This window comes from Urocitellus parryii, chromosome 10, assembly GCF_045843805.1.
Source record: "Urocitellus parryii isolate mUroPar1 chromosome 10, mUroPar1.hap1, whole genome shotgun sequence".
Taxonomy (NCBI): domain Eukaryota; kingdom Metazoa; phylum Chordata; class Mammalia; order Rodentia; family Sciuridae; genus Urocitellus; species Urocitellus parryii.
The window spans coordinates 16872770-17161127 of NC_135540.1; the positions used below are offsets into that span (position 1 = coordinate 16872770).

At 40.1% G+C, this 288358-nt stretch overlaps 1 protein-coding gene across 1 annotated transcript; it reads right to left on the reverse strand.

Moving 5' to 3' along the window:
• Window positions 1–2727: 2727 nt before the first annotated feature.
• Window positions 2728–225428, reverse strand: Rnf150 (ring finger protein 150). The gene is made up of 7 exons (XM_026386172.2): window positions 223951–225428; window positions 91923–92173; window positions 76242–76313; window positions 74693–74775; window positions 56007–56103; window positions 49976–50186; window positions 2728–10780 (listed from the first exon to the last, which is right to left on the reverse strand). Exons 1-7 carry the CDS (start codon window positions 224438–224440, stop codon window positions 10662–10664), a joined length of 1323 nt encoding a protein of 440 aa, XP_026241957.1. The 5' UTR covers window positions 224441–225428; the 3' UTR covers window positions 2728–10661.
• Between the last annotated feature and the right edge of the window lie 62930 nt (window positions 225429–288358).

A 288358-nucleotide genomic window follows, 5' to 3' on the forward strand; every position in this document is an offset into this window, starting at 1 on the left:
GTTGGATCACTTGTAAGAATGGAGTTAATCTTTTAAAATAACTCATACATATAAAACCTGCCCATCCTCTGGGTTTCTCATGACCTGCACTCCTCTTCTGTGGATGGCAATGATCATGGTGCAAAAAGAATTCACAGCCTCCCCTGCCCTCTCTCCCACCCAGCCTCCCCGACGCTGGAGCACTGTGTGCCTCCACCAAGGCGAGGGGCTGAGTGGCGATTCTAACACTGGTTTGAAAGGAATTGCTGGGGAAACTAAACCCATTGGTGCTTTTAGAACTGCAGTTTAGTTTATAGTCCCTCCAAAAGTGGGGACTAGCGGAATAAGAGTTACAGAGTGCTGTGACACGTGACTAAGTCATCCAGGGTCACTCCAGGTGATTTGGGGGTTGGCACAAAATGACCACATGGAGGTAGAGAAAATACCTTTTTCTTGGGATTCTTCAGTGATGGTTCCTCTGCTCCAGCTCCCACAAGGAAGGCAGAAAAAAAGAGAGAGGACCTTCTGAAGCCCCCTTTTTGATTGAGTCTCTCAAGAAAGTTCCACCCCAATGGGTGGGGTCAGGTTTCAGGTTGCTGTCAGCAGACTGACTGACATCTTGGAAGGCCACACCCATCTCAAGTGCTGTGTGGGGATCATGGGCAAAGGGAGAGAAAAGGACACGTCTGTCGCCAGCCCAAACAGAGAGGCAACGTCAGTCTGGTCCACTCATCCACTCATGTGCTCATGCTCATGGCTCACACACACACAGCCATGACTGGCCCACGACAACAGGGCAAAACTCTGGGGAGTCTGAACCTTCCATTCTCACAGGACGACTCTGCTGCTTGACTTCTCCAAACGCCACCAAGCACAGTTTCTAGGTGGGGCGGGCCTCTCCTTCCCAGGGAACAGAGAGATACTTTGCCAAGTGACTGCCCACTGCTCCCTGGCCTGTGTGTGTCCTGGGCAGCATCCAGGGACCTGTCCTTAGCACACACTTGTTCAGGTGGAGCAAGGTCCAGGCTGACAATACCTGACCTTTCCCTAATGGACTCAGGAGCAGGGACAAGAGAGGCAAGGGTCTGTGGACTGTGTAATTAGACATATGGCAAACCGTAACCAGCAGCCCCTCCCACCCAGCTTGAATACCAACCTGTTCCACCCAATATGCAATGTCCAGTGCCATGCTGGAAGATATAATCCTTGCAAGAGCAGATTTTATCACTAATCAGACTCAGGAAGTGCTGTTATACAGTCCGAAATCGGTGGCATCATGAAGGTCTTTGTGAAAGTTTTAGTAGCTAATATGTATTGTAGGAAGACTGTTCTCACCTTAGTCCACCTTGGAACTCTGAGATTTCATCTTGAACACATACCAGCACGGGTCCCCTGGGAACCCCTATTTAGTGGAAAGACTGGAATTGGAGTCAGGAGCGGTGGTGTCTAGATCCCAGGTCACAGTGTCCTACCTACACGTCAGTGTCACAGCTGACCGTGGGTAACGTGTGGATGCAGGAGCAGAGGTCAAAGTGTGTTCCAATGTGGTAGACTTCTCACTGTCCCAAAGAACCTCAGACCCACCTCTCTATCTACAGACTAGGCATGGACCTCCCCAGGCAAAGCCTCCAGGGAGCCTGCGCTTTCTGTTATCCACTCGGCAGTGGAAGTGTTTTGAGTTTTTGCCAGTGGATTCTACATGATCCTGAGTTCCAGGTGTGGCGCCTGGCCAGGGGGAAGTCCCCCACACAGGCTGAGCTGCACTTGGCATGTCTAGCCCTGTGCTTCTGCAGGAGGACTTACCTGTCAGGGATCTTGGATGGGCCAGATTCAGGGGTCTAAGCCACCCCAGGAAGCATGCACATCTTGAGGAGGTGACACCAACAAATAGGGACACCATGGCCTTTGTCCTTTCCTGCCCCATCTTTCCACTCCAGTAGCCTCGTTTTAAAAATTTCCATCACTAATCCCTTGCTAATCCTAAGGGATGGCTGTTTGAAATCCTTTAGAAACATACAAGTGGATATAAAAAAGGATGTGGCTGTGCCAACCCACTGGATGTCCCCACAGTGTAACCCTGCTTAGGGACATAAACCTACCGGAGACGGTAACGCCCATTAGCGCTCAGTTCTCCCCAAATTGCACCCCCCAATTCAGCAGCCATTCTTATTCGGAATTGCTCAAAGGCTGTCAATCAATTCACCCAGAAGAGCAGAGCTCAGAGGAGGTGCGTGCCTGGCACTTGACTTACCTGAGAGAAATGAAGCAGTTATTGCCATCGTTTTTGGTCTTGTGATATACTCACAATTCAGCAGTAAAGAGATGTTTTGTAATCCATAGTGCTACTTCAGGAGCTTGAGGACAGGTGACAGTGTCAGGGGATACAGATGACACAACACAGGCATATGGTTCCATTTTATTAAAAAACAAAACCAAACAAAATTTTGCAGTGAAATTTCCTGCAATTCACAACCCTTGTGTTAAAACCTTTATAGTTGCAATATATATTTTTTAACCAGTACATAAGAACACGATTGTACTTATTTACATTGTAGTCTTCTATATAACAAAAATAGTCACGTGGTATGGTTGCAACCAACTATCATCCTCACTGTCTCCTCACTAGCCCAGCATGATACAAACTGTTGATGCTCTCCAAGCACACAGAGAATAGAATAAAGCAAAATAAAAATCTGTCTTCTAATAGAAGACCAATTCCTTCAAAGACAGTTTTTTTTTAAAAAAATCCAAATTTCTTTGTATATTAAGAGATAAAGTGCTTTGAAAAGAGTAGGGCAGGTGCCTGTGAAGGGGAAGAGGGAAGGAGATCTACACATAAAAAACGAACGACTGTATGCCTTAACCACCCTCTGAATATGCAGATGACTATGTACAGAAAACAGTGCTTGGGTGAGATGGCTATATAATCCACTACCACATTACTTCATCAATTAAGAGTTCACCAGAGTCCAAATTCAAAACTCCCCACGAAAAAGCCACTGGGAGTATTTTTGTGTTTGTGTGTGTGATTTTTGATTCGGATGGCAACAAAATCAAGGAAGATCTTGATCTGACTATGGCAAGGTGAGATGGGACTGAAGACCTCTGGAAGCCTAGCGAAATGCGAACTGCAACACGGTTCATTTTAAAACAGAGCAAACGGTGTTAAGAGGAAAAACTAAAACCAGTGGATTCCCCTCTTGCTAACAGGGAGGTGCTGGAGATTGATTTATGATGTCATGTCTGATTAGTTCATAATTGTAAAAATCATTCTTTGTAGCTTCTTTCTCCCAGTGGAAAATAATGATGTGCTATACAAAGGGCTCAAAAGAGTTGGAATGCCCCCACCCCTATTTTTAAACTGGCAATTGCTGGTTATGGTCTGGTCTGCTGTCTACAAAACTGGGTGTCTCACATGTACTGCTCGGGAGACTCCTGGAAATAAGAATCATCTTCCCCCAGCTCATGAACATTTGAAAGAATGGTACCTTTCAATTGTTTTCCCACAGGAAATGGCTGGAATGTAATTTTCACAAATACAAAATGACTTCAAGTTTTCTAAATATAAGGGACATCCCACTATAAAAATAACAGTCCCTCCCCACCCTCTCCCACCCCAGAATCTTTCTAATTATAAACTGGTACAACCATTTCAGATTACTAATGTAAAAGCAGGAAGTAAATATAGTATGTACAGGTACCAAACACATCAGCATTTCACACCGCTTGCGTTCACAGGAAAGAAGCTCTTTTATGGGTCTTCCTTCGAGATTTCACGAGAAGCGAGCTGGTAACCTACGGGTCAGGCAGATCTCTGCTCAGAGCTCCGGACGCATGGTCTAGCTAGAGGTGTCTTCTTTGCAAACAGAGCAAGAGTCCACGTCGACATTTTGCAGGAGAAAGGGCTGAAGATCTTCCAGGAGGTCTCAAAATTTTAACTTTTCAGAGTTTGTGACATTCTTTCCTCTTTTGATAAACGTAGACTGAATGTTCAACTAATGAGGAGGAAAACTGTGATGGAAGGCAAATAACAAATTGTGGGAGGAATGGTGACCCAAGCCAAATTAATTTGCTGAAAGAGTAGCAGTATTGTTCCAGCAGAGGGCACCCTGCCCCTTGCAATATCATCCTACAGAACAGTAGGTACCACTGAGGCCAGCACTAATTCAGACTGCTAAGTCCACGCGTCTTCCTTAGCTGCTCTGCTGACTATCAGTACGGGCAACAGTTTGTTACTGTCTTCAAAGAGCAGGATATACTGCCACGGGCTAGCTCTTACACATGAAAATTCTTTGGCTATTTAAAATCTTCACATTCTCAAAGAGAACAATATTCTGAGTTCAATAAAGCCCTAGATTTGTCTGAAGTTTTGCAGAAGAAGGGACCTAGCATTAGACTTTCCAGATGGTGTGGTACTCAGGCCACAAGTCATTTATGTTAGATTTCTAGATTCAGTAAGGTCAGTCAACAGCCTGCAAGAGAAAGCTCCTAAAGTTTCATCTAACAATGAACACCCCCTCCCTTTTCTTTGTGAGAACATTAGGAGAAAATTTAGTCAATGGAAGAAACATGTGTCCATTTGGATGGCGATCAGTCTTTGGTTTATATAGCACACATGGTCCTCACATTTCTGTGTCCCCAAGTCCCTCCCTTGAGTATGAAGGACAAGCCCACAGGCATTCTGCCCAGAATGGCTGGGTCACTCAGGCGGCGGAGTGCCCTACACCATGGATTTTCTCTCTTCCTGTGTTCAGAATGCAGCCTCTGAAGAGATGCATTCTCTAGCCTTATCATTATCATCAGTGAATACGTATCAGGTGCTCACAGAGCCAACAGCTCTGGAGTGAGTGCAAACATCGATAGTAGCACAGGATTAGACCAGCTCTGGTGACAGGGGCTCTTGGAAAAGCCACTTGACTATGAAGCACAGGAGGCAGGGAAGGAGATGTAACTGACCTCTTCAGGGTCTTGTAGAACAAGCAGGTTTTGCAATTAAAAGGTGCACAACCAGGATCTGGAGTCACTTTAGTTCTGGGATGGTAACTCAGTGCCATTAAAAGGCTCAACAGGGACGACTGGCTAAGGATCTCTCCCCGTTACCATTCCCATGACGAAGGGTCTGGGGTTGTGAGGTGGGAGGAAAGCAGGGAAAGGTAATGAGATCTCAAGAGACCCTCATACCTACTTCTCAGAATTCACTTATTTTTCAGGCTGTCTTAATCTTCACAATTATGAGGGTTTCAGCTCATGAATATTTAATTCCTTAAGCCCCGCCCCCCCACAAAGCTCAGACCAGCTCTTAGTGCAGGCCATGGGCATTTCTCATCGCAGAAGCTTCCAGCCCTGCTTCTACCAACTCTTGGCAGTCCCCGCTCCTGCCTTCCTGCAGGGTACGGGTCTGGTCCCATTGGAGCCTCATCATTGGCTGTGCTCATCAGTCCTGGCCATGGAACAGCATGGACAGGGGCTTCCGAGGCACACTGGACACTGCACAAGGAACCAGAGAGACCCCACTTTTTGAGGACAGTCTCTTTGGGCCTCTTTGTGAGTTTTAAGTAGCCCTCTGATCACTTATAAAGAGCAGCTGTTGTGCTACAATTTAAAAAGCAGGAGTGGGTCTCAGATACAGTACAACAATCCTGACCCTGGGGGCACCCGGTGAACTAGGAAGGTCAAATAGTCTAGAGGTGGAAGATCACAGATGTAGACAGCATTCTGGAATTTTCCATTATTTCTTAGGAAACTTTTCAGACAAGAAAATATGAAGAAAGAAAAAAAAAAGGTAAGGGTTGGAGCTTGAGACAAAATGGATATGAGAAGTGAAGGTGAGGCTCCCTGGTTTCAGGAGGAACTTAATTTGCCTCTAAAGTGACCTGGCTTTCCTATCAGAAGTAAGAATCACGGGTATGAGCGCACAATAAAAGAAGAAAAACTCCAGCACGAGTAACTCTGTGGCCATGGATTGTTTTTTTGTTTGTTTGTTTTTTTTGGTCTTGAAGGTTAGAGTTTCTTACAAGAAAAGTAAATAAGAAAAAATGGAACATGAGAAAAAAGAAAGGAGGAGGAAAGGGAATATGAGAAAAGACAGACAGACAGACACCCGGTGTGTGTGTTTTGTTGTACAGACAAACACATACACACAGAGAAGGAAAGATAAAGAAGTACAAGTAAGAGAATCGAAAAATGCTCCTGGACATAGCCTTAGTGGCCCAAGTACCACACAGGGGTGGGTGCTTGCTGCACATGGGAGTGACTCCATACCCCAGATTTTCTGGAAGAGTTTTGATTCTGTGAGATTTCTCTGCATTCAGTCAAGGTGATGCATTCAATGGACAACCACGTGCCATTTACTTCCTATGCTCTGTAAAAATGTTCTGCCCAAACAAAAGTCAGAAATAAGAAAGAATCCTATGTTAGAGTATCTGTCATCACGTTTGGTCCTGAAAGTATGGTGCCACAGGGATGTCAGGGAAGAAACTGAGATGGCCACTGGGCACTGTGTCTTTGGAGATGACCACACCCAGACCCATGAGCACCCACCCACATGTTCCACTGGGATGAGGAAGTGCTAACAGCAAAAGAAAACAGCATGAAAACCTCTTATGAAACATAGTCACAGTCACAAGGACTCCCCTGCCACGTGATACCAAATCAGCTCGGAGTCTTTGCTGCTTTTATCTTTCTACCTTCTCCAGACTTTCTACCTGTCCCCTTGGCTGGGTGACTACAGCTGACCTTCCAGGGTTGATCAAACCTTAGTGAACAATCAATACTCAAATGCCATATCTATGATCAGGGCTCAGCTCTTCCAAAAGGACTAGCCACACAAGAAGCAGCAATTCCTAAAGGCGACTCTAAATCATTCTCAGCGAATGCGAATGTTTTCTTCCCCACAGCCTTGGGGTTATGGGGAATGCTGATGTTGAGAGGAAAACTGGCTGCCGGAGGTGGTCACAAGCCACCAAGCAGAGGCTGATGTCACAAGACCCAAAGATTCTTTCTCAGTAAGGCCACACAAAGTCTTGTATGTAGAGTTACTATGTAATTTTTCACTCTTTCCTCCCAAATACATGAATACTAGCTGGAGCTTTAGGGTGAGGGTATAGACCTTCTGCCAACCACGAAGAAGAACTAGAGGATGAGAAACAGTTGGATGATTTCAGTCTGAAATTCTCTTTGGCTCCTAAGTACCACCTTTTAGCCTAAGGGTTTGTCACAGAAGTGAGGGATAGAATTTCTTTCAGCACCAAATCCACATGGTTTGTGTGACTTAAAAAAAAAAAAACTGGTCAGAGAAGTGACAGTCAATGATAACAGATATCAGTTGAGAGAAATTAAAGTAGAAATTTCAAAAAGGGCTGCTGAATCTTTATTCATTACAAAATCTGTGGATCTCTGGTCCTCTCGTTAGGCGACTTGGGTGGTGTGTGGTTCTCCCTGGAGGTAATTAAGGTTTTTACTTTAGTCTTCTTTAAGGGAGGGATACTGGAGGAGCTCTAGACTTATGCTGCCTAATCGGTCACCACTAGACAAGTGGCCATTAGTGCTTGACATTTGTCTAGTCCAAATTGAGATGTTCAGTGAGGGCAAAAGACACAATGGATTTAGAAGACTCAGTACAAAAAAAGAAGGGGACATCGTTCTTTGATGCTTTTTACACCAGTTACATGTAAACAAAAATACTGAGTCAAATAAAACATATTATAAAAATGACTTTACCTGTTTCGTTTTACTTCTTGAAATGTGGCTGGTAGAAAATTTAAAGTCATAGACTTTCATCATATTTCTACTGGATAATATTGGTCTACACCTTCTCTACAGAAAAATGCACATCTGCAAATACACATATAGATTGCATCACGGGTCATGTACCCTGTTGACCCTCATGTGAGGACCACTAGGTCCCCAGGTCAATCTCTTATTTGGGGGAGGCAGTAAAGAAGGCTACCAGCAAGGACTTTTGTCATTTCTTTTCAAAGACAAATTTTCTGGTTAAATTTTTTTTTTTTTTTTAATTACCAAGATCACAGGGAAAGCCCTTCAAAACCTTCTGGTAATTGGAAAATCTCACAGGCTTGGGATGTTTGCAGCAGAATCTCTTAGAGGTTGGACCCACAAGCCTTGGATGGGCTTCTGGGTTCCCATATCATCCACCCCTATTCTGTAGGGGTGGCTGTAGCCAGGAATTGCACATGCAACCAAATTTTGATTTACCTGATCATTGGTAGGAAGAGAAAATACTCATCAGAGGACTATACAGGCTAAGGGCATTTTCTCTCTGGGTATAGAATACAGTAATATTCCTATTGTTGTTGACCTACCCTAATTCCTCTATATTTAAGTTAATACCAAAGTTTTGCGGGCACAGCTTACTGAAAGAAGAACAGGTGATGCAAGTCGAAAAAGAAAAATAAACATCACTGAGATTGGGAATTCCACAGGAAGAATGAGGCTTCAAAGTATCCAGAGATTGAGGACTATGTGACTAACAATAGTTCCGGAACAAGGCAGAACAAACCAACTTCTACTTGGTTTTAAAACTTATACCATTTATATCTTTTTCTCAGCCACACAGGAGTACCCAATCTCAAAGGCTGTTATTACATGTGACAAGTCACTATGTCTTCCCTAGCTATAAAGCCCAGTTGCTAAAAGACATGGCTAAAAATGGATCCCACTGGCCAAGTACTCAATGGGATCCTAAAGCTGGAAGGAGCTTTGGGAATTATCCTGCAACACTCTTCACTCAACAGGTGGAGTAGCCAGGGCCTCACAAGGGGGTAGCTGGTCAAGGACTCCTGTCCCCTGAGTTGGCGCTCTCCTCATTTCTTCCTGCCTGCTTTCCCTACCCCTAGAGGCTGGCTTTTATAACAGGAAGTGTTGGGTTAAATAAAATATAGGGACATATGCCTGCCTGAAGGTGGGCATCATTTTCCCTGCTTGCTGCCTACTTAGAAACCACCAGATGGAAAATCATTAAAGGTGGTGGGAAAAGGAGAGCAGGTATTCCTCCACCTGCACTCCACACTGAAGCCGACAGCGAGGGTGGACAGCAGGACCACGCTCTGTGTTTCAGTGAGTGGTAGCACAATGAGGTGTAAAAGCTCTCATCAATATGAAAATACAGCTCAGTGAGAAAAAGCTCTCCTTTGTAGCTAGTCTAAGCAGCAGCATGGACCTTGTCAGTTGCTTAGAGATGATAAGGTGGCCCATCTGATTGTCTGGGGACACAGGTCACTGCCTGTCATCTCTGCATTATGGATAGTCTGAATACGTTACAAAATCACCCACTGGAAAAATAGCACATTTCTATCATAGTTACAAAAAAAAAAAAAAAGAAGCAAACATTTTAAAAACACAGGTGGATTTTAGAACTCATTGGATACCCCTTTTTTCTCTCCCATTTATTTGTCTTTCTTAATCAGGATTAGCTTGATTTAGCAAATTCCTATGCAGTACTTTTTTGGTTCAAATGATTTGTCAAGTGACACCTCATTCCTTACTTGGTATCTGCACGCTCTCAGGGGACCCCTGGGAAGGTTGTCTACTGAGGATTCTCCTCAATCCTTCCACGTGGTCTGGTGAGGTTAACAGAAGGGTATAGGCAGTAAGGTACAATCCAGGTGCTACTGCAGCCCCCCACTGTATTTACCACTGGGCTTAAAGATGATTGAGTTTTTTCTAAAGCTTCCATCCCCTGGAGAACCCACCTAAGGAGCTGACTGCTTGCTCTAACCTTGGGGAAACCAGTACAAAGGGCATTTTGGTTTCAATGGAAAGAATGCGTGGTCTTGGGTTTTCAATTTAGGTCTGCAGTCTCATAAGCAGCTGCCAAAGATTGGCATTTATGCCTTGGAGGGGACTTCTGATTTCAGAATTTCAGCCAAAGACCCTAAACACCTGGGTGTACCTCCATGGAGCCCCTTTCTCATGTGGCCTTTGGCAGAACCCAGAAAGTGGAGGCCACTGTGATGTTCCCTAAAATAGTGAGCAGCGACTTCAGCAGAGTTAGAACTTAGTGTTGGGGGTCTCTGGCAGCTGGGATTTTCAAGACCCACTTAAAAGAATTTAGATTCTTAAGAAAGCTGGCCTCCTGCTGTTTCCGGGTGCTGAGGCACTTCTCAAAGCCATGCACAGTTCATGCTGAGAGGTCGAGACCAGAAGTCTCAGGGATGTAATATCAACCAGTCCTAACAGGAACTGGTGCTTTCAAACCGGACTCTTCATGAGAGCTGGAGTGAATCAAAGGGAAAAAAACAACAAAACAAAACAAAACACCCGAGTAGATGTAAACTACACACAGTCTTTACACAGAAATCACCAAAGAAATCAATCTTTGAAAAACAAGGACAATAAGACTTGGAAAAATTGAATTAAAACTAAGAAACCCTAAAGGTTTCCTTTCGTTCTCTACTTTAGGAGCTTTTGAAGTGTACGCCTACAAGGACACGGGAGGGAAGAATCAGCCATCAACTTCCACACTGTCAATCAAGGACAAAGACTGTCCTGGAGATGCAGCAGCATCCTGATTAAGGAGACTTTGGGTATTGCTTTCGTTATCATTCTTGGACGGAGCAGAGCGTCCTGGGGTTGCCGAGTGTCTGAAGGTGTGTGCCCGGTCCACGTATCGGAGCACTCATCCCCTTAGGTCCTACTACCTCCTCTTTTCTATGTCCGCCATTTCAAGATTTCACCTCTTCGCAGTCTTGGTCGGTGGAAAGTTCTACATCGGACAGTCCCACCTCCATTGCCATAATCAAGGAGATGTCAGAGTCGCTGCTTCCAGCCGGCTCCTGCTCACCTACGAGAACAAGCAAAGTCCATGGTGAGCGCTGAGCTCTGCCTCCTCATGCTGCTTCTGTGAACAGAACCGCTTCTAAAAACATTTCTTTGGAGTCCAAGGGGAATAGTGATCATCCCTTAAACACTCGCATCTCACACTACACCCCCAAATAAATTCTAAATGGGTCAAAAATGTAAACAATGACAACAACCCAAACTTAGTAAGGTTGGAAGGAAACCAATCACCTGAGCATATTTCTAAGTAGGAAAATATATATCGACTGCATCTGCCAGGGAAAGAAAAGTAATTGAATAATTTGCAAAAGAAAAGATCGACAAATGTGCATACATTTTTAAAAAGGTTACCAACATATAAAATAAAATCCAAAGGCATATGTCAGACTGGTTGGCAAAAAATTTCTCAAAGGATTGTATTCTTAATGATACAAAGCTTTAAGTTCATTAGGAAAAGGGTACAACAGAAAAAATACTCAAAGGTAACATTCACAGAAAAGTGTCATATAAATGACAAATAAATTAAAGGTAAAAAAAATGATGAGCTCCTTTTTGCCTATGTAACCTTCACTCATTAGAAAGATGGTATTACATCGATGAGTACATTCATAGGTACGTTGGTACACTGATATAGAACTGTGGAATTTTCTTTATTATTTGAGGCATATTTGTACATTTTATGCGGTATATTATGGTAATTGAATATGTGTATACAATGTATATTAATCACATCAAGGCAATGAGCTTTTCTATCTCTTCAAATATGAATCATTAAATGACTAGAAGAGTCACTTTGAAACATATCATAGATCATTTTAGCCAATACTTATCCTACTGTGGTACAGAAAAATGAGAAGTAATTCCTCCATTGTGCTTTCTGCTGCCCCTTATTGAACTTCTTCCCAATCCCCCTTCTTTCCTGACCATCTGAGCCTCTAGTGACCACCATTCCATTCCATCCTTCTGCCAGACTGCCTGGTTAGAATTGTGAAATTTAACCTGGAGATTTCATTTCTAGAATGTATTATAAAAAATAAATGAAGATGCAAAACTATTCACTTAAGCATTTTTTTATAATAGCAAAAAAAAAAAGATACTTCAAAATCCAAGAACAGAAAATATCTGAACAATCTATGCTACTTCTAAAGGACAATGTTCTTCTTACAACCATTAAAGTGAAATTTCCAAAGAATTTGCAGTTACATGTGTAAATGCTTAACAGTATTTTCAGTACAACACTGTAGTGTTAAGTGAAAACAGAAGTACTCAAAGCTCTAAACGTAGTAGGGTTGATGGAGAACATTCACTAGAAGCAAGGAAACCAAAAAATGCTAATGTGAGTTGTCTCTAGTTTGGGTAGTTACATTCATTTTCTTTAAAAATTTATTTTGAAGTCTTACCTCCTAATATTCTGCAATGGACATATCTCATGCATTCACTCAGACATTTATTGAGTCCCTATGACAAGCTAAAGAAGGTGCTAGATGGTAGGGATGTGAGAGCAAGACGATCCCTGTCTTCAAGGAACCTACTGTCTGGTTGGCAGGCAGAGCACTAACAGGACAATTGCAACATGTGTGTCAAGCACTCGAATGGAAGACGTAGCAGATGCTGCAGGAGCAGGTGAGAGAGCTACATAACCACATGTCTGGTTGAAGAAGGTGTCCCACAGGGTACATTGCCTAAACTGAGTCACTCCAAATAATCTGCATTTTGGTGGGATGAATAAAAATGGAGTAATTTTTTAAGCAACAGTAGTAGCAAGCAGGGATGGCTGGAGGTGACTGGAAGCCCCGGGTATTTAAGTATGTATGACTGGAACGCAGAGTCAAGCTGGGAGTGTGCATGGGGGAGGCTGGCAAGCTGGGCTGCACAGAGGCAGCTTTAAACCCAGAAGGTTTTGTACATTCTGCTGCCCTGCAGAAGAAACATGCAATTAAAAGACCAACAGAAATGTCTAAGTGCTAAAGAATGATGGTAGTTTTAATATGTTTGCTTTGATAACCACTGATATTTTTTTCCATGTGGAGGCCCAGTTAAGGAAAATATATGAGTTTCATGAACGGCAGTGAATTCCTAAGATGCTTTAAAAGCAGACTAATCAAGAGACCTAACAAAGATTTATGGCCTGAAGACTCAGTTTTAGAGAAATGGAGTGTTTCACAGGGGAATACCAACTCAAAGACTAAGCTCTGATATTTTTCCAAGACCCCTAAGTGCACGAAGCTCCCAGGGACATAATAAGATGAACAGCTAGAATATAACCTTGGAAGCAGCTTTAGCTTCTTAGAGCTAAAGGATTTAGTATTTAGTATTTGAAAATGGTGGCATTCTACAAATACATTGAGTCATTTAGAAAAAAGTGAAGCTGTTTGCTTCACAATTCACAACGAAATACTTTCTAGGCCAGACACATGCACACACAAGCACAGAATAATGAAAACTAGAATCTTTTTTTCTCACATTTTTTTATTGGTGCATTATAGTTGTACATAATGATGGGATCTGTTGTATATCTGTACATGCACACTATATAACAATATAATTTGAACAAAAGAAAATTAAAATCTTATTCCTAGCGATAAAAATGAGGACTATATTCTGTAGGGAGTTTAATCTTTGTTTCTTCATCTTTCTGTGTATATGCACATTCACACACACACACACACACACACACACACACACTCACACACACACACACCTTGCTGTTGCTGAGGCTGATTTGAACTTTCTATCCTCCTGTCTCAGCCTCCGGAGGTGCTGGTATTAAAGACGGAGCCTCCACACCCAGCCATATATATTTTAATACACAAATCTTTCATCTTTATTCTTTGTCTTCAGAGCCAAATGGTGCTTTCAATCTCTGACCTTTGGGGAATTCCTGGTGCAAATTGAGAGGGTTCTCCTTCCCCACGGCTGCTTCCCCAGTAATCTCAGCACACGGTGGCTGGGTGGCCAAGGTGGAGGGCATGCCCTGGGCTGCTCCAGAGCGCGCCCTCCCTCTGCTGCCTGTGAGCAGTGGCCCTGGAGGGGCATGTCACAACCTACACGGCCAGACATAGAGGCTTGCTCCGTTTCTTGGCTCTACTGTGTCATTGGCTGCTCATCCCTTTTGTCCAATCTCCCAGACTTTGTTATTGTTGTTCATTTCCTTGTCCATGTTGCTCTCTGTTTTAAAAAAATAAAACCCTTTTACGAGGTTTTTGAGAGGTTTCAGCAGAGACTGGAAGTAGTTTTGTGTGTTTGATGGACTTTTTTTATTTAATGTTCTTCTTAAGGGTCATAATGAGAAATATATACATTATATATATAATATATATATGTAAATATATATATACATATTTATATATTTTGTTCTCAAATATATATAGGTTTCTGGTTCTCATAAATAGAATTTTAAGTATATATATAACTCTCTCTCTATATATATAGATATAGATATAGATATATATGCTTGAAATTCTATTTATGAGAACTGGGAACCTATCTTTAACTCTAGACCATCTTCTAGTCCCAGCCATTAGTAATTACATGTGTTACTTCATGAAAGTCACTTTTCTCCTATAGGACTGAAATTTGATTGTCTAGAAAAGGAGAATTTGAAACTGTATGTACAGAGTTCTTTCCAGTTGCTGTTTACATATGTGTGTGTTGATGCCATTCTAGTCCAGTGTCTCATATGTGGTGGATTCTTAATAAGTAATTATTGAATAGAATTACTATAAGAAACAAAGTTGTTAAATATTTCTCTTTTTTACAACTTTTCAAGTTGTTATTTTCATTAAAAGTTTTTTTTTTTTTTTTTTTTTTTTTTTTTTTTTTTACATCAAAACAAAGGCCTGCTTACTGTATTAATGTGTGTAAGCACACACTAACAGGAGAGTTTGATAGTTACAAAGATAATACAAACTAAAATCTTCTTCTTAAATCTTGAATCTTCATAAAAACGAGGACTGAACTCTGCAGGGAGGGCAGCCTTCATTTCTTCTCTCCTCCCTTGCTATGGTTTGGATCTGGAATGTCCCCAAGGCCCACATGTTAAGGTCTTGGTCCCAAGCTTGGTGCTAGTGGAAGGTGGTGGAAGCTTTAGGAAGTGGGGCCTAGTGGGCAAGGCCTTAGTTCATTTGGGGGCTGCCCTCAAAGTTGATAGTGGGATCTGGGTCTCTTTCTCTCAATTTTACATCAGCCGTGAGGTGACTCGGCCATCTCTGCTACACATTGCTGCCGGGACACACTGCGCCATGACAGATCTAAAGCAATGGGGCCAATGGCCATGGACTGAAACCTGCAAAATTGAGCCAAAATAAACATTTCTTCTTCATAAATTGATTTACCTCCAGTATTTACCTATAATAACAGAAAGCGATCTATCACATCTCTCCACCCTCCCCACCCCTTTCTCTCCTCTCCTTCCTCCTCTTCCTTCTCTTTCTCCTCCTTCTCCATGGCTCATCAACCAGTTCAACTTACAAGAAGGCAAACTTTCCAGCTTAACATTAAACTGGAAATCAGCCCAAGAGCTTATTATGATGGAGTGGTTTTACGACTTCCATATGGATCTAGTAAAATGGAAACACAGATGAGCAGCTGACTTAGTTGCAGTTCTACAGACACAGAGCTCATTGCTACGGGCAGTGGCAGCTTCTCACCTTCACTCTGGACTCTGCAGCCACCAGCCTCAGCAGATTTCATGGATTCCTTCTCACCTTGGTGTTTTCTAAATGGGAAGGTGCAAATTGGAAAAAAAGGGAGGAGGCCATAGGGTTTGCCATAACTATGGGCTGCTAAATTCACGGTGCTACTTTAGAAATTAAAACTGTCCTGCATAGCTTAAGAGAAAGTGAACTGAAATCAACAAAAAGATAGGTTTGCAAAAATATCTGTATGTTGTAAATTGTTCCGACTTCATTCTCATTTAAAAATCTTCTTTTAAAAATGATTCAAAGACATTTGAAGTTATTCTTTAACATATCCAATGTTTTTCATTGAACTTGGTTTGTTCCATAATTTCTAAAAACAACCTTTTATTCTTTAATCAAGATAGATGTTTTTACTTTGAAGCCACGATAATATGAATGAAAACTCTGTCACTTAAACATTTAGAAGGCTCTCTGTTGGTGGTACTCATTGGAGATTTTCAGTAGCTGTCAACAACACAATGTTCACTACATTTTTCCTCCTTCCCTGTAAAAACTAATATAAAACTAATGCAACAATAATATTTGCTTTCATTTAGTACAGCCCTTTGATGTAGGCATTAGTATACAGATGAAAAACACTTTTATTCCATTTGATCCAGTAGTGCAGCATCTACTTAATATACCTTCTTCTGTTTGTTTTTTTTTTTTTCATTGTAAAGACATTGAGAGATTTTTAAACAGGGAGTGATCTGACCTGCTTAATATTTTAAGAGCTCATTTATGCTGCTAAGTGAAAACAGAAAAAACAAATGAACACGGTGGCTTGTTGTGGCAATAGGGCTGGATGTAAGGGCACAGAATGAAGGATAATTTTGAATGTTAGAAAAGCTATGGGCTGGACAATGGTAGCAACAGAGTAGAAAGTGGAAAATAATTATGTTTCTTGAGCGACACAGGAACCATTTATGGAGCTAGAGAAACTGGAGGAGAAAATGTGCTAGAGATCGATCCAGAATTTAGCTTTGCATGTGCTTGAGTGTGGGATGCTTCTGAGACACCAGGGGAGACGTGGAGGTGGCAGCTAGACAGAGAAGTCTGGAGTTTAGAGGGAAGGCCGTACCATTAACAAATTTGGGAGACGGCAGTACAGAGAAGGCATTTTAAACCGTGGACACAGATGATGCTCTCTAGGAAGAGATCGTAGAGTGGGAAGATAACTCTGGGGGGGAGGTCTCTCAGCAACCCTAAAACTTATAGCCAAAGACTCAGACTGGTGCTGTCTGATGTTTTCTTTGGCCTTCATAATGTGTTTTTATTAAAAAAACATGAATTAGTCACCAATATTTAAAAGTCAGGATATTTTAAAATACAAATTTACATTTAATTTATCTTGGAAAAAGGAAGCTGTGGCAACATACACCTGATTGCCAGATGGCGGCTGAATGACTGCTGCTCTTTGGAGGCCGAGGCCCGTGGGTCTGCCCTGCCACCACCATCAACAGCCCATGGCATTGGTTCACTTTACTTGCCTGGCCTGTGTAGATGCTCACGTTGGAAATCTCACATTTATAGGGACGGCAGAGGACAGTGGAGGAGGTAAACTCCAGGGAGACTGGCAGGGATCAGGGTGGTAAGAGAAAAAGAAGAAAAGTATTGTGTCATTTTATTTTCTTCTTTTATCTTAAAACATACACCTTTTAATTTTTACCTCCTTCATAGGTTAAATCCATATGCAAGGAAATGAGATCCTGTACTAATGAGTTAGCTGGAGTGGCCTTAAAGACTGATCCTAAGTCATCTCATTTCAGTCTCAAATCTCTTTATCATCATGTTTTGTAACATTTGATTAGATGGAGCAGGAAATTCTCTATTTAAAATGAAACTTCATGACGTATTTGTTGACCTGTAGCTACTGCTTGAATAGATTTCCACATTTGTTTTTGAGTAAAATCCATCAATAGCCTTACTCGGGTCAACCAAAAAATCCTTCGTGGTGGGATTTATGAACTCCACTTTAGTCCACACATTATGAAGGTATTTGGTTTATGGAAATCTTTCCTCTTGAATACATAAAATGTCGCCTAAGGAGTCACAGGTTTCCTTTTGTGAAATCGGCTGAAGCTCTGGTTCTGCTGGGGGTTGTTGTAATTCTCTGCTAACAGTCACCCAAGTAACTGTTAAAGTTCTGTCCAACTGAGAATCTAAGATCCAAAGAGCTTCCCTATGCAGGACTGATATTATGGTTTGAATGTCTTCTCCAAAACTCACGTGGAGGTGCTGGGGTCATAGCCCCGTGGTAGAGAACTTGCCTAGCATGTGTAAGGCACTGTGTTCGATTCTCAGCACCACATATAAATATTCATTGAAAACTAAAAACAAACAAACAAAAAAACATGTTGAAATTGAATTCAGTGTTGAGAAGCAGGACCTTTGATTAGGCCACGAGGGCTCTGCCCTGGTCAATGGATTAATGCCATTAATGTGGGAGCAGGTTCCTCATAAAAAGGGCAAGTTCAGTTCAATTTTCTCCGAGTCATGCACAAGCTCCTTGGCCTTCCAATGCCATCTTAATAAGATGCAGCAAGAAGAAGGTCCTTGACAGAAGCGTCCCTCCAGTCGTGGGCTTCCCAGATCTGTAGCTGAAGACGTTTCTAGTATGATTTTTTCAACGTGTGACACTGTGTTTTAGTAGCAGAAACAGACTAAGATAGTTGGGCATATCTGGTTTGTCTCTTCCAGTTCCCTGGTTCAGGCAGTTTCAAAGACCTACCATGTTCTTCCCTAAATAAGAGGCCCTTGGTATAAGTGTTTGCAGAATTAAAACTGAATTTAAGTCACTCTCTGATTGTGCGGGGCTTGATTATTATTATTATTATCATTATTATTATTATTTTAGAATTTAACCTGTATTTATTTGTTTTTATGTGGTGCTGAGGATGGAACCCAGGGCCTCACCGGTCCTAGGCAAGCACTCTGTCACTGAGAGGCATAACCCCAGCCCAGGCCTGATTTTTTAAAAACTGCTTTTATTGTACTTTTTAAAATATCGAGTAACAATTTTAATAGTTACTGAGTTTCTGAGTACTTAGTACATGCCAGGACCATGATATAGACTTTAAATAGATTCTCTAATTTAATATTCATAATTAACCATGTTCGTGGAAAGTATGACTATTTCTGTTTTCAGAGAGAAAATCCAAACTGAACAAGGTTACAAATTCCCCAGGTTACCTGGCAGTTAAAGTTGGAGCCAAAATTCATACCCACTTCTGATTGACTCCAGAGTCTACAAATGTGACAGTTTAGATTATTCTAAACTGTGTTTGAGTTATGATTCTTAATCTAGAGATTAGTGGGGCATCCGGCATTTAAAATCATACAAACACTTTTGTGGCTACATACATATAGACATTTTTCTGGTGTCTTTCTCCAGATTTTCAAAGAGCCCCAAAAGGGTTTGGAGTGAAGAGAATATGCTTGCTTGCACAACTTAACTATAAGCAGCAGACCACCTGGGTCTATTATTTTTTAAAATGCATATTTTAGTTTACATTTCACTAGCTAAGTGTACCATGAACTTGACATAATAGTCATCACATTGTCACATGAAGTCACTCTTTTTGTACTTGTTTCTTCATGGTGACTGTTCAAAGCTATAGCAGAGAATTATCATTCCCAGGATGAGGTTTAACCTTTACTGTGCTGCCTGGCTTACGAAAGAAGCATAGAGTAATTGCAGATTGGAATAAGTTCTCCTCTGTTAGGAATTCACAAATACTGCCCTGAGAATAAGTGAGTGTTCTCTGTTTTGAGAGAAAAATAATACCGTGGTGACAGGATGCTCCAGAAGGTTTGGTGTGTACATCCTGGAAGCTGCTCTGTACCCATCAAAGCTTATTGTCCTTCATGCACTTGAAAAGTAAGGTTTCAAAGAAAAAAAAAAAAAAAACAGCATCTTTATGTCCACTGCAACTGATGCTGATCTTCTTGAATATAGGACATCATTTCCAATCAACGCCGCATTATACAAGAGCACTTGAGAGGAGACACTTTCAGCCAGGCTGGCTGAACCGTAACCTTGCAATCTTTCCATCTCATCTCAGGAGGTGGGGCTGCCTGATTCAGGCTGGAGCAGTGCCTGTACATTCTCTGTCTTCATCTTACGAGAAAAGTTAATTAGACTTTAACTGCAGCATATTTTCAATAAGAAAATGTGTTCCTTGCATGCTTTGGCTTAATGAGAATTTCTGAGAAGATAAACTACTTTCAATTTGGTTTAAATTTTCCTATTGATGAGTAACCTCTGCTGGGAGAACAACAGGCCTGGGGGCCACTTTCCCTTCGGATATGAACAGCCTCTGATATGCTCTGATATGAACAGTCATGGCAGGAATGCACCAGCTCCTTCCTGGGTGCCAGCCCCTGTGCTCTGTGATGATAGAGACTAGGTCTTGCAACAACTCTCTGAAGGAGGTGTGCAATTACCCTATGGGTGCTTGCCTCACATGTTATGTGTGAAGTCAACTTGTCCAATGTGGAACATATAGAAAGTGGCAGGAGCAGGATCTCAACCCGAGCCAACACTACTGACATCTGTTCTGATCTGGAACAGCCCAACTGCCAGATTTCTCTTTGGCCAAACCGTTCTCACAAACAAATGCTGGGCTGCCTTTGGGAACCGTGCATTCCTGGCTTATGGTACAAATTCGTTCACTTGGCCAAGGGATTCCTAGAATTGTTTAGACATAACTGGCCATTTTTGCCTTTGAAATTCCTGCTCCATAACTGCAAATATACACACACACAATGAGCCCACATCAGGAATATGCTTTCCTTCCTTTCATATGGGGAGGTTTAAAGCATTGTTTTGGTTTGGGCTTGGTGAAGGAGAATTCCCTTGAAGCCGTGTATTAAATCAGATCACATAGTTAAGATTTCACTTTGCTTTGATCTTTTCCCCATTGGTTTTCTTTTCCTGTGACACTTCACCCAGCAGGAGAAAGATTTTCTGCAATTGCTCACACTCTTTACTGATTTTCTTGGCAGTTCATTCATTGATTCATTCCCTACTCCATGCCAAAAGAAGGGGAAATGTGATTTCTGCATTAGTTTTACATTCAATTTTACAGGGCAGGAAGAAAAACATAGTGAACATTTATGTTGTCAGTAGCTACTTCAAACCTCCCCATTCGTACCACCTGTAGACAACTTTCTAAGGCATTAAGCATGATATGTGACAGACGGGAGACTCTTGCACAGAAGACTGGAATGTAAAGGGAAAGAGATATAGACACATAGGCAGAGATCATGCAGATTTATCCACCTTTGTAACTATATAAAATTATCTGTAGTCTCATTTGTTCAACCATCCATTTCTTTAATTCCCCATCATTCAATTGGTATTTATTGAACACTACTAAGTACAAGGCACTGTTGAGCAGACATACATCTATGTAAACTTAATACATGGTAACATATCATAAAAGAGGTATAAATAAAATGTGAAGGAAACAAAGGGGTGGGAGAAGTTTCACCTCCAACTGGGTAATCAAGAGGATTCATGAAGTGGGTAATGTGTGGACCAGCAGCATCGAGGATCTGATTAGCACTGGCAAGTAAGGTGATAAGGCAAAATGGCATTCCTTCAAGAGAACCAGCACGTAGGAGTCATCAGAGCCAATTTTCAGGGCATAGGGGTCATTTCAATTGGCTGTAGCTTAGTATTACGAAGACTGATAAGCTATGGGCCAGATGTAGTCCAGATGTCCAGGTACTTTGTCCCCTTTCTGTCCTGTGTTCTCTTCTGCTTCACAGGGGACCAGAAGGCTACATTTTCCAGACTCCCTTGGCCAACTTTCTCATAGCTTCTGCCAAGGAAATTAGAAGGCAGAAGGAACAGGGAAGCTGTTTTCACTTCCAGTTCAGGCAGGTCACTGTGACTCCAGAATCAGAGGGAGGAGGATCTGGGTTCCCACTCCAAGGCAGGGCTGGTGATTTCCTGAGCAGAAGCAACAGCAGCTCCAGCAACATCAGAATGGTGGATAAAGGATGCTGAGCTCTGGGCAACATCCTCTCCTCCTCCATTCTTCCAAAGGTGTTTATTTTTTCTAAGTTGCAAATTTCAAATCTCTATAATTGTGTAAGTCAACTCTATTGAAGCACAATTTAACTGCAATAAGTCACACCTATTTAGGTGCATGCTTTGATGAACTTTGATGGAAGCGGCAAGTGTATATACTTGTGCAACCCACATTAATGTCCCAATTTCTTTTTGAAAAAATTTTGAACATTTCTATTTCTTCCAAGAGTTTTCTCAGGCCACTCTCTTTCTCCTTGGTCTCATATGTTCTTTTTTTTTTTTAAAATAAATCTTTATCAGGATTTTTCAGTAGTATGATTGACATTTGGGGCTGGATAATTCTTTGTTGTGGGGCATATCTCCTCTGTGATGACAACCACAGACATCTTCATAGACTTTCCTGGGAGGCAAACTCCCTCTTCCCCCACCCGGTGGAGAACCATGGCTCTAGATTAAAGTATTTTCTAGAACTTTAATAGGATAGGCTATAGCACATGGCAGGATTCATTTCATTTTTAGGACTAAATAATTTGAAAATGGATGTATATACCACATTTTCTCTATCTATTCACCCATCAACAGACATTTAAGTGGCTTCCACCTCTTGGCTAATATGAATAATGCTTCCATGAGTATCGGTGAACACATGGCATTTCTTTGAGAACATGATTTCAATTTTTTTTTTGGATATACACCCAGAAGTGCGATTACTATATGGAAATTACTATATTAATTTTCCAATTATTTTTTTTGAGAAATCTCCATATTTTCCCCCCACAGTAGCTGTACCATTTAACATTTCCACCAACAGTGTACAAGGATTCCAATTTCTCTACATCCTAACTAATATTAATTACCTTTCTGTTTTTTTTTTTTTTAAACAATGGCCATCCTAACAGGTATGAGGAGATATTTCATTGTGGTTCTGATCTGCATAATGATCAATCATGGGCATTTGTTCATATGCCTGTTGACCATTTAGCATATCTACTGTCTAATCCACATGGTCATGGTGTATAATATTTTAATGTATGGCTAAATTTGATTTAATAGTATTTTGTTGGGGATTTTTGACTGAATATTTATCAAGGGGATTGATCTGTAGTGTTCTTTTCTTGCAGTATCTTTGGCTTTGGTATCAGGGTAATGCTGGCTTCATAAAATTGGTTTGGAAGTGTACTTTCCTCTTATATTGTTTGGAAGAGTTTGAAAACAACAGACATTAATCTTAAAATGCTTGGTAGAATTCCCTAGCAAAGCCATCTGGTCCTGGGTTTTTCTTTGTTGGGAGACTTTTGATTACTGATTCAATCTTCTTACTAGCCATAGATCTGTTTATGTCTCCTAATTCTTCATGATTTTATCTCTTTAGGTTGCATGTGTATATGAATTTATCCATTTCTTCTAGGTTATCAAATTCATTGGTATAGTCTTTTCTAATATTTTTTTTTATTTCCGTGATACTAGTTATTATGTTTCCTATCTAATTGACAACTTCAGTTATTTGAGTCTTTTCTCTTTTTAGTCTAGTTAATGCTTTGTCAATGTAGTGGATCTATAATAATACTCAAAATTTTTGTAGATTTATTTCTTTTGTTCTTCCATTCTCTACTACACTTATTTCTGCCTTAGTCTTTGCTATGTTTTATGGTTTGGGTATGAGGTGTCTCCCAGAAGCTCCTCCTAATGTAGGAATATTCAGAGGTGAAATGATTAGATTATGAGAACTGTAACCAAATTAGTCCATCCTAGTTTGAACACTAACCGGGTGGTAGTGGAGGCAGGTGGGGTGTGACTGGAGGGAGTGGGTCACTGAGGGCATGCTCTGGAAAAATGCATCTTCCCTGTGGTCCCTTACCCCCGCCACTCTCTGCTTTCTGACCCCACCTTGAGCTAAAAGGATAGTGAGACACAGCCCCTCTTCTCTCCTTGCCACGATGAGGTGAATAATTTTGACTCACTACATGCTCCTGACAGGATGTACTGCCTCTATCTGGAATTTCTTTTCTTGAAAGTAAATTACTGAATTGTACAAATATTATAGGAATATTTTCTCAATTCAATTCTTTTCTTGGTGGTGGGGGGACACCCGGGACTGAACTCAGGGCACTCGTCCACTGAGCCACATCCCCAGCCCTATTTTGTATTTTATTTAGAGACAGGGTCTCACTGAGTTGCTTAGCACCTTGTTGTTGCTAAGGCTGGCTTTGAACTTGTGATCTTCCTGCCTCGGGCTCCCAAGCCACTGGGATTACAGGTGTGTGCCACCCGCCCGGCTCTCCCTTCAATTCTGTACACGTTTACTTTGCATATATGTGTACTCTCATGTTAGTGAATATACAATTACTACACCTTCCTGGAGAATTGAATCTTTTATCATTATATAGTGACTACTTATTTTCTCACATGACAATTCTTGACTTAAAGTTGATATGTTTGGATACCCTGATGTCTGTTTAGTAAACATTGGCATGGAAGATCTTTTTTTTTTTTTCCATTCTGTTTAACCCAAATGTGTCCTAAGTCCAAAATGAATCTTTTGCAGCCTGCATGTAGTTGGATTTTGTTTTTTATTCATTAAGTCTTTTGATTGGAGGTTTAATCCATTTTCATTTAAAATGCTTACTCCAAGGGAAACTCTATTTTCCATCATATTATGTTCTGTGATAACTATTTTATCTCTCTTCTTCTTTTGATTTTTACATTTTATTTGTAGTGACTTACTTTGATTCCTTTCTTATGTTCTTCTGCTACCTCTATAGGTATTGTCTTTTGTATTCTAGTGTTTATATAAAACATTTCATAGCTACAACAATCTACTTTAAACTGATAACTTCAACCACAATATAAGAACTCTATAATCTTTCACATGCATCACATGCTTTAAGTTACTGGTGTTACAAATCATATCTTTTTTGGGGGGGTGGGGGAGGACTGGGGATTATATCCAGAAGTGCTTTACCACTGAGATACATTCCCAGCCCTTTTTTAATTTTGTATTTTGAGATACGGTCTAAGTTGCTTAGGGCCTTGCTAAATTGCTGAGGCTGGCCTTGAATTTGTGATCCTCTTGCCTCAGGCTTCTGAGTTGTTAAGGTTATACAAAAGTAGATTATACGCAAGCTCCATAAGCGCCGGGCACAAATTATATTCTTTCATATTATGTATCCATTAACATTTTTATCTTTCATCTTTTAGATTCTATATTAAAATAGAGTGATTTATTATAGTATTACAGAAGTCTCTATTTGTCTATGTATTTATTTTAGCCAGAGAGCTTTATGCTTTCATATGCTAATGTTGTTATCTGATGTTCTTTTGTTTCAACTAAAATGAATTCCTTGGCATTTCTTATAAGGCAGACCTATAATGATGATGAATTCCTTTAGCTTTTTTTAAAAAAAATAATTTGGGAAGTCTTCTTCAATTTTGCTGGATAGGTTTTGCAGGATACGGTATTGTTGATTAGCAGTCTTTTTTTTTTCTTTTAGTATTTTGAACATATCATTCCACTTCCTTGTGCCCTTTAAGGTTTCTGTTGAGAGTCGGTGATAATCTGAGAGCTCCCTTGTATGTGAAGGGTCATTTTTCTCTTGCTGCTTTTAATATTTCCCTTTGTCTTTGACTTCTAACAATTTGATTTATAATGTGTCTTGTGAGCCTCTTTGGAGTCATCACATTTAGAGTCCATTGAGTTTCTTGGATTTTAAAATACATTTCCTTTCTTTAGATTTCAGCTGTTTTCAACTTCAAATAAGTTCTCTGTTTCTCCTCCATCCAGAACTCCACTTGATGGAGTCCCATAAGTCCTTTGAGTTTTCTTTAGTTTTTCTTCATTCTTTTATCTTTTGTCTTCTCTAACTCTATAATTTCAAGTGACCTGTCCCTAAGTTCACTAATTTTTTTTCCTTCTGCTTACTCATGCCTGCTCTAGTAAAATTCTGAATTCAAATATTGTATTCTTCGATTACAGAGTTGTTTGGTTCTTCATATCGTCTCTTTGTTGATACTCCTATGTTATTCAGGTATCATTTTCCTGATTTTGTTTAGGTATCTATATGTTCTCTCCTTTGATTAACTGAACTTCTTTAGGACTGTTACTTTGAATTCTTTGTTTGAAAATTCATATATCTTCATTTCTTTAGGGTTGGTTTCTGGAGATTTCATTTGTTCCTGTAACCAGATCATGTTTCCTTATTTCTTTGAATGCCTGTTAAGTACTATTGGGACTTCAACCTTTGAAATATGAGAGGTCTGGGCTAGTCTTTGCAGACTGGTCTTATACAGGTACAGATAGTTGCCAATCTGTTTAGCTGCAAATTCTGGTGATTTCTAACCTTTCTCTGAGGTGTGTCCTTTCTGGGCTTGTGCATGTAACATAATGAAGAGGTTTACCAGTTTTGCTCAGGAGCGCCCCCTGGTGTCTGCATCACTATGGCTTTTCTGGGTGCTGTAGAAACTATACTAACAGAGCCCCACCCGCTGCGGGCGACTGTTCAGTATTCAGTGTTCAGTGTTCATTTTTGAGACTATGGTGTTCAACCAAGTCTGGTTAATTACCTCTTATCAGTCGCTCCCTACCTCTCCCTGTTCCTGTCTACCCTTAGATTCAGGCAAGATAGAAACCAGTTCCACAGACAGTTCCCCAAGAGTCCAAAAAATTGAACATACTGTTTTTTTTTCCTCTGCCCCAAAAGAAGTTTTGATTTAAGAGTTTTCTCCAATGGCTCCCTGCTTTGTAAAAACTAAAAGTTTTACAGTGTTAGTGTTTACTTTGAAATGTATGGCCTATTTCAGGTTAATTTTTAGGTATGGTACAAGGTAGGGGCTGATTTCCTTATTTATTTATTTATTTATTTATTTATTTTTACCAACTTTCACTTTCTTGATCTCCACTGTCTTCATTGGTTTTACTTGATATAGGCAATGCAATTAGAAAGGTTCTACTCAGACTGTGGAGGGATTTGAATGCCAGGCTGCACTTCCAGAACTTTATTTAACTTATATGGATGACATTATGCTGGTTCTCAAGAAGTGTTTATTTATGTAAAGTGCTGAAAAATGAACTTCCTTATCAGTGAAGTACTGGTAATGATATTTTTTTGTGGTCTGTAATGAGATTTTGTAAATATACACCGCACACAGAGTACTGCCCATTACGTCTGGCATATGCTGTGCACATATGTATCTAGTATTGCATCTGATAGGGACTGAGACCTGCTTTATGTTTTCCCTGTTCTGACTTCTGGCTGCCTTCTTTTCCCGCTGGTGTGCTGTGGACCAGGGACGCCCTTCCTTTTTCTGGCCACTATCCCACTGTTTCCGTAATGTTCTATTTCTTTGGTGGTGTTGGATGTGGGTCAATGCATCAACATCTCATAAAGAGATCATTTGTCATGTGACAGCCTTATCCCTATCGCTTTTACAAGTGTCACTCTGTTACAAGATAGTGTAGCAGGAGAGCCAGAAGAAACCAGAGAACAGAGCTCTGATGGAAACACAAGGTCTAGTTTAAAGGTCAAGTTGCAGAACGTAGCAAAGAAGGGAATCCTGTGCATTGCTCTGGGAGGAGCTGGGAGGAGAGGACAGAGGTGAGGACATACTTTCTTAGACAAGCATTTTATTTTCTTTTAAAATTTTTTTTTTTTGTAGTTGTACATGGTCAGCATACCTTTACTTTATTTGTTTATTTTTTTGTATGTGGTGCTAAGGATCGAACCCAGTACCTCACGCATGCTAGGCAATCACTCTGCCACTGAGCCCAACCCCAGCCCCTTAGACAAGCATTCTCAAAGAGAAAGAAATGTTTTCAATAGAGAAATCTGTGAAATATACAGTCTCCAGGAAGTCCATAAACAAACTATAAGGCTGATAGCTCAGCGCTAAACTGGAGATCCACATGAGCACATTTGGCTTTTCATATACAGGCATCATTTTACATCAACCTGTTCAGCTACCAAAGTCTATTTAGGGTTTTGAATATAGCTGTCATTTCTCACCATTTTGACCATCTGCTTCCTCCAGAAAGCATGTTGAAAAGCCTGTTTCAAGAGTTTTAAGGCTGCAGGTCATTTATTTAGAGGAATCCCTGGTTGCCTTCCCCTCCTTCAATAAATACTGTGTGATTCTCCCTTGGTTGGTTTGAAAGCAGGTCACACCTAGTGTACTGGGGGATGCAGTGGGATGAAGGTCTTGGAGAAGGAGGGTGAACAAATTCTCAAAAGCTGATAGACTCAAGTCTTCATTACAGAAATGAGGCCTGAGGTTTTGACCTAGTGCATGGGTTGATGTTCCAACAATAAGTGACTGAAATTCACTGAGGTGGATGTGTTTACATGCCTTCCTGGAAAACCTAATGGATAATAACTAAAACATACAATGTAGGAGCAATGGTCCAGTCATGCACGACATAACGTAACTCGACCCATTCTTCCAGCTCCAAGACTGTAACTTCCAGCTCTTTGTGTTTAGAAGCAAATGTGGAATTTATAATCGACGTTTGTCCTTGAGCTGGGTGTTCCTTGCTAAGGGATTAGGGTGAGAATAAAAAAAATGAGGCAAGCAGTTCAGAAGATGAAGGTACACAGAAAGGCAGAGGGAATAATGAGGGGCTTGAGGTGGGCCAGACATTCTCCCTCCATTTGGCCCCTTGGGGACAGAAACTCCTGTTCATCTAGTTTCTTGGTCTTCTGCTTTTTTTTTTTTTTTTCATCATCAAGCTGATAAGGCTGGAGCCTTAGAGATCACTTTACCATTCAGTCAATAAAATAAGAGGATGCACATGGGTCACTGAGCCCAGCTGACTGCTTCAGAAAAACCCTTAAGGAAAAGTTGGCTGATGGTGATAACAATGGAGCTGGAGCTGCGGGCTATGTGGTGGGTCACGGCTGGCCTGCCCACCAAGAGTGAGGAGGTAGACAAGGGACCCACCATTTTACAGGGGGCCCAAGGTCCAGCTTTACCATGTCAGGGTCAAGATGAGGCCTTCTCAGTCCCTAAACAACTCTTTTAACTTAAGATTTTTATAACTGAATATTTTCCCTCTGGTGCACATTTCCAAACCCTTTCAAACTGCCTACTGTGGGAAGGTTTGATACCTGGGTTCTTGCCCCTCTTGTCCTTGGAAATCACTGCTACCTTTTCTGAATCCCCACGTGTCAGGAAGACTCTATTAAACTTAAGCATTGGCATTTAAAACAAAAAAGATTAACTTTTGGTTGTTTTCCAGATATAAAACTACGTCAGCACGTTATGGGATGTTTTCCCAGACACATTCCTCTCTCACTCCAATGACTGGTTCAAAAGAGCAATCCCTTAAATACTTCGTCTGAATTTGGTACATCTTTAAAAATCTCATGGTACTCTGAAGCAGACTTTTTTTAAGGGAGGAGCTAGATATTACAAGTGCTCCAAAGTGCAGTGGACGGAGGGTAGAGTGAGTGACAATGACATGTCTCTCTTAATATTGCAGCTGCTCACTGACATTCAGGCCATTGCTCAACGTCACTTCCTTGGGCAGGACCTTCTTGGATGTCTGACCTAACAGCCCCTGGTGACATTATTTTATTCTGGCATTATTTATTTATCTGGCATTATTTTATTCTGATTATCTCTAGGTATATCTCAACATTAAATTCTCAGCTCTGTCCTGTTGGATAGAATGTAACCCCTGTGAGTTGAGGGGCTGCCTATGTCTCTAAGACTCCCTAGTACAGGACGAAGGCCTGAATCACAAGGCTCTGCATAAATACTCACTGGATGAATCCTATTATATTTAAACCTGTCTTTTTTAGTAATGCAAAATGAAAAACAAACAAAAACCCCATATTAGTTCTTTTTGTACCTTCTAGATTGAAATCTCCCTAGCGAAGCAATCACTGCTCTGATCTGATAGGAATCCCCATAGTACATTTTATACAAATGATGTGTACAAATGTGTGTGCTTCTATTTGTGGAGATAATAGATCCATGAACAAGTTGGGTCTGTTTTGTGTATTGATTTTTTTGTATTAATGAAAGCCCGCTTATGCTATTATGAAACATGTTTTTCTTTTAATCTTGTTTTTCAGATTTAATGTATGATTAAATTTAATCTCTGCAAACTGCTATTAACCAGCATGTCCATCTGAGAATATGCTATATTTTATTTGTCTTTTTCCAGATACTTAAGTTATTCACATTTAAATTGTTGTAACCACTTCTCCTGGCATGTGTGTTATTGTTGTGGTGTATGTATTATGTGCATGTCTTCCTAACTCATTCACTGAAACCCTACTTCTCAATGTGATGGTACTGGGGGGTGGGACCACTGGGAGGTGATTGGGTTTTGATGAGGTGCTGAGAGTGGGGCCCCTATAAGTATCCTTAAGGGAAATATAAAAGATTGGCGCACGTGTGTGCTCACTCTCCATTATGTCTGAACATAGCAAGGAAGAAGAAAGTTGCAAGCCAGAACTGAGACCACACTGCCACTCTGACCTTGGAGTCCACAGCCTCCAGATGATGAGAAATGATTAGCCGCAGTCAAAGACACCCGGTCTATGGTATCATTTGTCATAGCAGCCCAAGTAGACTAATACATTGTGTCTTTTGACAGGTTCTCTATGAATGTAAGTTTCCCTCTCCTTTCCTTGTTTTCAGAGCTAAATATATAAAATCACTTGCTTCTCCGGGGAAGGGACATTTTGAAGAGTTTAATAAAGCAGCTCCCAGATGCTATTGTTTGTTTTGGCTTTCCAGAAAATAAATGTCAAATTAATAAAAGAAATGAAGAGGTGGAAAGTACCATTTAAAATCACCGGTCCCTCAAGATTAATTATAATAGCTGGTCAGATGGCTGCATCTATTACTGTATCCCACACGTATGGCAGGGGACAATGCAGGTGGGAGGAGCAGGTGAGTTACCAGGAGAAAATGGCTCAGATTTGGCCCAGAATTGTTGTAATGCGCTTTTACACAACCACATCTACTTTTATTTGATCATCATCATCTGTCATTTTTACTTTACTTTATGGTGTCCTTTCACATATTTGAGACTGCTTTACAGTCGGCTCCCTAACTCTTGGACAGGCTAAGTCCCTCTCGAAGTCTCTGGAGGAACCAAGTGGCACAACTAGGAAGTGAACCCAGCTCTTCTGCCCTTCCTTGGTGGGCTTTGAGGTCCTCCATGAAGTCCTAGGGGTCTGCAGAGGTCCCCAGGGCTGCCAATGACAGTAACTGGAACAAGGACCACTCAGGTGGTCCCTTCCAATCCCATTCGTTCCCTGGTCCCTGGTCCCTCAGCCTGCAGGATAGCAAGCTCCAGAGGCAGATGACTAATTAATAGTGTAATGAGTCTTTGTTGGGACCGTTTGTTAAACCACTTCATTTACTTCACTAATCTGATCTTCATTTCCTTTGCTAATCTGATCTTTACTTCCTGGAAAGCCAAAACAAAACAAAATGAGCATGTGGTAGCTAAAATTAACTCGGCCAAATGCCTCTTCTTGAGGCGGTTCAATAGGAAGGGGGAAGGAAGGACCAGCACCTCACTAGACTCTGTGCTGAGCACTTTCCACATATTTATTAGCTTTTTTTTTTAAAGAGCCTAAATTTACCTTTTTACTACATGCAATTATATAAAATAGAGTTATTTCTTATTCATTGGGTGTAGTTCCTTGACTCTCCAAGGACACCAAGTTCCCTTAGCTAAAACGGTGTAGAATTTGCATATAATCTGAGCACACTCTTCCGTACACTTTGAATCATCTCTCAATTCCTTATTATCTGATATAATGTAAATGCTAGAAAATTACTATCCTGCATTGTTTAGGCACTAATAACAAGAAAAAAATATGTGCCTCCTGAGTGAGATGCACTTTTCTTTGCCAAGTATTTTCCGTCCACAGTTGGTTGAAAGCCATGTTGTGGGACCTGTGGAGATGAGGGTGATGATGGTACTGGGTTGGAAAGGATTTTGCCATAAAAAAAAATCAAATGAAGGAAGGGTTGCGGCCAACTTACGTCTTCCACAAGATGGCAGTTTGCATCAAGTGAGCTGGGTCTACTGAGTGGGCCAGGGTGGCTGGTCTCCTTACCTGGTAGGTTCCTTCCCACTGGGGATTCCTGCAGCTGGAAGAGTGCACCCTATGGTTCAAGGTCTAGGGGTGGCGCTGCCCCATGATCCTTCCTTTCTCTGAAGAATACATGGAATCTATGACTCTGGACACCTCATTAACAGCACTGCATTATTTTCATTATGTAAATATTCCAACACTGGATTTGTTTTCCTCCTTATTAGAGCAGAAGGTAGGAAATTATTTTATGCAGACAATCTCAAGACTCCATCCCCCAATGCTTACAAAAAAGAAATGTAACCCTAATAATACTTGAACATATTAAATAACTAAGTGGGAAAATTTGAAAAAAATGTGGTGATTAATGAGGGCTAAAACCCTGGGGAGGGGAACTTATACTCTTCTGATTTCTACTATATACAACACATCATTCCAAGGCATCAAGGCCAGTCTGTAGAAAGAGCCAAACCACACAGTAAGCCACAGGGTTTCATTTATGTGTACAGGCCAGGAAGCTGATTCCTGCTCTTTCCAACTCTTCCACCTTGCAAGGAACTTTCTGAGACCATTTTCTGGCTTTGCTTTTGTGATTTTTTTTATATTTTGGTTTCTCCTTAATCATTTCAGAATCATGCTCAGCACCTGCCTGAGAAAAGCCACCACAGGGTGTGGAATCCTATCTTTGTCACCAGCAGCAGTGGGGGTTGAGTGTATTGGTTGTTCAGCTTGTTAAGCTTAAAAGTAAAGAGGTGAGAATTTGCAAAGGTGCCATTTATAGCTGGGCTGTCATGATAAGCACGTGACAAACATAGACTTGGGTAAAAAGGACTCAAAAACTAGTAGTTTTCCAGCACCCGGAAAACTAAGAAAGAGACGTTTCATCCTAATATTTTCCAATATGTGTTCAAGAGCCCAAATCCCCTGCATGAGCACATTGGGAGCTCCTGGAATTTAATGTTAGGGCTAAGGTCTTATCATTTCCTCCACCAGCAGGAGAGTGGCCAATCTGCGATTTCTCCTTTTTAAACCAGGGCTGCACAAATCCCTCATGCAGACAAAGCCTTTGGCAGATCTGGCGAAAGAGACCAATTTTTAAGAAACGGAACTTGGCCAAGAAACTTCTATTTTGTCCACATCTGTTTTACATCTGTTAGAATCTGAATTCCTTCAGAAGAGGGGAAATTTCATCCTATCTCAAAATAGGCACTCATAAATATACTAAATCATTGACATCTTTGGCAAAATGTCTTTGCCTATTGTGAAAGAGACTTCCAGATTAACTTCCAGCACAGCGTTCTAGATATCTGCTGAGTGTTTTATAATTTCTTCTTTTCTTCCATATTCACATGTCTTATGACCTTCCCGTAACAAAAAGTCATTTCAGGAAGTGGCCCATGTTGATCCTGATTCTGATTTTTCAAAAAGTATCATGCTGCTGCTCTTTGGAATGATTACTGATGTTTATAGTGATTTCCTCCTTCCTTTTTTAACCCCAGAAATATTTAGGCCAGATTATTCTAAATATTTGTCCAGGATAAAGCTCTGCCTCACCCTTTGATTGCTGCATGCTGAGCTTGTGGTCCTGCCAAGGTTTCCCAGTAGTGCTCAATCAATGCCCATTTGCAGCTTGTTCCTTTTGAAAAACCAGCAGCCAAAACTACGGGCCACGTCCTAAGATTCAGGTACTTAACTGTGACTAGGTCTTACCATAGGGTCTTTGAGTTTTTGTTTTTTTACTGCTTGCAAATATTTCCCATTGCTTAATCGCAGAAGTCTAGCTGCCTTAGACCATGGCTAGCATTTCCTGAGATGTGGGATGCTTTGTCAATAACAATAAATATGGTGCAGAGTGGTTAAAAAGCCATAGATCCCAAATCACATATAAGTTGCCCATCTGGTTCTGAGCTGCCCGAGTCTCCATGGATACCAAGGGAGCATCCTCAATTCAGGGAACTTCTGTGGAAACCAGACTCCCTCACCCCCTGGGAATCTACAAGCCTGGCAGAAAGAACCCAGGGCCTTTGAGACCCACACCTTTGTGATCCTGTTCATTAGCTGACTGGAGATGGAGACCGGTTGTCTGGTTTTCTTCCACTGCCTCTAAGACAAAATATCCCATAGAAGCTCATGGGCCCAGCCAGCAAGAGACTGTGTGAACATTTTCCCCTCAAAACTTCCGCTGTAATCTCAGTTTTAGAGGGAAGGTGTGGCTTTTCATTTTACAGCCCCAGTTTTAGAGGAAGGGGCTGTTCAAGGGGAGGGGGCACGTTAGACACAGAGCCCACTCTGGCAATAGAGGGTGGGCATACCCTAAGCATGGGTACGCACTGATTAGAGTCAAAATCCCAACATATGCTTTGGAAGACAAAAACATTTCTGACTCTGCAAAAAATTAGCTATAGCAGGGCCTGTTGGCTCTCCCTGTAATCCCAGCAACTCAGAAGGCTGAGGCAGGAGGATGGCAAGTGCAGGGCCAGATTCAGCAACTTAGTGAGTCTCAAAATACAAAATAAAAAGGCCTGGGGATGCAGCTTGGTGGTAGAGTGCTCCTGAGTTCCATCCTAAGTCTCTCTCTCTCTCTCTCTCTCTCTCTCTCTCTCTCTCACACACACACACACACACACACACACACCCTACAAAGTATCTCTATGTATTATGAGAGTTAAGTCATGGTTTCATGGTTCTATAATTGTAATTATCCATCAAGACAGAAAGATAAAAACAAATAGTTTCTACCATTATTAATCCCTTTCAAGTAACAAACTCCCAGAGTATATTTTCTACCATATCGCTTTGGTGGAAGATAATGCTGTTTATCAGTTACAAATTAACTAGTACTATGTTGCAGTTCTTGGCTTCCAGGAGTCTAAAATGTAACATTGTTGTCTTAATTTTTTTTTCTTTTAAGTATTTAATTTTATGATACCAAAGAATTACTTCTTCGGTAAGTTATGTATCTGAGAAAACCAATTTTAAGTCTTTCAATCATCTTTCACTGTATAGGTTCAAGGAGTTATTTTAGTATTTCAGATGTTTAAAGTATTTTCTTTATAGAAAAATGTCTCCTTTTTTCCCAGTAGATAATTTGGGAGTTACTGCTCATGCTCAGAATGTACGTGGACATCTGCACTGTTACATTTGGGCCACACGTCAGGTCCACAACGTCTCACTTGCAAAGAAGTGATTATTATAGAAATGAGGCAGTGCCATTTTGCCCCATGTGCAATTTTGGCTCCTGTGATGAAACTTCTGTCAATATCACAAGCCTAGCATGGACAAAACGAACACCTACTTTTATGTTCTATCCTTATTCTTTTGGGATTTGGATCCATGTTTCAAAGAGCCACTGGTCACCTTCACTGCATGCCTGGATAGATATCATGGTTCCATTATGAGGAATCCAACCACAGGCAAAGAACACAATGTGGGTCTAACGTGTCCATTTGGGAAGTTCTCAAAGCCAAGTCAACAAGAAATAGGAGAAGTTGGTTTGCTTGAACAGAATGTTCTAGCTCTGATGCCCCTGATTAAAATAAGCATCTTGGTAAATATAAAAAAAAAAAATTAAATGAGCTGTAGGGACAAGAGAACACTTAGACTTTGTGAGTTGTCCTGGGTTCTGTTCTCCGTGTGCAGAACACTAGCCCTCTGGGGTAGGGGCATGAGTTTTCAGACTCTAGTTTAAAAAGAACTGCTTAGGAATCCCAGAGGTTCCAGAGGCTGAGGCAGGAGGATCTCAAGTTCAAAGTCAGTCTCAGAAACTTAGTGAGCCCCTAAGCAACTCAGCAAGACCTTGTCTCTAAATGAACTACAAAAAAGGGCTGGGGCTGGGGCTCAGTGGGTAAGTGCTTCTTAGGAAGTGTTAGGGCATGAGATTGTTTGTTGGCCAAAGATTCACGTATGGCAAGCTTCGTCCTCAGGGTGGTAGTATTGAGGGGGGCGGTGAAGCTTTTAAGAGAGTCTAGTGGGAAGCCCTTAGGTCAACTGGGGAGGGTGTGTCCTTGGGCAAAATTGTGAAACCCCATTCTCTGGCTCTCTGTTTAGAGATGTGATCTCTTCCTCTAAGCCATGCTCCTGCCATCTGCCATGAGGTAAGGCTGCCGATGGGGTCCTTGCCAGAGTCTAAGCCATGCTGTCTGAACTCTCAGGATCCTACATGTGAGCAAAATCAACCTCTTTTCTTGGCTAGGCTGCCTCAGGTGTTTCATTATAGTAGTGAGAAACTGACTAAGTAAGGAAACCTGATAACAACGACAATTCTCAGTCCACTCCTGGAAACTGCTGTTAAGTAGATCAGGGAGGCCCAGTGAGCTGGATTCTAATTATAGGCCAGGTGGGTGCTCAGACCACACTTGAGAAACTCTGGGGTACTAGAAAGAACCTGGGCTTTTGTAGAGAGTGACAAAAGAATCCTCATCCCAGCTCTGCCACTTCGTCCCTGTGTGATCTTTCACGTGGGTCCCAGGCTGCTCTCTAACTCAATATCTTATTTGTAAAAGAATGTTCATAATTATAAAGGTTAAAATATGTAAAACTCTTTGATAGATTCTTGGCACATGGTCTATACCTAATATGTATGAATCCCATCTACCTTTTCCACTATACAAAAATAACAATGGTAAACTTTTTTTTTTTAATGCATATTGTAGGCCAGGCACCTTTCTAAGGAATTTGTACTACATTTAATTCAATCTTCTTTTTTTATCTTCATTTTTCAGTTGATGAAGCAGAGGTACAGAGAGGTTGAGCTATTTGCCCAAAGTCACACAGATGGCCAGCAGTGAGACTGAGCCTTGTCATAGCTTTACCACCAAAAACTTTCATATTATTTTCAGAGCTATAGATAAGGGGCAGGAAATGTCAATTCTTCTCTCTTGTCCAACAAGGACCCACACTTCACCTTCCAGTGCCTTTACCATTTGATATTCTCTGATGCTTCACCAGGTAAAATACTCTGGCTCAGTATGGATGATCACCATTTAATTTTATTAAGCTGCAAAAGTGCTGCTCAGTCCTAAGATCTGATGATAGAAATACACTATCTAAAATTGGGGGTGTCTTATTCTTAGGTGAACATTTGGTTTTTGCAGATATTAAGCCTACTGAAGATACAAGTGATACTCAAATTTGTTTTGGGGGCTGTTCTCTCTCTGGTAAGATAAATTGGAACTAGTTTCATTTCCAGAGGCATGACTAGAAATTCCAATTGTCTTTGCTAATTATAGTTGATGGTAGTAAGTAATACGTAGGTGCAGCATCTATGTATGTTAGATACGCACACAAATACCTATGTCTGTATAAGTACTGCTTAGGAAGATGAGCAAGCCATGCATAAGATGCACATGCGAACACATGTATATATGCATGTATGTTTTGTGCATAGATAGGAGTGTTCACATTTCCATAAAAGTGTGCATACATGTGCTATGTATGTGCATATTTATGTATCCTACTGCATACATTTTATTCCACTTTAACATGCTTTTTAATATACTAAGTTCCTGCATAAAGCTTAATTTCTAAATCCAATTTCTAATTAACTCCTTATTTAAATAGCACTGGCAGTATTATTATAATATTTCTTTTTCTTAAAAATCTCACTCCAGCATTCGTATTGCACAGTGGGAGTTTAAGTGCAGCCAATACAGTTCTGATTAAGGCATAAGTCTTTATGTATAGGAATGAATGATGTGTTTGATAAAGAAAATTTCAATGGAATTTTGGTCTATAAATCTACTAATTGTTCCTCCCTGCTGTGAACATGAGTTGCCAGAGACAGGGCTGAGGGTATGCTATTGGCTAATAGGCACACACTGTTTTACTGTGCGATTTTACCAACAGGTTCTTTATTTTTAAAAATATTTCTGTGAGACTTACTAGGAAAACTCAAAACATTGATCTTCCATTGCCCTGCAACTCTCCATAAAATTTGGGGTTGCAAAGTGGCAGTGAACTGCAGAGGGCCCGTTTTGGAGTCAAGTGTCACTACAGGCCAACGGAGGCCCAGAACTGTGTCTTACAACTTTCCCAAATTGGAAATTCAGGTTTGTATGCAAAATCTTGCTGTATTTAAATGATGGCTTCTATGGGAACTTCATCAGAAGCATTCAGAGAACCAAACAATCCATCTGCCAGCAGGGGAGTCACATGTGGTACCCGTTTACCAAGTCTGCCTGAATCATCCCTGGAAATTCCTAGATAGCTAATGCCTAGTGACTTCAGGTGATGAGCTGAGAGCCTAGGTGAACCAAGTAGAGGGTGTCTCAGGCAAGAACAACCCAGCTGGGCTGTAGGCAGATGTAGGGAGGAGAGGCTGGCTAAACTACTTAACCACAGACATTTTCTTCTCTCCAGGAGTCATCCTTGTAAAGTTTTACCCCAAGGGGAGGAAGAACTGCAGTGAGGACCATGACAGAAGAAGCCAGTGAGTTAGGCATTTCTGTATTTTAAAAGGTCTCCCAGAGGTTTTCTCTGTGTGTGTGGTGTGGGGCGGGGGCTGGGGGTCTGGAGCAAACTTGGAAATGTGTCTAAGCCCATATTTATAAGTTTACGCTCCAAGTTGTAGCCTGAAGTTCAACTTTAGAAACACATGCAAAATTAAGGCTGAGCAAATCTGAGATACTACTCGTTTATCCATACATCAGTTGTCTGTAGGTCAGTAAGCTCAAAACACCACCTCAGATTATTGGTTGGGCCACTGTCTGTTGAATACAAGTGGAACATCACTAGGCCACAAATACACGAAATCCAAACTGCTGGAAGGTCTGAAACCTTCTCAGCACCCCACATGATGCCACAAGGAGACAATTCCACCTGCCCTCATGTGATGAGTTATCAAAATGCAAGCACACTAAAAGCACTGTATATTAGTGCCTCAGGCTATGTGTGGAAGGCATGTGAAACATAAATGGATTTCATATTCAGATTTGGGTCCCTTCCCCATGATATCTCATTATATATATATATATATATATATATATATATATATATATATATATGCAAATGGTATCCTCCAGTCTGAATAAAATCAGAAATCCAGGACACTTCTGGTCCCAAGCATTTCAGATGAGGGTCATTCAACCCGTATAACCAATGCAGAGCTGTGTGTAGAAAGGGTGTGATTCTGACTCTCTAGGAATCGACTCTAATGGGTTGTTGGGTGATTGATGGGCTGATTCATGATGATGCAGATACCCTCCTGAGCGGTTTCTCTGTAAATGGTGCTCTAAGGACAGTCATTATTTTATATGAGATCATCGTCATAAAGATTGCAGTTAATAACTCAGTTGTTCTCAAATGATCAATTAGTGAAAAAAGATAAATAACGCCAAGCAAGCAGGCAGTTCTGGCCCAGGCACTAATGTAATTCTGGTAATGGAAAAAGAGCAAGGTGAGGTCAGTTTTTGTTCCCACAAGCAGATGGTTTAGGATTTACCCTATAGCTATAAGGTTTTGGAAATGTCCCTTGGAACCTATTTGACAGAGATACTTTGCAGGCATTTTGTTTATATTTATATTTTAGTTGTAGTTGGACACAATACCTTTATTTCACTTCTTTATTTTTATGTGGTGCTGAGGATTGAACCCGGGGTCCTATATTTGCAAGGCAAGCGCTCTACCACTGAGCCACAACCCCAGCCCCTGCAGGCATTTTTAAATCAAAAAAATTTCAGTTGCACAAATAGATACTTGGGACATGCCTGCCCAATGTACATTCTCATGGGGAGGTGGTGTGTGGGGTGGGAACAGAAGTGACATTTATGATTTACTGAGCCAGAAACTTTACACTCAGTGACTCATTTCATTTTCACAATGAACCTGTGAGGCAGATTTGATGTTGATGATTTTAATGATGAGGAAACTGGAGCCCAGAGATGTTAAGAGAGTTGGGCTAGAGCTGGCAAGTCAGTGGCCAGCCTGGGATTGGAACTCAAATCTGCCTGATTTTCCCAGCCCTGAATGATCTCTCAGTATCATCTTCATTTCTCATGGATTTTTAAGATGAAACTTTTGCTGACAGCACAAAACAAAAATAAAAAGCATCCTATGAGCCTGTATTGGCTCCTGAATATTTGGTTTTATGGCACTGCCAGGGCTTTTGCAGAAATTTATGTGCAGTTAGGCATTGAGTCTGTCTGGAACACTCCCCCTTTGCTGCTGTTTCTGATACTTCATCTCTTTTCACCGCTTTCAATTCAATTTCTGCTGTGTAGTACAATATCAATAATGATAAATAATAAATCACTAGTTCATTTCTACAAGGCATTAGTCTCCCTCCTTCCTCATGATGGGGGACCAGCTTAACATTATGGTCCCCTGTCACATGGGGACAGGGTCACAGTGTCATCCCAGGGGGAATGGCTGTAGGGAGGCTTGGCTCAGCTTGAGTATCCTTGGAAGACCTATTTACCCTTTTCATTATCAAAGTACAAATACATATTATAATACAATCTCTCCACCTTTCAACTACCACTATTGTAATGTCCCTTGAAATTCACCTTATTCACTCATTCATCCAACTAATGATTATTGAATCTAACTGCATGTTTTGAAACAGAGGTGAAATGTCCAGTCCAAACCCATTGAGGACCTCTACGTTCAGGGAAGGTGACAGGTAATTTCTCATAAAGTTGTAACAGAGATAATGGTAGGAGGTTCTGCTTGGATTAACAGAGAAGACCTCTCTGAGACTCTGGCAGATGAGATGTGATTGAAGGACACACAGAGATTGGCAGGTGGAGGAAGAAGCATGAGGGACCATGTGTCTGAACCACAAGTGGCTCAGAAAAGTGAACAGAGGACAGGGCCAGACGGGGGAGGTAGAAAATCAGGGAGAGACATGCAGGGGCCAAAGCGTAATGATCTGGTAAGACTGGCCAATGGGAGATTTTAAACCACAGCTGATAAAACTGCTTTGAGCAAAACAGTGGCAAAATCAGCTCTCCTTGGATGAGGACAGCCTGGCGGAGGGCAGCAGAGGCAGGGAGAGGGAAGTGGCAGCAGGGGCAAAAGCCAAGGGAAGAGATGGTAAGGTGGGCATTACAGTGGTGTCCAGGGAAAGGGTGCCGGAGAGACACAAGACAGAAGGAACAGGGCTTGGAGATGATCTTACGACTGAGAATGGACGGAATATCAGGTACCCTCAAGTTACTGGATTGAGCACTAGGAAGGAATCTCACTGTAAAAATGGAAGTCACCAACTTATACAATAAACCAATACATGAGTATATGGTAAGTAGAATGCAAATGTAGCCTGTGGAAAGGAAATACTTAAAAATTCGGTATATGTTTTTCTGAAGTGAAAGGAGCCAAGCAAGGCTGTTTAAAAAAAAGCACATTTTTGCAGAGGAAGCTGATACAAGATGTGTGTTGAAGTCGTGGATTAATTCTTCACTGGCATGCCAACAGAGTTTTTTTTTTTTTTCTTTTGCTTTTCCTTATTTTTAAATTTAATTTTAAGTCAGACTTTTTTTTCCCCAATGTTGACTTCACACTGAGAACATGGTTTACCAAGACAAACAGTATTCTATCTTTTTATCTTTTAATCATTCTATGGCCATTTTTCAATTATACTGCATTTTTTCAGGAATTCTTTCTCCTTCTCTGGAGACTTTCCATGTCTCATGGCATCTGCTTCTTTTTCATGGATGCGTTCTTGTCTCATAACTTTGCAGTGATAGAATTTGAAGTTTAGAGAATTCTGTGTTGTGGATCATCTTGGTTTCTGTGGAGTTTCTTTTTCATTATTTGCAAGGTTCTCTCTCTTTCTTTCTCCCTCCTTCTATTTAATAGTTTTAAGGTTCTCTCTCTCTCTCTCTCTCTCTCTCTCTCTCTCTATATATATATATATATATATATATATATATATATATTTGGTAATCTTCCATGACTGCATATCGACCCCTGCTCTCCATTTTGATCAATGTGGCACACGGGTGGCCTTGCACCTGGAGAGGGACCTCAACACAGCACTACAACTACCCGGTGGTTCAGTGGGGCCTGATGGTCTCTAAATTTCTTGTCACTTTATCTATTGTCATCTTTTCCCAGATCTTAGTGTCCATGTAGGTTTATACCTTTTGTCAATCTTTGGGTAGATTTTGGGTAGGTAGCAGAGGTGAACCTGCCACACAGCCCAGAAATCCTGAGTGCATGCTAGATGGTTCCTTTGACAAGAAAACCAGTCCTGATGCCCTTGCATCTTAAATCACCCCATATGGTCATGTTTTTAATTAGGTTTTCAACTCTTCTGTATTAGTTGGAGACAAGAAAGCTTTTCTGGCATTTTTCCCCCCAGGAAACCAGTTAAGCCACATGGTCCAGTCTTGGAAAGACTTTTAGGCTAGAGCAGGAAACTGGATTTAGCTTCTCTGCTTTGATTTTCCCTTTTGTGATGGAAATTACTGTTTTTTTCTACTGTTGGAGAATGTTATGAAGACAGAACAAGATGTTATGGGTGAATTATGTTCTGAGATCTTGGAAAGAAAATTAAAGGTATTTCTTTCTGTCAGGGGAGAGTAAGCCTTGAGTCTCTGAAAGATGATATTCAGATTTCTTATTTTTGTGTTTCAATAATGGCTTGACATTCATGATTAAATTAATTGTTCTTTACAAAACATTTTTTTTTCTGCTTCATATTTCACAATGACAAAGCAAGAGAGAAACTTACTCTTTATCATCCACCTTGTTAACTAATTAACTAAATCCTTACTAAAACGTCTGGAGCTGAAATATTTTGGTGACAAGTAAAATAAGGCCTTAAAATACTTGCATGACCCAAAGCTATTCCTGGGTGATTAACACTAGTTTTCTATAAAATTACTGATACACAAATAGATTCACATAGCACAGACCACCCTGGAACTGGGGTCAGATGAGAGTTTTTTTTTTTCCTTTGACCTGGGACCAACAACTCTGAATGTTGTACTTATGTCTACTTACAAAATGAAGATTCCAAATGATGTCACAAGGATTTAAAAATTTTTTTCTACTTCCCTGAGAAATATGGTATTTACTATAAAAATACAAAGCATCATAAATATGCAAAAATCCTCAATATAGATATATTTAACATATCTACATTTATCTAATTATAGATGTGTTTAGTCCTAAGAGTACTAAATGAGGATGCAAGATCTTGAGCCTTTCCTACTTAGAACCCTGCCAAGACAGGGATTCTATCTTTAATCACAGAGTTATGGGGAGGATCTTGGAAATCATGGCTAGTTCAGCTGGCTAATAGACATGTAAAGGGGACAAATGACTTGCCCAAGGTGACACTGGTCATTGGAGGCCACAGCAAGCCCAAGGCCCCCACTTCCTGCCTTTTCTAGTCATGGCCCCACTATGACATCACACATCAAGGAGATCCAGCAGTGTTCTGGTAGCTTTGCTTTGTTTTTTGTTTTGTTTTGTTTGTTTTTTTCCTGAATCACTGGGTTTCTGTGATCCTGTGACTCTCAGATTCTGAACTGCCAAAGACAGTCCTTAGTTCAACCAGAAGGCATTTCAGCTGCCTCTGATTTCTTGATCTTTGAATGATGAAACTTCCTTGCAATTTGCTTTTAGAACTGAAATGCAAGAAGGAATGTCATCCTCCGGACACCCGATGCTGCTCAAAAACTGCAGAAGTGCTGGCTGCCACTTGTGCTTCCTGCTGCCGTCTGTGGCCTTGGCCTGGCTGGGGAGCTCCACCTGCAGCGTGTCAATGTTTGCTCCTTTTTCCAGCTCACTCTGGGAACAGCTGTTGAGCCTCGACACTTATCAAAACCAAGACCGCATTGTGAGCAATTCATCAAATTGGAGACGGCATTGTCAAGGAGTAGCAGGAGCATCTGAGACCAACACACAGCAAGGAACAGAGTCAAGCTGCAGGCGGAGTCATTTCATTTGGGGAAAGACAAGCTTCTTCCGAGTGGATGGTGTGTATCAGATCCAGGCTGAGGGCTGCAAGGCGGCAATGTATCTGTGGTTGAGATTGATTAATTCTCTCACAGGCTGTTGGTGAATCTGCAGGTCTTCAATCCTCCCTGTCAGAGGGACCTGACACACCAGACAGGAAAAGCCCTGCGAGTCTGGCTCTGGGTGGGCTTTCTTGGATTGGCAGGTGTTTTTAATCAAGAAGGAATGTTATCACGGAAAACCCTGTGGATTGTACATTGGATAGCTGTGCCTGCAGGCTGGATGACAGAGGCATTGCTGATTGCAAAGATCTTTGCTTTTCAGAACAGCTGTCCCTCTGCTGAGGCTGCCATTGAGCTGGAGAGCTAGAGGACTCAGAAACAAGGCGGTGATGTTGCTGCAGGGGCCTGGCACATGGGGAGACATGGAGATGATTGTTGGGAGCATTGTCACAATCTGCAAATGCTTCATTTTGAATAGAGATCGTCCACTGTGGCTTAGCTATTTCCTGAAGGGGAGATGGCAGTGGGGTCTAAGCTCTTAAAAGGGCCATCTGATTCCTTTGTCTGCCACAATGGAATATGCTCACAAATCAAAGCAATCATCTTTCCAGGGCTAATGTGAATCTTATGAGCACCAGGGGAAATTGCTCTCGTGGCTGGTTCCAGCTAGCATATTTATCCATAGTCAAGGGCAGATACTTTGCCATTTCTGGCTTTAATGCAAGTCAGAAAAGCAGATGTGGCAACTCACTCTTGCCGCTCCCTCGTAAACACAGGAATGCTTCATCTAGATATGTTTATTTCTGAATGCGCCCATATTTTTTATAGTCACGTAAAACCTTTGCAAACCTGTTTTGCAAATGCAGCAAAGTATAGTTGCAGATCTGAAGGGCAATGTGATGTTCATCCCACTCTCTCTCTTTCTCTCAGCTGTTTTGACTCTCAGAGGTTCAAGTTCAGAGTTTCCTGGAAAAATCCTGAACGCACATTCTTTCTGGTTTTCATGCTGAAGTTGAGGTCAGAGTAACTCGAGGAGCACTTACAACTTTTGAATATATATATATATATAATATATTCCTAATGCTTCTTCATCAGCTGTTCCCCAAATAAACTTAAAACCTATGAGCAAATGTCATTTGTGGTCTGATATGAAGACCATATGTCCTTAGGAGTGGAGAATCCCCAGGGAGCTTTTATTGAGTTCCCCGAATCACAGAAAGTGAATCACTCCATGGGCCAAGCACAAGTGTCTATATGAACACTTTGGAAGTTTTTTCCATAATTAGTTTGAAGTTTTTGTCCCTGGAGAGTCCTGGGTGGTTGCGGTGATAGCTGTTAGATCTGGCATGAAAGTGACTTTTTTTTTCTTTTCAATGCTACAATATCATCCTGCCTTAGCTATTATTTTTGTCTCATGAGTACATTTTGAAAAGTATGCGAATATATATGTGAAATCTCCTCCAGAAGGGCAGGTCTCTAGGGTCTTTTAAAAAAGACTGTAGTTTAGTGTGATATTTAGTGTGCTGAGGTCCTCAGGTGAAGATGATGAAAATATTCGGGAAATAATTCTTTTGTGCTCTCTGGGATTCTGCCTGCCTCAGTTTCTCCTGAAGAGGTGTGGAGAGCCAAGAAGCAGGAGACAGTCTGTACTGCTGTACCTACCCTTCTGCTGCCTGTACATCTTTCTGGATGTACAATGGACATGAAGGGAAGCTGTCCTATAATTCTTGACCCCCATAGAGGCAATACAAAGGAGAGCAAAGAAGAGGAGGGCTGGAGGATGGTATAGAGATGATCTATGGACAAAGTGTCATCAAGCAAATCCATTCCTCCAGCTAACGGGGTGGGAAGGGAACCCCCCAGCCCTAAGCCTGTGAGGGGCTGCTGCACAGGACTTTGAAGCATATTTCAGCCAAACTTCAGAAAAGATAGAACTGAGTATGGACTCCCGAGTCTTGTCTGCAATGTGAGGTTGGATGTTGGAGATGGCCACTGCTCGCCCCCCAGTGTGTGGTCAGGGCAGGTGGCATGTGAGTGTACCAATGTGGCCATGTGGGACAGTGAGCTGGACGAGGCTCCATGTGGACTCCAGGTAAAAGGAGCTCCTGGAGATGGGAGGGAACCTTAGGAGGCAGCAGCCATTTGGGCTGGTGGGGACTGCAGAAGGTCTTGCACATAAGCCACAGAGATCTGTGGAATTACAGGAGAAAGGGCCTGGTGGGAAAGCAAAGAACAGCAAAACCAAACCAAACAGCAGAACAAAACAAAACGAAACACTCTGTTTCTGTGTTTGGTCCGTAAAGGGACTCTGAGAACTGTCAGTTACCTAAGAGTTAACAGACAATTCCTAGGACTGTTGGGATCTGCATCAAGGGGCAAGGAACATTCCACCTACTCCATACACGTTAAACATTTGTGTGGCAAGAATAAAGATGTGATTTGAGACTCCACAAATCATGTGTGTTAATCACATTAGATGTTAGATGCACTGTTCTTTCCCCAAGGATCAGAGATGATAGGAAGTTAGAACAAAGATGTTTCCAGAGGAAACCCAAACTACCTTTCATTTCCATTGGCCAAGTTTTATGAGCATCCACACTAATTGGTGAGTGTTGCTTCTTTTTGTAAAGTTTGGACACCAGATCTCTTCTGGCCACAGGTGTCATGCCAAGGGCTTCTCAGAATGCCCTGGGGTAGATTTCTGATTTCTCCATTCTGTCCATCTCTACCCTCTACTCTTTAGGCTGAGGGTTGGTTCCTTCCAGGGTGAGGTGGGAGGATGGCAAGAGGGTAATGACTTGTAGGAAATCCCGTAGGACTTGTGGTGATTCAATAAGGAAGTCAAGGCATGGAAGGTGGAGTTAACAAGCTCTTTGACCTATAAAGGGAAGAGTTCAGGCCCTCCCGAGCAGATGCCAAGTGGTGCTGTGTTGGGAAGGAGTGATGAAGTCTTCTCCCTCAGTGTCTTTCTCTGGCTCCTCTCTGAGATCTCTAAACACACAGGGCTGTTTGTTTAGGTGTGTTTCCCTTTGCTCCTTAGAAACTTTTTTTCCCTGTGGAAGAAAACACAAGAGCCCGCAGCTGAAGCCTGGGGAGGGAGATGGCGGCGTGCAGTGGCACTAGCAGGCCTGCAGATAAGACTGGCGAGTGGCATAAGGACATCCTTGCACTAAGGTGGGGGAGCAAGACTGCCATGGGGACCTGCCCTGTGAGGTTGCAATAGGAGGACCTTTGGCAGCACTGGAGGTACATGGTAAAGAATGTCTCTCTCCCAGAGTCAGGCTTGCATCAAGCTTGGATTTCCTTGGTGCTGTAAATGCTTTTCTTGTTTCCTTTTCTAGGTGTTCACTCTAAAGCCAGTCTGCTCTACACCTGGCCCCCAGGAGTGCTAGAACGCCTTGACATGCTTTGGATCAGCTGCACATCAGCACGATTTGCCAGGAAAGGGAGAAAAGAGATAGGAATGAAGGTGGAGGAGCTAAGCAAATTATTGATCTTTTCAGAGATCTTTGAGAAAGCAGGAAATAAATAAGTCAACAAAGTGAGGAGTGTGTAGGCAACTGTGTTAGACCCCCCCCACTCCCGTTTTCATTATCTGAGTACATACAGCTCTGGAGCCAGCGGCCCTGTATGAATTCCAGCTCCACCTGTCACCAGCTAACCACCTCGGGTTGGCCACTTTGATCTGTGCCTCCCTTTCTGCATCAGTAAAGTGAGGATACAGATGATATTTACCTTGTAGGTGGTTGTGAACTAACAGATAAACAGGCTTAAAAGGTGCTTGGTACATATCTGGGACTATGTATTTGTTAGCTGCTATTATTTCTTTCTTTTCTGTAATTTCCTGGATCTGTGGAGATGTGAGGAGGGAAAAGAGAATTTGGAGAAAAGTCAAGTCCAACCTGTTTATTGGTGGTTTATAGCTATATGGTATCTTCATTTATATTTACGTCTCCATCTACATTATTTTTAGAAATAGTTAGAGAGTTGATTACACTAATGTTGATTAGAACTTGGATCTTTTCATTTATGTAGTGATATATTTGTGTTTGCTCATTTATTGATTAAATACTTACTTGACGAAGACACCAGGCAATTTAAAAATCTGTAGAGAATTTTCCCCTTAAAGAGTTTATAGCCATTTTGTTAATGGTTATGGCCATAAAATTCTGTGAAAGCCCAATAAATAAAATTAATCAGACATATATGGTCTAGGAAAATATTTTGTGAGATAAATTCCATTTCTGTGCTCAGAAATGGATCTTTCTAGCCACATTGCTATTTGCAATCAATCTTCGAACTAGATGTGATCTGGTTGCTCCCAACTCTTCATCTCACTTTTGCCAATACCTTCCTTTGAAATTACCTGGCATTTTTAATATGTGCTGCAAGCCTAGGTTGAACACTTTGACCTCAAGTTATTTACCAAAAGCCTGCTGTCACCCAAACGCCCTGACTCAAACACTTTGCACAAAGTAGTTTAGGGATTGTGAATTACATGGACACAGTCTATTTCATTTTTTAATGTATTTTACCCACAGTGTATTTACATCTATTTCACTTTAAATGTCATTTAACCCACATTAAATTAAAATGCTTTTTCATTTGCCATCTGGGCTTTGCTAAAACACAGGAAGTATGAAGCCACTTTCAAAATAAGGAATCTCACAGAGGACAAACTGTCTCTTGAAAATCAAATAATCATTCTTTGTAAGGATAATGATCCATTTTTTTGGTCTTTTATGGGCTTAAATATATTCTTGCTTTATATATTTTTGAACTGCTAGAATAATTCTATCAGGCCTTCCAATATTCTTCACTAAGCTCATCAGTGGTTATGAATCATGATTGAAGAAGATGTCTGATAAATGGTTTAACAATGAAACCACCTGATCCACTGAAAATTGAACTTACTCTTTGACCTGGGTCAGCCATTTACTCCTCTGGGCCATTGTTTTATTTTGTTAAAAATTTACAACTTTATCCTGGTAAAAGTCAAATAATCTTTCAGGTTCTTCATTTTCAGAGATTCCTGATCTATGTTCTCCGGTATGGTAGCCACTGGCTACATGTGATTACCGAGTTAGTAGAAACTAAAATGTCCTGAAATACATTCCAGATTTTAATGATCAAGGATACACACATAAAAAGTAAAATTGTTTTAGAAAAAAAAATTCCAAAAGTTTAGATTTTTGAAGTTAAAACTCTTATTTATCCCAAACAAATAAAACTTACCTGGAAGATATTTCCCACCAAATCCCTCTTTAAGTTACCTTGGGTGAAAGCTTGGTGAAATGCTAAGGTTACCATCCTCAAAATGAAAATTCTGTAACATCATCTCAACTCTTATCACCAAAGATGACCAGGAAATGGCCACATATTAAAAGCCACTATTGCTAGGTGGTGGTGTCTTGACTGAATTTTCATTCTTTTTTTATTCTTTATCTTTCAATCTTTCAACAGGATGATTTTTTTCTTTCTTCATCAGAAAAATGCATATCTTTAGAGTTTAGCATAATTTTTTTTTAAAAAAGAGGATGATGTAAAAGGAAATACACCAAGATGTTTCAATTTGCTTTTATCTATTTCCAAATTTTCTATAGCGAATAAATTACTTCTATCAAGAAAAATATGCTTTGTTTAAAAATTGTAACATCCACCTACTCTTTTAATGTTAAACCACAGTTAATTTGCATGCTGATTTTCTTAGAACTCCTAAGCTTTTATCTCTGCTACATTAGACTAAATAGTAGATACTTTAGATTTTAGTTTTGATCTTTGATGCCCATACAGATATTTGGGCACTGAGACAGAACAGAATCCAGTGACCGTCTATGCAGGAGATGAGGGGAAGATATTTAAACATGCAGGGCACCATTTTCAGGACTTTAGGCTATGCTGCAAAAATGCCCATCTCAAGGGGTACTCAAGCTGGACATGGTGACACCCTGGCTGTCCGGGAGGCTGATGTGGAGGATCTCTCGTGTCCAGGTGTTTGGGACCAGCCTGGACAACTTAGAAAGACCAGTCTCTTAAATAAAAATAAAAATAAAATACCTATATATCTGAGTCCTACAGCAATGGGTAAAGTGACCTTCTGCTCATAGTCCAAACTAGCTCATAAGCTACAGGCACACTCATGGAACTCAAATATGCACATATGTGCACCTCACGTTCACAAGTGGGCAGGACTGTGTCCTATTCAGTCATCCTGGGCACACCATGGGGCTGCTTCTCTCACCTGCTGTCCACCCTCAGAGGCAAGACCTATTCCCTACCTGACTCTGGACTTGGAGAACCTGTGGTGCTGCGGTGTGTGCCGCTGGTGTGAGTGTGGGTGTGCAGGGCCAGGTGTGCTGTCTGCCCTGCTGGCTCTGGAAAGATCTGGACTTCTTAGGGTCCAACAGGCATGACTGTTGAGACTGGCAATGATATACTCATTCAGTTTATACTTTTCTCCCTGGGCATAACTATGAGCCACTTGGGATTGGTAACAGCACCTTTAAGCACAGCAGAACTTACTGTTGGTGGTGAAGATGGCTTCTCCCTCCTGGGGCGTGGGGTCTGCATCCTGGACCACCTGCAGGGCTCCCACAGTCCGGACAGCAGGGTCCAAGGTGACTGAACTTTCGTTCACTGTTGTGTCGCTTGCGCCTGTGATCTGGTTGGTTGGTGGACCCCCCAGAGAGCCCTCAAAGTCAGTGGGTAGGTCGTCCATGCAGTCAGCATTGGGCTGGGGGAGGGAGGGAAAGATCTATTCTTAGAGTGGGTCATCAATTTAGAGATGCTATTATACACCCTAAATATTTTGACTCAAAGAAGTATTAACATTTTTTTTGTACTGTTTTCTTAAGCTAATTTTTTGGAAAACAGTCCACATTTGCATTAACATAAGAAGATCTTAACATGAGCATGAAAAGATCTTCCAAAATTCATTTTCAAAGTTTCCTCTTACATGTTGGTTTATAAAGTTTTAATTCCAGGAATATCAAGATCTCTACTTTTAAAGAATTAGTTATGGAGAATACATATATTTATTTATGGTGATAGAAGAGCCTTTAGACAATGTGCACATCCCACATAGAATAGATACTTATCCCCAAAGATTCCTTCACTGTTTACAAATATGCTAATACTCAAGTGTGAATGGGACAGAATTTGACTCATTTTGAATGGTTCCTTAAAGATATATATGTACACACAAATACAAGCAAAAATCAACTATAGAAAAATATCCTAAACTTCACATGGAACTGAACATACATTATTGGTCAAATCCTTTAAATTAAATCTTAGAATCAAAAAGCCAGGGTGAGACCATCTTATTCCATCACCCTTTCATTACAATATTTCTCCTCCCTAAAAACATTGCCTTCTCCCTTTGAATAGCAAAAGTTGCTCTCTGCCTTGGTAGGCAGGTTATGTTAGGTACCATCATTGGGCATCTCTGTTATTGGGCAAAATCTTACTCTTTTCAAGTCTCACTCTGATCTTAGTTCTGCTTTTTGAAGTAATAAAGAATATATTTCCCTCTTCCACAAAAAGCTTTAAAAATTACTTTCAGTTGTTGTGTCTTTACCGGAACTTATGAAAATCATTTTTTTAAAGGTGGTGGTGAAAAGATAGGGTCTTCAGTAATATTAGAATAGCTTTGGTCTGAACTTCACCTTTGTCTTCAAGGATGGTGATGACATGTCTTTCCACTCCCAGTGTTTATAGAATGTGAAAAGAATTTGGGGTTGACACTGAATTAGCCTCACAACGATAACACTGTATTCAAAGAGCCTTAAAAGGCAAAACCTACAACTCGTGGACTCATGGGGAGCACAGAGCAGATCCAAGTGCTGGACCCTTGCCCAAGCTTCCCCTCCATGGCTGTGTAAGGATGTGCCTTCAGGGACACCCCTGTGTTTCCAGTGATCAGCTGGAAGTCTCCATCACCCCACAAACTCCTCACAGTTACCTTATTCCTTTCTTCTATTCTTCCTTTTTCTTTCTCTGTATCTATTGGAAGTGAGTCATTCATTAAAACTCAATTTGTCAAAAATCAACTTACAGAATGACCATCAAATTTACTACATTTACTGGCTTTGAAGTTGGACACCAGCAGGTGTGTTTATGAACATGCCTCTCCATCCCCAATCATCTCCTTTGGGTCTCTTCAGTTCCCTTCAGTCTCATTCTCTCATCATGACATTTTTCGTTTTCCCAAAGGAAACACAGGTAGGATTCTTCTCTTCTCCCAGGGAGTGGATCACCAGCTCCTTAGCTTGCCGAAACAGATGCTCTGCAGCCGGATCCCACCTACTGTTCTACCTCACCCTTAGCCTTTGGCGGGGGAGCACCATACGTCCCCTGTCTCGGGGCTTCAGTTTACACTGTCCCTCTGCTCAGGATGACATTTGCCACAGTCACCCTCCCATTCCCATCCCAGGTCTCACATGATGTCTGGCAAATTCCTAACCACACTTTAAGTCTCAGGCCAATGCCACCTTCCCAGGGAGTTGTCCTGACGGATCCTGGAGCACTTCCTTGACACTTTTCCCACTATGGATGGTCATTTGCTAGTGTGTCTGCCTTCTGCTAGTCCACAAGCAGGGTAAAGAGAAGCAGCCATGGAATATTGATCTTGCATTTCAAGCTTCCACATAGTAACACTGATAATTATCAGGTGCTCAATAAATGTCGATTGGAACATTTTATTTGAATCTCAGATTTCTGCTCTGAAAACTTGGGCACATTAGTATCTGCCCAAGATTAATCAAGGGACAATTTGAGAAAATACTTTGAGAACTGTAAAGTTCTATGTGAAAGAAAAGGTACGCTATGTAAAGATGTTCATTAAACAGAAGTAACTGTGTGTGGGGTCCTGGGGCGGAAAGGATTTCATAAGGGGGACACGGTGCTGGGTGTTCATTCAGCCATGAAGTGCTGAAAGCCATCCCATGTAACAGCAACTGATAGGCTTTTTGAAATACTGATTATGGTTGCTGATACTGTTCTTTCATTTCATTTATTTCTTAATTTCCATGCCATGCATTTCTTTGCTTTTATTTTGTAGGCCAGTAAGAGAGGGTGCTAGATCCTCAACAGAGGAGACAGAAGAAGAGAAAAAGCTGATTAGCTGAGTGAGACTCAGTGGTGGCAGGCATGCATAATCTGGCTTGGACATAACATTTAATAGACCATCTTTCCAGAGCCTACCAGCTTTAATCCACTTTCCATGGTTCATCACACAGAATAATGTGTTGAAAAGAAACCAAATTTGTACCCTTCTAAGAAAAGTCTCAATCAGAATGTTTCCAAGAGAAGTCCAATGCTATCTGCAATTGAACACTGTTTAGGCGTTGAAATTCAGGTCAGCATGGGGAAACTCCTGGAAGACTTAACTGCTGACAAGCCTGGTGTGTAAACTTGTGGTCACAGAGGATGTTCTGCTCAGTGGTAGTTATCACGCTATTCATATCAGGATCACAGAGATAAGGGTGTGTATGCTGGCATATAAAAGACCCTTCCCAGTTCCAAGGGACCTTAGCACTGTTTTCCTATAAAGACAGACCTGCCCTTCACTGGGCTGCAAGGAGAACTAAGCACTCTAAGGTAGACAAAAGGGTGACGATCCTTCTGATAGTAAGGGACTTCTGCCCAGGTGTGGTGGGCACACCTGAAACGCCAGTGACCCTGGAGGCTGAGGCAGGAGGATGGCAAGTTCGAGGCTAGCCTGGGCAATTTAGCAAGACCTTATCTCAAAATAAAAAATAAAAAGGGCTGGGGATGTAGCTCAGTGGTAAATCACCCCTGGATGCAATCCCTGGTACCAAACAAACAAACAAAAAAACCCACACAAACTTTCTCCTGTTTTCAGTTCATTCTTATATTTCTTTTGGCAAAATATGATGGGAAAAGGCACTCGTCGAGATGGGACGTTCAGATCACTGAGGTGTGCTCTCATTCTGTGGTCCAACGTAGAGAATTCGATGATGAAAATTAAATGTCCCAGCTCTTGGTATTCAACTTATATTTATTTGCCTTATAGCATAGGCAGCCAAACGAACACTCAATCAAGACCAATAAAAATGAAAAACCACAAACAAAAATAAGATTCCATATGGATATGGACAATCTTATGAATCAGAATTACAACTAGTTGTTTGTGAGTTGACATCGTTTCAAGGGGAAACAGGATGTAATTCACAAATACAGGTCATGCACTGCCAGCCCACAATACTCTGGAGGGTTACAGTTCTACATATTTATTGAGCTCTTAGCATATATTAGGGATACAGCAATGGATTAACAGATGTCAATTATCAGAGTGTGACAGGCTCTATCCAATTTTCCTTACAGAAGAAATGGTGTATGAAGATACAGGAAAATTGTAAGACAGTGTCTATAAGTTGCATAAAAACGGTTTTAGATAGCACAGGAAGCATTTTCTAATTAAGGCTGTGCGCATATCCAATGATATGGGAAGCTATTAGAATGAACAGAAATCATATCATTGGTATATTTTAGGCATACTATTCCCCAAGGGTAGGGCAGAATGAAATGAAACCCCAAATTCCCGCTGGATTCTGACTTTATCATTCTCTTGGACAAAAACGAAGAGCCCCGGAGACAGGGAGGCTAACCATATGTCTTGGTGCTTCGTCAGAGTCGCACACACCACGGACCTTCTTCATGGAGGATGTTCTGTTCTGTGGGGCAGGCTCGGATGTGTGTCATGCTCTTGTTTGGGTGGCCTTTAAAATTCCTTGGCAAAATCCAAAAGATGCTACTGGTGTTTCTTTTTCTGGGAACCGAGTACGCTAAGCAAAATCCTATCCAGACAAGTGTCCAGGCCTCAAACCATGGCCAGAATATGCTCAATCGCTAAAAATTAAAATGTTATTACATTTGGAAATGAGCCCAAAGGCCACTTAATAATTCTGCTTGAGCAACAGTAAGAGTGATAATTCATAACTTCTTTATAAGTACCTTCTGGAGAAACTGTACCCATGTGGGAGTTATATTTGAAGCCAAATATTATTTAGTACAGAATTTAACTCAGAGGATTGTCACAAGGAGTGGTAGGACAAACACTTACAATCTTGAAAAATATCCTCAACAATAGGAACCAGATGAAAGGATGCAACTGTGTCCTTTAATTGTGAGGATTCTGAAGACTTCAGACATCAAGGACACACAGGCACATGCAAGCACACACATATGCACGTTCCCCTTCCATCAAACAACTGGTCACAGCTAGAGATGCCAAACTGTGAAAACTGCCAAAACTGGGTTTGATTTTTTTTTTTTTTTAAAGTCACCAGTTTTTGGTAGCGATGTTGGGTTTTCACTAACATTTCACATTCTCTGTAATTGATTTTCACCTTGAATGCACTACACATTAGCAACTCTGATCTGAAAATTTAATGCATTGCCTTTGAAATCGAGCTCAAAGCTCCAGCCACGTGAGTTGATTTGTGTTTTGTGTATTGATCGTGGAAACCAGCACACAGCTGGCATGGGGCAGCTGATGCAGGGCGAGAAACCCAGCCAGTGCATGTCCCCAGAATGCATCGGGGGTGTCTTCTCTAACAGTCACTCTGAAGTTCCTAATTAGCCCTTTGGCATTAAGAAAGACTTTGATATGTGATCTGATGCCTTGCTTTTTCAGTGGCATCTTGCGACTGTGAACATTCTCTTTGTTCTCTGCCGTTAGTAGTGAGAAGTGACAAACAGGCAGGTTGCAGCAAATACAGCGGGATGCGGGAGGCTGGCTCCGTGTGTTTGTGCGGCTTCTTTTAGACAGTGCCTTATGTTTTTGCACATCTCTGAGACTGGCTCATTTCCTACCCTCTTCTGCTTAGAGGGGATAACACACAGCAGCTGGTGCCTCACCAGCCACCACTTGTGGGGTTCACTTGATACCGTCCCAGGAAAGTCTTTCCCTGGAGCATCAAGCCAGCTGGCAGGTTCTCCTTGCATTGGAGAGAGCTTTTGAAAACACGTGACTGAGGGAAGCAGCTTAATAATAGTGCAAAACTTAAGTGTCTCTGGCTCTGCTTTCCTGTTTGCCCAAGCTCTTTGCAGAGATCTGGGTTAACAGAGGCCTGGAGCCTGGTTCTCAGCCGCTGTCCTGCCCTCCCTTAGCTGGAAGGCACTTGTTGCCTCCCAAAAGTAGGTGACCATGACCTGAAAGTGTGGCATGCAGATCTCTTCGATGGCTAGGCTGGGGTGATGACCACAGAGGTGGTCAATGTGCAGTGGCCCAGCATACCTCTGCTGGTGTCCCAGCTGCCCTTCAGAAAGACACCTGTGAGCTGCACCTGTGGCATCCTGACTCATGGATAAATTCAATGGATGTGGTGGAATGGGTGATGTCCTCAGACGGAGAAAAAGTGACAGGAGAAATGTTTTCAAACATGGAGTTCTCTTGGGGCCTCACTGGATGATATCATTGCTATGTGACTGAGAGGACATAGAAAATCCAGGTAAGAAGCTTTCTCACTGCTCTGGGGGTCAAGCAGAAAGACAGACATGACGATGGTGTAGGCTGTGCTGTGCTTACCGGGATCCCTAGGGCTTTAAGAATGTTCATCTTGCACATGGGGCAGGTGCGATGGTCTAGAAGCCAGGGGTCAACACAGGACTTGTGGAAAAGATGCCTGCAATGAGAACCATACATCTTAGAGCGGTGGTGGCGGCAGAGACTACCTGTTCCACTACAGACTAGCAGCCTGCCCGAGGTCCCTCAATTGCTGGATGGGTGGCAGGTCCAAGACTCGAAACTCGGTCACCTAGTTCCTGGGCCACTGGGTTTCCCACTATACCCTAGTCCAAAATCTGTGTGGATCCCGGGATTGACCTATCTGATTTACAATGGACTTTTCCATGCTTCAGACAGTATAGAGAATGCAGAAACTGAGGGATTTTTCTCTTCCTCAATACGAGGAACATTTAATGGTAAGAACACAAGTGGTGAAACCCGAATAGACCCTGCAGGATGACGTGGTAGAGGCTAGTTTTTTTTTTTAAATCCAAATTCCATTTCCCACAGTCAGAAGACGACTGCAAAGTAAAGGCTGACTTTCATGGATATTTGGGTCAAACATAAAGGGCGTAAGAGCTCCTGGGAGCATTTAATAACACAAATGACTTCCTCGTTGTCACGGCTGCTGTCGGGTCAGGAGACACGGTGAGGGGCTCTGTGGTTCCCCTGGGGGTGCCTGTGGCTGGCTGCACCTTGGTGTGCTCCACCAGGTGGACAATCTCATGTGCCAGTTGGGGCCTTCATATGATGGCAGAAGGTAGGCATGAGGAGGGTTTCCTAACAGAACTTTCTCTCAAGGACTCACAAAATCCCACACAGAGATATCAGGAGCTCCTAACTCACAAGACTCCAGACCATGCATAAAAGCAGTCAGAATTTCCTGCCTGAAGCAAGGAGAGAGAACATGGCCAGTTTTCAGGAGGAGAGCTTTCTAGGACATTCCATCCGGGCCTGCATCTGTCTGCTGCATAGAGCTCTATTCTTGAATCCTTCCATTCTGTTCTCTCATTTTTGTCTTCTTCTGTCCTAACAGTTCTGAAAAAAACCTCATTTGTTTTGTATGAAGGGGCTTTGGGCTCAAATGCTTAAAAGGTACCCCCATATGAGAGAAGAGTCTTGGAAATGCCAGGGTTTAGACAGAAATCCATAGGAACTCAAGTGCTGAGGACAGGATGAGGGATACCCAGGGTGGGATCAGACTGAGAACTAGAAAAGCAGAGGAGCCAAAGGCTGTGCTGTGGTATTTCCAGGTCACTGTCCAGAATGCCCTGCAGATCAACTGCTTGGAAAGCATATATCTCACTCATTCCTTCCTTTATCCATTTGTTTATTTAACAGGTAGTATATGCCAAGAACTGGGCTCAGTACCATGAATCAGCACAACAGTGACTTCGGGCCTTTCCTCAGAACAACGGGAAAGGCAGATATGAATAAAATAGGATTTGAATAGACTGCTTGGTGAAAATCATACCACTTTCGAAGGTCAGAAGGTTTGGAGGTGGGGCTTAAATTGTGAGATTTGTCCAAGTTCAGAGAACGTTGACTTGAGGAAGTGACACAGCCCCGAGCTGGGCACTGGAAGGCAGCCAGGCCACTGTGTGTGGGGGTGGGTGGGTGGGTAGGGGAACAGGGCCACCAGGAGAAGGGTGACTGGTACCTGGGGATGAAACCACTCCCTGCACCCCAGGAAGCAAGGCTGAGCTCCCTGGGTTAAGGTTCCATGATTACTCAGGAAACAAGGGCCTGACTCTTGGGGGAAAGGTCAGACATCCTGGTCCCATTGGAACGTTCCTGGGAGGCAGATGACTCATCTGTTTTCTGCAGGAGCGCAGGAATAAGGACGGTGACAGCACCCACCCTTAGGGCTTTAACATTTTGGCCTGCATTTATTCTCGAAGGCCCCTGGTGATTTCTGCACATCAGCTTTCTCTCCTCTCTGATGGCTGGTATTCCTGTGCCAACTCTCAGTGCTACTGTACCCAGCTGTTCAGTCAATACTAGCCCAGGTGTTGCTGTGAAGGTGCTTTGCAGATATGGATAGTATCTACAGCTGGTTGACTTTAAGGAAAGGAGATGATCCTCAGAAATCTGGGTGGGCCTTATCCAATCATTTGAAAGGTTTTCAGAGCAAAGCAAAGTTTTCCCTGAAAAGAAATCCTGCGAGACTGTAGCATCTGCTCCTGGCCCAAGAGTTTGCAGCCCTAGGCCTGCTCTGCAGACTTCAGACCTAACAGCCCCTTTCCCCATGCAAGTCAATTTCTGGAAACACCTCTGTATAGATTGGGCGCTTTCTCTCTCTCCCACTGTCCAGTTTTCCTGGAGAATTCTGAGACATCCTCTAGTTAGCATACAAGGTCAACAAGAGCAAAATCCACATTTGTTTGATTCCCTCTTGTATCCTGGCATCTTCATTAGTTTCTGGTACGCAGCTGATGCTCAGGGCACATTTGCCATGTGAGTGGATATTTACTTATCCAAGGACCCGCCCTCTCCCAGCCTCTGCTCACTCATCAGCTTTCATCCATGCACTCCTCCTGCACTCTTCCTGTCTTTGCCCATTCATGGCTTCTCTGCTCTCCTCGGTGGCTCCCTCACTCACCATTCCTTCATCTTTCTCCCTGTATTACTGCAGGAGCATCTTAGCTGTTCTCTGAGCTGCCAGGACTTTCCTGTTCTCTTCATCCCACTCGTTGTTGCCAGATTTATCTTCCTAAAATAGAGCCCCAGCTATGTCACCCTCTTGTTCCGTTCTGTTCTGTGCCAGGAGCTGGGTACAGGGATGAATAAGACAAGGCCTCTCCCTACAAGGCACAGCCCTCCAGCCTTGTCAACTAAAATGAAAAGACCAAGGAAAGTTTACAATCCTGGGTTCACTGTTATTTGTTATTTTCAGTCTTAGGCAATTCACCTTAGCTCTCTAAGACGCAGTATCTCATGGTGAAATTTCATCTTGTAGGTTTCAAGTTTGCAAGTGAATGACTGTGGTGGTGGTGGTTGGGGGTGGGTAGAAAACACTGCCCACAAAGCTTAAACACAATTCTTGGTACTCCTTCATAGTCAGCCATCATTCATCTTATTAATAGCACTGTACTGCACCTTAATTTCAGAAATTATGATTACTATGATTTCCATACTTCAGTAGAACCATTTTAACATAGAAAGCAAATAACTACAATTTTAAAAATTATGAACTAAGAGAAAAAAAAAGAAAAAGACATATAGGGCGGTCATGGTATGATGAACAAATACTTATTAATTTCTAGCACCATATTTCTTGTGCCAGTCACCAAATATGTAAACTATATCTTCATAATTAGGGTTGCAAAATAGTTTTCCCCTTCTAAATGGAAAGAAAAGTCACTAAAGGAATAGAGAAAGAATCTAGAGTTAAGTGAAACAGGTCGACAGTTCAGGAAACACCTCTAAGGTGCAATCTGAACCCATCTTATTTGTTCAGTTCACAGCAGAGCCCTGACCCTTCCCACATTGTAACAAGTGCTGCCTGCAAAGGACATAAAGGGGAACAGGAAGGACACATAGAGGAGCAATAGGTCATGACAGTCTGTCTCTTAACAGTCCTAACAAATTGGAAATATAACGGAAGGTTATGTAGGAGGAGGACTCAAACTTTTCCTCCTGTTCATCAAAGGGAGGCAAAGACTGTGGAAAGAGTTCAACACAGCTGGGCACAGTGACACATGCTGTAACCCAGCAGCTTGGAAGGCTGAGGCAGGAGGATTGCAAATTCAAGGCCAGCCTCGGTGACTTAGCGAGAGCCTCAGCAACTTGTCTCAAAAAATAAATAAAAAAGGCTGGGAATAGGACTCTGTGGAAAAGTGCCCCTGGGTTCAATCCCCAATCCCCCCACCCCCCCCCCCAAAAGGAAAAGAAACAAGAAGGAGTTCAACACCTACAAGTGCAAGTGAGGATGCTCACGGTTACAGGATGATGCTGAGATGATTACAAATAACAAGTTCCTACATTTTTAGCAATATGACAAACCAAGCTAAACTCATCTCCACATCTATTGATTCTGGTTTTCTGTTGTTCTTTCACCTAGTTGTGTGATTCCCTCCCCTATGAAGTGACATTTCTTCTCTGCCCAGAGAAGGAAGAGGTCTTTGTGTTTGTTCAGTCTCATCTCCTTTTATTGGTTTCTTCGACCCTGCCACCCTGCAGCTGAGATTAGGATTCTGTGGGTGTTGGTACCAATGCAAGCTGCTTCATTCTCCTTAATGAAAGCTTATTAAAGAATGTGAGTCACTCAGGTACCTGAGAATCCCATACTGCCAGGCAACATCGACTATTTAAAACAGATACCCAGAGCGTTGATGGGTAGCTGAAATGTTCCTTCAGAGCCTCTGTGTCTTATATGCAAAGTTGTCAATGAAACCAGGGTGAGTTTTAAATGGAAAAACCCCACCGACAGTGTCTGCCACCTACTGTGTCCCTATCATGTACCAGGCATGTGACACACAGAACTGATTCACAACTAGCCTTTGAGCTGAAAATTATTAGACTAGTTTTATGGAGGAGGAAGTTCAAGTTCATTAAAGAAAGTTACCTAAAGAGTTGGTAAGCTGTAGGAGGGAGGACTCAAACCCAGTCCTAACTTGTTATAAAGTCAGTGCTTTTACCAATTCTGTATTCCTTGAGTCTTCCTGCTATGACTTATGGGTAAGAGGGTAGATGAAAGTATTCATACTTTTATTTTATTTTTTTTTACAATGAACTTCTGTCCTCCAGCTTCAAGTGCTTGACCTCTCTGAGCTTTAGTTTCCTCATTTATAAGATGAAGATAATAATAGCATCCATCTGAGGCCCTCAATACTGTTCTTCCAATATGCCAGCTCTCCCTCTTCTAGGTACCCAGAAAGACCACAGGTTCTCCTAGCGGCAGCTGTAGTCATGTAAGTAATTCTATCCAATAAGCTACAAAGAAAATAATCAATTTTACTTTGGGATGTAGCACTTAATGATTGCTCTATCAATTAGCAATTGCTCTGTCAGTTAGCATTATAACTTGCAGGTTATAATGAAAGTTATGAGTGACTGCATCATCAGTCCAGCTGTGGTGAGCAGACTTTCCACTGATACATGACAGATATGGAGCACAGGAAGTTTCTGTCATGTTAAGCCATGGGCAGATTTTGTTACTGCAGTGAAACCTTGCCTATCCTGACTAATAAAATACCTACTAGGGTGGATGTAAGGATTAAGTATTTGTTTGGTAAGGGTTCCAAGGATTAGAGTGATGTTAGTTATTTTGAGTCATGTAGGTGCCACATACAAAGTGACAGGTCATTAATATATGCAAGTGAAACCACCTTGGGATTCAGGGAAAGGAGCTGCTACTTTATGAGGAAATTAAGAAGTTGTGTGATGTCATATGGCTTTTTACATAGTGCAAAGGATGGAAAGAACTTGGAAGTGGGATGATAGGAGGAGAACATGCCAGGGAGAAGGAATTTCAGGAGTCAAGGTAAAGAAGCAACATCATGGCAGGTGTGGGAAACTCAAATTGGCTGAAATGCATAAAGCAGAAAATAAAGTTGGAAAATAGGTGTCCACATTAGCCTTCTGAGATGGACCAAGCAGGGAGGAGGTCTGGGCCATGAGCAGAATGATGATGGGCCTCGTTCCCTGTGAAGATGGGCTGACTACCACGACATTACTTCCTTCTGTCTCATTTCACCTTTCCATGTCTCCTCTAGGGAAAGCCCTGTAACGAGGAGGCTGAAGTCACCACTTGGTACTTGGTATAGATCAGGACAGGAGAGCGGGTACCTGCCCTCCTACCATCAACGCCATCCCTGGCCCAGTGCTTACCATGGGCATAAATGCTGTTATTGGTCTTGGGCTTGATAGGAAATGGTTGGGCCAATTATGAGAAACCTGTTCTCCTGATTCTCCTGTTTAGGTTTATGCCGACTCATTTAAAAGAAAAAAAGGGGACAAGAGAGCAGGTACCCAGAACCACTACTAACCACATTCTGGACTAAACATAATGACTTTGTTTTGGCAAGCTGATCTGATGGCAATTTCATGTGATGGAGTGGCAGGATAGGGGGCAGAGATAGAGAAGGCAATAAATAAATTCCTGTGCACCTCACAACCACTGTTCTTCTATGAAAAAAAGGCTGCTCTGTTTCAGGCCCATGATAATCAGCTTGGAGAGTGAAACCGGACCATTTGCAGACAAAATCTTGATTTGGTTTTCTTGGGGTGTTTGGACATTTGACTTAGAGTCAGTTGGGGATGTTTAAGAATTTGAGCCAAAACTACAGCCCCAGGGAGATGTGTGTTTAGCAGTGCTGCCACACAGAGCAGGGATGAGGGAAGGCAAGGTGTCACCTGCACTGTCCCACTGTGAGGACACCTGGCTTGGCTCTGGGCCCTGAGACACCCTCCATCCCCTACCCTCTGCCGAGTTAGGATATTCTCTTGATAAAATCCAGAAGCTATGGTGGCACTTGCCCGACCTACATCACAGGCTGTTGAGATACAGATCAGACATTATATGTAAATGTGCTTTGTCAACTGTAGAGTGACTGTCACAGTTAAAAATGTTATAATGACCAACCATTTATTTCACCCAGCTCTCCATGGTATGGGGCTTAAATAGCATGAAAAGAAAACCTGACAACACTGAAATGAAAGGTATCAGAATGTCTTGGCACTAAACTCAGCTTCTGTTTGAACTACAGGGGAGGTTGTCCATATTTTGGGAATGCAAGTTAGGGGGGACTCACTTCCCAGGGAGCCTCACTCCTTGGGGTTCTGCCGAGGGAGGCTCTGTACTTAGAACTTGGCCCTGGTCTAATTATATCGCTGGGCTGGGCCAGTGAAGCTGGTTGGCATCACCCTATGTGTCTACTTGATGGATATGACTGAGGATCAGGACATTTGAAGTCAGAATGCCATATTTAACCAGGACACTGCAGCGCAAGACTTCTTTCCTAAGCCGGCCTTTGCTCTGCTCAAAGACAGCAGAAACAAACAGGTCAGATAACTTGGTCTTCCTGCATTGCCATCTTCTTTCATGTTTCCTTCCTTTAATCCCTGAATTAAATGATAGCTACGTAAGTAGTGCACACAAAAATCTGAAGTAATGGAAGAAAAATGGATAGAAAACACCATCAGCAAACTTTGAACTTCAATGTTATGCCATTTTGACTAAAGTATAAAGTCAACTGTTATTTTCTTTAAAATTCTACGGCTTCTTTGGTCCTTTTGCCCTCCATTACTTTAAATGAAGGTATGATATGCATTGAATGTATAAATTGTAAGCAAGCTTGGGGCTACTTAGGTGTGAGCATATTTATGTACATACCACCATGTGAAGAGGCCCACTTCTCCATCAGCCCAGAGACCCTCCTTGATCCTGGACTGTCTGTATCCTCTCCTGCCATGTGGCCACCACTCTGGCTTCTGTCAGCATAGGCTAATTTTGTTTGTTACTGAATTTCATATAAATAGAATCATAAAAATCATCCCTTTGTTCCTGGCTTCTTTTGCTCAAAATAATGTGAGGGTTTTTTTGTTTGTTTGTTTCAAATTCACTTGTATCCTGGGACATTGATTGATTGTTCCTTTTTGTGACTGAGTAGTATTCCATGGATTGGATATAATCCAATTTGTTTGCAGATTTTTTTTTCCTGTTATTACTGGGATATTTTCATTTTCTGATTACTGTGAATAGACATGATATGGCCACTCCTTTACAATTTTTTTTCTGTGAAAGTGTTCATTTATTTTTCTTGAGTAGGTATCCAAGAATGAAACAGTCATGTCACAGAATAGTGTGCATTTAATTTTGCCAGAAACTGTCAAACAAATTTCCAAAGTGGTTGTGCCATTCTAAACTTCCACCACTGGATGGCTTTTTATTTAGCCAAGAATGTGATACTATGTTCTCAAAAAGGATAAGTTAAAAAAAATCTTTTTTTTATAAACACCCACCATTGAGTGAGATATATCAGCATAAATTTTCAGATAAATTTTAAAAAGTTGTTAAACCAATAAACTAGATTATTTCTTGATAGGGAATTATTAAAATAAGGAGAGATAAAAACACAAATATAAGAATTCATCAATTTTATAACAAAACTACTTCATTCTGCTAATCAAAATATATCATTAAAAAAAAAAGCTGGGTATGGTGGTGCAAGACTTAATCCTAGTGACTCAGGAAGCTGAGGGAGGAGGATTGCAAGTTCAAGGCCAGTATGAGCAACTTAATGAGACTCCGTATCAAAATTTTAAAAGGGGCTGGGATGTAGTTCAGTGGTAGAGTGCATGTCCCCAGTATGAAAACAAACAAACAAAAATCCCAAGCAGCATTTACCCAAAATAAAAACTAAAATGTTAAAACTACTTAATACCTAATCACAGTTTATAAATTCTAGACTATACCATATCCCCCTAATTTTGACATATTTAAAATTAGGAAACATAATCAATGATAATTTACATCAGATATCATGTTATATAAAGAGATTATAATAGAAGTAATATTCCAGAAAAAAATTAAAGATATGGGAATTAAAACTATGCTAATATTTGACTATCAGATGACAAGATACTTTGAAATGTGCAATTTCGTGGCCCTGGAGGAGCACTAATGTAAGCACTGCTCATACTACTAGTGAGCTGTCAATCATTACCATCTTTATCAACAGCAATTGGTTAAACTTCTCCAGATCCTTCAAAATCACTTTTGACCCAGTACAAAAATTCACTTTTAGGATGCATTCTAGGGTTAAGTTCAGAAACAAAACAAAACTAAGGTCATAGTGATAAAAAAAAAAAACTGGTAGCAAATTAAATGCTGAAAAATAAGAGTGTGAAGTTCAATACATTCCCATCATTATTATTACACAATGATGAGATTATCTTAAAATAATTTTAAAGTAATGGAAAAATGCTTACTTTTTAATGTAAACTGAGATAGTAGAATAAAAATGGTATTAATGACTCTACAATGTTTAAAAATATACACGTATGGTGTTAATATATGCTTTATACAAACTAAATTTACCAATAATTGTCTTTTTGAATAGAGATTATTATCTTGGTTAACTTCTTTATGCTTCTCTCTGTTTTCAAAAATTTCCACAATTAGCAACGGAACCTTGAAAGCTGTTTTTAAAAACATGGCATATATAAACAGACAACTTTAAATAGAATGCCCCCAAACCTAATTTGCATAACATGGGAATGAAAGAGTAAGTTGAAGCTGATGAATACAGCCAATGATAATCATTCTTTTCAAAAAAAGAAAGAAAGAAAGAAAGAAAGAAAGAAAGAAAGGAACTCAGAAGAAATCTGTTCCTAATCGAGCATACCTAACAGGCCTGCTGGGTAAAATCAGGACAGGCACTTTCTGGCTAGAAAGTGCCCTTTGTTTTCCACTTCACCAGTTAGAGGGCTTGTAATCCAAATCCTGATCACATTACAGCATTTTACAAAATTCTTTTACTTACAGAGACCTTGGCATTTCTGTCCACAGAGACATTCAGTTCACTCATCTTAAAATCAGACTGATCTCTAGGTTTAAATCTCTTAAGGGGTGAGTGTCTATTTGTGAGGGTTTCAGTAAAACTTGATTGGGATTCTTTGAATTTTCATATATTAACATGGTATTCATGGATATATCATGATCTATACTTTATCGTATTGTGTTGTTTGCTATGATGGTGTGCTGGGCAGGGTGCACCAATGAGAGCCCCTCCTCCTCTCAAAAGGGAAGTTCATAAGTGAATATCTTTCCAACTTTGATTTTGCCTTTGGTTGCCATTAAGGATTCATGACACAACAACCACAAGACTCTTGAGAAAAGCAGGGGAGGTTCTGAACTGTCCAGGTGGGCTTGTTTGGAAGTATCCATTGAGGACAAGCATTTTTGAAGTGGATACCATGTTCTCAGCCACACTAGCTCAGTAAATCTCACTAATTTGATTCTAAGGGGGGACTTCTGGCAGCCAACCCGTCTTTGAGCCTTTGTATACTTGAATGTTCAGAAAGCTTTATTTAGGGCTCCTTCTACTATTCACCCATTACTCTACACTAGATGTCTCCCAAGCTGCTTCTCTGGGAGGGGAAAATACCACCTGTCCTTGGGGACAGGAGCTAATGGAATAAAGTATTTGAGAGGTCAATTAATAAGTAGATCTGTGTTAAAACCCTTATCAGTCACATCAACTGAGAAAGAGAAGCAGCTGACAGTCTGACAAGTTAGATGATTTATGAGCATCTTGTCAACTGCAGACACATAGGATGTGTGTAACAGACCTTTGAAGAAGCCACTGAAACTAGAACACTAAATACAGACAGTGACTTTTCAGCAGCCCTCAAAAAATTCCTTGTCCAAGTCTCCAGACCTAGACCTTTTAGGTTCAGTCTACCTCAGCCATTGCAATGTAATTAGGACTTTCTTCAAAAGTTAGGATATCTATTCCCCAATTAACACACACAAGCTTCATTTTTTTTTTTTAAATTTGGTACCAGGAATTGAAACCAGAAGCACTTAACCACTGAGCCACATCCCTAGTCCTTAAAAAAAAAAATTTACCTAGAGATAGAGTCTCTCTGAGTTGCTTAGTGCCTTCCTAAGTTGCTGAGGCTGGGTTTGAACTTGCGATCCTCCAGCCTCAGCCTTCTAAATTGGTGGGATTATAGACACACACCATGTATCCAGAACAAAAGTTTCATAGTCCCTTCACTATTACTCTGTGTTGTACTTTAACAGGAACCATTTTTTCCATTTTTTTAAAAAGTTTTTAGCCTGGTATATCAATGTGTTTAAATCTCCGTGTCATCTCTTTTAACACTAATGATGCTGTTAGTCATGTTCTGATGTTTATAAAAGTGTAGCCTCACATTTAACGAAGAGAACTGATAGAGAAATTTAGCCACATTTCTAAAAAGGAGAGAAGAGAATGGAAGGGTAACAGTTTTACACACAGAATTCAACAGCTATCTGTCCAAAATAGAGCTCTGTCTATATGACCCAGTGGTGGGAGTCTTGAGGGCTGGAAAACTCTCTAAACGAAGGTTTCTGAAGATAAGCCAAAGCTGGTCAAGTGTTCTTGTTGTTGTTTATATAATTTGCTTTGTTTGAGTATGATTTAAAAATCTGTTTTAGTGTCTGAAATCTGCTCCTTGTGCTATGGTTTTTGAGTGATAGTATAGAAGCTACTGGACTTTTTGCTATTTGAAATCTGAATGAAAAGACAGGATCATGTTTTATTTTATTTATTATATTTACTTTTTTGTGTGTGTGATGCTTGGGATGGTGCAGGGCCTCCCACACGCCAGGCATGCCACTGAGCTACCATCCCGGCCTAACATGACCATGTTTTAAATGGAAAGAAATACAGATGCAGCCATCAGTCACCAACCTGAGGAATGGACATCCATTCTGTGGTGGCTTATTCCTGGGTCTCTGGAATAAATAGATCCATGTCACCACATACCCACACAAATACATGAAATAGTCTCCTAACTGGTCTTCGGACTCCAGCTACATCCCCTGGAGCCACACTCCACTCTAGAGCCAGGGTGCTGGCTGTGACTCACGAACCACAAGGATCCCCAGCACTTGGCCACCATGCAGGCCCTGCAGCTGGGCACTACATCTTTATTTTTCTTTTTTGAATTTAAAACATGGTCATGTTAGGCTGGGGGTGGGTAGCTCAGTGGAAGAGTGCTTTGCTTGGGAGGGAGAAGGTCCTGTACCATTCCCAGCACCACAAAAAAATAAGTAAATCAATAAATTAAATTAAATGTGCTCATGTCTTTTCAATCAGGAGTGCACAACCTGGGCTGCTTCCCCTCATTTCTGTCATGGGTCTTCCACTCCAGCAGCTCCAGGTTCCCACTGTTGTCTCTCCTTGGAGTGTGCTTATCTCTAACTGACGGGACACAACTTTGCAGAATATAACAGTCAACCTGAATCATCACTTAGAAAGAAGGAAATAATGTGAAATTGTGAACTAAGATTTATACACAAAGCTATTTAGCACAGCCTGATTGGTAAACAGCAATAAGAAGTGTGTATGGGGAATAACTTAAACGTTCAAACAAAAGCAGATGAATTATGGTACAGGGGTGCTACAGTTTGGATTTAAATGTTACCCTAAGGTGGCCCGTCGGTTAAAGTGTGGTCCCCAACCTGGCACCAGTGGAGGTGAGGGAAACTAACTGGTGGGCTCTATTGGGAGGTCTTAGGACTCCAGGGCTGTACCCCTGAATGGGACAATGGCATCCCAGCCTCTACCTTGCAACTTGGCCGAGAGGTGAGTGGTTTTGCCAAGCGTTGTCGCACTATGTGCTGTCTCACCACACTATGTGCTGTCTCATCATGGGCCCAGAAGCACGAAACCAACAGAGTAGGGACTAAAATCTCCAGAAATGTAAGTCAAAATCAGCCTTTTTTTCTTTATAAATTGATTATCTCAGGGATTTGTTACACTGACAAAAAACTGAGTAACATACTTGGTATGGTATGTGGATTTAAAATGACGTTGCTTCAGGTTTTAAAGACATGGGACATATTTATTCTAGAAAGGTCTCTAGGTAACTTAGAAGGTGCAAATATTCAACAAGACACTGTAAGTGTCAAACAAGAAAGAAAAATGAAAATGGAGATCCAAAATGGAATCAGAAATGAGGGTAAAAATGCCTTTTGGGTATGCGTGAGATATAAATCTGGCTCTAAGCTCTCTATCAACACAAGAAATCTGGATATGGGCTGGCGATATAGATCAGTTGATAGAGTGCTTGCCTCACATGCATAAGTCTGTGGGTTTGATCCCCAGCACCACACACACACACACACACACACACACACACACACACCACACACAAATATGGATAGTGTCACAATTCAGTATCTACAAAATAAGAACATTTCCCTTGGTTGGGAAAAAGTTAATCTACAGGAGAAGTGCTCTGGTGGGTCCCCATGCAGAAGTCAAGGCACAAAATCTCCACAGCAAGTGCCCTGAGATTGCTTCCACAGTGAATGCTGGCAAAAGCTTTGGCGATCCTAGGGACCAGCTCACTTCTCCTCTGGGGAGCTAATAGGACAGTGCTTGTTCTTAGGTTCTTATGAATTTATAAAAGTACATTTTAGAAAAACGTAAGGACTGGATTACATTTCAATTAATTTTCCCAGAGAATATTTTTTTTCTTAGTCACAGTTTTGATATACTTGCCAAAAAAATTCCTGAGGTCTAGCTAATCTAGATTTTCATCTGACAATTAAAAATAGACTCATCTGAATAAATAATGAAGGGGCAAGACCCAAGCAGGAACTTCAGTGAGAGGTCAGGACAGATGTGATGGTGGTAACAATGCTAGTAATGATGTAATGTAATAGTATGAATGATAATGAGAACAATGATCATAGCAACGCTTACTCTTGATGTTGCAATAATAGCAATAACAATAATAATAGACATAAAATTATTATTCTTTGTCAGATTTTGGGTATATAAAATTTAATTTAGTCAACCAACTTTAATTGGTTCCTAAATCCAAATATTAGTTCCAGTTTCTTGTTAGTAAAAGTCAAACTGAAATTAAAAACAAAACACACACACACACACACGCAAAATTCATACTTAGGGCATGAAGAGTCATTGTTTAGTGAGTTCAGTGTTTCTGTTGGGGACCAAGAAGATGTTCTGGAGATGGGGCACAGCATTGGGAATCTACTTTACCTTGACTACATACCTGAAAATGGTCAAAAAAGTAAAATTCGTCATATATATTTTCCAAGCCCAGAAATCTACACCAGAGTTACATGCTTTAACAGAGGATCTTGCTCAGGCACACCTCAGATCCCACTGTGAAGAGCAAGGAGTCCAATAAACCCTGGGCCTGCAGGGCTGCTGACTTCGCTGTCAGAGCAGACATGGCCAAGGATGGCATCTCCATGCTGTTGGAAATCAGCTTCAATGTTTGGATGTGAAACATCAGGGGTGCACTTTCTGACTAGAAGGTTCCAGGTTAGGTGTTATTAGTTCTTTATTCAACAATCTCCGTGTGCCCTGCTATCAAGACCTCTTTCAATTCCATGCAGCATTGCCAATGCTGTTTCTTGGAGTACCAGCCAGGAAGCACTATTTACAAAAAAGTAACTAGAGGTCAGAGGTTGTGAACAAGGTGAGAATTGGGGACCATGTGCACAAGATAATAAATTCTGTTTGAGAGGATTTTACTTGTCATCCAACTTTGCTGATAACAACCCAGCAAGACACGGTGCCTCTGCAGGACACATCAGCCAATGATAGCATCAACCATGAGACACTGTTCTCTGTCTTCCATAGTGAGGTGGAAAGGTGAACTGTGAATAGCTCATCAGTGGATTATTAGGTAAGCTCAAGGGGGCCAGGACAAGTTCCTGTTTTCCCTCCGTGGAAAAGTCTGGCTGGGCCATGAAAAGACTTTCAAGAAAGGTTTCTGCAGAAGTACTGACATTCTAGGCTATGGGGTTGGTTTATGTAAGGAAGAGCTTGACTGGGTCTGGCTGCAGCTTCAGAGGTAAAAAAAAAAAAGGTCAAAACAGGGCACAGATAATCTAGGACTATTTCTAGTGAATTCTCTCAATGATAAGGGAAAAGAACAGGATATTAAATGATGTTGACAATAATATCTTGACCTTGCACAAATAGGCACAAGAAACAAAAGGAAAGAGATATGCAAAAATGTTAGCAGTAGTTACCTGCATGAGGGAGTCAGGCAGATATTCAATTATTTTATTCATTTTGCAAATTTTCTATAAATTTTTTTATTATAGTTGCACATATTATTCTGTATTCTGATTACTTATTGAAATTTTTTTCCCATTAGGCTATTTCCTTTAGAGCATGAACTATGCCATTTATCTTTTCATTTCTGGTACTTTCTACTACTCCTGAAATACAGCTGCTATAAAATATTTGTGGTTCCAAAGGAAGCATTTAGTTGCTACAAAGTTTTTCATAAAGATCTGCTTATTACTAGGCAGCTTTTAAGTATTTCTTCAATTGTGGAGGAGATTATTCCAGATCAAAGGGAAAGAATGTAGTAGAAACTAATATTTGCACAAATGAGTGATAATGATATATGATAAATTAGACACTGGAAAAAACATTTTGTAGATTGTTGGAAAGAAATGCAAATATTGCTTTGGTTTTCTTAAAACATGGCAAACATGAACTTTTGGTCTGCCCAAGGAATTCACATTCTTTTTCAGACACTGTGTGTTTGCAATTGGATAAATAGAAATGAATAATTATTGAAGAACAGTAGGAATACCATAAGATAAAAGCCATGGAAGGATCAGAGAGCTCAACTTATTCTCCAGACAAAGGAAGACAACAAAGCTTCAATAAAATGTTGTTAAAAACATAATCATGGATATTAACCCGTCACAAAAAAAAATCTAGCCTTAAAATCTAGCAAAAGCTTAATGATGGAGCAAACCAAAGTTTCTTGGAAAAATGCCTTAGCAGTGTGTTAGGATCAAATCCTAAGCACACAAGTTAGACCCGTGCCACCCAACATATTTGGTGTCCTGCTGTGGATCTGCACCTTACACTGCGCACACATGTCCAAGCTCACACCAAGGCACCTCCTCTTTTTGTATTTTTAAATATTTATTTTTTAGTTTAGTTGGACACAATACCTTTATTTTATCTATTTATTTTTATGTGGTGCTGAGGATGGAACCCAGAGCCTCGCATTTGCTGGGCGAGCGCACTACCACTGAGCCACAACCCCAGCCCAAGGAGACTCCTCTTTGAGTGCTTGAGAGGGACTGAAAGAAGGAAGAGTCAGCAGGAAGGAGCCATGGGTTTGCATGTGCACAGTGTAACTTTAATAACCACCAAGACCACAAATGAGGAGGAGAGGGCATTGGCTAATTATCATCATTTGTGCAAGGGTCTTGGAAAGAGATAAGAGAATGAGTTGGAAAATGCTGTGCAAAAGTGTGAACCTGGGTGATTTGGAAAAACGTCCTAATTGAGATGCACCCAGCATGTCAGGGGTTATGAGGCTATAGACAAAGTATGAGAGAAAGGACTAGATACATTGGGATATTTTTTGGAAACCATTTTTTACTCCAAAGAGATGCAAAGAATGCTGTGGATGAGTCAGCCTGGAAATAATAGGAAAGGGAGACCTTGGTGTTCATGGGAGCAAAGGTTTAATAACACCCCAGAGGAAATTATCTAGCAAAAACCAAATGTCTCCACATTTGTTTGATAACATCCATTAGTGCAAACCGTCTGGCAGGAACCAGCAACAGGCATAAAAATATTTTGATTTGAATATCAGCATGGAAAGAAATGCATGAGCTATTTAAAGAATACGTATGTGTGACTAGTGAAGCTCAAACAGTAATTAACTATAACCTGTGTTTGGTAATGAGGTGTATTTTGTTATTTAAAGCAGGATGCTCAATAAGGAAATAAAAAAAAATAGATGAGTGCTAAGGATCTTGAAGCAAAAAGAATTAAGGAATGAGCTGAGAACCAAAGAACCAGGTAAAAAGGAGGAGCCTAAAGCCAAACTGAAAAGGAAAAGAATGTAGAAGAAACTAATATTTGCACAAATATTCCTAGGGCGAGCGCCAGTGGGAATAAACTGAAATTTCCTGAAGTCCTTTTTCTTTGTGGAAAATATTAAATGTTACTTTTTCTTGATGAATATTTCCCAAAAAAGTACACTATAAAAGGAGGTCTGGAATAACATAAAAATCTAAATACCATTAAAGCAATGTAATTTGTCATAATTAGAAACTGAAACCAGTGAAATGTTCCCAAACTAGGTATGGTAAATTAAATTGTGGTACAACTCTGTGTTGGCTATTATGTAGCCTCCAGCAATTGCAGAGAGGAACATGAAATTCATGCATGACAGAGCTTTAAATGAATACATTATTTTATGCTGTATGACTGTACAGCTAAAGCAATGCAATATATGCATACATATAATTTTTAACACAGATTTTCTTAATTACAATTGTAAAGTTCTTAGGATTCTCAGTAAAAAGCAGCTGTTTAACTGGCTTGGGTTATTTTTTATTAGTAGTACCTCCATAGGGCTCTAAGTAGCCTCCTAGTAGGAAAGTCAAGAAAAGCATTGGACTTACTTATAACCACAGGGCTTTACAAATCCTTAATAAAATGCCGCAGAGATGAAAGACGTCACCCTGGGAGGTTTTCCATAGTTCAGTGTCATTCTTTGCCCTTGTTCCTGGAAGTCATCCAGTAGACATGAGGTGTAGCGTGAAGAAAGAATTTACATGGAGCAACCTCAGACAGAGGAACTACCAAGCTTCCATGTGTCCCTGTTTATGATTTTGTCCCCCAGGCAGACGGGCATCTATAAACAAAACCTGGGGCTCTGGATGGATTTTCCTAATGCCCATTTTCGTAATGATCAGTTTGCCTAAGAACATTTTGAGAAACATCTATTCCCTTTGGGAGTTTCTGCATCAGTTGGGGTATCCAGTCCTTTTGTGTTATTTTAAGATTATTTGACCAAATCCTCTAAAGCCATATTTTCTTTCTTTTGTATTTCCAATAAATAGCTCTTAAAATTTGCATTGTTTGAAGAACCAATGGATTGATGAATATCTTTGTGGTGTGTTTTTCTATGTTACTTACTTTTAAACTCACTAAGAATTAAAGTCATTCCTTTTAAGTGAAGAATTCCTCATCAAAGCATAATTCCATTTTTATTTTTAGGATGCTTGCATGGATGCAAAAATACTAAAAAGGATTTTCAATTAAGGAGGATGGCTTTTATGAAACCTTAAATTTCTTGATTTAATTAGAGTATTTAAACTGATTGGATTTTAACAATTTAAAAAGAATTCCAACACCTTCACAGTGAATTTCAATTAGGCAGAGGGACGAGGGTTACGTGAGGATTGCCTGGGGAGTGTTCCCAGCTCTACATGCCTGCTTCTTCTTCTAAATTCCAAAATTTGGGGAAAATTTGATTGTCATGTTCACTTTCTGTTAGTTAAAAAAAAAAAAAATAAGAGAAAAGGAATCTGCTTTTGGCTTTGTACTTACTCCTGACTGTATTCTGATGGCTGAGCCTTTATGATCTTCCACAAAACATTTTCAAGAATTATTTTAATTAAATTAGCAAAACTGATTCTGAGCAACAGAGAGCTGCTTTTTCTTTTTTTCAAGAAAACTCATACCTGGATTCATATCAGCAGGTCTGTGTCAAGAGAGTCCAGATCATAACGCTATCCTTCTTTTGATGCAAAGGGGATCAGGAAAATATATCTAATTCCATGAGCCAAAGCCTTGATTGATTGTACTGAGGATTGAACCCAGGGGGCCTTAACCACTGGGTCACATACCCAGTCCTTTAAAAAAATATTTTATTTTAGAGACAGGTTCTCACTGAGTTGCTTAACACCTTGCTTTTGGTAAGTCTGGCCTTTGAACTCACAATCCTCCTGCCTCAGCCTCCCAACCTGGTGGTATTACAGGTATGTGCCACTGTGCCCAGTAAGCCAAAGCCTTTCAAGGACTAAGGTTACCAGAAAAGAAGGCATGCTTGCCATGTGCAGCTGGCAACACGGAGGCCCACTGACATGGCCCAGCAAGGCCGGTGGGTCCAAGCCAGGGTGGCCAGCAGGCACTCTCCACACACCAGCCATCCAGGGCAGGCAGCCAGTCACTCACCGGCACGGCAGGATCCTGACCACGTCGTTGGGCTTGTATCCTTCAATACAAACTGCACAGTTGTCAAAATCCGGCTCTGTTTCCTGCAACAGGAGCAGTGCAGATGAGACCACCCTCCTGGCTTTGTGAGTAAATACCAAATAAACCAAAGGACAGCTTGCCTGGAGCCAGGCTTTCAACAGCCTTTGCTAGTTTTCTTCATCAATAATTTACCGGCTATCCGTGTAGCTGGCATTCTTTCCAACCCCCACTTTGTATTTCTAGGTGCCACTGCAAGTGCTTTTGTGAGGAAAACTATTTCCTCATGTACTTTTACTAATAATGCTATCAATTACAAGGAGAGGTGACATATCAGAATCTTGAGTATAACAAATAACATTTATGGAGAACTATCTGAATGATATTTAATCCACCGATTCCTCTGTAATCTAATACATAAACTAAACAGAAACACAAAAGAATGTTTTTAATTTTTTTCAAGGACATAAATTTCTTTTAATACCTCAAAAATTTATTACTATGTCATAGCCCTTGGACTTCTATTATTCTCTGATTGAAGGGGAAAAAGGAATGATCAAAATGGACTTCAAATTTAGGAATGCTTTTGAAAGAATTTTATCTTAATGCACCCACTAGTGTTTTCAGAGAGTTGAAAAGTAATAGCATATAATAGTAATAGCACATCAATCCTTCAGACTACAGTCGATAGCTGCTACACATGTGGAATTGTGGATCCCTTACAATGCTCCAAGGAGCCCCAGTCCTTCAAACTGTGTTATAATCCATTGATCTAAACATCTCCTGGGAGATCAAAGAGACCTTTAAAGGCCTGCAAGCCTGGACTGTACTCTTTTCTGTCCTTTCTGACGATGCTATGATTGCTTCTGGCTTTACTCCATGATTCTACAGTGAAGGAGACTGTTGCAATGATATTGGGGTGTCCTGAATACTAAATTTCATAGGAACTGATATACTTTTTGTGTTTAGACTCTAGACATGAGTGTAGAACAGAACTCTGCACATAGCTCTATCTTCCCTGCGAGGATTACTGGACAAACTTTTTCAGGTCAAAATACTGGGAATATCTCTCTTTTTTTTTTTATCTTGTGGGACACTGCAGTCAAATATCATTTGACTATTGAATTTTGTTTCCTTCTTTGCACTGGTTGCTGGAGAGCCCCGACCTAATTTAGTATCCATTTCCATTACCTGTTTCAGGTAATGCATTTGTGCAGTAATGTCATCCTGGCTTTATCCATTTTCTTGTACACTTACTTTTCTGTTTCTCATATTCTGTAGCAAATGGGTTTTTTTTGTCCTACTGAATGCATTTTATAAACTACTTTAAATAATATTTAATAGCATATAATAGTAATAGCACATCTATCCTTCAGACTAGAAAAAGGGCACATATCAGATGCTTACAGGATGACTTTAAGCACGTATTTCCCTTTTCCATCCTTCACTCTCTTCTACCCTGACTGTCAGAAAACCAAAGGAGAGCAACTACTTTGAATAGTTTCCCACCAAAAAGAAAAGAGGCTGTTACCTTGTCACCCTTCTTGATGGTCCTGACCTGGAGCTTGCTGATGGCTTTCTTTGCTGCATCTCCCAGTCGGCGCTGAAAACACCAAAAGCTACTTGTTAGTAATGAAGATGTGTAATTCTTGACTTTATTTCTGATGGCATTTAATAAATCAGGGCCACTGCCTCTGAAATCATGCACACCTGGCATGAACGTTAACAATGATGGCTGGAAGAGATGGCACAGTGGCATCTGTGCAGACAGGCTGTGCTGACCAGGTCTGTGAAAGAGAGTCTGGTTACACCTTGTGTTAGGCACACAGCAAACGATGCAGGAAGATCCTGCTCTTGAGTAAATTCAGTGCAGTTTGCAAGACAAAAAGTATTCAGTATTCGCCACCCTTAACTGCTCAGTCTGTAACACAATCTAGAGAGTTTAGAATAATCTTCATCTCCTATTTTTTACTATTGGGGCTATACTGTTTAATATTCCCTTCCATTTGCTCCTGCAGACCTAACCTAGGTTTAAATTCAGTCTGTTTGATCCTATTCCGTCAAATTTCATATGTCAATTTTACTTCCCTTTGTATGGGTGTTGAGAGTACATATTAAAAATACATAAAAAACAATGTTCAGGTTAGCAAATAATTACAAAGCAAAGATCTAGGTAAACCACTACCATCCATGTGAAGAAAGAATGTATTATGCCCCTTTAACATTTTTTTATTTTTAAATATTTTTTAGACCTTGATGGACTTTTATTTTATTCATTTATTTATATGTGGTGCTTAGAATCAAACCCAGTGCCGTACACATGCTAGGCAAGCACTCTGCCACTGAGCCACAACCCCAGCCCCCAAGCCTCCCCTTTTTTTTTTTAACAGAGTAATTACTTTCCTAATGAGCCCTGTAATAATGTAATAAGAGGGCAATGGAAGAGTGGGGGAGGAGAATTCAATTTTAATCTGTCAAGGAAGAAAATCGCTAGTTAGTGTGCCATTAGTTTTCTACATGTTTTCCCTCCATCTTGGGTATATGTACTTCTGCTTTATAATACATGAATATTTGTAGTAGTGAAACATATTTGAATGATTAGAATTAACAATGTCATCATTTAAACACTCAAACTTCTTTCTTTCTCTCTTATTTATTTTTTTTATGGTTTTTGGGGATTGAACCCAGGGCTTTATGCTTGCAGGGCAAGCCCTCTGCCACTGAGCCACATCCTAGGCCAATTCTTCTCTTAAAAACAGTGAACCGATATTGGTGAATGCTTAGTATATCCTAGGTACTTTGCTAAAACTTTATAAGTAATGTTGCCTTAATCCTTACTATAGCCTTAAGAAAAGAACTTTTTTTTTTAATATATAAAGAACGAAGACTTATAGAGCGTGGGCAAATTTTTCAATATTTTAGAGACAGAGAAAGTTTGAAACTGAATAAAATCAAGTCTGACTTTAACATTATAGCTAATCTACCACCTTCACCTTTATTCACTAAACAACCATCCAATCAATCAAACATCCAGTTAGCCAAACAAAAAACATCTGACTTCTAGTCAGCTAATCATCCAATTAGTTAGCCAACCAACCAACATCCAGTTAGCCAGTTAATCAGTCATCCATCCGCCCATTCACCCACCCACCCATCCATCCAAGCAACGAACCATCCAACCTAATGACCAACCAATTAAAGTCTATTTAAAGTATCATAAGGCACTTCCTTAGAACACAGCAAAGTGAATAAGCAGAAAAGGTGATGTTCTTTTTAATTCAGTTTCTCTTTGATTTTCATCCTTGATTTCTAAAATAACACTGGCATTTTTAATAGAAGACTAAGTTTTGGCTGTTTCCTAAAAGGAGGGCTAGATACACTTGAGATTTACACAAAAGTCCATGAGTAGCCAGCACACTAAGGTAGCCAGAAAACTTAGGAAGAGTCTGCAATGATAATTACCAAAGGTAGACATGAGAATGAGAGAGAGAAAGTAACTGAGGGGAAAGTAAACACGTGGCCTATTCTTCTCCTTGTCCTCTGGTTACTACCTTAGTCATCCTTACATCTTAGGTCATTCTTCATGGATCCCCCAGCAAGATCCCTCTACTCTAGACCCTCATTGCACATTTTCGACACACCTCTGCTTTGCAGCACTGTCACATTGGGTATTTGATATTTGTTTTTATGATCAATCTCTGTTATATTTCCCTCAAGTAAGCTCTTCAACAGGAGCTCTGTGTATATTCTTGCTTTTTACTATGTCCCCAGCTCATAGAATAAAGCTGCCTTCAATCAGTGGCACTTGATTATTTAACATGTATTTTTGATCTCTTATTCTATGCCAAGCACAGCTTTGCGTTTTAGAAAATTGGTAGTGGGGAAAAATAATGCAGACATTTTTGTCCTCTGTAGCTTATCATCTAGTAGAAATTCCATAAAATATGACTGAATAAAATATTAAGCCAATAGGTTATTTTAAGCATGGAAACAACCTGAGAAATTTAGCCAGTTCATGAAAAAATTTACAGATAAACTATAGGGATTTGTGTTGTATATAATCAAAGCCGAATTTCTAGCCCCAGCAAACCCAGCTTGTCTCAACTAGTAGGTGCCAACTATTGCAATCTGGGCCATGGATGAAAAGCACTGAGAAAGTGTTACTGGTCACTGGGAGAAAATGTCACAAACCTGCAGAATACTACATTAACATCAAGAAATCTGGGCCCTAAGTAAACAAATGTTGATTGCTTTTAAGCCAAGAACTCAGATATTTTTGTAACTGTTTAATTGGTATTCCATAATGTTTGTACCCAATTCAATTACTTAAATTGTTTTTGTTATCAAAGGATGAGCAGAATAATTAAGCAAAAAACAGTATTTTCAAACAGGGTCATAGGTTTATATTCAACTGAAGCCAAAGTATGTTTAAAGCAGGTGAACTAGAAATGATGTTTTCAAAATTTAATTTTCATTTAAAACAATTCTTTAGCAAATGAAAGATGTCTTCTTAAATGTGAACATATAATTTAATTTCAAGGAATGGGAGGAAGAGGAAGGAGAGGAATCACCACTACCACCCAAAGAGGTAAGTCCATTCAGGAAACTTAGAGTAAGCTAAAATTAATGTATCAAGGCTATGGCTAACAGGGAAGTTAATGGTTGTGGTATTAGAAAGATGAATTCCATTAGTGGCATTTGTATGACTGAGTCAAAGAGAGGTTAAGGTACTTAATGAAGAATAAAGTCCTTTAGGAGATAGGCTTCCCAAGTCAGCAGAGCTAAGACTTAGAGACTAGGGCAAAAGAGAAAGTCATGAGGTTCTCTTCAAAGTTTCTACAAGATCTTTCTCTTTGGGAGTCCTGAAAAAACTCACATGATTCACAAAGGCAGGAAGACATATTTTCCTTAACCATTGTGAAAAAGGGTACAACGGTGTCTTTTCCCTTTCATGCTCCTTGAAGGTCCTGGAGTCAAGCCTCATTCCATAGGTTATGGGTAGATGGCACCCATTTGCCTCCTTTGAGGAGCAGAAAGATGGAATTCTCCAGACTCATGGAGGCTATGAATGTCTGTCCTGTCGCTGGGGGAATACCCAGCTGCCTGAAGAAGATAAAATCACCTTCTGAGAAATACATGATCATGGGGCCAGATAGCATTGTTTATCCATTTATTTTTTGAAAGCGTTCTGGAATAGCAAAATAAGGGGAGAAGCCCCATAAAGTTTTCAAAAATGCCACATGTATTTGCATGTAGCCAAATATTGTCAGTATGTCTCAATTCTTCCTAAGTGACATTAAAATTATATGTAGGAAAAAAAGTCCCACTTTCAACATTTAAAACAAGTTTTGAACATTTAAAAGAAAGTTCTACTTCCAACAATTTTCACACTAGTGTTGGATTTCCAAAATGCAGATTAAAGAGATAATAAATGCAAACATAAATATTCTTAATGAAACGACCCAGATAAAGTAGTTGTTGCTTTTGTTGTTGACCTCTTCTTTTAGAGGATTGTTTTTTAACTGTGCCAAGAATAAAGGAGGAAGAAAACGACAGGCCCTGCTCAAACTGAGTCTTGCCCAGGGCCCAAGCAGAGAATCTAGGCATCAAACCTGAAGTCAATCATAAACAGAAGCTTTCCTTTGTGATTTCCAGAAATGCAGAATGGAAGAGTTAGGGACCACCTCAGGGGAATGGGGGAACACAGAAGGTTTGGGTCAGCGCTTTGTTTTGGGTGGGGATGTAGGGTTGTTCTCCAACCCAACCAAATCCAAATCAATGGTCAGGACTAGGCATCTTGGTAATCAGATTTAGCTATCAATTTGATCTAATTAGGTACAAGAAAATATTTTCCAAGGTTATTGGTTTCTGGACAATGGTGAAGATAAAATGCTTTATGGAAAACAAAAGCAGAACCACACATTAGCAGAAAAAGTCCTCCATAAGTACCCGTGAGGACGAAAAACCATGACAAACCGCAGTTCAACTTCAGACACATAAATTAGTGATCTTCCAAATGCTTAAGAAACTAAAAAGGAAGACAGTTTCCTCTTCATCTGCTCTGTTAGAAATTCAATGAAGGTTATTTAAAAAAAAAAATCAGGAACCAAAATACAGTTCTGGGACTCTGAAAATGATACCCCAGTGCCCTGCGCAGTACCTGGGACTAAAGGAAACTGGAGGCCTCGGGAGCAGCCTCAGGGCAAAGTCTCCTTCTGCCCTCTTGCCCTCCAATTTCTAGAAGTGAGTGGAAGAAAACAGTTTTCTATCTCCAAGGTGAGTCGTAGAAGCTAGAGCCCTCTCCTGAAGGAAGCCATGAAACCTGGGGTGGGGGGAGGTGCCCCTCTCAGTTTCCCTTGAGGGCTCTCATTCCAGAGTGTCCTGTCCCCTACCTGGGAGGAAGGAGTGTGCCCAGAAGATCCACAGAGGATCTGAACACTCCCACTGACCGCCCCACTGTGCATTCTGGCCTTTTGTCCAGTCGTCTTTCTCCGTGGCTGCTCATTCTTCCTTGTAGGGAGGAATAAAAATAAACCATGTCCCTTGGGTCTTGGGTCACCAGTTTCCAAGATTCCCACATCCCATTAAACTTTTCATTCATGAAACTGGTGACGCTCCTATCAGTGTCACATGGGCCCTATGATGGGGGAGGGGATTCACCGCACCTTTCCACCCATAGGACGGCATCAAAACTGAGCTCACCCTCCCCCTTCTCAGATGATGGGATAACTGGGTGTCGTATTCGCCCCAACAACTGTATTTTATGCTTATGTTAACCACCATCATCACCATCATGAAGGGGAAAAACAACTAAATGTTTTTATATTCTAGGTGAAGGGAGGCCACTATCAAAAAAAAACCAAAAACAAAACAGGTCCTGGTCATCTGGGAGTTCATGTGGTCATGTGACACAGACCTTTTCCTCATGGCTCTCCTACATAACAACAATCCTCCAGGACTGGCTAAGGTGACAGAAGTCTCATCAGTTCCCATGACATAGAACTAGATGATCAATGGCTATGATGGTCTCACAGAACGATGGCTTGGAGCTGTCAAGTGTGCTCCCAATGTGAGGTTAAGCCTCTTCTGTGTGAGCTGTAGCAGAGGAGAGGGCTCACTAAATGCTTCCTGGAGTCAGCATGTGTCCTTACCCCTGAGGGCTTGGTATGTTCTTCTGGAGCATTCTCAGGGATAATTTTAGTTTTTATTCTTTAGGAGATAGATGCTCCTCTGCCTCAAATCTCCCTTGGTGGCTGACACTTGGCATATTCCTTTTCTTTCTCTTTTCCTGTGAAGTTCAAATTTGTTTTAAATTCCATCACTTCTTTTATTCCAAGGTAACTTCACCAATATGAGCAAAAGGGACCACAGGGACGTGAGCCATGCAAAGGTGTCCCCCCGGGAGAGAGAAATCCTCCAAGAAAATTTTGCTCCATATCATTACCAGGCCTCACATAAAACAAAACAAACCAAAACAGGTCTGGTTTCCTTGGATCACCTTCAAAGGCAATATTGTCTAGGAAAATCAAAAAAGAGCCCCACTTAGTTGAGCTAATATGCCTGAATTTGAAATAGCTACCATGTTTGGGAGTTGTGTGATTTTCATGGCACAGACTAAGTCCTTGTGTCTGAGATGATAGTGAGACAATATTCTAGATCATGGTAAGAAGAGAGGCTTAGCTGGGCACAGTGGTGCACTCCAGTAATCCCAGTAGCTTGTAGGCTGAGGCAGGAATCACGAGTTCAAAGCTGGCCTCAGCAACTTAGTGAGGCCCTAAGCAACTTAGTGAGATCCTGATTGTAAATAAAATATAAAAAAGGGCTGGGGATGAGGTTCAGTGGTTAAGCACCCCTGGGTTCGATCCCTGGCATGAAAAACAGAAGATAGGCTTTTATGGCCACGGAGGAACACTGCTTGCTGGCTTCACTTTGCCATTCTGTAGGGTTTTCATAAGCAGGACAGGAAAGAGTGAAGGGCAGGAGGAATAAGACATCTGGGGAAAGAGATGCGCATGCCTCATCAACTTCCTGGAGGCAGCAGGGATTGTAGTGCACTCTGGTGTTCAGGATCAGGGAATCTGCTGAGAATCCGGCCTCCCCGCTTTCTTCAGTCAGCTTTTGCATCACTGTGACCAAAACACCCAACGATAACTTAGAGGAGGAAAAGTTTACTAGGGGCTTATGGTTTCAGTGGTCTCAGTCCACGGATGGCCAACTCCATTGCTCCGTGTCCAAGGTGAGGCGGCGCATCATAAGGGAAGATCTCAGAGGAGAGGAAAGGAAAAGGAGCCATAGGGAACACGCACCCTTTCACACTCTTGCACTCATACAGGAGATTTTTGTGGGACACCTCACACTCACACTATAACATACCTCCAAATTCAAGAACAGGTCACTAGATGTAGGTCATTAGGTGGGTAGAAGGGACACGAACCCCTGGCATCCTCCAAGAAGCCTCCTCATGGCTACATCTTCTCTGTGCCCCAATGCTATTGAGGTGGCTTGGTCTGATAGAAGTCACTTTGACTGGTTATGTGTCCTTGTTAAAACTAATTTATCAAAGTCATTGTCCCTTTAAGTTCCAAATCTATATCCTGAGACTTCAGTGAGCATTCTCAACAAGAGCAGAATTACAAGTGGGTGACTTTTGCCTCTCGATTCTGTTTCCCATCCTCAGCCACATGGAAAACGTGGGTTCTCAGGGCTCACCTGAGGGCATTCCAGGTTATTCAGTGTAGAAGCCCACACTGGTGCATCAGTGGGATAGTTCCTTAAACCACTCACAAGGGACATCCAGATGATATGTAAGGAGCAAAAAAGAGATCTGTCATGGTATTTAAGTCACCAGGACATGTGTTAAATGGCTAGTAAAATGTTTTCTTCTTTTGGAGGGTTCCAGGGATTGAACTCAGGGGCACCCGACCACCGAGCCACATCCCCAGCCCTATTTTTTGGCATTTTATTTAGAGACAGGGTCTCACTGAGTTGCTTATTGCCTCACTTTTGCTGAAGGTGGCTTTAAACTCGCAATCCTCCTGCCTCAGTCTCCTTAGCTGCTGGGATAATAAGCATGTGCCACCGTACCTGGCCAGTAAAATGTTTTCTATAATCATTATGGAGGATTTCTTTAGCTTAAAAGTAGAAGGAACCAACTTCTCTTCTCATATAATCCTGGAGGCTGTATTCATGCCCTGCTCCTTTGACAGGTGAAAGTGTGACCCAATGGGTCTCATCCCTCAGCACATTCCCCAGCCTTCCTCTCCTGACCTGCCTTGCTTTGCTCTGTCCTGCTTGGCTCCTGTTCCCACCCTCAAGTGTCAGACGAGTTCCTAACTACACAGGGCTCTGCTCACTTACTAGATCCCATTGGCCTCTTGCCCCATGACCTTGTCCTATGCAAGACTTTGATTCTACTTTACACCAAAACCACAGTTAGATGCAAACCTTCACACTTTGAAGCGTTCTTAACTCCTGGAATCCCAAACTTTATAATATTCCAGACTCTCCTTTACTGCCTGGGGTGTCACCTTTTTATGTCTGATTACGAAACAGAGTACTGTGGGCTTGGACAGAGATGAGATTTCACTGGGCTGGAACATGACATTAGGAACTGGTTCTGAAAGGCCCTATGTGTGTTCAAAAGAGACCTGCATGGTCGGCCACATGAGACGCTTCCACAAGCTCTCAGCTTGTGCAGCAGTGGGGAATAGGAGCCATCCAGCTCCTGGGGCTCTGTGCAGAGGGCCTGGAACAGTTGTACCCCAGGTCCTCTGACAGAGCAAGCACCCCAAAGGAGGCTGGACTCAAGAGAAGAGAATGGGCTGAACAAGCATTGGGAGCACAGAGGATGCTTCAGGGTAGGTACGCTGAACAGGGAGCCATGGATCTGATGGAGGCAGGCTGTGCCAGGTCTCTGCAAATCAGCCTCCTCCCTCAGTGAGCCTCTGTGCCCTCAGAAGGTAGGTGTGAAGCCAGAAGGTTTCAGGTAGGAAGCATTTGGATAGTGGTAAGAACTAGGGAGAAAATAAAATGAATATGTAGAATTCTATGATCCAGGGAAATAGACTGGGGAGGAGGTAAGGCCGTATTTGAGTATCTCAGCTTCTGGCCTCAGACCTCTTCTCCTGGGATACACCCCTTCCAGGTGCGCTCCACCTGCCTGATAATTTGAAGGGCATCTATTGACAGATGACTCCCATGTTCCCATCTCTGGCTCTGTCTTCTCTCCTGCCTGTATATTGAAAACCTCTCTGGCAGGGTTGGTGATGGGGCTCAGTGGTAGCTCACTTTCCTAGTATGTGTGAGGCCCTGGGTTCTATCCCAGCTCTGCAAAATGAAAAAGAAAAACCTACCGCGAATCCCTGCTTCAACAACCAGTAGGCTTCTAAATTTAACACTGTCAAACTCAGTTTCTTGGCTCTCCGACCCTCTGGATCTTAATTTCTTTTGTCTTTTCCCTTCCAGTCAATGCCCCAAGAGTTGACCTAATTGCATCCTTGATTCCTCTCCCTCACTCAAACATATGGTAACCATATGACTTATCATCTGAACGGGGACAACTGTGTGATATGATGCTATAGAAACCAAAATCTATTATCTTGGTCTTTATCCAAAATCTTGGCTAGAGCTACTCAAACCCTTGTCATTTTCTAAGAAGTGGGAGTGATAAGGTGCAAGGACAGCCTTTTGTTATTCATAACAAGCCACTTGTTAATGACACCTGGCTTTATGTCATTGAGGAGGTTTTTAAAATTTTTTTATTTATATATGGCAGCGGAATGCACTACAATTCTTATTATACATACAGAACATATCTCTGGTGGTACACAAAGAATATTCACACATTGAGGAAGTTTTAGGAAAGTCTCTAAGGATGGAGGCAGATTGCCTGGGGGAGCCAACCAGTGATAAGAGGGTTGGAATTTTCAGATTTGCTACCACTTCCACCCCAAGTGCAGATAGTGGTTGCTGCCAGTATCATACAAGCTTTGGGAGGGCAGAGTCCTGGTCTATGTAACAAGTCTTGAAAATAACTTTGTGCAGGTGCACGTGTATACACATAGACACGTGCTCTGAGGGAGCAGAGGGACTGAAGGTTGATTACACGGCCATTGATTTCATCCATCCTGCATGGGTAATGAAACTCCATACAAATCCCCAAATGACAGGGTTTAGAGAGCTCCAGGTGGCTGCACATGTAGAATGGTCCCGCCCAGAACATGTGTGGCAGCTCTGTGCCCTTCCCCTGGATCATGCCCTGTGCGTCTTTCCTGCTCTAACAAATAACCAAGCCTGAAGGGGGAGCCCTGAGAACCTCCCATAGAAAGCCTCTCTGCCAGAAGCAAGGGGCACGACTGGATATGCCCAGGGTCTGAAATGGCACAGCCTTGAGGAACACATTTCTTAACCTGTGGGTTTGCTGCTCTCTTAGGCAGATCCTGTCAGAATGGAGTTAGACTCTAGGACACTCAGGTGGTGTCCTGTGGGGAACACCCATACACGTGGTGACAGGAGTCTTCCGAGTTGAGAGTATGGGGGAGAAAACAGGGGATCTCCCTCCTACTACAGAGGCTGGGACAGCAGGCATAAACTAGGATGTGTCTTTTATATTCTACATTTAACCCATAGGATTTAAAAATATTGCCTTAATCTGACTCCTTAACTTTTCCACCTCCCTCCCTCTAGTCCATCCTCTGTGTCCTCTCCTTCCAAGTTGTCTCCCATCCATTTTCATGGGCATTGCTTATTGATGCCACTATGATACTTTGTGAAGGCAGAGTCCCTGTCTACGTAATAAATGTGGAAAGTAACTTTGTGCACACACACACACACACACACACACACACACACACACTCTCTCTCTTCTGGAAGCGAGCAAGGGAAGTGTTAGGAGTCGCTGTTTCTGGGGAGGGCTGGAGGACAGGAAGTTGCTCAAGGGAGTTTGGGGTAGAAAGAAGACTTACTCTCAAACATGTACCTCTTGTTGACCTATTATTTTTCCACTGTGTACATATATTATTATTGCTAATTAAAAAGAGGTACTGTGTGGATAATTACTTTCCAAGAAAGTCAAATTCTTTCTATGTGGTGTATTTATCTAGCTTCGCTTGTTCCATAACCCTAGAGGAGAGATGGAAAAAATATACCTCATTTTGCTTCAAATGGTGTCAACTGAGATCCAAAGCCCATACCTAGACCTAACTGCAAGTGAGTTATGTAAGAAATGAGCTATTTGCCTTTTAGGAGGAAATGCCATTCTCCAAGAATTCTTTTGTCCATTGAAAATGACTTCATTAACAACCCTCTGATAATGTCAGACAGTTTTCTCTCCAACCTTACATCAAGCCTATGGGGCTGGCTTATCGCTCTCACTTTGCACGGGATGGGGATGTAGCTCTGCAAGGTCACATCGCCAGGAATCAGCAGAGCAAAGATTTGAACCCAGATCCTTTTGATTCCAAAGCCATCATCTTTCACTGTTGCCCTGAATTGGATTTAACGTGACAGAGTTGCTTTAGGCAACATCACAGCAGCCAAAGGTCCTATGGACATGCCAAGATCTTGCTGTGAACTTTCAGAAAAATCTCACTTCCTGGGGAATGTGACCGAGAGGGTCTTCTCTAGGTCCAGTGTGGCATGAAAAGGTGCATGATCATGTCCTTTAATTGTCACCCACACAAACTGAGGCAGACTCAGAGGTGCTCAAAGTTCACCTTCTCTTCCCAAATGGCTGGATACTTTGCCAATGTAAAATTAACGCCTTTTATATTCTATTTCAGGCTGTGGTCCTACAGAAACTGAGAGTCACTTTTTCTAAAGGTCAATAATGGTTTAATAAAAATAAGTGATTTAAGTTTAACCTGATTCTTTATATAGCTACAGCTTGCACACTGCAAGTTTCTGTTGAATAGAGCAGAACATTGCCTATCAAAAGAGAAACATTTTTTTTTCCTAAGGGAAACTATTTGTTCTTACTCCATTCACCAAAGGACTGAAGTATATGACCATTGTTAACTTTTAACATGATCCCAATTCCCTGAGTGACCCTCATGCTATCATCCTGCAATTCGAGGAAAGTTAATGCAATAGGAACAGAGTTACAACTTAAACCCTGCGAACTAAACCATATCACTTCCATACTGTCATCTTCCAGTTTTTTTTTTAATATACATCACAGAATATGTATATGTCTAAAAAGATACATAAGCACTATCTACCTGTACAAAATGAAATGACTGAAATAATCATTCAACTAGTTCAACCTTAAAATGCCATCCTTGTCTCAACTACCTAATTATCTATAGGTTCAAAAATAAAGAAATGCCACTTCTATTTATCATTGTCTGATGCACTTGCTGACTATCATTTTCATAAGTGATATATGTTCCCTCATATGAAATTCCAGAGGAAACAAATGCATTATTCCTGAGTGTATTTTCATCACCTTATGTCTAACTAGTATTGTGCTTATTTGTGGCCTTGGAGTACTTAATAAAAGGGGAAATATTGAGTTGTATGGTATGGAGTCATCAAGGATTGTCATGATGATAATAATGGGCATAATTCATGGGAATTTTAATTAATCAAATGTTCAATGTTTCTTATTTGTTCTTTTTAGATAGACATGATGGTAGAGTATATTTTGATATATTACATATCCATGGAGTATATCTTATTTTAATTAGATCCCATTCTTGTTATACATGATGTGGAGATCCACTGAATGTTCTGTGTTTCTTAAAATAACATAAAATAACTCATTTAATCCTCATAAGAGAAAGGTAACCATAGAGAAAGGTATAGTATATTATCACTTAGTGTCGAAAAAAATTAAATAATTTTCTCACTTTTGGTAAATGATAGAACTTCACTATCACATGGCAACAAAAGTCATATTTTTGAAGATTATTTAATGATGGTGAAAATGTTCACCATATAATAAAAAGAACATAAAATATATGTGTGTGTTTGTCTCATGCATACAGAGGTACACATAAAATGATAAATTACTGAATAAATCCATAAGATAATAACTGACAATTCAGTTGTGGGAATGGATGATTTGCTTTTTCTTTTGGTGATTTTTGAATGGTTGACAAAGTTTGTTACATTGAGTCTGCATCATTTCGAGAATAAGAAAAAAAGCAAGAACAATTTAAAACTAATTATTCCAGAAGCCACAGAAAAGTCAAACAGACCAATAGCTATAAAAGAAATAGAAAAGGCAAAAGAACTATCCCTCTAAACCAAACAATTCAGACCTTATTAACTTATGATTTCTACGCTGATTAGAATCAGCCACTTCCAGTGCTGTTCCAAATGCCTTAAAGCACTGCTGCCCAGTAGGACCTTCTTCAAAGATGGAAATGGAATATATATGCACAGCCATGTGGTAGCCACGGATATTGTGCCAGAGTGCTAAACTATATTTTATTACAATTAATTTAAATTTAAACAGCCACACCTGGCGAATGGCTGCCGTGCTGGACGTCATAACTCGAGATTACAGAAAGTGGAGGGCGGCTTACCAATTGTTCTTATAAAACTTAGAATAACCATCACCTAAACATGACAAAAACGTAAACCATCGACAAATTTCACATATGAGTTCCAAGGTAAGAACTAAATAATATTCTAAGTAAAATACTGATAAATGTAACCTAGGACAGATTAGAGGAATGGTAGGTACTGGAAATTCAGGATGATTCAGAACTGGGAAATTCATTCATAGAATCCAGTCCTTTAAATAAGGAAAAAGAGAAAACTTAGACCACTGCTATTAAAAAGGCATTTGTTAGAACTAAACACCCACTCTTTATTAAAAATTCATATTCAGATAATACTGTAGAAACTTCTGACATTAATATATATTTTATAACATAATATAAAATATATACCTTAACCTAGAAGACTACATAGGGAATTGATAAAATGAAAATGGTAGAACCAATTCCATTAAATTGAGATATTCCCATAAATATTACATGAAGAGCCATATTTTCATTATATTATTTTTGGCTATTCTGGTGTTTATTATAAAGTCAATGAAATAAGATAAAAAATAGTACATTTAAAATTTGAAAGAACTAAATTATCACTAACTGTAGGTGTTATTAATATAATTTTGAGAAATTAATATAAATAATCACAAGTATGGCAATGTAGTTACTCAGACCATGAGCTCTGAAGTCCTGCCATAGTTCTATTAGTGACAAGCTTTGTGACCTTGAGAAAGTTACCTACCCTCCCTGTGCTGTTTCTTCCTTTATGAGAATAATAAAATCCCCTACTATAAAGTTATTAAGGACTTTTAAATATACAAATTAAGTGAGAGCTCTTAGCATATGCCTGTATACAATCAATACTATGTATTATTATAATTATTATTAAGGTGGTGAGACTGATGCTATTTAATAGTGTGCCAAACATACAAAAATATGAAAAAAATTAAATTCATAAAAGAAACATAATCAGTGTCTAAGAATAAATATAAAAAAGAATGTTCAAGATTAATATGCATTTCAAAGTGCTTCTGGGACAAAAAGAAGAGTTGAATAAAGGAAAAAATATAAATTATACTTGGATACAAAGATTCAACATCATATAGTCATAAATTTCTTCTAAACTGCCTTATGAATTAAAAGACTGATATTCAGTCCAAATTTCTATAAAGAAAAATAAAAAAATGCAGAGAGGGCAATAAGGAAGTTAGCACAAACAGCCATGAGCCATCATCCTAGAGCACTCAGATCAATCTGCTCCAGACAGATGACAGTGGACTAGTCCTGAGAGCACAGAGACAGCTCAAAGGGGTGTTCAATGTAAGCCAGATGGGGCTACTGCATATGAAGGGAAGATCAGTTATCACCAAACACCAGTTATAAAATGGTAGCCCTCCTGAGATAATGTTCCTCCTCAACTTCATTCTTTACACTGAAAAAAATTCTCTAAATATTTAACCTTACAGGGAAATTTAAAAAATAGTATAGGATAATATAAGAGAATGAAGTCTTGGCCTGTAGAAGACCTGATTATGAACAAGTTGGGAGCTACATAAAAAAAATTATTAGTTGTGTAAAAACCCCAAGATGCTGCATGGAGAAAACACCATCCATAAATCCAAGATAATGACAAGCTGGGGGAAAACTGATCATCATATCATAAAAGGTTAATTTCCTAAAAGATTTTATACACGTTTATTAAAAAAACGGAAATGAAAAGGATTCAAATAATATAAACAGATGCTTCACAGAAATAACTTCATTTATCCTATTGTACTTAAAAAATGTTCAATGTTTAATAAGAAAAATGTGAAGACAGTCCCCCCCCCCCCCAGTGCTGTTACTAAACACGAGGCCTTTGGCATGACAGGCAAAGTGCTGTCCAGCTCAGCTAACCTTTCTCTCCCCCAAAATGTGGTGAAATTTTTAATTTATCAGATGGCACGCAATAAAAATCTGTAAAATATTTTTTTGGGGGGTGATGAGATGGGAAAATAATTTGTATATATTGTTGGTTAAAGTACAAATTGGTATATTTTTTAGCTACTTGTCAATATTTATCATAGTTTTGAAAGTACATGTATTATTGGTATTATTGGTCTAATCACTAAACTTTTAGGATTTACTTTATAAATGCACTTACAAATGTGGTTAGCATCACATAAAATATGGTAAGAGAAAAAATGTCTATTAATAGGACCTGGTTAAATAAATGTGAAAAATGCAGACTTTGAAAACTATGTAGTCATCAGAAATGAGAAGGCAGCATGGTCTGTCAATACAAATTCACCTCTGAGATAATCTCCAAGATGAAATGAGAAAGAAGGGTACAGAGTTAAATGTATTATAATTTTTTTTAAAAAAAATACATAAGCCTATGTGTTATTTGCCTATTAACATTTCACTGTTCATGACCTCATTCACCATTTATTCTCTGACCAGTTAAATTATTATCAAAAAATGAGCAACAGGATGTGAGACAATTATCTCTATTTTACATAACAATACCAGAAAAACATCAAAATATGTCTTTTTGAAAAATATCTGAAAACGATATACAGTATGTTTACGCTGAGTGCAGGTATAACATGTAATTTTGTTTTTGTCTTGGTACTTTTCTGTGATCTTTCAAAGTTTAATACAGTAATGTCGATTGCTTTTGCAAGAATTTGTGAAAGTTATTATTATTTTAAAAAATGTAGGCTACTCACCTGGTTCCTGTCCCTGGCATTTGCATATCGAAACCTCTGGATATAATAAAAGACCAGCCACGCGAGGGAAATGATCATCAGGACAATGAAGGAGATGGAGACGAACACCACCGAAGTGCGGCTCACATATTTCTGCAAGTTCCGGGTCCCAATGGTGATGTACATGGTCACGGTGACGTTCCTTTCCAGCAGGCTCACGATCTCCTTCCCCTTTGGCTCAGGAATCATAATGGCCACGATGTCTTCCACACCTGGGGCAGGAGCGGGAAGAAAGCAGCAGGTGGGGTGAGGTGGAAACGTCTGGATGAAGTACCATGCAGGGACACTGCTTTTTGAGTGTTCTTGGCTGGCTGGGAACACCTAACAGCTGGAAACTGAGTCATATTCTCTTTCTTCAGCTACCTAGAGAGAGACGCGGCTGTCTTGCACAAGAAAAAAGAACTTAAGTAGAAATCATGATTTGGTACCAGTGAGGCCATAATCGGGCCATCTTTTCCACTCTGAGATGTCAACCCTGGGTCTGGTACAGGTGGACCCTTTCCATCCAGCCTGGTTTACAGTTACGTGATGCACTCTCCAGATCTCCTGAGGAGGGCAAAGGGCACTTTACACCCCATGGCAAAGGGTGACCTGTCCAGTGTTATGCCACCATCCTGAGTGCTCTGTTCCTTTCCCCTGCACAGACCCTGGGATTACCCACGCACAGATCTCCGTGCACCGTTTCCAGGGACTGTAGGTGCCGCTCAGTGGTAGAGCGCTTGCCTAGCATGCACAAGATAAGATCCTGAGTTCCATCCAAAGCACCAACCCAACGCAACCCCAAACAACAATAAACAACAACACCTAAACCATAACAAAACAACAAAATAAAAGTTCCCAAAGCAATTTTCTTCCTTTGTGAGTACCTGCTCAACCCCAATCCAAAGTTTCTTAAAGACCTCTGATATGATTTGCCAACATAAAACATTGGCTCAGAGCGATTTTCTGCTTATTTTAACCTAATTCACTGGACACAGCTGCGCAACCTCATCCCAAGCAAAGAAAAAACAGTCTAGGATTTTTTTAAAACATTTTTATCCAATACACCTACAACACTGCTCCTATTATTTGGACAATTTGAAGTAACCGAGTCTGAGCTATGTGGGTCATTGTCCCCATGCTTCATGACAGTGCAAGGGGCAGCTCTTTGGCGAGGAGTTCTGGGATCTCTATGTGGGAGGGTGGATTTAAGCAGGAAATGACAACAGATTCAAAGGACCCAACCCAACCTGTCATTGTGGCAGATAATATATAGAAAAGAATGTCAGTTTTACCAGATAGGTTCCCAAGAGTCACCCTAATTTAAATCCACCAGAAAGATGTAAGGTGATCTCGCACACAAACTCCACTCCATTTGGGGCAATCCATTACTTGAGGCGACTACAAATTAAAGGGAACTAATATGCAATTAGAATGCTGCAAATTCAGGACAAAATTAAACCCTACTAAAAGCTGGCCTGTGCACAAGCTGAGGTCAGCCAGGCAGATGGAACCAGACCATGTTGGCTCAGGGTGTTGCAAGCCTCTTAGAAGCCACTGAGGCCTTTCATTGTATCTGGTTCTTTATGCAGGTTTTCAAACCTACATTCCACGATGATGTTTCACTCAGGCTGAACAAACATTCTAAAAGCAAAGTACCTTAGAACCACTGATTTGTGATTATGAAATACTTCATATATCATTACCCCCCCAAAAAAAAAACGCACACAAAGGTATCTTGCATGCTACATCAATTACATATCTAAAAAATTCCTACGACCTTTACATTGGTACAATTGCAAAATCATAAAGCCACAGAGTGTTTGGGTTTGGACATTGTTTCCGAGAATGACTCAAACTCACAGCTTGAATTCCAACTTTGCAGAATTTACTGAGGATTCTGCGGCTCCTTCTGCTTTAGTGTTTACTTTGGCTAATGGCTGCGTGTGGTCTGGGGTTTGGTGAGGGATTAAGGCTACTGGCAGGTTTTGTCTTTACAGAAACATGATCTTCTTTGTGTCTTGCACTAATCTGGCTTGGTTCACCCTGGTGCTGCCTTTATTTTAGAGACATTTAAGCAACAGTAGGATCATAATTTTTCATTGATTTCCTTATTTATATTCTTTAGGCATGTTTATTTAAGGCTCTCTAGAATTCAATTATTTTTTTGAGGATGGGTGTTTGGGGATTAATTATGGTACAAAAAAGTTTTATATTTTTCAATAGTTAAATTTCATAAATAGATTGCTTAGTGGCTTCCAGTTTTGATATTCTACTTAGAAAATTTGTCTCCAATTTGCTGGTAAATGGATGGAACTGGAGATTATCAAGCTAAGTGAAATAAGCTAATCCCCCCCAAACCAAAGGCTGACTGTTCTCTCTGATATGCAGATGCTAGCACACAGTAATGGGGGGGGGGAATAGAAGTTCATTGGATTAGATAAAGGGGAGTGAAGGGAAGGGAGGAGGGATGAAATAGGAAAGACAGCAGAATGAATCAGACATAACTTTCCTATGTTCACACGACCAGTGAAAATCCACATCGTGTACAACCACAAGAAGGGAAAGTTATACTCCATGTATGTGTGATATGTCCAAATACACTATACTGTCATGTACATCTAAAAAGAACAAATTAAAAAAAAAGTTTGCCTCCACCCAAGATTCTATTCAAATATTTATCTAATATAGCAACACGCTGTTTACTGAATTCTCATGCACAGGTGGAAAACAGGAGCATGGGGATGTGATTTCTTTCCACCCTAATTCTTCTAATTCGGGCATATTTTACACTTGGGCTTTTTCCTGTGAGGCTGACCTGCTGAACCTGCACCAGGCCTTCAGTTTTACAGCTTTCAACCCATTTCCTCTCCGGTGGCCCACACACTCCTCACCACTTCCCCTGCTCCCACTCTAGAATTTTCCCATTTGTACTTACACTTCAGAGACCACAGAGTCTAACAGTTAAGAATTGGTTTCTGGAACTGGATGGTATATTTGAAACCCCAGTTCAGCACTTTAAAAACTGGCAATCAACTTCTGGATCTCCACAAAGCTTTCAATTACTTATGATCCGTTCTCAGAGATCCGAGAAAACATTTTCTCTTGCGGTAGAGGAAAGTATAATGAACTATTTAAAGCATCTGTTTTAAACTCAAGTGCTTAGTGACATCTCTAGGGTTCTCTGTACCAATGTTGTGTATTTTCTAGCCACTGGGAAAGACAAACTGCAGATGACAGCAGGGCACGTCTGTTCATCTGGACTTCAACCTTATTCATTTTTAACATTCATAATTAATTCCCAAGCCTGATGGGGGTAAAAATAGATGTGATTCTGGGGTAGTGTTCTTTAGACTGTGTACTGTGCATGGTAAAAGTTATTATTGAAATAAATGTGAATTTTATTAATAGTTTAGGAATTTAGGGCTCCAAAAGAAAGAAAGGAAGAAAGAGAGAAAGAAAATCAGTACATGTTAAGTAGCTTTGGATGAGCTACCATTCTGACTGATGCATAAATTTCAGGGTAAAAATCTACTCCAGGAACTAATTTTTCCAAATGAGACACGTTCATTGATGTGAGCACTCAATTTCCTGATCTTTGCTTCATTTTAGAATATGTAGCTACAGAGTCAGGGAGAATTCAGCAGAATGTTCCAGGTACTGCAGTGTGAATTGCACCCGTGGGGTGTGTGAGCAGGAAAGGAGTAACCAGGGCCAGGTGGGGTGGGGGAGAGAAATCTCAAGGTTAAATGTTGCCCTCAGTAGCTATGTAGTATGTATCCATGACATATCAGAGGCTCTAAAGTTCAGGGGAGAGAAGTTAACTGAGAGCATATTTTGTACCTTTCAAATGTACAAAAGAGTCCTAGTTATTTGGGAAATTCTATATTTATAGTGACACCCCCCCCCAGCACCTCTTTTCGAAAGTTCCATCGGATTGCCATCTATTTGCCTTCCAAAGGTACTTCATCCTTCTGAGTGGTAATTGCCGTTATGTAATGACTGTGTATTCTGTAAAAGCTCCCCAGTCCTAGGGGAGAAAGTGTGAACAGGACACATATCACCTGGGTGCCAGGCCAAGAAGGGAATCTTGGGTTTTGAAGTGCTTCTTTTACCCACGAGAGTGTTCGGCTGCCATAATCTAATTTGGTAGGCGCAGTTAAGGAATCCAAAGCCAAAGAATGTTCAATGACAAGAAAGCCTTTATTTGTATATTCAAGCCAGGTTGTTTAAACAATGAAAAATGTCCAGAACACCAGCAGAGTGCTAGATGTTGTAAAAAGCTTCCCTGTGCACCTTCGAGGATGTGAACACGACTCCCTGTGTTCATGGGATCAAATCTCCTTCTTCCGTCCCCTGCATCCTTCTCTCCCCCATAATCAGGACTTTCTTCGGTCTCACCGATGGCTCTTTAGGATTTGGGCAATTGTTAAAAAAAGAAAAAAAGCTTGTAGAGTTCCATTTGTAGATATTTTCTGTTTACACACTTCACATCAACTGTGTTTTAGTCAGCTTCTGATTATGACATATTCTCAAGCCAAAAAAATGTATGTGAAATGATTTTAAAACCTGCAAAGTACCCTGTAAGTATACACAGTGTTATTGCTACTTTTTGCACCCACAAATGTATTTTTATTATACAAAGATGCAAAAATCCTAAATAAAGCACTCCCAAACAGAATCCAATAATTCTGTTTCCAATAAAACAAGTTTTAATCTAATAAAACAAATTTCATTCCTTAGAGGGATTTATTCTGGGAATATGAGGATGATTATTTGGGGGTGAAGGATTGAACCCAGGGATGTGCTTAGCCATTGAGCCAAACCCCAGCCCTTTTCATTGTTTATTTTGAGACAGGGTCTTGCTAAATTGCTGAGGCTAGCCTCAAACTTGAGATCCTCCTGCCTGAACCTCTCATGTCACTGGTGTGTGGCACCAGACCTGGCTGTGAGGATGACTTAAAGTCAGAAAATATATTGAATTTTTAGGACATTCACAAGTTAAAGGAATAAAGCACATGATTATGTTGTGTAGCTTGTTATGCTCCAGTCTTTACTCTGCCTTTCCCCTGTAGCATTATTGCTTTAGCTAGGCACAGGCTGTCCAGAAAAAAAATGTTAATCTGCAGGCTCTCTTGCAGCTAGAATTGGCTATGTGATTAATATTTGGACATCAAGATGTGAGCAGAAGTGATGTTTTCCAATCCAGGTTCTTATCTGGAAGAGGACTGAATATTTGCTCCTCAAATTCCACCGGCTTTTCTAAGTGACTTCAGTTGGAAAGAGGCGGGACAGCCAGCATCTTAAAGAAGGAAGCCATCTGCAGAGGATGGCACCCGTTCCTGATTCTTAATAAGAGGAGACATTTCCTTAATGTGATAAAGAGTATCATTCAGACACATTACATTGCAAGGGAGAAAAACATTAGAGGTTTTCCAGGAGGAATCATGAATAAGATGAGATGTGCCAACAGTGAAAGCAGAAGTCAGAGCTGGAGCAAGAGACAAACGAGTGTGGCGAGTCTTGGAAAGGAAGAGCGCCAACTGTCATCGCCTGGGGTCAGCGCTTGTCAGTGCTGCTAAGATCAGGAGACTGCTTAGTGAAATGCAAGGTTCAAGCTGAACAGATGGAAATGAAGAGCCTTCCATATCCCAGTAATACCTAACCAGCCAATGTAATGGCCCGTACATAACAGCAGAAGTCGTAAAATATCCAAGAATAAACTGATAAACATGAGCCCTGTTTGAAGAAAACTATACAATGAAAAATTTTCTATAGAAACAGTCATCTTGAAACTAAAGGCTGGCTATTTAATATTATGTATTTGGCTTCTAAACGTGATTTTTTTAGTTATTCGTTTATAATCACTTTTTTGTTGTTGCATTATGGTCAAGGAATGTAGTCTCTTGAAGTTGATGCTTAATCTCTCTGTTGCCCAGCTCTGCTGGTTGAGCTTGCTGATTCGTTCAGAATCTCCATCTCTCTCCTTTTCTGTCTGGTCAGTCTTTCTCTCAAGCTGGGTTAACTGCTGCTGGGTGTACTTCGAGTTTGCATAGTTAATGGCAAGCATATTCCCCATGGTTGCATATGCTCGGTACTGCTGCTATGGAGAGGTGTGATGTCATCAGGACTCTTGTTCTTTGGGAGTGATCTGTTCTTCCTCTATAACCTGGAGCTTTACTTCAGAAGAGTCTTTAACGTTCGTTAAGTGTCATGATGTCTGTTGTGAGTACTCATTAGCTATTTTGGTAATACATGAACATTTTCAACCTAAGATATTTCATTTTTATCTTTAATTCTGAAACATGATTTCATACTTTTTAAACAATACCTCCTGTATTTTTCCTCCCCTATGATTTCTTATTAACGTATTGCTATCACTCCTTTTTTGGTCTTACATAGTTCTTACTGTTTCCCCCTCACTTTAAGAAAGAAAAAAAAATCAGTTTGGAAGTAATGATAGACTAACAAGAAGTGGCAGAAAGAGTGCACAGAGGTCCCGTATGCCACTTCATCTCCCAACTTCCTTTGGTGGAGTCAGTTGATATCATTATAGTGCATTATCAAAATGGGGAATTGACACAATTAACAGATACAGAACTTACTTGGATTTCACCAGATATTGCATGTATGGATGATTAAAATGTCTTCGACTGTAATTCTGTGATATTTTATCACACGTGTAGAACACACACAATTAATATACTGATATATTGTATTACCACAAAAGAATTCCCCCCCCTCCCCTTTCCCTCCCCTAACCTCTGATGACCACTTATACATCCTCCATCTTTAGGATTTTTCATTTCTAGAATGTTCTGTAAATACAATCAAATAGCATGTAACCTTTTTTTTTCAACTAGCATAATGCCTTTAACATCCATGCAAACCCAAATAAGCAATTTATGACTTTTCATGGCTGAATAGTATTGAAAAGTATTTTTTGATACTAAATATTCCTCATTGGTTCCTTTTCACGACTTCTGCCTTCTCTTGTGTAGAATATCCCCTTACTTAATATCTGTGGCTCATTTTAAAAATCATTCCTCCTCAGGTGATACCTACTCATTTTGCACTGTCATTAATGATGGTGGTACTCCTGGGTTGTCACTTTAACTCGCCTATAAGCTGTGGTTTCCCTGGAAGAACCAGCTATTCTGCCTGGGTCCTGTTTACTGAGACAAAGCCAAGTCTGTCCGACAGCTCTGTTGCTCCAGGGGATGGAGAAGAGACATAAATAAGCATGGATGATAAATAAATCAGCACCAAGCTGTAACTAATGACTGCTCCCTCCTTAGGCTCCCTGAAACATTACAATTGTTCAGCCGCCTCAGGATGAGTCCCAGTTACCTTTGCACCTGAGGCCCTTGCTGAAGTTCAGGCTGCCCAAGTCATAAATTGTCACCCAGATCCTATGGCTCTGGCTGCTCTGTGCACCATCTAATCCAACCTGACTTCCTGAGATTCTTAGAAATTTAAGTCTCTGGTCCACCAGTTCCCTCACAGCCTCAGTGTCTTCTGGAATGGTCCTCTCACCTCCCTGAGGATTCACTTCCTAGTTTTGATGGAGCTGGATGCTCTAGGAGGACACTGCTTTCTCTGAATTATGGTTAAGGGGAGACTCAGATGTCTTAAACATTTTATTTTTTAAATTTTTAAACCACACTCCACAGACTTCAGAGCCAGAAGGAGGTTTGGTGGGGCACCATCTGGCTACTTGCAGACCATGACTCCTCACCTCATCATATCCACCTTCAAATACCACTTATCCTGTGAGAATCCCTCTGCTGGATTTATAACCCTGTTCCCCAACTCCTGGCTGCCACCTGTCAGCCTCTTGTTTGTCCCCTCTACCTCCCCTTCAACTGCTAGTTTAATAACCATCCTCCTCAGAGTAGAACTTCGGTGCTCACAGTGATAACCCACCTGGAGCTCTGGCCTCCTCCTCCATTAACCTTTCCTGCCTGTCCCCTTCAGACACATGTTCCTGCTGTCTTGTCTTGGACCTTGTTACCACTAGAAACTGCATCAATGATGAAATCCTTCAAAGACATGGATTTCCAAATGCCACATCCTCTCCTTCCGGCTCTCTTTGCTCATTAACCGCCCCCTTTCTTTCCATCCACCTTCTCCTGGCTTCACCCTTCTCCTACCAGCGTATATCACATGATTCATACTTTCAAACTCTATTAAAAATACTCTTAGCTTCTTGCTCTTTCATTTCTCCATAGAACCTGCCCTATAAAATTTGCCTTTTCTGTGCTTCTGCTTCATCATGTGAACATTGCTAGAAGAAAAATCTCACGAACCATCTGTTTCCACTTGAACTTTATGATCCTTATCCTCAAGTGAACACTGAATATTGCCCTGTCCTACTCTATTCTGAGCCCCCTCTCCTTTTGTCCAAAGAATGACCTCACATCTTTATGTCTCTCCAGGAACTGCTCCAACCCCTTCCCACCCACATTCTCAATTAGTGATCTTAACCACAGGAGTATTTGAGGAAGAAATGCCCACCAGCGGGAAATATCCTGTCCTATATGAAATGAGGTAATCCACAGTGAATCACTTGGCACAGGGACAGCCATATAAAAACCACTAAATAGATGTTAACTTTTATTATTACCATTACTCTTGTCTTTCCACTGCCAAATACACAATCTGCAGCAACCACACCACCCTCCTCTGCTTACAATGTAGTACAAACCCCTCTGTGATGGTGGTCGAATCCAGGGAGTGACTGGCTCAGGTGCAGGCAGGGCATGCAGAAATTTTGAGTTATGAGAAAATCAAATCCCTCTTCTCCCAGTGGTTTTAAATAGGAGCATCTGTGAGGCTAAACTTTGGGAGTTATTTTAGCATCAAAGTCTAAGAAGGGAGCTTCACCAAAGAAGAGAACCATTAGTCAGGGAAGAAACATCCTGGGGATATGAGCTGAGCCTTGATCAAGCCACATCTGAGTCAGTTCAGCTTTGGGATTTGTAGTTATTTTCTAAAGGTACGTTGGATTGAGCTTTCTGTCATTCATGCCCATATTATATAACCAGGTAGTGACAAAACCCCAAATTCTGAGAATCTAGGTCTTTATAATTCCAAACCAGAGTTTCTGAATCTCATCATGTTTTCATGTAATTTTTTAGGTGGTCTCTTAAGTTAATTTTACTCCAATTTGTTTGAATTCATAACAGAATTCTCCATTAATGTTTCCATATATTTTGGAAAAGAATGTCGATATTGTGTAAGATATATTGTCCTCTACCTGGCACATATGATTCTACAGGCATCGTGGACTATGAATGGCTTCTCCTTCTGTGTGGCTCCATGTATGTTCTAAAGCTTCCTAACCCAAGGAGAAGTGGCTGCCACCCTAAATCACACATCTTTCATGAAATCCATGCATTATCACACATCTTAGGGATAGGAAGGATGTTATGATTAGATATGAGGTGTCTCCCGAAAGCTCATGTGTGAGACAATGCAAGAAAATATAGAGGTGAAATGCCTGGGTTATGATAGCCTTAACCTCATTGATGGATTTATGCACTTGCATGGATTAATTGGATGGTAACTATAGGGAGGTAAGGTGTGGCTTCAGGAAGTAGGTCACTAAGGACATGTATATATTTTGTCCCTGGTGAGCTGAGCTTAGTTTCTTTGCTTCTTGGTTGCTTCTTGGTTTCTGTGCTTCGTTCTTCCTCCACACCTTCCAACATGTTCTGCCTGACCTCAGGACCCAAGGAATGAAGTCAGCCGTCTATGGACTGAGACCTCCCAAGCGAGGAGTCCCAAATAAACTTTTCCTCTTCTAAAACTATTCTTTGTCAGAGCCATGAAAAAGTTGACTAGAGCAAAGGATGTTTCCTAAAACACTCTTGGTTTGGGCAATAAAAATTATTTCCAGGGAATTAAAATCTTAAATTCATAGGACTAATTTAGGAAATTGAAAATTCATCTCTTAAGAACCAAATTGATGAACTGCTGTACAAACCAAATAGAAAATAGAAAGCTTTCACTGGGTTTTTGTGTAAATACTGGCTAATGCATACTTTTAAATTCTCTGCTGCAACCTGAAATATGTCAAACACTGCCTCTTACTGAAATGCATTTTAATTACACACCAGATCCTCTCAGTGGAGATCTGTCACAACAGCTAACTTTTATGAGGCCAAAAGATCTTTAAAGAAGGTGCTAACAATAGCCAATTTTATTTTCCCTTGGAATGGTCTAGTAACTTAATTAACACACTGATGTCAATTCCTCAGCTACTCTTGGCATGATAAATGACTCATGCTTTTGCAAAAAATTCATTTATGTTCCCACTGTACAAGTGTGTAGAATTTTCTATGAATTTGTGTGAACTGTAATAGGAGGGATGAATATAAAATATGATATTTATAGCCCCATCTGTGGCGTTTTCTTGGAACATTTTCAGTAAGTCAGACTCAAAAATAATTTACTTCTAGTTTTTGTGACAACTTTAAACAGTTAAAAATGATACAATAGAGTCCAGGCTGAAATAAAACAAACTATAAAATACTAAATTAATTTTAAAAGAGCTCAGTTAATCAGGTGTCTGTTTTTATTAGAGCAAATAATCATGCTTCAAGAACCTTTTGTTTTTATATATAAAATGCTATTAATGCTAATTTTTGTTTGAACAAATGTAAATCTCATTAAGCATCAGATTCATGGAATCATGGGATAGGAGACTAAATTCCCTAGCAATTTTTCTCTTCCTGATAAATCTCATAAATAAAGTTTAAAAGAATCATTTTCTATAACTTCTAGCTAAGGGGCATTGGAAGATTTATTAGAGCTTTCATAACCTTTGAGTTTCAGGATCATTTCTTTCAGAGCTCTAATAGTAAACAAACCTAGTCCAAAGGGTTGAGTTAGAATTAAATGGAAGAATGCACACAAAGAACGTCAAACGTACATGCTTAGTAAATATTAGTGATGGTTACCTTCACTGACATAATTTATCAAATGAATATTTATAATACCACAAAACCTGAATTTAGACCAAAAGAGGCAGGGTGGAGAGGAGCACATTAAACTTTGTTTCCACTGGTGCCCAGAAACAAGGATGAGCTTTTGAACAACTGAGAGCACCTGAGTCCTGCAGGGAGCCCTCCAAACAGGTGGGGACCTGGAAGCCCAAGGCCGGCAAGTTGCCTTGCTATGGTTGGATAAAGGTCCTCCTAAGGACTTCTGTGTTGATGTCCTGGTTGCCAGCCTGTGGCCTATTGGGAGGTAGTGGAACCTTTAAGAGCTGCAAACTAGTGGGAAGAAGTGAGGTCACTGATGCATGCCCTTGAAGGAGATATTGGGACTCCTGTCACCCTGCCTTTTTTTTGTTCCCCATCTTCCATGAGGTGAGCAGCTTGCTCCACCATGAGCCCCTGCCATGATATGGTGCCTGACACAGGTTCAAATGCAGTCTGACTGTCATGGATGGAGAGTTCCCAAACTGAGCAAAATCAAACTCTCTTTCTTTATAAGTTGATTATCTGAGGTCTTTTGTGACAATTATGAAAAGCTGACCAACATGTCATTTCTGCAACATTAAGCGGTGAATGTTCCATTACACTGGTCAAAGAAAGGAAACTCTAAGGCTGGTTAATAGAAAATTAATCTTCAAGGTTAAAAAAATGAGGTAGGTAGCAATTACTGGCCTAATCCATATTAATTTCTCATGGTGTTAAGAAATGACAATTGCATAATTTTTAGTCTGAAGCAGTCAAATAAAGGAAAATATGTATTTGTGTTTTGTCTTTCTTTGAACTACTGATGAAAATCATAACTATTCACGATTAGATTATTTTTGGTAATCCATGGCAGGAGCCTATAGTTACAGTTGAAAACAATCCCAGTGTCTTAGATCAAATGAACTTCTAGATGTTTACGCTGTATGATTCCATACCATTGGCTATAATAGGAAAACACATGAAGTATTTCTTCTCAAAATTTTTGCTTATTTGCTTGGCAGAAGTGATCTGGAATTCCCAATTTAATACATATTTATTAAATGTCCAATTATTTGATTCATCTCTGTGTTTCTTTTCAGCATTCAACCAGTTATCTGCATTAGTCTTTGAAAATTAGAAGTCAGAACTCCCTTCATTAAAAGTTCACATTGGAAAATCCCTTTTTTAAGGCCAATTGAGGTTTACTCTTTTGGTTTCTAAAAGCTGGGAATCCCCACGTTTGTTTCCCTATGGTAAAATAACGTGGATCATGAATTCAACAAGTAATATTAAGGTCAGTTTAAAAACTAACTACTAATAATCAGAGAAAATGTAGCAAAAGTGGGATAGAACTTGATGATAAACCTTGGTGGACGAAAAATAGGTTTCCCAAAGACCAGAGGTCAAGTTCCAAAGCAGCAGAAAATGTTGCATATCCTTTGTTCTGATATGTAAATTGTAGGGACTAGCTGTGATGAACATTGGTATGAAAAGCTTTTTAGACGAATAGGTACTTGAATAGTCTGTCAGTCTCACTGGTCTTTATTTTCTTCATCAGTAGTTCTCAGCGCAGGGGAATTGGTGCATTTTGACAGGATTTCAGGCCTAGTGTGGGAAGACGACTTAGGCAGTCGAACACATATTTAGAAACAGTTTAAAATATCTGAAACACACCTCCCTGTCTTTTGTTCAATCCATTCTACACTATACATCAGAGATGGTCTATAATAGATTTGGCCCCTTGCTCTCCTGTAACCCGTAGCCCACATATTTTAGTGCATGTTTTCCTGAATTTCCAGTTCTGGCACTGGATTTCTCTGCCTAATAGGCCTTCCTCCATCACTAGATCTCATTCTGCCAGTGGGTGAGGAGAGAGAAGGAATTGGGAGCACCCTTAAACTAATGGCTGGGGAAGTGGGTGCACTGATATCTCAGTTCTACTCCCTGGGCTGGTGTAATGGCAGCACATTCTCTACACCATTTCCCAAGTTCCCAAGTGGGATTAAGCATCACTAATCACAGCGACTTGCTCCATGACACACCCTTTGCTGACAACTTTCCTTCCCTGCTGTATTTCTCTGTATTGAAACAGGTGTTTCCTGGAACTATCTCTCAAATGGCCTGGCCTGAAATCTCTGTCTAGATCTTGTTTATGGGGAAATCAAAGCTAAGACTGGGCAAAAAAACTGTCTCTCTATTTTTTTCTTCATAGTTCTCTGATGTCCTAAATACTAGCTCGATTGGCTCATGCTTCAGCCATACACTCTGCTTCCTAAACGCCATGTTTTAATTTGTAACTGGTTTACAAACAGAAAAAAAGCCACCCAATACAGACACAACAATTCCACACTCTACTTTTTAATTTTAAAAAAATTATTCAGTAGAAGTTGCTCTGGAATCGTTTAATCATACTTTCTTCTTTTGAGATACTTAAATGTTTCTATTAGTATATTATAGTTATGAATAATAGTGGAATTCATTTTGACATATTCATACATACGTGTAATATAATTTGCTCCATTTCAATCCCCACTATTTCCATTTTTCTTCCCCTCTTCCCACTCCCTGCTTTCTTCCTCTATTCTATTGGTCTTCCTTCTATGTATTTATTTATTTATTTTTAAACTGCTATTTTATGGCTATACATAAAGGCAGAATTCACTGTGGTATATCTTCTATGTCCAGTTGCTTGGATGATAATTATAAGACACATATAGTTTCTGAAAACCACCATCCAAACTGCCTATCTCTTCTTAGAAAAGACTGATTTTTTATTATATACATACTGAGCAGATAGCATTTACAGAAATTACTGAACTTATCAAATATTCTATATGGCTTGCTCTCTAATATAATAGTCATTAGCTACCTGCTGCTATTAAGTACCAGAAATGAAAGTAGGAGGACTGAGGGATTAAACTTTAATTTTAGTTAATGTAATTTAAAATCATTACCTGGTTTAAGAATCGGAAAACTTTTAAAACACATTTGAAACAACTTGGGCATGAGAAACCACTTTTTCAACCACCAATTTTATAAAATATAAATACAGATCAAGTATTTCTGACGAAAAACTGGCATTTAAATTGAGATGCAGTGAAGACATACACTGGACTTTGAAGACCTAACATGAAAATAAATCTCAATAATTCATATGGAGATATTTACAACAGTACAGATTTGTATGAGGAGATACTGAAATGAATTTTGGATACACTCGGTTACACAAAATATATTAAGTTTAATATGGTCAGCTTTTTTTTTTTTCAAATGTGGTTACTGGAAAATGTAAAATTAAATGTGTGGCTCACATTATATTTCTATTGAGTAACATTGTTCAGTCATATAATGAACATGTACTATTTGTAGCCTAGTGGGTACGATCACGATCATTATTGCATAAAAATATTACTACAAGAAAAGAACACCCAGGTCGTCTTAAGGAGTTGACATGTTAGAGGGAATATCACAGGTTCAGTAATAATATTGAAGGCAAACTAAAAACTAAAGGCATAGAACATGTTCTCAGGGAATATCACGGTTCCTTTATATGAATAAATTACTGATATTAAGGTAAATTACAGAAAATGATTTAAGAAATAGGGTTACCTTCTTAAAAGACCTACAAAACTTGCTCCGCCTGAACAGTGAAATAAATGCTCTGCCTGAGTCAGATTTCTGGAACCTAAATGGAATAATGGAACCCAGTGACTAGGTCCTGAAGAGGAGCTTCCTCATCTTCTCTAACATCTACTTCTTCATCTTAACAGAGAACGAAAAGGAGACCTGCCTGGTCAGGCCCACTCTCCAATATAATTTATGTTACTCTTAGCAGAAGAAATAAACTTTTGTTGTTTTTTTTTCCATAGGTCTTAAGTTTATATTAGCAGCTCTCATCAATTCTTCTTGACCATTTCTCACACATTTCCTTCCATATTTCTAAATAATATGTTTAACTAACATTTCTTGGTTTCTTAATTTTAGACATTTTGTATTGAGACCCCACCATGGTAGAGGAAGACTTAACTCATACACATGTCTATCATCCTTACTTCCCTTTTAATCCCTCCCTTGGATGGATGAATAGTCATTTGATGTAAATATTGTTCATTGTAGGGTCAGGTGGTACATTAAAATTATATACCTGTTGTTTGTTTTTCCTGGAGTTAATAATTGCCTCATTTTTCATTTGCCTGGATTTCAATATTTCCACAGCTATTCCCCACCCCTGCAATTATATCTCTGCCACATATTCATCAAACACTTTTTCTGTATTCCTCAACAAATTAGTTTCATTTGTCTTTTTGACTGGAACATGTCCTTTCTGAAACCCACTATTCTTCAGCTTTCATATGGACTGATTGCCTTGAAGCCTGAAATGCAGCTATCGTCTGGGGGCTTATTTTAGCTGGTAATCAAGTGATGGGGAAATTTCACCCTCTGAATCAACTTTAAACTGACTTCCATTAATAGTTTGCAAATACATCTTAAATAACAGCAAAAGAGTACTGCCAATACCATCATCCCTCAGATTCTCCATGTACTTCAAATATTGATTGAGGACACTCTTTCTACTGCAGATATTCAGGAAAAACTATCAAGAGTGTCCTTATTTGAAGCATTCTGGTTGCCCTTCCAGAAAACTATTTGTTGAACTGCAGTGGTTTAGCCTCATCATAGCTAAGACCCGCTTGCTTCTAAGGGGGCCTGTAGGCTCTAAAGGGCACATGTGCTACTATCAGTGATGTTTTCAGAGTTATTCTGTGCTTAAACCCTAATTGGATATATCATCAATGAAGGAAAATAGGGTTGAGGCCTTTATATCAAGGTAATGTGGATCTAGTGGAATCTAAAGGCAGGACCTTATTACTGTTGCCATGGAGATGGATTTTTTTTTTTTAGCTCCTATTCATCCAAAGAAAGTAGCAATATTAAGCTGATGATGGAAGAGATTTCAGATGTGCACAGAGCCATTTGAAAGACTGCTGCAGAATGGAGAGTACTACTTCTGGGAACCAGTCAGGGAGCATCTGTCAAGTTCAACTTCCATATTTGGCAAAAAGAGAAAATGAAGGCCTGGAAAATTATTCAAGACAAAAAAAAAAAAAAGGGTGGGAGGCAGCCTATTAAGTAGTTTTTTAAAATGTTCACAATGATAGAAAAAAATGATTGCCAACAGGTAAATTATGATCTTACAAATGGGTGTTGTCATTTGCACAAACTAAGCTTCCTGGGAGAGATCATTTAAATATTCACATCAATAATTCTAGCCCTTAAGTGTTTATTGTGCAATATTATAACAATTAAATGTGTAAAAATGAAGTGCCAAATTCCAGTCCTTATTTTGTTTTGTTTTTTTTTTAAACCACATGAAACACAAATCTTAAGGACTTATTAATTATTCATAGTGTGGCTTTGAAGATGATAGTACTTGAAGCAAATTATAGGTACATGCTTAAATTGAAGCTGGTTCTATAAAGATCCAGTCAGTCACAGGTTACTGAACACAGAAATGATACGCATTTCTAGTTCTTGTTTAGAGAGAGACCTGCCCTAGATACGCTGCTGAAATTACAAACCTATGTGTTATAATTTGAGTGAGGCCTGAAACCAAAGAGCCGGGGAAAATGTTCTTGCTTTCCTCTGGATCTGGTTTTGGGGATCTACTTGAATGTTCCAAACGATAGGTAGCCTATTTCAGTCATCCCTGTTTTTTACCCCTGTGGAACTGGGGACCAAATGCAGGGCCTCATATTGTATCACTGAGTTGCACCCCAGGCTCAGATGACCCTTCCAAATGCATTGTAATTTTATCATCTGTATCCACTTTCTTTATATGGGTCCAGTCGGCATTCTATAGACTTTGGAGCTAAGTGTCTTTTGACACCCTTGCCAAACTTTGCGTTCCAGTCAAAGCACAGTAGTCACTGTCTGGTGCTTATCATTTCTCTTTACTTATTCTAGAAATTAACACTTGTTTTCTCTTTTGCAAGCTACCCTGAAATGAGATAAAATGACAGCTTTCCTAACCAAACTAACAACTTTCACTTAGAATCATGGGCAAATATTAATTTCTGGAGGCTCAAAACTATGCCAAAAAATTATAAACACAAAACTTCATTTCCTCACTAGAAATACGCAACTCTGAATGTCAAGATTTCAACCTTAAATAAGATTCTAATTAAGGCAACGATAGTTACATATTGGGTTGCCGAGCAACTGCTACGGCATCTTTCCAAATCTGAACCAAATAAGTGTATTCTAACTGAAATTCTAGAACAATAATTTATATGGAAATAATATTAACTAAAGGATAAATTTAGAGAGTAGAGAAAAGCATGATTGATTTCCCCCAGTGTAGTGATAGAATAATTATACAAAAATACAGAAAGCATGAAATCACATTAATAATCTTATCTTTAAATAGCCTAAATCCTAGTAGTGGTGTCCTTTAAGAACTGAAGTTCTTAAAATAATACAAAATGTCTTCTGAAAATACATACTATACAGTAAACCCGACTTTCTCCCAAGAGGAAAGGACTTTATTGATAATATCTGGAACAGTCTTCAATTTCTTGGATTCCCTATCACCAAAGAATGTGCAGCTCTGTTCCAGCTTGAATTCTCTTAAAACTTCAGCATAGTTGGTCTATTTTTCTGTACTGTGTCTTCAGCCTTGAACATTTCCATCTGAGAACACTGGAACTTTAAGACAAACTTGCTAGGGATAATAGATGAAGAATTTGGCAGGGATGGGGAAGGCAAAGGAAGTCAAGGCAGAACATTGGGTAGGAGAGCGGCTGGATATACACAGGAGGCTATAATGTGGTCAGCTGGACTTTGTTGTTCCTCCTGCTGTGAGCTGAAGAGGAGCCACAGACAGGACCAAAGCACCTGAAGGAAGAGTCCTGGTTCAAATGCTGTAAGTTAACTCACCTTTAACTCTGGGAGTGACAAGGCTGTCTGACCCTAGTCCTCCCTGAAAGGGTGGTACCTCTAGAAACACCTATTTGGAGGGTTGGTCTGGGCATGTTAATGAGAAATTCTCCTCCCCCTTTTACCCCAGAGACAACTAAGAAGATGACTGTCCTACAAGAAGAGACAGTCTACTTCTTGTCAGGGGAAAGGGTTGGGTTTGGTGGCATAGCAAGGGCTCTGAGGCTGCTGAGACTGGTGCAGAAGGAGCCAACTGAGATCTGCCAGTGATGACAGGGCAGCATCTCCCTCCAGCACAGGGATCCACTGAGGGACCTTGGCACAGAGCAGCAGGTGGCCAAAAGCAGTGGCATCAGTTCTTCGCGATGGGATCCATGGAGGGTGGACAGGATGGGGAGAGACACAGCCTCCTTCCAGGTATCAAAATCAGTCTTGGTGAAACTCCTCGTTTCCTAACATTGCTGCAACAAATTATCACAAATGCAGTGGCTTCAAACAACCATAATTTATTATCTTACAGTTTTAAAGACCAGAAGTATACAACAGGTGCTGCTGGCATGAAATCCACGTGTTGGCAGGGCTAGGAGATGGCTTCTTTGGCTTTCTGGCTTCTACAGGCAGTCCACATTCCTTGGCTTGCCGCCGCAACACCCCAGCCTTCATCATATCACTTTCTCTCTCCCTCTGACCCTCCTGCCTTCTATTTAGAAGGATCCTTCTAATTACCCTGAATAATGGAGCAGTTTCCCCATCTCAGATCCTGAATCACGGGATATGTCTCTTGCCATGTAAGGTGACATTCACGGGACATCTTTGGCAACTATTATTGTGCCTACCATGGTGAAGGCAGTAGTAGATTTGTTCCTGCAGGAGGCCTCCCAGGCTCATGCATGGGTCCATAGTACAGTGTAGAACCCTGATTTTCCCAGTTATTTAGGGACCTTGTTTATGTGGCCTGCAGATTTCAGATGGTTTGTGATGTCCTTCAAAGTCTGCATGGTGCTTGAATAGATCAACTTCAGTTAAGAACTGATTTCAATAAATGTTTAAGCCATTTCTCATCAATGTTGAGAATTATCTTCTTTCTCCCCTCTCTCCCCACAAAAAAAAAGAAAAGGAAAGAAAAGAAACTCCCAGTGTCTTGGTGGGTGTTCAGCCATGGGAGAGATTTATGGGGGGGGTCCTGGGGATTGAACTCAGGGGCACTTGACCACTGAGCCACACCCCCAGCCTTATTTTGTATTTTATTTAGAGACAGGGTCTCATTGAGTTGCTTAGAATCTTGTTTTTGCTGAGGCTGGCTTTGAACTTGAGATCCTCCTGCCTCTGCTTTCTGAGCCACTGGGATTACAGGTGTCTGTGATCTTGGGGCAAGAATTCTAAGTAAGGCAGTAACACTCATGGTAGACACTGCCCCAGGAAGATGGCGGCCCAGTCCATTTTGATACAAAACTAAGCTGCATGTATGGGAGTAGTTGGCATGACAGGGATACTTTGCAGGGCCTAAAAATAGCTGCCAGCATCTGACAAGTGTGTAAGCTTTCCAAATAATTCTTACTCCCATCCTGCTCTCTGCAGACCTTCACCAGCCACACGGAGACACGCGTGCTTCTGGACCCTCCAAGAGAAGTGCTTTCAGGCAGCACAAAAACAAGAGCCAGCAGATTAACCATGTCTGGAATGGAAATCCAGGGTCATTATTGCTGCAAAACAGCCCAGCCCGATCCTGCAAGTTTTTCTTCTTTTCTGTTTTTTAATGGTGCTGGGGACTAAGCCCAGGACTTCCCTTGTGCTAGGCAAATCATCTACCATGGGCCACACCCTCAGCCCCCTGCATGATTTTAAAGAGTGTAGAGTGTTAAAGCTGCAGCCAGATCGCCCCAAACTAGGAGTCACTTGGTTGTTTGGAAAGCAAGGACACAGAGGATATGACAGGACAGGCTGCTGGAGCACCAGGCCACTTGCACACCTACTGGACAGTGCGCACGGGCTGAAGGCAAGAGGGAAACTGATCAGGTGGTTATTTATAACCACTGCATTTTAACCAGCACTAACAAACTGAGCCAGAGGCTAATATTGAACAGTGACCTTATTGTGGTGGTTGGCCTCACAACAAAAACCACATTTAAAAGGCATCCAGACCAAAAGTGAAGTCTGAAAGGAAGAAAATCTAGGCAATGAAAAAAATGAAGGAAGGATTTATGCATTCCCTGAAGACTGGCACACAGAGGGGTGATGTGATTCAGCAGTGAGGTTCACTAGAGTGAAGGGCAGGGCGCATGATCTGCTCAGAGTTGTCATTCCTTGGCCCTCAGTTTTCACAGGAACCATCTGGATGGGAGCTTATGTTAAAAGATTTATGTGGTGGGCTGGAGATGTGGCTCAGCGGTAGCGCGCTCGCCTGGCATGCGTGCGGCCCGGGTTCGATCCCCAGCACCACATACCAACAAAGATGTTGTGTCCACCGAGAACTAAAAAATAAATATTAAAAATTCTCTCTCTCTCTCTCCTCTCTCACTCTCTCTTTAAAAAAAAAAAAAAAAAAAAAAAAGATTTATGTGGGGTTGGGGCTAGGGATAGAACCCAGGGCCTCAGGCTTGCTAAGCAAGCACTCCACCACTGAGCTATACTCCCAGCCTGGGAGTTTATGTTCAATCAATCTACAATCCTTTGTATATTTAATAGAAACATAACTTTAAATTTAGAAATACAATCTAAGAGGCCATCAATAGCAGATTGTTTAGAAAATTACAGCATACCCACAATAAAGTATTTCAGAGATTTGTAAAACTAACTAACTAAATGTTAGCTGCATATGCACTGATATTGAATAACTGTCATAATTTATTATTAAGTGAAAAAAATGAAAAGTCTAGAACTGTGCATATAATATGCTATTATATTCATGTAAAAAGAAAGATTCCATGCACATTGCTTGTTCATGCATGGGCTGTTGGTATAAAAATACAGTTAGAATGAAGGAACAAGAGGGAGACATCCTTTTCACTGTATTTTCTTTAAATCCCACATCATATTCATATCTAACCTATTAAAAAATGACTCTCATGTATTGTGTGGTGACTCAGTACTTTCAGGGACTCCTGATAAATTTGCATGCCTTAACTTCTGTTTAGGAATACAAATTAACAAAGTTCTCTGAAAAGCCTTTAACTAAAATTGCTTCAGGTAGACTATTTGGAGATGAATGTTTAAAGTAGTAATTAGGTTAACTGAGGTCATACCAATGGGGGTCTAATCCGATAGGACTAGTGACCTAATAAGAAGAAGAACAGACACAGCAGCAAAGCCCCTGCATAGAGGACACACTCTGTGTGGACACAGTGAGCCTCTGGTCACCCATAGGCCAGGAACTAGGAACCAGAGACCAACCCTGCTGGGAGTTAGATCTTGAATGTCCAGCTACCAGAACTGCTACTCAGGCTACCCAAGCTGTGGCGTTTGTCATGGCAGCCTGAGTGGACTAATTCTGGAGCACCATGCCTCTTGTGGAGGAGGGTGGTCCTCCAGCTGAGCTCCACTGGGATTTAGGACGCCTGGCTGGCATAGGAGCACCTGTAACACAATAGTACTTAGTGCACCCCTAAGTAAGAGTGGAAGAATGAGCAGGAATCGTCCAGGGTCCTAGTTCCTGAGCTGCTGCCCCTGCCTGGGTGAGCACAGATGATCAACAGGATTTGTCTCAAGAAACTCTTAGTTCCTTCCAGCTCAAGGGTTCCAGGATCCATGACACGTAGCCAACAAAATGTGCCACTGCCAGTAGCCAAGTGAGCTTCCAAAAATAGTGCAGCTTCATATTTGTGAGAGATAAATAGCAGCCTGTAACCTAGGAGTCCTCAGTCCCCGAGAGGAGATCTACTTCAGATCTCAAAGCCTCACAGCACAGACTGCTGCCGCCCCACTGCTGCTCAGAACCTGTTTACCAGCAGGCTCAAGGTGGGGAAGGGGACACAGGCGCTATTCTGAAAAGTCACTGCCTGAAACCCCACCTTTCAGTAACCTTGGCATTCTTGGAAAGGAAGCTGAAGAGGTATTGGATCTCACCAACAGACAAAACTAGGCCAGTTCCTGTTGCCAGTAAAAGGAAGAGGGGTGGTCAACAGCTACAACACACATAGCACTGGAATCATTCATTGTCATGATCCAGGATGGAACATCTGGATGGCACTGTTCTGATAAGCTGATCCAACACCTAAAAGAAAGACCAGGCTTCCTTGGGCTGTTGACACCTAACACCTTATCCTAACAAAGCAGCAGTATGTGGAAGGGCTGTTGCTTCTCTTTTCAATTTAATATTTGAAGGGGTTTGCAATAAAATATGATATACTTAATTTTTTTAATTCCCTCACTTTAATACTTTTAATTTCTTGCGAATGACTATGTAACAGAAGGGATTCTGTTAGGATGTGCTCATAACATCTTCCAAGAATATTCATCTCAGTCTCTGTGCTTCTTGTCCCCCCTAATTCATTCACAACTAAATAAGACCACCTATATATCTTTCTAGTAGGCCTATCCCAGGATTTTGCTATTGACTGGAAGTCAACCTGCTTCTAAATGTGTATTCATCTATTTTATTTCTAGGTAAAAGGAAGTTTTAACTCAATGTCCTTATTTGCACTGGACTCTTTTACATTATATTTTGGAAACTGAACAGTGGGATATCATCATAAATTATTATTTGCTAGGTGATAAGCATAGAAGTAGAAAGTAGTATTTTCCAATAACTTGCAGGCTATTAAAGGCAACCTAAAGGCAACAGCTGATAGTCATGGAATCTTTACTATCATGAAAATTATCTAAAATAAAGATTTCAAAACCCCACTAATATTTTTCCTTTTTTGTAGGAAAAAAACCTTTTTCATACATATTTTCATATTTCAAGGTAAAATTTATATTTTTTTGAGAAATTCCCTTTTGTACCTTTACATATGAATATAACACGATTTTGCTAAATGCATTCCATATTTCTTCTCATTTTCCCTCCTTCTCCCTTTAATATTTTTAATGTTATCAAATATATTTTCCAAAAGCAATATTTTAAAGTTTTTATGTAGCATTTAAATCCACAAAATATACAACCACAAGAATGGGAAGTTATACTCCATGTATGTATAATATTTCAAAATACACTCACTCTCCTGTCATGTATATCTAAAAAGAACAAATAAAAAATAAATAAATCTACAAAATAGAAAGAAACAATCAGACATCTTTGAGAGAAAAATGTCAGTAATTTAAAAAATGGCTGATTGAGGGCTGGGGCTGTAGCTCAGTGGTAGATTGTTTGCCTTACATGTTCGAGGCACTGGGTTTGATCCTCAGCACCACATTTTAAAAAATGAATAAATAAAGATATTGTATCCATCCACAACAAAATATATTAAAAAATAGTTGCTTGATTAAATAGTACAATTATATTTGAATCTTTCTCTGCAAATAAATAGATATTGATTTTCTTCACAACAAAAATTCTTACTTTCAAATTTTTATGTTCACATTAGTGAATAACATGTGAAACAAAGTGTTTGATATGATTGACGTGTATGTACATATATCTACAGTGCATCTATCTCCATCTCTTATATTATTCTCTGAAATTGGACCTGAAATCCTTTCATGGTATGAGTTCCCATGTTAGGTTGGGGAAACACAGCATCTCAGTTCTGATTAGAGAAAGCAAACAATTTCATTACAGATTATTATATAATCTGCATTAAAGAGCTGTAATTCTGAGTAACAAAAATGTTTTTAAGCTGGGGTTTTCTTTGAACCAGTCGCATGTAGCACAATCTTGATTGTACTTGATTAAGCCCACACCAGGACGTGTTATTTGACTCCTATCACAGCTCTATCAACAGTCTCTCATTCTAAGAACAGAGCTATGACGTCAGCCCTTAATCCGCTGCCTCCCCCAGCTCCTTCCTCTCCTCAGTATCTTAAGCTATGCCACAAGGAATGATTAAGAGCTCGGGTCAAAGTGATGTGGTTACATAAACACTCACTATTTCTGTCTTATGAAAACGCTCCCCCTGTGAGTTACTCAATATGCTGCTAGGGTCAAAGAAAGCATTTCCTTCCCGGGCTTGCACTGGAAAAATACTGTTTGGTTTAATCCCACTGACAAACTGCTAAACCTTTTACTCAGGGCTGCTGTGTGCACCATGGACAAGACCATGATTTGAACGGGACCTGTAGCTTATCAGCAAGCCAGATGTGGACCAGTGGGGACCAACTCAGAGGCAAGGCTGAACAAGAGACCGTGTCTTGTTCTAGTTCCAGTGGTGCCAACCCAGCACCTCATCTTCTATCCAGAGCCATTGTTTTTTTCAACAGTAAATTCAGCTTCAGTGATCTCAAAGGGGTCCTCTAGGTGTTCTCTAGCATTTAAGGTGTTCAAGGAACTTTCTCTACACTCCAAAAGAGGAAAAAAATTACTCTAGTATTTGCTGTACAGTATCTGCAACATTATTTGACATACAGTAGACGCTTGCTTAAAAGGTACCTACCTGCTGAAAGAATGAACAGAGGCAGGTTTGCCATCTGCAGGGAGTAAACACCTCATGCACAATCATCCTACAACAGGTTCTAGGCTTCAGGCTCCATTTCCACCCCAGGAAAGCACACTGCACCTCCCTGAGGAGATGCAGAAGAGGGACCTAGCAGTGTCCCTTCAGGCCACATACAGTGAACTACAACCCTTGCAAACCACCAGGACAAACTGTCTGCTGAAGTCCTTGGAGTAAGTGCATGGCTCAGAGGAGAGAAAGTGAGAGAAAGAAGGTGAAAGGATTCTATTCTCTTGTTCTCCCACTTTTCCCACTGCCCTTTTCTACCTTGATAACATGTTTCCCATTCCACCCGCTAATGCTGACACACACCCCGTCAGTTCTTCTCATAACCCTGGAAGTCTAAGGGAGAGGGAGGAAGGCCACAGACTCCTGTGCCCCTCTGCTGGGCAGAGACCGATGTAAGATGGAACTGTGCCCTGGACCACAGAGAGGAGAAGCCTGAGGAGGACAGCAGGGGTGGAGCTAAGGGGCCCATTCCCACTTTGGACCAGCACTGTCTCCATCCTGTTCCCCCTTTCGAGTTCTTCCTCACCCTCATCTTTCTAGGGATAGGCTCTTGGCATTGGGATACTATCAGCTGCTCAGATTTCAGAATGGCCTGGAGGTAGAGGAAGGCCCTGACATCAAGACAGGACTCAGAGCTTTTCTCCTGAGTGGGAGGAGTGGGGCGGGGAAGCCAATCAGAATTCTAAATTCAGCTTCTCATCATACCTGCCACACCGGCTCTGTGCAGGTGCGGTTCATGCACCAAACAAGAAGTACTGAGCATTGACAATGTGCCAAGTTGGGTTCTGGGGCTACCAGGATGAACAAACAAATTTTAAAAAGGCATGGACCCTGCTTTCATGGGGCTTAAAGTCTAGGGGAGAGACAGAGACTAATTCAAAACATTCTCCACTAAAAAAAAAATGTGGAGTTATTAACTGAGATAATTAATAAAAAGGAAAGAATTGAAATTCCCCAGGAATTTTCAAGATCAGAGGCTGCTGTAGGGCCAGGGGTCAGGAAAGTCTTTCCAGGGGAATTGACACCAAAGCTGAGTTCTGGAGAACGAGTAGGAGATTTCTCAGCAGAGGAGGGGGTGGAAAGTACAAGGAAAATGAGGGGGCAGACAATTATAACCCCTTGAACTTGAAAGTCAAGTCAATAATTTCTCTACATTATCTTATTCAGATGTCACTGATAGAATTGTGTCTGAAAATGTTCTAAAAATGGAGTCACTGGTGAGAACACTATTAGGACAGAGGATACCTGAGTACATGAAGAGGGTTCTGATCAATGGTGCTGGGGGCATCAATTCTATATATCATCATGACCTTTCCTGTATTTTGGAACTATAAAATTGTCCCTGTTAGATTATTTTTCTGAGTTCTCTTTAAGACAGGTGGACTTCAAAAGTTATTGCCTTTGTAATATATCCATTAATTCTCATTGCCACAAGAAATTGCTCTCAACCTGATAGCTGATAGTAGAGTTTCAAATTTCTACTCTCTACTTGTCTCCATCCAGGCCTAAATGGACTGATAAGTCAATGACTACAACAGACATTTACAAAAAAGAAATTTCAAGTGAGAAATTTTTGTTTTAACAAAGAGAATGATCAAAAGATCGGTGCCAAGAAAGAACATAATTTGTAGAGAAGGTATTGGACAAAAGTGGGTAGATTAGGAAGTAAAATCAGTGGTCAATAATTGGGACCTAAGGGATGGAGGAGGAAGGGGTAGGTGTTGAGAATGCTCCACCATTTCTGACCTGGATAGATGGTGGAGCCATTCTTTGAGTTGGAGGACATGGATGAAATCTAAATTCAGAGGTGAAGGTTAGAGATGTACTATGTCTATGATAAGGTTGAGAAACCCAAGTAGAATGGATGGGCCTGGGGAGAAGTTTGAGAGAGGGGGAAGTACATTTGAATGCTGTCATAACATATATGGTACTTCCTGACGCATGGCTACAGATGAGAAGAAACAGGCAGGCAGCATAAAGAGAAAGTGGCTTCAGATCAAGTGCTGAGGAATTCCCCATTTAGCACTAAGTAGAGGACAAGGTGTCTGTAGAAGAGTCAGGAAAGACGCCAAGAGTCTAGAGAAAAACCAGAAATGACTGATGCTGCAATTAGGCCTGCTGAGAGAGGAAATACTTTCTCAGGTGCTAAATTTCTAGAATAAGTAGACTTTCTAAAGATGGTTTAAGAATCCAAGTACTGTGCAAAGACTTGGAACATTTTTCCTGAACTGCAGAAATGGGACCACACCAAAATAGGTGTGAGTCAACACATCTTAAATGTTGAATTCACCATGCACCATGACAGGGAACACATTTTACTTTAATTAGAGCTTCATTTTTTTGAATGGCCAGAACTAATTTTTTTTTATAATAGCACTTTACTCTTGGAATTTGTTATAATTCTAATTTATGTCTTTCAAGACTAGAATAAAAATTAAGAAGTTACACAAACACACACACACACACATCCACTTTTTGTTTGTTTTTTCCTCTATCTCAGATTGAGCAGTTCTGCTGTCCTTTATATGGGCTTTTAGAAACTAATTAACCCTCCCTTCTGTTAACAGGGTAAAAATTGACCCACACATTCTCTGGGAAAGAAACATCTGGGACAAGGAGCAATGGAAGGGAATACAGGTGAAACCCCAGGCATATGCACACTTCCTTTTAATTGGATACTCTCAGTGATACACGATGACACTGGAATGGCTGATTAAGTAATAGATGCTTGTTTTATTTGACATTTGGAAATCTGAGCATGTGGCTCTGCCAATATCCTTATCGTTTTCACAGGGACAAGGAGATGCCCTGATAAAGAAGGGGCTATGGATTTCTAGCTGTCGTGATCATACACACCCAACAGATTATTAAAATAACACATTTTCCCTAAATATTAAGAAAATTTTGGGAGATCAATAGATCCCTTTTTCCAAATTTCAGTTCTCCTCAATCTATATATTTAAGTCTCCAAATTGTACTTAAGAGTTTTAAACATGCCAAACAAATCAAATTTAATATATTTCTTTTCTTTCAAGCAAAATGTTTATAACTTGAGTTTATACTGTATTTTCCAATTCATAAACATTGCATATAAATAATGCAATGTGTTGGTAAATACAGTATTACAGTATTTATTGGTCCAACATAGATATTTGTAAGAAAACTAGAGATGCCTGAGAAAGTTATTCTCTAATGGAGAAAAACAGTTCTGACTCCTAATAGACATTTCAAAGTTTCTAGTCTTTGCTTGTTTTTCATGTTATTATCTTTTGGCTTTCCCTATAAAATATTGAATTCCAAAGGTTAGAAAGACATTGAGGTACTAATAAATCCTCATCCCTTCTTTTTGTAGTCTAGCTCCCATGATTCATATTCTCACATCTGAAATACAGAAAGAGATGGAAATCACTTTGCTCTTATCCTGATTTCAGTATAAAAGCAATTTATTGAACATTCAAGTTTTTCTGGAGACAATCTTCTGTAAAGAATCTGTTAAAATCTTCCTCCTTGGAAAGTAAAAGGTCTTATTGGGGTTTTGGAGACCTGGAGTCATGTTTTGGTTCTGTAATAACAGGTGTGTATCTTTAGCCTAGTTATTAAATATCTCTGAAACTTACCTTTATTCTAACATAAGGTGAGTGGTAACCTTTAAATTTTTTGCTGGGTCCATAATCAGGTTGTTTCACGTTTGGGCTGATTTTTGACAACCTTAGGGGTCCCAATCATCTTGGGCACTTGATTTATTCCTTATGTATTTAAATTTGTTAACTTTCAAAACCAAAATGAGATATTGAAATGATTTTCCAAATATTTCACCAAAATAAAGACAAAAGGTTTTATTTGACCAAAAACAGATCCAGAAATTGGTATGGTTCCCACTTGAAGGTATAATAGGATCAGCAAATGAGTTGTTCCTCACTGCAACTCCTCACCTCACTCTTCCCCACCTTTCCACGGAGTAAGTGTTCCACACGAGTTTTAATTGAGCTGCAAAGATAACTTTATTTATATACTTCTCTTTCTTTCTAGGACTTAGAAAACTTAATACAAGGAAAGACTCAGCTGGGAATGTGAGAAGACCTTTCTCATTAAGCTGTCAGAGGGTTACAACTGGAGGTTTTAGAAGAGTCGGTATTCAACTCATGGCTGGCTAACTCTAAATCCCATCTTTCCAATATACCAGTTTGCCTCCAAGAGATTAAGTTATAAAATTAGGAATTTCTTGAACTTAAAGGGAAAAGTGGCTTCCTATTACTATGTGTTCCTTTTTTTTTTTTTTTTTTTTTTTTAAGACACAAAGTCCTAAGTAAAGAACTTGGGAAGCTCCTTAAGTTTGAAAAAGTAGATGGGTAAATGACTGACAGCGGCTAATGTTACAGACTTAGGTCACATAATTTGCATACTTGCATACTGAATCAGTTACAAATCTTTTCTCTCTTACAAGTCTTTGTAGAGGTGGACTAAAATGACTCTATCTTGATACTTATAATGTTTGATGTTCCGGTTCTTGGTGTGTCAGCTACAGAACTGGGGGTGTGAGTTGTGTGTAACAGTATTGAGAATTGCCATTCATTACAATATGCCCATTTCACACTTCCCAACCTTCCCATGTTTGCATCTTACTGATCCCATCAAGAGACAGTATTATCATCTCCATTCAGGTCTGCAAACAGTAAGCACCTTGTTCATGAAGAGGTCTCCATATATTTGTGAGCACGAACACATTTTCATTTTGTTCAAGTGAAGGTTCTAAGTGAAAACCCTAAGCAATAAAAACTGTGAATAAAAATTGTGACAAGATATACCCTTCTAGAGCATGCTCCTCCTGATCTACTTCCTCCAACTAGGCCTGCCTCTTATAGATCCCCACCACCTTCCAATAATCCCATCAAACTATTGATGCATTGGTGTGTTGATCTACTGATGAGGTCACGGTCCTCAAGAGACAATCACCTGCCAGTGTGGGAGTTCCCACCTGTAATCTCAGCAGCTCAGGAGGCTGAGGCAGAAGGATCATGAGTTCAAAGCCAGCCTCAGTAATGACAAGGCGCTAAGCCTTTTCCCCTGAGGGGAAATCCTGTCTCTAAATAAAATACAAAGAAGGCTTGGAGATATGACTCAGTTGTTGTATGCCCCTGAGTTCAATCTCTGGTACCATAAAAAAAAGAAAGAAAAAGAAAAAGAAAGAGAAAAGAGATGCAAACATTTCTTAAAACTCCATCTGTAAACATTGCTGCATGGCAGACCAAGCCTTCAACACATGAGTCTTCCGGGAAACATTTCAGATCCAAACCACTGCACTGTGTAAATTTGCATGAACTGCTTGGGTTTTAATTGGGATTTTCTATCTAGGTATCAATTTGAGAGAACTGCCATCATTGATTAAGAGAGAAATTAAAATTACCTAAATTACCACACCATATCCACCAAGAATGGCTGGAATTTAGAAAATAAAACGGATACTAAGCAGGTTGTCTAGGATGTGTCTCTCCTGTGACTGGTGTGATACTGTGTATCTACTCACTTTGGGGAAGTGTTACCTAATACCTACTGCCACATTTAAACCTAAGTGACTTCAGATCTTTCACGCTCTCCATGTCCAGCATACCCCTCCTCCTCTGTGAGGAACCTTCCCTTCCGGAGTGTTGTGATTTAAAGTACAAGCTCTGGAGTCAAGACTCCTGTGTTCACCCCAGCTCCACCCTCCTATTTGCTGAGTGAATTGTGCAACCCTCCCGGCGTTTCAGGTGGACAAATTAGTTAGCAGGCCTCCTATGGCTTATCCTGTTCATAGGTACCCTGGGAGAGGGGGTGGATGATACTTATCGAACCATGGGGTGCTGTGCTGGGAAGCTCAATGAGACAGTCCACACAACAGTGAGAGGCAATTGGAATGGACTCACGCAATATAAGTTATGATTTTTCTATCCGTGATAATCTTATTTGTCTTTCAAAGTTTTACTGGTTCATACCTTCCATTAATTTTTTTCTCCAGCTGAAGGAGAAGGAAATATTAATCCTGACAGACACCCAGTACCTCTCCCCCTCTCCTTATCCCCAACTCATACCCACGGAATCTGATTGGATCATGGCTGTGCTGTTGGCGTCTGTCCACTCCATTCTAGATTGTAAGCATTCCATAGGTGGGCATCCCTGCCCCTCAACACCTTTGAGTGGTGCTCAGCCCTTCCAGGGTCCATGGATATTGGTGACCTTGTACTGAACAGAAGCAGGGAGGGCTATCATAGGGTGCCTGTGATTTGTGTTACTTGATGTGTTTACGTTCCAGAAGGTTGTCCTCTGAACCGCTCTGAAATGCTTCTATTCTATACAGTAGAATACCCCTTATCCATGCTTATTGTTTTCTGCCATTTCAACTCACTGCAGTCAACGGAGGTTCAACAATATTAAATGGATAATTTAAGAAATAAGCAATTCACAAATCTCACATTTACTATTAGAAATCATTATGATCATTTTATTGATTATTATTGATAAATCTCATAGTGCACCTATTTTATAAATTCAACTTTTCCTAAGTATGTATATGTGTAGGTGAAAACACAACATATGCAGTATTCAATACTGACCGTGTTCCAGGCATCTGCCTAGGTCTTGAAGGAACATATCCTCACTGACGAGGGACTATGGGACTCTCTTTCTTTCCCTTCCTCCCTCCCACCTTCTCTTTCTTGAGACAGAGACTCACTACATTGCTCACGCTGCAGTGGAACTCCTGGTCTCAAGCAATCCTCCTGCCTCCGTCACCCGAGTGACTGGGACTACAAAATCATGCCACCACGCCCTGGTTGTCGTCAGTTTCCTAGTGCTCCAACAGCAAGGCCATGAGCCATTAGGCTAAGATTCAAAAAGTGGCTTAAAGACTGGCATGAAAATATTTGGTCTGACTACAGTGAATGAATGAGGTATAATCTGCTTTTATTATGAAAATATGAAGCTGCCAGAGGTTTTTCCAAACATCATTTTTAAAGTCGTAACTGCCTCAGGGGATAGAAAGATATTTACATTTTTTAACGCAGGGGAACTGGCAGTTTACAGGTTGAGTTTGCTGTTAGCAAGCCTTGTGCTATTAATAGCAGGGTTTTAGTCTACTTAGGTTGAATCTAAAGACCAACTTGTGCCAAAGGTTTGCATTTATCTTGCATCGAGTCTTATATGGCTCAGGTCACACATTTTCAGGTCTGCGAGCAAGACTGGGGACTCCATTCACATGTGTGAATATTTACAGATTATACATTAAGGTCACCAAGTAAGTTCTATCCTCCTACCCTCAAAAAGATTCAGAAGGCAGGCTCCCATTTAGAACTCTCAGCCTTCCTGGAGTTTCAGACTGTGGTGTCGAGGGGCTTCCCTTCTCTTTCACCCCAGATCTTTGGAGGGGCCTCATGAGCATGTAGGGATGACGCGCTCCTGGGAGCACTGAAGGTTCCCAGAAGCTCCTGCTCCTGCCATGCAGAGCTGCCCCTTGGGCCTAGAGGAGTACACAGAGACAGCATGGCACCCCCCACAAGACGGCCCCAGGGAAGAGGGCTGCCTAAGCCTGGCATGGCTGATTAGGGGATCCTGAGCACTAGCGCATGGGCCTGATGGGAAGAAAGTGAGTGGGCTCTGTGTGGGCCCCTCCCTTGCCTTGAGTGGAGGGGTGTGGCTTGAGGAAGACCAAAGCGAGGTTCTCTAAAGAGTAGCACTGATTACATAAAAGACATCTATTGCAATACGCCTAACAATGCAATATTTTTATCTCAGCACACTTAAAAAACATTGTTTATAGGAGCCACTGGCACCCCTAATCACTGTTGTTATAACATTAAACAAAATTCTGGAATTATTCTCTTCTCCCCAGCAACAAAAGCCTTAAACTTCAAAGAATTTGTTGTAATACTGAATTATAAATAGTTGCTGGAAAGCCAGCAATGGTACTTTTTCTTCCTACCATCATTCTGAAAGTCATGAACTTGATGTCATTTCTATCTCATCCTGACAAATTCAAAAGAAAAGGAGAAAACTATGTGGATTTTTATTAAAACCATGCCACCATGGTCCACTGTGTGGGTAGCCATTGATGAAGTTCATCAGAAACTTTCTTCCCTGGCGATGGACTGAAAGGTCTGCCCATTCCAGACCCTGCCTCTTGGTGGTTCCCGCTTAACAGGAAAACACAGCTGTCAGGACAGCAGTGCTATTTACTTATTTTGGGAAGACCAAATTCTATTATATCCTCTCTCAGATGCACCTCCTATCTGGACAAGTCTCCAGTGGAACTAAAAATAGACATTGAAATCAAGAAGATTTGCTTCTCATTTTAGCTCTGTCGTTTTTATCACGTGTGACATGGACTTGGGTAACAGCACATTGTCCATATGGCTGTAAGGATGAAATGGAATCATTATGTAAAAGGGACTGGAACCGTGCCAAGATATTTAATAAACATTCCTTACCTTTCCTTTCCCAATCCATTCTCCCCACTGCATTCAACGCAAATTCCTAAATCACAAGAAGCAGACCAGCCATCATAAATGAGACTACTGGTGACTTTCATTCACTCCATGATTACAAAATTCTGTATTAGGACATATTAGAACAAGATTCAGATTCATGTGTGCAGAAATCTCCTTAAGAGTGAAAGGAATTTTGGAAGCTTATCAAGGGATGTACCTGAAGAACAAAGAAGCCTTTTGATATTACACTGAGCTGAGGCTTTAGCTGCCTTCTGGTTCCTCCTAGTTCTTTTTTGAATACAGCCACCCTTTAGAAATCACTTTTTCACTAATCGCAGCCAATCATATCGAAGTTATTGGGAAATAAAGAATCTTTTCTTTCAGAGAGCCACAATTCAAATCATAACATGGGCCCTACAAAGAGCTTCTGACAGCTCTTGAGGCAGCTGCTGTCTTGGAGAGGTGCCGCAGGCAGCCTGCAAGCCAAGGCGGATTCCCGTGTCCTGGGCAGGTGCAGTGGGAGGTGGCTGACCTTGCTGGGCCACTGTTAGGAGCTGGCTGTGAAGTTGCAAGAACTCAGTTTCCCTGTCCCTAATGTAACAGCTGGTTAAGACGAGATAAACAGATCGGCAAATCCCACTTTGCACTATTAAGGTATTTTGAGTTTGTATGTTCATGTGTGTTGTGTGTGCGTGTGTGTGCATGTGTGTGGGGGGGTATACATCAACTTGGTGAAATATAGACTCACCTGAAAATCAGAGACTCCATATACACACATTTACAAAATACTGTTAATTGCTTTTTCTTTTTATAGGCTATAGATGTTATTGCTTCTTTATTAAAGAAAGGAAAACCTCTCAAAGCTGATTGTCACAGACACCAATGATGTTTAAAGCCAGCCCTGTGGGGACATGTAAACTGCTAGTGTTTATGTTCACAAATAACTTACTGCAACTTCTAACTGAGGAATTCCTCATGAATAAGCATTATTATAGAAGCTCCAAGAAAAATTTTAAAAATAATAAAAAGTCCTGGCCATTAGGATCACATTAAGGTTATATTTACAAGAACAAAGGTTTCTAAGAACATATGAAAAATGCCATGATGAAATCGGAGATCTGGAATCATCTTTTTTTGTTGTTTTTGTTTGGTACCAGGGATTGAACTCAGGGGTACTTGACCACTGAGTCACATCCCCAGTCCAATTTTGTATTTTATTTAGAGACATGGTCTCGCTGAGTTGCTTAGTGCCTCACCATTGCTGAGGCTGGCTTTGAACTCTATCTCAGCCTCCCCAGCCGCTGGGATTATAGGCGTGCACCACCGCGGCCGGCTGGAATCTTCTTAATTCACAGTGAAAGCTTCAGACTCTGAGCTACTCTGAACAACCATGGTGAATCCTGGAGTTGTTGATTAGAAACGCAGAGGACACAGACATGCCAATGAATTCAGAATCCAGGTCTCACACTTGACTTGAGAGAATCACTGAGTTTATCCCGAAGGAAGTGAGGCTTTTGGAAGCAAGGGGTTTTGACAGCACAAATGCTTTGGTGAGCTGAACCAACCAACCAATTCCCAGGGACAAACAAGAAAAACACATAAACCCCTGTATATTTGTTTTAAAATGATGATTCCAGAAGTAGAATGCTTGACTCTCAGTCAAAACCTGATGCCAATGTTCTTAGGAGTAAGGGTGGGGAGAGGGGAGTCTGCACCTTGCCTGCTCTTACTCCTTCCTGCAGCCCTTTGCAGCCCCTTCTTACCTGCTGTCCTCTCAGCCCAGCTCTGTCCACCTGACTGTCTGTCCCCACCATATACCAGCTCTTAGTATGTCCCTTGCAACACTGCTGCAGGTCCCAGAACGGCCATCTACCCCAAGCAGGCATCTTGCTCCCACTTTTTCTCTCCCAGTTCTGGAAAATTCATCTTCATAACTCTTGGAGAACCTACTTTGGCAGCTCCTGTTTTCTTGAGTAACTTGGTCAAACCCCCTCCTTTGACAATTCAGGCCATTTGACCTCCCTTGCCTCTAGGCCCTGTAGGGCCCTTTTATTTGTGTTCTGAGTTACGTTTTTAATTTGATTTAGAGTAGACAGTATAGAGCAGTGCTCAGGCATATAAATGGCTTCTGATGACTTTTTGTTTTGTTTTGCTTTGAGACCCAGCTCCAACATCCCCACAAGTTATATAACTTTGGGGAAGTTCCTTAATTTATCTGTACTTTGGTTTCCTTATCTCTGAAATAAGGGGAGTGGAACAACATACTCCTAGGGTTATTGTGAGGAACAAGTGAGTTAATGCCATTAAAGGTGCCTGTCACCCAGCTACACAGGACAATTATTACCTAGCGTCTTGGCATCAGCCGCAGCTCTGAATATGGGAGGCTTTGTGTTCCATCAAAGCTGACCAGCTGACCCCTGCATCCTGTCAAATCTACCCACCAAGGGCTAGATCAAGGAGCCATGCACTAGCAGACCTCAGGTGCTCTACCCCACCTTGTGTGGCCAACACACCACCCAGAGGGGGAAGGGTAAGAAAGGGAAGTCCTTTGGAGTAGCTGTGATGTGCCAGAACCTGGGCAAGGTGCACTCATATTCCTTACCTCATGGAGTCTTCCTAAGAGACCTAGGAAGCCAAGTGCAAACACAGGCCCTCTCTGAATCCCAAAGGAAAACCAACCACCTATCAAACTCCACTGGGAAAATGGGCAAAGGAGTATGAATCACTCAGAGGATACTACTTGTCAGAGGATGCAGTTTTAGTACCTGTGATAAAGTCATGGTGGTTATATGGTTTAAAAACTACCCATTTTTGCCAGAGACCAATATCAAAATATTTACGTGTGAGATTACATGTTGACTGGAATGGATAATAAGAAATTTCATTGCTTTTCTGTATCACAAAAGTATGTGGTACATAGACGACAGGATTAGTACTATTTTGATATTTGTTGATGGAGCATGATGGGAACATGGGGTATTATTATTCTTCCTCTATTATATGTCTGAATACCCTCTTAATAAAACAGATTTTTAGAAAAAGGTGTTTCATATCCAAGCAAGGAAACTGAGGTCCATATAGATTAAGTAACTTGTCTAAGGTCATGGAGCTCATATTCAAAGTCTCTTGAGTTAACACAAACTGGATTCTCAAGAAAGGCTCCTTTCTGCTCTCCTTATGCTTATGTAACAATTTTTTTTAATATCTTCACTCCAGCCTCTGATGAAGTTTTCCTTTTTGCTAGTGTAACCTCTCTCTGATCCTCAGCCAAGAGAGAAACTCCCTGAATTCTTCACTTCACCCTCCTTGAACACTAACAGAGAGTCCTAGGTACTCTCCCCTCTGCAACCACCCCCCTCCCCTCACCAAACACACAACCCTTGCCACATCCCATGCCAGTGTGGCATATGGGCTAGTCAGTGAACCTGCACTGGCACATCACTATCAGTGAATCTGTCATTCACATTTCGATTCACTCTTGGTGTTGTATATTCCATAGTGTTTGACACATGCACAATAGTGTTTGACACATGCATAATGACATGTGGCCACTGTTGCAGTATTACACAGAACAGTTTCACTGCCCTAAAAATCCTCTGTGCTCTGCCTCCTCATCCCTTCCTCCCCCTAAATCCTGAGAAACCTCTCATCTTCTCACTTTCTCCAGAGTTTGTCTTTTTTTCCGAATGGTCACCTAATTGGAATCATACACTATGTAGCCTTTTCAGACTGCCTTTTGTCACTGAGCAATATGCATGAGCTATCTCATTTGACATGGGTATTACAGCTTCCTAACTATTTATAGAAAGCCAGATCAAATATAGGAAGAGAGCATCCAAAGCTACACAGCACAGAGATGGAGAGCAAGGACTTAAGTCCTCTAGGCATGTGACTGGTCCGCTAAGTTGTCTAACATGTTCTACCTTCTGAATCTTGAATCCAAACCTTTCCTTCCCATGTCCACTGCCAACCGTGTGGCTTGGAAAGGATCCTCCCTCTTGTGCCTGGATTTGCAAGATGCTCCTACTTGGATAGAACCTCATTTTACCCTCTGACTGCATCATGCAGGGTCTAAAGAGACTACCCTCCCTGCTTTTCGAGCCCTCAGTGTTTCTGATGCCTGCTGAATGGAGCTTGAGTGCCTAGCGAGGCACTTGGAGCCCTCCAAGCTGTGCCTTCACCTCCCTCCAGCCCCTGCACACTCTCTGTATCATGAAGTGTAGGTGACACCCAGCCCTACCTGCCTTGCTCTGAGTCTTGCTACCCCAAGCCTTCTGCCTGCAGGCCCTCCCCTGTCAACTTCTCTGATTCCAACAGGTGGCTTCCAGACACAGGCAGCAGAGACAAGGGTGCTCAGAATGAGCCCTCTGCTCAAAAGTGTGGTCACAAAAGGATTTGGGGGAAAAATGTCACCGGTCACTTTCCTAGATTTCTGCAGGTATATTTTTATATAATTTCAAAAAGGGGGGCGGGGAATGGACTGAAAATTGACCTCTAACTTTTTGATCTGAGGAAGTAAAGAGGAAGGGGTAATAAATTCACAAAAAATCTCAGTCTGGCACTTTTCCTGGGAGTTGTCCCAGTTACACGGCACAGCTGGGGTTGTCCTCCTAATTATCTATGGAGTTACAGAAAAAGTCTTTGAAGGCAACATTATAGCAATGAAATGTATAAAAATGAACTTTACCCCAAGAACTTTCCAAGTGCATTGCAATGAATAAAACAAGTTCAGGATTTCCTGAAATGTAATTATTTTCTCCATAAAACCACATTAGCATTGTAATCTTGTTTACAAAAAGACAAACATTCTTGAATCTCAGAATGTAATTAAAATTGAGATCTGGAATGAAAAGATCCACATGAAATGTCAAATACCTTAAGCTCACCAAGAAAACAATTTCAATATGTGTGGTTGAAACCTTTCTAATTCTATGGAATTGATCTGAAACTATTTTATCTAGGTATGAAAAAAAAAAGATATTTTTTAGAGCAACACTGTCGTGCTTCTTGGTAGTCTCTCAGAGTTAAAGTCTATATTTAGTTTTTATTAGATGGAGAATATAAACAATTCCACAATCAAATATTTATTTTAATAAAAATTTTATGGTTAAAAAAAATCCCAGAGCAAAATATAGTGACCCACTCCTGGGTCAGAGATTTTTTTAAATGACTGAAACTAAAACATCTAAAACTGAAGCTTCAGAAGAACCACTTGTTCTTGCCTGCTTTACGACTCTCTTTGAACATGACCTTGACCATGAGTTTAAGAGCAGGGTTTCTGAAGACATTCTTGCTGACTACAGTTTTGTCCAAGGACATATCCCTAGAGAACCTTGTGGGCACAAGTGATTGTGTTATGAGTTTTCACAAAAGAATTGACCTTTGACCTCTTAGTGATTTTCTTTTTGCCCATGGCAGTAGTCACTGTGCTGGGACAGGAATCACTTCTGTCACGAGAGCATGGTTTTGCATCTGGAGCAGCATCCAGCCACCCTTTACTGGATTTCATGAACTTGCCCATTTATTAAATGTAATGTATCTTAGCTTGGATCAGTGTTTCTCAAAGTGTTAAAGTGACTGCTTAATTGAGCTGTCTAAAGGATTAGAAATATGTGCTAAATTTTCATTATCATACCATCACACTCCCTGTCCTCCACTGCCAACCCCCCAGCATATGTTTGAGAACTAAACTGAGATTTAAATATCTACCGTCTGGAAATGCATACGAAAACCTTCCCCATTTCCAAGTCTGCTGAGAGGAAATGTCTGTTTCATGTGTCTTTAAAGCTAATCAATTCAAGTGGTTTTCTGAACAACAGGTATCTAACTGTAGACAGTTCCAGCAGTAAGGTGATTTCTTTGGTCCTCTGATGAACCCTCTCAAACTTGCAGAGAAGACAACTTGAAAACAGAACACAATAGCATTTCATGGCTAGACTCTAGACGCAGCTTGAAAGTCAAAATTAGCCTGGCAAACTCCTGAGTTTCCCATGAAGTACAATAGAAACTTCTAATTGTGTTTGGCTTGGTTGCACCATTATCTAGTATACTTTCATGAAATCTCTGGTTACTAGAAATATTTAAAGATATTTCCTCTTCTTCCCCTTAGCCCTTCCTTATAAGGTGAGAGGTACATGTGGGTGATTTATATGCAGATGTGATCCCATGCCCCCTGAGAAAGGTACAGGTGCTGTTAACTTTTGTTAGGAAACTAGGCTACAGGGGCAAATGGACACTAGAATCCAGATGAATCTCTGCTAGCAGCTGTATCCATAGAGCTGGGTCTGCTCAGGGAATTTTTCAAATTCTCCCAGAGGCACCTTCTGAAGTGGTTTGGCTTTAAAAAATACCATTCCTTTGTTTGAACTATTTGTAAGGTCTCTTCCTACTGCCCAGGGGACTTACAGTGATAGGCATTTTTACCCCCATCCTTCTAAACATCCTACCTCCTCAGCTCAGTCTGACAGATTCAGATTAAAGCTGGAGCAAGTGTGCTTGGAACAGAAGCTTATTTGGTTACATTACTGAGTAAGATCCAAGAAGGCTGAGGATGAGCTCCCGGCTGGACTTGACCTTTTACATTGGATGCAAAAATAAACACTGTGGTGAATCTGCATCCAAGAAATCCAGAGCTTGATAGTAAAGTGGTAAAGACAGATTGTACTTAGCACCACCACAAGAAAGGGAAAGAGACCTTAGCAGAGAACTGGGCTGAAAACAGTGGGAATTTATAGCCAAGGAGCAGAGAGGGGGCCGATGGGATGGGAAATTGCTCAGAGAACCGGATGTAAGGTGGGATTCTGGCTAAATCAATTGAGCAGGGTCCTTGGCAAAACCAACTATGCAGATGAGCATGGAAATCCAAAAATCGAGGCCTAGTTGAAAAAGAGCTCGGGGAACCTGAGTAATTTGGTCAAGGAAAGCCACTTTGTCGGCTGTGTCACACAAACAATGACACTTCCTTGTCCTCTCTAGGCTGCATGCTCCAGCAAAGCACTGTTGGTCGGCCTCAAACACTTCTGAGTGGCATCAGAAATCTGAGTGGTCAGAGGTAACAGAGGCTGAAGGCCTTAATCTTAACGCATCCCAAGGCCCCTGCTGTTGGGACCTTTTGTTCTCCCGGCTCACAATAGAGGTATTCGAACAATTTCTTGCCTGTGAACTGGAACATGACACATATGGATTGAATCAGGAGGACATCTGATAAAAGTTACAGATAATTCCGCTTCAAAGCAGTTGTGTTTTCCATTTCCACATGCTTTAATCATGTGGTCCCCATGCCCATCTCCCCAACACAGACCCGTGGGGGAACAGATGTGTCCCACTGTTACAGGTAGAAGCTCAACATGTGGATGTCAAGCGATGGGTAATGCCCCATGCCAAAGTCCCTCTGTCTCTAGTGCCCCACTTCAAAACTCTGAATGAGATAAACTTGCGGTGTGCAAGACTCCAAAGGGAAAACATGAGATCCTAGCTGAGCTGCCTTCCCACAGCCCCCTGCAGCCAGCAAACACAGAAGAGTTTGTACCATAGCTCAGGCTCCTTTCTGAGCAGAACGCGGGGACTGTGGCTTCAGTGGTAACAAGGATCACAGGCCCTGTAAATGTGCAAGACACTGGTGCCCATATGAAGAAATAAGGGGTGCTGGAAAGAAAGGCTTCTTCACATAAGCAGAAATGGTCCCCAGGACTGAAGTCAGCAGGTCCACAGTTTAGATAAAAGCCTAGGATCCCTTCGCACTGGGGTTTGCTCTGCTGGTCAGAGAACTGCTCCTGGGAAGCCCCAGACCTTTCAGTGGATGTGCTGTCTCCCTCCTCCACCACCCATTTAGAGAAAGAATATGTGTGCTTTGTTAGAGAGCTATCGAGGAAGGTATAGAGTGACAAAGGCAAAGCACCCTTAGAGATGCCCTGCTCCTGGCTACACACAGATGGGAGTAGGGCGATGCCTTCAGAGATGGTTTGCCTGGTTGGCTGACTTGGCCGGATATAACTCATTTCTCAATCCAAAGAACAAATTCCACCTGGTGACCAAGCAAATTTAAAAGTCCAGGGAAGAAACAGATCCTTCACATAAATGACACTTTCCTCACTCTATCTCCCTCTTTTTCATTCTTTATATCCAAGTGATGAATGAATGAAGGATGACATAGGACAGCAGACTGGCTAAAATCCTAGATAAAAGCCAACATCAAGTTGAGAACGTTTTTTATTGCATTTTTGAGATTCCTTTCCTGGAGTGCTTTTCGTCATATATCATGTCAAAAACTTTTCTACATCATGAAAAGTCTGACGAAAATTTTCTGGAATAGTATTACAGTAAGTATGTATGCTATTCTACTCAAGGGACTGTCAAAACCCTTAGTGGAACCCCTTTCCATCTAAATTTGCCACACTGCAGCAAAGTAAGTTCTATTCTCTTTGCTCAATCACACTCCCATAGATGTGAGATTATGAATGGGAAGTGCCTATAGGTATTGCGGAATACATCATATGCCAAGTCTGGGGACAAAGAGAGACAACTTGAGGACACCATCTGCCTTCCTTCATTCATATATTTGACCTGTATTTGACCTGTGCAACTGCAATGTACTCCATTGCTGGGCAATAGAAATAGAAGATCCACAAACAAAAATCTAAAATTTTCTAACATAAAAAAGAGATTTAAATTAATTTTAATATATTTTATTTTGCCCAACATACCGAAAATATCACCTTGATATATAATCAATTGTAAAAATTACTGAGATATTTTACATTCTTTTTAGACTAAGTCTTAAAAATCCAGTGTGTATTTTACACCTTCATGATGTCTTGATTCATCATCGACATCTGCTCAACAGCTGTATAAGTGTATATATTGGATGCCAGGCCAGACAGCACGTCTCTGGACATACCAAACTATAGCAAACTACCACTGTGCTTTCCTGCTTCTTGCAATTGTTTACTCTTTGCCTTCTGGAATGTTCCTCCATCTTATCTATACATTTGTCTACTCATTTAGCACATATTAAAACTCAGACTATAGAAGAATAAATAGCTTGAAATCCTCCTCCTACAAAACCCTAACAAAGTCTTGCTAAAATATAACAAGTAGTCTTTGAAACACAAGGCTAAGATTATAGAAAGGTAAGGAAAATTCTAGAGGAAGAGCTAAAGAGAAAATTAAACCTGGACAGGGGACAGAAATGGTGGTACTCCAGTTGCCTAGGGGTTGATCCTGGAAATGGAGGGGCTTGGCTTCCACATAAGAAATGAGACAGACAGATGCTCAGGATGAGCTGGAGTTCATGGCCATCTCCAGCAATGAGACCCCAAAATGGTATTCCCTTAGTAAAACACCAATCAGGAAAAATACCTTCCTCTGTCACAAGAACGGACACAAGGAGAAGCTTAATGATCTCAGTATGGCCTCTGAATAGGAAAAACATATCTCCTCTTAAAATTCATACCTATGGGTCTCTTCCCACTTACCCTTGGGGTCAAGTTTAAACTAACATGATAGAAATTGACGTTATGTGCCCGTAAGAATATATCACAATAAACCTCACTATTTTCTATAATTATAATGCACTGATTAAAGATTCAATGTGTGTGTTTTTTTAATTTAAATAACAGTATTAATGCAGATATGTTCCAGTAACTTCTGGAAAGCAGGTGCAAACACAAAACTTCTCATGGGAGATAGCCCTTCATCCTGGAGCACACAAGATTCTCCTTGGTTACATACCTCCAAATACAAGTTCATGAGTCAAAATTAGAAACCAAATGAGAAAACCGTGCATCCTGGGCAGAAATTAACTGGCAAACAGCACCATCAGACCTCCTCAAGAAATTCTGATATAAAAATATCATAGCCAATAAAAATGAGTATGCCTACATTACTGAAGTTCTAAAAGGAGTCAGCAAAAATATGAGAAAAGGAAAAAAGACCAGGGAAAGAAGTCCAGGCAGATGAAACCAACCAATCAAACTGTATCTGAAATAGTGAATATTGTCATTCAATTTAAGAAAAAAACCATAAACCTCCATAAATGTGTTAAATAGTGACTTCGACCAAATTTAAAGAGAGGATTATTAAACTGGAAGGGGATAGTCTATAATTACAGAACTAAACAACTATCATTTGAGAATTGTGTTGAAATAAGAGCATTTTGGGGCAAAGATTTACAGATCCTTACTAAAACAAAAAATTTAAAAAAGAGAGAGTACTGAATGATACTGTTTAGGAAGAAACAAACTCAAGGCTGAAGAAAGAAACGACATGTGAGGAAGAACAGTAAACAAAAGAACTGGTAAGTCTCGGTTTACAGTTTAAACAAACACCAATTATTTAAAATAAGTCTTACTGGCTGGAGGTGTGGCTCAGTGGCAGAGCAGGTGCTCAGCATGCAGGTTCTGGATCCAATCCCCACCACTGACAAAATATTTAAAAATTTTTAAAAATAGGTATAATAATAGCAATGTCACCACTGATTTGGAAGATCCAAAAATGTATACCTACAAAATAACACTATGAATGGGGATGATCTGAATTAAAGTGCTCTGAGTTTCTTCTAAGAATAGCTGATAAGCTTTATGCTTTAATTCTGCTGTGCATGCTAAAATTTTAAGGGTAAAATTAAAAAGTGTAATTTTTTTTCTATTTTTAAAACACACAAAAAGGGGGTAAAAGGCTGCTGTGAACTGAATGTGTCCTTACAAAACTCATATGTTGAAACCCTAATCCCCAATGTGATATCTTTAAGAGATAATTAAGTCATGAGGGTGGAGTCCTCATAAATGGGGCGGGTGCTCCTATAAGAAGAGAAAGGGAAGAGCTTGCTTCCTTTCTCTTTGTCTGCCTTGTGAGTACCCAGCAAGAGGTCTAAGAACAAGAAAGAGGGCCCTGGCCAACGACCAAATTAGCTGGCATCTTGATCTTGGACTTCCCAGCTTTCAGAACTGTAAGAAACAACTTGTTGTTCAAGCTCCCTCATTTATATATTTTTATACTAGCAGCCCAAACCTATCAGAGAGGGGGACAAATAAAAGCCAATATCATCATTACACATCAGGCACCATTCTCGAAACTGGAACCCCAGAATGAACATAGCAGTTTTCAAGGGGAAATAGTCATGACACATTACAAAAAAAGGTACACTGTGAATGTATAGAGGAGGGGATGATTTATCCTGTATAGAAGATTCAGGAAAGGACCTCAAGAAATCCTCCAGCAATATTGTGGAATACAGTGTGAGGCACAAGTCAAGGGCTCTATGTCTCCTTGTGTCTAGTGTCACTTATACTGGACCACTTGGGAGTTCACAACAACTTGGCTTCTGCACATCAGTGCATCCCAGATCATTTCAGTGGGGCATGAAATACATTTTTCTGCATTCAGCTGAGTTTGGTAAATACAAGAAAGAACGAAATTGGACAAAAGCCTAAGCTACAGAGCTCCTCAGAGCCTTCACTACATATATATTATCAAGGAGTGATTTGGATGCTGTATAATATTTCACAAATATAGTTACTCATATAGAGATATGCTTTGGATATGAGGTGTCAAACCTGTTACCCTCCGCAAACAGAAAAGCTCTTGTGTTCATGCAAGAATTTTCAGAACTGAAATGATTTGTTTATGAGAACTGTAACTTAATCTGTAAATAAATCCATTGACTGAATTAATCATTTGAAAGAACTATTGTCCATTGGGTGGTAACTGCAGGCAGGTAGGATGTGGCTGGAGCAAACAGGACACTGGGGGCATGACTGTGGGTTTATATTTTATCCCTGGTGCCTAACTTGCTCTCTCTGCTTTCCTGCTACCATGAGTTTAGTGGCTTTCCTCCACCGTGCCCTTCTCCCATGAGGTTCTGCTTTATCTAGGCCCAGAGCAATGGAGCTGGCCAACCATGGACTGAGCTTTGAAACTGTGAGCCCCAAACAAACCTCATCCTGTAAATTATTGTCAGGTTATTTTGGTCACAGTGAAAAAAAGCCGACTAATATACATAGAACTTTTTGTCTATAGTATATCTTCTAGTGCCTCTCTGAAAACTATGCAAAGGGACATCAGTTCAAGGAACTCTGGTTTCCATCCCAGGGAAACATCAAAGGAATGGGCAAGATGAAAGGTACTGGCAAGATGGAAATACAGGCCAAGGTCAGAGAAGAGTCTTGACTGTAGGCTAAGAAGTTCAGCTCTTTCAATAATAAGTAATCCAAAGCTCTGAAGACGCCTGAGCAGGGGGAGTGAGGAGTCATGCATCTAGGTTTCAGGTGTGGCCCCCTGAGGCTCTGAGGTGCTGTGTCTGTGGCTCCCTACATCAGATCTGGGGTGTTTCCTTGCAAGGATTCCTCCAGGGGCCTGGGCAGAAGCTTTCCTCCAGCTAAAGACAGGCAAAGCCAGGCTCCTTCTTGTTGGCTGACTGTGCAGGCATTGTTCTTCAGTGGGTCTCATCAGTGAGGAGTCAGAGGCAACGGAAAAGGAAAGGAATCCCCCAAGCATAGTGCATGTGGGTCCTGGAGAAGCTTTCCTTGACCTGGAGCCAGTTTGTTTCAAAAGGAACAGGGCATGGTTATAAGTGATGATAAATGACAAAATTCTCTGGAATACATGACTAAGAATTAGGATATTGTCTCTAAGAATTGTATAAACAATGGTTTCATTTTTTCTAAAAAAGGTGATTTTTTTGAATCTGTGGTATAGTCATATTGTTCAGATTACACACACACACACACACACACGCACATACACACACACACACACACACACACTATCTATCTGATGAAAAGTCTCACTCCTGGCTCATGTTCCTCCTATACCCAGTTCCCATCACCTCTGTAGCCGGACTGGAGAGCTGGGGTGTAAACATGCTTCCTACTCCTCTTGGCAGACAGTCAGACTTTGTTCCCTGCCTCTCTTGCAATTAAATATGGTCATTTGATTAAGTTCTTGTCAGGGGAACACATGCCATATCCCAGCGTGGCCTCCAAATCCCTCTCACGTCATTAGCCTCCCTCTTTTCCTACCTGCTGAATGAACACTGACGTGTACAGCAACCTCAGAAGCTGTAAAATAAGGTTGGCAAGGCCTCCATCATCCTTGACCCCTGAAGGGAGAAGCGGAAAAGCGTGCTCCTCACATTGCTTCTCTGCTTTGTGCAGACAATGTGGATATATTCCACTGTATTTAACCAGTCTCTTCATGGACATTTGGGCTACACATTGATTTCCCATCTTTACTACTCTAGTGTTCTTCATGAGATAGTTAAATAAGTTTGGAATATGTTTATTTCCAATCCTGCTTGATTAAGATGTATATCTAGTGCAGAATAAATCAGACAGGAACTTAAAGCTGGAATGTGACGGATGATGGATCTCAGGGCTGAGACCTCTCTGCTACCGACAGAGACACTGTTGAAATTTCACTTTGCATACCCGGTGCTGGAACAATCTGGATCCAAAATCCCCCTCTGTAGAATTAATCATATTACTGTGGAGAGCCCTAGACAACCACTCCATTCAGATGTCAGTCATGTCATGTGAAAAAAAAAAGGGGGGATGGGTTCACATTTGACATTCATTAAGAGCAGAGTGGCTGGAATTAGTCAGAATCCTTGGTGATTAATCTTTGATATGCTTGGCCACAAATGGCGTTGGGTCACTTAGCCAGCCATGGCTTATGGTTCCTCCTTGAAGGACTGCAGCTTGTCTCATAAACCATTTGCTTAGTCATTTAACTAGAGTGCTTTCTTTTGCCAACAGCCTGACAGTTAAAAAAATAAAATAAAATAAAAGCCTGTTCTCCACTGGAAAATTCTGGAATTTTGCCATAATCATTACAGACAGGCTCTTAGGAAATTCCAGCTTCATGGCTCGTTAGACAAATGGAGTATGAATTTTACTGTCAGTGGAGAATACTCAAAAAACAAAGTAAACAAAATAAAAAGGAAGCATTAATGTACTATCGTGCTCTTTAGTATCCTTCTTTAAAATTAAATATTGATTGTAACTTTACAGTTGATTTTCAAGTAACAACTGTAGATTATTTGAAGTTCTGAGTGGTGTTGGAATTATGGTTAAAAAAAATGAAGTGCTTCTTAAATTTAGAACACTATACAACCCCCAAAGGTAATCTTGACATTTCACTTTATTTCATAAGTTTTCCAATAGTAAAAAATATTATTTCAAGTTTTAAAATGAACCTCGCCAGTAAAATTCATGTGCTAAAAGGCAACCAACTCTATTGGGCTTTCTTTGATGCGACAACACTAATTTAGAAAAGATTCAGAAATGACCAATAAAAAACAGCATGTATATTTACCCAAACAAACACCATTAAAATAAGCTATAATTACTGACAATTATTAGTTTCTCAGGGCTCAGGAAATATTTATTTCTCATAATGGATGCCCCAGATATTTTTCATAGCTATTCTTGTAGTCACCCAAGATCTGACTGCATTTTAATGCAGAAGCTGGCTAAATATAACTTGTGAACACACTGATACTCCCTGCAATGAAAGGTTCTGTAAAAACCACAGAATGTGTACATTTCCCCCGGGTTCCACCCTGCTTACTTAGTACGTCATTTCCTTGATAATTTATAGGAACAGACTCTATCACCATGCAATTCCAAGTAACTTTCACATCCTCCTTACTGGGATTGCCTATATTTTATCAAAAGCCATGGGAAGGATTGCACAATACAAGCCAGACATTCTCTGTCACAAACTCAGGGCCAGGTGTGCCAGGCTAATGGCTAAACAGCCTTCTTGCACTCCAACTCCCTGTTCCATTCATGGGACAGACACTGAAATCAAGTGCCCTTTAATTTTTTGTATACATACATAGTTAACAGGAGGGATATGCTAAGGTTCTTATCAAAGCTTTAGATTACAGGAAAGTTGAAGCCCACCCTCCTGTTATTGATTTTGTGGAATGTGGATAACCTTGTCACAGAATTAGATCTCACATTCAGTATCTATTTGAGCAGGAGAAAAGACTGGTTGTGCCCAACAGGTCAACCAAAGAAAACTCTTTACAAATTGTGGCATCAAATGACAAAGCCAGTCCTACTGGTCAATTTCACTAGTTTATTAGGGAAAAGCAAACCCAATCCACATGGTATCATCTCTAACACTCTAGGATGGCTACTATTAAAAAAAAACAACACACAAATAAGAAAATAACAAGGATGTGAAGAAATTTGAATCCTTGTGACAGTTGGTGGGAATGCAAATCAGGATAGCCTTTATGAAAAACGGTACCCCAGTTCCTCAAAACATTCAAAAAAGAATTTTCACATAGTCCAGTCATCTGACATCTGTATACATACTAAAAAGAAGTGAACACACTGTACGGAGTGGCATTATTCACAATAGCTGAGATATGAAATTAATCACAAAGTATCCATCAATGAATGAATAAATTTAAAAAAGGTGTCATATGCATGCAAAGGAATATTATCCATTCTTAAAAAGGAAGGAAATCTTGTCACATGTTGTTATAAAATGGATGAACCTGGAGGATATTAAACTAAGTGAAGTAAGCCAGACACAAAGAGATACGTATGGTATGATTCTTCTTCTTTGGAGTATCTATCAAATTCACAGACAGAAAATGTCAGATGGTGGTTGCTGGTGGTGGGGGATAGAGGATGGGGAGTTGTTGTTTAATGAGCACAGCATTTCAGTTTTACAAGAGCAAACAGTTCTAGAGTCTGATGCACAGCAATGTGAACGTTATATACTCCTGAACTGTCCACTTAAAATGGTTAAGGTGGTAAATTTCATGTTATGTGTATTAACACAGTTAAAAATAAATTTGCTTTTTTTCAAAAACAGTCCTATTAGCCAGTCTAAGAAGCCATCATAGTTATCAAAACCCCATTCAAATCCTGTGGCTCCTGCCCAGGAATCAATCCACACATTTACAGTCAATTGATCTTGGACAAAGGTGTCAGCATCACACAAGGGTGAAAAGACAGTCCCTTCAATGAAGGGTTCTGGGTAAACTGGATATCTACACACACAAGAATGAAACTGTGCTTTTATGTCATACCATACACAAAAATCAACTCATATGAATTAAAGACTTAAACACAGGAACGAAAACTGCTCAACTACTAGAACAGGAAGAATCTCTAGGACATTGGTCTCGGCAAAGAATTTTTGGATATGAGCTTAAAGGCCCAAACAACAAAGAGAAGACAGAGAAATGGTGTTACATCAAACTAAAAAGCACAGCTAAAGAAATAATCACAGAGTGACAAGGCAATCTACAGGATGGGGAAACCATACATCTGATAAAGCATATTGTGAATAATGCTTGCACAATATTTCAGTGCAAGCATTATTCACAATAGCCAATGTCTACATATATAAAGATTCAAATAACTCAATAGCAAGAAAACAAAACAACAGAATTGAATAATGGGCAAAGAAACTACAGAGATCTCTCAAAATAAGACATACATATGGTCAACAGGTATATGAAAACTCATCATCACTAATTGTCAGAGAAATTCAAATTAAACTACAATGAGATATCACCTCACACTGAAGTCCTGGCAGACATGAGGAAGGGCATCCTTGCAAACTCTTTGGGAGAGGGAACTAGTACAGCCATTGCAGAGAACTTGGTGAGGTTCTTCAAAAAAATTTTAAAGTAGCTACCACATGATCTAGCAATCCACTTCTGGATGTATCCAACAGAAAGGAAATCAGTACATCCAAGGGAAATTGATGGTCCTGTTTTACAGTGCAAGCATTATTCACAATAGCCAAAATAGGGAATCAACCTGAATGTCCATTGCCATATGAATAGAAAAAGATAATGTGAAAATGTGATGTGTGGGTGTGCACGTGCACGCTCATGCAGAGGAATATTATTTGGTCTTAAAATAAATTCTGTCATTTGCAACAACATGGGTGAAACTGGTGGGCATTATGCTAACTGCCCCAGACATGGAATGACATGATTCCACTTGTATGCAGAACCTAAAAAATTAAACTCATATAAGAGAGTGGAATGGTGGCTGCCAGGGGAGATGTTGGTCAAAGGGTACAAAGTTTTAGGCAGGAGGATAAAGTTCCATATATCTAATGTATATAGTTCCAGATTACAGTTCACCTGAAATTCATGTACCTGGAATTTGCACTGGCTGAGGGTGGTAAATGTTCTGACCACACACAAAGTTAACTGAGTGAGGTGAGGGATGTGTTCACCTCATGTATCATGGTACATCATAAGATCGCGTAGTGCAACATAATATATACAACTTTTATTTGTTAATTGTATCTCAGTAAAGCACTATGGGTTGGGGGGATCCTGTAGCTCCCAAAGGGGCTACTTGCTTTTCATCTGACCCAAACAACTCTTCAGGTATCATGAAAGTATCATTTTCCCTCATTTTGAGACTGGCTCTCATTCTGTTGTTGAGGCTGGTTTCCAGCCTCCTGTTTCTGCCTCCCAAGTTGCTAGGATTAGACACGCCCTGCTTCACAAACCCACTACAATTTAACTCGGAAAGCCAGAGCATCCACATGTGTAATGACTTGGAAGTTCTAAAGTCCTCTTCCTTCCAAAGCTGGGTGAAGAACCAAGGACCATACTGAAAAAACCATTTACTCACAATGAGCTGTTTGTTCTGGCTCCGAGGAAGGAGGAAGTGACACTCATCACGAGGTTACGAGTCCATGTGGTGTGAGACAGATGGCCAAGGGCTTCAAACCCAAGCTCCCCTCTGCCACTGCTAGCTGGTCCCCTTACCAGACGTCCATGTCATGGACACAGGAGTCCTCATTACAGCCAAGAATGCACACAATGTTTGTGAGAAGACCATCAATGATGTGCATTGTGCATTTAATATCAATGGGGAAAATTTCTGTGCTTTAATGTCCCAAGTGAAAAAAAAAATTCTAATGTGCAGCAAATGTTACTATTGCTTCAAGAGACTCTTGGTGACGAGGACACGGCAGAATGAGGTGGTGATTCTCATTAATTCCTCTACTTAGGAGTATGTCCCTGTGCTCACTCAACTCCTTCAGAAGCGTGTGAGCCTGAGGCCACACAATACTCATGACAACCTATATGTGACATTTGGTAGTGTGTAACTGAAACGTTACAGCCAAAAAATGTAAGAGAGTACATCTTAAGATTAAAACAATGTATCTGGTATATACTAGGAAAAGACATTCAAGCTATTTTAATGGTGTCACTTCAATTGGACAAATGGTTTTTAGTGCCTGAAAAATGCTCTCTCCAACAGCAGGTCACGCTGGTGGATGGGGAGATAAAGAATGACATGCCGCAAGACAACAGGAGCTTCATCTCCCAGGCTAGGTTGGAATGGAGTCTTAAAGAGACCAAAGGACTGGTGATGGGTTTAGGAAGAATGAGGAGTGAGGAGGCAGAATCAGAAGGCAGGCAGGCATTTAGGACTGAGAGAGTATCATAAACAGAGCTTTAAAAGTACATAAATGTGAGGTATGTGTTGAGATTGCTAAGAATATCTACAGCACAAGCATAAGGAACAAGAACAAATATAGTAGCCCTTTCCACTCTAGCGATATTTTGTTTCAAATTTTGCACACGGGGCTGTGTTTATCTCCTTCATTGCTGCACTTCTGGCATGTAAGAGGTACTTGAAAAGATGTGTTGAATGAATAAGCAAAAGATGAGGCTGGAAAGACAGTCACCACTGCCCTCTAATGCTACTATTAGAATTTGGATTTGGGTTTTTTTTTTTTTTCCACTATGGTAAAAAACATGCCACACAAAATTTACCATCAAGACCATTTTTAAGCATGCAATACAGTCGTGTCACACATTGTACACATTACTGTTCAGCAGATCTCGAGAACATTTTCAGAATGCAACTTCCCATTTAGAAGCTGAATTTTGTTCTGTAGGCAATGTTTCTGAAACTTTTTGAGAAAGACTTGCCTGCACTTTGGGAAATAATTGGTAAGTGATGCTAAGGTTATGTCAGGGATTCCATAGGTTTGGGCAGGTAAAACCATTAGTTGGTTAGTGAATCTCTATAGTGAATTAACTACAACTTGATATTCCTGCTTTGCTAAGGAAAAACTCCACCGTAATGCATTTGTGAGAAATGTTGATGTATAGATTTATCTGAAAATTATTGATAATGCTTGCTTATACTGGATTCAATTTAATTGAAAAATTATTCAAAATAATACCCTCATATCAAACGGCAGAGTACAGTTCAAAAGAAACACAGTTTAACTGTAATTTACTTATCTTACTCTAAAAGGTCCTTTACTCAAAGTTGCTACAAGTCTTTGACTGCTGGTTTGAGTTTTCCAACAGAATCCTATTTTCCAACAATCTGAGGCCCAAGCTTTACCCTCCCATTCTCCTGGCCTTGACCCAGTATTTACTACAAACTCACTAGCATTTATTTCTTTCATATTATCCCTTCTCATGGCATAAGAAGAGAAACATATCATGGTTGATTACAGAAGAAATTGCAGACTGGCAGACTGCCTTTATTGACTCTAATGGACATAATAATTTATTTCTTCTAAAAAATGTGAATTTCCACTAAAGGTATGTATTTTTTTCCTTTCTTTTTTTTTAAGCAAGTGAAATTGCTTTTGCTCTGCATCCCGCCCCCCGACTAAGTTTTCTTTTGCTTTTTAGAAAGCATAAAATGTAGCACCCATCAACTCACTGTGTATCAAAAAGCCAGTGTGATTAAATTACCCTGCTTTAAGTCAATACATCATAATTCATAAAGTGGTTAAGAAGCCAATGTGTGATGTTTGCTGGGGAAACGTTCTTATAGTGTGAGGATACACTAGTAACAAGAAGAGAAATAAATCTCATCAAGAAAAATTGGAGGAAGACAGAAAACACAAACATAATCTGATGGAAACATTAAATCTGCATTTTCTTCAGAGAGAAACAAAGAGCTCAAGAAGATTTGGAATTTTCAAGTTGCTTTGAAGGCGTTTTAGACCCAGTTTCCCAATAAAATAATATCATTTATTTTGCCTTTTCATCATGTAAACAGAAGCCTGAATCATTTTTGCAATAAACCATTGGATTAAAAAAGCATTTTCCCAAGATAGAAGGCTAAAGAACTCCATGCCAAGGACTAAATTATTTCCAGCTGTAAAAGATTTCATTTTTCCTGGGAAAGTTGGCAGTGGCCAAATGCATGCCATTTGTATAATACTAAAAAAAAAAAAAAAAAAAAAAGACAATCAGTGGAGGATTGACAATGCAGGTCAGTTAATGAAGAACCATGTACACACATGTATGGGCAGACTTAACATGCTTGGGGAAACACTTAAATTCACATCTAGTAAATCTATGTCAAAATACAAACAGTTGACATGTCGTCAATATGCAAACATGTTAAAATATAAGTGAGTTTTTATTCATTAAGCTGTAGTACTTACAGTTCATGAAACTTAAACTATACAGAAAGCAATCATAATACCTGCTGAGAAGGAAGACCCTGGTCTGCTTCCCCACATTTTCTGAGAAATTTAGGACATCAGGTGCATCACACCTGGGCCTGTCTGTGAGTGAGGCCCCACAGGGCTCCAGGTGAAGAGAACGCTTGACTGATTTTGAGGTCCCAGAATAAGACTTGTAAACACAGGGGTGACAAGGAGTGCCCTTAGTCCCTGGAGAGTGCTAGGGACAGCTGGGGGTACACTGCACCCTGGGACCCTCTTCAGAACATGACTGTGGGTGGTAACATTTAAATAGCTTTCAACCCTGGCCAAAGAACTGCATCCAGGGCATCAAGGAGAGATGGAAGAGACACCAGGAGAGGCACAGATGATGGTCTTGGAAGCAGAACTGAGAACAGCGGAGGACCCCTTTCCTCACAACAGGCAGAGGACCGCAAGTGAGAGCCCCCTTGATACCAGAGGAGGAAGAGCTGCTAGATTACAGGCGTGCACCACCGTGCCTGGCTGTAATAATTCCTAAAATCTGTGCACACATGTGTGCATGCACACACACACACACACACACACACACACACACACACAGAATTTTGTAGAGCAAATCAGGCAATAATGAGACCTGATGACTTTCAAGCTACTCCAGAGAAAAATGAAGAAAGGAAGTAAGGACTAACTAAATGTGGGCGATCCCAGAATGGGTTATTTTCTAACTTAACTATAACTATGGATACACACAGGAACACAACATATACATTTGGTCAAAGAGTCATGTTTTAATGGTTAGAAATGATCAAGTAAAACGTGTACCATTTTGCGCACAACCAGAAAGAGAACTGAAATCAAGTTTATAACAATATTCATGGAGATGAATAATTTAGAGATAGAAATAATGTGCTTCTAACACTTTTTTTGCATAGTTTCTATGGGTCAAGATAAAACAGATGTAATGCCCATATCTGCCTATAGGAAGGGAGACCATCTTGTCCAAATCATGGCAATTCTGAGAGTTAAGGGGGAAGCCGTTAACAATGGACAAACACTGGGGTACTCCTGGGCAAACTGAGGAGTCTGATCCTCTACACATAGTGTTAAATAGCACATTGGTGGCCTCTATGAGACACAGAAGTACTATAACAAATACAGAAACCCCATGCGCAACAAGAAGAGTCCGTAGATGGAGACATAACATATACATTTACATATGTAGCATTAATTTAGAAATGTCTATAGAAAACACTGTTTTACAGAACTCAAGCCCACTTCAATATTATGGCATGCATGGTAGATTTTGTTCACTCTTTATTGACTTAATAATGTGCTCCTCAAAACAGCATCAGTATCAGCATCAGCATCAGCCTGGCTGAGAAAACGTTTAAGTGTTCACACTCATTTTTTGGTCACTGTTATCCAAAGTATTTACTAACCTATATAGTAAATGTTGGCTGTTACTATGAATAGTCATTCATTAAAAAAAATACCATGCCAATTAATTGAGCACCTAAGCCTACAGCTAAAAATTTGAATGTGTTGGCTGTGGATGTAGCTCTGTGGTAGAGCAGTGGTCTAGGATGCATAAGTCTTTAGGCTCCATCTCAGCAACACACACACACACACACACAATCTAAATGTGTTTTCTATCCTTGAGAAGCTCAAAGCCTAGTGAGAGGAAAAATATTCAAACAGTTACAACCTCCTGTGTTAAATGCTATACTATAAATACAAGCAAGTGCTATCAATGCCTTATTTAAACAGACAAATCATAATACACCATGGCAGAAGCAACAATGAAATATAAATGCAGGATTTGGAGATCACAGAGGGTGGGATGAACACCCCAAGAGCAGGAAGAAAAGGCAAGAGGTTGAGGAGGACTCCTTGTGGGGAAAAATCAGTACTCCACAAACAAAAGAAGAGGGAGGAGAAGCCAAATCACCCTGAAACAGCATCCACACTTACACCCAAATTACAGGGGAAAAAAAATATGTACTTCTCACACAGAGTTACATCTGGCCAAATCTAAAACTCGATAAAGTAGAATTTGAAAATCTCAGACCAGGAGCAGAACTTTCCTTCTGTGGGCTGTCATTAAAAACAAAACCAAAACCAAACAATTTAACTATGCTCTATATAGACGAATTGTAAAACTTTATATCATTGCACAGTTGTCTTCTCTTTTAATACAGAGGTCTGCCATATTAAATATTGCTTTTCTTGTAAATCTCTGCAGAACTCTGCATTTTTCTATAGAAACAGTGGGAACCATATGGTATCATGGAAATTTATACTGGAATAAAAATTAGATTTAGAAAAAACAAGCAAACAAAAACCCTACATATTACATTTTTTTTTCTTTGCCACTGGGAAGAATTAATGAAAAGCATATTATCACACATGATGAGATGTCAATAGATACTTATTTAGAACCAAATGTAATATAAGAAAATATACGAGAATTGATTAATGTTTTTAAGCACATTTCTATATTTATTATTTTATTTTTTAAAATACTTTTTAGTTGTTCATGTCCTTTATTTTATTTATTTATATGTGGTGCTTAGAATTGAACTCAGTGCTTCACACATGCTAAGCAAGCGCTCTCCCACTGAGCCACAACCCCAGCCCCACATTTTTATATTTAAATAAATTAATGGCATAAGTAATATATGAATGAGATTAAACCTTGGACCATCTGTAGAGCCACATGAACTATACCTAAAAAACCAGTTGCTGCCAAGCATTATGGTACACGCCTGTAATCCCAGAGGCTTGGGAGACTGAGGCTGGAGGATCATGAGTTTAAGGCCAGCCTCAGGAACTTGATGAGACCCTAAGCAACTCAGGGAGATCCTATCTCTAAATAAAATATAGAAAAGGTCTGGGAATATGGCTCAGTGGGTAAGTGCTCCTGGGTTAAATACCTGGTACCAGAAAAATAATAAATAAAAAAGAATCAATTATTGGGTGAATACATCTTATTTTAGGAAATGAAAGATCCTGATGAAAATAGAAGATCTTTCTTATTTTCAGAAAATGCTTCATAATCTCAGGTCTCCGTGGGGCTAAAACTAGAATTAAAGCTACTTTCTCAACGAAAATTAATAATTCAAGAATATGAAGTCACTAGTAAAAATTAAATATGAATTTGTTGGGCATTTTCTGGCAGCTGAGAAATAAATCAGTAAATCCCATCACGAAATCAGATTCGGTTTACTTAGAGTGTTCACACAACGTTTTGCATTTGGAGATTGTCAGTCTTGCATAAAAAGCCAGACACTTTTATCTAAAGAATACAATTGCTCAAGACAAACAAAATTTAACTTCAACAAACTCATTAAGTAAAGGGCAAATCAACACCTCCAGATCTATCTCGCCATCAATGCCTGTGACCTAATTATGAAGGAACAAACAATTCCCAAAGTTCTCTCAAAAACTGGCTCCATTCTAAAATTTCAATTAGTTTAATTCAAGTCGGTTTTTCTTCCTTGAAGCGTTTTCCTATACAAAATGAGATTAGTCTTTAAGAAAATGCAATTTAGCTACATTACTGTAATGCATAATTATTTTTTACTATGTCCTAAGAAAGCCAAATTCTAAAAGCTTAGGAAACAAAAGATACTAGCAATTGCCCCAATACCAAACAGAAAAATGCATACCATAATTTATAAATTGAACACTAAAAAATCAATTTGTATTGAAGGTAGTGATTCTTGTTTCCCTTATAGTTATTCTTCTTCATTTTCTGATATTCATACATTCATTCCCATTCTCTCTCCTCTTCCATTTGTGTAAGCATTTGGGGCGTTGCGGGGTGGGGTGGGGGCGACGCTAGGACTGGTAGTGACCATCTTCCTTATATCCACAAAAGTGCATATATATATATATATATATATATATATATATATATATATATATATATATATCACCCTCAGGGAAGTTACTGTAGTCCTTGAGCCCTGTCTTCAACATACCTTTTCCCATAAGCTGATAGAAGCATTAAATATTTCAGGGAAAACTTGGTAGAGCCATTTACAATTATTCTGTGGATTTAAAATTTGTTTCCATGATCAAGTCATCATGGGAAATTCTTTGACTTATTTTTATTGGAAAACATAATCTGAATGTTAGTATGCAGAAAAAAAATTCAAATATAATTTCTCTGTGGGTAGTGAGCCTACAAATAATTAACACAGACATACTGGCAAAGGAAACCTGGAACTCTTCCCAAGAGATAGGCAGGTAATTAGTTAAGAGGAGAGAGCAGTTATTAACTCATAAAAAAATGTGGTGTGCTTGTGAAGGAGAGGGGTCAGCCATGACCGACCTCTGGATTCTTCTGATGAAGGCAAGATGCCAGTCTATACATAGGTGATGGCAAAGGAGGGTTTCTGGAAGGAGTGTAACTATTAATATGGGAATGGATCACTATTTCTTTGAGTAAGAGTTCATAAAACATTCATTCCTGCACAATGACTGGGCAAAACACTTGTTCCAAAAGGCTGAGTAATGGTAGTTAAGAGAAAGCCCAAATTTCCACATGCCCAAATTCACATGGTGAGCGAGTCTTAACATCTTGTCCAGAGAAGCTCTACATAGGGAGACTAAAAATACATAAATGTTTTCTTCTTGTACATGTGGCATTTAAGACCAGCTTTGGGTTTCTATCCTCTTGTATTGTTAGACAGATAACCATGGGTACAGATGTGAAATTAAGTCTGGAAGGGATGGCTAGTGATTGAATCAATGAGCAGACAATATTTGAATTCAAATAATTCAATGGCTTGACTTGTTATCGATCCCTCCACATTATGGAAGAGAGCCAAAGAGTTTGCCATATCAGGTACATACAGAGGTAAAAACAATACTAGGGATTTAAGGGTCACAACCCAGATTTTGGACCCCAGATAAATCATCTCCCCACTTCTAATGCATGCCAAACAGTGCTATGGTTATCTGGAAGTATCAGAGAGAATTCAGAACAACGAATAGTTATGAAGTGTGTGTGTGTGTGTGTGTGTGTGTATATATATATATATATATATATATATATATATATATATATAGTCTCATTTAGCACTCCTAACAATGGGTCTTAGTCTGTTTTATGCAACTATAACAAAGTACCTGAAACTAGGTAATTGATAAAGGATAAAGATTTATTTCTTTTTTTTTATTGTTTGTCGTTCAAAACATTACATAGTTCTTAATACATCATATTTCACAGTTTGATTCAAGTGGGTTATGAACTCCCAATTTTACCCTGCATACAGATTGCTGTATCACATCAGTTACCCTTCCATTGATTGACATATTGCCTTTCTAGTGTCTGATGTGTTCTGCTGTCTGTCCTATTCTCTACTATCCCCCCTCCCCTCCCCTCCCCTCCCCTTTTCTCTTTCTACCCCTTCTACTGTAAATCATTTCTTCCATTTGTATTATCTTGTCTTACCCCTCCTTTCCTCTTATATGTCATTTTGTATAACCCTGAGGATCGCCTTCCATTTCCATGCGATTTCCCTTCTCACTCCCTTTCCCTCCCACCTCTCATCCCTGTTTAATGTAAATCTTCTTCTCAAGCTCTTTGTCCCTACCCTGTCCTTGTTTACTCCCCTTATATCAAAGGAGTCATTTGGCATTTGTTTTTTAAAGATTGACTAGCTTCACTTAGCATAATCTGCTCTAATGCCATCCATTTCCCTCCAAATTCTATGATTTTGTCGTTTTAATAAAAGACCCAGAATAGCAAAAACAATGCTAAGCAGGAAGTGTGAATCAGGTGGTATAGCGATACCAGACTTCAAACTATACTACAGAGCAATAGTAACAAAAACAGCATGGTACTGGTACCAAAACAGGCAGGTGGACCAATGGTACAGAATAGAGGACACAGTAACCAATCCACAAAACTACAACTATCTTATATTTGATAAAGGGGCCAAAAGCATGCAATGGAGGAAGGATAGCATCTTCAACAAATGGTGCTGGGAAAACTGGAAATCCATTTGCATCAAAATGAATCTGAATCCTTATCTCTCGCCATGCACAAAAGTTAACTCAAAATGGATCAAGGAGCTTGATATTAAATCAGAGACATGGCATCTGATAGAAGAAAAAGTTGGTTATGATCTACATACTGTGGGATCGGGCTCCAAATTCCTCAATAGGACACCCATAGCACAAGAGTTAACAACTAGAATCAACAAATGGGACTTACTCAAACTAAAAAGTTTTTTCTCAGCAAAAGAAACAATAAGAGAGATAAACAGGGAGCCTACATCCTGGGAACAAATCTTTACTCCACACACTTCAGATAGAGCCCTAATAACCAGAATATACAAAGAACTCAAAAAATTAGACAATAAGATAACAAATAACCCAATCAATAAATGGGCCAAGGACCTGAACAGACACTTCTCAGAGGAGGACATACAATCAATCAATAAGTACATGAAAAAATGCTCACCATCGCTAGCAGTCAGAGAAATGCAAATCAAAACTACCCTAAGATACCATCTCACTCCAGTAAGACTGGCAGCCATTAGGAAGTCAAACAACAATAAGTGCTGGAGAGGATGCGGGGAAAAGGGCACTCTTGTTCATTGCTGGTGGGACTGCAAATTGGTGCAGCCAATTTGGAAAGCAGTATGGAGATTTCTTGGAAAGCTGGGAATGGAACCACCATTTGACCCAGCTATTCCCCTTCTGGGTCTATTCCCTAAAGACCTAATAAGAGCATGCTACAGGGACACTGCTACATCGATGTTCATAGCAGCACAATTCACGATAGCAAGATTGTGGAATCAGCCTAGATGCCCTTCAATAGATGAATGGATAAAGAAAATGTGGCATTTATACACAATGGAGTATTACTCTGCATTAAAAAACGAAAAAGATTTATTTCTTAAGGTTCTGGAGGTTGAGAAGGCCAAAGCCAAGGGGCCCACTTCTGCTGAGGGCCTTCTTTCTATGTCATCCCATGGCAGAAGGTGGAAAGACAAGAGAAAAGGGGCATGATAGAAGTAAGGATGCTGATCACATTCTATATAAGGAGGCCATAACAGCATTAACCTCTTATTGAGGGTTTGTCTCTATAACCTAATCACCTCTTAAAGGTCCCAACACTGTTGCATTAGGGATTAAGTTTCTAGCACATGAACTTTGGAAGATTCATACCATAGCAACATCCTTATAGGGTTTGTAGCTTTGTTGAAGTGAGGATGTTCTCTTAATATATCTCAAGATTTTCTTCTTTTCTTTATGTCAATTAAACACAAACAGGAGGGCAATGCAGATGTTTTTAAAGGATGCATGTGTGTTGAGTATTGCATGTCAAAACATCAAAAGAGGCCACCTTTTGAAAAAAGGGAGTGCACATACGTAGAATATTGTCAGAACATCTCACTGATCTTCAAATGTGAATCTTTTAGTTAAATGACAACCCTCAAGCAACTATCATGATCTTGACCCTTAGTAGCCCAGGAGCAGACTTGAGTTTAGTGCCATTTCTTGGCAGAAAATTGTCTAGATGAGCAGTAATCAAAGGTTCAAAGTGGTGGTCTTGAGTCTACATCAAAATCCTGGTGATGGTGAAGAAATTATCAATTTAAAGTAAACATATATAAAAATGAATGCATAAAATTTCTCTAAGCATTCTTATTCTCTTAATCTTCTATGCTAAATATTTCCATAACATGATTAGTTGGTAGTTGAAAAAGAAAATGGTGGAAAAAGTATCTTGGACTAGAAAACATGCAAATAATATTTTGTTGTAGCTGCATAAAATACCCTTTTTTCTTGCAGTTGCAGAAGATCAAAGAAAGCTAAAGCCATCAAGACTTAGATAAGAAGCCAGGTACTCCCTCAATTAGTTCAAATTTAACATACCTAAAACCTCACATTTGAAGAGTATCCCTTACTCAGGTTTGTGGGTCATTTTTTCATATAAAGACAAGTTGTGAAATATTGTGTAGAAAAGAAAACACCAGGGCTGGGGATGTGGCTCAAGCGGTAGTGCGCTCGCCTGGCATGCGTGCGGCCCGGGTTCCATCCTCAGCACCACATACCAACAAAAAGATGTTGTGTCCGCCGAGAACTAAAAAATAAATATTAAAAATTCTCTCTCTCTCTCTCTCTCTCTCTCTCTCCTCTCTCACTCTCTCTTAAAAAAAAAAATAAAAGAAAACACCACACACACACACACACACACACACAGAGCTAGAGTGAACACCTGGGAAGGTTTAGAATTCAAAACTGTGAAAACCATGGCACACCTTACTGGAACATCAGTTTACCTTCATATTTGTTTAATTTGGGAAGTGAAAAATATTTGAAAATTTGATATAGGAATGTATTTAGGTTTAGTTATTTTTATGGAGAAATCAACATGTTCCAGATCTGAGCTCAGTATTTTACATGGATTACCTCCTTTAATTCTCATAATGATTCTCTGAGGTATTTTCATTTTATAGATAAGAAAACTTGTGAGAGGAAGGAACTTGTACTTTGGCTACAAAGTATTGGTTCCAGGACTGTAAAGCCACACTCAGAAACATTAAATTATATTGAAACTTCTAAAATTTATAAACTGGAGTAGTACGCCACAATTTGAAATCAAAATATGTAACTTTACAGAGACAACCTGCTAACAGAGGGGCCACACAGCCCGTTTGCTCTCCAGTGTGGACAGGTATTTCAGAGCAGAGGGATCAGCACTGCCAAAATCGTTTTCATGGATTCCCCAAAGCCTGGATTAGGCTGAACAGTGAACACTTACCAGGTTCCCGTTCCATTCTGAGCTCCCTGCTTTGGATCCTGGGATGTCAACATTTATGGTCAGGTCCCAGATTTTAAGAAATTATGCTGCTATAGCCACTATAGCCACCTATGCAGGTTCACAGTATTGTTCATTTGCAAACACATTCTAATCAGTGACTCTAATCACTTTTGGACCAAAACATTCTCAGTAAAGGGCTCCTTTCATTTTTAAGCATTAATATATTTACAATACAATCTATAAGAAATTGAAATCCACATATGACACACTTTTCAATCAAGGTGTCTACAAATGAGCCAGAATTGAAATGAATAATAAATGTAAAAGAAAAAAATGACTTGATAAGAAAGCCACAGAAAGGGGGAAAATAGAGAAGATGAACAGAAATTAGAACCTTTTATAAAGGCAAGAATGTTGAAACTGTGGTTCAAAGTTGGGACTTGGCGCAACAGGCAAAGGGCTGTCAAATACAAGCTTGGCCTGATGGACAGCTGATGAAGTTCGCCTCTCTGTGGGTGGGGCCTGGGGGAGCTACACTTCTACCAACCGTTGGCCCTTTCCTTCTCCTATCTAAACAGACACTGACACTCCTCTTTAAATAGAATGCATTCTTCTCCGTTAGTCACCTCCACGGCTGGACTGGAGTCCACCCCTCAGTTGCCAAAGCTTGGGACCAGTTATGTAAACTTGTTCTTGGAGCATTCTAGGAAACACACGACCACAAGTCTGGGAGGAAGTTGCAGAGGAGACTTTGCTTTCATACAACTGTTATTTACTGACACCCACCAGGGCCAAAATTGAAGCTCCTGCTTATGAGTCAGTGGCTGCCCGTCCTTGGAAACATGGCGCATGAAGAATTCCCAAACTGCTGATGGCTTTCCCAGCTTCAAAACATCTGTGCTGCTGGGTTCCCATGACCACTTATTAATTCAAATCAAAATGCAATTCATCATGCTCAGTTTTCTCATATTTATCCCAATATTTAAGGAATTACTGCCAGAGAGCCTCTTTTGGCTTCCCAATGCCCAGGCCCAGGTAAGAGGAAGTATTTTTGTCATTACTTAAAAATAGATATTAGGATAAAAGAAGATATCTTGCATGTTTCAGTCTTATTTGGAGTACACTTGGGGATGACATCACTTTTTAGGCTTAATATTTACTTTACACACCAATTTAAAAAGAAGAAGAAGGAGGAGGAGGAGGAGGAGGAGGAGGAGGAGGAGGAGGAGGAGAGAAAAATCATTTCCCCAACTATCAAAAGGACAAAAAAAAAAGGTAAGTTTTGAATCCAGTCCAGACCATCTCAGGATCATGGGAGTACAGTGTGTGTGTGTGTGTGTGTGTGTGTGTGTGTGTGTGTATTTTCTACCTTAACATTTCACAGCTTGCCTACATCTGAAAAAAGTTAGAAAAACACGTGCAAGGAATTGGCTTTAAATGCTAGTTTTTACAGAAGTTAAGATGTGACGGTATTCAGAAGGAACCCATCACTGCCTTCACCCTCTCCTACTGAAGGAATTCAGACCCCTTCCTGCACCCGCACAGTCCTCCATGGTGAGCAAGTTTTCCATCTGTAGCCAAGGAAGGCAGAGGCTGGTTCAGATGAAGAATCTGGTCATGTGTGACTGCAAATGTTCCCAGAACAGATCAAAGACAGACGCATGCACAGATGGTGAGTCACAGGACAAACTATTCATCATAAATAAATAAATTCAAGCAATATATCAGGAAATATTGGTTATAAATCATTTTACCTTAAAAACAAGAAAACAGAGGGCAAATACATATTTCTAAAGGCTCTCCCTCCACAGAAATCCAATTAAGTCAGGGTAAAATGGATTCCAGCCACTTCTTTATATACTATGTTCTTGAATCACACACATACAATTTTTCATGGATCACAAAGCAGAAAAACTATGTGCAAGCCGGCTCTGAAAAGAGGATCATCCATCCTTGTATAGGTGCTCTTTTTCCATTACTCCTTCTTTTAAAATTGCATATTGTTTTTTCATCAATAAACTTAATACATCATATGATTCTACAGAATATAGATATTTTTAGAATATAGTGTTTTTTTTCCTCTCACCACTGAAAAGTGGTCATAGCTGTCACTCATAATGAAGAATTACCCAGGCAGACATTATTGATGATAAAACAATTATCCAGAAGAAAAGTAAGAAAATGATAGTATGCTTCTAGAGAAAGACATGTGGGGACTAGAACCTCTAGAATTGCAAGCTACTGCAGTGTCCTGGATCAGGATCACAGCAGAGTGAGCACACAGGGGTGTGTGCACTTGCTATGAAGTCCTTAGACATCTACTCTGCACCCTACCTTCCCTTTTATACACACCTCCATTCACGTCATATAAAGCCCCATTTTAAGTTTCAGGGAAAACAAAGTTTTGAATGGAACTGGTAAAAACACTGCTTGCTATAACACACCATGTCCTGGCTGAGAGGACGTGAGAATATGTGAGGCAGGATGACGGACAGCAGCAGCTGCCCAGTAAGCTAACTGCTGCTGCTATGAGCACAGGAAAGCAAAAGGTCTCCATTCAGAGAGGTTCTAGAGAGAAAGTACAAATATAGTCTTATGCATGGAGGACCCCTGGGGAACAAAGACCACAAGATGACCAAGGACACGCAGCTCTAGAGATGGGCCATAAGAACTGCATTTGAGTGAGGAGGAAATGGCCAATACAACTATGTGGAAGGAGGAGGTCTCTCCTAGTGAGTTTTCTTGGATATTTTAAGCACACCTGAAATCTTCCTTTGTTGAAGAAATCTGCATTTGTTTCTCTGTTTCACACAAACTAGAGTTTTCATGTTCAACCAATCCTTTCACAGGAACCGATTAACTTCAAGTACTTGAACCACTTGAGGATTTTACACTAAATTTTCCCTATCATGCTCCATATTGTAAATTTTATGTGAATAATCAAAACCTCTAGATAAGCAAGATTTCAAATTTGCAGGAAAACCTTTAAGTATTAAATAGTACAAAAATTATGAGGGGGCATGAGCCAACTGTGCCATGCCAGGAGGGAGTTCACCCCCTCTAAAGGAACAGATTCTGCTTGGCTCTAGCATATTGTAGCTAGACGAGTCTATTTTTTTAAGAAAATTCAGATGCTTATATGCAATCTCTAAGTTATGAAATACTGAAATGAAATATAATCTTTCAACTATCCCTTCCCCTCTAGCTGTGGTGATTTTTACCATCTGATGGCTCATTTTGGAGTCTAGGATTCCCTCTCAAAGACTTCATTTCCTTGCTTAACCTCACTATTCCTAGGTGTCTTAACTGTAAAAATGGGATGATAATAGCCACAGCTACCTAATAAGGCTGTAGTTAGGAATGAAGAATTAACAAAAAGTGCTTAACTTATTATGACCACAGAGGATGTGCTCCAAAAAAAGTTACCATTTTCATGGTTGGTTTTCCATAGAAAATAAGCAGTTGGCATCTGCCCACTTTAAACTATCAATGTTTCTGAGTCAACTGACTATATTTCCTGAAACATGATGGATGTACTCTGAGGGCTGTGCAAATAGGCAAGGAGATGGAAACAAGATACCTAAGTGATACAGATCTGTATTACTGTAACAAAATACCTGAGATATTTAACTTATAAAGAGAAAAGCTTTATTTAGCTTGCAGTTCCAGAGGTTCCAGTCCAAGATCAGGTGGACCCATGGTTTCGGGGTTCTGGTAAGTGTACCCAGTAGCAATAATAGGAAGCACATGGCAGGGGAAACTGCTTACTTCATGGCCAGGAAGCCAAGAGAATTAAAAGAGAGGACCAGGGTCTCACGATCCCTTGTGAGGGCATGTCCCCAGGGTTGGAAGGGCCTCCCACAGCCCTTACTTTCTACAGGTCCACAGCACCTCCCAGTAGCACCACCCTGGGAACTAAACCTTTAACACATGGCCCCGTAGGTGACATTCACCTTTGTCAATAAAATGAGGACGAGGACTCAGGATCAGTCTGTACTCAGCCAACCAAGGATGTGCACAAAACTCCGACACACCCAGACGGGTCCCTAAACAAGGGAGCAGGGTGAGATGGGGGATTAGGAGACAGGGCAGGGGGACACCACGCTGCAGGGTTTCCTCAGATAAGTGAGTGCTCAGAGAGGTTTAAAGGAGGACAGGAGATCATGTTTGAATTGGAGGTAAAGGGGGAAGAAGACTCGTTGGGAGGTGAGGGAAGACATCACGGAGGTGGCCAAGGCGAGAGGAGGCCCAGTGGATGGGCATGGGAAGAGAAGAAACCTGCAGTAACCACAAAACCCAAAGGAGCAATGGCCCAGCTTCCTTTCCTCTACTGGAGCTGCCCCTTCAAAATGCCCAAACGCTCTGTCTCCCAAGGCTAAGTTTAAAATGTGGCCCCAAACCTCCTCTCACCAGGGAGGATGGGAACTCTGCCAGGACCTGGCTGGGAGGCGATTGAGAGGTCCTACATTCATCCACCCCTTCATCCCCTGGCTCCTTAGAGCCAAGTCGCACCTTTGCTGTAAAAAAAAAAAAAAAAAAAAAAACACCTAGGGGCTGGGGTTGTGGCTCAGCGGTAGAGCGCTCGTCTTCTACCCACGCCCCTGGGTTCAATCCTCAGCACCACGTAAAAAATAAATGAGTGAAATAAAGGTATTGTGAATCAATATTTTTTAAAAAAACACCTAACAACCTTTAAGGGAAATATGTCAAATGAATGAAATTACCTTTCATTCCCAAAGCAAACACAACTCTTTTTGTTTCTGTACTTTCCCATCTGATCTATGTTCACACGTCTATTGCTTTGCCAAGTAATCATCACTGTGTATATGAAATGCCATTATCTATTGTGTTCATTCACATATCAAACACTGCCCCTAGGTTTCTACCGTCACCATGATGACCTGTCTGCAGAACAGTCTTTCAGATCAATGCCTCATAATTTAATAAAAATATGACATTAAACAATGTCTATTTTTTTGGATCCTATTTTCAATATTTTAATTTTTATTTATTTATTTATTTGGTACCAGGGATTATGCCCAAAGGCCTTTAACCACTGAGTCACATCTCAGCCATTTTATTTGTTTGTTTTAAATATTTTTTTAGTTGTTGATAGGCCTTTATATTTTAATCTATTTATATGTGGTGCTGGGGATTGAACCCAGTGCCACTCACATCTTAAGCAAGTGCTCTACCATTGAGCCACAACCCAGCCCCATTTTTAAAATTTTTTAAAAATTTTGAGACAGCGTCTCACTGAGTTGCTTAGGGCCCCCAATAAACTGCCGAGGCTGGCTTTGAATTCCTGATACTCTTGTCTCAGCCTCCCAAGTCACTGGGATTACAGGCATGTGCCACTATGGCTGTCCACACCTGTACTTTTAATGCTGTTGAACTATTTCCTCAGAATAAATTCAAAAGAGTAAAAAGAATGGGCCAAAATCATACACATTTTTATCTCCCTTTACCTTACCTATTAAAATGAACACAAACAGATTATAACACAATTGTAAGGGAACTGGGGAAATTTTGGATGCACAAGCAAAGACACTTAGCCTGGAGTGATTTATACCAAGTCACGCTTTGGTTCTAAAATGGCCCCATAACCTCATAGGGTCTGAATACACCCAGAAATTGGCTTTTTAAATGGAATAAAACTGAAGATTGAGGTATCTTCTTCCCTGTACAGAGTTAATATGCTTACGGTAAAGATAGAAGTAGACTGCCCAGGAGAGACATGATAGTGAATATGCGGTACTGTAAATCTAATAAACAAGAATTATCCAATACCGAGAAATGTGAACAAGGCATAGCTCTGAACTGTATTAGGCACTAATGTAATAAGAGGATAAGGTGAGTGCATATAGTCAATTGGAACTATGAATCACACAGAGCAAACTGCTAAAGCAAACCTGATAATAAAGAATAAAACTGAGGTTACAAAATCTGCAGCATTTTGTAATATGCCATTACTTTAAAATTCACACACACACAAAAAATCTCAATGTCATTGTTTCTGAAGAGTACAATAAAAGAGAAACAACTTTGGCTACAGGATTTAGTTCAGCAGTTGGTAATAAAAAATGGTTTGGAGTTTGCCAGGATGAACCCAGCAACAATGTGTTGACCATAAAGCTCTAATAAAAAAGAAAAAGTGGTTTGGAAGGCGTAATTGTGTGCTTCCATAATGAAGGAATTTCTAAAATAATTTTTAGAAATAAATCAGAGAGAGCTGGGGGTATAGCTCAGTTGGTAGAGTGCTTGCCTTGTATGCACAAAGCCCTGAGTTCAATCCCTAGCACTGCCCAAAAGAAAGAAAGAAATGAATCATAGAAAAGCAAAGTGGATGAAAGGATCCAAAGCAATGATGTGATAGTTTTAAGACAGAATAAATTTTATCCTAATAATAAATGAATAATTTTTTGTCTTCTTTTTGATGGCCCTTAAGAAATATTAAAGGATCATAAGATATCAATTCTTAAACATAGTTAGAACGGCTCATGTAAGAAATCCGAAGGGTAAAGTTGAGCACATAAACCCAAAGGATTAAGCAAGCATTGAAATACAGGTTCAGACAGAGTTAATAAACAACATGACGGCCCAGAAGAAACTACCCAGATGTAACACGGAGCCATGGAGACAGAAAAGATGCAAAAGAGTTAAGATATGGAGGATAGAGAATGAGGTTTAATAAATATCTAATGCTAGTCTCAAAAGTGAAAACTGATAGAACAAAAGGAAGACCATATTTGAAGATATGATATCTGATGGTTTTCTACAAGTGACTTTTAAAAATCCAGATAGACAGGAAAACACACCTATTATTCAAATAACTCAAGAATTCAGACTTCAGAAACTATTTTGCCCATATACCCCAAGCACAGATGTGGATTTTTAGAAAACACGATCCATCTCATGTTACCATTTACCAAAGGCCTATGGGCCAGGAACTGGGGACCTCAACTAGGCCAAGGCAGTTCATAAAAATGTAGGGATTCCTCTTTTATACCAAGGGGACAATCATTGATCCTAAATTTTGTATAACTACTTTTACTGAATCATATCTTAAAGGCAGTATAGTATATTTGTATTTCAAAATATCCTATTATGAAGCCCTTGATAAAGATGGTAATCTTTCTATAAAGCAAGTACTAAGAAATTGTGATTTTCACATATTGCATTTTTGAAAAACAAGATGTAAACATATACCTGTAAAAGCAGCTACTTATTGTTAACATAAATTTCAAAATGCCTAAACACCTGCCCCAGCCCTTAAAATAGAAGGAAGCGGGTGGATGGGGTGTGGGCTGCTGAGAGAGAGGGCTAAATATTCGGCACTGACAATCTTCGCTGGATCATCAAGGTCTTTTTACACTTTAAAGTGTCTTACATTGTTCCTCCTCTCCTTTTTCTCTTTCTGAAGCTTTTGTAGCACATTTGAAAACAAGAAATATAATATTTGTATTCCTTTCCTTCCCTACAGCTAATCCCTAATTCTTCCCTTAGTAGTAGAAGATATGAAGAAGGAAAAAAATCACTCATTTTATCTCCCTCACTTTCCTATAAGCATCCCAGTTCTCAGGACTAGGTTGGAGTATCATGGCCCACTAAAGCCTCTTGGCCTGTTTATAATATCTTTTTCTTTGACAATGACCATAGACAACTGTCAAGAATGTCCAGTGAGATGCTCTGAGATCCAAAGTTGACCAACCAAAATTAATTTAAAAATGATACAGGGTTGGCTCTCAAGGTTTCACAGTCCCCGGATGGGGAGTTTCCAATCATTCAGGTTAGGGTCAGGGTTAGGCAGACTAACTGATTACAATCACTGGTCAGAGGTAATAATGGGACAGATGATGAAAAAGGAGACTCTATTTGGAAAAGCTTTCTATTTGGATTTAGAATGCGGCGATGACTCACTTTTCAGATACATCATGATAATTCTGGAGGGTAAGCAGTCCAGTAACATGCTGGGAAATCAAAAGAAGTTGGTCAGTATTCAATTTGTTTTTTGAAAATCCATAAAGCAAATAACTCTCATTAAAGTAATTAGGAGCATCATTCTTTATTTGTGTTCTAAGCTGGGCTTTACTATTACAAAAGGACCTGCAAAACCAGTCTACTTGGTTAAAGTCTCTGTCGTTCTTTGAAGCACAGAAAGGGCCCTTAAGTCTTGCAGCGGGGTCCCTGCTAGCCGCAGCAGCCCTCCACCCTCAGTCTTCTGAAGGACGGGTTCCTGCTGACCTGCCCCACTAGCCTCCCAGTGGACTTCCTTGATTTCCCAATGTCCCCTTGTCCCTTTCACACACAGTGGCAATCCCTTTGCTGGGCCTCTGTGTTCCGGCATCTGCTGCTTCACACACAGGAAGCCTGAGCGAGAGATCAATGCCCTGATGTCCTGTCCCACTAACAGGACAAAAGCCACACCACACCAATGAAGCCCTTCTGCTCTGAAAGTTGGTGTAAAGACTGAGCTTCGCTATTTGGGACATAATATCTCAAAGTGATTTTCTCCTAATCAAACTTACCACCATTACCCCTTAATAAAACTGAAACTTTATTAAATGATTAACTATTCAATTAAACTAACTGAAATTAGTTTTGGAGCTAACAAAAGGGAGCTCCGGTGGCTGGGATGCTGTGAACTACCTAAAGAGGCAAACCTATTCACCAAATTAAAAGTACATCGTACCAAGAAAATGTGTGTCAACAAGCTGTGTTCTGACCTTGATCCATTAAATGATTACATTCCTATAAAGATGACTCGATATTGGCTTCATTTTCCCATATACTGAAAATCTGTTCTTTAAAGGAAACCTTTAATAACATGGGTCTTATTTTTCAATTAGCACATATTCATCGTAAATATCTGGAAAACACACAAAGGAAGAAGGCAAAGGGGTGGACTGGGAGAAGAAGAGGGAAAAAACCTGAGGAGGAGAGAGGAAAGGGAGAAGGAAGAGAGAAAGAAACCCTCGCCCTTAATCTCAGCACCCAGGGACAAACGCTGTGAGTATCTTAGTAGCTTTTTAAAATAGAGAATAGGCATATCTTTGACTTTTAGTTTGCCTTTATCTACAAGATACTCTGAACATTTTGGTTAACACACAATCAGCAGCATGACGTTGAAGAGCTGCATGGAAGCCCATGTCGTAGGGATTATTTCTTGTTACATCAGGATTGTTTCATGTAGTGGTGTGAAGGGCGCAGGTCTGAAGTCTGACTGTTCCCTGTCGCAATCTGGCTGCTACTCATTACTAGCAGTGCCACTTCCAGTGACATACTGAACTGTCCTGTGCCTCAATTTCCTCAAAGAGGGAAACACTAAAAACTATTTTATGGGGTGACTATGAGTATGAAACAAGACGATGCAGCTGAGAGCCTCAGCAGGGTGCTTGGACTGGATGCATGTTCACAGTGACGGCCTCCCTCTGCCCTGGTTGTCCCTTGACCCAACACAGCTAGACTGCCAGTGTCCTGAAGGCCCCTGATGGGCTTTGAGGGTCCAGCTGAAACATGGTAGAAATGTGTTGAGTGAGTGGCTGGCCCGATGACTGTGTTAACGGCCTCCTCTGAGTTAACGGGTAGGTCTTAGACAACCAAACCATGTCATGTTTAATGACCCGGAGAGGACAGTCATCTCACTCTAAGTCTCTTTACAGTGTTTTCGGAGAAATGGGAAACATTTCGCTCTGCCTGCATGCTATGGTTTCTTCTTCTACTCTCTACTTTAAATGCACCCCCTTCTCCAGACATCTGCCCCACAGTGTTTCCTGCAGGCCCTGCTTCTTCTCAGAGGTCCCTTTTCTGATGGGATCCGGTTGGTCACCAACAACACAGTCAATGTGCCATTATATGTTGGCAAGTCTCCTTTGTCCTTCTGCCTTTGATTCACTCATCCTTTGATTTCTTGTCCCATATATATCTATTTTCTACAAAGTCTACACACACTAGGTTTAAAGAAAGTGTTTACCCTCTCTAATCAGTTTTCCAATGGGGCATCCTCTTGCTGATCTGCTTTTGTTTCAACCATAAAGAGACACACATAACATCTAAAAGGATGTGGCTTTCATCAGAAGTTCAATGGTTTTTATCCTCCGGCCCAATTCCCAACATTTCTCTTTATAGTTTATCCCAATGGCAGCTCCCTATTTGGGGCAGTAACTTTTTCTAACATTCTTAAGAGTTACTCTTGAATCAACTGGTAAGAATTTTAGCTTTCACTATAAAATAGAAAGTTCAGAAAATTCACCTGAAAATTTTATATGGGAACAACAGAAAAAAAAATCTTAAAAATAATGAGACAAGCAATATGAATTATTTAATTCCAGCATGGTACACACACACACACACACACACACACACACACACACACACAAAATGTAACACTGTATCTCTAAAAAGATGGAACAAATGAACACAATCCACAAAAGTGATAAAGTACCATCAAATTCACTATAAAAATCGGACTTGTCTTTGAGAAACTCAATTTTAGCCTATCAAAGAATAACGTCAATAAATTCTTACAGATGCTTCAAAGGAAGCCTGGAAAATTTAGGCTCACTCTGCCTAGAGATCATGGTGGCAACTACACATGATAACACTTAAGAAATAATATTCCCATAAAAATTCAACATTGGAAATATTTTATTCATGAGCCATGAGCAAATTAATTATAGCATATTCTACCTACCTACAAAAAGATATGAATTAAGCAGAATCTACCTCAATGGATATAAGTAAGTCAAAATTCACAACTGCCTCCCCAAACTACATAGATTTTGAAACCTATTAAAATATTAAAGGAAGGAAATAAATCTGATAAGTTAATGAAAGGTGGAATTTAAAGCAGAGTTATTAAAAGTACACCATCTTCCTGAAACAATCTGTAGTTGTTAACTTTTGGTTTCTTAAGGTTCGAAGAATGGAAGACTCATTTTTATGCTAGAGCAAAAAAGCAAACTTATTAAAATGAAACGAGAAAATGCTATCTACTGTGCCCAAGGTAATAAATAACATGCAAGTTAAAAAAAAAAAACTATATCCAAATCCACTTCTCAAATGTTATCAAATGATAAGTTTTTCAAGTCTTTGTATACAATTATTTCAAGGTTCTTTACAATGTGGAAAATACACACACTTATACACAAATATCTGTGTGCATGCACAAGAAAACAAGTGTGCACAGTGCGTGTGAAGGATGTGTCCAAGAGAAACCTCCCTCAGGCATCACCACTCACGGGCACCTCTAACAGGGTGGCAGCCAGCCAGCCCCTCCAGTTCCTGGGAAGTCTTTAGATCCTTGAGATTCTACCTTAGAGACAATTTTGTATTCTGTTTATTTCATACAACATTTCCTATAATGTTATGTTTATTGTTTAAAAATCTTTTAAAAACAATTTTAATGACTCATAAGTATTCGTCAGCTTTCATATACAAACATTATATTAAATGAGTCATTAGGAAAGTAATTTATTTATAGCATATTCCACCTACTCACAAAAAAGATCTGAATTAAATAGATGCTATCTACCTTAATTGGGATAATTAAACCAGATTTCAAAATTTGGAAATTGCTTCCCCAAAGGATATGGATTTCAAGTCGAACTATCAGACTGAAGCATCTAAGTTTTATTTACTCATCTTCCCCTCTGTTCTTACAGCTATTTATTTAGCTTTGTGAAAATTTATATTTTTTAATAAGCAAGTACAGACATACATATCTTTGTGCTAAAGTTACTACTTCCTTACACTAGTGTCTCAAAAGTTAAACTTGTAGGACAAAGTGTATAAGTCCCTTTTAAGGTTCTTAATAAAAATATAAGCAAATTGCTTTTTGGAAAGACTGTGATACAGACTGGCCACATGGGAAGGTGTTTGTTTAGGGTGGACATTGTTTTATTTTATCTCCTCAAAAGGATCTGAAAAAACCTGGTATTATGTGTATAATAAACAGGTCCCTCAAAACATAACTCTGTATAAACTGTCATGCTGAACTCTGGGATAAAAGACACCTCTGCAGGACCCACACTCACAGTTCAGCATGTGTGTATGTGCTCACAGGTATTGGTGATGGTTAGGGGCTTATAAACACAATAGTTAAGTATCCAATAGTCAGACCCTTTGTCTAGTCCAAATCCTTGACATTAGGCTCTCCTGCTTATTGAACTCTAAGAACCATTTCATAATGAATCAATTGCAAAACGTCATAAACAACTAATAAACAGATTCAATCAAAGAAAAAATAAACAATTCCAGACTCCCTGATTGAATCAAACAAGTTTGACATTTCCTTATTTTTTCATCTTACTTTTAAAGCTTTACTCGATAATCATGAAATATATATTGAACATTTGCTGTGAATTCACCACTATTCTAAGCACTTAGCCTACCTTAACCAGTCCTATGAACTGCAACGTCCCTATGAGTAAGATTCTATTAATCTCCTCATTTTATAACTTCGAAAACCAAGGCCACATAGCTAAGAAGTGGCAGGGGCTGGATTTGAACCTTGTGGACTAAATAAGAATTTTCATACTACTCTGTCTGATATATGGTAGGCACTAGGAAAAGCTTCACCAGTATGGCCCATGTTTTCCCTTTGGCTTACAACTGTGAATGCTCTGAGGCCAAGGGTTATGGACAGAATGCCTGGTACATGGCTTGGCTTTCTTTCATTAAAAACTAAAAAAAAAATACTGACATTATATAATATATAATTATATAATATGTTCATATTAAAAACCCAATAACACAAAAGATCAAACAGTAACAATGACGATGAGTTGAAGCCATAAGGAAGTAGATAAATAAAGGTGCTGTGGTTAGTGTCCTGAAGCATTGTTTGTTGAATTAAAGGCAAGGCAAAGGGTCTGGCATGTGATGTGGCTTTATAAGCTGCAAGGTTAATAGGCTGACAATTCAGTTCTGTGCACATCAGAAGGCTCAGTGTCTCCAGATCAACTTGGTTCTCTAATCTCAGCAATGAACCTTTCTGTCCTGGATTACTGCCATCTAAGGAGTGGTAATGCACTGAATATGTTAACTAGCTATATTAGTCAATTCACACTATGTATGTATATACATGTTTATGTATGTGTGGGTGCATATATGTATTTCAAACCATCATATTGTACATGATATATACATACAGTTTTTGTAAATATTAAGAAGATAAAATTTTAAAATATTAAAAAATTTTAAAAGGGATTTAAAAAGACAATAAATTGGTGGTATACAAGTTAAGAAATTCATTATAACTCACTCTTTGCAGATACACTGGACTCAACAATTTAACAATGATAATATCTTTGCCTGTGTGGTCAAAAATTGTAAAAACTGACCTCAATGTCCTCCAGACCACTGGGCTCCTATGTCGATACTGACCCCTCCAGGTCTATCAAACATCCAGTCCCTCAAATTAGATGACCTCCTTCTTACCACTCGAAATCATCCAGCATGCATATGATGCCTCACATACAGGGGATGTGGAATTAGCATACCCAGCTCCTCTGATGTTGAAACAGGCTGGAATCTCAGATCCTCATACAGCCATCTCAGAACAAGGCCTCTCTGCTGACGCTGTTCACGTTGAGATGCCAAACTGCAGGCATTCTCTCTGCGTGGATGGTTTCATCTCCCCAGACCTTTCATTTTCAATGCCTTCTAACCCTTCCCTCTCACTGTGATTTTATTCATCGGATCCAAGGGTGTTCAATTTGCAGAGGGATGAATCGGCATGAACTTCTTCCTCCTGCTGTTAATGTCTTCCTCCTTCTGACCCTTCGCCTCTGGATGCAAGAACAGTGGCGCAGGGTGCAATTGCTAAAAGCCATTATTTGTTCAGTGGATGTGCAGAGAAATTAACCCATTCCTCAGTAATTTTAACATTGGACAGTTATGCTTTATCTTCAGAAACCCATATCTCCGTGGCCATGGCCAGTTTATTTTTTGAGCAGTGCCAGAGTTTTCTTTCTGTGGAGACGGTGTCAAAAGTGTCACCGACTGTCAATCAACAAGGAAATAGAAATTCAGACCCTGAGGCCTAATCTGAAAAAAAAGATGCCAATGGCCTCTGTCATGTAATTCTTCAGTTTGTTCACACTTGTAAAGTATTTTGAACACAGCTCCAAATATGTCTTGATACTGAACCAGTTATCTATGTCGAGAATTCATACCAAAAAATTTACATCAAGCATATACATTCTAAATTTTTCTAAGCAAAGAACTGTAGCACCTTGGTAAGTGTTGTTCTATGGAGATTTTGTGAAACTAAAAAAAACTTGTGATATCAACTCTGCCCAGCAGTAGTTTTACAAGTTTTTTCAAAGCAGATTTTCCCTCCGAACACAAAATTCACAAAACCACAAAATATAAATGATGTAGAATACTTATTGACTTCCATGTAAATTAGTGTAAAGTCTGAACTATTAATAATGCATACCCAAAGTACACCCTATATTTTTAAAGAACTTCAGGTTAATTACTTGCATATACATCAAGGATTGCTTCATGTAGATGTATGTGGAATTTGTATGTGGAATTGCTTTAGTATTTTTATTCCTTTAATAAAACAACCTGTTGCTTAAATATCAATTTGTTTATCCTAAATAAAAATAATGCATATGGAATAATTAATATTATCTAAAAAATACCCTCTCTAAAAGTATGTAAATCATCCTGAGGTTATTATCACTCTAAGTCAACATTTTCTTCAGGAATAACAGAGAAGCTGCACGTCAGATGAGCCAAAGCGTCTCCACTGCTGGGTTAGTGGACTCCAAATAGATTGGCTTTATTAGCTCTTGCAATGAATGAGTTGCTGGGTTGTTTCCTGGATCTACTGAGTCCAGGCTGTGGCTGTGTATGCCAACAGAGCAGAAAAGCCAGACCAATGTGCAAGAGCAAGAAAGACCCAAGCTAAGCACTTAGCGCCTGTCTTGTCCTGCTCACATTCAAAGACACCTTGGTTGGATTCATTCAGGGCATACAATGGCCCACTGTTAAAGAAAAAAATTCTTTGTTGCTAATGCTCTATCTAGACTGTGCTTTTTAATCAATCAATTTTACCACGTAATTTTACATTTATTTGCTAAAGGACTTGACAGAACTCCCTGCTTAGTTTTCCATTTTTAAGTTCAGAGAGGTGATTTTTTTTTAATAAAGTCTTTTATGCTAAGATTGGCAACGTCTCTTAAAAAGCCCAGAGATGAAGCCTAATATTAGAGTGCTGATACAATCTAAGAATACAGGGAAAAATTAAGTGTCTCTCTAGAAAAATTCATATATTAAATATCTTTTTATGTAATTTGGGAAGAGACAAGATACACTCTTCTTAGTACTAAATTGGCATCTATCACTCAAATTATATAGCAAGTTTCAACAGTGAGATTGGGCAAACAATTATATAGTGTGTGTGTGTGTGTGTGTGTGTGTGTGTGTGTGTCCGTCCCCAGTTATGGCTAGTAAATTTTGTGGTCTTTTTAAAAAGGAATGAGAAAATGAGTCAGTGTTCCCAGTTTCATTTATTTACCCCTTGAGGACTTTAATTTTTTTAAATTGATAAGTAAAAGCATAAAAGTGGTATGTATTTATGAGGTATCATGTAATGCCCAACTTAATTCTTGTGTGTGTGTGTGTGTGTGTGTGTGTGTGTGTGTGTGTGTTACAAGGGATTTAACCAGGGGCGCCTAATCACTGAGCCATACTCCCAGCCCTTTTTATTTCTGATTTTGAGACACGGTCTCAAGTTTCTGAGGCTCTCTCTAAGTCACCAAGGCTGGCCTTGAATTTGCAATCCTCCTGCCTCAGCCTTCCAAGCTGCTGGGTTACAGGATGTGTCACTGTGCCCAGTATTTGTCTCCCTTTGATGAACTGGAGGAAAAAGTTTGAATCTTCTTCCTACATAACCTTCTGTTATATTTCCAATTTGTTAGGATTGTTAAGAGACAGACTGTCATGACCTATTGCTCCTCTATGTGTCCTTCCTGTTCCCCTTTATGTCCTTTGCAGGCAGCACTTGTTACAATGTGGGAAGGGTCAGGGCTCTGCTGTGAATTGAACAAATAAGATGGGTTCAGATTGCACCTTAGGGGTGTTTCCTGAACTGTCGACCTGTTTCACTTAACTCTAGATTCTTTCCCTATTCCTTTATTTCCTTAGTGATTTTTTTGTTTCTTTTTTTGTCATTTTATTTTTTTAATAATGTATTATACACAGCAGTGGGATTTGCCATTATATATCTGTGCATACACATGATATAACAATATAATTTGGTCAATATTGTTTCCTGCTGGGGGATTTTCTCAAAAGAAGATTCTGGGTTTTTGTTGTTGTTGTTGTTGTTGTTTGTTTGTTTGTCTTTGGTACCAGTGACTGAACCCAGAGGAACTTAATCAGTGACATCCCCAGCCCTCCTCCCTTCATATAATATATATAAATTTAGAGACAGGGTCTCACTAAGTTGCTGAGACTGGCTTTGAACTTACCATCCTCCTGCCTCAGCCTTCACACACTGGGATTCCAGGTGTGCACCACCATGCCTGGCTCAAATGCAGATTCTGATTCAGTAGGTTCTAGGCCTGAGACTTTATGCCGTTAACAAGCTGAGAGGTGATGCAGCTGCCATTGCTGAGAGAACCCACAAGGGGCTAGGTGGTTTCAGAGCACTAGAACTGAACACCTTTCCTAGCCACATCCACATGAAGTGTCCCAGAAACCGATGGGATAGTTTGCTTTACATTATGAAGGGACAGGTATTATGAAAGGATGATATTTTGTGCTACTCACTGGCCACTTCTGAAAAACAGAAACTGGATCTTCATGAACCTCAATTGTGGCTGAAGGTCTCTGCAGAGTTATTACAGGTGGCCACATAATAAGAATGGCACACTGAGTACCGAAGGATGAATATCCTAATTTCCATTTCTGTTGTATTCTGTGGTGTGGGCATGTGTGCTTTCAGTGGATCTAAAAGGAAAGGAAGATTGATATGTGAATTTAAAATTTATCTCATCTTCCCTACTTTGTTTTTGTGGAACATTCTAACTATAATATCAAGTGATGTAACAGTATAAACATCCTCACACCATCAAGAAGCATATAATAAGGTAATTACATATATAAATGCATTTTAAAATATTTTTGGATCATTTTATTTATTTGTTTGTTTGTTTGTTTGTTTATTTTTGCAGCACTGGGGTTCAAACCCAGGGCCTCATGTGTTGAGAGCCACAGCCGAAGCGGTCCCAGCAAACTTCCAGCTGATTGGCTCACAGCGGCCCCAGCAAACTTCCAGCTGATTGGCTCACCGCGGCCCCAGCAACCAGCTGATTGGCTCCTCTGCTGTGATGCTCATTGGGCTGTTTCCCCGCCCTTTCAGAACACGGAGCTGCTCATTGGGGGACTCTTTTGGCTCCGCCCACACCACCCAGGCAATCCGCCTGAAGAGCTGGAAGAGATTGAGGGAGGTGCTCGCAGGGAGTGCCTGAGGTGGCAGTTGGGCTCTGAGGGAATTCCTGAAGAGCTTGTGTGGTGCGGGGTGTGTGGGTGTGTGTGTGTGTGTGTGTGTGTGTGTGTGTGTGTGTTCTAAAAATAAAGTTCATTCCTGCTTGATAAGTGGCTCGTGAATTGTGCCCAGCCAGACTGCGGCACTCATGCATGCTAGGAAAGAATTTTATACTGCTGAATTCACCCCCACATTCTAGTTAAACATTTTAAAATTATGAATTATAATATAGACAGACAGGTGTCAAGCACCTGTTTAATTTCCCATCCTTGTTCAAAGTAATTTCAGTTCTCAGTCTCCTTTTTACTTGATGCACTGCTAAAATCTGCAAATAGAAGTGCACTATATTCCGTCTGGCTCCTCCTTGCACTGATCAGATCACCTGTAAGAGTCAAACCCAAAGCAAAAGGGCTTCCCTATTTAAAACAATTGTTCTTTATCCTTCTAAATCATACACTTTGTAGGTAAGCCATCCCTAGAGGAAACATAACACAGGGGTTCCACATCTCTACTCCTCAGAAACAGAATCCCAGCATCGTGTGGTTCACGGTACTGATGTTCATGTGCAATGTTCATCAGGTCTGGTAAAAGGGCTCCCCATAAGCTCTGAATCCAACATGCAATAAAGGTCTAGATACAGACCTTGTCCCTGGGGCCAAATGCCTGAAGACCAATCCTTCCCATTTGAGATTCTTGTGCTTCCTTTTCTTAACCTTTATAACAGCAATAGTGTTCCCCACCCACTTCATGGAGGATCAAAATAAAATGAGATAATATGGGCAGAAGGGACTCTAGAAAGAAAAAGGACAGTGTAATTCATTATTACCAATTACTCACAATACTTCTCATTATTGTTTTTCAAATTTATCACCTAGAGTGCTAAATTGATCAAAGAGGCCAACTAAAATATTATGTTCAGTGAGTAAACCAAGGAGGAAATGGCAGGAAAGTGTAAAGTTTTACATTGAAATTCCATGTGACTCTTGTTCTAGTGCCTGGCCAGCTCTGTAATCCTGGCTATAAAGGAGGGTGACGATAATGGGGGAAAAAAGTCTTAGCTAAGATATCCAGGGAAACAGGATTGCTCAGGCTAAGGGAGAGTAGGGTTAGGGTTCTAGAAATGGATGGGGGGGAGCTTACAGATCTGGGGGCTGCAGCACTCGGCCAGCAGCCAGGCAACGAGAAGATTCCTGAAATGGAGGATCGTTCCTGAGACTCTCCTCTTCTTGGACTTTAGGACAACTAGAAGAATACAGTAGTGATAGTTTGACGGCAGTGGAGGAAGGTGTAGTTAATGACATGGGGGCCATACCACAGTGTAAGATAACTACGGATCTTGCACATTTACAACTCTTTAAAAAAGAATACACGATGAAGAAAATATATTAACCTTAGAAGTGGCTGACATTAAGCAATAGCTCATGCAGAGAGAATCAAGCTTGGCACCACAATCACAATGACTGGCACACAAGCCTGGTGTTGCCAGTTGTGTAGCATCACTGAAGCTAGTGACAATGAGAGGACAGACATGCCATGCAGCTGGGGAAAGGGGAATTCTGAGAGCAAGAAGCTGGAAGGGCACTCCAGGATTATTTTGGACAGAGGGCTTGATGCCACTTATCAGTCTAGGTCACATGGGAAAAAACATCCCAATTATTTCAAACAAAAAAAAATGGATTCACTGGGTGGAGAATCCAAAGAGAAGAGTTTGAGGCAACCTAGAGATTAGTACCAGTTTGAGGTCCCTCCCCACTGGAGGACCAGAGGAATTGAAGGAGAGAGTAGGTACAGAAGCCCAGAGGCTATGCCTTGGGGTCTAGACTAAAGAAGATAAGGACAACTGCCCCAGAGATGCCAGCCAAAGTAGAAGGAGAGAAACACACCCAGTCTTCTACCTGGCAACCATCAGTGCCTCCCACCACCAGACCTTCCCAGACACCAGCTGCCAAGAGAATGCTCCCCATGCTGAGAGCGAACTGGCAAGGCAAGGAGACCAAGACTGGCCTTCTCCAGTTAGCCCCTTGCGATCTCCTATCCAAACAACCTCCGAAACACCATTTGTTTAGTGAATGGAAACCACTAACTAGAGTAATTATCTATTTTGTTTCCCTTGGCAGCGAAATTTCTGGCTGTAAAATATCAAAGTGTAGCTCTTTTGTTTTAAATATAGGGTCCTAAGAGTTTTGTTAGTGTGATTCAGTCTTTTTGAATGGAATCAGGGCCTTGGCTCCTGGAACTGAATCTAGACCAAGGCCACCTACATGGGAACGTGTGGATTTCACAGCAAATGGGCAGGCTCTGTCTTGAGAGTCAGAAGGCAGACACTCGGGCATATTATCTGTCACCACTATCCAACCAGGCACTACACGTGAAAGCAGACAAAACTGAAGCAATGGGTGTGGCCATAAACCAATAAAACTTTATTAATGAGAACAAACAGGGGGCCAGATGTGGCCCTCAGAGTGAGCCAGACTCTGCTGACTTCTGAGCTATCCCAAAGTCGGCCATCCTGGGAAGTCCACTTTGAGGTCACTCTCAAAATTAAGTACTAGGAAGCTAAAAATTTGAGGGTATGGCTAATATCCACTGTTATGTTTACTAAGTGGAATTATATCCTCTAATCCCAATTTATTGATTAAAGATTCAAAGAACTGTAATGCAAAAAACAAATGTAAAACAAAAAACAAAAAAATATGACTCTCTTTTCCCCAATTTTGCTCCTTTATGGTAAATTAAATAGAAAAATCTCTTTAGTTTTACTTTTCCTCTACTATGATTTTTATATTTGTCATAATTTATGGCTTTTCTATATGATTTTGAAATGCATCTAATTAAAATTAAAATAGGACTTTAAGGGAGCTGGGAATATAGCTCAGTTGGTAGAATGCTTGCCTTGCATGCACAAAGTCTTGAGTTCAATCCCCAGCACTACAAAATAATAATAATAATAATAATAATAATAATAATAATAATAATAATAGACTTTGAATTTTTCTGTTGGGTGTTTCAAATTATTTCCATTCCTTATACTTGAAAAAGTTTGCTTTGTCATTCCTTCTTAATTTTTATTAAGTGAAGCTTGATGGAAAAATCTCTAGCATAAGAATATTTTCTTTTAAAAAAAATTTAGCTCTGACAGAAATGATGAAATTATTTGGCTGACTGTTTGGATAAAAATGTATGAGGATGAATGGATAAAAGGGAAATGTGCTCTATATACAAATGGAAAATTATCCATTCCTAAAATACAATGAATTCTTGTCGTGCTATCATGGAAGAGCCTGGAGAACATTATATGAAGTGAAAAAAACCAGGCCCAGAAAGACAAATGTTCACTCAGATGCAGAAGCTGCACATGGGGATTTCATAGAAGCAGAGAATAGAAGGGTAGTTACCAGAGGTTGGGGAGAAGCAGGGTGGGAGAAGTGCAGAGAGGGTGATTAAGGGGTACAGGATCACGGATGGACAGGAGGAATAAGATCTAGCACTTGAAAGCACAGTAGGGTGACACGGTTAATAATTTATCATATATTTCAAAACAGCTAGAAAAAGGACTTTAACGCTCCTTGTAATCAGAGGAATGGTAAATATTTGAAATGACGGATCACCTAATTACCCTGATTTTATCATTACCCATGGTATATGGGTACTGAAATACAAAGAATAGGTCCCATAAACATGTACAGTTATTATGTATCAATTAAAATAAAATAATCAGGACATGACATCCACTAGAAAATGATATAGCTCTAATACCACTGCAAGTAGGAACTACTCTTTAAAGACTTCCCTAAAGTTTTCTAAAAGTGTATAAAAATATTTTCTAAATGAAAAGTTGAAATGCCCAAGATGAATAATTTCCAGATCCTTTCAGACTTTGCATGCTTTGCTCTAATGACTTGTGCCATTTGTCATCTGCTCCAAACACATTTCTCCTCTGTACAACCCTTTAGTCAGGCCAACTTCTCATTTTTGCATTAAAATTGCTTTTTTAAAAATAGCAAGCAACTAAATCAGTCGTGTTCAGCTTTCCTTTTCATTTTCTCTTAAAACAGTGGCCTGTCATCTCTTCTTTGACCTGGAGAATACGATTAGGCCACAGACTGAAATAAGCACAAATCGGATTTGATTTGACCAGTCAGTGGGGGCCTGGCTCCCCACCTTCTCTGTGTGCATTTTTCTGTCCTGGCTTCAAACTGGGTTTTTGCTTTTCTTTGTGTATTCTTCCACCTGCAGGTGTTCATCTGTTAAATCCCAGCACCTGCTTATGGATAGATTAGGATGTTTCCTTCCTGACGTTCCCTATACCATAAGCTTTGAAACCTCTATCAGATTGATGTGCTGGCCTTTTTGAGAACTTTACTTGTAGTCTCTCAATAAAAACGAATTGCCCATATACATAGATATCATTTATAAGAAGATTTCAGATTGTAAATATGAAATAATTTTATTTCCTTCTTTTAAAATATTTAGTACATTCATATGCTAGTAATTGGCAGTCCTCCCAAGGTCAAGATGATCCTGAAGGTTGGACATCTCTGATTGTATCACCTGATGGTAAAGGAATTGTAATGCTTGCTTCTCAAACCCCCAAATGTAAGTCTAAGGGTTTAGCTTGAGAGTCAGCAGGTGTTGACCCTAAGAAAAGTCACCTGGTCTAAGCCTGTGTCATCCTGACTATACCCACTGCACTTCCTTTTCATTATCCTAAGGGACAAAAGGCAAAAAATGGTGACAGAAATCAAGGAATCATATCCAAACTGAGAGGGGACCCCAAATACATGAAAACATGTCCATGCAAAACCCTATACATAAATGATTACAGTAGCTTTATTTGCAATCACCCCAAAATGGAATAGACCCAAATGTCCTCAGCTGAGTGAACGCATGACCAAGGGCACATGCAGAGGAATACCATCTGCGGTGAACTCTGGATACACACAACACAGAAGAACCGCAAATGCCTTCTGCTAAGGAGCCAGAAGGAAAAGGTTACACACCATACGATCCCTATGACATCCCTGAGAAGGCAAAACAACAGGGACTGAGAACACATCCATGGTAGGATGGAGTTAGCTGGAGGATGAGACTACAAAGGAGCCTCACAAGAGATGTGGGGGTGATGAAAGGATTCTGGATCTTGATGATGGCACATGGCTCTTATCAGAACCCACAGGCTGCTGCAAAGAAAGAAGTGAAGATGACTGTATGCGAGTTAAAAAACATGCTAAACGATTCTTTTGCAAATATAATAACAGAATGGGGAGCTGAAAGGAACCCCTCCTGGCAGTGGAAGTAAGAACGAACGAGGCCCAAGAAAACGAGAATCTCCACTGTTTAGTGAGGAAGATTCCAGGCTCTTTTCCTTATGTTTCCCATCCTGGGGTAAGTGAGCAGCCAGGCTGTCATCCCTCCACATACCAGAATTCTGCACTTGTAGAGGTTCTGCTTGCTCTGGCCTGGCCCCATGCAGAGGGCAGACTGCAGGCCACCTCTGAGGCCTGAGAAGACTGGCCACTGATGCCCTCTGCTTGGAGCTTTGTCCTGCTTCTTTGATCAGAATTTAAGTTGTTTCCCTAATCGTGAAGTTGTTTCCTAATTATAAAGTCCTGGATGTTTTCTAACAGCAGCTCTAAAACAAAACAAACAAAAACCCAGCAGCTGTTGTCTGCATCAGTGTCTGAGGTTTTGATCAGGAAAAGAAATGAATCATTTTTTTTTCTTGAAATCAGAGTCTCAAGGGAATCAACAGTCTTTCTCTCTCTCTCTCTCTCTCTCTCTCTCTCTCTCTCTCTCTCTCTCTCTAATAAAATTTCATCATACTCTGAAACAGAAGAGGCAGTACAAGTGGCATAAATTGATGCTCTGGGAATTTATCCTTTTCCACAATGAGACCCGGTGCAACCACAAGGTGCCTGTGCCTGACCGTTCCCTGGGTGGATGGTGCACTGTGAAGAGTGACAGGTTAGTCCTAGACCAACAGGGACTTCAAAGCATTGAACAATCGGAGTTCTTTCTGTCTCCTCCTCACTGTTAAGATCTCAGAAGACATTGTGGGGTTTTGAAAAGCTGTATTGGGTGAGGGGAGAGGCTGCATTTTAAATGCTTCTTTCCTGCAAAAGGAACTGAGATTTCACTGTAGCCCATATTAATCAAGTACCAGGCTTGCTTTCAGAATCGCAGGAGAGTCTAGCTGTTTTAAGAAGGAATATTAGGCTTAAAGATAGGTTCATAAATGTCTTTTTTCCATTCCACATGCAAAAGAGCTCAGTAAAACTCAGTACTGGCTTTGGGTGAGATAATGGTATTTAATGTGGTTTCCTTGTCTCAGTTCTGTCCAGTTCTAATGGAGGCAGTTTGTTAATGGATGTGCCCCATTCGCTGGAAAATGTGATAAGGAGTACTCAGCTGCATCCTTAGTGTGAAGATTGCTTGGAGAGGTCCAGTCTTGGCTAAGAAAGTTGGCTTTCTTCTTTCCCAAACCCAGCTACTTGCATTCAACAAATCCTACCAGATTTGCAAAGATCAAATTAAGTGCTGTTTTTTTCTGAACAATATTAGCCCATGAAAACACCTAAGAAAGCCCTAGGCTTCTTTTATTTCTTTATATTTTTGTTTTCATTTTCATTTTTCTGAGGATAATACATAGTGATCCATAGGCAAACTAGGACTGCCTGGGCCTAAAATTCCAGTTTTGCCTGGAAGAGTCATGTGACCTTGTGCAAAGTTATTTAAACTCTGAGCTTCTATTTCCTATTCTGAAAAATAATGCGAATGACAGGCATATAATCATCCATTGGTGTCCTCAAATGTTTGTTTCAGGACCCCCGAGAGCACCCCAATCCATGTGTGCTCAAGTCCCTTAGATAAAATGGGTAGCACTTGCATATAACCAGACCACGTCCTCCCATACCCTTTAAGAGGTCTCTAGATTACATATAATACCTAATATGATGTAAATGCTATGTGGATAGTTGTAAAACTGTATTGCTTAGGGAATAATTATAAGACAAATTCTGTACTCATTCATTACAGATGCAATTTTATTTCAAATATTTTGGATCCATGGTTGGTTAAATCCAGGGATATGGAACCCGGATATGAAAGGCAGACAGTCCTTACCACATGGGAGTTAATGTATGTGAAGTGTTCAGATTAGTGCTCCACACCCAGTACCATGGAAGTCCATGCAGCTGCAGCTGCCTCTGCTGTTACTAGGTCAACATCTGTTGAGCACCACAGTGGCCGAGGGGGAGCTATGCAAGGGGGTCAGAGAGATCTGACTTTAAAACACTATTACTTGCTGGCCCTGCATCTGCTCTGAGCCTCAGTCTAATCAGTTTGTAAAATGGGGCTAATAACACCTCCTGACAACGCTGTCACATAGAGGCACTTACCTGGTGCAAGTATCAGAACAGTGTGTCAGAACTTCAGGCCCTGGAGTCAGAGAGTTGTGAGAGGTTGGACAAACTGCCAGTCTCCCTGACCTCCAGTTCTCTTCCAAGTAAATGGCAATGAAAAGGGCAATGATTGGCAGCCCTGCTCCACAAGTATGAGTTACACAGAAAAGCCAGTCAGGACTCTACAACCATTGCTTAAAAACACATGCCCCTCTCAAGTGGTCATTGTGCTGAAAACTAGGGGGAAAAAAAAAAACCTAATTCAAACAGTCACACTTAGATAATATTTTAAACAATCCACTTCTCCCCAGTGTGGGGATGAGAAAGCTTCTTCCACAGAAGTCAGGTTAGTCCACTGTGACAGGAAGACTTAGCTGCAAATCCCACCATAACGTCCTGAAATCCCACTGCTTCTCTGTGTAATCTGTCTTCCCCTACTTCCTGTACCACTGACTGCTCATTTAATTGATGACTGCTTTGTTTACTTTTTGTTCTTGCTATGAAAGACAGGTATAAGGCAAAACCCCAGGTTCATCATCAAGTCTGAAGTCCTGCCGCCGGCACCCTCAATCCGTACCAGGCACTGGAATCAATTTGGATCTTCCTTTTTCATTGTCAAAATGCAGCACTGTGACTGCTGGGAGCATGTCTTCTAATTTCTTAATTAGCTTCATTTTCTATTCCCTACTTATCTCAGATCTGTCCTCTTTCAAGAACATCTAGGAAAAGTTCTAGCTTGTGAAATACTCAACTGCTTGACTGAAATTGAACCTCCCCCCCCTTTTCTGTCTCTACATGAATCTCTGAGGATATTAATTAGAGTTGTGAGAGAAAGGGCAGGGGGAAATTGTGCCAGCAGTTATAACTTAAGCTTCACTGTATGGAGGGCTTTAGCGTTAATCCTTAGGACAGGCTGACAGTAATTGGAGGTAACTAAGATGGCGGAGTCCATGTATCCTACAGGGGAAACAGCCCAGAGGCACAGGGACAAGAGAGGAGGTGGGCATCAGGAAGCTCTGTGAAGGCAGCAGGTGCTATCACAAGAGCAGCAGTTTGTGGCCAAATGTGGGAAGTCGTTTTACCCAATGGGCTATAGGACAGGCTAGGGATAGAGTGGCCAGTTTGTTGGACCACAGGCCCGATGCCATTGGCCCTATAGAGCTTGGACAAATGGCCACTCTAAGGCAAGCACTCCCTTCCCCTGGGGTCCATCTGTGGCTCTGCCTAGAGTCTTTCACGCTGTTGGCCCCACGAGTACAGACCCAGACACCATCAGATGCTGGCAGCCATGACTGCGATCCCATCTTCAGTTCTAGAAAAGGAAGAGGCACATCCTGAGACAAGACAGCCTCATGTTTTGCACACGGCCCAATCAGTTATTGAAATAATGACCTTTAGATGTTACTTGAGCTGCTTTTCTAAGCGAGGTAATTTTCTCTATCTCTTCCCCATGTCATCTCAGAGCTTAACTTCACCGGCAAGCTCTCGGAGGGAAGAGCTCAGGAGGGGACTTCTTATGCTGAGTTGAGAGTAGGAAAGAAATGAGGAGGCAGGACCTTCCCTGTCCACAATGGAAACAGCTGAAGATCACGGCTTTGACGGGGCCCATAAGAGGACAGCACTGCACAATCTCACCATGGGACAGATCTTCTGTGTTTCATATTTGGAAACTCTAGATTCGTGAAATTTCCCTATTGAATGAGTTACTCTGTTATCTTCCAAAATCTATTGGAAAAAAAAATAAAAAAGAAGCCCTAACACTGAAAAGAATATAAATATACAAGAAAAGACAAAATAAAAGTCTGCAAGGTTCAAGATTTTTTTTTATTTTTAGTGCCGAGGATGGTACCCAGGGCCTTGATCCTGTTAAGCACTTGCTGTACCACTGAGCCACACCCTAGCCCGAGGTCGTTCAGAACAGAGTAATACTGAGCTCTTCTTCAATGTGTGTGCATCTATCCACCTAGACTTAAAACAGTAGGATAGGTATAAAAACAATGATTCTTTTAAGATAGACAATATTCATGTGTGTTCAAAGAACCATTCAAACTAATTCCTTCAGTAGTGTTTGCATACAGCACAACTCCAGATCAAAGCAACAGCAAAACTTGTAGTTTTCTACTCCCTGTGGAGAGTCTTTCTTTAGAAAGAAAGAAAGAAAGAAAGAAAGAAAGAAAGAAAGAAAGAAAGAAAGAAAGAAAGAAAGAAAGAAAGAAAGAAAGAAAAGAGAGAGAGAGAGAGAGAGAGAGAGAGAGAGAGAATATTTAAAACTGTAAATTGTTCACTTGTGCTTTCAGGTTCCTGGAACTCTAAGGTCACTGTGCACTCAATACTGTTTTACTCTCAAGCTGTAATTATGTTCTGGACCAAGAAAGCATATGCAGTTTGCTTCCTGAAAGCATGCTTTGGTTTTGCCATCTGGGTTCATTCCTAGTTACAACACACAGGTTAGGGACACCACAGTGGTGACAACTGGAGCTCCCAGTTCCTCCACTCTTCTGAACACTTTAGAGAAAAGGGACTAAAATAATCCAATGTAGTTTACATATTATTGACCAAATTCCCTCAAGAATTAAAAAAAATATATACCTACAGGCAATGTGCATCATAACTGAGGGATCACTCCATAATTCCGGCCCAGTACACAACATGGGCCACGTTTCCTGGAAACAATGATGGCCAGGCTCAACATGCAGGGTCACCAAGGGATTCCACTCAGTTCCTGTCCAAGGGTCATGCACACCATGCCTGGCTTTCCTAATTGTGCTGCTCCTCGTTTCCTGAGCTCAATGATCCTGTGAGCACACTCTACAGATTCTCATTTTTTAGCTCTTTTTGTCAAATTTTATGCAAGAAATTTTAAAAATGTATCTTGATAAAGCAAGAGATTGAAAAGTCAAAAAATATACAATAAACTTATTTTTAGGTAGAATGTTGGCTGTATTTACAAATTTCATGCTCTGTAGTTTTTTTAACCTTTAGGCAAAGGGCTGCCACATTTAAAGCAATGGTATGATAATTAATCAGAAAAGAAATAATAATATGACCCTTTCTTCATGTTTCCAAACCCCTTTAGACACTCTATACACACGTATTAGATTGTTCACAAATAAGGTATATGCCTAATTGCTATCCAAATAGTTGGTAAAAGATGGTAAGTCAAATGACAGGCTACAAAATGTCCCCACTCAAACCATAGAGTGACTTCTCAAAATGGCCATTTCTTTTGAGTTTGTATAACTAGGAACTGAGATCCTTAGATAGCGCCTTTTTTCCATGAGCATGAAAAACATCATCAATGCCCATATTCAAAAAATGAATCAAATGACTCACGCTGATACTTCTTTGGGCTCAACACAACAATTTTGATCTTAAATTAAACTCTTTTTTTCCCTCTTGTTCTTCTTTCTTTTCTATGCTAGCTCATAACTATAAATAGGTTTGATTTACACGTTGGTGGTGTTAGTTTTAAGGAGAAATTCTGGCTCTACCTTTTTTGGAAGTTATAAAGCTGAGTCACATGAGATGTTGAACCAAACTGAGACCCAGCATCATAAAAAGACATGCGAGGGTGTGAGGAGAAGGTGAGGACCTGACCCTGGCAAACCAGAGTCACAGGAGGAAAGTCCTGGTATATGTCTCCATTGTCCCCTTCTTTCTTCCACAAAGACACAGAGACCTCAAGAATGGGCACATAGCTGTTTGTGAAGTTTGTTCTCCCAGGGTGACAGAACGAGAAGTAACTCACTTCACACACATGGGCATGGAGTTCCTCAGTTCAAATCCCTCACATGACTTAGATTCTTTCCTGGGCATCCAAGAAAGCTATAAAGACAACTGAATGAAGATTTACTAAAATATGCATAAATGAAGACTGGGCAAAGACTAAAATTATGCCTTTGGAAATGGAGAAAAATCAAGTTAACAGATTTTTTATAACACCCCCATTCTTACCTATGCACATATAGATCTAATTTCTATTTCTTACTAAGTAGTTTAAAGTAGCATAGTTAAGACTGCCTCCAATTTGAATCATGATGATGAAATTTAAGCAGATGCAAATTCAAATACAATACACCCATTTCATTCCTGGGCATGAATCCCAAATAAAATGCCAGCTTATCACTCCTAAGTGTTCACCATTTAAATGACAATTTCAGCTTAGTGGATATCTCCGTGACCTGAAGTACTATTGCTCTCTCCTAAGCAATTGGGAAGATTATTATCCTTCATCTGTGTTTATGGCAATATTATATATTCTGAAATATCTGCTCAAGCTGTATATTGTGAAAAATTAAAAAAAAAAAAAAGAATTCCAAGATACAACTTTTCCCCAGGAAACAAAATGAAGAGTTCTACCCTTGCAAACAAAAAGCAAGCAGATTGACTTCCCACAAAGCTAAAATCCAGAGATAACAACATTTTGAAAATAAAGTCAGTGTCTATTTTGACTTAAATAGCCTCAGAAATTATGCCAACTATGGAGACAAAGAAGACCTCAAAATTGACAGAGATTCAGCTTTGCTTTTCCCACCAAGTCTGTTGTTGGCAATCTGTGGAGTGAGTTAGTCCTGAAGGACTCCAAGGCTTCCGATCAACAGAGAAGAGGCTCACAGACAATTCTAGAACAGGGGTAGCATGAGTCAGAGCGTAGGCCTGGGAATGAGCCTGGAGAGCAGAGATGTGAAACAACTGGTTGAAATAAAGATTTGCTTTGGCAGAATCTGGGCAGGACAACGTGGTAGAGTGTTGGACTAATCTGTTATCATAGTGCCTCCATCACCCATGTTGTTTTTTCAACTGCACCTGGACACTCTTAACTTGAAGAGGTTGGGTTACAGCCCTTCTCCTTGACCCTGACCGGGCAGACCTTTGCCACTTCCTCTGCCAACACAATATGGTAGATGTGACACTCTGTAACTTCTGATCCTAAATGCCCTGCTTTCTCATGATTCTCCCTCTGGAACCTAGCTCCCGTGCTGTGAGGAATTTCAAACCAGCCCAGTGGATACCACATGGAGAGGCCATAAGGAGGTGTGCCGATAGTGCCAGAATCAGTTGTTAGACATGTATACACAAAGATGTCATCAGATGGCCCCAGTCACACATCCCTAGCTTTAGAGTCCTCTCCTTTGAGATCCCAGGAAGTGGACATGCAAAGCAATGGTTAGCACAGATGCTCAATCCAGATTCCTGATTCACAGAATCTACGAGCAGACAAACGGTTATTCTATGTCCCTTAAGTTCTGGGGCAGCTGGTTATGTGGCAAAAGTAAGAGGGAACAGACACCTTGGTGAGATAAGTGTTAGAATTCCCATATGACCAAGCTAAGAGGTGTGATGGGAAATTGTGCTAGATTCTCAAGCAGAGTGATTTTGTCATTGGGGTTCAAGACAACAGAGGTGATAAGTTAACAATAAGAACAAACCACTTTAAAAAACAATGACACTGCATTGGCCTAATGCCATTTCAGTAGAAGAAGATGAAAGAGAAGGAAAGAAGATATATTTAATGGGAATAATCAGTACATCTTGATGCTAACAAGTTTTGAAAGACAGGAGTGGCCAAATAATATGGATATATAGTGTGCATAAGAATTGCATTATTATGTATAATTTTAATACACACACACATATATATATGTATTTTTTTCCATCAACAACAAAAAGTATTTTTATTTTTTTATTTTTTTTCATTGGTTGTTCACAATATTACAAAGCTCTTGACATATCATATTTCATACATTAGATTGAAGTGGGTTATGAACTCCCAATTTTTACCCCAAATGCAGATTGCAGAATCACGTCGGTTACACATCCACAATTTTACATAATGCCCTATTAGTAACTGTTGTATTCTGCTACCTTTCCTATCCCCTACTATCCCCCCTCCCCTTCCCTCACATCTTCTCTCTCTACCCCATCTACTGTAATTCATTTCTCTCCTTGTTTATTTTCCCATTCCCCATATATGTATATTTTAAAAAGACAGGAGAACACACACACACACACACACACACACACACACACACGCTCTAATATTTTAGGTGCCAGTGGCAAGCAAGATAACACAAGTGGCAGCCAGTTGTCTGGAGGTGATAACTTCAGTTCTAGACTCCAGAAATTTAATGCAGTGGTAGAGGACATTTCCTCCAGGCAGCTGGAAACCAAGGTTAAAACCCAGGTGAAAAGATGGACAAAGACCTATTCATGGTCTGCATCGGGGGATGGTTTAAAGTGCAAAGCAGAACGCACCAAGAAAAGAAAGGAAAACTAGAAACAGGTGGGCCAACCACTGACGCCTTGCAGGGCATCTACAGTCATCAGGCAGAAAATGTTGGCACAGCGCCCCCTTCCCGGCCTCCCCTCCCAGGCCTCTGTTCTGCATCCTCCTCCCTCTGCCATGCAGCCCTTCCCTCGTCTTGCCTGTCAATCCTCACTTCTGTATTTATTCCTTGTGAACCGAACTGCACCCACCCCCACCCCCTAATTCACATGTGAGGCTGTGACTTCTGATGTGACAGTATTTGGAGACAGAGCCTGTGAGGAGGTAACAAAGGTCCAATGGGTGGGCCTTAATCATATAGGGCGGGAATCCTTACAAGCAGCAGGAAAGTTCCCCCTGCTATGAGCACCACAAGTGGCCTCTGAAGGAAGGCTCCCTTATCCACAGCAGCCTCTTTCTATATAGATTCGTAGCCAAGACGCCCTCCACATTGTCTGCGTCCTTCAAATGTATTTTGTTTGACCTGCTCATTTCAGATGAAGGTGTGCTAACATCTCATACTGTAAGTGTTGATTTCTAAAAGTTTCCAGTAGCTTCCCTTCTTTACTTAAATAGTGTACATATAGCTCAAATCCCTGATCACAACATCTCCTTACTGGGCCATTCCTGTTAGTAATAAATGATATTCCACTTAATTTCTATTATGGTCTTTAGTTTTTTTTTTCATTAATTTTTTTTTAGCCAGTAGGGGTGTTTATATATAAAAGTGATGTATTGACATAAACTTAATCGGTACTATTGATGAACTATACACAAATAATATCACTTTTTTGTAAGTAAATAAATATAAACTGATGCATATATATATGCAGATACTTAAACTGCTATACTTCATCTATCAATGCACCCCTTCAGATGTCTCAGTAAAACACAGAACAAATCCTTCAGATACTGAAGAGCAGTTGAAATTATGTTCTCCATCCTGGTGAGGCAAAATAAATGACCACGATTTATTTGAAATAAAATAGATATCTTTTACTTTTTGCAACAGCCCAGCAGAACAGGACATGGCTCACGGCCAATGAGTGTGCACTTCAGAAAGCCTTTCCATTACACTCTGTCTCTCTCCCCCTTCTCTCATTTCTCAATATGGGCACAGTTTTGTTTGTTTGTTTTGTTTTTAATATTTCTTTATGGTGGGAGGGTCTCGCTAAGTTGCCCAGGCTGGCCTGGCACTGTGGTCCTCCTGCCTCAGCCTCCTGCATGGCTGGGGTCGCAGGATCACACCCAGTGGCGCTCTGCCTTCCTTCCCTCTCCCTCCTCACCCACTCTCTCCTTCATCCTACTCTAAGAAACAATTATGTTTCACCTTAAAATTTTAACTTCTCCTTTCCCTCCTCTTTTCTCCCCCTCTCTCTTTTTCCCTCTCCTTCAACTTTCAACACTCTGAAATCACAGCTGCCTTGACATACTGGTTGCACTGTGGCTAATTAGTCGTGTTTTATACTCCTGTTCTTATTTTAAAAACCAGCCACACTTTTATATCTCTTTAAAACACACACAATGCTCTATTTTTCTTTCATAATGCTCCTGATTAATTTTGAATGTGGCTCAGTGACCCTTATTAGAGAAAAAGTTCTCCATGCCACAAGAACGAGCTGGGCTGGAACAATGTGCAAAGCATAACGCACCAAGTTTGTCTGCTTTGCATAACAATGGGAGGGACACCTCTTATGACCACTGCTCCACAGATATAGTTTATCAACAGGAAAAATGAGACGTCTACAGGATTTTCTGAATTCCTCAGGCGGGTGATTCAGGGCTGCTCTAGTGAGTCCCTTTGGTGGTGGGCAGTGTCCCTGCACTTGGTGACATAGGCCTGCCCTGCAGGGAGCAGTGTGCCTTCATGGAAGGACAGGCCCCCACGTCCACCAGAGCAGCTCTGCACCTTACCAGCTGTGTAAGTTTGCACAAAAGACTTCAACTTTCTGAACCTCCATTTGCTGGGTAAACTGGCTTATCAAAGACTACAACCCGTGGGCTGTTAGCATCGAATATGTTACCTAATGTTCACAAGGGGCCTGCCGCACATTGGCATTCACTGCACAGGACCTGTTCCTAACCTCTGCTCCACTGGCTTACAATGGCCCCTAAACTCAGGAGCAAGCCAGCCCCCTGATTTCTTCTTCTCATCTCATGAAAGGAAAAGAGAAAAAAGATGAAACTACTAGGTTCTCATCATGATTGGCACTTAAGGTAGGCTGTTGGCAACTCAGAGGAGAAACTGGGTTTGAAAGTATCTGTTTGTATGGTTAATGTTAGAACTTTCGTCTGACAACTTCAACTAGTATTTTTTCTTGCCTTTTCATTGCTGGTGAAACCTTAGGAGAAATTTGCTTGGGAGGATCTGCATAAAAAAGAAAGTGAAATAAAAGCAAGCAAGCCATTAAATGGGAAATTCAACTACACCTTTCCTGTTGATGTTGCTTTATGTTAGTTACCTGTGAACTCTGGCAGCTCTGAGGTTGCCAAGAATTGCTGAAATATCACCTCAGAAATATAAGGTGGAGAAACACTTTCCTTTTCCCTTAACACACACACACACACACACACACACACACACACACACACTCCCCACATGAAACAGGACAAGTAGAGGGAGGGAGGAGAGAAAGGGCGAGGGGCCCTGTGAATATATACAGCTTTCCTATGCATCCACACTGGTCCCCAGGAAAACAAGCCTACATGTCCACAGCTCTCATCTTCTAGGCTAGTGCAAGGTTTTCCTAGGGAAGAAACTCCCCCAACAATAATGCTTCATAATCCACTGAGATAAAGGGAGGGAAACGGAGGGGTCAGCTGTAAATATATCCAATGACTGCTAAGAAAATCTCCAAAAGCCTCAGATGAGTTCTCTTGCTGAGTGAGCCACTTGGAAGATTGGTCTTCAGAGAAACAATGTCCAGTGAGGTATCCTGCAGCCTAGTGGCCCTCTGAAATGCAAAGGAAGCAAAACCAGTGGCCAGTGATGGTGTGCTAGGTCTGATTTTCCAAGTCAGAGAGAACATGGATCAAATCCCAGCTGCATTCTCTACTAGTAATGTGGCCTGAAGCAGTTTCCTCGGGGATACCGCAAGGTCCAGTTTCCTCATCTGTTAAATGGGGGGCAACCATAATACCCCACTAAGATTGATGTGAGCATTAAATGAGCTAATGTGTTAAAGCCTCTGCTGCATGCATTCGATTTACACAGAAAGTGATAAACCCTTAAAACGGGTTTTGTAAGGATCTGCAGGAGCTTGAGATTTTTTTTCCTCTCAGATTAAAAAAGGATTAAATAACAATACAATATTTATCTTCATATATTCATATCTTCACAATACACATCTTTATCATCTCCATGGGGGTGGATTAGCCTTGTTGATGGGGTCCCATGGCAGGACTAAAAAGAAACTGTGGGTGACAATTTTAAAGGGAGATATTTAGGAAAGAAACAATCACATAATTAAATAGATTTCTCTGTCTCCAAAAATGATATTGCAGCTTTATTTGCATTGGTAGACATTAAACCCAAATTAGATAGCCACCAGCCAGGTACATAAGAGGTAGGCCAAGTATGGAGCCAGGGTAGGTGTGCAAATTAGTAACTAGGATGCTCCACATTCCTTTCCAGCCTGAGACTTAGTGATGATGTGACATGGAAGTAAATATATTCAATTTCTCAGATGTCCTGTAGGACTGACCCACAGTCCTGTATGAAGCAAGCTACCAAGATACAAAGGAACTGCAAGAATATGCTGAGAAGGAATCACTACCCAGGCTGAAGGTGCCAAACACATACACATACACATGCACACACGTGCACACATGCACAAACACACACAGTATTCAAGGTCAACACATCTGACTACAATCTCAGGCATACTGAACTGTTACTCACTATACTGACTTTTCCTTCCTCCCTCCCTCTCTTCCTTTCTTCCTTCCAATACTGAGTTGTTATTCACTATGCTGACTTTTCTTACTTTCTTTCCTTCCTTCCTACCTCCCTTCCTTTTTTTGCAAGGCTGGAGACTGAACACAGGCCTTGATCATGCTACGCGAGTGCTTTACCGTTGAGCTACCTTCCAGCCCCTGTTACACTAACTTACACCAAGACTAGTATGATCACAAAATCTCTCAGATCTGATATTTTATTTTGTGGGAATTAAGCAAAAGGGAAATAAATTCAACATCTTGATGAAATCTGTATTTATCAGTTTTTTTTTTTTTTTATTGCTGTTCCTGTCACAATTTTATTCCATTTCTGTCTGGAATAGCTAGCACTGGGCACCTAAAACATTTATCTCCACATCATTGGTTAAAAACAAAAGCACACATTAATGGAGTGTTTGGTGATTTATGACTATATTCAGAGAGATAGATTATCTTATTATTTTTTCTTACAGCACCTCAAGGAGCAGGCAGAGCAGAGAATATATTTTCATTCTATAGACCAAAATTCTGGGCCCTAATGGAGCTAAAGGGAATCAGTGGCAATGGTGGGCCTTCTAATCCCAAATTCCACTTTCTTCCCATCAGGTCACACCGCATTTTTAAAGGGCCAAATAACTGGGGCTGTGTTTTTGTTTTTGTTTTGATAAGGTATTCATATTGTACATAGATAAGTAGAAAAATGTTTTGATCACCCATTCCTGTACCAGATGGGAAAAGACATTTGCCCACAGACTCTCCTTAAAGAAACATCAAAGGAAACTTCAAAAAGATGCAAAATAACACCAGAAAGTCTGAGATGTAAGAAGAAATAATAAGTCAAAGGTTGGTAAATAGATGTGAAAATCCAGATAGACTAAAATATGTACTTTTTATATGAAAAAAAAGAAATAGAACTGAAACACTAGAACTTGAAGCTTCTCTTCTGCCTATGATTTAGAAAGATGGAAAGATCGCTGCTCTCCTTTAACATTGAGGAAGAACCACAATATGTAAATTTTCTAGACCCTTTCACAGAGCTGAGAGCTGAGAGCAAAGAGTAAGCAAAGAGAATGAATTCTAGGGAGGCAGAGAGGGGAGGCTTAGACGGGCCCACCTGGAGCACACAGCCACCACACAAGGAGAGAATAGATCAGCTATCATTCTAAGAAACAGTTGGAACAAAATGTGGGCTGGCATTTCAGTCTGGAACACGTGGAGCCCCCAATGCTGAACTTGTGCACTCAGCAGTAAGCTCTCTTCCACGAGCCTGCACTGGGTGCCCAGGAGAACCAGGGCAAGGCAGAGACAGGAGATGCCCTGCTGGGAGGAAGGGACCAGCTGCTTCTCAGTAAGGGTAGGAAACTCTCTCCTTACCCAGACCATCCCCCACATGGAGCACAAGCCTCAACAAAAGAAAACACTATGGAAACAAGCCAAATGTCTCCCAACCAAAGAACTGATAAAATGGATGAGTACATTGTGGCATATTCAAGGAATGGGATATCTGACACACTTAAAAATAGTAAAATCACAAAAAGCTCAATGCTAAGAGGAAAGTCACATACAAAATGATTCCACCTATGTCAAGCTAACCAGTTTAGTTGCATAAAATCTGTATACCAAGATTATAGAGAGTTGGTATGTATACACATTTTTTATGAAGTGTATCAAACAATTAAAATAGAAATATGTGTCCATATGAATGCATTTTTTTTTGTTGGTATCAAGGATTGAACTCAGGATTGAACCACTGAGCCACATCCCCAGCCCTTTTTTATATTTTATTTAGAGACAGGGTCTCAACTTGCTTAAGGCCTTGCTAAGTTGCTTTGAACTTGTGAGCTGCTGGGAGTATAGGAGTGTGCCACCGTGCCCAGCTGAATGACATTTTGTTTTCTTTTTTACTGAAAGTTGCATACATAAGATTCAAACAGCAAAGAATGATACAAAAATGTGAAGATAGTGGCTGCTTTTATGAGAGAGGGCTACAAATATGAACAGGCACCCAGGGCTGCTAATAGATGTTCTTTATTTATAACATAATTAGTATACTGAGTACTGGAAATATTTTTTATTGGTAGCTATTTATCTTTATTCTTTAAACTTCACATATATGTTACATGAACTTTTATGCAAACATGGTATATTTTGTAATTTTAAAAAAGGTCCCTGTAGATATACATATAGGAGATGCACACTTTTAGAGAAGAGTACAGGCATTCGTATTGCACATAGATAATATGCCTGTTAGTGGGCGGAGGAGAGACTTAGAGGCCACGTTGACTTCTTAAGTCAATGTGCTTTCCTTCCTGTTTGGTTTGTTAATAAAAGGAGTGGTGTGCCTTCATATCTGTGTGCATTTTTTGAATGCTAAGGATAATTTTTAACTTCTAAAAAAATGAATTATACCCATTTTAACAAGACGTTTAACAAGATGTTTTTCAGCTACATGTTAAATGTACCTCAACTAGGATGAGCATCAGGGGTCTACAGCTTTCACTTTGCTAAGCTGCCAGCAAGCATGCAATAAATGGAACAATAAAGATACCATCATTAATACTTTAAAGTCTTGCCACAGTTGCTCACTTTAGAAAAGATGGCATTCAGATTTGCTGCGATCAAATATTCCTTTTATTTTTATTCTGGGCAAGGCAACCAAGTGACTTACAAGACTGCATATTCCCTTACACAGACAAGGGCCCTCCAAGTCCTGATCAGCCAACTAGAGAAAGTACTCAGAATACTTGGCTGAAATTCCAAGAAACTTCAAGGATCGTGGGTGTTGGATTTCTTGTATCCCTAAATGACTTCAAAATTCCTTTGTTTGATAACAATGACTTGATAACCAGAGTTAAAAGATCTTTATGTGGGACTTAATGTTCTCTAAAGTTCTTTCCAGGCCTTAAAATCTTTGGGGCTCCATTTATATACAGTCAAGCCCTCAGGAACTGGAAAAGGATGGTACAATTAGACTCTCTTCATGTGGCATTATCAGAAATGGCAGCTGGAATACTGACACATTATTTACCAAAGCAGACCATAACCTGCAGAACCATGTTGTTGAGGAATCTTCTACTTCTCTCCAAAAAGAATGCGTTCCATCCAACAACAGACCTTCTTGTGTGCATCTCAGTACTGCCAGAGCCGAGTTCAGTGCCAGGAACTCCCTGGGAACTGATCAACTGTTTGTTGAGTGCCTCTACTTGCTTTGCAGCTCAGAAAAATAATTCCTTTTAGCTGTCCTTCCATCTATTTTGCAAACTTTATATATGCCAAAGCTGAAACAATCTGAAGTAGATGTTTTGGTAACAAATATAATTAATACATTGTTATGCCCTTGAAAGGTAAGTCTGTAACAAAGTGAAGTTCGAAACCGCATCAACCACATGAAGGAAGCTCAGAAGCCCAATGTTGAGTGAAAGATGTCAGGCGATGAAGAGCACATTCTGTAGGATTCAGTTTATTTATAGTGCAAAAACCAGGCAAATCTAATCTATGGAATTTGAAGCAGAGACAGTGGTTAGTTATCCCTTGGGGGGTCTATAACTGAAAGTTGGCTGGTGGGGTGCTAATAAGTTTAGCTGGTGCATTGTTTCTTAAACTAGGTGTTTTTACTAATTTTCAAAATCCAAGAGGCTGTTCATTAATGATTTGTGCCCTTTTGTACACGTGCGTGCTATACTTTCATAATTTCAACTTTTTTAATAAAAGAACAATACTTAAGGAACATAGGGCTTGTGTAAGTAGATTCCTCTTACTGTTCAGGCAGTTCAACAGCATTCCCAACGCTTTCCTAGTCTTGTTATAACTCAAATGCCACCTCCTCCAGAAAGTCTCCCTGGAGTCCCAAACTTGAATGAATTCTGTCCTTTAGAACTACTGTGGCATTCGCTGATGCATCTCCCTCACCTTCTTTAAATGCTCTAAAGGTTCACGCCACATATCACAGTGCTTAGGATATATCAGATTTTCAAAAGTTGTTAAGCAATAAATGTGATGGCAAGACACCTGACACCCTTTCTGCTGATGGCTTGGATGCACTGAAAAGAAAACAGCATTGTTCTTTTATTCTAATTTTATATGTAATATAACACTCAAAATACTAAGAACATAAGTACCGGTAAAGACTATTCATGTTGTTTCACCACTCACTCTTCACTCTTAACACACAGGCATCTTTTTATGTGTGGACACATTGTTCTCCTCGAGTTCATCACATTCTGGGGCAGAGGGATGACCAACAGCAGCTGTGTGCTAAAGGAACGTTTAGCCGATTAAACATGTATGGGCGTCTCAAGCTTCTTCCAAAGTTCTGACTTTGAAGAGCAACAGACATCTTAGTAAGATTCTCATTCTCTAGAACCACATGAGAATAAGTCCCAGAGTCTTACTTTTTGGGCCCAAAGTGTACACATGGCAAAGGATTTTAGGGTACCCACTGTCCAATGGGAAGACGACCATGGTATTGTATGTTTCCATAACAGCAAATTCCACATTGCACTGCTGCATTGTTTTTGCAGCTAACATCTCTGAAATCAGAATCCTCCTAATCTATAGCATTTGATAATCATGATTGGCCAGATGACAGTTGTGACATGGTTGTCTCTGCCACCCTGCAATGCTCCAGCCAGAATACTATTCAGCAGCCATTTTCAGAAGAGGTTGTAACTGCTGACTTTCTTCTTCTTCTTTTTACTGCTGACTTTCATCTAGAAACATTTGAGATCTTTAAGATTGAGGAAGCGTCAGCATCTCACAGAATGGGTGTCAGTGACTTGGGAAAAAACTTCTGGACACCTAAGCAGATCTCTCCATGTGACTTGCATCCTCAAAGCTGGCGAGGAAACAAATGGCATCCATATACGTGGATGTGATGACCATGTTGAAAAATGATTCAGGAATGCTAGATTTCATGAAAAGGTCTTGGAAAAATGCTACTTTAACCAATTTACTTTGCTGATATTTTCTTCTGCATATAAAGATTCAGGAGTGGTCAAAGACTAAACACTATATCTAAATGAGTATAAAGAACAGCTCACATCTATAATGTAAGTTTTAAATAATATAAGTTTAATTGGTGGCTTTTTTCTTTCTTAATAATACATAAAGCTGGGTGTGGTGACACATGTCTATAATCCCACCAGCTTGGGAGACTGAGACCAGAGGATCACAGGTTCAAAACCAGCTTCAGCAATTTAGTGAGACTGTAAGCAACCTAGTGAGACCTTGTCTCAAAAGAAAACTAAATTTTTAAAAAGGGCTGGGGATGTGGCTCAGTGGTTAAGCATTCTGGGTTTAATCCCTGATGTCTATAAGTAAGTAAATGTTAAGTAGTGATAGGCCTTAAATTTGATAGCAGTTTAGATCTCATGAAAGAGAATCCAGTGTCCCTAGCTCCACCCACTACTGGGTTGGTACTTTTTTTCTTAATCTTTTCCAATTTTATATAAAAACGATAAATGGTTTAGTTGATATACCTTTGATTAACAATGAGGAGAAATTTTTTTCCTTTTATTTTTGAACCATTTCTTGTCCCTTTATGAACTACTTGTTTTGATAATTTTGTGTGATTTTTCTATTGAGATATTTGTAATTTTTGTTTCTCTTTATAAGTTTAAAATGCCAAATATTTTCTAATATATGCCACAAAAACATCTTTTGTCAGTTTTTCCATCATTTTAATTTTGATTTTATATATATATATATATATATATATATATATATATATATTCCCCCCCCCCCCGCTTTTAGAGACAAGTTCGACCACTAAGAGTTGCCAGGAAACTTCAGATTTTCTCCAATTGTACCAGTCTTGTCAGACACCTTCATCCCTCACAAAAATCCTTCATAGATAGGGAGAAAAAATCATGTATATATAAACGTTTCGCCACTAGAAATAACTCCGATTAGCATTAGCATATATTCTAAATACTAAGTCACCAGAATACTGCAGTCAATTTCCTGTCTGGGATCACAGTTCCCCTCAAAGAGTAATGTTCTAGGTCTTTCCAGAGGAGCATTGACTTTGTGTCAGGCCTCAGGCTGCTTGTGCTAATCAAGTGCTCAGCAGAGGCAGCACCAGCGATCCTGCAGGCTAGGCCTACACTCTGCAGCTGTCCTTGCAACCAGACAGTCCTAGGACAGTGTGTGCACACAAGCCCCACCAGGACACTGCAGTGTCCAAGATGTAGTGCGACCATCAGCATAGAGGCACTGTGCACACTAAGAGTCAGAAGACAGGTCCTCACAGTGGCTGTGCCACCATCTAGAGATGTGACCTTCAACAAATACATTTACCTTCCAGAGCCTTAGTTCCCTTATCTTTCCGATGGGAGCAGCAGGCACACATAACCTCTAAGGCCTTTTCCCCCACCCACACCCTGGTGCCAGGGTGCATGCTCAGTCTCCACTCCTCACAGCTGCCCTAGTAATAAAAGCAACAATAATCAACTCAGGTGTGTCTTTCTCTGAAGCTCTAATTACTAAACATTTTGCTGCACCACCACTCTCACAGCACCAGGGAGCCATTTGATTTGTGTTTTCCTTCCTCATTGCATAAGGACTGGGTGGACTTGAAAATCAAGGTTAGAAACATCAAAAAGTTTTATTGGACTTCTGACCCACTCACCTCGGTCAATACAGAATGTCTTAACAGCACATCTAATTATTTTACCAGTTGTCTGAAACAATCACAAGCACGGAGCTCTTTCAGCTTCCTTTGAAAATCCACTCTGAATGACGTAACTCTAGTGGAAAACTTTTACTGAGTGTTTCCTGTCCCATCTCCTTACCTTCTTCTACAGGTCTATTAAAATTAACATGAAGATTTACTATTTATAATTTCAAGGTGATTTTGTATGATCAAATTTTATGTTATTGCTGATAACAAAAGGGTAAATAAATTACTTTCCCAAGAGCTGGCATTGGAATTATTCTAAAAGAGGCTAATGCCTTTGGTTAGGGCAGGAAAGGAAAGAACTCCAGAATACAGCACCCCTTGCTTCCAAAACCTCCCGGAAGCAGGGAGACACTTCTCTGCAACAGAGCAGGACAGATGTGTGGTTCTGCAGCTGGTGGTGGTGGAAGACAGAGGAGAGAGGAGCTCAGGGGAATGGGAAACTGACTCTGCACACAATAAGGACCAAGAGGAGCTCTGGTTACCAGTGGTCAAATTCTTATTCAGTCACCAAGGGAACTGTCCTCCAACCACATGTCTCTCACCCAAAATGAAGGAAATGGGGCTCCTGGGAAGTGTGTTGAGAAACCACAGGAGAAAGCGGAAAGGCTAGTAGAGATTATTTTAAGTTCGGGGGCAGTATCTATTTCATGGAAGCAGATGGAAAAAATCGAAAGAGATGGCGGTTTGAACAGAGGGTTATACTAGGGAGTGACCTGACACGATGACAAGGAGCAGGATATGCCACCCACATCCCTAAAGTTTAATTTAAAAAATCTTTTAAAAACAAGGATGTTATCTTAGATGCAATATTGAGCTCAACATTATGTGATGGGACCCCCCTCAGGTTTTCAGCAAAGTTCTGTTCACTAGAACCAGACTGCTTGTGTGTGTGTGTGTGTGTGTGTGTGTGTGTGTGAGAGAGAGAGAGAGAGAGAGAGAGAGAGAGAGAGAGAGATCTTGTGTACATGTGTGTAAGCAGGGCATTTATACTGGAGTGCACACCTGCCTGCATCTGGAACCTAACCAGGTTTGGATCAATACAGAATGCAAGAGGCATCAACAAGGTCTCATGATAAACACAAAAATATAAGACCCTTGGGAAGCTCAGAAAAATCTCAGAAAAGAGTCAATATGCACACCTGTAAATCCCCAGTGACTTGGGAGACTGTGGCAGGAGGATCATAAATTCTAGTCCAAACTCAGATTCAGCAAGACCCTGTCCCCAAATAAGACATCAAAAGGGCTGGGGATGTAGATCAGTGGTAAAACACCCCTGGGTTCAATCCTCAGTGCCAAAATAAGATCTTAGAGAAGTATTTTAAGCTTTTACAGAATGAAGATCAAAATCAATATAATCTAGACCTCTTAGGACTAGTAAAACCTACATGATACCTGAATTTTACTTCTTTACTCAAATGTTATTTACTTAACTCCATAGTGTGTTAGTTATGTTCTAGTCTTTATTCACATCTTCAAGTTCTTCCCAGATTTTCTTAGAAGAAAGTAATTTCCAGAAAGAATAAAATCTATAATTCTTTCTTGGAAGAACAAGGTGAGAGATTTGCATCTCTACTCAGAGGCAGAATTCTGAAATCCTTTCACTAGTGGAAGGGAACAATATACCCTTTTCCCCACCAAATCCAATGCGACAATAATACCCAATATATCAGATTGTAACACTGTGTATCTGCATTAAATAAATAATGGCGTCAGGAACATTCAGGCCTTCTTTCTGTAGACTGATTCCTTGTAACACAAAGTCAATACAGGGACACAAGCTCATGGTGCCCTTTCTCTTTTTGACATTTACTCAACATTAGCAAAAATATCCTGGGATTCAGGTGTGGAGGATACTGCACAAAAATGCATGTTAAAGAAGTAGACAAATTTTTTATCAACTTTCAAGTGCATCCTCATAAAGCATATTTTTAAAAAAATGCTTTAGTCTTCTCTTCAAATCATTTCTCCAGCACACTATAACAATGTTGGTAGCAAAAGAAAAAAAAAATAACGATTAGACTTTCACTGCTTAGATCCCCCTTCTAAAAAAAAAACTAGAATAAGGAAATCAAGGAATAAGAGAGAAAAGCAACATCCCATATATTAGATAAATGCTCCTTCCCTGATAGATTGCTTTCCTTTCTGAAAGATAATTAACATTTCACCTTTTAGCATAAATACTCCAACAGCCACCTCCCACCTCCCTGGAGATGCTTCTGAGCAGCCACAGGTTTGCTGTTCTCATATTAAAACAGAAGCAAATCACGTCCTGTTCACCCTGTAGTTGCAAAATTCCTAATAAGTGTTCACGGACCAGAATAACCCATCCAGAAATCACAGTACAGGTGGTCCTGCTTTTCTGGGCATCAGCACAGTGACTGCAATGACAGGTGAGTCAGTGGGTGTGCCTCAGAGGCCTGCTGGTACTTCACAAGGAAGAGGCTCTTAACTTAGGAATGTGGGTAGCTATGGCCAAGATTTAAACTCATCATGGAATGAACCATGCATGGTCTACTAAGCAGTTGTTTGAGCAACATAAATAACCAAATAAGTAAAAGAAGAAAGAAAACAACTATAGATGGTTGGAGTGTAGTTCCAATGGTACCATGTTGGTTCTTCACCAATGAGTCACACGGAACCTGGGGTGGCCTGGGTGGTTATGGGTTCCACAAGCCTTTCTTTCTTGTGTCCAGACTGTGTCCTATCTTCATCTACTTCCATTTCTCAGACATAGTCAAAATGAAGACACAGATAACAACACCTATGTCTCACCGTCCACTGGAGTCTGGACATGAAGGCACAGCTGGGCCCTGGACTGGGCAGGCTCCATCCATTGTCCTCCTATTGTTCCAGAGAGTGTGTATCCCATATGCTAACTCACACAGAGGACCCTTCTCCTAGGTGAACCCACTACCTCCGCATCCAATAAAAACTATAAGAGGCTTGCCCTGCACAACTGAGGGCAAAGTGTGATCATTCTTCCTGGCTTAGGACAGCCAAGACTTAACTCCTGACCTGTGAAGAGCTTCCTTCTTAACTGGCAAGCCCTGTCCTACAAGGATAGCTCCTATGTGCTAGAAATAGAAATAATGAATAAGAAATAAAAATAAAAGCTAAAAATAGCTTCTATTAGCCAACTTTCTGGCAGCAACAGGTATCAGCCTGCTCCCTACCCGCTGGGTAGCTAGGGCGGTTACTCTTGGTCATAGTGCTTGTCCCTGTCGGCATTTTTACAGAATAGGGAAGATACTACAGTGAATCACGGGGATATTATCATCTAAGACCATGGCTTTGAAATCCATTGTGATTTCATACACATGCATGTGGGTATGTAGTAAAACCAAAGTTTTACAAAACAATAACTACCTGTATCACACCCAATGAACTGTACTATTTTCTCTACTTCATTTTTTTAAAGTGTTATATAATTCCTTGAATTTATTTCTTGAACTGCGGTTAGAAAAACAATACTATAAAAGGCTAATGACCCGGGTGGAAATGTAATTGAGCTGATCTATTTGTAGGTAATCTCAGGAACTCTAATGTGTAAGTTGGAGATGTCAATTCTGGCCCTTTGGGTCTTAGGATTATTCTATTTACAGAAAAATTTCAAGCACAAAGGTCTGGGAACAGCCACTGAATTTTTATTAAAGGAAAAGGCAATGAAGCTGGGTGGGGGCAGGGGGCAGGGGAGTGTCAGTTTTAGTTCCATTCTGAGTGCACCCCTGTTAGACCAGGCTGCACTGTGGTAGGAAATGCTTCCTGGAGATGGTGTGTTCTAATGCAAAGACAAGCAAGAGGTGACAAGGTTTGGGGGCCCACAGGAGGGAGTAAAGGTCATGTTTCCTCGGTCTGTGCATAACACCTAATCGGCTCCGCCCCAAGCCCAGTGGAGAACATTCTGCCACGGGTCTGAGAGCAACAAGAGATGACTGAGGTCTTCAGTGCAGGTCAGCGGTCAGCTGCAAAGATCCAAAGCTTCCGCTCCTCCCTATGACATGGATACCAAGAAGAACCACCAGAGCACCTTCCCACCTGCTCAGGCAAAATTCTTAGTGCAGAAACCTGTGTCTTTTGTCCATTTTGAGTCATGTCCACTAATGCCAATGGCAGTCAGAGCTGAGTAGCAACTGGCAGCCAAGAGCTGTGATATATTTGCTTTCTATATATATTTTAGTTCTTTGTCATTTCTCTGTAGGCCCTTTTCTGTTTATTTATTTTTCAAATTTTAAAACTTTTTTGTTAAAAAATAAAACATAGACACACATTAGCCTAGGCCGACACAGGGTCAGGATCACCAAAGTCACTGTCTTCCACCTCCCTGTCTTGTCTCACTGGAGGGTCAAGGAGAGAAAAGGGTTAAGTGAAAGAGTGTAAGGCTCTAATGCCTAGGTTTCACTTTTAAATATCTTTCTACCTAAAGATGTGCAAGATATTGCTTCCCCCTCTCTGAAGCCTTTAACAGATGACATCCTGTGTGGCAACAGCAACTGACAATTCCACTCAATATTCCAAGTCCAAATTGGTTGCAGTCAGAAAAAGAGCCCAAATTGTCAACTTTCCTTTTCCCCCAAATAATGTTAACTGCCAGGCCAGTATTTGCAATGATATAAACAAAGATGACCATTCAAAAAAAAACGGAGATTCTAAAGCATTGGTTTATATCTTTGCAAGTCTAGAAAGGATGTCTAAGTCGAAATCATTGTAGTAAGGCCTAAAGAGACATCAAGTACTATCTCAGTGATGTGTCTCTCTGTCTCCTTCTCTCTCACACACCCCTACCTCTTACTTGTAGCCTCCAGACATTGTTTATCCTCACTATGATTTGATGTAGCACCCAAATATTAATATGAGGCTTTGCCCTTATTTTCATCATCTCAATCCTATATGCCTGTTAATTTAAGTTAGATTTAGAAGGTTTGAGTTCTATATATTCTATATAACCAGCCATTCTAAAGAGCTGTCAGATTTAGCAATGATCGTACCAAATCCATACCCACAGATAAGCAGCAATAAGCCTGTGGTGAAGGTTTTGTGAATTAAAGGATTTCTCCAGATTGGTCTATGTAACTTACTTTATTATTCACCTTTAGACAAAGCTACTGAGCACTTCAAATGAAGGGCCGGCATTGATAAATGGAGGGGTCTTTTGCCATTATTTAATCCAGGTACAGTCATATACTCGATATCAACATTTTGGTCAGTGGCAGACCCCATATAAGACAGTGGTTCCATAACATTATCATGGAGCCAAAAGAATCCCTGTTGCTTAGTGAAGTCACAGCCTCGCAATGTAACACATTCCCGGGTGGCTTGTGGTAATGCTCTTATAAACAAAATACTGTACTGCAGGTCATACAGAGCCACGGCACATAAGGTTATTTACAGCACCTAACTCTCGACAATGATAAATGACTATATCGCTGGCTTATATATTTACTACACTATCCTTGTAATCATCAGAGTACAACATAAATATAATGCATCCCACACACGTATACATACATGCATCACACACATGTATACATACATGCACACATATGTACTGTTAATATAGCCACAGGCAGGTCCTTCAGGAGGTGATTCCAGAAGAGGGTACTGTTATCATAGGAGGTGACACCTCCATATGTGTTAATGCCCCCAAAGACCCTCCAGTGGGACAAGTCAGAGAGGTAGAAGACAATGATGCTGGTGATCCTGACCCTGTGTAGGCCTAGGCTAATGTGTCTGTGTTTTAGTTTTTAACAAAAAAAGGTTTTAAAAGTTAAAATAAAAAAATAAACAGAAAAGATACAGAGAAAAGATACAAAGAACTAAAATATATTTTGGTGGCTGTACGATGTATTTATATTTTAAGCCACATTTGTTACAAGAGTCAAAAAAGTTTGAAAGCTTAAAAGTAAAAAAGGCACAGTAAGCAATGGTTACTTTATTATGGAAGAAAGAAATAATTTTATAAATTTTGCACAGCCTCAGTGAACTGTGTATAGGAAGTCCCCAGCAGTGTGCTGTCATACCCTGGGCCCTCACATTCATGCGCCACTCACTCCTGATTCACCCAAAGCAACTTCTAGTTCTGCGCTCCATTCATGGTAAGTGCCCCATGGAGGGATACCATGTTTTCTATCTTTTACATCTTAGTTTTAGTACCTTTTTGATATATATATATATTTAGATACAGAAATACATACTACTGTGTTACAACTGCCTCCAGTATTCAGAACAGTAAAGTGCTGTGCAGGCTCAGAGACCAAGAACAAAATGCTACATAGCCCAGGTGTAGAGCACACCCTCCCATCCAGATGGGGTAAATACACTCAGTGATGTTCACACCATGGTGGAATCACCCAATGCACATTTCTCAGATTGTATCCCTGTCGTTAAGCAACTCTGGACTAGACATCATTACATGTCACATCTGAGAGCCTCAGCCTCTTGGCAGCCCTGGGCACCTTTTCCCCAGAATGCTCTCATTCCTTGATTTCTGTAATTTCAGCTCTCCTCTGAAAAGTTCATTTCTGCTGCCATTCCCAAAATGCCATTTCTTCCCCCAGATCTCCTTCCTCAACTTGCACCTCCTCCTGGATTGGCCCTCTTCATTCTCACAGTTTCAATGTCAAGACCAACATCTGCACGTGCAGCCCCAGAACTGCAAATTCAAATGCCCAACAATAAATCCACATCTACCTTCCAAGCTTCTATGTGCTTGTATCCCATGTTTACAATGTCATCTTCCATCATCCACCCATTTCAAAATGCCAACTATTTCTCCTGTCCATTCTCATATTCGAGTACAGATTCCTAGAAATTATTTCTGAAGTCTGTGGACTATTGTGATCAGACTCCTGATGAGTACTCCCTAATCCCAGTGTCCCCTAGGCACCCTCTTCCGTACAACTGTTGTCCATATTAGACCTCTGAATGTGCTTGCATGAACACCTGCACTGGTTCCTGTCACCTAGAAGAAAATGCCCAGCCTCCAACACCTTCCCAGCTCCACCTGTTTTTCAGCCCACCTCACCGCATAACCCACTCACTTGTCACTCTGGCCCACTCAGTGTCCTTCAATAATCACACTTTTCCCAGAGTGTGCCCATGTTCTACTTCTCTCACAACTTGGCTTATTTTCAAATGTCACCATGTCTTTAGAGGCTCTCACAAATCTCGAGGCCACTGAAAAGCCCAGGGTTGTTCTCAATAATAATGCCACACACTTACTACACTCTTCTTCCCTGTTAGAAGGCAACTTCCTTTAGGAAAAACGTGGTGTCAGGCTCTCTTTGTAGAGTTAGGATTCCATGCACCTGTCAAGGAATAGGTGCTCAATGAACAGCCACTATGTAAAGATGTGCACATAATAGATCACCCTTCTGAATTAAAAGTGAGAAAACGCTGTTTGAGTCCTTGTCAGTTTAGCAAAGCTAAGACACACTCTGTGAGTTTCCACTTCATCTGTAAGATGAGATAACAGAATCTTTTCCAAATGTGAAATGCTACCACAAGAACCAAAGGATGCCAGTCAGAGGAAGCCCCTCTGTCAAATACAGACCGTTAAGTTAAACGAAACCCCAGGGCATGAGCTTTTGCCATCTATTATTTTACCTAAAATATATTAAAGGTTAAGAGATTATAAGGCCAACGACCAAACTGAGCATAAAAAACACAATAAGAATACTCTCTGATATGCAGATGCTAACACACAATGAGGGAGGGAGGGAAGAAGAGAAGTTCCTTGGATTAGACAAAGGGGAATGGAGAGAATGGGCGGGTAGGAATAGGAAACACAGTAAAATGAATCAGACCCAACTATTCTATATTCATATATGAATACTCAACCAGTGGAACTCCACATCAAGACCAGAGTGAATGTGCTGTGCAGTCTCAGAGACAAGAATGGGAAGTCATACTCCATATACCTTTAATATGTCAAAATACACTACTGCCCTATCTCTGAAAAGAACAACAACAACAAAAAGAATAGATATTGTATTGATCTTACAATTACCTCTCACAATAACTCCATGAAACAGTCCTATTATATTTATTATTTGAATTTTTCATACCAGCAAACTGAAAAGCAGGAGGAATGGGTGACTTGTTCCATGTATTATGAAGCAGGGTCAGGATCTGTGGCTTATAGTCTGGGTCTAGTGTGGCTCTAACCACACAGTCTATCTAAATAATGATCTGACCCACTTAATTCTTGATAAATGATAAATTTCCTTTCCTTTTGTACATAAAGGTGCTCAGGTGACAGTAGTGATACATGCATGTAGATATGAGGTCTGCTCCATCATCTGCCAAGAATTCTTCCCTGCCATAAGGCTCTGGAGAATGGATTTTATCTATGTAGTACATTACCTTCCTTTCCATATGGATCTTACCCTTTTAATGAGCTAATATTTCAACTATCCAAATGGGATACATAATACATGTGTATCTTCTTAAATCATTAGAATGTTTTAGTGAGGCAAAGGTAGAGCATTCGCCAGTTCCGTTCTTTCAGATATTCTGGTTGTCTGACAAATCCCAGTACCTGCATTACATTTCTTACTATGACCCACGGGTTCCCTCTGTATCAACTGGCTCCAGTTCCTGCTTCCCACTGATCATCCCACAGTGAGACTCTGCAGTTCCCAAATCCTTTGTGTATTATTCAGGGAGGAATTGTGTGCACACACTGTCTCCAAACATAGCTCACGTTTCTGCAGCACCCCTGACTACTTCCCACCCAGGGGTTCGCACTTGAACACAACTAGAGGGAACACCACCCTCTTCACAGCTCTTCCAACTGGAAGGGTTAATTCTCACATAATCTACTTGGTACCAACATTCTTTTCATTGTCTTGTTGAAAAATTTTCCAGTTCAGATGTGATACAGCAATCTGTATACTGGGTAAAAGTGGGAGTTCATAACCCACTTGAATCAAACCGTGTAATATGATGTATTAAGAACTATGTAATGTTTTGAACGACCAATAATAAAATAAAAAAAAATTATTAAAAAATAAATAAATAAAAAGAAAAAAAAATTTTCCAGTTCAGTATTGTACCCTATTTTGGTGTGTTCTATTTCTCTACTCTGTCAGCTACAGAACTTCTTGGATTACACATCAGTGCTTTATCAATATCTTATTGTTCTATATTTAATAATAAATTATTTAACTTTCTATGTGCAAGATTCTATAGTAAGTGCTTTACATACTCTATCTCAAAACAATCTCAAAATGAAGGACACATTATATTTTATCAATTTTAAGAAGATTTTTAAATAATCATTCTAGCAAGACAGTAGAATGAATCAGAAATTACTTTCCTGTGTTCATTATGAATACATGACCAGTGTAACTCCACATCATGTACAACCACAAGAATGGGAAGTTATACTCCATGTATGTATGATATGTCAAAATACATTCTAATGTCATGTATAACTAAAAAGAACAAAAAAACATTTTTAACAAATCATTTTAGCATCTCTGAAATCAGGATGCTTCTCACCATCAATAAAAGGCATGACATCATTTTTCTACACACATACAACACTGTTACATCTTAAAGCCAGTGGTATTTCAATGAAATTTATTAAGTACCATATTTATTTCCATTGAAAAGCTAAACCAGAGGCCCTGTATATTGAGATGTCCCCAAGATTCCGTGGACTGACATACAAACTAAATAAACATTGGAAAGGACTTTACTGACTTGTCTTCTTTTTAATAGTTAATTGCAGCATGAAGACAGGGTTCCGTCTCATAATTTGCACCCTTAAGCACTGTAACTCCGGCTCTCAAGCTCCACTGAGGCTTGAGTCCCAATTCCCCCAATAAACTAAGTCTGAAGATTGGGCATTTTGCTTAAAGTTAGAATAACAATCCTAACTCCAGGTTTCTGAGATGATTAAGTGAGATAATCTGTGTAAGAGCTCCTGGCACAATGAGAGATACCTCATAGTGATTGAAAAACCGTGATAATGATACTTTCATGAAATAAAATTAGGAAGAAATAAGTAACTGATTAGGTTGTTTTGCTCTTTACCCCCAACCCAATTTACTTCCAGATAGTATGGTAACATTACCATGATCTCTTTGTTGCCATGGCACCAATATTTGGTATGGTATAAATTTAAGTTCCAAACTTGGAACCCACTACCTGTTCTACACACACAGCTAAGATTCTACATCACTTGAATTCTATGAGCATATTCTGAGCATCTGCTCTTTGTAGTGTCCTGTTCTTTGTGAGGTGGAAAGGAATCAAAGAATAAGGAATTATCCTCCCCTGAGTCATTTTTAATTTAATGGGCAAAGAACATTGTTTGTGAACATAAGATTTATGGTAAAATATGATCAAAGCTTTAAAACAAACACAGACAAAAAAGCTATCAGAGAATGACTACGGAAGAGTTCATATTTTGATGGATCATAAGGGAATTCTTCAGAAAGGTGACATTTAAGATGCATCTTGAAGGCACAACTACTTGTGGCAGATACTAGGACAATTCTAGGAACAGAACCGGAAAAGAAAAAATAAATAGGCAGACTTCTTCATCCACCTTTGATGCAGCATCTTATTATCAGAATAGCCTTCCCACTAATAGCAATAGAAGATGAATTTTTTAAAAAATCAAACAGTATTTAAGACAATAAGAGCAACTAAAACAATGAGAACATGTGGTGGGCCAAGATCCTGGAAAAAATAGGAGCCATGCTCATCACCTGCTGCTGTTTTTTGGCTCAGACACTTTGCTAATTCAGGTCTTCAGACATAGTAACCAAACAGCAGCAGCAGGAGGCTTGCTACAATTTTACTAAGCTGGGGAATAAAATACTGGAGGTAAACCTACCAGAGGACTTAAGACCAAGGACTAGGATAGAAGAAAACCAAAGAGTAGAAAGAACACTCTGCATGCAATTGGTCTTGACGCATTTGATCACTCCCATATTGCTCATGTTCAGGGTGAGATGCCTTGAGCCCAATAAACTGAACAGCTACGGTGGTCCATGCCTGTAATCCCAATGACTTGGGAAGCTGAAGCAGGAGGATTGCAAGTTCAAGGACAGCCTCAGAAACTTAGCAAGACCCTTAGCAACCTAGTGAGACCCTGTCTCACAAAGAAAACAAAAAGGGCTGAGGGTGTGGCTCAGTGGTTAAGCACCCCTAGGGTATTTAATCACTGGTACAAAAAAAAAAAAAAAGGCTGAGAAGCTAAACAGTAATTTCTACAATCAGAAAATACTGGACACCACCAGCCCTCACAAAATCTATTATATACGGGTAAAGGGATCATCAGGCAGAAAATGTCAATGGTGCAGAGGGTAAAAACACTGAGCCATAGGAGTGGTCTTGAAACTTAACAGTCAACTCCTAGTGAGTTTTCCTCCAAGGGTACCTACTCACCTCTCTTGTGTGGTCTTGAGTAAGGCAATAAATTTGGGGGACTTGTGCTTTTCCTTGACAGAATAAAAGGATTAGTTTATACTTGTTAATTAATAAAATAAAGTGGTTAAACATGATGATGTCTGAAATTTTTTTCCCATTAGTAAAATCTATTTTGTGATTAATTTTAAAATACTAGAACTAATACATGGGGAATTTTGATGCTTCTGACTGAAAAAGAAATCGTGAGTCCTTTGACCTTCACATTGCAAGGGGCTTTCTGACCACTGCCACTGGGAACATCTATAGATAAGGCATGGATGGCTTCAGAGGGGGAAAAATTTATGGAATACCAGTGCTTTCTAACAAAAAATTTTATAAGAACAAGTGCTAGAATTTATATTAAAATAAGCAATGAAAGGGAACACTAAAAATAGACAAATGAATTACTGAGCATGAGGAATCACAAATGCAATTAAACAGAATCTTATTTAAAATCAAGTCTGCAGCAATTTAATGAGCATGTAAAACTGTTCTGGGGTTACATGAACCAGCCATTATCCAAGCTGAATTAAAATTCAGAATTTTAACTCTATATGCTGTATACACACTTCTTTGAATGACAGTAATAGTGTCACTGTTTTTATTTTGACCTTAAAAGATGAAATTCAATATTGGTTTGCATGTGTTAATAGTAATCTACAAAGAAAATCACAGTAGAAGAAATGTAAAGAGAAGAATTTATTTATAAAACTAAAATCAACAGTAGTATAAATTTGCACAGACCCTTTTATTTTAACAGCATAAGCAGGCAGAAGCCTGACTCAGTTCTCTAAGAACATCATCATTTTTGACTAATGGGAATAAATAACTCTATGAAAACTGTAACTATTCTTTAAATCAAAATGTACAGATAAGGATTATAATATATCCAATGTATTATCATACCCACAGAGGTAAGGGTTTGACTTATGTAATAATTAAATCCATAAAGTTCATACCTTATAATTCAATAAAAAGTTTCTTGTGCAACATAAAGAACTGCAAATCCAAGTGTGGTGGTGCACATCTGTAATCCCAGCAGCTAGGCAGGCTGAGGCAGGAGGATACCAAGTTCAAAGCCAGCCTCCACAACTTAGCAAGACCCTAAGCAACTTAGTAAGACCCTATCTCAAAATAAAAAATATAAAAGGGCCAGGGATGTTGCTCAGTGGTTAAACACCCCAAGTTCAATCCCCTGTACCAAAGAACAACAAACAAACAAACAAACAAAAAGCACATGCAAAAATACAATAAATCTAACACCTGCAAATTATTAAGTTACCTAATTTTTGTGGGAAACAATATTTCCACTTAGCTTATTAACTTTAAGGAGGTTTTTGCCCTTAAATATACTGAAACATATAAATTAATAGTAATTAAACTTTTAAAACCTCTACACACCCAATAATACAGTTGAAATTTACATGGCTCTGGATTCCAATCCCAGTTTTGCTTTTATCCATGCGACTTTGGGCAAGTTTGTGAGATGAGCATTATGGAAATACCTGGTGCAGTGCCCAGCCATGCATTCAAAATAAGCATCACCTCTTGCTAATATGCATTCAGTCCAACAAGATTTGCCCAGTTCCTCTGAATAAGGTGTGAAATTAATACATAAGCCCAGAACCAGAAGCCGTGATTTGTAGAAAAGATGCCTTGGCTTATTAAAAAAAAAAAAAATTTTTTTTTGAGAGAGCTTTCTTCAGCGGTGAAGTCTCCCAAGGGAAGGCAAGGTAGAGTGTGTGAGAAGCAGAGCTCCATGGCTGTTAGAATGGCCCATCTGTCCCCCAAGGAGAGGCTGCTGACAGAGAGGCTCCTGCAGAAGCATCTGGCCATCTCACATCAAGCCATTGTCAGAGCTACCCAGGTTCCGGTCCCTAGTGCCAGGGCTGCTACATGGCCCTCAGTTCATCAGTGCCAAGGCATGGCATGAATTTAAAACTCAGAGGGTTTCTTAGATAACAGTCTTTGGGACATGCAGAGGACTATGTCACACCCACCTGCATTTGATCCCTGCTGCTCTGTAACCTTGGCAACTGAACACAACTTTTAGATGATCCTAGGTTCCCAGTATCATGGGTTCTTCTCATTTTAAGCAACATCAAATTCTACATAGATGGTTCTATCTTCAGAAGGATACATGTCCTCTGCACCAAAATCCCTATGTTTTGGAAAAGATGGATGAAATTTGGGACTGATACTTACCCAGAAGCACAAGTCAATACAATGAATGCTCAGTGACACTGAGCCCCCCCAATCAGTTTTCTGCCTGACAACACATTTCTGGTGGTCACCAAACCACCCAGGCAAGGTGATAGCTTATTTCTGGGCTATCATTCCTTTTGCAAAGTGATACCCCATTTCAGTTACCATCAATCAAGGTTCAAAGTGTGAGCTGTGTGTTTTTTTCTGTTTTCTTAAGTTGTTCTAGTGATAAGTGTGATAAATTTTAAACAGGAAAATCAGCCAAATATATTTGCATGAGTCAATGAACTGGGCTTGCTTTAACCTAACAATGACAGTATGCACTGTTCTAATACCTTAACCCACTCACAAATTTCATTTTAATACCAAAATACCACTCATTCTGGAATTCACAAACTGTACTTGTAGTAATTATGTGCCAACTTCTTAAGACTAAATATAAAAATGTGGAGCCGGCTCACGGTTGTGCTGCGGTTCAAAATGAATCCTAACTAGCTTCACTAAAGAAAACGGCTTTTTTTCTCTTACTTATAATATAATGCATTTTTCACACTGTGACTAAGTTAATAAACTTAAACACAAAAGGCTTTTTATGAGTAATAAACTACTACTTAATATAGTGTCTCAATAGAAGAAAGTTGATTAGCTGACTCAGAAGGTAGGAAGCCAAATTTAAAAAGTCATTTAGTTCTACTAAAACGAAGGCTTTCTGATTTAAAAGGACAGAGTTTTAATAGGGTAGAGAGGTCTGCACAGGAATCACCAAGGTCAAGAAGATGAAAAAGACTGGTGGCTTTTTAATCTGTAAAACCTAGATTGGGATCAGCCTCACTTGGTGCCTTCTCTGAGCAGAGCCATGGGGGACATCTGCCTCTCCTCCGTGGGCCTCCGGTTGCCAGTGGAGCCTCACAGATGTTGATGACTTCCTCTCAGCACTTGGTGTGAAAGCCAGGTGACTCCCACCAGGTGAAGGACATCAATACAGGTTGCAATTAATTAGAACAATTAACTAATATCACCACAGATGGGGACTCATTCAAGAAACCCACGCTAGTTATCTGTGTACAGGGGCTGGGTGCACAAAACATCTCCATCCAGGAAGCTGGCAGTCTAGCAGGAGGGACAGGAAGAGAATCAAATCCAGTGAGACAGAAGAGTTTCACATAATAAGTGTATTTATAAAAGGGAAGATTGAAGTAAGGAAGGATACCATATATGATATCATCTACAGAAATGAACTATTAAATTCCTTAATTGCTTCCAGCCATCTGTGTATGTAGTTTTATTGAGCTAAACACAGAGAAATGCAAATACACAGATTAAAGTCATTCTAGAACTTCAATGACTTTAACAATCCCCCCAAAAAAATAAATTGATTTCACTATTGCCACTTTTCTTACTCTGATTTAAGCAGAAAACTTGAGCTTTCTCTCATAGTTCTCTCATTGCCCAAAAGGTCACAACTGACATATCTTGCTGGTCATTTGTCATTTGCTGTTTCCTTCATCTGAAAGAATCCTGACATCCTTCTTCCTGTCCCATTGCCTTTAAATTCTTCTGGAATGAAGCAGTGTTTATATACAATGACAGATTAGCATACACACACACATACAGGCAGTGTTTACCATCCACCCCAGAGCTTCTTCTGGGGTCAACCATGGCCTCTTGAAGCATCAGGTTTACCAGATGCCCAAATGGCAGGAAGCTCAACCACAAGGTACTGCCCAACTACTTTTTTCACATTTCCTTCTGTGTTTGATAACGGCGGACTCTGAAAGACATTTGTATTCCATTATCTATTAAAGAGTCCCCTTGAAGACCTCCAGAGCAAAGCTCCTTGGAACAGAGAAGCATTGCTTGCAGGCACTAAGAAGCAGGCTTCTGGGTCTTTTCAAAAATACCACATGAAATAGGACACCCTTGGAAATAAGGACCAGCTTCCTGGCCCAGGCCTCCCACCACCCAAAAGGAAGCCAAAAGATAAAGGGTCTAAGGCACCATCCTTCCCTAGTTGTCTACTGTCAGCAGATGGAAAGGGTGGAACAAGAGATATCAGAAGTTAAATCCAAATTAGAGAGTACACAAGTTCCTTAGCACAGTCCCAGTAAGGACAGCTCTGCTATGCACAGGTCATGAAACTAAGTTTTCAATAATGCAAATTAAATTTTGCCTCCCTATGAGGCAAATAAAACACATACAATAAAGTCATAAGTCGTCATTTCATCCCGTAAGTGAGCAGTGCCCCTGAGAATTATGGACAGCACACAGTTTGTCATTCATTCATATTTTCAGTAGCTACTTACTGGATGCCTTTCCTTGCCAGGCCCTAGGAAAACAGATGCTGACAAGATAATTTTACCTTTACCTGCATGGAGTTTATATTTTCATAGGAGAGACAGAGCATAATGGAGTAAATAATGGATGAAATCTAATTCCAAGGTATGAAAAGAAAAATTAGAGCAAATAGAGAATGAGGAGCAGACTGAAACGGCAAAGTTGGGGACATGAAGAAGTGATCTGGGAAGAACTTGCAAAAACTGAGGTTGGTGACTGGAAAAATCCCTGCTCACCTGAGCAATAAACCCCCAGGATTCTCTAATGCTGCCAAACTATACTTTGCTAGCAGATATACTGTGAGAAAATAACAAGCTAAATTTAAAAGTTCATGAGTTGGTTCAATATGAGGGAAACAGATATGGGGCTGCTGGACATTCTTGTTTGGGAGTCATTCTCAAATATTTCAGCAGCATGAAGAGATCTTTAAATAATTTCCTTTAAAAATCTGGGGAAAAGGTTTTGCAAAGACCCTGAGGTAGGACCATGCTCGGAGTGTTTGAGGACCAACAAGAAGGTAAGAGGAGCTTGGGAGGAACCGGTAAAGAAGTGATAGAGGAAAAGAAGCTGGACAGGTGGCAGGAGCCAAATCAGGCAGGGCCCTGGGTGCAAGGGAAGATCTCTGACTTGGTTCCACATAGGATGAGAAGTCTCTAGAAGATTTGAGCAAAGGAGTGACTGCCTTGGGTGTCTATTTTCAAAACTCCACTGTCTGCTGGCAGGGGAACAGATGGTAAGGGCAGGAATGGAACTGACATGAGTGGAGGGTGACAGCAGCAGCTCAGGCCAGAGAATCTGATAGCCCAGACTCATTGATGGTGATATCCGTGGTAGGATATGATCAGATTCGGAATATGTTTCTTTGGACAGTGATCATGGTCCATATTAATTAAATGCTCAGAGTTGCCCTTTTACTGCATTAGACAGTGTGACAATCCCAACAGCTCTGATGGAAAACACCAGGCTCAGTTCACAGGTGAGGACTTCAAGGCTTGGGTTAAACACTTGCTTCCTGAGCTTCTGGACCCTCTCTACAAGCAAGACTTGTAGTTCCTGGTGGCTCTTCACTTCCTACAATAGTGGAAACTCATCTTCACCAGCTGAAAGACTGCAAACTTCTACTTCCAGCCCTGTGTAGCTAACATGTTCCTCGGCAAGAGGCCGTACCCTGTCCATATCCAGAATGGTCATGTCCCAGAGCCCATCCTTCACCATGACCCTATTCTGCCTCCCAAACTGGGTAACAACAACCACAATGAGTGAAACAGAAGGTCTTCCTACTTGTTACAAATAACCCAGGGTGACCACTTAAGACTGAAAGACTACAATCAAAAAAAGAAGTTTATCATATAAATAAAATATCCCCTGATTTAAATAAGATGTCAAGTCATCTTGCATTCATTTTTGTACCTTTTGACTATGTTGTGGCGATGTGCATCCTTTCCCATACCTAGCTGTTTCCACTCATTTTCTTCTTGCTGGTTCCCTGGATCCAGGTATTAGTGATCTCTCATCCATGGTTAAAGCGATGCCATAGTGTCTGAGATCTTTTAGCATTACAATCCTTAGGAAATGTTTTTTGAAGTATTATTTCTTTTTATTTCCTCCCTGGAGGACTTTGATTCTTTCAAAGAAAAAAAAAACTCCAATTCCCTAAATAATTAACAAAGGAGGAAGTGGGTCATTGGGTGCATGCCTTTGGGGTATATAGTTTGTATCCAGTCAGTGGAGTGAGTGTGTGTGTGTGTGTGTGTGTGTGTGTGTGTGTGTGTTTGTATGTCTGTCTGTCTCTCTCTCTCTCTCTCTCTCTCTCTCTCTCTCTGCTTCTGATCACCATGTGAGCCACTTCCCTCAGCCACACTCTTTCACCATGAAGTTCTGCCTCAGCTTGAGCCCCAAGGAATGGAGCCAGCTGTCTATGAACTGAGACTTCTGAAACTGTGAACTCTCAAATAAACCTTTCCTCTCCTAAAATTGTTCTCGTCTGGTCTTTTAGTCACAATAGAGAAAAGGCTGCCTAAAACAACAGCTGAAATGAGTTTCCTAACTGCTGCTTCAATCTGCATTCAACATACCCCAGGCACAAGTGTGTAAGGTAAGAACAGGGTTTCACCAGTCAAGGTGCTGATGTTCTATCACTGGGGCCTCTTCACCTCTGAGTCTTCACCTTGTGTGTCTTGGCTTAGCTGCCCAAGTGGTCTAGCTTGTGGCAAAATGATGCTGAGAAGCTGAGACAGGACCAAGCGGCAGCAGGACAGTTGCTACTCACTAGTAACTGACAAGATACTCTTCTCCAAAGGAGCACCAGGTCAGTCTGTGAATGTTCATCCAAAGACTTCACTAACAGACTATTAAAAAAAAAAAAGCAAAACAAACAAAAACCCTTCTCTATAGCTACACACAAATAGCCTTTGACTAATCCCATGTTCTGGAACTTGACCTAAGAAGGTAATCATGGGTACCCACCCATGTTTAGCTCCATCAGGATGTTTACTGAAGCACTGTTTGTATAAGAGAAAAGAGGAAACAGCACTGAAATATCATGGAAGCATTAAGGAAATTTCAAAATGGACCATTACATTTTAAAATGCTACAAAACTTTGTATGCAATACATTCCCAATCTGGTAAAAGTCAATACAATATAATGAAGTACATAGGTAAATAGAATAAGGGAGTAGTTATGCTATTTTTTTGTATGTGTGTGTGTGTGCTAGAGATTGAACCCAGGGCTGCATCAAGCACTCTACTCCTATTCCTGGTTATGCAGAGTTTTTATTATTTTCTACTACCTTTTAAGTGGTCTACATTTTTAAAATTTTCTATTTGACACGTGTTTCATTCAAAATAAAAATCAATGTATATGTTTATGTATTTTTAAAAGTTTTGGGACAACAGACACATGCACAGAATGCTATCTGATTACCAATGTTTTAAAACCCAATGTTCTTCAACTGGTTACAGAATGTCTTTTCCTTAGACCAAGGACTAAATCAGGCACCTGCTTTATGCCTCATTCTACAAAATAGATGCATATTTGGAAAGAGGAACTCAAATTAAAAAATCTTTCTGACTTCATTTATATGAGCCAAAAACTAAGGAAAAAATGCTTGACATCATGGAACTATACTTGTAATAAAATAGAGAGGAACAAATATTAACACAGTTCATCTTTCTGGGTCTCCAGATAATTTAACGATATTTACTGAACTCTTCTAGGAAAGGGGAAGTTAACCATGAACAAAAATGCCTAAAAACCCTGATCTTGTGGAGCTTATGTTCTGGCAGGATGAGATAAGATCACCATGTTCATGGTAAGTAAAACTGAGCAGGGAGAGGGGTACACTGTGCGTGGATGAGGGGAAGGGGATGTTGCTGCTGATTTCAACAGAGTGGCCAAGCCCCCGTGATGGGGTCACATGAGGGAGAGAGTTGAAGGGGCAGCCAGCCCTGTGAATGTCCAGGAGGAAGAACATTCCAGGCATCTTCCTGATAAATGAAGGGAAAACATCTTTTCTCTTCCACTAGTCTTTGGGCCATCTGGAGTTACATTTCTGATGTAGATTTAGTCAGCTCACAGCTACAGAAGAGCCAGATGAATAGCTTCTGAAGAACGTGAGGTCCAGAAAAAAGAAAACGTTAAGGGGAATGTGTTAGTCAGCTGTTCATTACTGTGACCAAAATACCCAACAAGAACAACATAGAAGAGGGAAAGTTTATTTTGGCTCATGGTTCCAGAGGCTCAGTTGAAGGTGGGCTGAATCCATTACTCTGGGCCCAAGGTGGAGCAGCACTCATGGGAGAAGGGTGGGATAGAGGAAAGCTGCTCAGCTGTGGCAGCCAGGAAGCAGACGAGAGAGGAAAAGGGGCCCCAGGGATGGCGAACCCACCTCCTCCAGCCAGGCCCCACCTGCATGCACTGAACCACCCCGTGAGTGCCTTCAGACTAAAATGGACTGAGTAGGGGAGGGCTCTCACAATCCAATCATCTCACCTCTGAATATTCCAGCATTAAGCCTTTAAGGGACAACTTGTGTCCAAACCATAACAGGGGAGAAGAGGCGTGGGCACGTGCCCACTGAGATTACCTACAAAAACTCCTAGAATCTTCACCTTGCCACTAGTGCATACGTGGACTGTGAAGACAAAAGCAGTTCATGGTGGAGACAGATCAGGCTCTACTGGTTAGGATACAAAGCATTTTCTTACAGCCTTCTCACCTACTATTTCTGCCTGGATAAGATGTGAATGAGCCATACATTTAGTACAAAGTTATTTCTAAGATCTTTTTAAAAAAATCTGTTACTATGGGGCTGGGGTTGTGGCTCAGTGGTAGAGCCTTTGCCTAGCATGTATGAGGCATTGGATTTGATTCTCAGCACCACATATAAATAAATGAATAAAATAAAGGTTCATTAACTTCTAAAAATTTTTTTAATAAAAATCTTTTACTATGAAATATACATTCACACATTGAATATGAAAATATCCAACATGTAAGATTTAATTTTCTGACAAATGATGCTTGCTTCCAGTGGAAAAGAGTCTTTAAATACCACCAGGTGTGATGGAACAGGCAAAGCAAAAAGGCAAAGGTTACTTATAGGAATCTGTTTATAACAACAAATTTGAAACAGTGAGATAGATGTAATTTTCCTGCTTTATTATAGAAAAAGTAAGAGCTAGATATAATCATGATCATTAACATTTAGGCTTTCGAAGACAAAGCACATTTATCCTGCCACAAATTAAACCACCAAGTGATTAATCACTCAAAGTTTAAGAGTAAATGTTATATTATACCTATAATAGCTGTGACTTAGAGCAACACTGCCCAGCAGAACACCATCTTGTTTCCCGGGAGGGTGGGTGGACGGGGGGGTTATATTACCAACAAAACCCTCAAGAGCAGAGATGATCTGAATTGGATGTGAACTTCATTCTAATTCAAATTTATCATCTCTCAATTTACATGATCAAATGCACAGATTGCCAGCACCGCTTCAGTCACTCGGCAATACATGAGATCCTATTTAGAGTATACACCAGATAAAGCGTCTCTTCTGGGGATAAACTCAACTTAAGAGCTGTCAAAATACGAAATTCTTTGGAAAACCAAGTTTCACGTTCAGAAAGACAACAGTGATGATCAAGTTTCTTCGTTTCAAAAAGCAGACATTGGTTTCTAAACAAATGAACTTTACATCCAAAGCATTATCACTCCTTTCTGAAAACTATAAGAAGGGGCTATAAATAAAAAGCTCCAGGTTCTTCCTAGAACTTCCCAGATTTCATGGTCATAAAATCACTTCCTTTTTTTTTTTTTTTTTGAGAATCCAGGGGATTTTTAAGAAGTAAAACACAAGGAGAGATAAAGATCAAGTTGTTACTATGCTAAAGATTAGGAAAGAGAAGGTAGAATTCCTTCCAAATCCCCCCAGATACGTATTTCTATGACCCAAAATATGTAAACAAGCCATTCGGTGTCGTGAGATGCCTAGACCATATTAATTACACTGCCAAGAGTGTTATTTAACACTGACAATGAATTGTGGCTTTTAATAACAGACGCTGGAATTCCTGGCTACTGGATAGCTGCCTGTAAGTAGAGAGCGAGGTGAAGAGTCATGGTTTAGTGGAAAATAAATAAATACACATATAGATATATAATAAGAGGAGAGAGAGAGATTGGGTTGGGATGATCGAGACTAAGCATTAATGATATAGTTTCGGTATTGCATCAGAGGAGAAAAATGAAGTGAGAACTAAGACTCCTGGTATATAAATAAATATGTGTGTGTGTGTGTGTGTGTGTGTGCGTGCGTGTTCATTTTCAATACTGGGGATTGAACCCAGGGCCTTAAACATACTAGGCAAGTGCTCTACTGTGGAGCTACATCTGCAGCCCCTTTTTACAAATTTATTTATTTATTTATTTGGTCCCGGGGATTGAAGGGATTGAACCCAAGGCACTTAACCAATGAGCCTCATCCCCGGCCCATTTTTTATTTTTTATTTTGAGATCGGGGGCTCATTAATTTGCTTAGGACCTCACTAAGTTGCTGAGGCTGACTTTGAATTAGTGATCCTCTTGCCTCAGGTTCCTGGGCCGCTGGGAATACAAGTATGTGCCACCATGCCTGGCTACAAATTTATTTTGAGTCTGGGTCTTACAAAATTGTCCAAGTTAATCTCACACTTGCAATTTCCCTTTGTCAGCCTCCTGAGTAGCTGGGATTGCAGGTTTGAAATATTTTTCTTAAATACCCAAATGATAGAGAATACTATATTTTCAGGCTTGGGGAGGCCCTTCAGACCTCATCCACTGGAACCCTGTGTGGGAATCCTGGGATCAGCAACTCTACGATGTTCTGGGTCAGTTTCAATCTGAATGCTAAAGAATGCTTAGCCTTCCAAAGAAATCTCTTTCACTTCTAAACACTTTGCAGAAGCAGGCCTGTTTTTATGACATCTTCTCCTCACTGATCCCAGTTTGACTCCATAAAGCTGGGATTCCAAACCCCTTGCCCCTGGGCAGGATGGGAATTAAACCATTGGTACCCACCAGCACAGGAAAAGAGCCTTTGTCAGTCAATTAGTTCCCTTCCACCCTTGGAGAAATCTAAAACACATGGATCAACTCCATCCTGAACTCATGCTTTCCAAGGACAAGCTTGTCTCTAAATCATTTCTGTAGCCACCTGCTCTCTCTGCTCATCCCCAAGTTGATGTTAGAAACTCAGCCTCTCAAAAGTTCTTCCCAGACAGCTAGAGGCTTAACTCCCTCTGAAATATGTACTTGGAATTAGCAGACAGAAAGCTAGCAAGCACACTCTTTTAAAAAATGAAAAAGAGAAAAATCACCGCTTCCAGGACCTGGCAACTCAGAGAGCAAAGCCACACACATTTTACCTTGTGGATCACGCATGTCTATGCTGTGACAACACTGCAGTTCAGGCCAAGAGTTAGCAAGCATGCAAAGGAGGTTAGAAGATGCTCACCAACCTCCAGATGGAGCTGGAATGCATCTCTCAAGTCACTGAGGCTACAAACCAAAATGAGCCTGACTGTCTGGACCTCTAAAGCATGAAAACGTAAATAAAGAGAATGTTCCCAAGACTTCCAGGGATACCTAGGGGTATTATGGTCCAGCCTAGGGTACCTGAATGTCAGTGTGTGTCACTGAGTTCAGGGCTCATGAGGGTTAATGTTGGCTGCTATGTGTCAGCTAAGGTATGAGCCCAGTATGTGTTAACCCATTTAATTCACAGAACAAGCAACTGAGGTAGATGCTACTATCCTTTGTGTCACAAATGAGGAAACTCAAGCCCTGAGAGGTGGAAAAACTTACTCAAAGATATACAAAGAGAGTAGCAGGGCCAGGACACAGACCTAGGTAGGTGGCTCAGAGGCTGCTCTCCTGGTTAATGGCTCCTGTAAATGGTTTCTAGAAATTTCTGCTATCACTTCCCTCAGAGCATATGGAAAAAAGGTTTGCAGGCAGGCATCAGACCAGCTCCCAGTCTTCACCAGCACCTCCATGTTCACTTCCAGGACTCTCACCATGGCGGGAGGGCTGCATCCCAGAGTCCCTTTTTGCTCTAGCCCCCAGGTTACTCTTCTACTACAGATGTGGCCCCTCACAATTCTTTTTTTTTTTTTAAAGAGAGAGTGAGAGAGGAGAGAGAGAGAGAGAGAGAGAGAGAGAGAGAGAGAGAGAGAGAGAGAATTTTTAATATTTATTTTATTTAGTTCTCGGCGGACACAACATCTTTGTTGGTATGTGGTGCTGAGGATCTAACCCAGGCAACACGCATGCCAGGCGAGCGCGCTACCGCTTGAGCCACATCCCCAGCCCCCCTCACAATTCTTGATAGGGGATATATAAGGTTTTGGGCCACTGCTCCCATATCAGGGAGAGGCAGTTTTCTCTATTCATCACTCTCTCTTCGGAAGGACAAAAAGTATGTGACTTGAAAATCCAGAAATGAACAAAGACTGGCTGATAAAAAGAGGAAAGGAAGCAAAATGAGAAGGAGAACATGAATTGAGTATATGTTTCCAGCAACTTGGGAAGCTGAGGAAGGAGGACTGCAAGTTCAAAGCCAGCCTCAGCAATTGAGCAAGAATTTGTCTCTAAATAAAAGAGCTGGGGATGTGGTTCAGTGGTTAAGCACCCCTGGACTCAATCCCTGGTATAAAAAAAAAAAAAGGGAGAGAGAGAGTATATTTTTAAAGTACCTATTAGTCATCAGGGAAATTCAAATTAAAACCACAATGAAGGTAAAATTTCACATCCACTTAAATAGACAAAATGAAAAAGATGGGTAATAACAAATCCTATGAGGATGTGGAGAAACTGGAACCCTCATGCACTGCTAGTAGGAATGGAAAAAAGGCTCGTTCTCTTCAGAAAAGAGTCTGGTGGTTCCTTAAAAGGTTAAACCATAGACTATCATATGACCCAAAAAGTTTACTCATAATGTACCCCAGAGAAGAGGCATACGAAAATTGATGCATAAATATTCACAGTAGCATTAGTTAAACAAACCACCACCACCACCAACAACAACAACAAAAAGAAACCACCTAAATATCCATCAATTGATGAACAGGTAAGTGCGGAGCATCTATAGTATAGATACTATTTGTCAGCACAAAGGAATGAAGTCATGACAGGACACGTGCTACAGCCTTGTTGGACACTGGAAACGCTGCTGTAAGAAAGAAGTCAGGCACAGAAGTCCACAGACCTGATTCCATTCACATGAAATGAACAGACAAGGTAAATAGAAAGATGGAAAGCAGATTAGTGTTTGCCTAGCGCAGAATGGGGAGTAACAGCCCACAGCTATTAAGGGTTTCTTTATGGAATTAGCATGATATTGTGTAACTCCACCACTATACTAAAATACACTGAGTTGTATGTTTAAGTAAATGACCTGTTTAGTATGTAAATAACATCTCAATAAAGCTGTTATACTGGGCAAAGTAACTTCTTATAAAGTAAAACTTAGACTAGTCTATCCTAGGAGACTCTGTATTTTTGTGAATGAGAAAGCACAATTGCAGAAGTGGCAGAAACTCAAAATCATTTATTTGGGAAAAGAAAAAAATCAAAAAGGAAGGGCTTATAAAAGAAAAAAGAAAAAAAGTCTTTTTAATTGAATTTCAAGATACTGGCTGTGTTAGTATCCTATCACACAGAATGCCTAGGTATTCAAAGATGGTCTGCATAACTCCAAATCCTTTTTTTCACCAAAAGCTACTAAGTTAAAAAAATAAAGGACCTATTTCTTTTTTATAACTAACTTACTTCTTCCTTCCTTCCACATTTTTTTTTTTTTTTTGGTGGTGCCAGGGATTGAACCCAGGGCCTTGTGCATGCTACATCCCCAGCCTATATATATATATATGTGTGTGTGTGTGTGTGTGTGTGTGTATGTGTGTGTGTATGTATGTGTATGTATATATATATATATATATATATATATATATATATATATAAAAAACTGTATGACCAATGTGCTTCTGCAACCTGTACAATCAGGAAAAAATGAGAAATTATATCCCATTTGATTCAAATGTATGAATTGTCAAGATCATTGTACCGTCATGTGTAACTAATAAAAAAATAAAATAAAGGACCTAAAGAAGAGGAGATATAACAATCAGATTTTGAATTTTTTTAACTTTTTGAGGACTGAATTAAAAAGTCTACCCCATAAGGATCTCTGATACATAGCATTCCAAATTCACAAAATAAGAATATTTGATTGGCACTTAAATGTATAATTTTCTAACATGAATTTAGAACTCTGACTCCAATGTAACTAGAAAAAGTAACGACTTTTAAGTTCTGGAACCAAGTATAAGGCATTGACAGCCAGATCAGTGCTGGCTGTTTTGAGATTAAGACAGAAGAATATTAGTGTGAACAACAGGTTCACCATGCTACCCTGTCACATATTTCCTTATACTAAGACTTTAGCAGAAATCAGTGCAACCTCTGGCTAATGTGGCAAAATGTCAAAAGATAAGATGGAGCTTTGTGGCTATTCTCAAAGCATTAACACATTTTTGGAAACAGGAAACTATTAGATAGTAAAGAATCTCCTTTATCATTTTTTTTTTTTTTTTTGTCTACAGCTTTACTATTAGTATACCTTTTACTCCCACAGTGCCTTAATCAAGCCTCACTTGTATGGAAAATCAGCTTAGTGCTTTCTTTAAGAACAGGCCAGCCATTAATTGATCCAGTGTGTTGCCAGTCCTGGAAAACCTTTTTAGAAAGGAACAAATGATGCCTTACTTTGTGCTCAAAGAAGCTGAGTTTAAAATTTCATTCTTATGCACAAGGACATATTTAAAGAATCCTGTAAAGTCAGTTAACAATTCTCTTGGAGTTTAAGAAACCAAGAAAACCTTTCCTTCACACCTTTCTTCCCACCCTCTGAATCTTCTATATTAAACAATATGTTTATTTAACGATACTTTACATGACTTAAAGTGTTCTTCCAGAGTTCTAACATCTTTGGACATCAAATTTAAGCAGCACTCCTCTGGTTAGGGTCAGAGAATAATCTTTTTTCTCCTAGAAAACTGTTGAACTCAAGGAAATATACAGAATATTTCTAAAGTGCTGTATCCTAACTTTTCTAAGGTAACTGGCCTCCCTCCTTGTTGTTAACTAACATAGCACTGCGTTTTTTCTGGTCTGTGTTTCCTAAGTCTCTAACATTTCCCCTCCCCACCTACTTGTGTTAAGGTTGACAAATTTCCTTGACTATAACAGCTGGTGTTGATTACCAGAGGCAAATCCATGATATATTTCACGAATAGGAGACATGAGCTCTTGGAATGGAAACTTGTCCCCAAAGAGAACACCTCCATGAATGTAGCCAAAGTTTGGTAGTTTTTTTTTTTTAAATCTGGCTCCAAAAGAAAATATTTTTGATTAGGCTACTCCAGTCAGAAAACACATCTGCCACTTCTGTCCCTCTTGCCTTCCACTGTACTTCTGTCCCTCTTGCCTTCCACTGTATGCCACAGCCTCAGGCCAGGAGCCCCTCTAAGGAAGGAGGTCTACTTCTCAGGCACACAGATACAAGCAGTACCCTTCGCTCAAGGAGGCTCCTCTGCTAAACCTAGTGGCTTATGCTAACAATCCTGAAAAATAGAGCTTTTAAAATTTCTTTTTTTTTTTTTTCCTACCAGAGAAGCATTGCTCATGTCAGGCACAAGTGCCATCAAGTTGAACTTTGGGGTGTATTTCTAGTTCTGGTACTTAAGATCATCAAGAAAAGCTTACTTTCTTCCCCACCCTGAAATTGCCTTATTCTTGCCAGAAAGAAAACTTTGAACATATTTAAATTTCCAATCAGGCAATGGGTAAGAGAACACTGGAAAAGTAGTTACAACTTCATGGCCACGATGCTCTTCTTGGCTTGCTGAGGATTGTTTTTATTCACCAATGTGCGTGCCTGTCAGTTTCTCAGGATGACAGCCTGGCAGAGCTCAGTACTTTCAATATTATTTATGACGTGTGTAAAACCAGTGGGGGAGGGGGGGACTGCTAATCTCCCACGAAGAGCGGAAACCTAACTTGCAGAAGAAGCAAGTTTGCAGTGGCAAGCTGCTAGCAGGTAACTCTACCCACCTCCTGATACACAGACGCATGCATCAGGGGAGCACCTGATGCACACACCCGAGTGCAGAGCCAGTTATCAGATACACCGGCTCCCAACAGGTGCAGAACCGGTCACTAACCAAGACCAATACCCGAACCTTGTCTTCCAAAGCCCGCCTTCCAAAGTCTTCTCAGAAAAGTCAGCCCACCTCAACAAGGCTGCGTCCGAGCGGCGCTATGTCAAGCTCTTTGATATTTGCCCAATATAGTGCATCCTCTACTCTTTGTAATCCCCCGCCCCCAAAGTGACGCGGGGCAAAACTTAATAGGTCCGGGGAACCGAGACGCGTCTTCCGCGCAGCACGGACTTTCCAGAAAGGATCTGGGCTGCAGGCACTGGATCTTTCTCGGCGCCTCCGTCCTCTGGGTCTCCCCTCCCCCGCACCCGCCCAGCACCGTCCGGGGCAGCTTACCTGCGTGGGGCATGGTGATGGTCTCGTTGGTGTTGGAGCCCGCGTTGAAGATAACCACAGCGGAGGCGTTCTGCAGGAACGCGTTCCGGATCTTATCCCTGTACGTGCAGTTGCCCTTGGGGATGAGGGCTATCCAGTTCTTGCCGTGGGTCGGCGCGGCGAACTTGGTGTTGGGGTCGCAAGCCAGGCGATCGTGGGCCGAGCTGGCCATGACCACCTCCCCGCGGGCGTCCTGCTTGGGCGAGTGCTCCCCGTAGCGCCCGCACTCGGTCTTCTCCGTGTGCAGCTCGGCGCCGGCGCCACCGCCGCCCGCAGCCCCGGCCCCGGGGTCCGGCGCGGGCTCGGCGTAGGTGATGTTCACGAAGGCGGTGTACCATTCCTCCTTCTCGGCCACGGTGAAGTCCAGGCAGAGCAGATGCACGAAACAAAAGGAAAGCAGCCATGTTGAGAGAGCCAGACTGCGGCACGCTTGGATGAGAGACATTGCCATCTTTATCCGCCGGGGCCCCCTCCCCGCCCCCCGCGCCCTCCTCCCGCCCCGTCCCTCCTCCCCAGCCCGGGCCAACCCCGGGCCGGCCGCTTCTCCAGCTGCTGCTGCTACTGCTCACTCCCGGGCCCGTGGGGCCGCGGCTGGGACGCGCAGCCGCCTCGGGGACCAGATTCCGGGCGAGCGGGTGGCGCCGGCCCCTTCGCCTCTTAGCCGAAGCGCGGCGGTTGCATCTTGCTTCTCAGGAGCGCTGGGGGTGAGAAAGGAGGGGGCGCTTCGGCTTGCGGAGGAGTCCAGCTGCCAAGCGTCCTGCTCCTTCGGCCGGCTTCTTCTCTCATGGGGTGGCAGGGGGCCCAGGAGCGTGCGGGGTGGCAGCTCTGCCCGCTCCGGCCCCGGCGGGGGCGGGCGCGGCCGCTCGCAGGCGGAGTGTCCCAGCCGCCGCAGCCGAGCGCCGGGGTGAGCGGGTCCGGCCGCAGCCCTGGCGGCCGCCCCCACTGCGCGCCGGTTCGCTGGGGCAGCTGGCGTGCGCTCCTGGCCTGGCTGATGGCTGTGCCGAGACACACACTTGCCGCGGGAGGGGTCGGCTCAGGGAGAATGGGAGCGAGTGGGAAGAGTGGAGTTACGCGGTCCGTGTGTGTGTGTGTATGAGTGTCTGTATATGTTTGTGTGTGTGTATAATGTGTGCGTGCAAGGAGGAGCTTAGTGTGATGTCAAAGCTTCTGGGCTTCACTTGCCACGCTCCCTCAGTCTCTCTCCATGGACAGCAGCGACCCCTGCCGGGTCTCACATTCACCATCAGTTTGCGACATGATCCCGGTGGGGGCAAAAGGGGAAGCGACCCCTTGACCTATAAGTACAGAAACAACTTCCTACGCCTTAAATATAGCAAAATGTGCCTCTTGTAAACAACCTTTTCATTTGCTGGAAGAACTACGGTGAGCTCCCTAAGTACCCGACCCGGGACCAAAGTCTAAATCTTGTTAGTCTAAGGTCTTTTAACACTGCTCCTGAAATATCTAGAACATTGTCTATTAAACTTTAGTTTTAAAACAGACTAATGGGCCTTGTGAAGTTTCTGGTCTAGTAGGCCTGGGTTGGGCCCCAGAACACACATTTCTAAGGAGTTCCCAGATGATCTAATGCTGCTGGTCTAGGGACCACTATGTTGGGGTGGGTATAGGAATAGGCAGGCTTCTTTTCTCCCATCTGGAAACAAACACGTGACATTTTTCCCTCCTTATAAAATGGACATTGTCTAACTCTGTGGAGGAAAAGAGACTGGATGAGCCATTTCTCTCTGTATTTATTTTGGTTGTCATGACTGGCATCAGAGCACTCACAACATCAATAAGCAAGGGAGATTTGTTTGGGTTACTGTTTAGCAAGTGCTCTCCAGTTGAGCATGTAGATTACAACTACTCAGCAGAGAATACGGTTTCCCTAGAGTAATCTTAAAACTGTGGCACAGCATAATTACTTACCAATTAAGTGCTTGGTTGTTATCCTTTCTCACCTATGGTTTCCTTGGTTTGAGAAACCGAAAATATAAAGTGTTGAAAAATATTTGTGTGGTGGTTCTCAATCACTCACAGGTATTTCCCCGCTATCACTCATAGAACCAGGATCCAATTCATATCAAAAAGCAAAAAGTCCACCATTTCCCCAGGACCTGAATACACGTACAGCTCTCTGTTAATGAATGTCCACCAGCAAAACTTCTCTTTTTTTGGGCAGCAGTACCAACAGCTGGTGGCTGTTAGGGGAGAGCAGAGAGCCCCAGCTATACCCAAATTAGAAGCAGGCACAAGAACTACTTAGAAGAATCTGTCTCTCTGGTATTTGATGTGCTGGATTTGTATGTGTTCCTAGCTTATTCCTTTTAGAAAATAGGCTTCTAGGCAATTGGGACAGTGCTTTTTATAGTGCCTAATGCCCAAGGAGGCAAAGTGGAGATGCCTGGCTGCTGGTTTCTGAACCACCAGAGATCTGAGGGAGGAGTACATTGGCTCCAAACCCCCAGGTAGATTCTGCAAAAATGCAAACCACGGTGATTCCCCAGACCTATCTTTTAGCAGTTTTCCTCTAGCCACAAAGCTTGGAGAATCTGTGTCATGAAGAATGTATGACTCTCCTTCTGTGCCCTTTCCCTTAGAGAAGTTAGGGACTGAAGACAGGCAGTCAGGAAGGCTGCAGCATAAGAACTCTCATAAGGAAAATGGGAGCCAGCTTCTTACTGTTGGAGAAGGAATTTGTAAATATTAAAAAAAAAACATTATAAGGAACTCTGAGATATGGGATTGGATTAAAAATGAGCATGGAATTACTTTTTTTAAAAAAAATATATGGGTCAGGTTGTGTTGTGGCTCAGTGGTAGAGCACTTGCCTGGCATGTGTGAGGCACTAGGTTTGATTCTCAGGACCACATATAAATAAATAAAATAGAGTCCATTGACAACTAAAAAAATTTTAAATACACACACACACACACACACACACACACACACACACCAAATCTCTCTCCATTCAGACTCTCGAAGCAATGATCAGAAATCTTGCTTCCTAAATACTCACCTTCAAAATGAAAGGTCTATCCTCTCTAAAACTCTTATAAAAGAGAAAGAAGAAAGAAGAACTAACTGATCCAAGATGAAGACACAAGACTTGACGATTAAATGCAACAAATGTTCCTGGATCCTCTTCTGCACTGGAAATGAAAACTAAACACTTGGCAAAAAAATGAATAAAGGCTGTAGATTGGGTAGTGTATTTCACCTGGGGTTATTTCCTGATTTGAATATTTACCATGAAGTTTTGTGGAGAAGGTCCTTGTAGGGATATGCCCACTGAAGTATTTAGTTGTTACGAGGTGTTCTATCTGCAACTTGCTCTTACATGGTTCAGGAAAAAAAAATGAGAAAGAAAATCTACTATAAAATCTTTGTTTTCTCTGGCCACACTTCAGAAAACTTGGGAACTCAGTTCATGATGTTAAAAAGTCAAAGTTCATTTTTTTCTGGAGGAGGGACATTAATATGCTTCCAACTTTGTGCTAATGATTCTTCTCCAGCACAACTATGCACATTTTCAGTGGCATATTTGACCTACTGAGCTGGTGTTTGGGGGAAACATAGATCCCTTATTACATCTGCTGCCAAATGTATGACATTCTTATAAAGCAAACACCTCTGTATTTCTTCATATCACAATTTTTAAATTTTTTTTTAGTTATAGGTGGACACAGTATCTTTATTTTGGGGTGGTGCTGAGGATTGAACCCAGTGCCTCACACATGCCAGGAGAGCGCTCTACCACTGAGCCACAGCCCCAGCTTCATATCACAATTTTTACTGAGCATTTTGATACATTAGTTAGTGGTCCAGGCACTAAATTTACAATTGGGAATGGAAAAATATAAAGTTCTTGCTCTGTGGAATTGACATTCTGGAGCCAGAGAAAACAGAAATGTTTGAGAGTTTCCATAATGACAAGCAATAACAGGTGCTATAAGGAAAAGGCAGTAGAGCACCTGTAAGATAGGTAGTTTATTTTGCATAAGGTGCTACTTTATATCAGGGTCAGTTGCTCTGATGAGATGATGTTTTAATAGAATCCTGAAAGAAGTGGAATTCATAACAATGTTTGGGAGACCAGCTGTACCAGGAAGAGGAAATCAGAAGAACAAGGTCCCTGAGGGCAAGATTGTTTATATACAAATAAAATTTCTTTTAGTTGTCAATGGAACTTTATTTTTATTTATTTATACATGGTGCTGAGAATCAAACCTAGAGCCTCACAATACCAGGCAAGCACTCTACCACTGAGCTAAAACCCCAGCCACTGAGGCTCGAGAACAGTGAAAGAAACAGAGAGTAAAGGAGATGAGATGGGAAGAGATGGGAGGGCAGATCATATGTGGCAGTCAAAGTGAGAATGCTTTGGATTGTGTTTTGGGTCAGAGGAGAATCCCTTGAAGATGTTTGAGTTCCTACTTATGCAAAAATATGATGTGTTTTAAATGGTTTATTCTGACAGTTGTTGGAGCAAGTATGGAAGCAAGGAAGACAGTTAATGAACTATAACAATTTTGGAAATGGAAACTAGTGACTATGACAGGGAGGTGACAATGAACCTGTTGAGAATTGATTATCTCCTCAGTGCATGGTATTTTTCCCTGGTACCTTTAATGTGGCGTATGAAAGAAAAGCAACTGGCAAGATGGGGTTGTCATTTTCCAAGATGAGGAAGATTGCAAGCAGAACTGGTTGGAATAAGAATCCAGAGTTTTGGAGAGGTAGAGTTCAAGGTGCCCAGAGGTATCCAAAATGGCAATTAGATGCAATTTGCCTCAGCATTGTGTGTGAGAAGGGAGATTACTAGATCAAAGCACTTGAAGACTTTGCAAGTTATGTGTTTTACCATATAGGATTACCAAATCGCTTTTTCAAAGGTTGGCATCACCAGGTACCAGGGTAAAGTGAGCTCCCACAAACAGCTTTTGAAATATTCTCAGAGGACAACTCAGCAACGAATCCTGGCCTGTGGGGGGATTTTCTCCACCAGTCAAGCGGCCTAGGCCAAATAGAATTAGTAGTTTCCACAGGGTTCTTTGATGTAGGGAGATGATCTTGTTTTAGACGGGGTGGGAGCAGATTTGACTTAAACACATGCAACATGTTTGTGTCTGAGTCAGAAACAGAGCAGCCAGTGAAGGGAGTGGTAGTGCCCCAGTTCTCTGGGTACTAGCCGATTGGGCTTTCCCTAAGAGGCTCTCAACCTTGACACTGCCTTTTTATCTCACCATTAATGTGCACAGCATATTCAAAGGGAATCTGACCTTTGACTTCTAAGAAGTGTATAGTAGCATTTGACAACACCATTCCTCCTACGCTTACATACAAATTTTTATGCTTTAGTAGAATTCTTATACACAGATGATTCAACATACAGGGTTTAATGCGTAGCGTAATTATCATTTACACTGATTGATTGACTGCATTTTTAAAAAGTTGATACCTGTTCAATAATTCTTCTGCATATGTCCTTTTGTCACTATATGCTCCTAAATAGCTAACTCCATGATGAAAAGGGAGAAAACATAACTGTGAAGGAGGGGGACTTCAAAATATTATATGGCATTCATGGACCCTTATGTGTAAAGGCTGGCATTATTATTTTTAAAAGCAATTTCCTGTGGGATCATACGCTGTGATACTTTGTTTCATGTGTCCTGTCCTAGGGAAATTTTTCCTCTCCTCAGTCTTCCACATTTGTTTGGAGAGAAGTTTGTGTGGCAGTGGTAGCGTGGCAACTTTGGCACCAGACAATCCAGGATTAGAATCTCAGCTCTGCCACACAGGCAAAATTTATACTGAGCTACGATTCTCTCTTTAAAACTGGTAGGATTACACCATTCCCAAGGATATTGAGAGACACGAAAGGCAATGTATGTTTTTTGGGCACAATGAAGAATGAGAGAGACCTCTAGGACTCTGTAGGGGTCAAGAACAAAAATGCAGAAGGAAACCAGAGTCTAAAACTGCAGTGCCTCCAAACAGTAAAGAAAGTCAACTTTTTAATTTATGTTCTTGACTTACAGTGGGATCAGTCCCAGTAACTCCATGATAAAGTGACAATATCAGAAATTGAAACACATTTAATATCCCTAATCCAGTGAAACTGGTAGCTCAGCAATGCAGCCCACCATGGAGTATGCCTTGTTCTCTTCATGGTCTTTGGCTCACTGCCACTACCCAGCATCATGAGATCAAACTGCATATCACCAGCCAAGGAAAAGATCAGAATTCATAATTCAAACTGCAGTTTCTACTCAATGCACGTTGCTTTTGCATCACTGTAATGTGATGCAAAACTCAAACCAGTGTAGGTTGGACCATCTGTAGATGGTTGTCTCCTTGGTAATAAGCTCTGAGCTGGAGGTGCAAAAGAATAGCATAGGATCTCTCTCATCAAGGATTTTGAATCTAGTGTTAGAGGCAGATGAGATCATCCAAGTGAGTTAGGAAGGTAAGGTGTGGTAATTTAAAAACACACCCATGAGAATAATTCAGGGAGAACATTAATTCTATATAGAAATGGAAAAAATATAGTAATGATTGAGCCAGGTTGATTGTGCATCACATTTAGCATAAATAACTGGATTGAGGTCTACAAAGCTGGTGCAGGGAGGATTTCCTACTTGCACTTGTAGTCCAAGCATTTGCTGCAGGGTCTGGCCCATAGTAGGCATCCATAAATGGGTTGAATAACAAATAGTAACAACAAGCTACATTTTTGAGCAATATATATACACACACACACACTATTTGTTCCCAGCACTTGGCAGAGCCTCTCTTATTTCTCAGGATGACTGGTATCATTATTCCCATTACACAAATGAGGAAACAGAAACTCAAAGAAGTGGAGTAACTTGCCTGAGGTTGAACAGCTGGTAAGTCCTAAAGTGGGGATTTTGTTACTGGAAGTCTGGCTCTGGGCTACAGTTTTAAGGGCTCTACCCTCATATTGGTGTTCTCTTTGTCTTAGATATTCACTCTCGCGTTAAGTCAAGTGACTCTTATTTGTAACTTCACTTATTTATTTTGCCTCTGGCTAACACTCATTTGCTCAGTTCAGGACTGTTATTTTTGCAAGCGTTATGTTTTTGTTTTTTTTAAGAGAGAGAGAGAAAGAGAGAGAGAGAGAGAGAGAGAGAGAGAGAGAGAGAGAGAGAGAATTTTTAATATTTATTTTTTAGTTTTTCAGCGGGCACAACATCTTTGTTGGTATGTGGTGCTGAGGATCCAACCTGGGCAGCACGCATGCCAGGCGAGCGCGCTACCGCTTGAGCCACATCCCCAGCCCCAGGACTGTTATTTTTGCCTCCAGTTTTCACAGAAAACTCTTCTTGCTCTTGAGGGTGGGCTGCATTGCTCCTGGGAGGCCACGCACTAGCCATCCAGGCAGAGCATAAGAACATCCGGGTCCAAAAGCCCCTTTCAACTTCTGTTGCAAGTATCGCAGATGGAAATGGGAGGTTTTGGAAAAGTATTTGGGGAGAGTGCGCATGAAACTCAGGATACTCATTTCTTTGCTCTTTGTTCCTTGACTAAATTCTTAATTTTCAGAACAATAGAATTCGATGCTAAAAATAACCTTTTTTTTTCTTCTTGTGCTCCTTGGAATGATCAAATGATTTTTTAAAAATTTCAGTCTTCAATACAATTTTGACATTTAATTTGGACTTTTTTCACTCTTATCCTTAACCACAACCCATCCAAGCAATCTCCTGTCTGAGAGGCCAGATAGGGAAAGTCAGCTTAGAAACACTCATTCGGGACTTGAGCCAAAACCAACAAAACACTCTTCACCACAATACATCTGTTTCCTTTTTCTTTTTTATTATTATTTTTTTTCACATGGTTGTTCATTTTTTGTTGTTGTTCTAAACCATTGCTCCTTGTTGGGCACAAGGAGCTGTTTTTCTTCTACTACCCTTTTTAAGATCATCGTGTCCTTTCTCACCGGAAAGCTGGGGTAGGGGAGGGTGTGTCTTCAAGCCAGGACATTCAGAGCATTGCACAGGGACCCTCCATGGCAGCTGGTAGAGCAAGCGTCTTCAAACTACACTTTGTCCAAATCACCAAAGGAGAGAAAGAAACTGGGTCCGCTTCCTGCCCTTTCAGTTTGGCTCTTCAGAAAGATGCTCTTCCACATGGCTTCCCTTTTTACAAGGAAGCCCCTTCCCACAGAGGGGGTGAACAGCCATGGGGCACGTCCAGGGAGACGAGATGGCCTTAGGACTGAAAAGCACAGGTGTCCTGAGTTTTAATCCCAGCTCTGTGCCTAATTTGCTATTTAGGTCAAGGCTGCAGCATGACTAATCACTCATTTTGGCATACTTTACTCTTGGTACTAATTCCTAAACATCCACTGAGCTGTAATCACACAGAGCTGGTCACAAGACGACAGCGTTAATACATTTCCATTGACTGGCCACATGGTAAGGTCACTGGGGAGGATCAGGGCATAGAAAACAACATTTATTATTTCCCTTCAGCCACGCCCTGGTTTTCACAGAGGTTCTCTAGATGGAATGCTTGCCTGGGTGCTACAGATAACTAATATGAAAGCCCAGACAGTCCCTTTCTGCTCCAGTTTCTGTCCTGTAAAACGGAGGTATTGGCATTGATGATGTCCTCGGCTCTCTCCAACTCCGACAATCTGTGCATTTAGTGATTCTCTGGATCAAGTCAAATACACTTCTCTGTGGGGTTTCTTGTGATTGCATTGTGGTGACAAAGGTCAGGACAGGTCCTTTCATCCGTGATTATTATCAGGCTTGACTCTCTTGGCGATTCCAAGTGGATGTGGAGAACTCACCTGGAATTTCTGATTGAGGACACTTGCCACCAGCACCACTGACACAGGAACAGGTCTCCTCTCTCTCTGGAAAAGCATTTGACTTTGGATGGGTTAAGAATAAACTAGGAGAACAATGACACTTTAAAGGAAAGCGAGGAACCCAGAGACAGGTGAGTAAGGAATGGAGACGGAGACCAGGCAGAGATGCACACGAGAGTGTACTTGTCAGAGATGACAGATAAAGGCCACTCTGCAGAGACAGAGAGAGGCAAAACAGGCTTGGGGTTTGGGATTTTTATGGGGCAGGCTCAGGTATTAGAGCTGGGTGGGTCTTAACATAGGCCGTTAAAGGTGGGGTTGGTATGAGGGTGTGGGGAGTCTTTCTCAGAAACTCCCTTGGACAGGAAAGTGAAATTTTTCAAAAAATGGTGGCTGTCACTTAAGATGGCTGTCCAGATGCTAAGCAAGGACCTTACAGACACTAGCATACCAGTCACGTGGAGAGCATTGGGGTGGCAAAAGTGAAAGAGGCTCCCCTTTATCCAGTGTTTGTAATAATAGAAATTAAAAGTTACTGAGCAGATCATGACATAGCTGTCATGTTGGCATCTCTAGGAAATCCTACTATGTTTCTCTGGTAGGTTCTCTCTCCCACATCCTTTTGCATATTTCACACCTGTTGCTACCACTTCCCCGTAGTGTGTGTGTAAACTGCTTTCCTTCCCTAAACTTACATATCGCATCAAACTTTATTTATAAAAGAAAGCCTTCCAGGCCAAATGTTTTCTCTGATATGTTGGTGCTGACCCATAATGAGGGTGGTGGGGAGCATGGGAGGAATGCAGGAACTTTAGGTAGGGCAAAGGGGAGGGAGTGGAAAGGAGGGGACTTGGGAGTAGGAAAGACAGTGGAATGAGATGGACATCATTACCATAAGTACATGTATGAGGACATGAATGGTGTGACTCTACTTTGTGTAGAGTCACAGATAAATGAAAAATTGCATTCTGTGTGTGTACCATGAATTGAAATGCATTCTGCTGTCATGTATAACAAATTAGAATAAATAAATAAATTTTTAAAAAGGAAAGCCTTTCAAATTGAACTTCCTATTTTCCCACCATTTGACCTAAAATCTAGTCTACTTTCACCCCGATTTATTCTTCCTCACTGTTTAAATGGGGAAAGTACCTGCTAGCTTATCAAGACCAACTCTCCAGCTCTTGCTTGGACCCTCGTCCCCTCTTGCATTCTTAGGAACTTTTCTCCTATAGTTCCTCCATGCCTCTCCCACATCATTAATCACCACTTGTTAATTGAAGTAATCCCAGCAACACACCAACCAGTTCTAGCAGTGCTAGAAACCCAGTCCTGCTCCTCAGCTACAACCTCCATTCCTCTCCATTATGACAGCAAAACTTTTCAACAGTGTGTGTCAAAGTAGTTGTCCTTCTCTTCCATCTTCTCTCCCACCATATTCTGTCTTCTGCCCCACTGTGATTTGAATATGTCCCTTCTTGTGTAGGAAACTCAATCCCCAAATTTGTATGTAATTGGAAATAAGGCCTTTGGAGGTAATTTAGGATTGGATGAGGTCATGAGGGTAGGAACCCCCTGCAATGACATTAGTGACTTTATGAGAAGAGGAAGAGAGAACTGAACTGGAATGTTTGCTTTGTCTTGCTGAGTGATGCCCTCCACCATGTTATGATGCAGCAAGAAGGTCCTCTCCAGATGCAGAGCAGACTTCCAAGCGGATGCAGAGCAGATGCTGGCATCATGCTCTTAGACTTTCCAGGCTCCAGAATCATGAGACAAACAAATTTTATTCTTTATAAATTACCCCATCTCAGGTATTTTGTTAGAACAACAGAAAATGAACTAACGACATGCCCAGAACTTTTATGGAAACTTCTCTGCTAACCAATGAACAGTTTTGTTAAATCCAATGGAAACAACTCTTTTCTCACTTGTGTTACCTCTCACCAGCACTGGACTAGGTTGACTAGCCTTCTGTTGACTGTGGCCTTCTGTTTGAAACACCATTTTCCCTTGTTTTCCTTATCACTATTCTTTTGACTCCTCAGGTTAACATGCAATGTTGGGGCTCCTTACAGATATGCACCTAAGAATTGCTGTGACCTCTTAACTTCCTTTTATATACTCTGTTTAGATGATCTCTCCCAGTTTTAGGTATCATCTTTCAACTGATGACTCCTGAATTTATTTTCTTTGAGCCTCAGACTCACTCATCTAACTGCCTATTTTGTATATTGATATTGATGATTTATGAGTATCACAAAATTAATATTTAAAACATGGAACTTCTCATCCCAGCCTTCCTAATATAGTAAATGGTACCACTGCCCCTCAGATTCTCAAACTAGGAGTTCTCCATTCCTCTTTCCCTTACAGGTCCCAGTCACACTCCCAAATAGCAGATCTATCAGCCTTCTTAATAAATCTCAAATTGATCTTCTTCTCCGTGGTTTCATTACCTCCTTATGCCAGTCCACCAACCTTCCCATCTAGATAAATAACATAGTCTTCCAAATGGATTGTGGGCTTGCCCATCCAGGAGTCTTCACACAGCAATTAAAGTGAACTTCTTAAAAGGTAAATCCTCAACCTCATTAAATGAGTTTGTGCAGGCCCTAAATTTTCTGGTGTATAAGAGCATTCCTGCTCCTGAAAGCATTAATAAACATTTAATTCCAAACTGGGCTCATCAGTGACAAAGTCCAATTTCAAGGTCTAGACTGAAATACAATCTGGTCATTTAAGACATTTACTTCACATTTGTATTCTACCTATTCCAGAAACACAATTAGTATAGGCTTACAGAGTCAATCATAATATAAAGTAGTCCAATGCCAATTAAAAAAGAAAAAAAACATGAAATCAAGTAAAAGGAATAGAAAAAAAATGATTAAATAGTACAAGAATGTATTAATTATTGTTCCTGAGTGCTGAATTTGATCAGCATGTGCTAATTAGGCATAAAATGAAACATAAGAGGGATTTTATTTATTTATTTAATAAAAGGAATAAAAACAAATTTGCCTTTTGGTGGATACTTTCTTACTTATAACTTATTTCAATATATTTACGATAGTCATTGTGTTATCATAGTATAATAATCAAGGTCTCAACATTTTTTTTTTTTTGTAAAAAGTACCGTCATATTTAAATGGTTATTTTGACACTAGCCCCTTATATAATTCAAAGGAGAGCACTGACTAAAAATGCAACAGAGGCATTTCTATTGAATATATAAAATGGAAATGATAAGAATATCTATAAAATAGGCTAAAATTCACCATGCAAAGTTCATAGGGTGGTGACTTCCTCCTGCCAAGTATGCAATAAATATTTGCTGTTCTGCTACCACTTAGTACCACTTCTGTAATCACACCAAAATCTCAGACATTAAATGAGAACCTTAAGTGTATAAAGAGTTATAATGGGAATGATTCCTGTGTTGTTAAAGTGACTCACTGGCAAGGCTATACTATTAGATCCTCACCATAAGAAAACAAATATATAATCAGATGTGCACACAGGTATATGTTTGTGAAAATTTGTATCTTTCTCTCTTGCTTGCTATAGGAGTCACCTTGAGAGTTTTGCAAAACAATAATTTAGGTATAGGTATATGACCAGACTAAGTGAGAACATCTAGGTAGTTTTCAGGTTTCTAGTCATGGTACCCATAATTCTCAATTCTCATTTCACATCCTCGGATTTGTTGATGGTAGCAGGAAGCAGGAGCCCTGAAGTACTTCATTTAGGCCCAGATCTCCAGCTTCAGAGTCAAATCAAAAAAACTTCCTAACCAGGCTACATGTTAGAATCACCGGGGAAAGCTTTTTATTTATTTATTTTTGTTGTTGTTGTTTTTTCTTGTATAATACTTGCAGAGTTTTAAATTCAACAGGCCTGAGTGGGACTCTGATAATGGCAGTCTTAAAAGCAACTCAGGAGTCTTCTCTAATGTGAGGCCAGGATGAGAATCATTTGGATAACCCAGGAAAAAATGAAAAATGAACATTTAAAAAAATACTAATAGATCATAATTATATTACCTCAATTTCAATAGTCAGTGCTTAGAATTGGCTAACTAACTTCCTAAATTGTCTAAGTTCTATTATATAAGCTTTTTTAGTGGCAAATAAAACTATAGAAATTAAATAAATACAAAACACTAAGGCAACAGAAAGAAAATAAATACTGGCCCATGAAAAAATGCATACAAATTGACTACGAAATATTCTCATTTAACATGAGTAAGATTAAAACTGAAACACCAGCGAATTATAGACTATTGTGAAGCCTAGTTAAATATGAAACCAGAAATAAAGAAGTATAACACTATTACAAAGACAGATTTTTTAAAAAGAAGCCCAACAGGCTATGAGACTAAAATTCACATAGATCATTTCCAGCTATAAGGGAGTGAGTGTGTGTATTCATAAGAACAATGTGGTTATCTGTTTTATCACAGAATAACTTCTGTGGATTAGACAATGATTTATAGCCTACTTTAATTCTTGCCTTATTTGGCATGGCTATACTACACTGAGTAATCTTTAAAACTGGGTATTACAAAAAGAAAAAAGGAAAATCTCATTTTTGGGTGTGGGGACAAGAAAAGAAGACAGACATGGGATCAATTGCATGGCTCATTTATTAGCTCAGGATAGAGGCCTGTGATAGGTCAGGACCTACTTGGGTGACTATCTCATGGAAGATCCAATGCTCAGGTTCTATGATGGTTCAGGTTCCTGACTATTATATCTTGTCAAGAATTCATGGAGTCAAGTTATGTCTCAGGGTATCATTATGTCAGGACAGATATAGTGTCAAACACAGATGCCTCCGGTGGGGACTGGGGTTCACAACTGTTCAGCAGCCCACTTGCCTCTGCCTACTTCTCACTGGGACATAACTAACTTCTCATTGGTCTCTGTCCCTGTTACACCAGAAGGGAGAAGGTAACTCTACCAGTTGAATCAGAAATTTCTAAGACATAGGAATAGAGAATATGTTCTAATCAATAATTGGATCTACTACTTTCTATTACTTAGGCTATTTTGTATTTCTTAGGCAGGGATAAATGTTTCAGGAATCAGAAAAAAAGTTGGTCCTGTTGATTAAGCCATTTGCTAATTTACATCATGTTTTGAAACTAAGTAATAGAGGGTTTGACCCTATTTTCCTGATGAGGAAAAATGTCTGCAGGAAATAGACATTCATTTAATCAAGAAAATGTTTCCTAGGATATTAAACTATTCTGAAATTTAAATTTTCTTTTTGTCTCCAAGATCATCTTAAAATTACACATAAGCATGTTTGGTACTGACCGAGGGTGATGGGTCTTCATGCAACAGCACCCTGAGACGGTTTCAGGACCCTTACTTTGGATCCCTATTTCCAATTGCCTTCATGCTATTTAATCCTATGTAGTTGTTCTAGGGATCAATCCTTTAACACATGAGCCTTTGGAGAACATTTCAGATTCACACTAGAGCTGAGGTCAAATTAAATCACAGCACCATTCATCAATAAAGTTTTGCAGCAGTTCCCATAGGCAAAATGGTGAATCTTTATATTACAGAACTCAAAAGGACTGCGTATCAGTGCTTGGTACCATGTAAGTAGCCTTTCAGTTTCAGCAAAGCATCATCAGTTAATAGCCACGTCTTCCTTTCAGTGGTTCAGAGTGAAACCTCTGGTGTCATCTCTGACTCCTTACTTTGCTTCTCCTTGTGTCTAGGATCTCAGCAAATGCACCACATTCTGACCACTTCTTACCAGCTGCACTGCTTCCACTGTGGCCTGGCCCACTATCATGGGCCACCTGGGTTATTGTAACAGATTCCTTCCTGGTCCTTGGTTCTACCCTGGCCTCTATTACATGGCTGTCCAAGTCATCCTGATGAAACACAAATGAGATGAAGCCACTCATTTGTTCAGTCTCCTCCATGTCTCTCAGCCTAGAGCCAATGTTTAAAAAATGGCTGACCTCCATAAGTTGGTTCTGCACTTAACCTCCCTACATCTCCCTCCTGTTCTCCCTGTAACATCATCTTGGTCTCTCCACCCCAGCCACAAGGGTCTCCCTGCTGTTCCTTGGAGAGGCCATGTTTGTTCTGACCCTAGATCTCCTTTCCGGCTGTTCCAGCTGAAAGTGGTTCTCCAAGTTATCTTCATGGCTCACCCCTCATCTTCTTCAAAATTTTTGTCAAATGCTTGCTTCCCCCATCACTCAGCTGAAAATGATGCACACCCTCCCTTCTTACATTCCCGACTCTTTTCCTCCTGCTCGTTTCCATTAAGCACACTGTGCTGTTGTTCTAAGATATGGATGTTATGTGCATTCTCCTTCCTTCCCACTTCCACTCCCTTTCCCTCCCTCCCTGTCTCTGTGTCTCTCTTGCTCCCACTCCATAGAATGGGAATTCCCGGAGAGCAGGGACTTTCATATACATTCTTTCCAACTGTGATGCTAGAATCTGCATTATCTCCTGGAATGCAGTATATACTCAGTAAAGAACTCTGGAGTGAGATAATAAATTAGGTTTATTAAATTAACTTTTGGCATCATTTGATCTGCAAATAAGTTTGGTTTTCTTGGTTGTATAAGCATTATAAGAATAAATGCATGATTCAATATATTTAAGTAATAATATAAAAGTAATTTAAGTCAACACTGAGAGCTATAGGAATTCTTTTTGTAAAAAGACGATTAAACAATTATTACATGCTGTTCTTTAAAATATGCTGTTCTAGGAAGGTCAATAGTAAACTGGAAGAATCATAAAATAGAAAAAAAATATTGGAATTCAGAAGAAACAAATATTATCTAGTTTAACATTTTACCTTAGAGTAGAATAATTCCTGACATTATGGAAGTTTATTATTTTCATTGTTTGGCTTCTTGTTTACCAGGGTTTGGGGATTTTATGGGCAAGGAAATGATGTTCTTAATCTTTATAACATTTGTACTTACAAATTTAAAATTCCCCAAGGAAGGCAAATGTGTTCCCATGATATAATTCTTCAGACAATTTGTTTTCTATGCCAGTTTCAAATTTCATTCAGATGGAAAAGCTATTTTAATTGATTTAACAGATATCTATTGTTGGGGCATATTTAATTCTTAGAGAAATTCATGATGTAGGTCTGCCACTTTTTGTTTGTTTGTTATTATTGTCTAAGCAATCTGTTAATCCCTCTCAATTGATTTTGAAAATTCTACAATGAATCATTAGAAATATATGAAGGTTTGAACTGTGAAATTTTATTAGGAAATGATGTTATACCCCAGGGATTCTTCAGTGGGTGAGACATTGCCAGGATGGAATCCACTTAAGATCACAGATATATAGCTTGTATATCTATCTGATGGTGGACTTAACACTCATGCAGGAATTTTGTCTAGTTACATAAAAAGAGAATATCAGCATTCCTTTCAAAAATTTTGAGTTTTGAGATGAGTATAGTTAAGTAATTAGTGCTGGAAGGGAATATTCTACCCTCTTGAAAAAGTGAATCTAGAATGTTTGAATTTCTTTTTGACCTATGACATGATTTTGTTGCTGTAATGTAATGTATTACAAATCATAAAACACATTCATATATTTACTTGTTTCTATTATTTTATTATCATTTGTTTTTATTTAAAAATATGAAAATTTCCATGGAGTCATTGTTTATAATTTCACTGAAGTGAATAACGGCTCTCAATATGAATTACGCAATTAGATTTTTCCAACCCTTTTATTTTCTTCTTAGGACTCATTCTTAATTATTTCCTGCCCCAGATATTTGACACATGCTAATCATTTCTAGGGAATAAAAATCAGGGAGTTCAACCTATATTTTTTGTTAGATAAATGTCATGTGTCATATATATGTAACATTTTGTGATTAGAATATTAAATTAGCCTATGAAAACAATTTCAGGCAGTGTTTTTGAATAACGAAAGCATATCCCTAAGAAACATTTACAACATCATAATTGTACACTTTGCTTACAATATACATAATTGTGTTCTTCTGTTCCTTCTTCAAGCTGAGAAAGGTTTTCAAGCCTTACATATACAGTCATTAAAGATGTCCAAGTACTTTTTGGAGAAACTGGTGGGAAGGGGTATTAATATAGTACTGAATTGTGTTCCTTCCACTAAATTCATATACTGAAGCCCTGAGCCTTGGAAGAGGAAATTTGGACAGAGAGGTGAAAAGGAAAGGCCGTCTGCAGTAGTGAATTAGGGAAGGCATGCAGCCATGAGCAGGCACCAGGTTAGGGCAGCAGGCTTTGGAGTCAGACTGCCAGGGTCAAATGTGGCACTTTCCTCATGTGTAAAACAGGGGATCACTATCCCTACCTCGTCAGTTTGCTGTATTTAATTAGTACTACATATGAAAGCACTTAGAATGGTTCCAGGAAGGTAAAAGGCACTCAGCAAGTCTCTTCTTCAGTGAGTCATTTCAACAATGTCCAGAGAGTATGTGACAGGGGATCTCTTCTTGATAGTTGACATAAAGCAGAAAGACTCTGTGTCCGGTTGATAGTGCTATCAGTTCTTTGGCCAAATTTCAACTTACGTTCTTCCCACATAAGTAGCCAAATACTCCCCCTCTGGGGAGAGGAACTGGCTTTTATAAAGCTAAAGAGGAACTTGAAAAGCCTGCATAATAAAAAGGGAGGTCATCCTGTCCTTCCTTAGCTTGCCTGCAAAGCATGACATGATGTCAGTAGGGTTGTTCAGCAAGCTGTTCTTCCTGTCTTGTATATTGGATAATGACTGTGTTTAGATCAGTAGGCTAAATATTGGGTAGCTGAGAAGGATTGAGAAGAGTCAGAGAACACACATACTCACAAACAAAGTCTCTACTTCAGTTGACCTCCTTTCAATCCCAGTACATATTTGGAGAGAGAGAGAGAGAGAGATTGTGTCCCCATGTATCCTATCTGAAAACAAGCAGCTGTACTCAAAATGCAGACCATAGATCTGAGTGTAAAGGGGCCATAAATTAACAGCTGAATCTAATTTGGAGAAAGCTTGTCATGACAAGGTGAGTCTCAGAAAGGTTTGAAGGTTGAAAGTATGTAACGTGTAGAGATGATGAAAAGAGGGCCACCATTATCCAACAACAATTTGAGATTTAAGAACAGCATCACATTTAATTCTATAGTGATTGTAAAGGTGGGTAGAGGTGACTATCTCCTTGCATGCCACGCAGGGTCAGGAGATAGAACCTGTCTATTATCCAAAATAAATGCGGAGCGATGTTACCCTTCATCAAACACAGATAAATGACCAATACATCCTCCTTCATAAACATTCCTCTGTTGCCTGAGTTTCTGCTGCTCCATGTTGGTATGCAGTATCCATAATTTTTGTTGTAGGTGATTAAAAGAAAGAAATCCTTTTACTCAGCAACAAAAGAGAATAAAATCATGGAATTTGCAGGTAAATGGATGGCGATGGTGTTGGATAAGATAATGCTAAATGAAGTTAGCCAATTCCAAAAAAACAAATGCCAAATGTTTTCTCTGCTATAAGGAGGCTGACTCATAGTGGGGTAGGGAGGGGGAGCATGGGAGGAAGAGACAAACTCTAGATAGGGCAGAGGGGTGGGAGGGAAAGGGAGGGGATAGGGGAATAGCAAGGATGGTGGAATGTGATGGACATCATTATCCAAAGTACATGTAAGAAGACACGAATTGGATGTCAACATACTTTATATACAGAGATATGAAAAATTGTGGTATATATGTGTAATGAGAATTGCAATCCAAAAAAAGAAAAGAAAGAAAAGAAAAAGAAATCCATCAAGATCCAGGCATTCCAAAGTAAAGAGGCCTTAGAGAATGGCAACACATTTTGTTGAAAATATGAGGATGCTTGCAGCTGCAAGTAATAGAATCCCCAACTAAAAATAGCTTGAAAATCAGTGGACCGAGTATCTTATATAGCACAAAGTCCAGAGCAGACAGTTCTATGGCTGGTTCTGTCCACAGGGCAAACCTGTTATCAAGATCCATCTCTTTACTCTGCCCCCTTCAGAGTGTCAGCAGCCAGCAGCAGAAGTTTCAGGTGTTTCAGGAAAAGGCAAAAACACCCGTTAAAAAATTGGGTGTATGTTGCTTCCTTTATGTTTTTTTAAATAGTAAGAATAACCATTGCTAGTGTGGCCATCCACACTGCTGCCCCCAAGACAGATTCACATCCCACTGAGTTTATATGGGTTGTGTCATATAAACCTGACCAAATTCAGTCACAGAGAAGGGGAGGAGAATCATGATGACCTAGTGACTAGGGATTCACAGAACTCGGGAGAGTGAACTGGGAAGGACGGAGCAGCCCGCCATGCCTGCCTTGGTAAAGTCACCACAGTGAAGGGGAACTTTACGCTTCTATTTCCCAGTCCACTTGGAATTCACTTGGTGTTTTAGCTTTTGGAAGCTAAAATTTCTCTTATTGGGCTGATCTGCTCTATTGTCTGTTTCTATATCAATCTCATGTGTCTTGACTTTGGGGGGTATGTTTTAAAAACTTTAAGGCAGGAACTCTACATGATAACCTATTACCATCTCCTATTTGCAATGTGCATTATGTACAAAGAGGGCTTCTATCTACAGCGTCACTGTCACTGTTACTCCCAGCAGTGCTATGGAATGGCCAGGGCTCAAGTAGGTTAAAAGGGTCTTGTTCACGCTCAAGTAGCTCTTAGAAGATTGTATTTCCTTAAGGCTCGGGGCTTCTGACTCTTTACTTGTTCTTTTCTGTCTCCCCTTATAATGCCCAGAACTGTGCTGACATCATAATAAATGCTTGACTGACATCTAAAATTACCTCTAGATAGGGAATAGGAGTGGGAGGGAAAGGGAGGGGGAAGGGGAATAGCAAGGATGGTGGAAGGAGATGGTCATCATTATACAAAATACATGTATGAAGATGTGAATTTGGTGTCAACATACCTTACATACAAAGAGAGATATGATAAATTGTGGTATAAAGGTATATTAAGAATTGTAATGCAAAAAGAGAGAGAGAGAGAGAGCTTATGTGTAATGGCATAATTTGGTGTGAACATACTTTACACACAGAGTTAAGAAAAATTGTGCTATGAATGGATAATTATGAATGTAATGCATTCCTCTATTGTCATGTATGTAAGAAATAAATAAAATAAAATAAAATCTGGGAAACATGTGAATATCATTTCTATATTCTCCTCTCAGGAGAGGCTGGGAAAAATCAAGCACTAAGACAAGGTGGCCACTAGAGGTCACTATTATATCACAAAAGGAGAATTTATTACTTTTTTCCAGAAAGACCATGCTGATCCCATTTTAAAATTCCAAGAGAAATGGTGTTTGTCGTTGTTATGTAATATTTAGTTATTTCCCTCTGCTTCAGGAATATAGCCACAGAAAGCTCCACTTCAGTGTTTCAGCATTAACATTTACATTCTGTTGGAACTGACATATCCCTTTTATCTTTCTGTGACATTTCACTTATTTATCGTTACTACTTTTTTTTTTTTAAGAATTTCAAGATGTGGGATTATTTAATTACCTATTATTATTATACATAGCATTCTTTCCTCAATGCTATCTCTCTCTCTTGTTATATTCCCAAGAAAGAACTGTCCATATTTCCTGTGGGTATATTATGAGAAATATTGAGAACTCAAGCCATTTTTTGTTTGTTTTTGTTACCCTGGACAATCTATCCAGTTCATCCACAGATCACCTGAAATTTCACTATTAGCTCTTCATTGCTTTTTGTTTAGTTTTCATCATTTCTTTCAGGGCCTGTGCTTCAAAATGGCATTTCCTGACTTGGTATTTTTCAAAATAGATATAGCATAAAATATTCCGCAAAAAAGAAGGATTTCTTTGTCAAGTTATTTTGGGAAAATGCTGCAAACTCCAGCTCCCATTTGGTGCTTCAAAGCCCCATTAGCATTTTAGATGGAGAGGCGGAAGTTCAACAGGGAGGGAAGAGTTGGTGTTACTTTGTTGAACCAGATGTTTTCAAACCTTTTTGACCAGAGGTCCATACATTTCTGTTGAGGGCCAGATAAAGAAATATTTTAGGCTCTTTTAAAACTACTGGTCTCTGTTGAAACTACTCAATTTTTCCCTTGAAGCCCCCAAATCCACTATGAACAACATGTAAGCAATGAGGGTGGTTGTGTTCCAACTACATTTTACGTATGGACATAGAAATTTGGAGTTCACAATTTTCATGTCATGAATAATATTCTCCTCTTGATTTTCTTCCAAACCTTTTAAAAATCTAAAAACTTGCAGCCATAAGAGTTTTGTATGCAGTTCATAAAATCCATCAAAACAGCTTTGGTCCAGATTTGGTCCTTGGACTAAGAATTTGCGGACTCCAACTTTAGTTTAATCCATAATCCCCTCTCATTACCCATTTTTACTTTCATGTAGCACCTCTTAAAATGGACTGAGATATAAGGATACAATTTGGAAAATAGCATCTAACTTTTGAGTTGGCTTTCCAACCTAGCAGACGACTTGGTGACTTTAGATACTAATAGGAGAAAGAGAACCCTGAGTCATCCAGGGCTCTTTGGGTACAGAGACATAAGAGGGTCCAGGCAGCAGACAATCCTTCCTCTGACAGTCCATGCTACTGTTTTGCTTAGTGTTGTCTTAGTGCAATGGTACACAGACGAGCTTAAGTCTTGAAAAATCTTTAAAATACAGATACTCTGCTTTGCATCTAGACAGTGACTTCTTCACAGGCCACTAACAGAGAAGTGGGACTCCCACCCCTGAACTAGTGTAGAGCATTGGATTTAGGCAACTTTTAGTAATGACTGCAAATATATCTTCTCTGTGACCTTATTGTCTTCAGATATGTGATCTTACTATACTGCATATCATATTTGCTTATTCTGAACCTCAGTTTTCATATTTGTATGACAATAAACCCACCTTTAAGGGATTGGTGTGAAAACTAAATCAGTGCTTACATGCAAAGTCTGTATGTGGTACCCTCTTATCATTAAAATATAATTCAGCCTCGTTTTCTTTAAAACCATGTGTTGTGGTTTGGAAAAGTGGTGTCTCCCAAAACTCATGTATGAGACAATGTAGGAACTTTCAGGGGTAAAATGATTAGGTTACAAGAGGTGGCACCTAATCAATGGCTTAATCCTCCGATATGGATTACCTGGACTGTAACTGTAGGCAGGTAGGGTGTGGCTGGAGGAGGTGAGTCCCTGGGGGTGTGACTTTGTCCCTGGTACTGGAGCTCTTGGTGCTTTGTTTCCTGGTGCCGAGTCCTGAGCTGCTTTCCCCTGTCATGCCCTTGTGCCCTGATTCTACTTCATCTGGGCCCTGAGCTATGGAGTGGGCTGTCTATGGACTGAGGCCTCTGAAATTTCTTCCTCTAATTGTTCTTATCAGTTCTTTTGGTCACAGTGACCTAAACACTGACTAAAACACCATCTCTGGGCTATTTTTTATAGTTAAGTAATTCTCATTCTCTTCCATGCCAAACAAAAGATAAACATTACAAAATATTGAGACAAAAATAAAATGAATTGAGAGACACCAATTATTTCACCATGAATTCCTGATGGTTTTTTTTTTCTTCCCACATCATCTATATTTTGGCATTTTGGAAAAAGGGTCATTACAAATATAAAAGGGTTTTTTTTTGTAAAGTTAAAAATGAATGTGCGTATGTGTATGTGAGTATGTGTACACAGATATAGACACATAGCTATAGATATGTGTACTTGTTACCTTAAGCTTGGTCATTGTCCTCGATGTCAATCCAATAACAAGGACACAGTTTGGAGAAAAAGAAAGAAGTTTTATTGCTTTGTTAGCAAAGGAGAAACACAGGGCACTCCTGTCCTGGAGGCTGTGATTCTGCCCATCAAAGGGGACAGGGGGTTTTTAAAGAGGTGATTCAAAGGGAGGCTACATTTCACCTGTACAGTCCAGAGTTGTAATTCACTGGTTAACTTGGGAGATAGTCATTGCTGAGATCTTCTGGTACCAACCCCAAGTCTAGATTACTTCATTCCTGTGGTGGGTGTGTGCTCAAGGACAGATAACCCTGCCTAGGATGGGGAAGAAAGGTAATCCTGTTCCCCCTGCGAATAGGGAGGTGGGAGGATTCTGGAGGAGCAGGGAAGAGGAAGAGAAAGAAACATTCCATTTTAAAAATGGGTTGCAGTGGCAGAGCAGCAGGGGCTACATTCAAAGCATAAAGTGGACCATTGTCACAAAGCTGCTTTATTATCCTTACCGCAGTGCTTCCTTCCCCGAAGGTACAAATCCACCTTGAGGTAACTCACCATACCCAAAGGAGAAGGTGCTGGTGGACCATCTCCACCATCTGCTGAGGTCTCCTACTCTTTGCAGTTTATTTAAGGCCATGTGACTAGTACTGCCCATGAACTTGGCATGGCGTGTGTCACTTCTGGGGCAAGGCTGGGTGCTCACTCCACTTTATCTGGCCGTCGAGGGCTGCCTTAAGAAGCAGAGCCTGTGGGTGGAAACCAGCTCAGTGGACATTTTGCTCATTTTTAGTTTTTAATGTTGTGACCCATGTTGCAATTAATCCATTGGTTCTATGCTCTTGTCTCTCTCTCTCTGGACAGATAATCTTCTACTCTCTATTTGCTAAGATAATAATTAACAGTGTTTTGGGTACTGGTACTGGAAGAGAGCAGAAAGGCAAAATTATTCAGATTCCATGTTTCTTTTTCTTTTCTTTACCTTTTATTTAAAAATTTATTTTTAAACATTCTATTCCAAAGGTTTTAAGAAGGGACAAAGAATGTGAGGGCAGAATGACTCGAAGGGACCTGACTACAGATCACTTCAGCAAAGTTGTACTCTACTGGGAGAACAGAGGACCCCTTGAAAATAAAAAGATGAGCAGGACTAGTCAAAACATGTGACCCTCTGGAATGGCGCTCTAGAAATATCAGGTCAAAGTACATTGAAATAACTTGAAAACTTACTAGAGAATAAGGTGACTATGTGGAAGTGTCAACATGGCAGACACCAAGGGGGGCTATCATGGAACTTGAAGAAATCCTAAAACCCCTTGATGTTGTGGAGTCTTTGAAAAATTTTTGAATATTTTAAAAATTTGTTCTTTTTCATTATACATGACAGTAGAATGTATTTTGACATATCATACATACATGGAGTATAATTTCCCATTTTTGTGGTTGTACATGATGTGGAGTTACACTGGTTGTGTATTCATATATGAACATAGGAAAGTGATGTCCAATTCATTCTACTCTCTTTGCTATTCCCAACCCCTTTCCCTTCCCTCCACTCTCCTTTGTTTCATCCAATGAACTTCTAATCTCTTCCCCACCCCTTATTGTGTAATAGCATCTACGTATCAGAAAGAACATTGAGATTTTGGGTTTTGGGGATTGGCTTATTTCACTTAGAATGAAAGTCTCCAGTTCTACCCATTTACCAGCAAATGGCATAATTGCATTTTTTTTATGGCTGAGTAATATTCTATCTTGTATATGTACCACATTTTCTTTATCCATTCAGATGTTTAAGGGCATCTAGGTTGGTTCCATAGCCTAGCTATTGTGAAGTGAGCTGCTATAAACATTGACGTGTCTATGTCACTATGGTATACTGATTTTAAGTCCTTTGGGTATATGCTGAGGAGTGGAATAACTGGGTCGAACATTGGTTCCATTCCAAGTTTTAACATTCCTTCAATTCTTTATTTCTGATTTGTTCAATTAACATTGCAGCCACAGTCAAACACCAGTTTGTTGGTTTGTTTTTTTAATTCTTTAACTACTTCCATCTGTCACAATCTGCAATGACTGTGACACTGTGACAATTTTGCAAGAGTCCTTGGTTGTATAGCATACCCTTGTTTACAAATGTGCTACACCTGTGATCTAGAGGCACAGCCCCAGAGACCAGCTTCAGGGTCACCTGGCACCCTGTTAGAAATGTAAATGATCAGATCCCACACCAGTCTTACTGGGCTTGCCAGCAGTCTGGTTCCACCTGTCCGCCATGGTATGCAGATACTTGCTGAAATTTGAAAACTCACTCTTCTATAGCCTAGTTACAACTTTAATATACTAAGAAAAGGAAAAACAATTCTGAAAGCTATTGTGGATTTTCTGGCCCAAACACATCTCACTATAAGACTGAGAATGGAAAGAAATTTTCCTTAAGTTGGAAGGAAATGACTGACTGAATTGTGAATCTGTATTGCATGGGGCATGCTGCTTGGAATCCCGATGAACCTATCCCTGGTGACACGTCCATAGATTTGAATAAATCCAAAAATTATATAACTTTGTATAAAACATCTTCGCAAAGAAGAATAATGATGAAGCTTTCCAAGTAAACTAAAAGTGTGTATCAACTTATAAAAATTATACAACCATAAATGTGTTAATTTATCAATAAGTAACCACTTCATAGATATTTTTAATGGACATAATTTAGTAAGGAATCAGACTAGCTCATTTAGGAAGGAAAAACAAATATTCATACTCTGAGATGCAGGAAAAAAACAATAAAATGTTTGATTTTAAAAGAGAATATCTGGGATTGGATTCATTTTCCTTTAAGTGATCTATCAGGTTTGAGCCTAAGCTGTTAAATTTAACTTTCTGTTGATTTTTCTACTCATTTTTACATTTTAGTTCTTTTCTTATTTCTTTCTGCTATTTGCCACTCATTTTTTGACATTTATAAAGGTAATTATAGTTCTGGTACCTTTACAAAAATGATTTAGCCTGTGATAGTCATGAGTCATTTAAAGCATTTTTCTAATCTCTGAGACTTAAAAGGTCTTCACCTCCCTCAATTATGACTCTACAATTTCTAACGTGTGCAATAGCCTAGAAATACCACGAAGAATAATAAAGGAAATGGATGAATTCGTCCAGAAAAGCATTTCAGAAATAAGAATCCCAACATTAATATTTATCTTGCACTAAACTAAACATGACTTTAGATTTAGGGATGGTTCACTGCTCATATAATTAAGCTAATATGACCGAAGCATAGAATCATGAGTCTGCAAGTGAAAAGAAATGGAGATACTGAATCAAATTTAAAGTTAATGAGCCCTTTCAGGCGCCATTGTGTTAAACAATATATCCTATTATAAATATTTGTAACAGTTATAAGTCAAATGACAAGCTACATATTAATGAATATGATTTGGACCAAGTAGCCTGTAATTTCTCCATTATTCTGAGAAACTTTATCATACCGATGACATTGATTCCACATCTTGAGGCCCTTGAAGATGGTTTTTTAGTGACATGAATCACCACGTAATGCTTGAATAGCTGAAGGTTGCCTCTAGATTATCAGAGCTGTCAAAATAGATTTTTATAAAGCAGGTTGAAAAAATAATAAAAATAACTCTCTTAATTTACTCTTGTTATTTCTAGTGTGAGATAGTTCCTTTTCTGCTTAGGAAAGTAAAATCTATCAGAATGTTTCCTTATCTCTGCAATGGAAAGTCTGTCATTAAAGCCATCAAAATGACTGATTGATGATTTTTCCAAAGAAGAGCCACGACTTTCATTTTGATTTCCAAAATTGTACGTTCGTTATAGTAGTAGTCTTGGGTGGGCTCTCATTCAGGAATACTGAAGCAGTCAGTGAACAATCTCATTTTGAAAATGGCCACAGAAAGCCAATGGAAAACCACTTCATGTGTCACTTGGCTTCAGAGTGTTCCAGAGAACAATCAAACACTCTCAGAAGAACCAAATTGCTATGAGTGGGGTGTCACAAGGACAGTCTCCACTTTACCTCCAACCTGATGAATAATATGGTTGTATCTAAAGTGAGGCACCAAGGCCAAGGTTCAGTCCAGAACACTTATGTGTCAAGCATGTGCTAGAAGGACACAGCGATGAATGAATAAAAGAGAATCCTTCAGAGAAGCCATGGTCTTTAGGAAGAGACAAAAATGCAAAAATGGAATTTCAAGACTGTTTTAGTCAGTCTTTTCATCATTTGCAACCAAAAGACCCAACAAAAACAATTTAGAGGAGGAAAAGTTTATTATGGCTCATAGTTTCAGAGGTTCAGTTCATGCTTGGCTAATTCCAAAGCTCTGGGACTGAGGTGAGACAGAAAGTTAAGGAAGAAGGGTGTGGTGGTGGAGGAAAGCAGCTCAGGACATGGCACCAGGAATGAGAGAGAGAGAGAGAGAGAGAGATCTGTTTACCAGGGAGGACAAAATATAAGCCATGCCCGCAGAGACCTACCCCCACCAGCCATACCCTACCTGCCTACAGCTATCATCCAGTTAATCCGTATCAATGGATTAATCCACTGGTTAGGTTATAACTCTCATAGTATAATGATGTTACCTCTGAATTGCATTGTCTCACACATGAGCTTTCGGGGGACACCTCATATCTAAAACACAACAAATGTGGTCATATCAAACAGAGTCTGTTCAGGAAGCAAGAAGAACTGGCATCCAACATCAGGCCGCATGGCCCAGCTCTTGGGAAGATGGATTAGCAGTGGAAGACTTCTTCCCTCCAGCCCACTGGCATGGTCAGAGAAGAGGTCCATCCAGCAAGTAGCCTAACAAGACTTGATGCTGAACTTTCCACTAGTGGGCAGGGGCGGGGGGAAGCTTGTTGGTAAAGATTGTCAGACTGTCCTTCTTGTGTTAAGGATTGAAATTTATAGTGGATTCTCTTCATCTGTGATTCAGTAAAGCCTGTTTGGTATGTGTGTATGTACGTGTGTGTGTGTGTGTGTGTGTGTGTGTGTGAGAGAGAGAGAGAGAGAGAGAGAGAGAGAGAGAGAGAGAGAGACTGAGAGAGAGAGAGAGAGAGAGAGAGAGAGAGAGAGACTGTGATTTAGAGAGAGAAATTGAGGATTCTCACCACTTGTTCACAAGCAGCACAAAATGGGTTAAATCTATTGCCTTAATTAGTCTTGGTTTCCTTGCAGGCTGCTGTAAGAACTCTGAGCACAACTGATTTTTAGTCTTCTTCAGGAAAATGTAGTATTAGGGTATCTGTGTCCCACATTAGAAAGTTTGCATATAATTATGAAAGAACTGAACGGAATTTCTGTTGAATACTTGACATAAAGTTTCATTTTGTAGGTATTAAATTCCATGCTATTTAAATGTTTAACTCATTTTGGAGCCAAGGATTTTCTTCAGGTTTTAGACATATCCCGATGCTCCTCATAGAGCTAATCTCCAGGGGGAACTGTGCCTCTTTTCTGTGAGCGTCTAACTCCACTTAGGGTAAGTTAAAATATTTAAATTGTACTTTTATCATATGCTCTTTAATATAGACTATATAACGCTATATCCATTGTATATTAATAACTGCATATAAGATTAACAGCAGAATTAGATTTTGTAACAATAACACTCTCTAGAAAAGAATCACAAAACATCTCAGTGGCATACAACAATAGGCTTTTATTCTTCCCTCTAGAGTCAGCTGATCAGCAGCTGCTTCTCTGCTCCCAGCTGTGGCTCGGCTGCTTGCTTCTGCTTGACATGCTCCCCAGCCTTCTGCCGGGACCATGAACTAGTAAGAACGTTTGCTTCCCGTGGTGATAGCAGAGGTGCAAAAGGGCAAATGAAAATTCATGAGATCTCTTAAGACTTGCAACTGCCAGAGTCACTCCAGTCAATATTTCATTAGCCAAAGCCACTCACACAGCCAAACCCAAAGCCAAGGGGCCAAGAAGAGCGTTCTTCATGTTTGAGACTCTGGCAAGAGTGTGGATGCAGATTGGGTGAAAAACTGGAATCAACCACTGGATCTATGAACTCATTCCCTTCCCCTTCCCCCACGTTTGCAATGCTCTATGGGTGTTTAAAAGGAATTTCTAGATATTATGCTGTTACTAATTAACCTCATCCTTTGCATGAGATATGAATTCACTGTACCTCCCGCCATATGCCTATGATAGCAAGTCACCTCAGTGATCTTCTGGTCATTCTCTAGGGCTAAGATAACATCACTCATTTGAACTTTAATTATGCTGGGGTCAAAAGCTGGGTTTAAGAAAAACAGGCAATTCATCCTACTCTGACACAAAATTTGATGGAAGACATGGTTTGCAATCGAAAGGTTGCCTCCACCAACTCATTTCCTTGAGATATTCCAATGATTACTTTATTTTATCATTAATTTCCATGTTAAGGATCTTTCTTTCCTTTCCTTCCCTTCCCTTCCCTTCCCTTCCCTTCCCTTCCCTTCCCTTCCCTTCCCTTCCCTTCCCTTCCTTTCCCTTCCCTTTCCTTTCCTTTCCTTTTCTTTCTTTCTGCCTATAATGAGCCAGCTATCCCTATAAGGTTTTTCCATATTTTCAACTAACTCTTGGTGCCTTCATCACTTATTGTCCTTTAGTTTCAAAACGACAGCTTACTTCCTATACAGTAGATGTCTTTTAATAATTTTTTAATGTGTATTTTCATTTTATTTATGTACATACACACACAGTATATTTACTATAAAAAATTGAAAACATTGATAGGTAAGAGAGAGACAAACACTGAATGCCTTATAAACCATATTTCAAACATTCCCCACATCAACCCTGCAAGATAAATATTGTTGGTATAAGGGGAAACTGGGAGGAAGGGAGGTCAAGGAATTCACTTAAGATGCCCTGTGGGTAAATGCTGTCAGGATCTTCGGGCTCTATGGCCAGTGTTCAACCATTATGCTGTTATACTGACAAGAACTCTGTGTGGAGCTTCATGGTGTCTGGATTTCTTTGAATTTTTAATGAACACAAATAATAAGTGCCTTCTCAGATGAAAACTGAAAACATTTGGAAATATTCAGAATGAACAATGAAAACTCCTTCAAAGGAATTATGTGATACATGTATCCTACAATTTGCATTTCTTACCTAATGTTACATTTGGAGAAGTTTCTGTGGCAGATTCTAATGGACTCCATTTTCTCATTCTTCAATAATAAAAGGGTTATTATCTGGGTGCCTGCCATTCCCAAATAGAGTCACATTTCCTGCTTTCCTTGGCAGCTCGGTGCAGCTACCTGATGAAATTCTGAGCACAAAGATGGACATCAAAGGAAACATCTCCTGGTTCCCCTTTTTAGAAATAGTTGGCATGTGCTATTTGGGTCTTTCCTTCATTGTCCCTTCCTCCACTCTGCTGTGCATGTGCTGATGACACCATCGTGAACCATAGGTGCTGTACTTGGGACCTGGATTTTCCCCCAAAAGCCCATGTGTTAAAAGCGTGGTCCCCATCCTGGGAGGGGATCCCCACTACTGGAAGGTGGGACCTTTAAGAAGTGAGGCCTAGTGGGAGGAGTTAGGTGACTTGGGGTGTGCCCTTGGGAGATACGGGAGTTCTAGCTGCTTCTCTGTCTCTCTCCTTTGGTCTCTTGGCTGCCAGAGATGAGCAATATCTATTACCACCATGATGCACCAGGCCTTGAAGCAACAGCTCACACAGTCATGAACTAAAACCTCTGAAACCGTGAGCCAAAATAAATCTCTACTCCTTGTATTCATCTCAGGTATTTTGTCACAGTGAGGGAAAGCTGGATAACACAACAGGGTCGGGACCAAGCACACCAGGGTGATAAAGTAAGGAAGGCCCAGTCTCCACACTGCAGGGTGCCATACTGGCCCACCATCCTCTTCCTGAGAGACAAATACATCTCACCTTTGGCTAAGCCACTGTTATTTTGAGGTTTTCTCTTACCTGAAACTGTTTTTACATCTAGAATGCTAAGTTTCAGCAAGAAGGAGAGCCGAGCGTGGGCTACTGGCTTGGTTAGGTGGTAGATGGCAAAGAATAAGATACTAATGAAAGTCCACTCTCCTTACTGGGTTCACTGGTCCCTACTGGGTCTTGAAAGGCCCACTGTAAGCTGACTAGGACTGCAGGGTTGGGGGAAAGGAAGAGAAACTGGAGGAGGATGTTCCTGGAAGTGATTCTCCGTGACTGCAGCTAAGTTTTGCTCAAGCAACAGACCCAGTCAGGAAGCCAGAGACAAGGATGGAGGAGAATACGGCTCTCCCCAGGACAGCCATTTCTACTGGCAGCTGTAACCTACATGGTCTGAGTGATGATCTGGGGCCTCCCTGTATCTTCACTTGGCAGAGAACAGAGAGGGGAGTCAGCTCCCTCCTGACTCTCACAAGGGCACTAGTCCCATTTGTAAGTGCCTACAGGGGGGTGGGGGGGGGGACTAATCCCATCATGACCTCATCTGATTCTAATAACCTCCCCAAAGTCCTGCCTCCTAATAAGACTACATCTGGTATAGGGTTTCAACACTAGAATCTTGGGGAACACAAGAATCTGGTCCATAACAATGAGGAAAACTACATTTGAGTTTATGGCTTGGTCCCCTTCCAAATTTCAGAATTAGAGGAACATATCCCTTTAGTCATGATGGTACTGCTTTATTTTTACATATAGAAAATCACAACTTAAACAATTTAGTAAGAAATTGTCTAATTATCAGGTAAATGAAAAAGATCTAATGAAAAAGGACCTTCACTAATACAACTATGAATGATGGCACTCTCAAGAAAACTAACTTGTAAATATTTCCTTGTCTTTTATCTTTATAACAAAATAGCTCATTCAATGTCTTGTGGTCTCAACATTTTGTGTCCTTAGCTCAATGATTATTAGACTTTCAAATGTTCTCTACTAAATATGCTTATGTCTGCTGGTTTTATTTTAATTTCAATCAATAATTAATAAAAATTCAAGATATTAAACATTAATTCTACAATATGTCATCAATCTATACTTACATTTGGAATGAGGAATATGGCAAAAGGGATAATATCCTGGACCATTGAAATGCACATTTCTATGGAAGGGAAAATTATAGTGCTTACTTCAAATTGTGTTCATAATTCCTTTCAGTGAACCTAATAAACAGATTGGAAAATGGAGTACTGGGTCTTTACTGCTCCATTCTGATACATCCTCAACTCAAGTCTGTGTTTATCCTGGGAATAGTTGGGTCTAGAAACATGATGCTAGAACTATATATTTGATACGTGAGAAAATGGATGCAAATTTGAGGTCTCTCTCTCAATATGGCTTGCAATGTACAATTATACGAGGGCAGAAACCTTAGAACAGGGCTTTTCATTATCGTGATGTCAAATGCTCCTAAGAAGAGGATTTTTTTTTAAGGGGATCTCTACAATCTCCATGCATGTACTCATATTCACTTTCCTGGGTATATTGTTTTTCATACTCAGTTCTTATTTTGTTTTCTCTGACATTATAGAAGAAAATTAATGGAATGGAATAAATTAAGAGCCCTGGTACTTTATCATCTTAACTGTTGAGCTCATTAAATTGATACCTTGGGGAGATCAGGAGGTGCTTGCTGATAACTCCTTTAGAGAAAGCTTTTGTTTATTTACCATAAAGGATCTCTTACTTTTATTGGGCTGCATATATAATGAATACAATAGCAAATATGGTAATTAAAGTTTGGGGGAACATGACAGCATTACACTTTTCAAATTCCATGGCAATATTTTGTTCCAAAATGCATACAGAACTGACAATTCTGGTCAATTCGGTTAGAAAGAAATAAACTAAAAATCTCCAAATTTCCTTAAAAATTCTCAAATATTTTTAAGAACTGAATCAACAGTGCTAGCATAATGGAGCCTTTCTGATTTTAGCTTAAAAGCAGTTTTAAGTTTTAAAATGATAATTTTGCAGGTGAGTTTTTGAAGGAGTAATCTTTGTGTTTCAGAACCAAACAAATTAATTTTCTCTTACATTTTCTTCATTTTGTTTTTCCATGTGAAAGGTGCACCAGGAAGAACAAGTTCTGATGGAATTTTAGGGGAAAAGTGTGGGTGTCAATTGCTAAAAATTACCTGCTAAGAGTCCAACTGTCATTTACTTACTGTCTTTTGCTCCTTGGGTTATAGGAGTAGGAGCAGGATGCACACTAGAGGTACAAAGATTGAAATGGTACTGACAAGGGCCAGGCAGTTCTAGTGGATGCTGGTTTATGTTTCCAACTTAGTATAGTTTGGATCTTGAATGTTCTCAAAGGTCAATGTGTTGAAGGCTTGGTCTGCAGGCTGGTCCTGCTGAGAGGTGGTGGAACCTTTAGGAGCTGGGACCTAGTCAAGGGGGCTGTGCCTTTCAAGGGAATGTTGGACCTAGCATGGTGGCACACACCTTTAATCCCAGCTACACAGGAGGCTGAGGTCAGAGGATCTGAAGTTCAAGGTCAACCTCAGCAACTTAGTAAGACCCTGTCTCAAAAGAAAAATAGAAAGAATTGGGGAGGTAGCTCAGAGATTAAGTGCCCCTGTGTTCAATTCCTTTCGCTCTCTTGCTTCATGAAGTGAGTAGCTTTCTTCCACCACACACTCCTGCCATGATGTTCTGCCTCTCTACACAAGGCTCAAGGGCAACAGGCCTGGCAATCATGAAATGAAACCATAAGCCAAAATGAACATTTCCTTCTTGGTTATCTCAGGTGTTTTGTCAGCATTTGGGAAACCAAGTAGCACACAATTGCTTCTTAGTGCCAAGTTTAATATTTTTCATGTTCTTTGATTATCTATTTTGTACTAGAAGAAGTATTCCTGCAGAGTGGAGGGTGACTGGGGTATGTGTTCCTCTCACCTGGAATTCAGGCTTTTCCTATGATCAATACCCTCTTCAGGTCCAAGTTCAATGCCATTTTGCTCCAGAAAACCTTACTCAGTCCTTAAATACAAATTAAGACCCTTTTAAAATTTCCTTCCTTAGTTAATTATAATATTATATCCCTATACATTCACATATATTTCTGTACTTACATTTCTTTGAGAAATAGGAATATAATGGCATAGTTATATATTAAGATCTCTTATTTGTAAAAGTTTCTCTACCATGTTCTACCACATACTATAGCGATGCAGGTACCATAACTGGACAGTGCAGCACTTGGTAGATTGATTGATTAAACAGCCAATCAATATTTCCTCAGTGAGTTAATACTTTCTCCCTCTCTCTTATTGGAATTTGTAATACTTTCTTCATTTCTAATAAACCTTTTATTGACATTATTCATTATCATTTTAGATTAAGAGTATAGTTCTTCCTTCATTTCTAAGAGGATTTAATATTTAATGGTGTTTAATAGTGATTTTTTAATAAAGAAAATTTTGATTGTGTGATTATTTCATACTTTTTAAAGGCTAAATTTATTTTCTCACAAATACCACCTTCTACACTGTTGGGGCACTCATATCTCAGTACAGGACACTTTGCCCTTCTGCCACGTCCTCAGTATGTTTTAGTAGGATTGGGGGAGATTCTCTTCCTTTTTGTTTGTGGAGGTCCACGGGCAGTCATTCTGTCCTGCTAACCTCTAAATGCACAATTGTTATCAACCCTCCTGTTGCTGTACAATCTTTATGCAATACAAAGCCCCAAGGGAAAGAGAGTCTGATTAATTAGTACTAATTACCCTTGGGTCAGAAGATGTCCTTTTCCTATGACAAAATACAATGAAATTCATTGCATGGTTTGCACAACTGGATACAGATAGGGTCCACATTCCTTGTGTGTATGACATTCTCTTTCCTTGGAAACAAAACAAAGCTAAGTAAACAAACTAAGAAGGGTCTCTTTGGCTCTGCTGTCATCTCTGGTTACCATCCACTTGGTTTTTTTGTTCTCCTTCTGTTCACAAGCATCTCAGATAGTTGGGTATCCCCTTAGAATGGGTTCTGCCCCACTGTCTGTCTGGTCATTGCTCAAATAGGAGGAGATTATTTTTCTCACGTAATAAGAAATCTGGTTGCTGTTGGTTGCTGGTTTTTATTTGGTGGCTCACCAAGCCCTGTCTTTGGGTTGATGTCTCTGTGATTGTCACAATCCTTTCCATGTGGCTGTCAGAGGGTTGAAGGTTGAAAGTTGAAGAGTGGCCTCTGTTCTCACACCATATTCAAGTGCAGGCATTGGGGGAAGCAAGCAGCTGAGTTCATTCTTCATACCCAGTTCTTTTAGCCAGGAACAAGAAAGGTCCCTATTAAGATCCCCACATTCCCCAAACTTCCCTAACATTTCATTGGCCAGAACTGGATTCCATGGTTGCCCCAGCTGGGAAAAAAAATGAGTATTTTTTCCCCAATCTTTCAGTTTCTAGGTGATAGAAAGTGAGTAAAAGGGGATCAGGGACCTTAAATAGATACCTAAAGGTGTATAATAGAGTTTGAGCTGGGACTCTGCTTAGCCTTCTGCAATCTCACTTTTTATTGGACCAAAAAGTCATTCTTCTTTAATTTAGGTTTCTTTCCCTATTTGGTGCCATAAGCAACCTCTGAATTTTCCTCAAGATCAATATTTGGCACAGAATCAGCAAATCACTGACACAATCACAGATTAAGCATATCAGTAGAATGTGTGCTATTTTCAAAAGATCATATCTTTCTGCTTATTTTATGTGTTTATCTCTCCCCCTCCCACTGGGATGTTGTTTTCCTGTCTCTGTAGACCTTTTTAGGGTGTTACACTTCCTAGCGTAGTAAATAGAGAATTTGACACCAAATTGCAGTATATTTTTTTAAGATCCAATAATTTCATGATTTGGGACATTTGAGAGAATCATTATGGTGGATTTTTCTTTATTATTTTTGAGAGACTTCAATACTTGATAGAAGCTCCCCAGCTTTTCTACAATGCACAGATTAATCAATACCTGTGCATGCTAGTGGTGTTATATGCTAGCAACTCACCATTCCACTGCAGCCTTTTGGTGTTATTATTCAGCTCAGAGCACATTATCTATCATTGACTTCCTACCTGTGGCATCTGAAGTCACTGGGTGTCCCTGCAGGGCAAATAGATTCACATTTCACTTCAACAATGAAAAGAGAAAAAGGGACAAATGTTCTTGATAATTGTTGGTAATTCAGCATGTAATGGCATAGAGTTACCCAACGTGTTAACCTTTCACATGAAAGAAAGAAAATAGGATATATTTAATCTTCCTATAATTAGGATTAGGTGAAGAAATTGATTGACCTGAACCATTTAAAGGTTTTCCTCTGTATGTAATTAATAATAAATGCATTCTGCAGGCTGAACAAAAATTTTTTTAAAAATTCATTTATTTGATAGTCTTGATTTGACCTCTTTGAAAATACCCTGCAGTTCTGCTTTTTGTTTGCTTCTTTGATTGGGCATGGGCAATCACTCATGCATACAAATTCGTACTGACTCACTCAATGACACTTCCTCTTTTGCATACAAATGCTCGCTCTAATTTTTTTTGTTGCTGTCATTAAATGTCCACACTCCATGATCTATAAATATGAAGACAGTGTTTATCCAGAGTTCAGTGTTTAAATAAAATATATAGGAAATTTAATCTGACACATATTTAATGATGTGTATAATTGTTCTTGGGTTTTATGATAATTGGGAATAAATGGTAAACTACTTATGTCACAGTAATAGAAATACATTTGTAGATCGACCCAGCATTATTATATCCAATACCAGCGTAAAGAAGACAGAAGTAGGTGGAGAGGGAAAGGGGATGAGGATTCAAACCCTTCCCTGATGACTGAAGAATGAACATTTACCTGTTTCCTCTTCCCTCTGTGACTTCTCACCTAAAGAATGGTGGCTAGCGTCTCATGGTTATTCCTGAGTTGATTGTCCCCAGTTTTAGACATGTCAATCTGAGCTGGGGCTTCTCAAGCACTAGGATTTATTGATCATTTTCTATTTTTATTTTTTTGGATTTGTTGATCATTTTGGTAAAAAAAAAGAAAGAAACTCATTCAAGGAGTAGGATGTCAGACAACTGTTGATAGAACAAATAGGAAAGGAAAAGTTTTACACATATAGTTATCTTGGCACAGGATCCCAAGAAGCAATGGTGCTTTATGGTCATGTGTGAAGATTTAAGAGAGTTTGTGTCCTTATCTCCACAGGATTACAAATGAGCAATGGGGTGGAAACCACTTCATAAGCCTAAGTGATCATGGTGATAGTTCTATTACTGACTCACTAGGTATGGTAGACAGAACACTGTCCCCAAGATTCCTGCTATGTACATACCTCACATATTCCTGCCCTCTTCAGTGAGGAGAAAATCTGTGAATATGATGGGACACTAGTTTTGTGATTAGATTACATTATAAGGCCAAGGTGAAGGAATTGTATAGAAATAACAAAGGTATCTAATCAGTTGACTTTGACTTAGTCTAATGAGGGGCTCTGCTAAGTAGTTTGACTTAATTAGATAAGCCTAACAGAGATGTCCTCTTGGCTTTGAAAAAGTGAGCTGCCATTCTTTGAGATGGTCATGTATATGAGATCATAGGGCATCTATGGTAGCCAAAAGCCACCAACCAGCTGGAAAATGGCCGGGGTGGGTGTGGGGGGCTTAGTGCAAAACCTACAGGAGACTTAATTCTGCTGACAACATGAGTGAGTTTGGAAGAGGTCTTTGGGCTCCACCTGAGAGCACAGTTCTTGAGACACCTTGATGGTGAGCTTGTGAGACCCCAAGTAGAGGACTCAGGTGAGCCACGCCTGGATGTTTGACCCATGGAAACTGTGAGAATATCAGGGTCTTGTTTTAGGCTAGGTTTGTTATGCCAAAGTGAAAACAATAGATATATTTGGTTTTATTGAGTCATAAATTTAACAAATATTCACTGGACACTTACTATGTCTCCTATCTTATTAATCCATCTTGATTTTGAATATAGAGGGAAAAAATCAGCTGTTTTTATATAACTGATTAGATTTTCATGAACCTTTTTCTTCAGCTTAAGTGAGAGAGGGAAAAATTTAAACTTAGCAATTAAAATGGGTTCGGCCCCTTCTAATCTCAAGCAGTCTTATTCCATGTAAGAATTCAGTTATTTTGAAGCCAGCTCCGTGAGGATCATTTCAACACCCTGTGCCTGTCTCCACCCTGATTCCCAACGTGGCCTATTCCATTGAGGACTTAAGCTTCCCTGTGTATTCCTGGTGGTAGATGAGAGTGTGCCCCTTTACTCCGCACAGTGACGTGGTCCCTCACTGCTCTCAGCTGTGAAGTGGCTGGCCTGGGCTGCTCTCTGGATGGTGACTACTAAATTGGGACGGATGGCATTAACCACCCTGCCTGCTGCTGATCCCCAGCAGTTGCCCATCATGGCTGTATCTCTCTTGGTTTGATGTGATCCTCAAGTTCTCCCTGGCTCACAGCCTCACTTGGCCCATCTTCTGAGCCTCTTCTACTTGTCTCTGAATTGGGTGCTCCACCTCAGTCCTTTGCCCAAGTGGATCCAGTGTCAGAGTGTCTAGTTCTAACTCAGTTTCACGTGCTCCCCATCCTGCCCTCCGTCTCCAAAAGGTATTTCTGGATCTCGTCTAATCTGAAAGAGCTACAATCCAGACTTTGTTCTGTCTGACCACAATATGCTTTCCTCAAGGTCTGACCCCCAAACCCACTCTAAATTGCCACAAGGATGCATGGCAATCTCCTCCCAGAATCCTGGATGTGAAGAGTGGGCAACGCTCCCTAACCGCGGTGCTCCCACTGACTTACCTGTCACATACCCCCAACCTAGAGCAAAGCTTGAAGAAGAAGACAGATTTTGACAAACACAAGTCCTCCCCTGACTACCCTTCTTAAGCCTCTTCTCTTACTACAGTCTCTTAGTGCTATAAAAACAAACGGTCATTTCATTTCTCCTTTCTGTTCTCCCAGGAATAATTCCCTGAGTAGTTCTGGGCCAGGAAGGGAGGCCATGGACTCCCAATTCCTTAGCCATATTGGAGGCTGGAAAGTGGTAGAAAATGACAGGCAGGCTGATAAGTACGTCAACAACTGGAAGGCACTTCAAAAATATTGTGCCCAATTACAATTGTGTGTAATAAATCTTCACTAAACTTAGGATATGTTTACTTTTATTTAAGGACACTTTTTCCCTTTCCAGTAGGGAAGGAGCTAGATCTTTGTGCCCATTGAGGACTCATGGTCTGGGCATTCCACAGATGTGGACTCCTGAAGCCTACACCTGGTACATCCTGATCTTTTTCTACTCATCTTGATCAGAACCTATTTGTTTTTCCTTCTGCCTTTCCCTTAGCTGGGTGCTCACTAACTTTGTAGACTCCCCTACCTCCCCTGCTCCTACTCCCCATCTCCAGACCCCTACAACCAGATGAAGAATTGACTGGGCTCTTTCTACCTTTTCTAGTAAGAAAATTTACCCAACATCATCACTACTTCCCTTCTTAGAGAAGCAGTGATCTGACTCCTCTAGGTTCCTTGAGGTTCTTGTTTCCTGGAGAACTAAGCGGATACTTTTTGAACCTATGGCCTTATTTTAAAAAAAAAAAAAAACCCTCTTTGAAATATAAGAAAATGGAAATTTATTTAATTTTCTCTCCATACCTAATGTAATAATCGTAATACCTTCTCCCCAGTTCCAGCAGGTAGTGGGATGCCTCAGCCAATGTGGAGAGAGAGTCAGATTCACAGAAGCCTGGGAGGAAAGCATGGGATTAAGTGGGATTGCTTTATCTACACTGAGCGCTCAGCTTGAAATAGAATGGAACAGGATCTGCTTCCTGGAGATCACGTCTTAGGGAGGCAGACAGAAATTATGTGAATCAATATACAATGCTATTCTGTGACAAATGTTTGGAAGGAAAACAGCTGGTGGGAGAGAAGGTCTGGGGTTGATAGTGGTGGAAGTGGTTTAGACAGCAGCATTGGGAATGGTGTCTCTGAGCACCACAGGCAAGATGGAGTTAGTCAGCCTGAGCTTAGACAGAATCAGCCACGAGCTGATTCCAAGGTGGGCAGAAAAGGGAAGGTACAGAGTGTGGCCCATTTATTTATTGGACACTTTCCATCACACACAGAGCAAAAGCCAAAGTCATGCTACAACTTTACACACTGTTGTAGCATAACTGCCCATTTCCTTTCTGACCTAATGCTCTCTGACCTCACTAATCTTCTTTTTTACTCTTCATTTCCTTTGGAATAGCTATGCTTGACCCCTTGTTGTTCCTTTGAAACACCAGGCAACCATTCACCTTAGGGCCTTTACGTGTGCCATTTTCTCTCTCTGAAGCTTCTTTTGCCAGGTACCTGCAAGGATCACTTCTCACATTCTTCAAATTTTTACTCAGAATATAACTTCTTTATAAGATCTGCTTTGGTCATTTTATGTAATATTCCCAACATTCCACTTTCTCTTACTCCCACATTTTTTGGCACCCTTTCTTACTTTTAATTTTTTTCTTAAGACTTCTCCTTATCTGTTGTACTATATATTTTATGCATATATCTATTCATTACGTGCCTTACAGGTTATGCAAGGTAAGCTGCTAGAGGAGGGGTTTAGCCAATTTTTTTTGATACTCTAGTTTAGCAACTAAAATAGCACCTGGCATATAGTAACACCTTCAAAATGTTTGTTGAGCAATTAAGTGAATGATTGACACATCTGTTTGGTTTTGGTTATAGCTGATGTCTTTGCTTCCCTTGTGATGGTGTTTATGTCACTCCACCTGTAGTGTCTCATGGCTGAGCCCTACTCCATGTGATCTCAGTCTCATTGCTTCAGATTCTCCAAGAATGTAAAATATCTCCTGGCTTTTTAGCTGAGGATTCAAACTGTGCTCCTTCCTTCATGCCTTTGGTGATGATTTGTGGGGTACTTACAATGGACCAGGTTCTATTCTGGTACTCTAGGGATAAGATAGCAAGAGAGACAACATTTCTATCTTCAAAGTGCTCAGACATTAAGTCCATTTTTTCCCAGATATTCTCTCTTGTGACAAACACACCAGCCCTGTCATAGTGCAACAAGTACAATGCAATCAGCCCAGCACAGCCTCCCGGGGTGGAAGCCACAAAATGTTGCACCGAGGAGCAGGATGTGGGAGCAAAAATGAGAGATGAGCCTGGGAGATGAGCATCCTCCAGCAGGTGCAGAGATGTCTGGGCAGTGACCCCTGAAGGGATTATTTAGTGAGGAGGGTTAGTGAATTCCCTGTTTGGAGGTAAGCGCAAGTTGGCCATCAATTTCCCCACTCCTGTTGAACTTCCTAGTTACATGAAAGGAGGATTATTTTATGCTAAATGTGTCCTTAGATAAATTAGAATGGCCACCGAGGAAAAAGGGCTACATCTGTGTAGGTTATAAAAAAAGCAAGGAAGTTCTGTCCTTTGGATTCTCACAAGAACATGGTTTTACAAAAGTTGCACCCTCACATTTGAACATGCCATTTGAAACCCTCATTGTGCACTCTAAACTACACACTTGCAGTGTGAAGATGCCTACAAAAAGCTGGCTGAAGTCATTGCTGGAAAAATCTAGAAGGTGGACCTCTAGCTCACACAAGTGCTTTTTCTGGTTCTCGTCTATTTTCATAGTTACTATGAATGAAACTGACGACAACCTTGTATAAATTCCAAGTTGTTAAAAATAGCTGAAAGAACTCTGGAGCCAATTAATTTTTACTGGTATATTATAGTCAATAAGAAAGAGTTAAAAACTTTATATAAATGTTATTTAGTTATCTAGGTATTATGTTTTAATAAAGTCTACAGTATTTTCACAGATAACTAAAACTTAGTAACTAATGTCTTTCTCATATTTTCTACTGGACCATATAGAATTCTTCCCTAATGAATGACAGGTGTTTTCCATAACAATGTTAAATTGTGGTATAATTTTAAAGAAGCATAGACCTTTTTTTTAGGTCTATTTGACAAAATGAATGCTATCACACTGTCTGTTACATATTATAATTGCCAGCTTTTTCTCAGGATAAAGAGAAGATGTTGCTCATACTTGTTTGGAAGAACACTCAATTCTGTCTTCCCTGAGGATCCTGATGTAGAGTAGGCCCCTTTAAATGAACTCAGCCTGCTCTTGTAAGCCTGAGCTGGCATTATGTAAAGGGTCCCTGTAAGGCCTCCAAATTCTGTTCCTGGAATAATTCCAGGTCATTTTCCATCTGCTAGTAATGCTCATCCTTGATCTCTGCATGACTAGATAATCTTTTCAGATATTAATTTGTGTGGCTTTCTCCTTATCCCCTTTCTATTTCAATGTTCCTGCCAATCTCCCTCTCTCTTTTTCTTCCTCTCCTATCCCATTCAAACTGACACTTCGTCTCAGACCTCAGGCTTCAGTGACTGGTAGGAGTGGTGGTAGGAGTGGGGGCGGGGGTTGCAGGATTTGGTTAGGATGGAAAGCTGGAGTATCCTCAAAAATGTCTTGACTTTTTTTGCTAAAAAAACAAAGTCCACGGAACAATTAGAGGAGGTACAAAAATGGGAGAAAGATCAAGTGAATCTTATTGGGGTATGCTTTAGTCAGCTTTTTAACTGCTGTACCCAAAAGTCTCGAAAGAATAATTTTATTTGGTGCTCACTGTTTCAGAGGCCTCAGTCCATAGATGGCTGCCAGTTTCACCAAATCTCCTTGGGACCTGATGTGAGGCACAACGTCGTGGCAAAAAGGTGTGCAGGAGGAAAGCAGCTCAGGACATGGCACTGGAGGGCGGGGGAAACTATGCTCCCCAGGGACAAAATATAGACCCCAAGGAAACATCCTCATTGACTCACCTCCTGCAGCCACACCTACCTGCCTACAGTGACCATCTAGTTAATCTGTTCAGGTGGATCTATGCACTGATTAGGTTAAGGCTCTCACAAGGCAATCATTTCACCTCTAAATTTCTTGCATTGACTCAAAGAGTTTTTTGGGGCCACTTCATAGCTAAACTAGAACAGGGTAGAATAGTTTAAAAGAAACACAAGAGAAACGAGATTTTTATGCACTTTTAAAAGGGTTCTACTGAGTTGTGGCAAGGTTTGCCATCTGAGGGTTCTTCCAGTAGAAGAGACCTGAACCTTGTTCCCTGACACAGATGCAAATATGGGACAAGGCTCCAGAGAGGCCTGATTGCACAGTGGAATCTGGAGTCACAGTCACCACACTAACATCCACATGCAAAGCTCAGGTGGGATGTGATCAAGAGCCAGCAGAAAGGGGACACTTGGACAAAGATTATGGGCTTCTCCAAGTGATCTGGATGAACAGTACAGCCTAATCCAAAGTGCCCCTTCTCTATCCTTTGACAATACATAAAGCTTTGGAAATGTAGCAACAAACCTGTGTTCGAAGGAACCCCAAGAAATAACAATTAAAATTTCCCTCTTGTCCTGTGGGATGGGCCTCAAAATAGATGACTTTTAAGTATGATGGTTCCAGCAGCAGTGTGACCTTTCATGGCTGCTGACAGACCCTCATTCCCTGCAGGGGACTTGCATGTCCTCCACTTGAGATTTGGTGGAAATGGTGGTCAAGTTTCCCTGTCGTCCTATAGCTAAGGAGGAAGGACAAAAAGACCCGAACTAGACCAGTTAGACTCCTCCTTTGAGGACTTTGATTCTTGAGGCGAGTGATGCAAATACTGTTGGATCTGATTGCTCCAGCTTCAGTAGTAATCAGTTCCTGGACTTATTACCCCATCCCATTGTTTACATATTTGGATTGAGGAACCCTTGGTGAATTGCAGTTGCAGTTGTCTTTGGCTGCTAACTGAGATGCATTCTGACATTTCCTTTAGTTTTAAACATGGATCCTTTTCATAAGAGGCGTCCCACCTTTTCCTCTGTCTCAGCCTAAGGGATGATTTCCTTTGATTGTCATTTTTTTTCAGAATAAGGACAAATGACAGAAAAGTGCCCAGCAAATTCAAAATCTGATGAAAAACAAAAACAAAGACAAAAAAAAAAAAGGGCTGTGGATATAGCACAGTGGTGCATGACCTGCTTAGCATGCATGAGGCCTTGGGTTCAATTCCCCAGGACTATTAAAAGGAAAAAGAAAGAAATCTAAAGAGTTAGATGATGATGATTATCTACTATCTCTCTGGTATGTACCAGGATTATCTTGGATTTGTTAATATCCAGTTATCAAAACATTAACATGAACTGATCTTTTCATGTCAGGGCTGAATTAAATTTTGTCTCAAACACAAAGTATTTTAACAATTTTTCTTTTAACCTTTTGTACCATTTCTTTTTTTCTGAGTTGTAACTCTTTGTTTGCTGATAATGCTACACTAAAATTTTCTCATAAAAAGCTACTCATCTACAAATAATAGTACCTTTATATTTGCAGTCCAGAATTTGACTGGACTGCAAATATAAAGGTACTATTTGTTTTTTGCAAAAAAATTTAATTAAATATATATATAAAGTTATTGTTTTGAAATATGCTATAATAAATTTAGCTTTAGATATGCTAGTGACACAGTTTCTTATTTTCAAGTGTTTCTATTTTTCCTTTTTACTTTTAGCAATTCAACATCTTAATATTTCAATACATATTCTAAGAGGATAAAAGGCCAAAGATACCCGCTGCATTGATTTTAAATTTCTTAACATTTCATATGTGTAATTTATTATATCATTGGATAAACTGTTTTTAGAATACCACAATTAAGAAGTTTTACATTTTGCCTCTAAATTTACTCTTATTAAACATTTTTAATCTGCATTTTATAAGGACAAATGATCAAATATTTAGAAATGATGTAATCAAGCAGAGTGCCCAACACATAGAAAGTACTTAATTAAATATTTATTGACTTAATTAGCAAGGCAATTTGATTTGTTTGTTTTCACTACACTCTCATAGGTTATTAAACTACTCTTCTTCATTTGTCCCTTTCCATAGATCATGAGAGATTAACTCACAGGTCTTTTAGTTATGTCTACCCACAGTTTGTTCATACAGAAGTGCTCTTGGTTTGTCAGAAGTGTTCCCAAGAGGTACGATTTACTCATTTCATGAAATTTTATTATACATTTATTATGTATTGGACATTAGGTAGACACAGAAATTGAACATATCATCCCTGCTATTCTGGGGAAATCTGGAATCAAAGAATCAGCCACTGTGGGTACTACAGACTTTAGAGAGAGGCAGACAGATCCTGGATTGCACAGAGTGGAACTATTGCAGACTTACTGACAGAAGCCTAGCTAAGGATGACAGGAAGACCAGTTGATACCATGATTTGGGTCTCAAGGAGGGGACTTATACAGTGGTCAGAACAAAGGTGATATTCGTCCAAGCTAAAATGTACCTGGTTGATCTCAAGCTGCTATCAAAAGATGTTGGGCACATTCCTGGTGCTGATGCATCAGGATCTGGTTGTAAAGCTCACACACCACTCTGATGGTTTTGTTAATTCATATATGCTGAGAAACCGTGCAAGGAAAAGGGACCAACGTTACAATCATGGCAATTATGATTCAAGATGGCTGCAGTCTGGTTAAAATGAATCCCTGCACCTGCCTTCAAAGATTTGAGTGCTTTGGAGAAAAGCATTTGCAGAAAGCAAAAGTTGGTAAGTACAGTTAATGTTATCTTCAGAGGGTGATGGGTTCAGAGATTTTAAAAAGGTACAAAACATCAATAGATGTTTTCTTGCCCTGTGTGGGGTAAGGGCATATCAAGGACACTCCTCTGTGACTCCAAAATAAATGTTATCAGCTAAGGCTGAACTGGAGCAAGGAAGTAGCTTAACAAAAAGTAGGCATTCACAACACCACAAGTATAATCCATAAAAAAATAGACTTTATCAAACTTGAAAAAAATTTGATCTACAAAAGAAATTGTTATGTATAGTAGTCAGATTTCTGTTACTGTAAAAGACCGTCAGAGATAATCAACTTAAAAAGAGGAAAGGTTTATTTTGGCACACAGTTTTGAAAGTTCCAATCCCTGGTCAATTGGTGCTGTGCTTTTGGACTTGGGGGAGGCAGTGATACATCATGGTGGAGAACAGGATGGTGAAATAAAGCCACTTAGCTCCTAGCACCCAGGAAGCAAAAAGAAAAAGAAGCATCACCATAAGCCCTTTTGAGGATACCATCCAGTGACCATAATCTTCCCACTAGAACCCACCTATTAAAGGTTCTATCACCTACCAACAGCATCAAGCTGGGACCAAACCTTTAACACATGGGCCTTTAGGGGACATTCCAGTTTCAAATTATAGCAGTAAGAGGACCAAAAGACAAGTTACAAACTGGGAGAAAATACTTGCAAATAGCAGTGTCTTACTCAGATTCTTTTATCCAGAAGACACAAAGAACTTCTCTCAAAAATCAACAATAAGGAAAGAAAGATCCCAATAAAATGAGAAAATGAACAAAAGATTCGAATAGACACTTCACCAAAGAGCACATATGGGTGACAGAATAAACTCAAGAAAAGATGATCAACATCATCAATCTTTTGGAGAAAGGTAAGTTAAAGCACAATACACTGTTATACACCCATTAGAAAGGTCAACATCTGTCAAAAAAAAAAATACAAGACTAAGTGCTAAGAAGAACACAGAACAGCTGCAACTTTCATACTTTGGTGGTGTAATTGCAAAATCATACAACCATTTGGGAAAAACTTGACAGTTTCTTATAAACGTGCACTTACCATATGACCTAGTGCTCTACTTTTGATTCAAGAGAATGAAAACTAATATGTACATAAAAGCCTTTACATGAATGGTTATGGCGTTGATTCACAATCCCCCCAAACTGGAGATTTCCCAAATGTCCTTCAACCAATGAATGAGTAAGCGACTGTGAAGCGTCCAGGTAGTGGAGTACTTCCCTAAAATAGCAGCACTACTGCTGTGCTCAAGAATGTGAATGAATCCCAAATCCATTTTGCTAAGTGAAGGAAGTCAAACCCCAAACTGCATAATGTGTGATCTCATTTATATGACATTCTAGGAAAAGCAAATGGTAGGGACAGAGAATAGGTCAATGGTTGCAGGTTCTGGGGATGGCAGGGGGTTGATTAAAAAGGGACAGCCTGAGAGAAGTTTTCAAGGTGATGCCACTGTTTTATGTCATGATTGTGGTGGCAAATATGCCTATGCTTTTATCAAAATCACAGAAGTGCATACCACAGCGAATGGATTTTAAAGTCTATATGTTTAAAATTGAAAAAGTAGACTTTCTGCTTTCCATTCTCTTGCCCAGAATTATAAATTAAGGAAATATAAATAGATTCAATTTTCAGTAAGCCCTCAGTATCGATAGTGGGTGAGCAAATGTATACCCACTTAATATTCAAACTGCCAAGTACAAAAGTGTAGGTCAGCTGTTTGATATATAAAAAGGATGAACAGAGAAAATGCATTTGAAGAACACTACATTTCTGATAAAGCTTTGTCTAAATCAATTTTTGCCACCATCAAAGTGTTAGGGGACAGACAGATGAGTATGATAGGAACATGAGGTTACGAGAATAATTCTATAAAATGGGACCTCTGTGCCAACCCCCACCTGCTTCCTTTTCCAAGAAGCCATTTACCTGCAACCCTTCCTGGTGTAAGTGGACAGCATATGTCACATTCCTCAACAAACTACCTGTTATCTTCGGCAGAAATGCAGCACTGAGGTAATGTGGATGGTAGAAACCCAGGAGACTATTGTGACGAGATCCTGAAACTCAGGGAGACACAGGCAACTCCTCCTAACAACAAAATCTATAAGAATGTATGCTTTAGAATCCAATTAGAATCGCTCAGCATGAGCCAAGGTGACACAGAATTGTCATGGCAGTGGGTACTTGAAAGTCTGATGTCATCTTGCTGTTAGACAAAAGTCAAGAGGTGGACCTGGGTGGGATTCTGTGGAAACTCCTCCAGATCCCTAATAAAACTAGAGAGGACCCACATTCTCACTTCAGAGTGTCCCTTTTCCCTTTCCCGTCTTTTCAATACGCTCATTCCTGTTACTCTGAGCAGCATGTCTGAAATATTTCTGACTTGATCACAAGAATCAGGGTGTGAAGGGTGGGTCTTCACACGCCTCAGTTTCCCAGAAGGACTCAGCTCTGTAACAAAAGGATACCGTGTACTTGGGCTTGTGAACCACAGAAATTTATTTCTCACAGTTCTAGGAGCAGGAAGTCTGAGGTCAGAGTCCCAGCCTGGTTGAATTTTATGAGGGTCCTCTTCTAGGTTGCAGACCACCATCTTCTTGCTGTGTTCTGACACCATGGAAGTGCTGAGAGAGATCTCTGGGGTCTCTTTGCTAAGGGCACTAACTTCATTCACCAGGGTCCCACCTTCAGGACCCAACCGCCTCCCAAGGACTCCATCTTCCAATACCATCTCAGAATTTTCAAAGACACAAAACATTTGATTCATCACAATCTCTTTTACAAAGTCCATGAACACAAAAATTAAAAGGTTATACACACAAGATACAGAGTCCTCATCAAGAAGAATCTATGAATCGTGTCAGAGTCAATCTTGACACTTTGTTTTATAGGGGCAACTCCGTTTCCTATTCTGGCCGACCACTGTCTCTATAAGAAGTTTGAGAAAGTAGGCACCTAAAAGATCTAGTACTATGAGTATTGGGAATTCTCTCCAAATCAGATTTATTGGACTGAATAGAATTCATCTGTTTCAAAAGAAACAGAACCGGGAGGGTCATTTGCTGGTCCACAGAACCCAGAGGATGAAAGAAAAAGGTGTGTGAAATTGAAATAACATAGAAGATCAGATCATCACATCAAACTGACACAAATTAGGCACTTACTCTGTGAAGCTTTCCAAATAATTTGAAAGACCCAAGTAATGTGAAGCAGGGGAGTGCAGGGGTGCATGTCCTTCTTACCACACACATCTGGATGTGCTGTGGCCAGAGTGACACCTGAGATCTATAAAACATGCAGGAGGTCACAGTTGTCACCCAAAAGAATATTTGAAAATGAAGCATCTCTGGTACTTGAAGAGTTATATAGTATGTGAGATTTTCTGGGGGAGCCATATCCCATAAATTCATAGGTTAGCATTTGTTTATTATGGTCCCGTACAGACCAGGGGCATCCTTCTCAAGGTGGCACAGAGGTGAAGACCCTCCTCCTTGGAAGTGTCCCTGGTGTTTTTGCCAGAAGCTCAGTCATTCAAGTGTTTACAAGGAGATTTGGACAGGTCACCTTTTCATTTTTTTCTTTCATTTATTTTTTTCTTGGAGCTTTTACCACCCAGTTGTCACAAAAGTGAGAGATTAGGACTAGCGTTGCTTCCATCCCTTCTTGAAAACAAAGCTTTGGGGACTTCCAAGATCAGAGACTCCATCTCAGCAACAATTTCTTTCATTTTTTTTTCTCTCTCTCATCCTCTCTGTTTCTCACTGTCTGCTTGGCTTCCTTTTGCAGAAAGATTCTTTCCTTACAGTTTGGAAGATGGCTGTCAATAATAAGCTTGGTCTTAGAAACCCCGTGCTACAGGCTGAGTGTTGGGGTCTGTCGAAAGTCACATGTTGGAACTTAAGACCCCCGTGTGATGGTATTAAGAGGTGGAGACTTTGGGGCTTCATCCTCCTGGATGGGATTAGTGCCCTTAGGAAAGGGCTTTAGGGCGCTTGCTTGTCCCTTGAGACATGTGAGGACACAGCAAAGGCGCCATCTCTGAGGAGCAGGCCCTCACCAAACAACAAAACCACTTGTGCCTTGACCTTGGATGTCCCAGCCTTCAAAACTGTGTGAAATAAATTTCTCCTGTTTGTAAATTCCTCAGTCTAAGTAGGTATTGTGTTATAGAAGCCAAATAGGTAAGATGCCCAGAGAATAGAAAATAGGGAAAATTTACATGTTCCCTGTTTGGCTCATGTGACATGTTATTGGTGTTAGGAGATCAAATTCCAGGTCAAGTGAAGCCAGGAGAGCAGGACTGTTAGTTCAAACAGAAAGAAAACCTGAGCTGATCTAAAAACAACAGCCGGAATCCACTGACACATTGGCATCGTTCTTGTCCTGAAAACAAGAGTTAAGTCAGAATCCTCTTATTTTTAAAATATTTTAAAAGATACTGTTTCATGTTTTACTAGGTATGAGATTCCTATAAAACTTTTGTGTGAAAATGTCACACCAACTTAACATGAAATATTTTCCAAATTAGTTAGTTTTTTTTTTTTTGAGGAAGAGGAAGTTACATTCTTACTTAAAATATTCTGCAAATACTTAAAAGTCTTTTGGAAGTGTGTATGAAAATACTTTGAGAACCAATGTGCGAGTTATAAAAGAAAATTATTTTCATTGATATTCCTCTTGGGAAAAATCTCTGAAAGTTATTAAGTATTATAAGTGATAGAAAAATAACTTCAAAAGTCTTTAGAGAACAGGTCTCTACAAAATTACAAAACAATATTTTTCTCTATAACTGCAAACCATAAAATGGAATATTGGCTATAGAGAATACTGTGGCAACAAGTTCTTAAAATAAAAGAATGCATTTTTGACACCTGCTTAAAAATAGAATTTATTGGTTTTTTTTGGGGGGTGAGGTGAGTGAGGGAAATGTTGGCAGATTTATTTCCAGTTTTGTTTAATTAGATGCATTTTGTCTACATGACCACTCAGTTAAATCTAACTTCAGAAGTGTTTCCTTTTTTTAAATAGGAAAAACAAGTGATTATAATGAAAGGTGGACTGTGCTCCTTCTGTGTGATTGCCTGGGAACAAATGGATCTAGTCTCTCTCTGTTTCTTACTTTTTTTTTTTTTTTTTTTTTTTTTTTTTAGATAAGAAGCACTTCACCTTAATTTACTTGAGATTTAAAATTTAAAATGCACCAGTCCTCCTAAACAGACCCTCCTCCAACATTTAGGTTCTTTTCCTGTTTTTTGCTAATGAACTTGGGACCATCTTCAAATTGAGATGCTTTGCTTTGCCATTGCTCTTGCTGGAGATGCTATTTGGATTCTGAGGTGGCTAGAGAAAAAGTCCACTGAATCAGAACGTGTGTGGCTTTGGATATAAGAACAATGAATTAGCTTATGACTTCTTGGCTTTTAATTATGGAAATAATAGGAGGGCTTTCCCATATACAATGAAGTAAAAATTGTTGTCTTTTGATATCTACAGGGGATTACTTCCAGGACCTCTGAGGAGACCAAACTCCATGGATATTCAAGTCCTTGATATAAAATGGCATGGCATTTGAATATACCCTATGTGCATCCTCCTGTACACTTAAGTTATCTTCAGATTACTCAGAATACCTTGAAACAATATAAATGGTAAGCAAATAGTTCTTATACTGTATTGTTTAGGGAATAATGACAAGAAGCAAGGTTTGCACACATTCAGTACAAATACTTTCCCCAATATTTTCAGCTCAAGTTTGGTTCAATCTGTGCATATGAAACCCCCAGATATGGAGGGCCTACTGTATTTCTTCTCTAGACCTCCTCAAAGTGAGGGACATTTCTGTTAAGACATGTGAAAGGATTAATGGGACTCAGCAGAAGAGCAGGGGAGAGGAGGGAGGAGAGAAATCCAAGCTAAAATAGCACAGAGGAACACACAGCCACTCAGGAACTGGAGGCAGTGCACTGTGGGCAAAGACCTAGGCTCCAGGCCACAGAGTATCCTGGTTTGCTAAGTACTCTGAACCTCATTCTATAAATTATGCGGTCCATTTGAAATAGAGAATCAATATGAGCAGGATGCAGTTTTGAAGAATCAGTCTTGCTGTAGCTGGAGGGTGGATAGAGGGAGATGCTATTAGAAGTAGGGATGACAGCTAGAATATTCCACATGAGAATAGTCAGAAACCTGAGCTTCTGCCAGAACCATTAGAATAGGAAAGAGAGGAGATGCTCAATAGTTACCACGGACAACCTAAATTGTCATCATCTATTGGACTGAGGATTGAGAGGGGGGAGTCATTCTCCATACTCTATTCAGAAAGATCTTTGCAAAAAGTTACAATGTGTTCACTCATCTTGCTTACAATGCTTTCCTTGACTGGTTATTTTTAGATAAAAATGACAAAATACCTTACCTATGTCTATTTGTATATGGCTATATACTTGCAGACAATACATACAAAAATTCAGCATTCCATTTCTTTCTCCCTGTTTTATATGTACAAACTATTTAAATAATTGATGAATTTTGTCCCTGAGGATGTAGAGAGAAGAAAAACTATGGGAACTGTCAGTAGCAGGGCTGGAAGCAGCTCTTGGGACCTACAGTGCCCATCTTGACATACATCTTATCTAAATAAGATAACAAAGACAAAATTCTCAACAAGTGGTAAATTTTAATACAAATGTAAAGATGATAATTATACTCTTTGGTACTTTTTGCACTTGGTGAGATGGTCCTCAGTCAGAATTTTTAGGGTCAGGGATATTATGAGCATTCTAGTCTCAACATAACCACAATCCAGGCTACTATTTTAAAGGACCTTTCCCATATAAGAAAAACCCAGAGGTATTTTAGAGTGTGAAATGTTGGTAAGGTCATCTGGTATATTCCTATAAATGCATGCCTTCAGGTCATTTTCTGTGCATGGTTAACCCATTTGGGATAAACATTCTTAAAATAAAATGATTTTATATCAAATAAATATTGACATGCTTTCTAAAGGTCATTTGACAGAAGACTAGAATATTAACAGGAGGATAGATTTGATGCATGTGTTTGTTTGCAACAGTAAGTGGAATTGAAATTCACTCCATTTAAAAAAATAATGCATACCCTGTTACACAAAATTTGGCATGTATTAAGGATTAAGAAGTCATATTAGCTTAGTTTGAGTTTCTGTAGAACCTGTCATGCCCTAACTGCCCAATACAGGTACACAGGTTAGTCACAGACAATGCTCATCAAGTGGTTTTTTTTTTTTTTTGTACTCCATTTTTTATAAATGCACAAAAACCTAAGGATATGAGGTGATAAAACAGATGTCTTCAAGCTATCATTTATCTCTGCAAATTTCGTTTTTTTCCTGTACTATGCTTCATAGAAGATAGAGGAAATAAAAGAATGAGAATAGGATCAGGAAAGATAAAATTAGAGAGGAAAAATGGCTTCTATTATTGAGATAAATGATGGACTCATAGAAGTAGGATAAAAGACACAGGCATTCTTCTAATGCATATTTTTATTCCACATCAAAGCACAAATACGTGCCTGGTTTTGTGTAAGGAGGAATGCATTATGATCAGAGATATTTCTTCCTGGGTGCCAAATATGAGAAAATAAACCTCATGCTACTATGCAGCTAGACACAGAGTGTGCTTGTTTAAAGAGAGTTGTTTTTATATTCCAGTGAATAACTTCTTCATTTCTAGGTCTGAGAGAGCAATACAAAATTATCTTTCCATTTCATAAAAGGCTTTTTAGCTAAAATTCGTTTTGAGAAACTACTGTTTCCCAATGTTGGTCCTTTAGTGAGTGTGTGTGGTAGGAAGGGAGACTCTCCAGTTAGCGAGCATCAACATGTGCAATGGCAAAGTAGCTCTGGTATTCTCATTTTAAAAAATGAAATTGTTCTGGTGATAGCTCTGTCAGATGGTCCACCCTTCCCTGTGCACTCCTGATCACTCTTGCCGGACTTCCTACCTAAAGTCCCCTTGGGGTCTGCTCCCTTGTCATTCTTTCCTTGCACACTCAGACCCTCCCACCTTTCCCTCTCTTTCTCCTACTTAAAGGATTGTCTCCAAACCAAACTCCAAGGTTAAAAAAGATGGCCACAGTCAAGGGCAGGTCATAAAGATTCCAAATGAGGGTGTCAGGTGAAGAAGATATAATAGGTAGATTAGATTCAAATAGATTCAAAATTTTATCGATGATCTGGTAGGCAGAATGACCTCTCCAATTCTGTGATTGTCTTTATCCCAGGAACCTGTGAATATGTTAAGTGGGACTTTGCAGACGTAATAAAATATAAATTGAAATAGATCATTCTGGATTATTTGGGTGGGCCCACGAGCAGAGGAATTTCCCTGGCTACAATCAGGAAGATGCAGCAGAAGGGAATATCAGAGAGATGAGAAATGCCGGGGAGGCTTAACCTCATGAGTCTGTTGTTGCAAGATCCAGACAGAAAGTAGGAGAAGGAGCCTGGGCAGCCTCTGGAAGCAAAGGCCAACTGCTGAATAACGGCACAAAAATGAGCACCTCAGACCTACAACCACAAGGATCGGAATTGAACCAACCACCTGAATGAGCTTGGAAGGGGTTTCTTTCCCATGACGCCAATAAGGAAATCACTTGGACCCCTAAATTTTGGCTTCCTGAAACCTGAAGCAGAGAAAGCCCGCCCACCAGACTGCTGACTGACAGGAGCTGCGAGGTTAAAAAAGTTTGTGTTTTTTAAGCTATTAAATTTACAGTGACTTGTCATGATGGCAATGGAAAACTCACCCATATGAATCTAGATTCTGACAGAGTCTGCAGTTCTATTTTTACCATAAGAATTTTGACAATCAAAAGGGGGAAAAATAAAACACATCTTGGGTAGTTTTTTTTATCAACTTCTACTTTCTTTTATCAGGAGTATTCAGTTAGAGCAAGAGAAACCTCTGCAAGTATTTCAGGCAGGAAGGCTTTAACACATATTAAGCATTTTTATTTTTTTCATTTTTTAAAATTGATTTTATTTTTTTTAAATACACGATAGCGGAATGCATTGCAATTCTCATTACACATATAGAGCACAATTTTTCATATCTTTGTATATAAACTATGTTTGCGCCAATTCATGTCTTTATATTTGTATTTTGGTTTTTTTGCATTACAATTCTTATTACATATATATCACAATTTTTCATATCTCTGTTTGTATAGAAAGTGGATTGACACCCAATTCGTGTCTTCATACATGTACTTTGGATAATGATGTCCATCACATTCCACCATCCTTGCTAATCCCCTGCCTCCTCCCAATTCTAGATAGATGAATTATAGATATTAAGCATTTTTAAAACCAAAAGCCAAAAGGGGTGAGGGATCAAAAGTCAGGAAAACCACTTCTCATGAAATATGGAATGTGAAGGCAGCCTTGGAAAAACCACTACCTCAGTTACTATGGTGGCATGAAAATCAGTGGTCCTCTGAGGAACTTCTGGAAGCCCCTGGTAAAATTACATTCTGTCCACCGCTAGAGCTGAAGCTTGTCAGACTCTGCTGCAGAGAGGGCAGTGGCTTTGGCCTCTGTTCTGCTTTCCGGATGTCATGTGAATGCCTGTCCTTAGTGGGATCTAACTCAGAGCCCAGCTTCTAACCCTTGTTCTTCAGTGAAGAGCAAGAAGAGCACAGAAGGAGAAAAAGGAACAGGACAGGAAGAGGATAGTAACACCATCCACTGAAGCACTTTATGACTTAAGATATAGCCATTTAGGGGGTGGGGTTGTGGCTCAGTGGTAGAGAGCTCGCCTAGCATGCGTGAGGCCCCGGGTTCGATTCTTAGCACCACAAAAAAATAAATAAAACAAAGGTCTTGTGTCCAACTACAACTAAATTTTTTTTAAAAAATATAGCCATTTAGAAAGTGAAAAATTAAAAGAGTTTCGATTCTTCCTAGCAAGACACATTTTATCTGGATTAATGCCATTGTGTTAATCCTCAGGATTTTTTTACTTTCTGTGCTCATAAAATATAGAATAGTAAAAAGAATTAGAGGTTTATAAAAATTGTCAAATGTTCAGTCAATGTAACTAGTTAGTAACTAAACAAGGTCAAGATCTTTTGAAGTTTTTCTGCTCTCCCAAATTACTGTCAAGGGCAATGAAGAGTCTGAGAATGGCTCCTATTTGCAGTTTTCCAAGCTGGCCAGTTACTATTTTATGGACATTGGGAGACAACACAGACTCTTGGGGTCAGGGACAAAGAACCTTAGTGTTCATGGTACAACAGTGGTTGGCCCGTCAGCATGGTCATACTGGTGGCCTTTGATTCTCAGGTCTCATAGAAATGATACAGAGATATTATTCACATAGTAGGTTTGCACTATTCAAAGAACACTGATTTGAGGGGTTTACTGTCATTTACCCCTCCCAGAAAGTAGAAGCAAGCATGCTTTTTTTCTGGTGACACATGTTGCCTTAGTTCTGAAGGTTGCTCATTCCAAATAAAACCCTAAGAAATGGCTTTGTATTCTGGGCACTCCATCAAAAATATGCAGTTGAGGTACCCTGTCAAATCGTCTCTCCCAACACCTACCAAGGCAGGGAGCACATACAGGTAGTTAAAATACAGATAGTTAACCTTTATCATTTAAAATATTTTATATTTCCTATATGCAAAACAATATATGTAACATATTTCTGTTCTATTTCTTAAATTTGTCCCCAGTTTTGCAAATTGCTGCAGTTCATTAATTTTCATTCCCATATTACATTTCATTGGGTAAATAAGAAATAATTCACTAATCATTTTTTCTATTGAACAATTGAACAATCTGCACCGTTTTTCTACTATGCTCATATGAATATTCTTGTATACATTTCTTGCTACAGATATGAAGAAATTTCTCTGGAGCATTTGACTAGGTAAGAAATTACTTGAGCTTTAATAAGGCTAAAAGTAACTTCAGGGTGGGCATGGTGGTGTGTACGTGTAATTCCCCCAAAACCTGAGGGCTGAGGCAGGACTTTAAGTTTGAAGCCAGCCTTAGCAAATTGGCAAGGCCCTAAGTAACTTATTAAGAGCCTGTCTCAAAATAAAAAAATAAAATGGGCTGGGGTGTAGCTTATTGGTAAAGTGTCCCTGGAATCAATCCCCAGTGCCAAAAATAAAATAAAATAAAATAAACTTCATAGATCTATTCACAATGTATGTTTTCTTGTTTGTGAATTGCCTCATTCACCTTCTTTTTCCATTTTTCTACTGCGTTACTCCTCTTTTTAAATTTAATAAGAATTTATGATTTTGTCATTGATTCACACTTAAAAATGAATCTCTTAGTGATAGAAACACTTTTAATACCTATCTGTCTCAAAAGGGGAGCTATTAAAACCTATAATTTCCAACATTATTCTAATGGCAAACCACTGAAAGCATTCTCTTTCAGGAGACCAGACAAGGATGCTTGACTTCTATGAGACATCAAAAAGAAATCCTACTCAGATCAATCAGACAAGCAAAGGAAATATGACATAAGAAGCTGGAAAGGCAGAAGGAAAAGGGTCACTAGTCAAAGATGATATAATTGTTTGTGGAAAAGCTGAAACTATGTGCAGAAAAATTATTAGATAAGGTAAGTGAATTTTAGCATCATAGAGTATGTCTAGAATCATAAACAAGTTATGAGTACAGTGTTTTTCTACAACTACTGAGATGAAGAGATACTTTTCTGTCTTTAAGCTGTTAATGTGATGAATCACATTTGAAGTATTTTTTTTTTTTTTTGGTCTTGTTGTTTTAGCATTTGACCCGTTCTCTGTGTACTTGACGATCTTTTATTATGATCTCATGCTTGGCTGATTTCAATCTGTGGACAATTTGGAAGCCTAAGTGGACTTTTTTTCTTCCTCCAGGGACTATTTTACTTGCTTCTAGTTGGAGTCAAGAAGGGCTGCCCACCTGGGGCCACCTGAGCTGCCTTCCGGGTCCCAGGTTGGACCCTGACTTCTGATCCTCTGATGGAGCTCCTGGAACTGTCACTTATAGCTAAAAAAGAACCCATTGACTAATGAACATGGGCAGGGGTGGGGGAGGGAGGAGGAGGAGGAGGAGGAGGAGGAGGAGGAGGAGGAGGAGGAGGAGGAGGAGAGGGAGTGCGTACAGGTAGGAGAATAAACTAGCTGGGTATGGTAGAATAAACCTGTAATCCCAGCACCTTGAGAGAATGAAAAGTCTGGAGCCAGCCTTGGCTACTTAATGAGACTCTTATCCCTGAAAGGTTGTGTGTGAAACCAGTACCACAGGGAGCAGAAGGATTTTTATAATAATAGAGTTGCGTCCATTTCAGGGCAACATGGGTTGGCTGCCACTGGGGTAGTGCCTAGTCTTCATACCCACCTACACGTCCAACCTAGTCTGTCTGCTTCCCTCACCCCTTGCCCAAGAAAACATGACTTCAGAGGAGTGTTTTCAATAGTGTAGGTGCCAATTTGAGGTGGAAAGGTTGGCCCCAGACTTAGTGCAGAGTCTGCTTATGTGTGAGGCTACTTCTGCCCTTGATTTTGCTTGCTGACCTTGTCACAGGTCTGTACATCATACTGACATGGGTCCCTTACAATTCAGCTTACATTTAACATGCTGGTTGCAGTTCCAGCTTGTTCTTCTGTGGGGAGGGGCTGGCAGTGAGATTTTCCTTACTTCCTATGAGTTCCCCAGCACATTAAAAATATGTTTCACACAACGTCAAATTCCTTTGTATTGGAAGGGATTCTTAAACAACATCTTCCCCCCATACACACACACACAATTTGGACCCACTATTTTTTTTAAGCCATCTTTATAGTTTCAGATTTCTTGTCTTATGTAATATCAAAGATCAAGATGTGGCCAAGAGTGCTACTTTTCCTACATGATATTCTCTGTCCATTTCTCCATCAATAACACATCCACCCTTTTATTCAGAGCTGCAATGTGTCCAACTGAGCAATTTTATTTGCCAGTCTTTCAAAGACATGTTCCTGTGACTCAGTTCTGGACCATTGTCTGAAGCCAGAGTTATTTGGTTGGGGTTTTAGAAAAATTTGTTGATGGAGGTTGACTCAGTTTGGGGCCTTTTGTTCTCTCCAGCTCCTTCTTCAATTTCCCTGCCTAAAAGTTGCTTGGTGGTAATTATCCTTGAAATCAGGGCCAAAGGAATCCAAAAGACTTCAGCAGCAAAGTTCTTAAACCACTGTACCTGTCCTGGATTTCCTGTGACATGGGAGAAAAATAAGCTACCTGTTGAATCCATCTTTATTTAGGTTTCCAGTTACATGTAGTTGAGTGTAGTTATTATGTGATATATTTGGAACTTGATTTTTTATATAACTTTTACTTGCTATCATCTTTAAGTAGCAGCTTTAGGAAAACAAATCACAATAACCTATCATAGTTATTTTATGTTTGGTGATTTAAAATGTTTTGGTTCGTTATGGTTAATTACAGAAACAGCTGGAGGTTCGATGTACCCATGCTTCCTTCAAGAAATCCTTATTGAAGTTAAAATTTGAAACCATTCAAGGAAAAATAAAATCATAATTTAAGTCTATAGTTATTATCTGATGTTAGCTATTTATCATGATCAACACATTTTACACTCTCAGTGAGAACATGATGTGATTCCATTTATAGCAATGCTGTCTTATTTCTTCTAAGTACAATCATTAATGCATTTCAAATTTTACACAGTACGTCTATTTTAAAGGCAGTATAAGTTATATGTGTCTTGTGATTCCACTAGTCCTATTTATTTGAACTTAAACTTAATATTTGTTAGACGTCTGGTAAGTCAGTCATCCAGATGGTTGTATTGGGCAAAAGTCACACTCTGTGTTTAAAATTAATAGTAAATGACTTTTCAGGATTAGAAGATAGAAAGCTTTGACTTTTCTGTATAAGCTTTATTGTCAATATTTTAATCCATTTTTAAAAAGTCATTCCATCTCAATGAGGTTCCTTACTCAGGCAGGGTTGTGATAGTGATCATTCCTAAATTGAAGGGAAGAAATGAATAGGAAAGGAAACTAGGAAAAAGCAGATGCTTTCTGCATTGTTGATAGAATCTTCACAGTGTAACCCTCAGATCTCCTTCTGATTTAAATGCTTTACTTGGTTATTCCACAATATTACAAAAATAATTCCTTCCTGGATAATTTAGAAGACCCACTGGAGACCACTGAAAGACTGTAGCCCCATGGATCAGGGATGCAGGACTGAGATGTGAGTCAGGGCTAAGTCACGAGCAGGCGTCTGAGTTCTCCAGAGCCAGGGTAGTGAAGGAAGAAACAGCTTGGCATTTATGGTCTTCCACGTGCTGGGCACTGTGCTAAGTGTTCTGCCTACATACATTGTCACACTTAATACTCTCAATAGACCTGGGAAGAGGGGACTTAGTAACTACAGACCAGGGACCTCAATTTTTTTGAATGATGTCTCTTCAGCTTCTTCATATTTATTATCCTTATTTCACTGTAAAAAAAAAAACTTAAAATCAAACAAACTATACAATACTTGAAGGTGGACTTGTGGTTAGGAATTCCCTTGTACTTTTTAGAAAATTTTCCTACTCCACTAAGAGACAAAGATGATAAAGGGAATTGCCCCTATATCTTCCTCTTTGTGGCACATGTGTTTTAACCTTGATTTTGCACTGAGGTTATTATATGTTCTGGCTTTATTAAAGGGTTTCCTACTTATCTTGGTCATAGGGCCTCTGTCTCTGATATGGTTTAGATATGAGGTGTGTCTCAAAAGCTCATGTGTGAGACAATGCAAGAAAGTTCAGAGGCAAAATGATTAGGTTATGAGAGCCTTAACCTAATCATCGAATTCATCCACTTGAATGGATTAACAGGGTGGTCAGGATAGGCAGGTGCAGTGTGGCTGGAGAAGGTAGGTCACTACAGGTCTGCCTTTGGGGTACATGTTTTGTCTAGGGTGAGCAGAGATCCCTGTGCTTTCTGGATGTCAGGTACTGGTCTGCTTTTTTCTGCGATGTCCTTCTGCCTTGATGTTCTGTCTTATGTCAGACCCAGAGCAGTGGAATTGGCCATCTATGGACTGAGACCTCTGAAATTGTGAGCCCTAAATAAACTTTTCTTTCTTTAATGGTTCTTGTCAGGTCTTTTGATCACAGTGGTATAAAAGCTGACTAAAACATCAGTGTACAATTTGCGCATTAGCATCCAAGTTTTAGGTCACTGGGGATTCCCAGATGGTTCCACATAAATGCCCGATGCAGAACTTGCTCACACTGTGGATTCCTGGTTTCTCATTTCTCCCCATCTCCTGGAACTTGTATTTCATTTCTCCAAGTTGAGTCAAACACTGGAGGAAATTTTTGTTTACTTTTGCTTTGTTTCATCCTGAATTTTATGTGCACTGTTCTTACAGAGTTTCTCCAGATATCTTGCCAAGAGTAGAAATCTGGATTTTACAGAGAGACTATACTTGACAGAAAATTTTGAGACCATGTTACAAAGCCTTAGTGACTAGGTTAATGGGTTAGAGAGATGGGAGTGTCCGAGTTGACGTCCAGATTTCTGGCTTACACAGATGGATCAGTGCCCTGTGTTTACTAAGTTAAGACACCAAGCTGCACCTGTTTGTGGGGAATGGTAATGAATTCAATTTCAAACACAAATCATTTATCACTATGGATACAACAAACTTTAACTTTCTATTTGAAAGCTGGAGATAATATCTATTTTTACAGCAGATTTTTATGGGTATCAAATATAAGATGAATGTGAAAACTTTACTAAACTACATAGTATTATATATAGGTTGGTATGTAGAAATTTGGCCCCTTTCCCCAAAGCTAGTTGGTTAAATGAGATGTGTGAAATCTTATTTATGATACATTGATTCAGTTGATAATAAGCTGTGATAATTAAAAAGGTAAAAGGGAGACATAAGTTGCTAGACAATTATGAGCAGTGTAACACTTTTTCATAATACACAAACCTTTTGTAAGAGGATCATTTACTAGCCTAAATGAAAATGGTAATGCTTTAATAGTGAGGTGGAAATGATCAAGTAGTCACTTTGTGAGCCACAGTTACTTCCCATCAGTCTCTTTAAGATAGTGAGATGCACAAAAGATGGATAACACAGGTGTCTGAATATGGTAAGAAAGTAATTTTATGACCTAGAAAATAAGTTACTTTTTAAAAAGTTTTACTGTGGTAAGCAACACTTAACATGAGTTTTACTCTTTTTTAGTTTTAAAATTTTTTTGTAGTTGCAGATGGACAGAATGCCTTTGTTTATTTTTTATGTGGTGCTAAGGATCAAAACCAGTGCCTCACATATGCTAGGCAAGTGCTCTGCCCTTGACCTACAGCCTTAGCCCATGAGATCTACTCTTTAAGTAAACAGTACAGTATTACTATCCACAGGCTCAATGTAGCAACCAGATCTCTAGAACTTACTCACCTTGCGTTACTGAAACTTTCTATCTCCTGATTAGCAAATCCCCTTTGTCCTGGCCCTTGGAAACTACATTCTACTGTCTGCCCCTATGGGTTTGACTATTTTTGATATCTATATTCAGAAGACACAGGGTGTTTTGGGATATAGGTCAGTGCTTTACAAGATCTACCACTGACCTATAAAAAAAGAGAAAGTAATAATAACGGATAAATCTCCTAGCAATATAAAAAAAAAGAAAAGAAAAATTAGCAAGACATTAACATGGAAGTACAATCGTAAGGTAGTTGTCTTTCTGTAGCTGGCTTATTTCACTTAACATAATGTTCTCATGACTCAATCATGTTGTTTTGTTATGACAAGATTTCCTTCTTTTTAAAGGCTAAATACTATTTCATTGTGTGCACTCACCACATTAGGAATTTCTCATTAGGAATGTATTTTTTATTTGCCTAATTAAACTCTAATTCCTTGAAGGAGGATAAATTAAAAGCCTTTAAATGGGTAAAGGAGTCCTGTAGTACAGAGCCCTTCATTGGCCTGATCCAGCACATTGGTGTCACAAGTGTGCCTAAAAAACAGTCCTCTTGCTTCTAAAAGTAATATGTTTTGAAATGTGCCTATTATGTAACAGCAATGAATACTTTGCAGGAAGATAACTGAATAGGGAGTTTTTACCTTCTTACCAGAGGCGGAAAAGGGAAAAATGTCACGAAAGTTACTTCTACAAACAAACATATCTGTCCAGAAATCCCTGGGTCCCCTATAAATATCCCTTTCTCTTTGTTACAGCAAGTAAATGTTTGGGAAGGACTGCTATGGATGCTGCTTTTAAGTATTTCACTCAGATTTTCTGCCTCTGTTTTTGATTCATATTCCTTTAAAACCCATGTAAAAAGATCTACATGTACATCACATGAATTACAGATCTGCAGGTTGATGAATGGTCATAGATTAGAAGTAGCCATCATAAAGAGAGCGCTTCCAGTACTGTAGGAACTCTGCTTGTTCCATTCCCATTACCACCTCCCACAGGCAGCCACTGTCCTGAACTTTAACTCCATTTTGACTATTTTTGAAAGAGAATTATGGTTAGATTGTTTTCCTTTTTTTTAACTGTTGTGAGCTACTAAACATTATTTTGGTGAGATTTATTCATATTATTATATGAGGTTGTCACTATCCATTCCTGTTGGTTTATCACATTTTGTTTTATGAATGTCATGATTCAATAGGGTTGTCTTGAGTTTGAGGGCTACTACAAATAGTGCCACTATGAACACTCTTTTATACACATTTTAGTAAGTTTAGGCATGAATTCATAGGATATATTTGCATATATGTATTATTTAATACATGATAATAAATTTCAAAGAGATAATCCCAATTTACACTTCATAAAACTGGATGAGATTTCCCCCAGACAAGTTGCTCTACATCTTCACCAACACTAGATATTTTTAATCCTTTTAATTTCAGCTCTTGTATTGAATATTAAGGTATAACATACTTTTTGATTTTATTGCTCTGACAATTAAAAGCAGAGCTAATGCCCCATGTCATTCTCTTTTTGGAGAACCAAAATATGAAGATAATATTTCTAGGCATGTTTTTATATGTTGTGTGTCATAAATAATTAAGGAAATTGGATTTCTTCTTTATCATTTTAAATACATAGTATTTAAGTTGGATTTTTCTTTCACTAAACATAATGTTTTGAACTACCTATGTTTATAGGTTAGATTAAGTTCATGAATTCTAATTGCTAAATAGTTAGCAAATATTTATTGCTTTCCTTAATGAAGGATAGGTTGCTTAATTTTTTTGTATTAAGGAGTGGTATGATATCTTTATGTAATTTTGCACAAAAGTCATATGATACTGACCTAAAAAATGGAATTGCTAATCTTTGGTTTTGCATATATTAACTCCTACTCAACATTGCCAAATGCCACTCTAGAATTTGTACTCTCAACAGAATTATTTAAAATTTGTTTCTATGCCTTTTCCAAATACTGGAATTGGCAGGCCTTTAAATTTTGGACAATCTAATGGATATAAAATAGTATCCCATTATGGTATTGATTTGGGTATTTTAATTTAAAATAATTCCCTTTACTATAAAATCTTTCAATCTTCTGCCTAATTTTTTTGGGATTGTATATGTTTTTTTTCATGGAATGATATATTTTTATTTTGTATATAAAATCTTTTTCAGTTACATAGGTGTCAATATCTCTCTCTCTCTCATAAATTGCCTTTTTTTGCATCTGTGATGTCTGTACTGCTGAAGTTTTAACTTTTATGTCAAATTTACTATTTATTTTCTTTTTTGTATTTTATTTAAGAAATTATTCCTTCCTCTATATCATAAATCATTATTTAGTTTCTTATACTAGTTTCAAATTTTGCTTTGTATATTTAGGTCTTTCATTCATCAGGAATTTATTTTTATCTGTGCCGTGAAATAGGTTTCTAGTTTTCCCTCCTTATGAATAGCCAGCAGTATCTGCTTCTGCTATTAAATAATATATCTCTTCTCATTGCACTTATCAAGTTCCAAATGTACATGCGTTTGTACCTACGATTTCTGTTTTCAGTAT

Coding starts and splice junctions, on each gene's coding strand:
- Rnf150 (XM_026386172.2), bottom strand. CDS start 224,440: ATGGCAATGTCTCTCATCCAAGCGTGCCGCAGTCTGGCTCTCTCAACA. Junction 74,776..76,241: donor CCATCAAGAAGGGTGACAAG/GTAACAGCCTCT, acceptor CTCCTGTTGCAG/GAAACAGAGCCGGATTTTGA. Junction 50,187..56,006: donor TTAAAGCCCTAGGGATCCCG/GTAAGCACAGCA, acceptor TCCCTCCCCCAG/CCCAATGCTGACTGCATGGA.